At 45.0% G+C, this 288,358-nt stretch overlaps 5 protein-coding genes and 1 long non-coding RNA gene across 11 annotated transcripts; 4 read left to right on the plus strand and 2 right to left on the minus strand.

Moving 5' to 3' along the window:
- Positions 1-2,269: 2,269 nt before the first annotated feature.
- Positions 2,270-132,443, plus strand: ARHGEF11 (Rho guanine nucleotide exchange factor 11). 5 transcript variants are annotated; one of them, XM_060758238.2, is made up of 42 exons: positions 2,270-3,487; positions 47,247-47,279; positions 51,153-51,244; positions 56,537-56,635; positions 58,349-58,398; positions 58,537-58,594; positions 60,611-60,789; positions 60,943-61,014; positions 61,233-61,352; positions 63,698-63,752; positions 65,443-65,519; positions 65,613-65,753; positions 68,139-68,213; positions 69,211-69,312; positions 70,143-70,241; positions 70,397-70,439; positions 73,690-73,786; positions 76,074-76,196; positions 77,897-77,920; positions 80,622-80,757; positions 82,103-82,202; positions 82,435-82,464; positions 85,701-85,827; positions 87,233-87,412; positions 88,853-88,900; positions 89,005-89,192; positions 91,769-91,915; positions 93,495-93,574; positions 93,675-93,800; positions 97,810-97,927; positions 101,857-102,035; positions 102,137-102,212; positions 103,659-103,826; positions 107,983-108,070; positions 110,658-110,765; positions 113,928-114,061; positions 116,735-116,977; positions 120,397-120,774; positions 123,001-123,090; positions 127,162-127,454; positions 129,359-129,530; positions 131,126-132,443. In XM_060758238.2, exons 1-42 carry the CDS (start codon positions 3,453-3,455, stop codon positions 131,170-131,172), a joined length of 4,830 nt encoding a protein of 1,609 aa, XP_060614221.2. In that variant the 5' UTR covers positions 2,270-3,452; the 3' UTR covers positions 131,173-132,443. The 5 variants fall into 5 exon arrangements, with proteins under 5 accessions (XP_060614221.2, XP_060614224.2, XP_060614225.2 ...); XM_060758241.2 differs by having other exon boundaries at positions 60,662-60,789; XM_060758242.2 differs by lacking the exon at positions 123,001-123,090.
- Positions 129,538-130,626, plus strand: LOC137097718 (uncharacterized). Its single transcript, XR_010910385.1, has 2 exons — positions 129,538-129,990; positions 130,097-130,626. It is a non-coding gene; the product is annotated as an uncharacterized lncRNA (long non-coding RNA).
- A 22,096-nt stretch (positions 132,444-154,539) lies between the features above and the next one.
- On the plus strand, positions 154,540-205,393 carry RPS6KA4 (ribosomal protein S6 kinase A4). Its single transcript, XM_067472434.1, has 17 exons — positions 154,540-154,773; positions 161,793-161,864; positions 164,453-164,671; positions 168,574-168,689; positions 172,084-172,191; positions 174,109-174,189; positions 175,518-175,621; positions 179,102-179,252; positions 182,773-182,934; positions 184,135-184,260; positions 186,661-186,794; positions 190,759-190,852; positions 191,008-191,178; positions 192,852-193,043; positions 194,414-194,573; positions 194,954-195,117; positions 198,314-205,393. The coding sequence occupies exons 1-17, from the start codon at positions 154,722-154,724 to the stop codon at positions 198,560-198,562; spliced, it is 2,355 nt and encodes a 784-aa protein (XP_067328535.1). The 5' UTR covers positions 154,540-154,721; the 3' UTR covers positions 198,563-205,393.
- Positions 205,394-209,863: 4,470 nt separating this feature from the next.
- LOC132764302 (calmodulin-1) lies at positions 209,864-225,075 on the minus strand. Of its 2 annotated transcripts, XM_067472435.1 has the most exons (6): positions 224,857-224,978; positions 218,674-218,704; positions 216,336-216,479; positions 216,106-216,212; positions 212,244-212,379; positions 209,864-210,477 (listed from the first exon to the last, which is right to left on the minus strand). In XM_067472435.1, the coding sequence occupies exons 1-6, from the start codon at positions 224,857-224,859 to the stop codon at positions 210,449-210,451; spliced, it is 450 nt and encodes a 149-aa protein (XP_067328536.1). In that variant the 5' UTR covers positions 224,860-224,978; the 3' UTR covers positions 209,864-210,448. The 2 variants fall into 2 exon arrangements, with proteins under 2 accessions (XP_067328536.1, XP_067328537.1); XM_067472436.1 differs by lacking the exon at positions 218,674-218,704 and having other exon boundaries at positions 224,857-225,075.
- Positions 225,076-227,080: 2,005 nt separating this feature from the next.
- Positions 227,081-246,752, plus strand: LOC137097719 (secretory carrier-associated membrane protein 3-like). Its single transcript, XM_067472437.1, has 8 exons — positions 227,081-227,429; positions 228,694-228,814; positions 229,215-229,343; positions 231,741-231,900; positions 234,664-234,765; positions 234,931-235,048; positions 239,023-239,101; positions 245,912-246,752. The coding sequence occupies exons 1-8, from the start codon at positions 227,241-227,243 to the stop codon at positions 246,388-246,390; spliced, it is 1,377 nt and encodes a 458-aa protein (XP_067328538.1). The 5' UTR covers positions 227,081-227,240; the 3' UTR covers positions 246,391-246,752.
- A 22,499-nt stretch (positions 246,753-269,251) lies between these two features.
- Positions 269,252-270,688, minus strand: LOC132761709 (uncharacterized). Its single transcript, XM_060754819.2, has one exon. The coding sequence runs from the start codon at positions 270,542-270,544 to the stop codon at positions 269,252-269,254; it is 1,293 nt and encodes a 430-aa protein (XP_060610802.2). The 5' UTR covers positions 270,545-270,688.
- Positions 270,689-288,358: the final 17,670 nt, after the last annotated feature.

Raw genomic sequence — 288,358 nt, forward strand, 5'->3', positions numbered from 1 at the left:
GCTTGATGATGATAATAATGATGATGATGGTACGAAGAGGTTTGATGATGGGGATGATGGTGGTGAAGGTGGCCATGAAGTTCTCATTCAAGGGGCTTGATGATGATGATAATAATGATGATGGTACGAAGAGGTTTGATGATGGGGATGATGGTGGTGAAGGTGGCCATGAAGTTCTCATTCAAGGGGCTTGATGATGATGATGATAATGATGATGATGGTACGAAGAGGTTTGATGATGGGGATGATGGTGGTGAAGATGGCCATGAAGTTCTCATTCAAGGGGATTGATGATGATGATAATGATGATGATGGTACGAAGAGGTTTGATGATGGGGATGATGGTGGTGAAGATGGCCATGAAGTTCTCATTCAAGGGGCTTGATGATGATGATAATAATGATGATGGTACGAAGAGGTTTGATGATGGGGATGATGGTGGTGAAGGTGGCCATGAAGTTCTCATTCAAGGGGCTTGATGATGATGATGATAATGATGATGATGGTACGAAGAGGTTTGATGATGGGGATGATGGTGGTGAAGATGGCCATGAAGTTCTCATTCAAGGGGATTGATGATGATGATAATGATGATGATGGTACGAAGAGGTTTGATGATGGGGATGATGGTGGTGAAGATGGCCATGAAGGAATCATTCAAGGGATATGATGATGAGGATGATGGTGATGGTGAGGATGGTAGCTAATACATTCAAGGGGTTTGATGATGATGCTGATAGTGGTGAAGATGGCCATGAAGTTCTCATTCAAGAGGCTTGATGATGATGATAATGATGATGATGGTACGAAGAGGTTTGATGATGGGGATGATGGTGGTGAAGATGGCCATGAAGGAATCATTCAAGGGGTTTGATGATGAGGATGATGGTGGTGGTGAGGATGGTAGCTAATACATTCAAAGGGTTTGATGATGAGGCTGATAGTGGTGAAGATGGCCATGAAGGAATCATTCAAGGGACTTGATGATGATAATAATGATGATGATGGTACAAAGGGGTTTGATGATGAGGATGATGGTGGTGAAGATGGTCATGAAGTTCTCATTCAAGGGGCTTGATGATGATCATAATGATGATGATGATGATGGTATGAAGAGGTTTGATGATGAGGATGATGGTGGTGAAGATGGCCATGAAGGAATCATTCAAGGGGCTTGATGATGAGGATGATGGTGATGGTGAGGATGGTAGCTAATGCATTCAAGGGGTTTGATGATGAGGATGATGGTGGTGGTGAGGATGGTAGCTAATGCATTCAAGGGGTTTGATGATAAGGATGATGGTGGTAAACATGGCCATGAAGTTCTCATTCAAGGGGCTTCATGATGATGATAATGATGATGATGGTACGAAGAGGTTTGATGATGGGGATGATGGTGGTGAAGATGGCCATGAAGTTCTCATTCAAGGGGCTTGATGATGATAATAATGATGATGATGGTACGAAGGGGTTTGATGATGATAATAATGATGATGATGGTACGAAGAGGTTTGATGAGGATGATGGAGGTGAAGATGGCCATGAAGTTCTCATTCAAGGGGCTTGATGATGATGATGATGATAATGATGATGATGGTACGAAGAGGTTTGATGATGAGGATGATGGTGGTGAAGATGGCCATGGAATTCTCATTCAAGGGGCTTGATGATGATGATGATGATGATAATGATGATGGTGGTACGAAGAGGTTTGATGAGGAGGAGGATGGTGGTGAAGATGATAATGATGATGGTGGTACGAAGAGGTTTGATGAGGAGGAGGATGGTGGTGAAGATGATAATGATGATGGTGGTACGAAGAGGTTTGATGAGGAGGAGGATGGTGGTGAAGATGGCCATGAAGTTCTCATTCAAGGGGCTTGATAATGATAATAATGATGATGATGATGGTATGAAGAGGTTTGATGATGAGGATGATGGTGGTGAAGATGGCCATGAAGGAATCATTCAAGGGGTTTGATGATGAGGATGATGGCAACCAATACTGAACCTTCCAGGGGCTTGATGAGGAGGAGGATGGCAACTAATACATTCAAATGGGGGGTTGAGAAGGCAAAGGAGAAGGGCAGCAAATGCCTTATGAAGGTGATGATGATGGTGATGATGAGGATGATGGTGGGGATGCCTCCCTCTTCCTTCCTTCCTTCCTTCCTCCCTTCCTTCCCTCCCACCTGCTGCTGCTGCAGAGCCAGGGAAGCTCTTCCTGAGGGCGGGAGGAGGAGGAGGAGGAGGAAAAGAGGAGGAGGAGGAGGGCGGCTGTGGGAGGGATTATCTGGGAAGAAGGAGGAGGAAGAGGAGGAAGGAGAGGAGAAGGACCGAAGGGCAGGCAAAACAGGCAGGCAGGCGGGCCTAGGAGCCAAGCCACTTGCGGGTTCGGCTCTCCTTTCCCAGACCGGTGCTGCTTCCCCTCCCGGAGCCGAGGAAGGTCGGGGAGCCTCCCTACGCGAGGCCGGGGCTTCGCCGCTCCCGCTAGGCCTCTCCTTGGATTTCCCTCACTGGGGAAGGGGAAAAGGAGGAGGAGGAAGGTGAAGAAGGAGGACCTTCTTCTTCCTCGGACCCCGAAGCCAAGCTGGAGCAAGAGGAGGAGGAGGAGAAGAAGAAGGGGAAGGACCCACCGCTTTGGAGGACATCTTGGGGCTTTGGAAGAAGAAGAAGAAGAGGAGGAGGAGGGGGTATCACTGTCCTCTGCTCAGCCCTTCATTGATTCCCCTTAGTCCTCTATCCTGTACCTGCCTTGGCAGGAAAAGAAGTTTGCAATTACCTTATTATTATTAATATTAATATTATGATGATTATTATGATGTGTATTTTGCTTTTCTTTCCTTGGGAGTGATTTGTTGCATGGCTTTTTATTTATTAGCCCAAAGGAAGGACAAGGGAGGCTGCTTGAGAGTGAAATTGGGCATCTTTTTGGCAACCTGAAGACACACAAACACAGAGAGAGACCCAGGAATACAGATCTTTTCCATTGTCCCCCCTTCCCTCTTCCAACAGGAAGGACAGCTGGGAAAACTGGATTATTAGGATGTTTTGATCCCTATGACTTTAATGTTTTGGACGGGAACGCGTCTTTATTCCACCGGGTAGTATTTATAACCTTGGACAAAGTTTGCAGAGTTGTTTGTATTTTTATTTTTGGGGGCAACCACTTCCCCAAGGCCCAGAATTGATAACCTTGGACAAGGTTTGCAAAGTTATTTGTATTTTTTATTTTATTTTTTGGGGCAACCACTTTCCCAAAGCCTGGAACGCTGCATGGATATAAGGATGGACTCAAAGGCTCCGCCGTCTTGACTGCAAGAGACTAGTTTTCCTCCTTTGTGGTTAGGATTGGTAATAAAAATCCGCATCTGCGCAAAGGAAAAAGGCGTGCAAGCAGCCAAAGGATCCACCGCTGGCCAACCCCGGCCTTCTGGATTTGACTACAAACCATGAACATGCGGCCACCTCAGACTGCATTGGACAGGTATGTCAAATAGACAGGTTTAGCTCTTCCTTTGCTTACCAAAAATGGTTTGTTGTTGTAGGCTTTCATGGCCGGAATCACTGGTTTGCTGTGAGTTTTCCGGGCTGTACAGCCATGTCCCAGAAGCATTCTCTCCTGATGTTTCATCCACATCTATGGCAGGCATCCTCTCCTGACGTTCCACCTACATCTATGGCAGGCATCCTCAGAGGCTGTGAGGTCTGTTGTTGAAGGCATTCCTGGCCGGAATCACTGGGTTGCTGTGAGTTTTCCAGGCTGTACAGCCATGTCCCAGAAGCATTCTCTCCTGATGTTTCTCCCACATCTATGACAGGCATCCTCAGAGGCTGTGAGGTCTGTTGTTGAAGGCCTTCCTGCCCAGAATCATTGGGTTGCTGTAAGTTTTCTGGGCTGTACAGCCATGTCCCAGAAGCATTCTTTCCTGATGTTTCTCCCACATCTATGGCAGGCATCCTCAGAGGCTGTGAGGTCTGTTGTTGAAGGCTTTCATGGCCCGAATCGCTGGGTTGCTGTGAGTTTTCCGGGCTGTACAGCCATGTCCCAGAAGCATTCTCTCCTGACGTTCCACCTACATCTATGGCAGGCATCCTCAGAGGCTGTGAGGTCTGTTGTTGAAGGCATTCCTGGCCAGAATCACTGGGTTGCTGTGAGTTTTCTGTACAGCCATGTCCCATAATAATAATAATATCACCACAATCTGTCAACTGCAAAAAGCCACCTGACTTGGATCTCCACACATCATTTGTAAATACATCATACAGTCCTAGACGCTTGGGAAGTGTTCGACTTGTGATTTTGTGGGGAATCCTTTGTTGGGAGGTGTTAGCTGGCCCTGATTGTTTCTTGCCTGGAATTCCCCTGTTGCAATTTGTCATCTTGATTAGCATTTAATGAGCCAGCTAACACCTCCCTACAAAGGATTCCCCTAAGCAGTAACCAGCCAGGCTTTGAAGCTGCAAAGCCATTCATTGCTAATCAAGGTGATCAGTTGCAGCATTCACACTTGCCTCAAAAAGACAAGAATTCTTCCTCCTACCCATAACGTCTGAGGATGCCTGCCATAGATGTGGGTGAAACGTCAGGAGAGAGTGCTTCTGGAACATGGCCAGACAGCCCGGAAAACTCACAGCAACCTAGTGATTCCGGCCATGAAAAGCCTTCGACAACACATTGTCTTTCTTTCCTCGGTTTCTTTGGCCAATGGATGAATGGGCCAGCGTCGGCCTATGTGTGTATATGCGGAGGCGATGTCCAGGTTTTTTGGCCTTTGCTCAAGGAAGGCATTGGTAATGGTCATACGACTTGGCGTCCCTTGTCTCTCCCTCTTTCTCTGAGAAATACTTTTTTTGGGTCCGTTCCACACGGAAAGATGTCATGAAGTAATTGAACTCCGTGCCACTTGTCACTTTTTCCTTTCGGTTTTTTCTTGAGTTGTCAAAGTTTTCATGGCTGGAATCACTGGGTTGTTGTGACTTTTCCGGGCTGTGTGGCCATGTTCCAGAAGCATTCTCTCCTGATGTTTCTCCCACATCTATGGCAGGTATCCTCAGAGGTTTAAGGGTCTGTTGGAAACTAGGCAAGTGAGATTTGGAAAAATGTCCAGAGTGGGAGAAAGAACTCTTGTCTGATTGAGGTAAGTGTGAATGCTGCAATTGATCACTTTGATTAGCATTGAATGGCCTTGCAGCTTCAAAGCCTGGCTGGCTACTGCTTGAGGGAATCCTCTGTTGGGAGGTGTTAGCTGGCCCATTAAGGAGCCCCCGATGGCACAGTGGGTTAAACCCGGCTGGTTCAAATCTGGGGAGAGCACGGATGAGCTCCTTGAATCAGCTCCAGCTCCTCATGCGGGAACATGAGAGAAGCCTCCCACAAGGATGGTAACACATCAAAACATCCGGGCATCCCCTGGGCAATGTCCTTGCAGACGGCCAATTCTCTCACACCAGAAGCAACTTGCAGTTTCTCAACCCGCTCCTGAAATGACCAAAAAAAAAAAAAAAGCTGGCCCATTAAATGCTAATCAAATTGCAACAGGGGAATTCCAGATAGGAAACAATTAGGGCCAGCTAATAACTCCCAACAAAGGATTCCCCAGGCAGTAAGCTGCAAAGCTTTGCAATGCTAATCAAGGTGATTAATTCCAACATTCACACTTGTCTCCAACAGACAAGAGTTCTTTCTCCCACCCTGGACAAACAAGAGCCAGCTAGGACATTAATATCATCTGAGGAGGCCCTGCTCTCGGTCCCCGCCTGCATCACAAGTACGTCTAGCAGGGAAAAGAGACAGGGCCTTCTCAGTGGTGGCCCCTCGGCTGTGGAACGCCCTTCCTACAGAAATTAGATCGGCCCCCTCCCTATTAGCATTTTGGAGGAAAGTGAAGACCTGGTTATTCGAGCAGGCATTTGAATAGGCAGTGTATTGAATATAGGATTATGGAGCAACGGATTATGAGATTGGATCTTGATTCTACCTATGAGACACTAATGAGATGTTATAGTTATGTTTAATTGATTGTTTACTATGTCATTGTTTTAATTATTTTTTTACTGTTTTTATGATGTTGAGCATTGAATTTTGGTATTGTTAACTGCTTTGAGTGACCCAAGGACTGAGAAATTGAGTGAGTAAATAAATAAATAAATAAATAAGAGTTCTTTCCCAACAAAGGATTCCCCAGGCAGGAAGCAGCCAGGCTTTGAAACTGCAAAACCATTCAATGCTAATCAAGGTGGCCAAGGAGGGAGAAAGAACTCTTCCACAGATATATAAATCTCCCTTCCCAAGTTTCCGACGGACCGCTCAACTTCTGAGGATGCCTTCCATGGATGTGGACGAAACATCAGAGGAGAATGCTTCTGGAACATGGCCAGACAGCCCTGAAAACTCACAGCAACCTGTTTTTTTCCTTGGTTCAGCTTGCAGAGGAACAAACAACAGGCTCTGCCTACACTGTTGTTGGTTGTTGTGTTGTTTCCCCAGCACTTTCTTCTGGGGAAACCAGGGCTGTTCCTTTGGCATCTCTGAAGCTTGATGTGGTGCCCAGACTTCCCTTGAACTCTGTGTCAAACGTTGACGTGTGGTGAGGCAATGTGGAGGACTTGGTAATGAATCCAGGCTCTTCCTTGAACATCCCCAAAATGTTACATGACAGATCAGGCACTTTGAAAGGCCCCAGACTTTTTGCTTCCTGAGTGGCTCTTTGTCAGGGTCTTCCCTTTCTTCGATAGAGATACAAGCTGGGTAGATGCGGGGAATGCCGTGGATGGAGCGTACCTGGATTTCAGGAAGGCCTTCGACAAGGTCCCCCATGACCTTCTGGCAAGGAAACTAGTCCAATGTGGGCTAGGCAAAACTACGGTGAGGTGGATCTGGAATTGGTTAAGTGGACGAACACAGAGAGTGCTCACTAATGCTTCCTCTTCATCTTGGAAAGAAGTGACGAGTGGAGTGCCGCAGGGTTCCGTCCTGGGCCCGGTCCTGTTCAACACCTTTATTAATGACTTAGATGAAGGGCTAGAAGGCATGATCATCAAGTTTGCAGACGACACCAAATTGGGAGGGATAGCCAATAGTCCAGAGGACAGGAGCAGAATTCAAAACGATCTTGACAGATTAGAGAGATGGGCCAAAACTAACAAAATGAAGTTCAACAGTGACAAATGCAAGATACTCCACTTTGGCAGAAAAAAATGAAATGCAAAGATACAGAATGGGGGACAATGCCTGGCTCGAGAGCAGTACGTGTTAAAAAGATCTTGGAGTCCTCGTGGACAACAAGTTAAACGTGAGCCAACAATGTGATGTGGCGGCAAAAAAAGCCAATGGGATTTTGGCCTGCATCAATAGGAGCATAGTGTCTAGATCTAAGGAAGTCATGCTACCCCTCTATTCTGCTTTGGTTAGACCACATCTGGAATATTGTGTCCAATTCTGGGCACCACAATTCAAGAGAGATATTGACAAGCTGGAATGTGTCCAGAGGAGGGCGACTAAAATGATCAAGAGTCTGGAGAACAAGCCCTGTGAGGAGCGGCTTAGTGAACTGGGCATGTTTAGCCTGAAGAAGAGAAGGCTGAGAGGAGATATGATAGCCATGTATAAATATGTGAGAGGAAGCCACAGGGAGGAGGGAGCAAGCTTGTTTTCTGCTTCCTTGGAGACTAGGACGCGGAACAATGGCTTCAAACTACAAGAGAGGAGATTCCATCTGAACATGAGGAAGAACTTCCTGACTGTGAGAGCCGTTCAGCAGTGGAACTCTCTGCCCCGGAGTGTGGTGGAGGCTCCTTCTTTGGAAGCTTTTAAGCAGAGGCTGGATGGCCATCTGTCAGGGGTGATTTGAATGCAATATTCCTGCTTCTTGGCAGAATGGGGTTGGACTGGATGGCCCAGGAGGTCTCTTCCAACTCTTTGATTCTATGATTCTATGATTCCTTCTGGATCAGGGCCTCTTTCGTGATCAGTTTCCCAACTGACATCCCTCCCAGGACTACTAGTTGTAGCCCCAGGTATACATGAGATAAAAGTATCATGAGGCCTGCCAATACAATTAATAACCTCTACTAATTCTGGCAGAACCCAAGTTCACATCCGAGTACTCTTTACCTAGAACCCTATGAAATCAATGGGGATATAATCTATATATACAAAAATGCTCTGTTCGTTTTGAGTGGCATCATAACTCAAAATCCACTGGACGAATTGCCATCATATTTGACCACATGGCACCCACTAAACCCAAGGAGTGACCATCACTAAAAAATGATTTTGTCATTTGGGAGTTGTAGTTGCTGGGATTTATAATTAAACTACAATCAAAGAGCATTCTGAACACCACCAACGAAATTATCTGCTTTGATCTGGATTGCATGGCAGTGTAGACTCAGTTCAAAACAGATAATGTGGACTATTTGCTTTGATAATCTGGATTTTATGGCAGTGTAGAAAGGACCTAAGGAAAAGCAGAGAACCTCAAACTCCGGTTTTTTGTGTGTGTCAGATGTGACTTCAGAAACTGCAAGTTGCTTCGTATAAATATGTGAGAGGAAGTCACAGAGATGAGGGAGCAAGCTTATTTTCTGCTTCCCTGGAGATTAGGACCCGGAACAATGGCTTCAAACTACAAGAGAGGAGATTCCATGTGAACATGAGGAAGAACTTCCTGACTGTGAAAACCGTTCAGCAGTGGAACTCTCTGAACTCCACCAATGAAATTATCTGCTTTGATCTGGATTGCATGGCAGTGTAGACTCAGTTCAAAACAGATAATGTGGACTATTTGCTTTGATAATCTGGATTTTATGGCAGCGTAGAAAGGACCTAAGGAAAAGCAGAAAACCTCAAACTCTGGTTTTTTGTGTGTGTCAGATGTGACTTGAGAAACTGCAAGTTGCTTCGTATAAATATGTGAGAGGAAGCCACAGGGAGGAGGGAGCAAGCTTATTTTCTGCTTCCCTGGAGATTAGGACCTGGAACAATGGCTTCAAACTACAAGAGAGGAGATTCCATCTGAACATGAGGAAGAACTTCCTGACTGTGAAAACCGTTCAGCAGTGGAACTCTCTGAACTCCACCAATGAAATTATCTGCTTTGATCTGGATTGCATGGCAGTGTAGACTCAGTTCAAAACAGATAATGTGGACTATTTGCTTTGATAATCCGGATTTTATGGCAGTGTAGAAAGGACCTAAGGAAAAACAGAGAACCTCAAACTCTGGTGTGGTGGAGGCTCCTTCTTTGGAGGCTTTTAAACAGAGGCTGGATGGCCATCTGTCAGGGGTGCTTTGAATGCAATATTCCTGCTTCTTGGCAGGGGGTTGGACTGGATGGCCCATCAGGTCTCTTCCAACTCTATGATTCTATGATTCTGGTGTGAGAGAATTGACCGTCTACAAGGACATTGCCTAGGGTACTTTAACAACACAAATGGCGGTCTTCCCTACGTTCCTGTATCCCAACTCCCATCAGCTCTAGTTATTATGTCTGATTATTTTTTTTCGTGTCAGGAGCTACTTGAGAAACTGCAAGTCGCTTCTGGTGTGAGAGAATTGACAATCTGCAAGGTCGTTGTCCAGGGGACACCCGGATGTTTTGATGTTTTACCATCCTTGTGGGAGTCTTCGTTCATGAAGAGCTGGAGCTGACAGAGGGAGCTCAACCCACTCTCCCCAGATTCGAAACTCTGACCTATTGGTCAGCAGTCCTGCTGGCTCTGACAATGAACTTGGCCCATTTGGCCATGCCCTTTCCTTGTGAACCAGCCTTGTTTTCATCTTGGTTTCTCCCACCGTCTCTAAAATTAGGATGCAATGCTTCTGAGAAGTTCAATGACTTTGCAGTCAGAGCTTTTGTGTGCAAAAATATGGCAGGTATTTGGGCCCTGCTCCTTTTGTCAGTGGAACGCATTGCTTGAGACCTTCACTCACATTTAGTTTTCACCTTGCAGTGTAGGGGCACCTTCCTTTCGTTGCATGGAAGTAGGTATGCACATTCTTTTCAATCACAACTTCATAAGGTGGGATAGGAAACCGGGGGGAGGCTCCCAGGAAACCCTTTCCCCACATCTTTGCAAAAAATCACCATAATGGTTTCACCCCTAAATGGCCTCTAGGGGGATCTGTGATTTTGTGTTTTTCTCCCTGGGATTTTTTTTCCAAGCAGGAAGTGACAAGGAACTATTTCCTGTTTACTTCCTGTTTACTTCCTGTTTACTTCCTGTTTTGGAAGGAACTTAGTATGGTTAATGGAGCCAAATCAATCAGCTATTTGTGGGGCAAGCATAGAGTTGTACTGTCCAGTCCAGGGTAGGCATAGAGCCCAGGGCTAGGGTGCCATGTTACCTTTTTGACGTGGAAGCAGCGCAGGGGGCTAGAAATCCTCTTAACTTTGGCCAGGTGAATGCTTGTGATCCAAACTCTTAGAATCCTAGAGTTAGAAGAGATCTTGTGGGCCATCCAGTCCAATAGCGGTGGGAACAGGGAAGGCACCTTTGGCTGTCTCATGCTTATTTATTTATTTATTTATTTATTTGCTTTATTTCTATACCGCATTTTTCAGCCTGATAAGGCGACTCAATGCGGTTTACACAATGAAAATTATCACAATAACATCAATACTATCACAACAATATCCTAAACAATTAAAACACATCATATACAGCAACAAAATCAAACAGTCATTAACAATTCATAACGCCTCAATATGAAATCAGAATCCGTTCTCGTAATCCTTGTGCCATTCCTGAGATCAAATTTTACCGTCCTCCTATATTCAGTTGCACTGTTTAGCCAAACGCTTGTTCACAGAGCCAGGTCTTAACCTTCTTCCGAAACGCCAGCAGCAAAGGGGCCTGTCTGATGTCTACAGGTAGGGCATTCCATAGCCGAGGGGCCACCACCGAGAAGGCCCTGTCCCTCATCCCCGCCAACCGCGCCTGTGACGCAGGCAGGACCGAGAGCAGGGCCTCCCCGGACGATCTTAATGTCCTAGTCGGTTCATAGGTGCGTTCGGAGAGGTAAGTAGGGCCAGAACCGTTTAGGGCTTTATAGGCTAATGGCAGCACCTTGAATTGTGCCCGGTAGGAAATTGGCAGCCAGTGGAGCTGGCGCAACAGAGGAATGGTATGCTACCTGAGTGCTGCTCCCATTAGCAACCTGGCTGCCGAGCGCTGGACCATCTGAAGCTTCCGGGCAGTCTTCAAGGGCAACCCCACGTAGAGCGCGTTGCAGTAATCTATGTGGGATGTAACCAGAGCGTGGACTACCGTGGCCAAGTCAGACTTCCCAAGGTACAGGCGCAGCTGGCGCACAAGTTTTAATTGTGCAAATGCTCCCCTGGATACCGCCGAGACCTGGGGTTCCAAGCTTAGCGATGAATCCAGGGTAACACCCAAGCTGCGAACCTGCGTCTTCAGGGGGAGTGTGACCCCATCTAACACAGGCTGTAACCCTATGCCCTGTTCAGCCTTTCGACTGACCAGGAGTGCCTCTGTCTTGTCTGGATTCAGTTTCAATTTGTTAGCCCTCATCCAGTCCGACACAGCGGCCAAGCACCTTATCTAGCCCTTCCTTGTGTAGCAACCACTTCTTCTTCTTCTTCTTCTTCTTCTTCTTCTTCTTCTTATTATTATTATTATTATTATAAACACAACAAGATGAGTCCACAGCAGATTTCTAACCTGCCCTTCTCAACCCCGGGGGGGGGGGGGGGGAGGGCGCAACAATTCGATGCCACAAGATAATACAAATATAAACAAATATAACAACAGTTTTTAAAAAAAGAGTAAATAGAACCAATGCATCCTCAGGACTGACACCCACAGCATTGGATCCCCTTCTTGCTCCCAATTCTCTTTCCCAAAAATATACACTTTCCATCTTTCATTATTTTAAAGCACTTTAAGAGAGAGAGAAATGTATTGAATGGCATACTGTGGCTTGGAATTAAAGGCACTACCAAGCACAGTTCAGTATTTCTTCTCTGCTTGCAGTATACATCCCTGATGTATACTGAGCGACTAAAATGATAAAAGGTCTGGAGAACAAACCCTATGAGGAGCGGCTTAAGGAGCTGGGCATGTTTAGCCTGAAGAAGAGAAGGCTGAGAGGGGATATGATAGCCATGTATAAATATGTGAGAGAAAGCCACAGGGAGGAGGGAGCAAGCTTATTTTCTGCTTCCCTGGAGACTAGGACGCGGAACAATGGCTTCAAACTACAAGAGAGGAGATTCCATCTGAACATGAGGAAGATCTTCCTGACTGTGAGAGCCGTTCAGCAGTGGAACTCTCTGCCCCGGAGTGTGGTGGAGGCTCCTTCTTTGGAAGCTTTTAAACAAAGGCTGGATGGCCATCTGTCAGGGGTGATTTGAATGCAGTATTCCTGCTTCTTGGCAGGGGGTTGGACTGGATGGCCCATGAGGTCTCTTCCAACTCTTTGATTCTATGATTCTATGTCTTGTTTTTACATGTGTGAAAGCAAGAAACCACATCGTTTCTTCTTTATTTGCAAAGCAGATGAAATACATTTTATCATTTGTGTGCAAGAGTTTGCGTTTTCAGGAATCCGTATTGCACAAAATTGCACCAACTATTATTATTATTATTATTATTATTATTATTGCCATCCCCTGCCACGCATTGCTGTGGCCCACATGGGGGTTCTGTGTGGGAAATTTGGCCCAATTCTATCGTTGGTGGGGTTCAGAATGCTCTGTGATTGTAGGTGAACTATGAATCCCAGCAACTACAACTCCCAAATGTCAAGATTCTATTTTTCCCAAACTCCACCAGTGTTCACATTTAGGCATATTGAGTATTGTGTAGGGTTTGGTCCAGATCCATCATTGTTTGAGTCCACAGTGATCTCTGGATGTAGGTGAACTACAACTCCAAAACTAAAGGACACTACCCACCAAACCCTTCTAGTGTTTTCTGTTGGTCATGGGAGAACTGTGTGCCAAGTTTGGTTCAATTCCATCATTGGTGGGGTTCAGAATGCTCTTTGATTGTAAGTGAACTATAAATCCCAGCAACTACAACTCCCAAATGACAAAATCAATGTTTTTTGAGTGAAGGACATACATTGGGTTGCTAGGTGTCTTGTGTCCAAATTTGGTGTCAATTGGCAGTGGCAGTGGTTTTTGAGTTCTGTTAATCCCACAAACGAACATTACATTTTTATTTATATAGATTATTATTATTTCCAATATTTCTATCCCACCCTTCTCAACCCCCGAGGGGGACTCAGAGCGGCTTACAAACTGGCCACAATTCGAAGCCACAATATAATACAAAAATAAACACAAATAACAACAGTTTAAAACAGTAAATAAGACAATAAGTTAAAAACATGTCAAAAACATTGTCGTATTGTCGAAGGCTTTCATGGCTGGAATCACTAGGTTCTTGTGGGTTTTTTCGGGCTATAGAGCCATGTTCTAGAGGCATTTCTCCTGACGTTTCGCCTGCATCTATGGCAAGCATCCTCAGAGGTTGTGAGGTCCTCACAACCTCAGACCTCACAACCTCAGACCTCACAACCTCTGAGGATGCTTGCCATAGATGCAGGCGAAATGTCAGGAGAAATGCCTCTAGAACATGGCTCTATAGCCCGAAAAAACCCACAAGAACCTAAAAACATTGTCATTAACCATATAGCCAATTTCTGTCTGGTTCAACATACAAGGTGCTGTCATGCTTGCTGTCCAAAGGCCTGGTCCCAGAGCCATGATTTAACCTTCTTCCTAAAAGAAAGGAGGGAAGAAGCCAACCTGATCTTGCTGGGGAGCGAGTTCCACAGGCGTAGGGCCACCGCCGAGAAGGCCCTGTCCCTCATCCCTGCCAAGCGCACTTGCAAGGCTGGTGGGACCGAGAGCAGGGCCTCCCCGGACGATCTTAAGCTACGAGGCGGGACGTATAGGGAGATGTGTTCGGACAGGTAAGCTGAGCCAGAACCGCATAGGGTTTTATAGGCGAAGACCAGCACTTTGAATTGTGCTCGGAAGTGGACTGGCAGCGAGTGGAGCTGGCACAACAAACTAATAACCCCCTGCTGGCGCAGCGGGTTAAACCACTGAGCTGCTGAACTTGCTGACCAAAAGGTTCACAGATGAGCAATACCCCCTAGAGTCAGACACGGCTAGACTTAATGCTGTATGACAATGTCGTCTGTGCACATTCAGAAGAAGATCTACAAGCCACTCTAAACACCTTCGCAGAAGCATACGAGAAGCTCGGCCTGTCATTGAACATTGAAAAAACCAAGGTGCTTTTCCAGCAGTCACCAGCCAACCTCTCTCCAATGCCAGTGATACAGCTTAATGGTGTAACATTAGAAAATGTTGATCATTTCCGCTACCTTGGCAGCCACCTCTCCACCAAAGTCAACATCGACGCCGAAATACAACACCGCCTGAGCTCTGCAAGCGCAGCATTTTTCCAAATGAAGCAGAGAGTGTTTGAGGACCGGGACATCCGTAGGGATACCAAGGTGCTTGTCTATAAAGCTATTGTCCTCCCAACCCTGCTCTATGCCTGTGAGACGTGGACTCTCTACAGACGTCACATGCAACTCCTGGAACGATTCCATCAGCGCTGCCTCCTGAAAATCCTGCAAATCTCCTGGGAAGACAAGCGGACAAACGTCAGTGTGCTGGAAGAAGCAAAGACCACCAGCATTGAAGCGATGGTCCTCCAACATCAACTCCGCTGGGCCGGCCACGTTGTCCAGATGCCTGACCACCGTCTCCCAAAGCAGTTGTTCTACTCCGAACTTAAGAATGGAAAACGGAATGTTGGTGGGCAGGAAAAGAGATTTAAAGATGGGCTGAAAGCCAACCTTAAAAACTCTGGCATAGACACTGAGAACTGGGAAGCCCTGGCCCTTGAGCGCTCCAGCTGGAGGACAGCTGTGACCAGCAGTGCTGCAGAATTTGAGGAGGCACGAGTGGAGGGTGAAAGAGAGAAACGTGCCAGGAGGAAGGCGCGTCAAGCCAACCCCGACCGGGACCGCCTTCCACCTGGAAACCAATGCCCTCACTGCGGAAGAAGATGCAGAGCAAGAATAGGGCTCCCCAGCCACATACGGACCCACAGGGAAACCCATAATGGAAGACCATCTTACTCGTCCAACGAGGGATCGCCTAAGTAAAGTAAGACTTAATGTCAAGGGGAAACTTTTATAATAACCCCAGAGTCAGAGTTTCCCCTTTCCTGGATGGTAGCCTCCTGGTTTCCTTTGTGCCCTCTTGTGCACGACAGGTTGCTTCCCCTTGCAAACTGAAAATACATTTCTGGGGCTTATTGGGCTCGGTGCCAATAGATAAGGAGACTGCTCCGATTGCTAGCAAAATCACCCCACCCTCTTTGTGCTGAATGACAGTGTGGTCCCATCATTTGGGAGAATGTTCTCCCCTTTGGCCTCCAGTTCTTCCCAGTGGAATAGGTTGTGGTGCCAGCAGACTCTGCTGGTGCGCTAGTTAAACCTTTGCCCGGAAGCAGTGGGAGTGGCAGCTCATGATTCCTTCGCCTATCCCTGAGAGGAAATCAGATTAACTGTCTGGACAGAGGGGGTGGCTTGAGCTTTCTGAATGTCAAACGGAGTGAATGGAGGTCGGTCGGCGGGTTGGCCTGCTGGCAGCGCTGGCAACCCCAGCAATCCTGGCTGGAAGAAGCCACTTGCCTGGTGTGTGTTCTCTTTCTCTTTATACCACTCCATTAGTAACTAAGGCAAAGTTGAAAGTCAAAACAATCCTCTTTCTCCAGTCTCCTCTTCAGTCATTATTCCCAAATACACTCTGAGGAATCATATATATCCACTAGCCATCCCCTGCCACGCGTTGCTGTGGCCCACGTGGGGGTTCTATGTGGGAGGTTTGGCCCAATTCTATTGTTGGTGGAGTTCAGAATGCTCTGTGATTGTAGGTGAACTATAAATCCCAGCAACTACAACTCCCAAAAGGCAAGGTCTATTTCCCCCAAACTCTACCAGTGTTCACATTTAGGCATATGGAGTATTCGTGTAGAGTTTGGTCCAGATCCATCATTGTTTGAGTCCACAGTGCTCTCTGGATGTAGGTGAACTACAACTCCAAAACCAAAGGACACCCCACCAAACCCTTCCAGTATTTTCTGTTGGTCATGGGAGAACTGTGTGCCAAGTTTGGTCAATTTCATCATTGGTGGGGTTCAGAATGCTCTTTGATTGTAGATGAACTATAAATCCCAGCAACTACAACTCCCAAATGACAAAATCATTTTTTTTTGAGTGAAGGACATACATTGGGTTGTTAGGTGTATGCTGTCAAAATTTGATGTCAATTTGTCCGTGGTTTTTGAGTTCTGTTAATCCCACAAACGAACATTACATTTTTATTTATATGGATTTGGAAGTATTAGTGCAAGTGTTTCTATCATGCTGGCCTTACTTACTTAGGTGATCCTTTGGTGTCCAAGTAGGAATGTTTTCCAAGATCAGTGTACTGGCAGTGGGTCCGTAGGTGACTGTGGAGCCCTATCCTTGCCCTGCATCTTCTCCTGCAGTGAAGGCATTGGTTTCCCGGTGGAAGGCGGTCCCAGTTGGGGTTGGCTTGATGCACCTTCCTCTTGGCACATTTCTCTCTTTCACCCTCCATTCGTGCCTCTTCAAATTCTGTAGCACTGTTTATTATTTATTTATTTATTTATTTATTTCAATTACTTTTACCCCGCCCTTCTCACCCCAAAGGGGACTCAGGGCGGCTTACAGACAAAGGCACAATTCGATGCCTGAATTAACTAACAGATAATACAGAAAGCGATTCAAACAGTTAACAAATTAAAAACATCAATACATAGCAAAATAGCAAAACAATCTCATGCTCAGTATTCAGAGTCCGTATGTCCATTCCATTCCATCTGTCCTTATTTATCATCAGATCCTTTAGCTGCCAGAATGTCCAAAGGCTTGGTCCCTAATCTAGGTCTTCAGTTTTTTCCGGAACGTCAAAAGGGAAGTCGCTGATCTAATCTCCCCGGAGAGTGAGTTCCACAGGTGAGGGGCCACCACTGAGAAGGCCCTGCTCCTCGTCCCCGTCAACCTCACTTGTGATAGTGGTGGAGTCGAGAGCAGGGCCTCCCCAGATGATCTTAGGTTTCGAGATGGGATGTAGAGGGAGATCCGTTCGGACAAATACACTGGGCCAGAACCGTATAGGGTTTTGTAGGTCAAAACCAGCACTTTGAATTGTGCTCGGAATTGGATTGGCAGCCAGTGGAGCTGACGCAGCAGGGGGGTGGTAAGCTCCCTGTACGCCGCTCCGATGAGCAATCTGGCTGCTTCTCGCTGGACTAGTTGAAATTTCCGAGCAGTCTTCAAAGGCAACCCCACGTAGAGTGCGTTGCAGTAATCCAACCGGGATGTAACAAGAGCGTGGACCACCGTGGCCAGATCTGACCTCCAGCTGGAGCGCTCAAGGGCCAGGGCTTCCCAGTTCTCAGTGTCTATGCCAAAGTTTTGAAGGTTGGCTTTGAGCCCATATTTCAATCTCTTTTCCTGCCCACCGACATTCCGTTTTCCGTTCTTGAGTTCGGAGTAGAGCAACTGCTTTGGGAGACGGTGGTCAGGCATCCGGACAATGTGGCCAGTCCAGCGGAGTTGATAGCAGAGGACCATCGCTTCAGTGCTGGTGGTCTTTGCTTCTTCCAGCATGCTGACATTTGTCCTCCGGTCTTCCCAAGAGATTTGCAGGATTTTTCGGAGGCAATGCTGATGGAATCGTTGCATGTGACGTCTGTAGATAGTCCACGTTTTGCAGGCGTATAGCAGGGTTGGGAGGACAATAGCTTTATAAACAAGCACCTTGGTATCCCTATGAATGTCCTGGTCCTCAAACACTCTCTGCTTCATTCGGAAAAATGCTGCACTCACAGAGCTCAGGTGGTGTTGTATTTCAGTGTGAATGTTGACTTTTGTGGAGAGGTGGCTGCCAAGGAAGCGGAAATGGTCAACATTTTCTAATATTACACAATTAAGCTACCTCTAAGGAGGCTGTTCAGGTCCTGAACCGGTGCTTGGCTGCTGTGTCGGACTGGATGAGGGTGAACAAATTGAAGTTGAATCCAGACAAGACAGAGGCACTCCTGGTCAGTCGAAAGGCCGAACGGGGCATAGGGTTACAGCCTGTGTTGGACGGGGTTACACTCCCCCTGAAGACGCAGGTTCGCAGCTTGGGTGTGACCCTGGATTCATCGCTGAGCCTGGAGCCTCAGGTCTCAGCGGTGGCCAGGGGAGCATTTGCACAGCTCCGGCTTGTGCGCCAGCTGCGCCCGTACCTCGGGAAGTCGGACTTGGCCACGGTAGTCCACGCTCTGGTCACATCCCGTATAGATTACTGCAATGCGCTTTACGTGGGGCTGCCCTTGAAGACTGCCCGGAAGCTTCAGATGGTCCAGCGCTCGGCAGCCAGGTTGCTAACAGGAGCAGCTCTCAGGGAGCACACCACTCCTCTGTTGAGCCAGCTCCACTGGCTGCCAATTCCCTACCGGGCACAATTCAAGGTGCTGGCGTTAGCCTACAAAGCCCTAAACGGTTCCGGCCCCACCTACCTCTCCGAACGCATCTCCTCCTATGAACCGACACGGACATTAAGATCGTCCGGGGAGGCCCTGCTCTTGGTTCCGCCTGCGTCACAGGCACGGTTGGCGGGAACGAGAGACAGGGCCTTCTCGGTGGTGGCCCCTCGTTATGGAATGCCCTACCAAGCGACATCAGACAGGCCCCTTCGCTGCTGGCGTTTAGGAAGAAGCTCAAAACCTGGCTCTTTGAGCAAGCGTTTGGCTAATCAGCGCAATTGAACACAAAATGACGGTAAACTGAACATAGGAACGGCATAAGGATATGAGACTGGATCTTGTTTGTGATCGAGGCATTGTATGAATGCTGTGTGTTTGCTATTGTGTATGCTGTGTTTTAATTGTTATGGTGTGGAAATTAATATTGTGTAAACCGCATTGAGTCACCTAATTCAGGTTGAGAAACGCGGTATAGAAATAAAGCAAATAAATAAATAAATAAATAAATATTTCTGGCATTGGAGAGGGACTGGCTGGTGACTGCTGGAAGAACACTTTGGTTTTCTCGATGTTCAGTGACAGGCCGAGCTTCTCGTATGCTTCTGCATGCTGGCCTACTCCAGGTGAGATTGCAGGTAGATTTAGATCTAATAATAATAATATACTTTATTTATATTCCCCGAGGGGACTCAGGGCAGATTACAGAACACATATACGGCAAACATTCAGTGCTGTTATACCAGGGGTCCTCAAACATTTTAAAAAGAGGGCCAGGTCACAGTACCTAAAATTGTTGGAGGGCCGGATTACAATTTGAAAAAAACATGAATTAATTCCTATGCACACTGCACATATCTTATTTGTAGTGCAAAATAACCCACTTAAAACAACACAATAATTAAAATGAAGAACAATTTTAACAAATATAAATGTATTAGTATTTCAGTGGGAAGTGTGGGCCTGTTTTTGGCTGATGATTCAAATTCGAATACTGATGTGGTTGAAGGGATTGATTTTATCATTTGGGAGTTGTAGTTGCTGGGATTTACAGTTCACCTACAATCAAAGAGTATTCTGAACTGAATTGAACCAAACCCGGCACACAGAACTCCCATGACCAACAAAAAATACTGGAAGGGTTTGGTGGGCATTGACCTTGAGTTTTGGAGTTGTAGTTCATCTACATCCAGAGATCACTGTGGACTCAAACAATGATGAATCTGGACCAAACTTGGAACAAATACTCAATATGCCCAAACATATTCCCACTGAAATACTAATACATTTATATTTGTTAAAATTGTTCTTCATTTTAATTATTGTATTGTTTTAAGTGGGTTATTTTGTAGTTGCTGGGATTTACTGGTGGAGTTTGGGGAAAATAAACCGTGACATTTGGTAGTTGCTGGGATTTATAGTTCACCTACAATCAAAGAGCATTCTGAATTCCACCAATGATGGAATTGAACCAAACTTGGCACACAGAACTCCCATGACCAACAGAAAATACTGGAAAGGTTTAGTGGGCATTGACCTTGAGTTTTGTAGTGCACCTATATCCAGAGAGCACTGTGGACGCAAACAATGATGGATCTGGACCAAACTTGGGACAAATACTCAATATGCCCAAATGTGAACACTGGTGGAATTTGGCGAAAATAGACCTTGACATTTGGGAGTTGTTGTTGCTGGGAATTATAGTTCAGCAGGAGGAGGGCTTTTGGTAAGGGGATTCTCTGTTTCCAGAAAGGAAGAGAAGCACAGGTTGAGAGAAGAACAGGTGGAGAGGACTTCAGCCTTCTTTGCCAAAGAGGTTCCTAAGACCATCAGAAATGTGTTTTCTGATGGTCTTTGGTGACCCCTCTGAAACCCCTCTTGCAACCCACTCAGGGGTCCCGACCCCCAGGTTGAGAAACACTTGCTTGGGTTATTCCTGCTGCTGGATCTTTCTGCTCTGTTGGCCGAGTGTTGGTTCACCCATGCGAGCGAAGTGGCCATGTCTAGTGTGCATGGTACTGGCGGTTTTGCCTCTCTTCCATGGAGCTGAGACATTCCCTGGGCTGATTTGCAAGATATTGGTAGCTCTTCAGTGTGCATGTGTGGGTCTGTTCAAAATCCCTATTAATAGCCTTGGGAGAGCCACACCTCTCACGTGGATGACGGACGGGTGGCTCTGTTTCTGCTGGTGCAGCACCCCCGGTTAGTCCGTCCGCCAGCACTTCCTCCCCCTTTTCTCAGCGCTCTGCGGTCAGAAGCTTACTCTGAGCCACTTGCAAAGCCTCCGCTGCTGCTGAGTGACCCACTTTGAGGACTTGAGCCTGTTTTTCCCTCACTCCTAATCTCATAATTGTGGCATTTTGTTCCTCTCCGGCTCCTGAGACAGCAGAGTTCTATTAGTCTTGCTTAATGCATTTCTCTTCCTTTCTCTTTTTAGCATGTTCTTCCATGAGGTGCGGTGGGCAAAAGGCCGTGTCCTTATTTCCTCTAGGCCTCAGTGCCAGAGGGGTTTTTTGTGCCCTGCGTGTGTCACCTTTGTCCCTGCCACATTCTTCCCAGAGGAAGTGAAGGGAAGCATCTTAGGGGAGGGACAGGCATAGGAGATCAGACTGGAAGAGGATAAGGCTTCAGCTGCCAAACTCTCTCCTTCCTCCAATGTTCGACTGCATCATTTGGGGCAGCAGTTGCCCTAAAAATGCGTTAAATTGACTTTGATGTATTGTCGAAGGCTTTCATGGCTTGTTGTAGGTTTTTCCGGGCTATATGGCCATGTTCTGGAGGCAATTTTTCTCCTGACGTTTCGCCTGCATCTATGGCAAGCATCCTCAGAGGTAATGAGGTCTGTTGGAACTAGGAAAAATTGGTTTATATATCTGTGGAACGACCAGGGTGAGACAAAGGACTTTTGTTTGCTGGGGCTAGCTGTGAATGTTTCAGCTGATCACCTTGATTTGCATTCAATTCAATTCAGGCGCTACCAAGCCATTGAATGCAAATCAAGGTGATCAGCTGAAACATTCACAGCTAGCCCCAGCAAACAAAAGTCCTTTGTCTCACCCTGGTCATTCCACAGATATATAAACCAATTTTTCCTAGTTCCAACAGACCTCATTACCTCTGAGGATGCTTGCCATAGATGTAGGTGAAACGTCAGGAGAAAAATTGCCTCCAGAACATGGCCATATAGCCCGGAAAAACCTACAACCCACAAATTGACTTTGATTTACAGCCTCCTTATGGATGGTGGATCTCTTGCACTGCTGTCAGAAGCCTTGCACGGTTCTGGCAAACTCAAGGCAATAGTTGTGGCTTCCTTGAGCAAATTTATACAAATAAAAATGTAATGTTCGTTTGTGGGATTAACAGAACCCAAAAATCACTGGACAAATTGACACCAAATTTGGACACAATACACCTATCAGGCCAATAAGTGACCATCACTCATAAAAACACTGAAAAACACAGGAGAAGACACTTAAAAAGCCAAAAACATAAAAACATTACAACGTATGCACAAAACTATACACACACATATACACACACACACAAACACACATATATACACATATACACAAATATACACACACAAAACTCATATACACAGACTGGGCCACAGCAACATGTGGCAGGATACGTCTTGTGTGTCTCTCTGTGTGTGTGTAAATAAATAAATAAATGTAATGTAATGTAATGTTCATTTGTGGGATTAACATAACTCAAAAACCACTGGACAAATTGACACCAAATTTGAACACAACACACCTATCAGGCCAACAAGTGATCATCACTCTGAAAAACACAGCAGAAGGGACTTAAAAAGCCAAATAATAATTAAAAAATAAAACGCATGCGCAAAACTACATATATACACATATGCACAAATATATACACATATACACACAGATATGCATATATACGCACATAAAACACATATACACAGAAAGGGAGTAAGAAGGAAGGAGAGAAAGAAAGAGGGAATGAGAGAAGGAAGGAAGGGAGGGAGGGAGGGCAGAGGAGAAAGGAAGGAGAGAAGGAAATAAAGTGAAAGAAGGAAGGAAAGAGAGAGGGCAAGAAGGAGAGAAAGAGGGAGGGAGGGAGGGAAGGAAGGAAGGAGCCAAAGAGCAAAGGAAGGGAGGAAAGAAACAGGAAGGAAGAAAGAAGAAGGGAAAGAAAAAGAGGGAAGAAAGGAAAAAGGAAGGGAAGGAAGGAGAGAAAGAAAGAGGGAGGGAAGGTTGGCCACAGCAACGCGTGGTGGGTGCAGCTAGCCTATATAAATAAAAATCTAATGTTAGTTTGTGGGATTAACATAACTAAAAGCCACTGGACGAATTGACACCAAATTTGAGCACAATACACCTATCAGGCCAATAAGCGACCATCAGTCATAAAAACACTAAAAACACAGCAGAAGAGACTTAAAAAGCCAAAAAATAAATAATACATTACAATGCATCCACAAAACCACACACACACACACATATATATACGCAAACACACATATATACACATATACACAAGTATATACATACACACATATACACACACAAAGCACATATACACAGACTGGGCCACAGCAACACGTGGCAGGGGATGGCTAGTCTATATAAATAAAAATGTAATGTTCGTTTGTGGGAACATTATTTAAAAACCACTGGACAAATTGATACCAAATTGTCAGTTGACGAATTGACAGGAGAGAAAGAGGGAAGGAAAGAAGGAAAGAGAGGAGGAAGGATGGAACCAAAGAGCAAAGGAAGGAAGGAAGGAAAGAGGTAGAGAAGGAAGAAAGGAGAGAAAGAGGGAGGGACGGAGGGAAGGAAGGACGGAAGGAAGGAAAGAGAGGAGGAATGCTACCCCTCTATTCTGCTTTGGTTAGACCACATCTGGAATATTGTGTCCAATTCTGGGCACCACAATTCAAGAGAGATATTGACAAGCTGGAATGTGTCCAGAGGAGGGCGACTAAAATGATCAAGGGTCTGGAGAACAAGCCCCATGAGGAGCGGCTTAGTGAACTGGGCATGTTTAGCCTGAAGAAGAGAAGGCTGAGAGGAGATATGATAGCCATGTATAAATATGTGAGAGGAAGCCACAGGGAGGAGGGAGCAAGCTTGTTTTCTGCTTCCTTGGAGACTAGGACGCGGAACAATGGCTTCAAACTACAAGAGAGGAGATTCCATCTGAACATGAGGAAGAACTTCCTGACTGTGAGAGCCGTTCAGCAGTGGAACTCTCTGCCCTGGAGTGTGGTGGAGGCTCCTTCTTTGGAAGCTTTTAAACAGAGGCTGGATGGCCATCTGTCAGGGGTGATTTGAATGCAATATTCCTGCTTCTTGGCAGGGGGTTGGACTGGATGGCCCATGAGGTCTCTTCCAACTCTTTGATTCTATGATTCTATGATTCTATGAGGAAGGATGGAACCAAAGAGCAAAGGAAGGAAGAAAGGAAGGAAGGAAGGAAGGAAGGAAGGAAAGAGGTAGAAAAGGAAGAAAGGAGAGAAAGAGGGAGGGAAGGAAGGAAGGAGAGAAAGAAAGGAGAGAAAGAGGTAGGGAAGGTTGGCCACAGCGAAGCATGACGGGTACAGCTAGTAATTATAATAATAACAACAATAACACTTTATTTATATTCTACCCTATCTCCCCAAGGGGACTCAGGGCTGATCACAGCACACATACACGGCAAACATTCAATGCCGTTTTGGATAGACAATACCGAGACAGAACAGAAAAGAGGTATGTTGTGTTGAAGTCCCAACTTTTTGGTGCCTTGGAAGGTTGTGCTCGAATCCAGCTGCAGGGGTGTGCTGTCGCACTATCCTCGATAACAAAGAGCCATCAGGACTTCCTCCACAAGGGCCATCCAGTCCAACCTTGTGTCATGCAGGCACAATCAAAGCACTCCTAAAAGATGTCCGTTCAACATTCAGAGAAGGAGATGCCACCGAACTCCAAGGCAGAATATCCCACTGCTAAACAGCTCTTACAGTCAGGAATCTATCCATTTGGAATGCAGTCTTCTTTTTTTCCCTACAGTCTTCCACTTAAGCAAGCATTGCTATCTTGTCTAGTGAGTTGTGTCTTCTCGCGTTGTGGCCAAAGTCAGAGTTGTCTTAGCAGAGTGTTGACAGGCAACCTAAAGGCCAAAACACACACAAAGTTTGGAATAATAGTGAGATATGCATGGAGGTAACAGCGCTCCATGCAGTCATGCCGGCCACATGACCTTGGAGGTGTCTAGGGACAACACCGGCTCTTTGGCTTAGACACGACTGGATGTAATGTCAGGGGAAAACCTTTAACTTTGCCTATGGGCCCGCCCCTCGATTGCACCTGGCTCTTATCTATTTGAGGACGAAGATGGTATTACGACTGTGTCTGGTTGCTGCAAGTGAGAACCTGCCTCAGCCACAACAGCCTGCAGCCTGTTATCAACTTCTGACTATTGGGACTTCCAGACAGTCAGAGAGGCAGCCAGATCCTCCAAAGCTACTGGGAGGGGTCCAGACAGGATGTTCCCCTCCATATCCCATGGTGCTTGATCCATATTGGTCTCTTGATATTAATACTGTCAAATTTATTTTACTAGTCAGTGCTAGTAGCCAGATTTTGTTCATTTTCATGGTTTCCTCCTTTCTGTTGAAATTGCCCACATGCGTGATTTCAATGGCTTCTCTGTGTAGTCTGACATGGTGGTTGTCAAAGTGGTCCAGCATTTCTGGAGCCCCGGTGGCGCAGTGGGTTAAACCCCTGTGCCGACAGGACTGAAGACCAACAGGTCGCAGGTTCGAATCCGGGGAGAGGCGGATGAGCTCCCTCTATCAGCTCCAGCTCTTCATGCGGGGACATGAGAGAAGCCTCCCACAAGGATGATAAAAACATCAAATCATCCGGGTGTCCCCTGGGCAATGTCCTTGCAGACGGCCAATTCTCTCACACCAGATGTGACTTGCAGTTTCTCAAGTCGCTCCTGACACGACCAAATAATAATAATAATAATAAAAATTCATAGAAGCATAGAATCAAAGAGTTGGAAGAGACCTCATGGGCCATCCAGTCCAACCCCCTGCCAAGAAGCAGGAATATTGCATTCAAATCACCCCTGACAAATGGCCATCCAGCCTCTGCTTAAAAGCTTCCAAAGAAGGAGCCTCCACCACACTCCGGGGCAGAGAGTTCCACTGCTGAACGGCTCTCACAGTCAGGAAATTCTTCCTAATGTTCAGATGGAATCTTTTCTCTTGTAGTTTGAAGCCATTGTTCCACGTCCTAGTCTCCAAGGAAGCAGAAAACAAGCTTGCTCCCTCCTCCCTGTGGCTTCCTCTCACATATTTATACATGGCTATCATATCTCCTCTCAGCCTTCTCTTCTTCAGGCTAAACATGCCCAGTTCCCTAAGCCGCTCCTCATAGGGCTTGTTCTCCAGACCCTTGATCATTTTAGTCGCCCTCCTCTGGACACATTCCAGCTTGTCAATATCTCTCTTGAATTGTGGTGCCCAGAATTGGACACAATATTCCAGATGTGGTCTAACCAAAGCAGAATAGAGGGGTAGCATTACTTCCTTAGATCTAGACACTATGCTCCTATTGATGCAGGCCAAAATCCCATTGGCTTTTTTTGCCGCCACATCACATTGTTGGCTCATGTTTAACTTGTTGTCCACGAGGACTCCAAGATCTTTTTCACACGTACTGCTCTCGAGCCAGGCGTCACCCATTCTGTATCTTTGCATAATTCTGTGTTCTGTGTTCCCCAATCATATGCTGTGTTCAGCGCATAGAAGATGGCTTTGATCACAGGAGCTGACTTCATCGCTGTCTTCATAGACCTATCAGCAGCTTATGAGACTTTAAACCACCACCTCCTCCTGAGAAAAATGTATAATATCACAAAGGACTACCACCTCACCCGCCTCATAGGAAACCTGCTACAAAACAGGAGCTTTTTTGTTGAGTTCCAGGGCCAGAGAAGCAGATGGTGGAAACAGAAGAACGGCCTGCCTCAGGGGAGCGCACTTGCTCCATCCATGTTCAACATTTACACAAATGACCAGCCACTGCCAGAAGGAACAGAGAGCTTCATCTATGCTGATGATCGTGCCATTACTGCTCAAGTAGGGGGCTTTGAGATGGTTTAACAGAAGCTCTCCGAAGCTCTAGGTGCCCTTACCGCCTACGACAGGGCAAACCAGCTGATGCGAGTGTGGAGAAGAGCTAACCACTGACCACCTGCTGCAATACAACCTGAGCCCTACCACATGCACAATGGAGGACCTTCTTGCGGCAACACCAGAGGCACTCCAAGTGGCCAGATACTGGTCAAAGGACATGTCATCAACTACCAAGCTGCAAACTTTGTGTTTTGTCTGTTTGTTTGTTTTGTTAAAAATGTAATACAACTGTCTGGTTGCTCTTGACACGATAAATAAATAAGCATGAAGAAACGCAACCTACAAACTATCTGCAGACCCACTAAGAAAATTAAATGATTATGTTTTCTTGCTCTGGCGAAGGGAGTTGGACTGGGTGGCCTTCAGGCAGCAGTTCTCAACCTGGGAGTCGGGACCCTGGGAGAGAAGTTGCGAGGTGGGTGTCAGAAGGGTCACCAAAGACCACAAGAAAACACAGTATTTTCTGTTGGTCATGGGGGTTCTGTGTGGGAAGTTTGGCCCAATTCTATCTCTGGTGTGGTTCAGAATGCTCTTTGATTGTAGGTGAACTATAAATCCCGGTAACTACAACTCCCAAATGTCAAGGTCTATTTTCCCAAAACGCCATGTGTTTTCATATTTGGGCATATGGAGTATTTTGTGCCAAGTTTGGTTGAGAGATCCTTCATTTTTTGAGTCCACAGTGGATGTAGGTGAACTGCAACGCCAAAACTCAAGGTCAATGCTCATCAAATCCTTCCAGTATTTTCTGTTTGTTTGTTTGTTTATTTATTTAATTAATTTTATTTACTGTATTTCTATATTGCCCTTCTCAGCTTGAGGGCGACTCAGGGCAGTTTACAAAATGGCACAATTCGATGCCACAATAATATAAAAACAGCTAAAAGCATAAAACATACATAACATTCCATAAAAGTAAAATCAATAAAAGCATAAATCCTCCGCATCTCAATACCAAAATCGTTATCTGATCACAATTGTCCAGTCGTTCCGAGGTCAAGAAGTTATCTGCTACACTGCATTTGAGAAAGCCTGCTCACAAAGCCAGGTTTTGACTTTTTTACTAAATATTAAGAGGGTGGGGGCCGATCTAATGTCCGTAGGGAGGGTGTTCCACAGCCAAGGGGCCACCACTAAGAAGGCCCTATCTTCTGTCCCCGCCAACCGAACCTATGAAGAAGGTGGGACTGAGAGCAGGGCTTCCCCAGAAGATCTTAAATTCCTGTTGGTCATGTGTGCCAAGTTTGGTTTAATTCCATTGTTGGTGGAGTTCAGAATGCTCTTTGATTGTAGGTGAACTATAAATCCCAGCAATTACAACTCCCAAATGACAAAATTAATTTTTTTTAGTGATGGTCACTTCTTGGGTTAGTAGGTGTCTTGTGGCCAAATTTGGCAGCAATTCGTCCAGTGGATTTTGTGTGTTTATATATACACACACACTAGCTGTCCTTTGCCACGTGTTGCTGTGGCCCAGTCTGTGTATATGTGTTTTGTATAATGAGACGCCGAGGACTTGTTTTTATTGATTTTATTGTTTTTATATGGTTTATAGTATATGTTAATATTTTAAGTATATTTTATGTTGTTGGGAGCATTGAATTATGTAGATTGTAAACCATCTTGAGTCGCCTTTGGGCTGAGAAAGGCGGTATATAAATATGATAAATAAATAAATAAGTGTGTATGTATATGTGTATATATGTGTGTGCGCGTATATATATGTGGTTTTGTGCATGTATTTTTTGTAATATATTTTTTGCTTTTTAAGTCTCGTCAGTGTTTTTAAGAGGGATGGTCACTCGCTGGCCTGATATGTGTATTGTGTTCAATGGTTTTTGAGTTACGTTAATCTCACAAACTAACATTACATTGGGTTGTTGTAGGTTTTTTTCGGGCTATATGGCTATGGTCTAGAGGCATTGTCTCCTGACGTTTCGCCTGCATCTATGGCAATCATTCTCAGAGGTAGTGAGCTCTGTTGGAAGTAGAAAAAAAGGTTTATGTACTTTTGTTGAGAGGTGATTAGATGTCCTTGTATGTTTCCTCTCTGTTGTTGTGCTGTTGTAATTTTAGAGTTTTTTTTAATACTGGTAGCCAGATTTTGTTCATTTTCATTGTTTCCTCCTTTCTGTTGAACAATAGAGAGGAAACATACAAGGACATCTAATCACCTCTCAACAAAAGTTTGCTTTAGGCACTGCCGTTATATGCTAATCAAGGTGGTCAGTTGAAACATTCACACCTAGCTCCAGCAGACAAGAGTCCTTTGTCTCACCCTGGTCATTCCACAGATATATAAACCCTTTTCCCTAGTTCCAACAGACCTCACTACCTCTGAGGATGCTTGCCATAGATGCAGGCGAAATGTCAGGAGAAAATGCCTCTAGACTATGGCCATATAGCCCGAAGAAACCTACAACCCAGTGATTCCGGCCATGAAAGCCTTCGACAATACATAGAATCATAGAATCAAAGAGTTGGAAGAGACCTCATGGGCCATCCAGTCCAACCCCCTGCCAAGAAGCAGGAATATTGCATTCAAATCACCCCTGAAGGTTGGCCATCCAGCCTCTGCTTAAAAGCTTCCAAAGAAGGAGCCTCCACCACACTCCGGGGCAGAGAGTTCCACTGCTGAACGGCTCTCACAGTTAGGAAGTTCTTCCTCATGTTCAGATGGAATCTCCTCTCTTGTAGTTTGAAGCCATTGTTCCATTGCGTCCTAGTCTCCAAGGAAGCAGAAAACAAGCTTGCTCCCTCCTCCCTGTGGCTTCCTCTCACATATTTATACATGGCTATCATATCTCCTCTCAGCCTTCTCTTCTTCAGGCTAAACATGCCCAGTTCCCTAAGCTGCTCCTCATAGGGCTTGTTCTCCAGACCCTTGATCATTTTAGTCGCTCTCCTCTGGACACATTCCAGCTTGTCAATATCTCTCTTGAATTGTGGTGCCCAGAATTGGACACAATATTCCAGATGTGGTCTAACCAAAGCAGAATAGAGGGGTAGCATTACTTCCTTAGATCTCGACACTATGCTCCTATTGATGCAGGCCAAAATCCCATTGGCTTTTTTTGCCGCCACATCACATTCCTGGCTCATGTTTAACTTGTTGTCCACGAGGACTCCAAGATCTTTTTCACACGTACTGCTCTCGAGCCAGGCATTGTCCCCCATTCTGTATCTTTTCATTTCATTTTTTCTGCCAAAGTGGAGTATCTTGCATTTGTCACTGTTGAACTTCATTTTGTTAGTTTTGGCCCATCTCTCTAATCTGTCAAGATCGTTTTGAATTCTGCTCCTGTCCTCTGTACTATTGGCTATCCCTCCTAATTTGGTCCTGTCTGTAAACCTGATGATCATGCCTTCTAGCCCTTCGTCTAAGTCATTAATAAAGATGTTGAACAGGACCGGGCCCAGGACGGAACCCTGCTTGTGGCACTCCACTTGTCACTTCTTTCCAGGATGAAGAGGAAGCATTAGTGAGCACTCTCTGTGTTCGTCCACTTAACCAATTAACATTACATGTTTATTTATATAGATTAGATTTTTTAAAACACACTATTTAATTATTATTATTTTTAAAAACCCTCATCAGCAACCATTCTTGATCCCTTTTCAATCCCATCTTGGCCAACAGTTACCCTCGTGGCTTCATGCAGCAGTGAGATCTGGACAGGAACCCTGCACCATGTCAATAAATCCTTCCTTTCGCTATTCCTCGCCGCAATTTGAAACAGTTTCATTGGTCACAACTTCCTCTTCTCCCGCCTCATACCAGGTGCTCCATGCAATTAATTCTTATCTCTTCCTTTGTGCGTCGCTTGGGGAAATAATTCTGCTTATTACGAAAGGGGCGAGGGAAGCAAGCACGGAAAAGCATCTGTGAACAGTCCACAAGAAGGAAGGCAGAGCATCTCAGGAGGGACGAAAGAGCAGACGTCTTTGTTTTGCTCTGAGACACGCCTTATTTTGAGATGCACTTTGTCTCTATTGGGGAAAGGCTTCTACCTGTTCATGGGTACACCTTCAGGTCTGCTGTGTCCAACCTGAGTGGTGGAAAGGGCTTGCAGACCCCTTTACCATTGTTGCTGTGAGTTTTCAGGGCTGTCTGGCCATGTTCCACAAACATTCCCTCTTGAAAACTCAAAAACTCCATGTGCTCAGGAGTGTGACATTGTTGTTGTTCATTCATTCAGTCGTCTCCGACTCTTCGTGACCTCATGGACCAGCCCACGCCAGAGCTCCCTGTTGGCCGTCACCACCCCCAGCTCCTTCAAGGTCAGTCCAGTCACTTCAAGGATGCCATCCATCTATCTTGCCCTTGGTTGACCCCTCTTCCATTTGCCTTCCACTTTCCCCAGCATAATTGCCTTCTCTAGGCTTTGCTGTCTCCTCATGATGTGGCCAAAGGACTTCAACTTTGTCTCTAGTCTCCTTCCCTCCAGTGAGCAGTCGGGCTTTATTTCCTGGAGGATGGACTGGTTGGATCTTCTTGCAGTCCAAGGCACTCTCAGCACTTTCCTCCAACACCACAGTTCAAAAGCATCGATCTTCCTTCGCTCAGCCTTCCCTAAGGTCCAGCTCTCACATCCGTAGGTGACTACAGGGAAGACCATGGCTTTGACTAGGCAATGGATCTTTGTTGCCAGTCTGATGTCTCTACTCTTTACGATTTTATCGAGACTGGACATTGCTCTCCTCCCAAGAAGGAAGCGTCTTCTGATTTCCTGGCCACAGTCTGCATCTGCAGTCATCTTTGCACCTAGAAATATAAAATCTGTTACGGCCTCCACATTTTCTCCCTCTATTTTCCAGTTGTCAATCATTCTTGTTGCCATAATCTTGGTTTTTTGGAGTGTGACATTAGTTAGCCATAAATTTATTTATTTATTTATTTGTTTATTTGTTTATAACTTTTGTATAAAGTCTTCTCACCTCCGTGGAGGGACTCAGGCCGGTTTCCAACAATAATATCACAAGCAATCGTTTAAAAACATCACATTCCGTAATACACTAACACATTAAAATACCAAAAATACAATCATATAATTACAATGGCCAAGTCGTCACAATAAAATCATTGTTCATCACCATCCATCCATATAGCCATGAGTTATTGACTCACTCGTCAAATGCCAGTTTCCAGAGCCAGGTTTTCACCTGTTTTCTAAAAGTCAGGAGAGAAGGGGCAGTTCTAATCTCCAGTGGGAGGGAGTTCCAGAGCCGAGGGGCAACCACCAAGAAGGCCCTGTCCCTCGTCCCCACCAGTCGCGCTTGTGAGGCTGGTGGGACCGAGAGCAGGGCCCCTCCAGACGATCTTAACTATCTTGATGGTTCATAGGGGAGAATCCGTTCAGACAGGTAAACTGGGCCGGAGTATAAAACATAGAATAGAATGTGGGTTGCTGTGAGTTTTCCGGGCTGTAGTGAAACAGCGAGTCCATGAAAAGCAAACCGCAAAGTAGTGAGGGAACACTATTGTCGAAGGCGTTCATGACTGGAATCACAGGCTTGCTGTAAGTTTTCCGGGCTGTCTGGCCATGTTCCAATAGTTTGTTTTTATTTTTTTTTGTCGTGTCAGGAGCGACCTGAGAAACTGCAAGTCGCTCCTGTTGTGAGAGAATTGGCCGTCTGCAAGGACGTTGCCCAGGGGATGCCCAGATGATTTGATGTTTTTATCATCCTTGTGGGAGGTTTCTCTCATGTCCCCGCCTGAGGAGCTGGAGCTGATAGAGGGAGCTCACCCGCCTCTCACCGGATTCGAACCCGCGACCTGTCGGTCTTCAGTCCTGCCGGCACAGGGGTTTAACCCACTGCGCCACGGGAGGCTCCATTCCAAAAGTTTATAGGCTACCAGTATTTGAACAATCTAAAATCAGGACAGTGAATAAAGAACAACACTCAAAAACAGGGGAATTCCAGACAGGAAACAATCGGGGCCAGCTAATACCTCCCAACAACAACAACAACAACAATAAAAAACTTTATTTATACCCCGCCACCATCTCCCCTGTGGGGACTCGGAGCGGCTTACACGGGGCCAAGCCCGAACAACAAATTACAGCAATAAAACCAAACATAAAAACATATAACAACAACATCATCAAAATTACATTAAAAAACAGTCATAAAATAACATTCTAATAAACACAATCATGATAACGATAACAATGGGTAGGCCGCATATACAGGATAAAAACAATTAAAGGACTGAAATGAGATAAAATAGGAGCAGGACAATTATGGGGGATTCATAAAATACATAGAGTTGTGAGGCTAAACATCCCACTTGGGGGCGCGAGCTCCTGTAGCAAAAATGTTGGAGGGTGCAAAAAGTCGTGGTGTGCACCTAATCACCAAAGGCGCAGCGGAAGAGCCAGGTTTTAAGGTTCTTTTTAAACATTTCTAGTGAAGGGGCTTTCCTGATCTCTCCAGGTAAAGAGTTCCAAAGTCGGGGAGGCACAGAGGAGAAGGTTCTCTCCCTTGTTCCCATAAGACGGGCTTGTGAGATTGGTAGAGGTGAAAGGTCCTCCTTTCTCTACCAAGGATTCCAAATGATTCTCCCAAGCAGTAAGCAGCCAGACCTTGAAAGTGCAAGGCTATTAAATGCTAATCAAGGTGGCCAGTTGCAGCATTCATAGAATCATAGAATCATAGAATCAAAGAGTTGGAAGAGACCTCATGGGCCATCCAGTCCACCCCCATTCTGCCAAGAAGCAGGAATATTGCATTCAAATCACCCCTGACAAATGGCCATCCAGCCTCTGCTTAAAAGCTTCCAAAGAAGGAGCCTCCACCACACTCCGGGGCAGAGAGTTCCACTGCTGAACGGCTCTCACAGTCAGGAAGTTCTTCCTAATGTTCAGATGGAATCTCCTCTCTTGTAGTTTGAAGCCATTGTTCCGCGTCCTAGTCTCCAAGGAAGCAGAAAACAAGCTTGCTCCCTCCTTCCTGTGGCTTCCTCTCACATATTTATACATGGCTATCATATCCCCTCTCAGCCTTCTCTTCTTCAGGCTAAACATGCCCAGTTCCCTAAGCCGCTCCTCATAGGGCTTGTTCTCCAGACCCTTGATCATTTTAGTTGCCCTCCTCTGGACACATTCCAGCTTGTCAATATCTCTCTGCCTCAAACAGAAAAGGGTTCTTTCTTCCACCCTGGACATTTCACAGATATATAAACCTCACTTGCCTAGTTGCCAACAGACCTCACAACCTCTGCTATAGATGTGGGTGCAATGTCAGGAGAGAATGCTTCTGGAACATGGTCATACGGCCCGGAAAACTCACACCAACCCAGTGATTCTGGCCATGGAAGCTTTCGACAATAAATAAAAAGTTGTCTCTCCAGCCAGAAAGCATCATGGAAACGGCAATGACTTGTGCCCGCCTGCTCTGCTGACTGCTTTGGCTGAAGCGGATTTTTTTCCCTTTCGAGCAAGAGTGGGGTGGGCGAGAGGGGGGCAAAGGAACGCTGATCAGATGGAATGAGGATGTCATTACCTCCCTCAGCCTCCCTCGTGCCTGTAATTGTGGTTTCGGGGAGACATTCCGTGGTGGAAATCTGCTTGCTGCAGCAGAGCACCGAAGCCGCTGAGTGTTGGGCTCAGCTTCTGCTGCCGTGGGGAGAGGGAGGGCGGCTTCCAAACGCCAGTCTTTCCGCCTTTTCCCTGCTCTTGCTTGGCTTTGGGGAGACTCCCAGACTGCGCCTCGGCCTGAAGATTTTCAGATCTCGTTGCCCAGTTATCGTGGCAGAACCGGGAAGAGCATCTCCCCTCAAACCCCTTCAGTAGGTTGAGTTACTCATGTGGGTTCTGTGTGCCAAGTTTGGTCCAGGTCCATCATCGGTGGAGGTCACTATTTCTCTGGTTGCAGGTGAACTACAACTCCCAAAAAGGAAGGTCAGTCCCCCGTCCCCCCCAAACCCCTCTAGTAATCAAATTTCGGCATATCAGCTATGTGTACCAAGTTTGGTCCAGATCGTCGAAGGCTTTCACGGCCGGAGGGATTTATAGGAGTTGTAGTTCACCTACATCCAGAGCACACTATGAACCCAAACAATGATGGAGCTAGACAAAACTCAGCATGCATACCTGGAATATTGGAATCTGGAATATTGTGTCCAATTCTGGGCACCACAATTCAAGAGAGATATTGACAAGCTGGAATGTGTCCAGAGGAGGGCGACTAAAATGATCAAGGGTCTGGAGAACAAGCCCTACGAGGAGCGGCTTAGGGAACTGGGCATGTTTAGCCTGAAGAAGAGAAGGCTGAGAGGAGATATGATAGCCATGTATAAATATGTGAGAGGAAGCCACAGGGAGGAGGGAGCAAGCTTGTTTTCTGCTTCCTTGGAGACTAGGACGCGGAACAATGGCTTCAAACTACAAGAGAGGAGATTCCATCTGAACATGAGGAAGAACTTCCTGACTGTGAGAGCCGTTCAGCAGTGGAACTCTCTGCCCCGGAGTGTGGTGGAGGCTCCTTCTTTGGAAGCTTTTAAGCAGAGGCTGGATGGCCATCTGTCAGGGGTGATTTGAATGCAATATTCCTGCTTCTTGGCAGAATGGGGTTGGACTGGATGGCCCATGAGGTCTCTTCCAACTCTTTGATTCTATGATTCTATGATATGCTCAAATTTGAATAATGGTTGGTTTGGAGGGGAATTCACTTGGATATTTTAGTGTTGTGGGTACTGGGATGTATAGTTCACCTGCAATCTAAGAACAATCTGAACTCCACCAAAGATGGAATTGGACCAAACTTGGCACACAGAGCCCCCATGGCCAGCAAAAAATACTAGATGCATCATTGGTAGGGTGATTGGTAGCACACAGAACCCACATGAGTAGCTCAACCTACTGAAGGGGTTTGAGGGGAGATGCCCTTCCCGGTTCTGCCACGGTAACTGGGCAAAGAGATCTGAAAATCTTCAGGCCGAGGCGCAGTCTGGAAGTCTTTGAGGGAAATTCAACTTGATTTGTGGGAGTTGTAGTTCACCTAAATCCAGAGAGCACTGTGAACCCAAACACCGATGAATCTGGACCAAACTTGGCACACATACCTGATATGCCAAAATTTAATTACTGGCGTATCAGGAACTGACCTTCCTTTCTGGGAGTTGTAGTTCTGACATAACCAGAGAAACTGTGACCTCCACCAATGTTGGACCTGGGCCAAACTTGACACACAGACACCCCGTACCTAACCGAACCTCTTGGAGTAGTTTGAGGGGACTCACTCTCCATAGTGGGAGTTGTAGTTTACAGCCAGAGAGCACACTGAACCCTACTGATGATGCATCTAGAGCAGGGGTCCTCAAACTAAGGCCCGGGGGCTGGATATGGCCCTCCAAGGTCATTTACCTGGCCCTGACTCAGGGTCAACCTAAGTCTGAAACAACTTGAAAGCATATTTATTTATTATTTTATTTATTTATTTGTTGTTGTTGTTCATTCGTTCAGTCGTCTCCGACTCTTTGTGACCTCATGGACAAGCCCACGCCAGAGCTCCCTGTCGGCCGTTACCACCCCCAGCTCCTTCAAGGTCAGTCCAGTCACTTCAAGGATGCCATCCATCCATCTTGCCCTTGGTCGGCCCCTCTTCCTTTTGCCTTCCACTTTCCCCAGCATCATTGTCTTCTCTAGGCTTTCCTGTCTCCTCATGATGTGGCCAAAGGACTTCCACTTTGTCTCTAGTCTCCTTCCCTCCAATGAGCAGCCGGGCTTTATTTCCTGGAGGATGGACTGGTTGGATCTTCTCGCAGTCCAAGGCACTCTCAGCACTTTCCTCCAACACCACAGCTCAAAAGCATCTCTCTTCCTTCGCTCCGCCTTCCCTAAGGTCCAGCTCTCACATCCGTAGGTGACTACAGGGAAGACCATGGCTTTGACTAGGCAATGGATCTTTGTTGCCAGTCTGATGTCTCTACTCTTTACTATTTTATCGAGACTGGACATTGCTCTCCTCCCAAGAAGTAAGCGTCTTCTGATTTCCTGGCTACACTCTGCATCTGCAGTAATCTTTGCGCCTAGAAATACAAAGTCTGTCACGGCCTCCACGGTTTCTCCCTCTATTTTCCAGTTGTCAGTCATTCTTGTTGCCATAATCTTGGTTTTTTTGACGTTTAGCTGCAACCCGGCTTTTGCGCTTTCTTCTTTCACCTTGATTAGAAGGCTCCTCAGCTCCTCCTCGCTTTCGGCCATCAGAGTGGTGTCATCTGCATATCTGAGGTTGTTAATGTTTCTTCCAGCAATTTCCACCCCAGCCTTGCATTCATCCAGCCCCGCACATCGCATGATGTGTTCTGCATGCAAGTTAAAAAGGTTGGGTGAGAGGATGCAGCCTTGCCGTACGCCTTTCCCAATCTTGAACCCGTCTGTTGTTCCGTGGTCAGTTCTTACTGTTGCGACTTGGTCCTTGTACAGATTCCTCAGGAGAGAGGGAAGGGGGCTTGGGATGCCCATCCCACCAAGAACTTGCCACAATTTATTATGATCCACACAGTCAAAGGCTTTAGAATAGTCAATGAAGCAGAAGTAGATGTTTTTCTGAAACTCCCTGCCTTTCTCCATTCTCCAGCGGATATTGGCAATTTGGTCTCTCGTTCCTCTGCCTTTTCTAAACCCAGCTTGAACATCTGGCAACTCTCGCTCCATGTATTGCTGGAGTCTTCCTTGCAGGATCTTGAGCATTACCTTACTGGCATGAGAAATAAGGGCCACTGTACGGAAGTTGGAGCAGTCTTTCGCATTTCCCTTTTTTGGTATGGGAATATAAGTTGATTTTTTCCAGTCTTATTTATTTACTTTGCTTCTATACCGCTGTTCTCAGCCCGAAGGCGACTCACAGCGGTTCACAAGACACAGGACACAGCAGAATTCAACCACAATATAAAACAGTTAATAACCTAATCTAATACACAATTAATACACAATTACTATGATAACCATTCACTAGCGTCTCATCACTAAAAACATGATCCAAATCCGTCATCCATTGTTCCATTCCTATGTCATTACCAGTCTTTCCACTAATTATTCAAACGCCTGCACAAATAACCAGGTTTTACTTTTTTACAGAAGACCATTAGAGATGGAGCTAATTTAATATCTGTGGGAAGCGCATTCCACACCCGGGGAGCCACCACCGAGAAGGCCCTGTCTCTCGTCCCCGCCAGCCGTGCTTGTGAAGCTGGCGGGATCGAGAGCAGGGCCTCCCCGGAAGATCTCAAAGTCCTGGTGGATTCATAGGCCGAGATGCGGTCGGAAAGGTAGCTTGGCCCGGAACCGTTTAGGGCTTTAAAGGTCAACACCAACACTTTGAATTGAGCCCGGTAGCAAGTCGGCAGCCAGTGGAGTTGGCACAGCAGGGGGGTTGTATGCCCCCTGCGTCCCGCTCCTGTTAGTATCATGGCTGCTGAGCGTTGGACTAGTTGAAGCTTCCGAGCTGTCTTCAAAGGCAACCCCACGTAGAGAGCGTTGCAGTAATCTAGGCATACAACAACAACAATTCTATCTCATCAGCGAAAAGCAGGTCTACACTTCCCATTTAAATAAGTTTATATTTGTTATTTAAATAAGTTTATATTTATTAAAATAGTTCTTCATTTTAATTATTGTATTGTTTTTAAGTGGGTTTTTTTTAACTACAAATAAGATATGTGTAGTGTGCATAGGAATTCATTCATGTTTTTTTCAAATTATAATCCGGCCCTCCAACAGTTTGAGGGAATGTGACCTGGCCCTCTGTTTCATAGAATCATAGAATCAAAGAGTTGGAAGAGACCTCATGGGCCATCCAGTCCAACCCCCTGCCAAGAAGCAGGAATATTGCATTCAAATCACCCCTGACAAATGGCCATCCAGCCTCTGCTTAAAAGCTTCCAAAGAAGGAGCCTCCACCACACTCCGGGGCAGAGAGTTCCAATGCTGAACGGCTCTCACAGTCAGGAAGTTCTTCCTCATGTTCAGATGGAATCTCCTCTCTTGTAGTTTGAAGCCATTGTTCCGCGTCCTAGTCTCCAAGGAAGCAGAAAACAAGCTTGCTCCCTCCTCCCTGTGGCTTCCTCTCACATATTTATACATGGCTATCATATCTCCTCTCAGCCTTCTCTTCTTCAGGCTAAACATGCCCAGTTCCCTAAGCCGCTCCTCATAGGGCTTGTTCTCCAGACCCTTGATCATTTTAGTCGCCCTCCTCTGGTCACATTCCAGCTTGTCAATATCTCTCTTGAATTGTGGTGCCCAGAATTGGACACAATATTCCAGATGTGGTCTAACCAAAGCAGAGTAGAGGGGTAGCATTACTCCCTTAGGTCTAGACACTATGCTCCTATTGATGCAGGCCAAAATCCCATTGGCTTTTTTTGCCACCACATCACATTGTTGGCTCATGTTTAACTTGTTGTCCACGAGGACTCCAAGATCTTTTTCACACGTACTGCTCTCGAGCCAGGCATTGTCCCCCATTCTGTATCTTTGCATTTCATTTTTTCTGCCAAAGTGGAGTATCTTGCATTTGTCACTGTTGAACTTCATTTTGTTAGTTTTGGCCCATCTCTCTAATCTGTCAAGATCGTTTTGAATTCTGCTCCTGTCCTCTGGACTATTGGCTATCCCTCCCAATTTGGTGTCGTCTGCAAACTTGATGATCCTGCCTTCTAGCCCTTCATCTAAGTCATTAATAAAGATGTTGAACAGGACCGGGCCCAGGACGGAACCCTGCGGCACTCCGCTCGTCACTTCTTTCCAAGATGAAGAGGAAGCATTAGTGAGCACTCTCTGTGTTCGTCCACTTAACCAATTCCAGATCCACCTCACCGTAGTTTTGCCTAGCCCACATTGGACTAGTTTCCTTGCCAGAAGGTCATGGGGGACCTTGTCGAAGGCCTTCCTGAAATCCAGGTACGCTCCATCCACGGCATTCCCCGCATCTACCCAGCTTGTAGCTCTATCGAAGAAAGAGATCAGATTAGTCTGGCATGACTTGTTTTTGATAAATCCATGTTGAAAAAAAAAACAAGTTTAAAAAGTTTGAGGACCCCTGATCTAGAACAAACTTGCCCAACATTACTTTAAGTACTGATGGAGGTTTTTGGGATTAACCTGGCATGATGGGAGATGTAGTTCACCCACAAACTTATGCATTTTATACAATTAAAAATGACTTTTTCAAATGACCCAGGCAACACCAGATACCCAAGCTAGTGCCTTTAATAAAAAGCAATAATGCCAAGGGTGGATATATTTGCCTTGGTCTGATATAGGCTCATTGCAGCTTTCACCCTGATTTCATAGAATCATAGAATCAAAGAGTTGGAAGAGACCTCATGGGTCATCCAGTCCAACCCCCTGCCAAGAAGCAGGAATATTGCATTCAAATCACCCCTGACAGATGGCCATCCAGCCTCTGCTTAAAAGCTTCCAAAGAAGGAGCCTCCACCACACTCCAGGGCAGAGAGTTCCACTGCTGAACGGCTCTCACAGTCAGGAAGTTCTTCCTCATGTTCAGATGGAATCTCCTCTCTTGTAGTTTGAAGCCATTGTTCCGCGTCCTAGTCTCCAAGGAAGCAGAAAACAAGCTTGCTCCCTCCTCCCTGTGGCTTCCTCTCACATATTTATACATGGCTATCATATCTCCTCTCAGCCTTCTGTTCTTCAGGCTAAACATGCCCAGTTCCCTAAGCCGCTCCTCATAGGGCTTGTTCTCCAGACCCTTGATCATTTTAGTCGCCCTCCTCTGGACACATTCCAGCTTGTCAATATCTCTCTTGAACTGTGGTGCCCAGAATTGGACACAATATTCCAGATGTGGTCTAACCAAAGCAGAATAGAGGGGTAGCATTACTTCCTTAGGTCTAGACACTATGCTCCTATTGATGCAGGCCAAAATCCCATTGGCTTTTTTTGCTGCCACATCACATTTTGGCTCATGTTTAACTTGTTGTCCACGAGGACTCCAAGATCTTTTTCACACGTACTGCTCTCGAGCCAGGCGTCACCCATTCTGTATCTTTGCATTTCATTTTTTTCTGCCAAAGTGGAGTATCTTGCATTTGTCCCTGTTGAACTTCATTTTGTTAGTTTTGGCCCATCTCTCTAATCTGTCAAGATCGTTTTGAATTCTGCTCCTGTCCTCTGGACTATTGGCTCTCCCTCCCAATTTGGTGTCGTCTGCAAACTTGATGATCTTGCCTTCTAGCCCTTCATCTAAGTCATGAATGAAGATCCTGAGCAGGACCGGGCCTAGGACGGAACCCTGCGGCACTCCACTTGTCACTTCTTTCCAGGATGAAGAGGAAGCATTAGTGAGCACTCTCTGTGTTCGTCCACTTAACCAATTCCAGATCCACCTCACCGTAGTTTTGCCTAGCCCACATTGGACTAGTTTCCTTGCCAGAAGGTCATGGGGGACCTTGTCGAAGGCCTTACTGAAATCCAGGTACGCTACATCCACGGCATTCCCCGCATCTACCCAGCTTGTAGCTCTATCGAAGAAAGAGATCAGATTAGTCTGGCATGACTTGTTTTTGATAAATCCATGTTGAAAAAAAAAAAAAACAAGTTTAAAAAGTTTGAGGACCCCTGATCTAGAACAAACTTGCCCAACATTACTTTAAGTACTGATGGAGATTTTTGGGATTAACCAGCATGATGGGAGTTGTAGTTCACCCACAAACTTATGCATTTTGTACAATTAAAAATGACTTTTTCAAATGACCTGGGCAACACCGGGTACCCAAGCTAGTGCCTTTAATAACAAGCAGTAATGCCAAGGGTGGATATATTTGCCTTAGAATCATGGAATCATAGAATCAAAGAGTTGGAAGAGACCTCATGGGCCATCCAGTCCAACCCCCTGCCAAGAAGCAGGAATATTGCATTCAAATCACCCCTGACAGATGGCCATCCAGCCTCTGCTTAAAAGCTTCCAAAGAAGGAGCCTCCACCACACTCCGGGGCAGAGAGTTCCACTGCTGAACGGCTCTCACAGTCAGGAAGTTCTTCCTAATGTTCAGATGGAATCTCCTCTCTTGTAGTTTGAAGCCATTGTTCCGCGTCCTAGTCTCCAAGGAAGCAGAAAACAAGCTTGCTCCCTCCTCCCTGTGGCTTCCTCTCACATATTTATACATGGCTATCATATCTCCTCTCAGCCTTCTCTTCTTCAGGCTAAACATGCCCAGTTCCCTAAGCCGCTCCTCATAGGGCTTGTTCTCCAGACCCTTGATCATTTTAGTCGCCCTCCTCTGGACACATTCCAGCTTGTCAATATCTCTCTTTAGTCTGCTTCTTGATCCTTACAGTGTCAGGGGCAGGAGGCCGGGGTGCTTTGGCCTATCTTATTTCCATGCCACAGCCATGGTTGGCAGTGCCGCCTTCTGCTTCTCCTTGCTGCATGACTTTGATCTCTGCAATGCAGGCGAATGCAGAGCTGTGCTCCTGCATCCATTCACGTCTCATGGAGAGTTGGCCAGGCGACAGAAAGAGCCATTAAAGAAACAATCTTTAGTCTGTAGGCATGTCGGACTGTTCTGGTACTGAGATAAAAAAGCACACACACAACAATTACGACTGTTACTAGGACTGCAGTTCTGAAGTATGCCAGTGTGCACAAAGTTCACTCCCAATCAGATTGACTTATTTCATTTGCTTTTATTGGGCAGTTTGGCCCTTCCTGCCTCCGTTGCCCTCATGGACTCATTACAGCTTGAAGACGAAAGTTACAAACTTCATGGAAACGTGTGTAGACTTCCTTATATGTCTCTTCTGGGATTTTTACTGGCTTGTATAGAAACGTTTCTGCACAGGGTTCTCCTGGCCTTGCAAACCAGTGTCTGTGTGTGTTTTGAAAGTGTCGTCAGCTGTGTGAATGCCGTAGAAGTAGTCTTCACGTGTGGTGTTGCTATAGGCAGAAGTGGCATTCTTTGTGGATTCAGTAGATCGGACAGAGCTGGAGGTGCCACCTTCCTCATCATTCACATTTGCTGCTCCCCTTCTGGTGTGGGGGACACTCCACCCTTCAGTGGTTTCCTTGTTTATTCAACAGGTTAGAGATCAGGAGCAGAATTCAAAACGATCTTGACAGATTAGAGAGATGATTGGCCAAAACTAACAAAATGAAGTTCAACAGGGACAAATGCAAGATACTCCACTTTGGCAGAAAAAACGAAATGCAAAGATACAGAATGGGGGACAATGCCTGGCTCGAGAGCAGGACGTGTGAAAAAGATCTTGGGAGTCCTCGTGGACAACAAGTTAAACATGAGCCAACAATGTGATGTGGCGGCAAAAAAAGCCAATGGGATTTTGGTCTGCATCAATAGGAGCATAGTGTCTAGATCTAGGGAAGTAATGCTACCCCTCTATTCCTCTTTGGTTAGACCACACCTGGAATATTGTGTCCAATTCTAGGCACCACAATTCAAGAGAGGTATTGACAAGCTGGAATGTGTCCAGTGGAGGGCGAATAAAATGATCAAGGGTCTGGAGAACAAGCCCTATGAGGAGCGGCTTAAGGAGCTGGGCATGTTGAGCCTGAAGAAGAGAAGGCTGAGAGGAGATATGATAGCCATATATAAATATGTGAGAGGAAGCCACAGGGAGGAGGGAGCAAGCTTGTTTTCTGCTTTCCTGGAGACTAGGACGCGGAACAATGGCTTCAAATTACAAGAGAGGAGATTCAATCTGAACATGAGGAAGAACTTCCTGACTGTGAGAGCCGTTCAGCAGTGGAACTCTCTGCCCCAGAGTGTGGTGGGGGCTCCTTCTTTAGAAGCTTTTAAACAGAGGCTGGATGGCCATCTGTCAGGGGTGATTTGAATGCAATATTCCTGCTTCTTGGCAGGGGGTTGGACTGGATGGCCCATGAGGTCTCTTCCAATTCTTTGATTCTATGCTATTCTATGCTATCAGAACAGTGTCAAATTTTGTCAAAATACAGAACCCTATTTTGGCAGCTAAAGGTTTTTTTGCTGGTTTTTAAAATTATTGTTATAACTTTTTTATTGATTAATCAAAGCATACACTTCACCATTTTGATCATAAGGTGTCAGGAAAGGTATAACGAATGCATATACAATCTATATAAATAAAAATGTAATGTTCGTTTGTGGTATTCACAGAACTCAAAACCCCCTGGATGAATTGGCACCAAATTTGGCCACGATACACCTAACAACCCAATGTATGTTCTCCACTAAAAAAAAACCCCCACAAAAACAAAAAGGACTTCTGAATTGCATGTCCACAAAGGAGAAACTGCATGTCTACAAAGACACCCATGGCCACGCCCCCTCCTCCTCCTTGTAGCCGGCCGTTAAAGCATGAGGAGCCAGGTGTGCGTGCATGCTCCCCCCCCCCCCCCACCACCACACACACAAAAGCAATAGTGGGCACCATGGGAGCGGAGGGGGAGGCTTGCTGCATGGAGCCCCTTCTCTTTCCCTGCTATGCCAGGAGGGCAGTCTCCTCCTCCTCCACCTTTCCCTGTTGGAAGAGGCCTGCGGGTGGGGCAGGGACTTTCTGTAGTCCCTTCTTTCTTTCTTAACTCTTTCCTTTCTGTCTGACCTGCTCGCCTGTCTCTGGCAACATAAGCACACATTTAACACACACACACACACACACACACACACACTGGAGGTAGCTGCCTCTGCCACACCCCACCCAAAAGGACTCCCTTCCCTTCTTTCCTCTCTCCCTTTCTTTCCTTTTCTTCCTTCCTTCCCCTTCCTTTTCTCCCTTCCTCCTCCCTTCCTGTCCCTCCCTCCTTCCTTCTGCTTCCTTTCCTTCTTTCCCTCCTTACCTTCCTTCCTGTCCCTCCTTTCTTCTTCCTTTCCTTCCTTTCCTTCCTTCCGCCCTTCCTTTCCTCCTTCTTTCCCTTTCATTTCCTTCCCTTCTTCCTTTCTTCACCCCCTCCTTCCTTTCCCTCCTTCCTTCTCTTTCCTTCCCTTCCTTCTTTCCTTCCTGTCCCTCCTTCTTTCTTTTCCTTCCCTTCTTTCCCTCCTTCCTTCCTTCTTCCTTTCCTTCTTTCTATGTAAGATATAAATACGATATTTTATATATTGTTATATAGATTACTATATAATATGTTACATATATATATATATATATATATTATTACTATATAATACAAATTAAATGGGACAGTCAAGAAGTAACAAGTGAAAGAGGGAAGGAATGAAGGAGGGAATGGGGAAAGGAAGGAGACAAGGAGGGAGGGAAAGAAGAAAGAAAGAAAGAAAGAGAAGCAAGGAGGGAGAGTAGGAAATAAAAAAGTGAAAGGAAAAAGAGAGGGAAAGAAGGAGAGAAGGAACAAAAGACAAGGAAGGAAGGACGGAAGGAAGGAAGGAAGGAAGGAAGGAAGGATGCAACCAAAGAGCAAAGAAGGGGGGAAAGAAACAGGTAGAGATGGAAGAAAGAAAAGAAATAGGAAGGGAAAGAAATAGAGGGAAGGAAGGAAAGAGGGAAGGAAGGAAAGAAAGAGGTAGGGAAGTTTAGCCACAGCAACACGTGGCAGGTACAGCTAGTATATATAAATAAAAATGTAATGTTTGTTTGTAGGATTAACAGAACTCAAAAACCACTGGATGAATTGACACCAAATTTGGACACAAGACACCTAACAACCCAATGTATGTCCTTCACTCAAAAAATTGATTTTGCCATTTGGGAGTTGTAGTTGCTGGGATTTATAGTTCATCTACAATCAAAGAGCATTCTAAACCCCACCAATGATGAAATTGAACCAAACTTGCATACAGTTCTCCCATGACCAACAGAAAATACTGGAAGGGTTTGATGGGCAGTGCCCTTTGGTTTTGGAGTTGTAGTTCACTTACATCCAGAGAGCACTGTGGACTCAAACAATGATGGATCTGGACCAAACTCCCCACGAATACTCAATATGCCCAAATGTGAACACTGGTGGAGTTTGGGGAGATATAGAATCTTGAGATTTGGGAGTTGTAGTTGCTGAGATTTATAGTTCACCTACAATCACAGAGCATTCTGAACCCCACCATGCCAATGAGTGACCATCACTCATAAAAAATACTGAAAAATACAGCAGAAGAGACTTAAAAAGCCAAAAAACAAAAAAATACATGACAATGCATGCACAAAACCACGTATGTACACAAAACACATATATACATATATACACACACAAAATACACAGACTGGGCCACAGCAATGCGTGGCAGGGGACGGCTAGTTACTCTACTAAAGGTGAAAATTCAAGTAATTTGAAGACCACTGTGAAGTTATTGTATGAATTACAATGGAGTTTTTACTGGGACCAGTAGTGATTTTTCTTTCTTTCTAAATATTACAAGGAAATGGTTGCCTTATATAATTAATAAACAGTGATACTAAGTTGTGAGTTTTCTGGGCTGTATGACCATGTTCCAGAAGCATTCTCTCCAGAAGTTTGGCTCCCATCTATAACAGGCATCCTCACCGGTTGAGGAGTCTGTTGGAAACTAAGTAAGTGAGTTTTAAGTATCTTTGGAATACCCAGGGTGAGGAAAGAACTCTTGTCTGCTTGAGGTAAATGTGAATGTTACAATTTGCCACCTTGATTAGCACTAATGGCCTACAGTTTCAAGGCCTGGCTGGTAGCTGCCTGGGGGAATCCTTTGTTGGGAGGTGTTAGCTGAATGTTGTGATTAGCAAGCTTGAATTAATATTAGAATTAGCATTTGAGTAGCCATGAAATTTGAAAAGTCAATCAGTGAGGGTATCCGCACAAAAACACCATTCAGAAACAGGAGAACTCCAGACAACAAACAACCAAATGTCAGTTAACATCTCCCAAACAGAGGATGCCTCTAGGCAACAACTAGGCTACCTATAAGCAGATAACCTCTCTGATTAACTTTGCAAATTTCATGACTACTCAAATGCGAATACAAGCTTGCTAATCACAACATTCACAGTTGCTTCAAACAGACAAGGGTTCTTTCTCCCACCCTGGCCATTATTCCACAGGTATATATACACTCCATGTGCCCCACCCCCAAAAGAACCTCTGAAGATGCCAGCCACAGATGCAGGCAAAATGTCAGGAGAAAATGCTTCTGGAAAATGGCCAGATAGTCTGGAAAACTCAAAGCAAACCAAAGTTATTTCTGTAGCAAACTATTAGACACCAATGCCACCAAAAAGGATGACGGACTGAAGGTTTCAAAAGATGCAATCTGCAACATGGAGTCTGCTCTGGTCTTAGATTCTCCTGTGCTGTGTTTCACTCTCTTTTAGGCTTATCTTCTGGAAGGGTGGGGCTTCCAGGTTGCCATAATACTGGGCACCTGTTCAGTAGAATCGATCCTCTTGTCTAGCCTCCAGGAAGGGTCCAGCCTTTGGCTTGATATCCCAGAAACTGTATAGTTGCTGTGTGACCTTCCTGCCTGATCATATGTTTGTCTCCTTTCTCTCTTTATCTCCCTCCATGCTCTCCTCTGGCCTCCGTCCTTGTCTTTGATACCTATTTCTGTCTCTTCCCTTCCCTGCAACAGACAAGCCAGTAAAAGGCACACTCACCTGCCCAGGTAAGGGGGAAGGGGATTCAGGATGGATGATGTGATGTTCCTGTGTAGTTGTGGTCAGTATTGGGGTTTTGAAGAGAACCTTTCTATAGCTTTGGTTGTGGAGAGTGTGCAGTGAAAACACAACAATGCACATGAGAAGGGATGCTATCTGTGTGTGCAAATATAGGCCAAGGGTGTTTCCATAATGCGCCAGTATCTCCAAATCAGGGTCGAGTGTTTCCATAGTGTACCAGCGTCTCCAAATCAGGATCGAGTGTTTCCATAGTGTGTTAGCGTCTCCAAATCAGGATCGAGTGTTTCCATAGTGTGCCAGTGTCTCCAAATCAGGATCGAGTGTTTCCATAGTGTGCCAGCATCTCCAAATCAGGATCGAGTGTTTCCACAGTGTGCCAGTGTCTCCAAATCAGGGTCGAGTGTTTCCATAGTGTGCCAGTGTCTCCAAATCAGGATCGAGTGTTTCATAGTGTACCAGTGTCTCCAAATCAAGATCGAGTGTTTCCATAGTGTGCCAGTGTCTCCAAATCAGGATCGAGTGTTTCCATAGTGTACCAGTGTCTCCAAATCAAGATCGAGTGTTTCCATAGTGTGCCAGTGTCTCCAAATCAGGATCGAGTGTTTCCACAGTGTACCAGTGTCTCCAAATCAAGATTGAGTGTTTCCATAGTGTGCCAGTGTCTCCAAATCAGGATCAAGTGTTCCCATAGTGTACCAGCGTCTCCAAATCAGGATTGAGTGTTTCTATAGTGTGCCAGCGTCTCCAAATCAGGATCAAGTGTTTCCATAGTGTACCAGTGTCTCCAAATCAGGATCGAGTGTTTCCATAGTGTGCCAGTGTCTCTAAATCAGGGTTGAGTGTTTCCATAGTGTGCCAGTGTCTTCAAATCAGGATTGAGTGTCCCATAGTGTGCTAGTGTCTACAAATCAAATTGAGTGTTTCCATAGTGTGCCAGCATCTCCAAATCACAGTTGAGCATTTCCATAGTGTGCCAGTGTCTCCAAATCAGGGTTGAGTGTTCCCATAGTGTGCCAGCATCTCCAAATCAGGGTTGAATGTTTCCATAATGTGCCAGTGTTTCCAAATCAGGTTTCCATAGTGTGCCAGCATCTCCAAATCGGGATTGCGTGTTTCCATAGTGTGCCAGCATCTCCAAATCAGGGTTGAGTGTTTCCATGGTGTGCCTCCAAATCAGGATTGAGCGTTTACGTAGGGTGCCAGTGTCTCCAAATCAGGGTTGAGTGTTTCCATAGTGTGCCAGTGTTTCCAAATCAGGTTTCCATAGTGTACCAGCGTCTCCAAATCAGGATTGAGTGTTTCTATAGTGTGCCAGTGTCTCCAAATCAGGATCAAGTGTTTCCATAGTGTACCAGTGTCTCCAAATCAGGATCGAGTGTTTCCATAGTGTGCCAGTGTCTCTAAATCAGGGTTGAGTGTTTCCATAGTGTGCCAGTGTCTTCAAATCAGGATTGAGTGTCCCATAGTGTGCTAGTGTCTACAAATCAAATTGAGTGTTTCCATAGTGTGCCAGCATCTCCAAATCACAGTTGAGCATTTCCATAGTGTGCCAGTGTCTCCAAATCAGGGTTGAGTGTTCCCATAGTGTGCCAGCATCTCCAAATCAGGGTTGAATGTTTCCATAATGTGCCAGTGTTTCCAAATCAGGTTTCCATAGTGTGCCAGCATCTCCAAATCGGGATTGCGTGTTTCCATAGTGTGCCAGTGTCTCCAAATCAGGTTTCCATAATGTGCCAGCGTCTCCAAATCAGGATTGAGTGTTTCCATAGTGTGCCAGTGTCTCCAAATCATGATTGAGTGTTTTCATAGTGTGCCAGTGTCTCCAAATTATGATTGAGTGTTTCCATAATGTGCCATGTCTCCAAATGAGGGTTGAGTGTTTCCATAGTGTGCCAGCGTCTCCAAATCACGATTGAGTGTGCCATACTGTGCCAGTGTCTACAAATCATGATTGAGTGTTTTCATAGCATGCCAGCATCTCCAAATCATTGGTTGAGTGTTTCCATAGTGTGCCAGCGTCTCCAAATCAGGATTGAGTGTTTCCATAGTGTGCCAGTGTCTCCAAATCACAATTGAGTGTTTCCATAATGTGGCAGCATCTCCAAATCAGGGTTGAGTGTTTCCATGGTGTGCCTCCAAATCAGGATTGAGCGTTTACGTAGGGTGCCAGTGTCTCCAAATCAGGGTTGAGTGTTTCCATAGTGTTCCAGTATCTCCAAATCAGTGTTGAGTGTTTCCATGTGAAAACCAAAGCATACTATCTAGACAGTAACATATAACTACAAATTAAATACATTAACCATATTAAAACATAAAGCATGAACAACATTTAGACTTTGAAATGTAGACATAGAATTAGTACATCAACAATGAAATAACAATTTTATGAAAACCAATTTTAGTGTGATTAAACAAACAAGAAGAGGCATAGATAACTGATCAAAAAGCATTCTGAAAAATTGAACGTTTTGGGGGTATTTTCAAACAAGCTTTGTGAAACTGGCCATAGCAGGAGAAGAAAGTGTTTCCAAGATGATGGGAATTGGTGGCTTCGTAATAAAGATGCTGGAGTGAAGAAGAGTGTCTGCCCACAGCGGACAGGAGGCTCTTTCTTGCACTCAAGGGCTGTTGGAAGCCCAGGACTTAACGTTCCCTTATTGTTTGTCTTTCCACCCATTGCCGCTTTGTCTTGTGTTCTTCCGTCAGCCCCATTGCAGCCTGGTAAGATCAGACGTTGCCGACCGCGCTGCTCTCGTCGTTTGCGCTCTTCCTGTGCCTTTTGCCTGGCTGCTGGGCTTGGCTTCCTCCTTTTCCCCATGTTTTGCAGCTATGTAGTTCTCCCTTCTTGCTCTCTGCTGAGGTTCAGAGCCTGAGATATTATGCCTCCCACGCTAGTAAAGTAAAAGTTTCCCCTGACATTAGGTCTCTGGGGGTGGTGCTCATCTCCATTTCTAAGCCAAAGAGCTGGCATTGTCCATAGACACCTCCAAGGTCATGTGGCCAGCATGACCACATGGAGCACGGTTGCCTTCCCGCTGAAGCGGTACCTATTGATCTACTCACACTTGCATCTTTTCGTACTGCTAGGTTGGCAGGAGCTCAACCCTCTCCCCGGATTCGAACCGCCAACCTTTCAGTCAGCAAGTTCAGCAGCTCAGCAGTTTAACCTGCGTCACCAGGAGGCCCTTGCCTCCTACGCTACACCTCTCTTTTTTCCTTGGGATTTGATGTTGACTAGTGGGCTTTGCTACCCAGTTCCTATAAAAATGGAGGTGAAGCCAGGTCAGTGGCCCCAAGGAAGGCCAAGTCAGAGAGGAACAGCCAACCTTTTGAAGGGATCCAAACTTTTGGAAGGGATTTGTCATTCTTGTTTTCTGGCCCTGCCTTTCCAATGACCAAAAGACTTTTGTCAGGGGACTTACCACACTGGATGTCTTGCAGTCACCTCCCCAGTGTCAGATTTTGTTGGGGGCTCTGGTGTGTTTTGGGGCACAGATCTTCTGATTTTGTTGATGGAGCAACAAGATTGGAAGCTTAGAGTTGCACCAGCCTGACTTCCACAGCAATCGATTTGCTAGAGCATGGGGATTGGGGCTATGGAAAAGTAGGCTGCTTATGGGGCTCCTGACTGGGTCCTCTCTCCTATTTTACTGAATGAAAACATGGAGTTTAGGGTTCTCGGTGGAGAAGTAGGTTTAGGACTACAACTCCCACACCTACTCTTAGTTTGGGAAAGCTCTGCATCTTGCCTATGCACCATCCCTCGCAATGCACACAAAGCCGGCCTTTTCCCACCATCTTCATCTTTTGCCACCTACTTTCCATGTCTGACCCTTTTCTCTTTTTTCTCACTCGTGCAGGTTGAGCAGCCTGTCTTCTCTGGGCGATTCGGCTCCGGAGCGGCGGTCACCGGGGCACCACCGCCAACCCTCTGACGCTAGCGAAACAACAGGTGAGCCTTTTGCTTTGTTGGGAAGGGGACGATGGACTTGCAGCCAGGGGCATTGTCAGAGGTTTTGCAGGAGGTGCCCTTTTCCTTGGAAAATCCCCACCAGCCTTTGCTTACGAACTGCCTGGCTTTTGCCATGAAAGTCTCAGGGTTAGCACGGAGGTATGGCACAGCTGGCAAATCATCAGCAATTATAAGATCTATCAACCAAAAGGTTGCAAGTTCAAAGCCCTGGGTTGGCGTGAGCTGCCGACTGTCAGCCTAGCTCATTGTTTACCTAAGCAATTCGAAAACAGCTTTAGCTGTGATTAGAGAAATGTATTTATTTATTTATTTACTGTGCTTATATACCGCAATTCTCAGCCCCCAAGGGCGACTCATTGCGGTGTACAACATGACAAAAAACAAGTGCAATCTACAGAGCATAGTGCAAAACAGTGTACAATTCATCATAATCATAAAAACATCTTAACAAATTTATTACTACATTCCGAATTGTCTCATCGTCAAGCCACAATCCGATCTCATTTCCGGTGTTCCATTCCTATGGTCAATTGCCAGTCATTGCACTATTGATCAAATGCCTTCTTAAATAGCCAGGTCTTTAGCTTCCTGCGGAATATTAGCAGGGAGGGGGCTAGCCTGATGTCCACGGGAAGGGCGTTCCACAGCCGAGGAGCCACCACCGAGAAGGCCCTATCTCTCGTCCCCACCAGCCGTGCCTGTGAGGCAGGTGGAATCGATAGCAGGGCCTCCCCGGAAGATCTCAAAGTCCTCGAGGGCTCATAGGCCGAGAGGCGGTCAGTTAGGTATCTTGGGCCGGAACCGTTTAGGGCTTTATAGGCCAATGCCAGCACCTTGAATTGAGCCCGGTAGCAGATCGGCAGCCAGTGGAGCTGGTACAGCAGGGGGGTTGTATGCTCCCTACGTCCCGCTCCTGTTAGTGTCATGGCTGCCGCACGTGATTTTAGGTACCGCTAAAAGCAGGGGAGGTGTTTTTTATGATGCCATAAAGAAAGAAGATCAGAAAATGCTTGACGACCCAATTGTGGCGCAGCTGGCTGAGCGTCAGCTGCATTAAGATCACTCTGACCAAAAGGTCATGAGTTCGAAGCCAGCCCAGGTTGGAGTGGGTTTCCAACCAATTGTGTGTAGCCTGTTGTCGACCTTTGCAACCCGAAAGACAGAGGCATCTGTCAAGTAAGAAAATTAGGTACCACTTTAAAGTGTGGGGAGGCTAAATTAACTGATTTATGAGGCCATAAAGAAGACTCCAGCAAAGCATTCCAGCGGGGAAGTATGTGGGGAATGCGGAAGTACTTCATCAGCGTTGCAGATGGACAATGAAAGCGACAGCTCCCCTGGCGGCCAGAAAAAGTTAAATAGCATCTGTGTATGTTTGTATGTCAAAAATTGGCATTGAATGTTTGCCATATATGCGTACACTGTAATCCGCCCTGAGTCCCCTGCGGGGTGAGAAGGGCGGAATATAAAAGCTGTAAATATATAAATAAATAAATAAATAAATAATAATAAATAAACTATTACAATGGTCGACTGAAGGAGAGTTAATAAAAATTCTATGTTAAAATGGTCTGAAATTTTTAAAAGATCGATACCACTGGCAAATTGGGAACTAATGTGGAACAAAAAATTAAATTATACATATGCAACAAACTTAAAATAAAATTGGCTGAAAATGGTCCATGACCCCCCAAAAAATAAATCAAATGTATAAAAACACCTCTAAAAACTGTTGAAAATGCAATGAACATGAAGAGAGCTTCTACCACCTTTGATGGACTTACAGAGAAGCTCAGAGATACTGGAAATTAATTCATGAAGGATGCCAACAAATCCTATCCAAAAAAAACCAAAGTACTACTTACTAGGAATTACGGATGGATCATGCGATGTGCAGGGCTGGATGAATGCAAAGCTGGGGTAAAAATTGCTGGAAGAAACATTAACAACCTCAGATATGCAGATGACACCACTCTGATGGCCGAAAGCGAGGAGGAGCTGAGGAGCCTTCTCATCAAGGTGAAAGAAGAAAGCGCAAAAGCCGGGTTGCAGCTAAACGTCAAAAAAACCAAGATTATGGCAACAAGAATGATTGACAACTGGGAAATAGAGGGAGAAATCGTGGAGGCCGTGACAGACTTTGTATTTCTAGGCGCAAAGATGACTGCAGATGCAGACTGTGGCCAGGAAATCAGAAGACGCTTCCTTCTTGGGAGGAGAGCAATGTCCAGTCTCGACAAAATAGTAAAGAGTAGAGACATCAGACTGGCAACCAAGATCCATTGCCTAGTCAAAGCCATGGTCTTCCCTGTAGTCACCTACGGATGTGAGAGCTGGACCTTAGGGAAGGCTGAGCGAAGGAAGATCGATGCTTTTGAGCTGTGGTGTTGGAGGAAAGTGCTGAGAGTGCCTTGGACTGCGAGAAGATCCAACCAGTCCATCCTCCAGGAAATAAAGCCCGACTGCTCACTGGAGGGAAGGAGACTAGAGACAAAGTTGAAGTACTTTGGCCACATCATGAGGAGACAGCAAAGCCTGGAGAAGACAATTATGCTGGGAAAAGTGGAAGGCAAAAGGAAGAGGGGCCGACCAAGGGCAAGATGGATGGATGGCATCCTTGAAGCGACTGGACTGACCTTGAAGGAGCTGGGGGTGGTGACGGCCGACAGGGAGCTCTGGCGTGGGCTGGTCCATGAGGTCACGAAGAGTCGGAGACGACTGAACGAATGAACAACACGGATGGGTACATCAAACTAGACCCGAATGAAGACTTAACGACATATATATATATATATAACGACGTTTATATACTTAACGACAGCCGCTAGAATAATATATGCGAAAGTTTGGGAACAGAAGAAAATACCAAAAGGAGACCAATGGATAACAAAAATAAATGACATTAAAGACATGGACAAATTGACTTTTTTAATTAAAAGAAACACGGGTAACCCAATTAAGCAAACAGACTGGACACAGGTGGAGAAGTACATAGAAAAGAACAATAAGAATACCCAACTGTGAACAACATAACAAAATGGGACACAATGGAAGTAGAACCTCGGGCTTCATTCTCGCTTTCTTTTTTTGCTTCTATGTGTTACATTATGGATGTCCAAGTGGATTAGAAAGTTGAACTCACAAAGAATTAGAAGGAAGTCTCGGAACTTAATTTTTTTTAATTACCCCTTTTCTTTCTTTTTTTCATTTTTTTTTCATTTTTTCGGCATTTTTATTCTCTCTTATTTCTTTTTTCTTTCTATTTCTTTCTCCTTATTTTTTCATACTGTTTCCTACTTTTCTTTATACTAAATTGTTCCCCCTCTTTACTTGGAAACTTTATACATACTTAACATATCTTTCTTTATACCAAATAAAAATTTAGTTGAAAAAAAAAGAAAATGCTTGACGACCAAAAGGAAGGAGGAAGTCCTGATGGCTCTTTGTCATAGAGGATGGAGCAACAGCACCCCCTGCCAATTAGCATACTATTATAAAAAGGGGAGTAGTTAGTGCTGGCATGGATGCCATCAGAAAGGGCGCTTTATGCACATGAAGCTGGAATGTGTCCAGAGGAGGGTGACTAAAATGATCAAGGGTCTGGAGAACAAGCCCTATGAGGAGCGGCTTAGGGAACTGGGCATGTTTAGCCTGAAGAAGAGAAGGCTGAGAGGAGATATGATAGCCATGTATAAATATGTGAGAGGAAGCCACAGGGAGGAGGGAGCAAGCTTGTTTTCTGCTTCCTTGGAGACTAGGACACGGAACAATGGCTTCAAACTACAAGAGAGGAGATTCCATCTGAACATTAGGAAGAACTTCCTGACTGTGAGAGCCGTTCAGCAGTGGAACTCTCTGCCCCGGAGTGTGGTGGAGGCTCCTTCTTTGGAAGCTTTTAAGCAGAGGCTGGATGGCCATCTGTCAGGGGTGATTTGAATGCAATATTCCTGCTTCTTGGCAGAATGGGGTTGGACTGGATGGCCCATGAGGTCTCTTCCAACTCTTTGATTCTGTGATTCTATGATTCTATGTGGGAATGTGAATATGTACAAGATTTTTGGCAGATTATACAAAATGAGTCAAATCAAATACTAGGAAATGATTGGGTCATAACAAAGGAAATGGGGAAAAGAGAGAAAACGGGAAATAAAAGGGAAATAAAAGAAGCAATAATTGAATGTGCACAAGCAGTAATAGTATTAGGGTGGAAAGATAAATCAAAATGGACAGTTAATAAATGGTACTAATATATGGTGGAGCAAATGGAATTCGAAATTATGAATGTGCAATTAAATGATTCAAAAATCAATGAAAATAGAATGAGAGAAATGGAAGAAAGGTGGACAAGGGTAAAGAATTTCCGCAGGGCATGTAAGACATATCTGTTTCGACAGGCCTTTGAGCTCTGACATTGTTGTTTTAAATTGTTTTTAAATTGTGTTAGATTTTAGCCTGTTCTTGTAAGCTGCTCCGAGTCCCAGGGGAGTAGCGGCATATAAGTTTGAATTATAAATAAATAAAATAAATAAATCTGCCCACTCCACTTCTGAAGTTCAGGGACTTCCAAGTTGATTGAAAACAGGCAACAGCGACAGCATTGTCTGTAGCTTTAAACAATTCTTCCTCTGTGCATGCGGCAGAGCGTTGTGGGCAAGCATGCAGATGCTGAGTTGTTTGTTCTGCTCCACAGTCGCACAAGGTGGAGGATTCTTCTAGGAGGTTGTACCATTTTGTGCCAGATTGTCTTTTGATCTGCGCACACCACTTCTGAGACTGTTCAGGGATTTCCAAGTTGCCCATTCTTGGTTTGCCTCTGGAGGAAGACCCTCATGGGGAGCCATCCAGTTGGAATTGCCTGATTTTGCTGCACAGGGGGATGCTCTTACTATCACTGGTGGAACATTTGGAGGAGTGGCGGTGAGAAGAGGCTCTGTGAGAGCGAAGCTGTTTATCTGCATGGGAAAGAAGCCCAGCGTGGAAGCAAAGAAGGAAGTATAAAGAACTTAATGTGTTATGGAAACCTTGTTCTTGTAAATAGTGCAACCATATTATTTTGCAATAAAGAAAAGCCTCCTATGGAAGAGATAACATTGGTCTGTGTGTTTTGTTCTTTTTATCACTTTTGGGTCATGCTGCTGCTAATAAGTTACTCTGCCATCCGTTTATGAGGAGGATCTTTTGTTAATAAGCCCACTTGCCCAACAGAGTGCATCCTAACTAGCTGACAGTTACTTTGTTCCTCCCCCGTCACTTTTCGTCTCTTTCTTTTAGGTTTGGTCCAGCGCTGTGTCATCATCCAGAAGGACCAGCATGGCTTTGGCTTCACTGTCAGCGGGGACCGGATCGTCCTGGTGCAGTCGGTTCGACCCGGTGAGCAAAGGCTGCTGGGGGTAACTGTGGCAGCCCCTGCCACATATATCTGTCTTATATGGATAGTAATTACTAGGCATGGTTAGTAGGCCTGGGTAACAACGCAAAAATTTGTTTCTAAAATCGATTTGTATTTGGGGGGTTTTTGCGTTTCGATATTTAAAATAATTACAAAACTTTCCTTTAAAAAAGTTCAGTATTTACGAAATTTCGTTAATATTAATGAATCGATTCGTTAAGATGGCGGACCCCCCGTGCATGCACAAATCACTTCCGAAACTTCGTTATTGGTGCGGGGGGTCAATTCGTTAAGGTGATAACGAATCGATTCATTAAAATGACGCACACACAGGCACACAAGATTCTTTTCTTTTTTTAGATTATTTTTTGAATTTTTTGAAAAATAAATGAGAAATATTTATCAGAAATATTTAAAAATGGAAAATTAACAAAAAACTTGCCCTGTTGTGGAGCGAACACAGCCACAGGACAGGGAGAAACGCACACACAGGCACACAAGATTCTTTTCTTTTTTTAGATTATTTTTTGAATTTTTTGAAGAATTAAAGAGAAATATTTATCAGAAATATTTAAAAATGGAAAATTAACAAAAAGCTTTCCCTGCCCTGTTGTAGGGCGAAAACAGGGCAAAGCCTCCCCACTGCTCCCAGCCCAGGTCTCACAACCGCCCTCGCTCTCCCAACAACAATGAATGAATCAATGTGAATGAATGAATGCAAGCAATGAATAAATGCAAGCAATGAATGAAAGCAAGAAATGAATGAATGCAAGCAATGAATGAATCCAAGCCAAGCCAAGCCTCCCTCCCGAACCTCCCGTCTCCTCCCTCGCCTTCGCAATGAGCAATGCGGCCACGCGGAGCCGCTTTTAAAGGGCAGCCCGCCCAATCACAATCAGCCACGGTGCTTGGGAGCGCCGGATTGGCTCCCAGGGCACCCAGCATCCTCCATCCCTTAAACGTCATTTCCGAAACGGGCGGAAGCTTGTAAAAAGGATGGAGGATGCCGTTTCGATATTGAAAAACCCTTCCGGGTTTGAAAATATGTTTTGAAATCATTTTGTAATTGCTAAAAATAACGAATATTTAACGAATTACAAAATTAACGAACGAAACCGCCCAGGCCTAATGGTTAGGTTCGGTCAGAATTTTCGTAATTCGGAATAAATTCGGAAATATTTGCTTTTTGAAGTGATTTTGAAGTCCCTTCGCCTTTCCGAAGCTTTTTCCGCCATTTCTCATCTTAAGCCAGAGAAACAGTTTTAAACCAGAGTGGATGAATTTCCTCCCCGCCCCCACCCCCCTGCTTCTGGAGTAATACAACTACTTTCAAAGTAAAGATCTCCCAATGAAACGGGAAATAACACTTTCAAACCATTAAGGAGGGATTCGGAAGTCTCGGAAGTTTCAAAAAGTTTTTAACATTTTTTTCTGTGAAAATAGGAATTGACTTTAGAATCGAACCACCAGCGCCCCTGACATCCAAAATGAGTTTTGAACCATTTTTTTGGGATCAAACAAGCCTACTAATTACATGAGAGGATGATGACTCCATTGCAGAGTCTGAGCATCTTGTTTCCGCCAGACTGTGTTTGACGTATGCACCTTTTCCATGGTAGAATCTGACCAGCATGACATTTCTTCTTTCTCTCTCCTCCCCTATCTCTGTGTTTGCTGTTGCTGGTTTTTTTTAGGAGGAGCCGCCATGAGGGCTGGGGTGCAAGAAGGCGATCGGATTGTCAAGGTGAGTAGTGGCACTGTCAAGGTACAGATGCCACAAAGTCAAGCCCAAATGCAAAGTAACAATAGTTTATTAAACTGTTTCCCAAGCCTTTCCTACTTCCGCTCTGCCCACAACTGCTTTCCTCTCTCCTGGCTGCAGGTGAACGGGACAATGGTGACCAACAGTTCTCACCTGGAAGTGGTGAAGCTCATCAAATGTGAGTCAGCAAGGGCGGCACCAAGGGTGGGGTGACCTTCCCCCAACTTTAGGTATTGCCTTACCCACCATTTACCCAGGGTCCTTTAGGGAGAAGATCAGAAACGCCCTTGTTGCACAAATGTCTGTAAAAGCAGGAGACACAATTGCAGCCCCCAGAACCATTTTGCACCTCTGGAGCCACTCCACATTCTTGACCACCATTATACGCGTAGTTTTAAAAACAGATTTGTGACCCCAAAGGACATTTTTTGCCTCTAGAACAGTGTTTCTCAACCTGGGGGTCGGGGGCCCTGGGGGGAGTGTTGCGAGGGGGTGTCAGAGGAGTCGCCAAAGACTACTAGAAAACAAAGTATTTTCTGTTGATCATGAGGGTGCTGTCTGGGAAGTTTGGCCCAATTCTAACTTTGGTGGAGTTCAGAATGCTCTTTGATTGTAGGTGAACTATAAATCCCTGCAACTACAACTCCCAAATGTCAAGGTCTATTTTCTGTACATTCCACAAGTGTTCACATTTGGCCATATTGAGTATTTGTGCCAAATTTGGTCCAGATCCATCATTGTTGGAGTCCGCAGTGATCTCTGGATGTAGGTGAACTACAACTCCCAAACTCAAGGTCAATGCCCCACAAACTCTTCCAGTATTTTCTGTTAGTCATGGGAGTTCTTTGTGCCAAGTTTGGTTCAATTCCATGGTTGGTGGAGTTCAGAATGTTTATTTATTTATTTATTTGCTTCATTTATATACCGCTCTTCTCAGCCCTCACGCGACTCAGAGCGGTTAACAACCAGTTTCAACAAGACAATACAAAATCAGTAATCAATTATAACAGTAATATCAATTAATTAACACCAAAGTCAATACAACAGTACAGCAATATAACAATCCATCACGTCTCATTAATAGAATCAGCATCCGATCTTGTTGTCCATTATTCCATTCCAATAATCACTCAATTGTACTGCTTAGTTGAAAGCCTGTTCGAAGAGCCAGGTCTTCACACTCTTCTGGAATGCCAGAATGTTCTTTGATTGTAGGTGAACAATAAATCCCAGCAAGAAAGGGAAGAAAGAGGAAGGGGAAGGAAGGGAAGAGGGAGGAAGGAGAGAAGGGGAAAAAAAAACAGGGACGGAAGGAGAGAAAGAAAGGAGAGAAAGAGGGAGGAAAGGTTGGCCACAGCCTCTGTTTAAAAGCCTCCAAGGAAGGAGCCTCCACCACACTCCGGGGCAGAGAGTTCCACGCTGAACGGCTCTCACAGTCAGGATGTTCTTCCTCATTTTCAGATGGAATCTCCTCTCTTGTAGTTTGAAGCCATTGTTCTGCGTCCTAGTCTCCAAGGAAGCAGAAAACAAGCTTGCTCCCTCCTCCCTGTGGCTTCCTCTCACATATTTATATATGGCTATCATGTCTCCTCTCAGCCTTCTCTTCTTCAGGCTAAACATGCCCAGTTCCCTAAGCCACTCCTCATAGGGCTTGTTCTCCAGACCCTTGATCATTTTAGTCGCCCTCCTCTGGACACATTCCAGCTTGTCAATATCTCTCTTGAATTGTAGTCATCTGGGCCAGGTGCTTTACCAGTTTTACATCGCTAAATAGCTCCTCTGAGTTCTTTCAGGTTTATGGGAGATGTCAACTGGTGGGTTTCAAATTCTGGCACCCTGTTGATTTTCACCTTTACTTTCCTGCAGTTGGTTTTCCCATTCTGAATTAGCTGGTGTGCTATCTGGTCTGGTGTTACGTTTGCATGTCCACAATTGACCAAAGAGTCACTGTCCAGGCGTCTCAGCAATTGCTAGGCTCTTAGGCTACTCTTAGACATGTCAAGATTTTGGGCTAGGGCTGGAGATGGTCCCGAGTCTCCCTAAAGTTCCCTCTCCCTGGGGCTCTTCCTTCAGTCTCTCACAGGAAAAAGTGGGGAGGCGTGTGTGCTTCCTGTTTTAATGCCTCTTTCCTTCTCTTTCTTCTTTTCCCTGCCTCTGCCTTTCTCTCCTCTGCCGGCTTCATTCGCCCACCAAGCTGGTGCTTACGTTGCCCTCACTCTCTTGGGCTCCCCGCCTGCCTCTGCAGGGCTCTCGGGCTCCCAGCAGGATGGGCACCAGACGGGGGCCCCTCAGGTCATGCCGGCATGCCCTCCGCCACCCCCTCCACCACCGCTGCCTCCGCCACACCACATCACCGAGCCCAAGCCCTTGCAGGTAGGTATCGGAGGGGCTCAGAGGATGGGGTGTGTGCGTTGCCTGTCCTCTCCGGTGATGGGGCGTGGGAGTGGGAGGTAAAATCAGAAGCAGCATATAGTCCTGGTAGTCAGAGTTCAAACTGTCTCACTTTGTTTGCTTTCCAAACCCTAGGACCCCAAATTTCAGAAGCATGCCACGCAGATCCTCCGGAATATGCTGAGGCAGGAGGAGGCCGAGCTACAGGTAGGTCTGGATTGATTGGAGACATAGAAGGACACTTGGTTGAAAATCCAGACCTGTTCATTTCTTCTCAAAAGAATGTCATGCAGGACTGATTTGCAGAGAAGGGAATGGAAGGGTCTGGACAAAGTCAAGGTTTATTAACTGGTGGGGATAACTGATGCATTTGAAGAAGGGAAGCCTCTGCAGATATACCCACACTTTCTCTCTCGTCTCTCCAGCGGTGCTACGAGGTCTACAGCCGTAACCCAGCTTCTTTGATAGAGGAACAGATTGAAGGGGCCCGTCGGAGGGTCAGCCAACTCCAGCTGAAAATCCGGCAGGAGGGAGGAGGGCTCCCGGTGAGTGGGAAGCCGGAATGGACAGTAGGATATCAAATAGGATAGAAGGGATTCCTTTGGGAACCACCTCTGTACTTAACACACACTCCAGTCCAAGGTAAAATAGTAATTAAAGTTAATTAAAGACTATACTTATATACTCGAGTATAAGCTGACCTGAATATAAGCAGAGTCACTTAATTTTACCACAAAAACTGGGAAAACGTATTGACTGAAGTATAAGCCGAAGGTGAGAAATTCAGAAGCCTACTGGTACATTTCAAGATGAAAATAGATACCAATAAAATTGCATTAATTGAGGCATCTAATTGAGGCATCAGTAGGTTAAATGTTTTTGAATATTTATATAAAATTGTAATTTAAGATAAGACTGCACTAATCTTCTTCAATGTAAATGTGCTTATGTATCCTTCCAATAATAATAAAGATAGTAAACTAATAAATGGAATAATAATAGAGTGAAATAATAAATGGAATAACAATCATATAGTAAAATAATAAATTTAATGATAACACTGAAAAAATAAATGAATAAATGTAATAATAAAGTAAAATGATAACTATAATAATAATAGAGTAAAATAATAAATGCAATAATAATAATAATAATAACACTTTATTTGTACCCCGCTACCATCTCCCCAAGGGACTCGGTGCGGCTTACCTGAGGCCGAGCCCAAACACAACAATACAAGCAATAATCATAACAATACAAGCAATTAAAATAAAGAACATAGACTTGGCCACGGTGGTACACGCTCTGGTCACATCCCGCCTTGACTACTGCAACGCTCTCTACGTGGGGCTGCCCTTAAAGACGGCCTGGAAGCTTCAGCTAGTCCAGCGCGCGGCAGCCATGTTGTTAACAGGAGCAGGACGCAGGGAGCATACAACGCCCTTGTTGTTCCAGCTCCACTGGCTGCCGATTTGCTACCGGGCCCAATTTAAGGTGCTGGTGTTATCCTACAAAGCCCTAAACGGTTCCGGCCCAAAGTACCTTGCGGACCGCATCTCGGCCTATGAGCCCACGAGGACCTTGAGATCATCTGGGGAGGCCCTTCTCTTGATCCCGCCTGCCTCACAGGCACGTCTGGCGGGGACGAGAGAGAGGGCCTTCTCGGTGGTGGCCCCCCGGCTGTGGAACTCCCTCCCTGCTGACATCAGACAGGCGCCCTCCCTTATGGCCTTTCGCAAGGGCCTGAAGACATGGCTTTTCGAGATGGCATTCAACTGAGTGCTATGTTACTGGAAACGACAACCGATATGGATTACGACTATGAGATTGATTATGATTCCACGATAAGACGAAGCGGATTTTTAATGTAATTTAGATGTTGTGTATTAGTGATATGTTAGTTTTGTAGTCTTGGTTTCATTGTAAATTGTCTTTTATGTACTGTACACCGCCACGAGTCGCCCTAGGGCTGAGAGCGGCGGTTAATAAATGCAAGAAATAAATAAATAAATAAATAAATAAATAAATAAATAAATAACATTATCAATAAGACAACATACAATTAAAAGGCCAAATGTAAAATTAAAATTGGAAATAGTGCTGAAACTTGGACGGAAAGGTGATAGTGGCGTTTGTGGAAGGACATACGAGCAGACCTAAACATGTAAAGTGCTTTGGAGGGACAAAGTGCTATGGGATCATTATTCCGGGAAGGCACACTGGAACAACCACGTCTTCAAGCTCCTCCTAAAGACTGCCAGGGTTGGGGCCTGCCTGATGTCTTTAGGGAGGGAGTTCCAGAGTCGAGGGGCCACCACTGAAAAGGCCCTCTCTCTCGTCCCCACCAATCGTGCCTGTGATGCTGGTGGGATCGAGAGCAGAGCCTCTCCAGATGAATAAAGAGATCATGTGGGTTCATATACAGAGATGCGGTCACGCAGGTAGGCGGGTCCCAAACTGTTCAGGGCTTTGAAGGTAAGAACCTGCACCTTGAATTGGGTCTGGTAGATGAATGGCAGCCAGTGGATAATAATAATAATAATAATAATAATAATAATAATAATAATAATAATGACAGAGTAAAATAATAAATAACCTTGACTCGAGTATAAGCCAAGGGGGACTTTTTCAGCCTAAAACAAGGGTTGAAAAACTAGGCTTATACTTGAGTATATACAGTATATATCTATATAAATAAAAATGTAATGTTCATTTGTGGGATTAACATAACTCAAAAACCACGGGACGAATTGCCGCCAAAGTTTTTCCTCCTGCCTTTCCACTTACAAAATCTTGGTAGCCTGGCTACCAAGATTCACTAAAGAGCAGAAGAAATGTTGAGAAAGCAAGCTCACATGGTTCTGAGTTCTGTGTCTCTTCCTTTTTTCAGGACTTCACCCGGCCAACAAGCGATTCCAGTTCCATCAATTCCCGCTTGACCGATGGTGGGTTGTGCTACTGATTGTCTCCTAATCGCATCCTCCCCATTGATTTATAATTAGCAAGCATCATATTGTCCCAGACATCTCATTCGGTGTGTCCCAGACAATGAGATGCTCATCTACAGCCTGCAGAGGTGGTTGATTTTGGCTGGCGCCAGCCTTTGTTTTTCCAGATCCTGCAAGTGCAAACTCACATTTTCCTTCTTGGTTTGCTCCTGTGCCAGGCTGCTCCTGGCCTTGAGTTGCTTTAGTTCCATTTGCTAAATGACAGGCCTAATTATAAATCTGTACATGCTGGTCCAGTTTTAACTAGGCATCAGTCAAGGCAAATAATCTATATAAATAAAAATGTAATGTTCGTTTGTGGGATTAACAGAACTCAAAAACCACTAGACGAATTGACACCAAATTTGGACACAAGACACCTAACAACCCAATGTATGTCCTTCACTCATAAAAACACAGCAAAACGCAGCAGAGGGGACTTTAAAAGCCCCAAAAAGCTAAATGAAGGAAAGCTAAATGACAATAAAAAAAGGGAAGAAAGATAGAGGGAAGGGGAGAGAAAAAAGAAAGAAAGAAAAGAAAGAGGGAGGGAGGGAAAGAAAGAAAGAAGGAAAGGGAGAAGGAAGCATGGAAGCAAAGAGAGAAGGAAGGAAGGAAAAAGGTAGAGAAGGAAGAAAGGAGAGAAAGAGGAGGGAACGAAAAAGGGGGAAGGAAGGAAAGTTAGAGAAGGAAGGAGAGAAGGAAAGAAAAAAGGAAAAGAAGGAAGGAAAGAGGGAGCAAAGGAAGGGGGGAAGATGTAGAGAAAGAGGGAGCGAAGGAAAGAGAGACAGCAGAAGAGAAAGAAAAAGGGGGGAGGAAGGAAAGAGATAGAGAAGGAAGGAAGAAGAGAAGAAAAGATGGGAAAGCAGGAAGGAAAGAGGGAGTGAAGGAAGGAGAGAAAGAGGAAAGGTTGGCCACAGCAACGTGTGGCAGGTACAGCTAGTATACTATAATAAGATAATATGCTTTATTTATATTCCACCCTATCTCCTCGAGGGGACTCAGGGCGGATCACAGTACTCATATATGGCAAACATTCAATCTCGTTAGACAATTAAAGACAGATAGTACATAAACAGAGGTAAAGGCTTCCCATCTTTTTCCATCTCCGGCATCTGGAGGCTGTGCTCAACTCTGGCCATCGGGGGTGCTGTTGCTCCATCTTCCATGCCGAGGAGCTTTGTTGTCTTAGACGCTCTCATGTGCTGGCGTGTCTGCATGGCACCTATTATTACCTATTATTACCTCCCTGACAAAGTGGTACCTATTTATCTACTGTTTTCGAACTGCTAGGTGAGCAGAAGCTGGGCTGACGGTTGGGAGCTCACCCCAACGTGGGCTTGAACTATGGACAAGATTTTCTGCAACTGGAACTTTAACCCACTGTGCTAAAGCCCGGCCCATTGAGAGGGTTTCTGGTGTAACTGTCGATGGGATGAATGTTTGTCAAAATGGCAGAACTTTAAAGATATGACAGGTCGCAACTGCCTTTCCTGGTTGACGTGGAAAAGGCTTGTACTATCCTAGAAAGGGGTTTTGGGAGTTTGAAGCCTTGTATGGCCATCTCTGTGAGGAGGAGGCAATCGCTGGTGCTCTATTGGTCCATCCTTTGTCAAATTCTGATGGCAATTCCCCCATCCATCCGCAGGGCGTCTCTCTTTGGATTCCCAAGATGGAGACAGCGGCCTGGATTCAGGCACAGAGCGCTTCCCTTCTGTGGGTGAGGTAAGCGCTGAGGGGATCGCACACCTCTGTGCGAGAGGAGATTTACTGGCAGGCTGTTTGTATGAAAACTGAATGTGGTCATTTTTGGAACAGATCTCCCTGAACCGGAACTCGGTCCTCTCCGACCCCGGCCTGGACAGCCCCCATACCTCCCCTGTCATTGCCTCCAGGATGTTCCAGCACCATCAGCACCAGGGCTCAGACACGTCTTTCTCCCCCTCCTTGGCGGAACAGGTGAGCCGAACCAGGAAGGACCTCTTCCATAGGAGGCTTTTCTATATAACAAAATAATATGGTTGCATTATTTACAAAAAAACCCCAAGGTTTCCATAACACACATTTCTTTATACTTCCTTCTTTGCTTCCATGCTGGGCTTCTTTCTCATGCATTTAAACAGCTTCACTCTCACAGAGGCTCCTCTCACATTAGTGAGTTTTGTACACTAGCTTTTTACACACAGCCGTTATAATGGAGCTTTACACATGAACTTTACACGCAAAGCCGTCAACCTGGGGCTTCTCTCACCAAAGCTTCTCATACCATAGAATCATAGAATCAAAGAGTTGGAAGAGACCTCATGGGCCATCCAGTCCAACCCCCTGCCAAGAAGCAGGAATATTGCATTCAAATCACCCGTGACAGATGGCCATCCAGCCTCTGCTTAAAAGCTTCCAAAGAAGGAGCCTCCACCACACTCCGGGGCAGAGAGTTCCACTGCTGAACGGCTCTCACAGTCAGGAAGTTCTTCCTAATGTTCAGATGGAATCTCCTCTCTTGTAGTTTGAAGCCATTGTTCCGCGTCCTAGTCTCCAAGGAACAAGCTTGCTCCCTCCTCCCTGTGGCTTCCTCTCACATATTTATACATGGCTATCATATCTCCTCTCAGCCTTCTCTTCTTCAGGCTAAACATGCCCAGTTCCCTAAGCCGCTCCTCATAGGGCTTGTTCTCCAGACCCTTGATCATTTTAGTCGCCCTCCTCTGGACACATTCCAGCTTGTCAATATCTCTCTTGAATTGTGGTGCCCAGAATTGGACACAATATTCCAGATGTGGTCTAACCAAAGCAGAATAGAGGGGTAGCATTACTTCCTTAGATCTAGACACTAGGCTCCTATTGATGCAGGCCAAAATCCCATTGGCTTTTTTTGCCGCCACATCACATTGTTGGCTCATGTTTAACTTGTTGTCCACGAGGACTCCAAGATCTTTTTCACACGTACTGCTCTCGAGCCAGGCGTCCCCCATGGCTTCTCATGCTCAGCCTTCTCATAGGCTGAAGCCTACCTCACACTGTGAGGCCTTCTCTCACTGACTAAGACCTAGCTCACACTGTGAGGCCTTCTCACAGACTGAGACGTTTCTCCCACTGAGGTTTACCTCAGAGTGATGACTACTCACTCCCTAAGGACATCAGGCAGGCCCCAACTCTGGCAGTCTTCAGGAGGATCTTGAAGACGTGTTTGTTCCAGTGTGCCTTCCTGGAATAATGATCCCATAGCACTTTGTCCCTCCAAAGCTCCTTATACTTTTAGGTCTGCTCGTATGTCTTCCACAAACGCCACTATCACCTTTTCATCCATGCTTCAGCACTATTCCAATTTTAATTTCTACATTTGGCCTTCCCACAGTTTTAACTGTATGTTGTCTTATTGATAATGTTATATGTTTATCATTTATGTTTTATTTTAATTGCTTGTACTGTTGTGATTATTGCCTGTATTGTTGTGTTGGGCTCGGCCTCATGTACGCCGCACCGAGTCCCTTGGGGAGATGGTAGCGGGGTACAAATAAAGTGTTGTTGTTATTATTATTATTATTATTATTATTATTACTACTACTACTACTACTACTACTACTAAGCTACAGGCACACCTGAAGCTTTTGCTGAGTCATTGCATCCATTTAACCCTTTCAGTGCTTGACCCTATCTCTCACTGAAGCTTCGCATACCAAGCCTACTCAAACTGAGACCTACTAACACTAAGGCCTACCTCACACTGAGGCCTTTTCACATTGAGAGCTGTCTCAGACTGATGCCTCTCTCACACTGAGGCAAACTAACACTTAGGCATTCTCATACTGAGGCCTACTAACACTGAGGCCTTTTCACATTGAGGGCTCTCTCAGACTGAAGCCTCTCTCACACTGAGGCGAACTAACACTGAGGCCTTCTCACACTGAGGGCTTTCTCAGACCAACACCTTTCTCACACTGGGATGAACTAACACTAAGGCCTACTAAGCTACAGGCACACCTGCTTATATAGAACTGCATCTTTTGCTGAGTCATTGCATCCATTTAACCCTTTCAGTGCTTGGCCCACATTTTTGTAACTAAAAATAACTAGTTAATTTTTAATATTTCTGATGGAGGAACTGTAATGTGCACCTTTTTGGCCAAATGACAGAATGCATTACATTTGCCAGCAAATATTATTATTTTGTTTTATTTTTTGATTTCAGGGTTTGGAAAATTAAGGTGTGCATTAGATTCGATGACTCATTAGACTTGAGTAAATAAAGTATTCCACTCTGCTGTTTGGGGCCCCAAACAACAGTGAAATATTTTATTTATATATTGCTTGTAGCTCCAATTTCTTTTCGATTCTCTCCTTCAGGGCTTTGACCAGTCTGGGAGGCCCCTCATTATCGCTCCCGAAGAGGATTATGATCCGGGATACTTTAACAACGAGGTAAAGCTCCCTTCTGGGATAGGATTCTGGACTCCTGGTATTTATTTATTTCTTTATCGTGTCAGAAGCGAATTGATAATATAGTCATAATGTATAAATAAACTACAAAACAAAATTAATGTCCTTTGACCAGAAGCTGGCCACTTGGAGTGCCTCTGGTCTCACTGTAAGACGGTCCTCCATTGTGCATGTGGCAGAGCTCAGACCACATTGTAGTCAGTAGTCTGTGGTTTGCTCTTCTCTGCACTTACATGTCATGGATTCCACTTTGTAGCCCCATTTCTTAAGGTTGGCTAAGCATCTTGTAGTCCCAGTCTGTTTAGCACCTTCCCAGTCTTCTGTGTGCCCAGGAGGGAATTTCTCATCCGGCATTGAGGTTCTGGGTTTCAGCCTGCCACTTTTGGACTCTTGCTTGCTGAGGTGTTCTTACAAGTATCTCTGTAGATCTTAGGAAGCTTTTTTCTTGATTTAAGACATTAGTATGCTGCCTGATAACCAAATAGGGGATGGGCCAGACATGTCAATGTCTTGGTCCTTTCATTACTGGCTGCTACTTCCCAGTGGATATCAGCTAAACAGTATAATTTCTCCAGCAGTGTAGGGCGGAGACATCCTGTGATAATGCTGCATGGCTCATTAAGAGCCACATCCACTGTTTTAACGTGGTGAGATGTATTCCACACTGGGCATGCATATTCAGCAGCAAAGTAGCAAAGCGCAAGGACAGATGTCTTCACTATGTCTGGTTATGATCCCCAGGTTGTGCCAGTCGGCTTTCGTATAATATTATTTCTAGCAGCCACTTTTTGCTTGACATTCAAGCAGTGCTTCTTCTAAATCAGAGCACGGTCCAGGGTAACTCCCAGGTATTTGGGTGTGTTGCAATGCTCCAGTGGGATTCCTTCTCCGGTAATCCTGGCGAGATTCTTTGTCTTCTTCTCCTCTGCATGATATCATGACACTTTTATTGTCTTTTCTCTCCCCCACCCAATCCCAGTGTGACTCCCTCTTCCAGGATCTTGGGAAGCTGAAGACTCGCCCAGCTCACCTGGGAGTGTTCCTGCGATACATCTTCTCTCAGGCAGACCCAAGTCCTTTGGTAGGGCCCCAGGGGGGCTTTGGGTGGGTGGAGGGCACCGCGTCCAAAAATCATAGTCCTAGAATAATAGAGTTGGAAATAAATATAAATATATAATACAATATAATGGAGCCCCCAGTGGCGCAGTGGGTTAAAGCATTGAGCTGCAGAGCTTGTTGACTGAAAGGTCGCAGGTTCAAATCCGGGGAGCGGCGTGAGCTTCCGCTGTCAGCCCCAGCTTCTGCCAACCTAGCAGTTCGAAAACATGCAAATGGGAGTAGATCAATAGGTACCACTCCGTCGGGAAGGTAAGGGCGCTCCATGCAGTCATGCTGGCCACATGACCTTGGAGGTGTCTACGGACAACGCTGGCTCTTCGGCTTAGAAATGGAGATGAGCACCAACCCTGAGTTGTACAGTTGGAAGCCACTTCTTGACTGTAAGAGCTGTTCAGCAGTGGAACTCTCTGCCCTGGAGTGTGGTGGAGGCTCCTTCCTTGGAAGCTTTTAAACAGAGGCTGGATGGCCATCTGTCAGGGGTGCTTTGTGCTTTTCCTGCATGGCAGGGGGTTGGACTAGATGGCTCATGTGGTCTCTTCCAACTCTATTATTGTTCTATGATTCGATGAAGGAGAGTCAACCATCCTCTCAAGAAGCCCATTCCACTCTCAGCTATTCCCTTGGCTTTATATTGAGGATACTTTTCCTCGCTTCCTTCCCTTTCCTTCCCTCCCTTGAGGCTTTCTTGTGGGCATTTCATCACCCCCTCGTTCCTGGCTGTGTGCCAGGGGTTGCTCACTCTGCTTCTCTTTTTCCTTCCTGCTCTCCCTCCTCCTTGCCCTCCTTGTGCAGCTCTTGTACTTGTGTGCCGATGTTTACCAGCAAATGAACCCCAAGGAGGGCCGTGGTCTTGGGAAGGAGATCTGGAGCATCTTCCTGGAGAAAACTGCGGTGAGCCCTTGTGGTGGGTGAGGCTTTGGTGGCGGGTGGCCTGGCTTTAAAAAAAATGTTGGTGATATGGGTGGGACTTCAAGAACTGCACAATTTGGGCCTTCTCAGGGCCACTCCCTGATGGTTCCGTCCTGTGTTTTCTTTTCCTTCTCCAGCCTCTCAGGGTCAGAGTATCTGATCAGTTATTGGCTGAAATAGGTAAGTCAACCCCTGGGTACTGGATATTCAAGCTAAGGAATGTTTCTATGTTTCTCATCCTGTGGGTCGGGGTTTGAGAGAGGTCACCAAAGACCATCAGCAAACACATTATTATTATTATTATTAAAAACTTTTATATCCCGATCTACTCACCTCCATAGAGGGACTCTTGACAGATTAGAGAGATGGGCCAAAACTAACAAAATGAAGTTCAACAGGGACAAATTCAAGATACTCCACTTAGGCAGAAAAAACAAAATGCAAAGATACAGAATGGGGGATAATGCCTGGCTTGAGAGCAATACGTGTGAAAAAGATCTTGGAGTCCTCGTGGACAGCAAGTTAAACATGAGCCAACAATGTGATGTGGTGGCAAAAAAAGACAATGGGATTTTGGCCTGCATGAATAGGAGCATAGTGTCTAGATCTAGGGAAGTCATGCTACCCCTCTATTCTGCTTTGGTTAGGCCACACCTGGAATATTGTGTCCAATTCTGGCTACCACAATTCAAGAGAGATATTGACAAGCTGGAATCTGTCCAGAGGAGGGCGAATAAAATGATCAAGGGTCTGGAGAACAAGCCCTATGAGGAGCGGCTTAAGGACCTGGGCATGTTTAGCCTGAAGAAGAGAAGGATGAGAGGAGATATGATAGCCATGTATAAATATGTGAGAGGAAGCCACAGGGAGGAGGGAGCAAGCTTGTTTTCTGCTTCCCTAGAGACTAGGACGCGAATCAATGGCTTCAAACCACAAGATATTCCATCTGAACACGAGGAAGAACTTCCTGACTGTGAGAGCTGTTCAGCAGTGGAACTCTCTGCCCCGGAGTGTGGTGGAGGCTCCTTCTTTGGAAGCTTTTAAACAGAGGCTGGATGGCCATCTGTCAGGGGTGATTTGAATGCAATATTCCTGCTTCTTGGCAGAATGGGGTTGGACTGGATGGCCCACGAGGTCTCTTCCAACTCTTTGAGTCTATGATTCTATGACTCAGACCGGCTTACAGCAAGGATTCAATGCTACTAATACAGGTTAAAACATCATACAACAATACAAGGTTAAAATACATATATACCAAATTGCCAAAGTGAAATCATGCTCAACTCATTCCACATATGTGGACACCCACTTTGGTCTGTAATCAGCCATTATTCTGGGAATGCTTCGTTCCATAATCAGGATTTCACTAGCCTCCTGAAGGACAAGAGGGAGGGGGCAGATCTAATCCCGCTCGGGAGAGAGTTCCATAGCCGAGGGGCCACCACAGAGAAGACCCTGTCTCTCGTTCCCACCAAACGCGCTTGCGAATTTGGTGGGACCGAGAGCAGGGCCTCTCCGGAAGATCTTAAAGTCCTTGATGATTCATAGGGGAGAATATGTTCGGACAGGTAAACCACAACAATAAATGTTGGAAATGCAGGGAGTAACCGGGGACTTTCTTCCAATCCTGGTGGCACTGCAAGGAAATAAAAAAATTCTGGAAAAAAATTTACATGAGCACGCGGAAAAAATACTAAAAATTAAATTTGAATTGAGGGCAGAAAATATATATTAAACCTTCTGGACTTTGAAATAGATAAAATAAAGATAATAAATAAATAAATTTTGTAATAAGTATTTACTTTTCTTGCATTTAGTTCCTTAATTCCATGTAGGAATTTGCATCTAGATCACCATTAAAGATGACCACCCATTAAAGGTGGTCCCAGTGGTGATCAGCACACTGGGTGCAGTTTATTTTTATTTATTTATTATTTATTTATTAGCGGCATTTATATGCCACCCTCACCCTGAAGGGGACTCAGAGCGGCTTATAATATACATTTTCATACAATATATTATATTATTAGCATAGTACAATATCAGTATATATTACTATATTGCACTATACCATTATATTGTAGTATTATTAGTAATATTACATGTAATGTAAATATATAATTATAATTATAATACTGAATTATTATAAATATTATATGCATATACAATATGCTATATTATATTATTAGTAAAGACAAGATGGAAATGTCTTCTGCTCCCCTCTGTCTTTGTCTAAAGACCTTGGCCTGCACTTAAACACAATTGGCACTGACAAAATTACCATCTGCCATCTGGAGAAGGCTACCTTATTGGGATTTGCACACATTATTCTCCAATACATCACGCAGTCCTAGATATTTGGGAAGTGTCCGACATGTGATCCAATTCAACAGCCAGCAGAGTGTCTGCTGTGGACTTATCTTGTTGTGTTTCCCAATCATGAACACTTTTGGGAGTTTGGGGAAAATAGACCTTGACATTTAGGGGTTGTAGTTGCTGGGATTTATAGTTCAGCTATAATCAAAGACAATTCTGAACCCCAAACTTCCCACACAAAACCTGCATGATCAATAGAAAATACTGTGTTTTCTGATGGTCTTTGGTGACCCCCCTGACGACCCCCCCAGGGGTCCCGACCCCCAGGTTGAGAAACGCTGTTATAATGTAATGCACTATAATACAAATAATAATATGATATTTTAATTATATGTTTATATTATATGGAATATTACTAATAATATTACAATACAATGGTATAGTACAATATAGTAATATTTAGTACTGATATTGTACTATGCTAATAACATAATCTATTGTATGTAATACATCATGTAAGCCGCCCTGAGTCCCTTTCGGGGTGAGAAGGGCTGCATATAAATGTCGTAATAAAATAAATAAAATAATCAGTGGTTATTGCCAATTTTTTTGATCTTGTTAATTTATATGCCTGGTTTTTAAATGTGTTACAGGTTTTAATGTTGATATGTTGTATTTTATGTTGTATGGCACCATTGTGTGTGCTATTTGTAAGCTGCACTGAGTACCTATGGGGGGTGGTGGTGGGTATAAATAAAGATTATCATTATAATTATTTGTTATTATTATACTTTATTAATTATTATTAATAATTAATTAATTAATTATTAGGTGCCCCCAGTGGTGCAATCAGTTAAACTCTTGTGCTGACTGGGCTATGACCGAAAGATCGGTGGTTCAAATCCAGGGAGGGGGCGAGCTCCTGTCTGTCAGCTCCAGCTTCCCATGCAGGGACATGAGAGAACCCACCCACAGCATGGTAAAACATCAGGGCGTCCCCTGGGCGACGCCCTTGCAGACAGCCAATTCTCTCACACCAGAAGAGATTTGCAGTTTCACAAATCACTCCTGACACACCAAAACAAAATTACATTAATATTCTCCTCTCTGCCAGAGACTCGCCTACGGAACGGGGAGGATCTCAGGAATGCTTTCTTAGAGCTGCAAGAGGCTGTCATGCCAGAGATCCAGGAGCAGATCCAGGATTACAGGTGAACCCCACTGGCTCCAAAGAAGTGGCTCTTTTCTCTCCTTCGTCTCCCAACCCTTTGCTTCTTCATATATTTTTGATTTCAACTGCAAGGCTATTCAGTGCTAATCAAGGTGATCAGTTGCCATATTCATACTTGGCTCAAGCAGACAAGAGTTCGTTCTCCCACTCTAGACATTTTTCCACAGATAGATAAACCTCACTTGCCTAGTTTCCAACAGACCTCACAACCTCTGAGGATGCCTTCCATAGATGTGGGTGAAATGTCAGGAGAGAATGATTCTGGAATATGGCCAGACAGCCCGGAAAACTCACAGCAACCCATTGATGCTGGCAAGGAAAGTCTTCAACAATGCATTAATTCAGAAGTGTTTTTTCCTTCATTTAAATAACCATATAACAAATTAGAAAACCAAAGAAAACGTTTGAATACACACACACACACGCACACACACACGCACGCACACACACACACACACACACAACACACAAGGGTTGAATGAAAAGTAATGCCTCCACCTTCATAACTCCTCAACAGATGGCAGTACTGGTATGCAGCAGGTACTGGCTTGTTCAGTAGACTCTCCTCTGCAGTTCCGTTTTAGCGGGAAACCTTAGCATTGAATGATTGTGTTGTTAAAGTGCGAAGTATGGAACCCTGTGCAGATGGTCGGTCAATGCGACTTAAGCAGTGTGCAGTCATTGAATTATTGACAGCAGAAGGTGTCACCCCAAAGGAGATTCATCAGAGAATGCAAGCTGTTTATGGTGATTGTGTTGATTTGAGTACTGTGCGTCGTTGGGCGAGTAAGTTTAAAGATGTTGAGGTGGGAAATGTGACTTGCGTGACAAACAAGGAGTTGGACGTCCTGTGACAGCAACCACCGAGTTTCACAAGCAAAAGGTTGACAGATTGATTCAGGACAATTGTGGTATCACTCAGAGAGAAATTTCAAGCATAATCGGCATTTCCCAAGAAAGTGTGGGTCACATTATTGCTTTGCTTGGCTATCAGAAGATCTGTGCACAATGGGTTGCAATTTCTGGAGTCAATTTCTGATGGCATGAAGACATCACAAATTCTCTCTGTGACATTCTGAAGCCAGCAGAGTGCGTTGGAAACCATATTATGGAACTTGTGAAGAAACAAGTTCTAATAAGGAAACTGAGAAGAGGGGGAGATGGGCAGAAAAAGTGTATAAAAGGAAGTGGTGGTGGGAAAAAGTCAGTAGTGTCTTTGCTGCAGAGATACAAGCAATATATCCATTTCAAAGCAAGCTTGCTTGTGAGTGGTTATTTACTATTGCTATTTAGATCCTACAGTCTGACATGCGGAAACAGAGTGTCGACTTCTTCAGTGACGGCTTCAGAAAACCTGTTCATCATTGGCAGAAATGTATCCAATTGTCTGGTGATTATGTGGAAAAGTGAATAGTTTTAGTTAAAGAGCACATTCTAAGGGTTATTTCTGCGGATGCTTTATTAAAATATTCCCATCCAAACCCAAGTAACGAAAGTGGAGGTATTACTTTTCATTCAATCCTCATATAAACTTGGCAAGGTAGAAGGCAATAGAAAAAGAGGAAGGTCTCACTGCAGGTGGATTGACTCCATCAAGAAAGACATGGCTGCTGTCCTAAGCTTGCAAGACCCGATTATGAAGTGACCTAGGCCCCTTCCGCACAGCTGAATAAAATCCCATGTTATCTGCTTTGAACTGGGTTATATGGGAATGTAGACTCAGTCCAGTTCGAAGTAGATACTGGGAATTCTATACGTTATATTGCTGTGTTTCCAATTGGGAGCAATTGGGAAGGGGACTCATCTGCTCAGGCCCTTAGAAATCTGTTGTTCTTTATGATCACCATAATCTGAAGCTGATTATGGTAGGTAAGAACAACAAAACTTCCAAAATGAGCACATGCATCAGCTGCAGCATTTGCAAAGGCATGCCCATTTCTCTCTCCGTTTTGTCTATCTTGTTTATCTTTTTCCAGCATGTCCACACATACACACACACAGGTGAGGATGCCCCTAGTCGACCAATGCCTGCAACAACACACACCTGTATATTACCAATAGGGACTTATCAGGTGGTTTCGCAGGCCAGGCCTTCCCAAAGCAATGATTTTGTGAAATGCAAGGCCACCGTAGGCAGGCGTTTCCTGGGGAAAGGACTGGGGTGATCAGAGTTGTTGCTGGAGTGCGCTGTTCAGATGTGGGAAGGCAGGCAAGATGCAAGGCAAGCGCGCCCAAGGACTGACACAGCCAAATGTCTCTGCTCACAGGACAAAGCGCACCATGGGGCTGGGAAGCCTGTACGGGGAGAATGACTTGATGGACCTGGATGGAGACCCCCAGAAGGAACGGCAGGTGGCCGAGAAGCAGATTGCTCAGCTTGGGGACATCCTGTGAGTGTCATACGTGTCTGGGGAGGAGGGTATATGGGGAAAGGATGCTGGGGAGCAATTGGGAAGGGGAGTCAGCTGCTCAGTTGGATGTTCTGTGGTTCTGGATGAGGTCCGTCCTTCCTTCCTTCCTTCCTTCCTTTTTAACTTTCCTCCTTCCCTCCCTCCCTCTGTCCTTCCTTCCTTCCTTCTCTCTCTCTCTTTCTTTCTTTCTTCCTTCCTTTCTGTCTTTTGATCCTTCCTTCCTTCCGTTCTTCTCTCCTTCCTCCCTTCCTTCCTTCCTCCTTTCCTTCCTCCCTTCTGTCTTTCCTTCTTTCTTCCCTTTTTCATTCATTCATTCTTTCCTCCCTTTCTTCTTTTCTTCCTTCCGTCCTTTTTAACTTTCCTTCCTTCCTTCTTTTTTTCTTCCTTCCTTTTCTTTCTTTCTTTCTTTCCTTCCTTTCTTTCTCTCCTTTTTGTCCTTTCTTTTCTTCCTTCCTTCTAGCTTTCCTTCCTTCTTCCCTTCTTCCTTCCTTCATTCTTTCCCCCCTTTCTTCTTTCCTTCCTTCCTTCTGTTTTTCTCTCCTTTCTTTCCTTTTTGTCTTTCCTTCCTTCTATCTTTCCTTCCTTCTTCCTTCCTTCGTTCTTTCCTCCCTTTCTTCTTTCCTTCCTTCCTTCTGTTTTTCTCTCCTTTCTTTCCTTTTTGTCTTTCCTTCCTTCTTTTCTTCCTTCCTTCTATCTTTCCTTCCTTCTTCCTTCCTTCATTCTTTCCTCCCTTTCTTCTTTCCTTCCTTCCTTCTGTTTTTCTCTCCTTTCTTTCCTTTTTGTCCTTCCTTCCTTCTTTCTTTTCTTCCTTCCTTCCTTCTATCTTTCCTTCCTTCTTCCTTCCTTCGTTCTTTCCTCCCTTTCTTCTTTTCTTCCTTCCTTCCATTTTTCCTTCCTTTCTTCCTTCCATCCTTCCTTCCTTCATCCCTCCCTCCCTTCCTTCCTTCCTTCCTTCCTTCTGTATTTCCTTCCTTCTTCCCTTCTTCCTTCCTTCATTCTTTCCTCCCTTCCTTCCTTCCTTTTGTCCTTCCTTCTTTCCTCCCTTTCTTCTTTACTTTTTTCCTTCTTTCCTTTCCTTTCCTTTCCTTTTTTTGTCCTTCCTTCCTTCTTTTCTTCCTTCCTTCTATCTTTCCTTCCTTCTTCCTTCTGTCGTTCTTTCCTCCCTTTCTTCTTTTCTTCCTTCCTTCCGTTTTTCCTCCCTCCCTCCCTTCCTTTCTTCTTCCTTCTTCCTTCTTTCTTTCTTCCCTTCCTTTCTTCTTTCCTTTCCTTTCCTTTTTCCCCCTCCCTCCCTCCCTCCTTCCTTTTTTCGTTTCCTTCTTTCCTTCTTCTGCTGGACTCTCAGAGGCTCAGAACAAACAACAGCTTCTCCATTGCTTGATAAATTTCTTGGATGAAAAGAACAAATTGGGGAGAAGCTGTGGATTTTCTCCACTGGCGAGTCGAGAGTGTGCCTTCAAGCTAGGATGCAGGATTCATTGGAAGTCACAGTTGGGCCATCGAAAGCCATCCTGTTGGGAGGTAGCTGGACCAAAAGTGGGGACAACATAAGGAGTTCAGGGGTATGCCCCCTTTAGTAGTGTCTTTGTCAGAGTTGACTGAGGATAAGAAATTTGATGTGCCCTTGCTAGCCGGCTGCAAAACGTGGCTGACTAACTTGTTCTTCTCACTTTTCATTTCAGATCCAAATATGAAGAGGACAGGAGGTGAGTGGAGCCCTTGGAATCATCTCGCAGAAATGTTGTTTTCAGCCTAGCTAATTGTTTTAACTCAGATTGATCAGAGTTCAGACTTCAATGTGTCTCTTGTTATTCTGGATTATTCATATATCTATATAAATACAAGGGTTGAATGAAAAGTAATGCCTCCACCTTCGTAACTTCTCAACAGATGGCAGTACTGGTATGCAGCAGATACTGGCTTGTTCAGTAGACTCTCCTCTACAGTTCCATTTTGGCGGGAAGCCTTAGCATTGAACGGATGTGTTGTTAAAGTGTGAAGTATGGAACCCTGTGCAGACAGTTGGTCAATGTGACTTAAACAATGTGCAGTCGTTGAATTCTTGACAGCAGAAGGTGTCGTTCCAAAGGAGATTCCTCAGAGAATGCAAGCTGTTTACGGTGATTGTGCTGATGTGAGTACTGTTCATTGTTGGACGAGTAAGTTTAAAAATGTTGAGGTGGGAACATCTGACTTGCATGACAAACAAAGAGTTGGACGTCCTGTGACAGCAACCACCAAGTTTCACAAGCAGAGGGTTGACAGATTGATTCAGGAGGATTGTCGTATCACTCAGAGAGAAATTTCAAGCATAATTGGCATTTCACAAGAACGTGTGGGTCACATTATTGCTTTGCTTGGCTATCGGAAGATCTGTGCACGATGGGTACCCAGGATGCTGATGCCTGAAATGAAAGAGCACAGACTTGAAATTTGCCAGGAACTCCTCTCGCGTTACAAGAACGAAGGTGAAGCTTTTCTCCATTCAATTGTGACAGGAGACGAAACGTGGGTACACCGTTACGACCCGGAGACGAAGCGTCAGTCTATGGAATATCGACACAAAGACTCGCCCCAGAAAAAGAAATTGAAGACACAGCCCTCAGCTGGAAAAATCATGGCAACAGTGTTCTGGGATGCAGATGGTGTTATCCATGTTGATTTCCTTCAATGTGGAACAACAATAAATTCAGAGCATTACATCACAATGCTGCGAACTTTGAAACGATGGCTAACAAGGGTTCGAAAGGAAAAGAGAAATGTTTTCTTGCAGCATGACAATGCCAGACCACACACTTCACATGCCACCACAGCAGAACTTCAGAGACTGGATCTCGCCACCATACGGCATCCTCCACACAGTCCAGATTTAGCACTGTCTGACTTCCATCTGTTCCGATAATGAAAGAATATCTGCGGGGACATCATTACGCTTCTGATGAAGACATTGAGAGAACTGTGAGACGCTGGTTGCGGAAACACAGTGTCGACTTCTTCCGTGACGGCTTCAGAACACTTGTTCATCGTTGGCAGAAATGTATCCAATTGTCTGGTGATTATGTGGAAAAGTGAATAATGGTAGTTTATTTATTTATTATTTATTAGATGCACTTATTGACCGCCATTCTCAGCCCTTACGGGCGACTCATGGCGGTGTACAGTACACATAAAAAGACAGTTACAGAAGCCAGTATCAACAACATATGACTATACAACAAATACAAACTACATAAAAATCCGCTTCGTCTCTTAGTAGAATCATAGCCAGTCTCATTTTCCTTATACCATTCCAGTTCTCATTACCGTAATGTTGTTGCTTAGCACTTAATTAAATGCCCTCTCGAACAGCCAGGTCTTAAGGCTTTTTCGAAAGGACATGAGGGAGGGCGCCTGTCTGATGTGTGCCGGGAGAGTGTTCCACAGCCGGGGGGCCACCACCGAGAAGGCCCTCTCCCTCGTCCCCGCCAGCCGTGCCTGTGATGCAGGCGGGATCGAGAGAAGGGCCTCCCCAGACGATCTCAAGGTCCTCGTGGGCTCGTAGGCCAAGATGCGGTCAGAAAGGTATTTTGGGCCGGAACCGTTTAGGGCTTTGTAGGCCAAGACCAGCACCTTGAATTGGGTCCGGTAGCAAATCGGCAGCCAGTGAAGCTGGGACAACAAGGGCGTTGTGTGCTCCCTGCTACCCGCTCCAGTTAGTAACATGGCTGCCGCACGCTGGACCAGCTGAAGCTTCCGGGCCGTCTTCAAGGGCAGCCCCACGTAGAGAGCTTTGCAGTAATCCAGGCGGGATGTGACAAGAGCGTGTACCACCATGGCCAAGTCAGAGAATTTAAAGAGAATTTGATTGATTAAAGAGAATTTGATTGATTAAAATATTCCCATCCACTCTGTGCATGATGGGTACCCAGGATGCTGACGCCTGAAATGAAAGCGCACAGACTTGAAACTTCAAAGACTGGATCTCACCACCGTACGGTACCCTCCACACAGTCCAGATTTAGCACCGTCTGACTTCCATCTGTTCCCGATAATGAAAGAAGATCTGCGGGGACATCATGACGCTTATGAGAGAACTGCGAGATACTAGTTGCGGAAACAGAGTGTCGACTTCTTCCGTGACAGCTTCAGAAAACTTGTTCATCATTGCCAGAAATGTATCCAGTTGTCTGGTGATTATGTGGAAAAGTGAATAGTGGTAGTTAAAGAGCACATTCTAAGGATTATTTCTGCATTTGATTTATTCAAATCTTCCCACCCAAATCCAAGTAACGAAGGTGGAGGCATTACTTTTGATTTCAAAAATGGAACTGTAGAGGAGAGTCTTCTGAACAAGCCAGTACCTGCCGGATACCAGTTACGAAGGTGGAGGCATTACTTTCTGGTCTTCCTTACATCTCCCTCTCCCAGTTCTCCCATGAGCTTTGCCCTGAACGCCTACATGGGGAATGCTGGAATCCGTTTGCGGGAGTCACGCCTGGTCAGCGTTGTGGAGAAGTCCCAGGAGAAAGACAAGTGGCTGCCCTTCTTCCCCAAGACCAAGAAGGTATGTGAGAGAGACAAAAGAGGGTGGGAAGCAGGCAGGAGGACCTGGGCCGACCTTTGAGGTTCCTCCAGACCCTTTGTATATTGTTTGACGTGTTTATTTTGATGTATTTTGTGTATATGCTCCTTGTAGGCATTGAATCTTTTTGCCTTATGTCTTGGAAACTGTCCTGAGTTCCTTCGGGAAGATAGGACAGCCTACAAATAAATTATTATTATTATTATTATTTTACTGACACAAAAACAGTATGTCACAGCAAATGAGATCTAAATGCTGGATTTCGTATCACAAAATCACAAGTTGAACACTTCCCAAGCATTTAGGACTCTGTGAATTATTATTCTTGTTGATATTATTATTATTTTATTGACACAAAAACCCAGTATGATACAGCAAACAAAATACATATGCTGGATTTCGTATCACAAAATCACAAGTCGAACACTTCCCAAGTGTTTAGGACCATGTGATGTATTATTATTTATTTATTTATTTATTTATTTATTTTTACTGACATAAAAACACAGTATGTCACAGCAAACGAGATCTATATGCTGGATTTCGTATCACAAAATCACAAGTCGAACACTTCCCAAGCATTTACGACTGTGTGATGTTTTATTGTTGTTGTTATTAAACAAGTTGAACACTTCCCAAGCGTCTAGGACTGTGTGATGTATTTTCAAATGATGCGCACAAATCCAAGTAAGGTGGACTTTTGCAGTTGACAGATCATGATGATGATGATGATGACTATTATTATTATTATTATTATTATTATTATTATTATTATTAGAAACACAGCAAGATGAGTCCACAGCAAACAAGGTCTCTCTGCTGGTTGTTTTGTACTGGATCACATGTCGGACACTTCCCAAGTGTCTATGACAGTGTGATGTATTGGCAAATAATGCATGCAGATTATTATCATTATTATTATTATTATTATTATTATTATTATTAGAGGGCCCTGGTGGCACATTGGGTTTGAATCCAAAGAGCAAGGTGAGCTCTCACTGTTAACCCCAGCTCCTGCCAACCTAGCAATTTGAAAACATGCAAATGTGAGTAGGTACCGTTTTGGCAGGAAGGTAACAGCGCTCCATGTAGTCTGTTGGCCACATGACCTTGGAGGTGTCTGTGGACAATACCAGCTCTTCGGCTTAGAAATGGAGATGAGCACCAACCCCCAGAGTTGGACAAGACTAGACTTAATATCAGAGGAAACCTTTACCTATTATTATTATTATTATTATTATTATTATTATTATTATTATCCCCTGTGTGGGCTTGGCCTCTGTGCCCCTTCTGACTCTGCTCCTCTTCCTCCCTCCTGGGTCAACAGAGCAGCAGCACAAAGAAAGACAAGGAGACCTTGGCAGAGGACAAGAAGCGCAACCCCATCCTGAAATACATCGGAAAGCCCAAAAGCTCCTCCCAGAGCAGTGAGTCTGGGGGCTGAGGGTGGGACTGTGTGTATCCATGGCAGTGATTCCTCTAACCCTATGGGGTTGGTCCCAAAGTGGGTGGCAGGGTGCAGGAGGGTGTGAATTGTTTTTCCAAGCTCCCTTCCTTTGAGAGCATCTCCTTCCCTTTGGCATCACTTTGTTTGGTCACCCACCGGTGTTGTGCCAGCTTGATTTTGACATTCCATTTTGTGTTTTTTTTTCTTTTCAGCATTTCATATCCCTTTGTCCCCTGTCGAAGGTAAAAAACAACAACAACATCTCCCTCACTCATCCTACTCACAGCTTTCTTTTCCCTGCTCTTCCTCCTCCTGCTTATTTAAGTAAAAAACGCTGCTGGGCACCATTATTGCAGTTGCATCAATCTGACCAAATGAGGGGTCAAAGACAGTTCTAAAGTTTCCCGCCTTGCGTTTGCTTTCTGCAGTGCCTATTTATGATTTGACCTCAGTATTTAATGCCCTGGTTAAGAGTTGTTCTGTGTGTGCTACCCATCTTCTTCTCTCCACCTCTCCAGAAAATATCATTGTATCTATTTGGTAATAATCGCTGATATTCCCTTCTGGTCTGACTGCTGTCCTCACCTCATTATTGGCACATTTTTGGGCATCAAAGGGCCTGATGTCAGTGGTTTATTCCTTCTTTCACAATCCTGAAAAGACGGTTCTAAAGTTTTCCCGCTCAGAACCTCAGAATGCCTATGCTCCTTTTTAAAAAAAATAATGTTTTATTGTTTCATAGTGTATGTAGAAAACAAAACAAATGAACAAAAGGAAAAAATAAACAAAGAAAACATATGCAAAAAATTTACAAAAGAGTCAATATTCAGTGCTCATTAAACATATGTACAATCAGATTTGGTTGTACAATTATTTATACCTTAGCATTACATAACCCTCTATCCCCCACCCGTGAACCCCACCCCCTGACCTCCGAAACCCCTTAAACAGGATCGCATTACTAAACAACAACTACCCAAATATCTTCTTTCACTGTGAAAGAATGCCTATGTTCCTCAAGACCTAAAGCACCGGGACTGTGGTGCTGCTGGCTGGTAGACAGCTGCATTAAATCACTACAAACCGAAAGGTCATGAGTTTGAAGCCAGCCCAGGTTGGAGTGAGCTTCTGACCATTGTGTAGCTCGCTGTCAACCTTTGCAGCCCGAAAGACAGTTGCATCTGTCAAGTAGGAAATTTAGGTATCGCTTATGCGGGGAGGCTAATTTAACTAATTTACGACACCATAAAATTCTCCAGCAAGCATGCAAAGAATGAGGAAGTACTCCATCAGTGGATGGTGAAATGACAGCTCCCCTGGTGGCCAGAATACCGTCATGAAGCTGGAATGTTTAACGGCCTCTATGTGTCATATATGTTGTGTGTTTATGGCATTGAATGTTTGCCATGTATATGTACATTGTAATCTGCCCTGAGTCCCCTGCAGGGAGAGCCGTTCAGCAGTAGAACTCTCTGCCCCGGAGTGTGGTGGAGGCTCCCTCTTTGGAAGCTTTTAAGCAGAGGCTGGATGGGTGATTTGAATGCAATATTCCTGCTTCTTGGCAGGGGGTTGGACTGGATGGCCCATGAGGTCTCTTCCAACTCTTTGATTCTATGATTCTAGGGTGAGAAGGGCGGAATATAAATACTGTAAATCAATCAATCAATAAATAAATAAATAAACACTTTGATTCAATCCTCCCAGGTGGCAGATTCTGGAATATCTTGGAGCTAAAATGAAGTTCACAACAATAAAACACTGAAGACAAGTTTTTAATTCCTTCTTTCCACAATCCCTAAAAAAGACAGTTCTAAAGTTTCCTGCGCAAACCTGCTGTATATATCCGCTCCAACTCCCATCCGCCCTCTAGTGGGCAAACATTGTGCGCACAGTCTGTTAACTGCGGTTTCAATTTCCCTAACAACACAGATGTCTTATTTACACTACCTTCCCCAACTGTTCCCAGCCCCTTTTACCCTCACCTCCAACCTTTATGACAGAGAACCGAAGCAGCCAATCCCAGGCTGATTCAGCGATCCTGACATCCCAAGGGCACAGTGTTTGTCCACTAAGGGGCGGATGGAAGTTCGGGATGATATATACAGGAAGTTGTAGTGGGAAAACTTTAGAACTGTCTTTTTAGGATTGTGGAAAGAAGGAATAAACCACTGTTTACTATTGCGAGCTTGATTTTAACTCAAAAGATCTTCCAGAGTCTGACACCTGGGAGGATTGAATCAAAGTGCTTTAGGGCTTGAGGAACATAGGCATTCTGAGATTTCTGCTTAGAATGGGGTTTAGAGTGGGAGACCAGAGTTAGTGGGTCCCTCTGTCCTTTTCTGCTTGGGTGGAAACATTGGGGAATAGATTGTTTTCTGCAACTTCGGCTTTCCTTTTGGCTGTGTGACTCACTATTTCAACTGCAAAAAACCCAAAGTGACCAAGCCTTCACCCAGGGCTCTGAGAAGTCATTTCCTGAGATTGTAACTTTCAGCATTCTCCAGGATTCCAGGAGATTTGGGTGTAGTGTAGGCTTGGGTAACCACGGAAAAATTTGGTTCTAAACTCGTTTTGTTTTTAGGGGGCCCTTGCATTTCGTTTTTTTTAATAATTCCGAAATTTTCCTTTTAAAAATTTTGAAATATACGAAATTTTATATAATTACGAATTGATTCGTTAATGGCAGACGCGATTGCGCAATATGCTAATAAAAACCTCCAAATGGGACAGGGGGAACTTCTGAAGCTTCCCTCTCCCTCTGTTGTTGACTGTTGGTGTGATAAAACAAACAACAACTATAAAACTTGCACCAGACATGCGAAAATAATTACGAAATAATTACAAAATAATTACGAAATAAATTGAAAAAATTGTTTCGAATCTAATTTACTCCTCACACTATTCCTGCATGGCTCAATATTGGATCGTAAACTAATTTAAATACGAATTAATAACGAATTACGAAATTAACGAACGAAATCGCCCAAGCCTAGTGTAGTGTAGTCTTTTTAAAGGGAGCCCCCAGTGGCACAGTGGGTTAAAGTGCTGAGCTGCAGAATTTCCGGGCTGAAAGGTCAGCGGTTCGAATCTGGGAAGGAGGGAGCTCTTGCTGTTAGGCCCAGCTTCTGCCAACCTAGCAGTTAAAAAAGATGCAATTGTTAGTAGATCAAAAGGTACCGCTTCGGCGGGAAGGGAATGGCACTCCATTCAGTCATGCTGGCCACATAACCTTGGAGTTGTCAACAGAGATGAGCACCACCCCTGCCCCCAGAGTCGGACACAACTAGACTTAATATCAAGGGAAAACCTTTACTTACTTTTAGTCTTTTTTAAAAAGCTGCCTCACCCAAGTTGTGCCCTCAGACCCTCTGCTAGGACAGAGCCTGGTTCTCCCCGGAGACCCTGTGATCATTGAGCCCCCAGCAGAGAGAGCGGGAGGCCTGCTAATGGTTTGCCTTCTCCCCTTCCCTTGGATCAGTTAAGCCTGGCAACGTGAGGAACATCATTCAGCACTTTGAGAACAACCAACATTATGATCCCCAGCAGCTTGACCTGCAGCGCCTCTCCACAGGGAGCTTCCCAGAAGACCTCCTGGATATGGAAAGGTAGGATGCAAGGCTGTGCCAGCTCTAGTGGACCAGGAGTATGCAAACAGGCAGATTTTGAGGGCAAATTTGAGCAGCCCAAAACTCATTCTTTACTTTCCAATATAGTTGACTATCTGAAAGGTTTCCCAGGTGCATACAGATCAAAGAAGTTCAATAAAGAACTTGTGTGTAGAACAAAAAGGAAGGGGTAGGTTGTTGTTGTTATTGAGCAGCAGCAACAACAACAACAACAAGATAATGTTGTTGCAAGATACTCCACTTTGGCAGGAAAAACGAAATGCAAAGATACAAAATGGGGGACAATGCCTGGCTCGAGAACAGTACGTGTGAAAAAGATCTTGGAGTCCTCGTGGACAACAAGTTAAACATGAGCCAACAATGTGATGTGGCGGCAAAAAAAGCCAATGGGATTTTGGCCTGCATCAATAGGAGCATAGTGTCTAGATCTAGGGAAGTCATGCTCCCCATGCTCTATTCCGCTTTGATTAGACCACACCTGGAATATTGTGTCCAATTCTGGGCACCACAATTCAAGAGAGATATTGACAAGCTGGAATGTGTCCAAAGGAGGGTGACTAAAATGATCAAGGGTCTAGAGAACAAGCCCTATGAGGAGCGGCTTAAGGAGCTGGGCATGTTTAGCCTGAAGAAGAGAAGGCTGAGAGGAGATACGATAGCCATGTATAAATATGTGAGAGGAAGCCACAGGAAGGAGGGAGCAAGCTTGTTTTCTGCTTCCCTAGAGACTAGGACGCGAAACAATGGCTTCAAACCACAAGATATTCCATCTGAACACGAGGAAGAACTCCTGACTGTGAGAGCTGTTCAGCAGTGGAACTCTCTGCCCCGGAGTGTGGTGGAGGCTCCTTCTTTGGAAGCTTTTAAACAGAGGCTGGATGGCCATCTGTCAGGGGTGATTTGAATGCAATATTCCTGCTTCTTGGCAGGGGGTTGGACTGGATGGCCCATGAGGTCTCTTCCAACTCTTTGATTCTATGATTCTAAGAAAGTGCTGCCGCTGCTACTGCTCTTGGGAACATAGCCATCAATCTAAATTATTGGTAAAAGCCAAAGTTGTGACTGCCACAATTTCCAAGTCAGAGCAAGATCACAAAGTCTCAGGAAAATAGCAACAACTTGGGAGTGGAAAATCCACCTGAATTTTCTGTTTGGGATGGTACACTGGTGAGCATCTTCACCCACATTGAGAAGAAAACTTCATTCTCCAACGTGGTCCCAGTGAAATTGCACCTATGGTATTTCCTACGTCTGCATGAGAGGGTCTGCAGTTGAGATGCTTGTAGCCATCACCATATCCTTCAAGGGAGACCCTTCAGGCTTCCAAATGCTTAGCTCTCTTTTCTTCCCAGCTTCCTCCGTTTACCCCATCGTATCCCTTTAGTTCCAGGTCTGAGGTCAAGCTTGGTCGGTCGGAGAGCTTGAAAGGCCGAGAAGAGCTGAAGCGACTCCGGAAGGCAGACAATGTGCCTCGCTCCCGGAGCGATGTGGACATGGATGCGGCAGCAGAAGCCACCCGTCTCCACCAGTCGGCCTCCTCATCCGCCTCCAGCCTCTCTGCCAGGTAAGTCACCCCCCTGAAGCCGAATGGACCGACGTGTTGATTGGTTAGGTGGCCAGTGTTGCACTCCAGAACAGGGAAAGCCCTCTGGCTTTAAATACCATACAGTTGAGTAGGAAAACAATCCTTTTATTGAAGATAATTATAAAGCAGTAAAGTAAAAAGCACTTAAAAGGAATAGGTAAATCCAATTAGGTAAGAAGATAAGCAGGAACAAAATAGTCTAGCGTAATAGTCCAGCAAAGTTCATGAAAACAGAGGCAAAACTTCTCTAATAAAATCCAGGAAACCGGGATTGTGGCGCAGCTGGCTGAGTGTCAGATGCATTAAGATCACTCTGACCAAAAGGTCATGAGTTCGAAGCCAGCCCAGATTGGAGTGGGTTTCCAACCATTGTGTAGCCCGTTGTTGACCTTTGCAACCCGAAAGACAGTTGCATCTGTCAAGTAGGAAAATAAGGTACCACCTTAAAAGTGTGGGGAGGCTAAAATTAACTAATTTATGAGGCCATAAAGAAGAACTCCAGTGGGGAAGCATGCGAGGAATGCGGAAGGTACTTCATCAGTGTCGCAGATGAAAGCGACAGCTCCCCTGGCGGCCAGAACAAGTTAAATAGCCTCTGTGTATGTCTTGTATATGTTGTACGTCAAAATTGGCATTGAATGTTTGCCATATATGGGTACACTGTAATCCGCCCTGAGTCCCCTGCGGGGTGAGAAGGGTGGAATATAAGAACTGTAAATAAATAAATACATAAATAAATAAATAAACATGAATTCAAGGCATGAAAATATAAAACCATAAAATCCAAGAATCAAAACCATGAAACAAAAGGCACTTAAGCCTGAATCTTCCAAGCAAAGCTTCCATGAAACAAGGATGAGATCTTGACTTGATTCCAAACGATGCTTCATCTGACTACATTTCCTGTACTTGGAACTTTTATCTCCTTGTTAAGCTATGTCCCAAGTGCTCAGAAACTGATTTCGCTTTAGCTTAGAATCTTTTATCTTTTTCTCTCTGAGCCTGGCAGAACGGCAAAGCCACTGTTTGGCTTTTCTGTTTTCATGAATCTCCTCCCATCTATCTATTTACTCATTAATTTCTGTAGCTGGGCCAGATGCCAAGCTGTTTTCAAGCTCCAAATCATGGGAAATCTCTGGTAGCAATTCGGGGAGCGCACCATCATCCCCACAGCCTTCAGGGACATTCTCATGGGAAACTACACTTTGAACAGGAATCTCCTCGTCATTCTCTGCATTAGTATCATTGACCAAACCATTGCCATCTTGAAACTCATTGACATGACATGTGTTTCAGGATCAAGCACCCTGATCCTGAAACACAATCACAGACTGTGCTTATAGAATGACTGGCCAAGGGGAGAAGACACAGTTCAGAGGTGGTATAGCTGACCAGCACACTCTCGTCTTCTTCCTCCAGGTCCCTGGAAAACCCCACCCCTCCTTACACTCCCAAAATGGGCCGCAGGTGAGATTTTTCTTCTTCCAATGGGACAAGGGGCAATCTTCCATGGCTTGGACGAACCCCCTGGCACACATCCCTCTGGCATCTCTTCACTTTTGTTCCTGCAGGAGCATCGAGTCCCCCAGCCTGGGCTTCGGCACGGACGTCTTCCTTCCTCACTTGCTGGAGGACGAACTGGGCCAACTCTCGGACTTGGAGCCAGAGCTGGACTCGCAGAACTGGCAGCACACCTTCGGCCGGGAGGTCGCGGCTTCCCTGCCACAGCGAGAGGTGGACCGCCAGGAGGTCATCAACGGTAAGTAAAGCTTCAGCCACTGTTTTAAGAAGAGACACATTCCTCTGTTGTATGGGGTGGGTTCCCCTTGGGAAAGCTGCAAAAGGGTGGGGTAGGAATTCCAGATTGCTTTGGGTGATAGGAATGACAATGTTAGGTTGTTGTAGGTTTTTTCGGGCTATATGGCCATGTTCTAGAGGCATTCTCTCCTGACGTTTCACCTGCATCTATGGCAAGCATCCTCAGATGTAGTGAGGTCTGTTGGAACTAGGAAAATGGGTTTATATATCTGTGGAATGACCAGGGTGGGGCAAAGAAGCTCTCTACGTGGGGTTGCCTCTGAAGACTGCTCGGAAGCTCCAAATGGTCCAACGATCGGCAGCCAGGATGCTAACAGGAGCGGCACTCAGGGAGCATACAACTCCTCTGTTGCGCCAGCTCCACTGGCTGCCAATTTGCTACCGAGCACAATTCAAAGTGCTGGCATTGGCCTTTAAAGCCCTAAACGGTTCTGGCCCGACTTACCTGTCCAAATGCATCTCCTCCTATGAACCAGTTAGGACGTTAAGATCGTCTGGGGAGGCCCTGCTCTCGGTCTCGCCAGCCTCACAAGTGCGCCTGGCGGGGACGAGAGCGGTGGCCTCCCGGCTGTGGCATGCTCTCCCTGCAGATATTAGATCGGCCCCCTCCTTGCTGGTATTCCGGAGGAAATTGAAGACCTGGATGTTCAAACAGGCATTTGGCTAAGCAGTGTGACTGATTGATTATTGGAACGGAATAATGGATAACGAGATTGGATACTGATTCTAGTGATGAGACCTGATGGATTTGCTATACTGATGTAATTTTGTATTGATGGTATGTTTATTGATTGTGATGCTATTGTTTTAAATGCCTATTGTCTGTACTATGTATACTGTTGAATTGTTGTAAACCGCTCCAAGTCGCCTAAAGGCTGAGAGGAGCGGTATACAAATGAAGTAAATTCCTGGACCCTTGTCTTTATTTAATTCCTGTGTTAAGTGCCTTTTCTGATATTTGCCTTTGAAATCAAGCATTTCATGGATTTCTTTGGACTAAAAGGACTAAATGCTCCTTTTTCTTCCTAATCAATTGGATTTACCTTTTACTGTGGATTACTTTTCATTGCTTTGGGTTTTATTACCATCAATAAACTGTTTGCTATTTCAACTCAACTGTATGGTGTTTAAAGTCAGAGGTGCAACAAAAAAACTCTGAGTGCAACAAAAGTAAAGAATATGGGTGTTGTAGTTCAGCCTTTGATTGTGCCTGCACCTGATTTCTCTGGGGATTCTGGGGCTGTTAGTCAACCTGTTGACACAGAGGATTCTGGGTCTGCATGTCAGTAAGAAAGTCAGGAGGAGCAGCTAGAGATTTTAGGTCCTGAAAAGGAGCTGAAGCTTTCTGAAAGCCACATTCCAGCAGAACTGAACTTAGAGGATAATAGTGAAAATCCAGTTGGAAATCTAATGAGCAGGTAGATAGAAGATTTATGTTTCGTCAACATAGAGTTTCACATGAAAAAGTCCGAAGGTCAAGTTGGTTTTTGGAGATAGAGAGAGAGAGAGAGAGAGAGAGAGAGAGAGAGAGAGAGAGAGAGAGATTCGTGTCAGGAGCAACTTGAGAAACTGCAGTGGTTCTTGGATTCTACTCATGTACGAGGGGTATTTTTTAAGTAAGGTCCGTTTGAACATAAGTACACAACAAAAGTTTATTTCAAAAAAAGTAAATTTATTTTCAGAAAGTACATACTTCACTCTATTTTTCGACATAGTTGCCAAGTTTGTTCAAACGCTTATCATACCTCTGAACCAATTTTAAAATACCCTCTTCATAAAAACTTGCCGCCTGCTCCGATAACCAAGAGTTCACTGTAATCAAAGAAGGGCGACTGGAGCGGTCCTCATCATGGACGTTGTCACGGCCATCTTTGAATTGTCGTACCCACTTACGCACTTTGCTTTCACTCATAATAGTATCACCATACACTTCACAAATCTGTCGATGAATTTCTGCAGCAGGCAGGTTCCTTGCTGACAAAAACCGTATCACTGAGCGAACCTCACATGCGGAGGGTGGGTTGATAGTCTTAAACATTTTTAAAGCACAGAACAGAACCGTACAGGTGAGCTACAGAGCGGAAACCGAGCACAGTTGTTCCCAAGGCATGCCGGTACACGACGCACGCGCTCGTTGCGGTATGCGTGCGAACTACTAGTGTCTACAACAAAACGGACCTTACTTAAAAAATACCCCTCGTAACTTGCTTTTTGGGGATTATCTCTTAATTTTTTTTACTTTGGTTTCTGACACTATTTTGCTGAATTGCTTACTATATTTTCTTCAATAAACCGCTTGCTATTTTACCTTGGACTGGAGTGTGTGTTAAGTGCAAAGGTGCTTCCCAGCCTTGGAGTACAACAATGGGACAGAATAGTGGTGGGTTAACTTCAGAACATGAGGTTTCAGGTCCATATCTGCATCCTTTCCAGAGAGTGTTGGGCTCTGACCCCTTTTAGATGTGCCCCCCTCCCTGGTGAGTGAGCTGGCGTCCCTCTCTCTCCCTCTTTGTCCAGAACTGTTTGTGACGGAGGCTTCCCACCTACGGATCCTGCGTGTCATGGATGTTGTCTTCTATCAGCGCATGAAGAAGGAGAACCTTCTCTCCCGGGAAGAGCTGGGCCTGATTTTTCCAAATTTACCAGAGGTCATCGAGATCCACAGTAGGTTTCTTTCCCTGGGTGGAGGCCATGAGTGAATTTTAGAGCATCCTGCCAATGTATTGCAAATGCTTCTGAGTCTCCATGGGTGTTTACAGTGAAAGCGTTGGGAGTAGTCTTTCGACTGGGCCTTCCTGTCCATTCTGTCCATTTTCACAGAAATGTGCAGGGTCCATGTAAACATAGTGTGCCAGTCACAGACAGGCTCCCACTTCCACAAACAGTTATGATCCCCACCTATGGGGAGCCACCAATGGTGTTGCAGGTTATAGCAAGCACTGTGAACATGTCCAGGAGCCCTGCCAGTGTCTTCCACATACACAATACTGCTCACCACCCAAGTGAAGGCTTTCATGGGGGGACCATTTCATCCTAGATTTTATGTTTTTCCTCCACCACAGATATCCCAGTGTCTCTTGCTCTCTCCATTGGTGTGGAATTTGCATGACCCCGCCTACTCCCTCTCCCTTAACCCTTTCCTATTCTTTTTTATGGCATCCAGCAAACAGAGGAATTGATCAGCAACTGAACATACTAGAGAGGTTTGGGGAGAATTCACCATGATTTATAGGAGTTGTAGATACAGCGATGTATAGTTCACCTGCAATCTAAGAACAGTCTGAACTCCACCAACTATAGACCTGGAGCTAACTTGGCACACAGAACCCCCCATGGCTAACAAAAATACTGGAGGTCTTTGGAGGGATTTAGCGGAGTTGTAGTTCACCTATATCCAGAGCGTATTACAAGCCCAAATAATGATGGATCTCGACCAAACTTGGGATGCATATCTGATATGCCCAAATTTGAATACTGGTGTGTTTTGAGGGGAATTGGCCTGGATATTTTGAAGTTGTACATGCTGTGATTTATAGTTCACCCACAACTATAGAAACAGAGATCCTCACCAATGATAGATCTGGACCAAAACTTGGCACACAGAGCCCCCACGACCAGCAAAAAATAATGGATGTCTCTGGGGGAAATTCACCTTGATTTGGGGGAGTTGTAGTTCACCTACATCCAGAGAGCACTGTGAACCCAAACACTGATGGTTCTGGACCAAATTAGGCACACATACCTGTTATGCCTAAATTTGATGATTGGGGGTGGGGGGTGGGGGGGCTGACCTTTATTCCTGGGAGTTGTAGTTTACCCACTCCCAGGGAAATGGTGACCTCCACCGATGATGGACCTGGACCAAACTTGGCACGCAGAACCCTCATGACTAAGTCAACCTACTGGAGGGGTTTGAGGGGACTGACTCACCATAGTGGGAGTTGTAGTTTACCCTACAGCCAGAGAGCACATTGAACCCCACCCACGATGCATCTAGAGAAAACTTGCCCAACATAACAAACTTTTAAGTACTGATGGAGCTTTTTTGGGGTTAACCTGGCATGATGAGAGTTGTAGTTCACCCACAACCTTATGCATTTCGTACAATTAAAAATATATATATTTCAAATAACCCAAGCAATGCCAGGTCCCCAAGCTAGTAAAATAGAAAATAATATTTAAGGAGATACCACTGAAGACAAAATACAAGTACAATTCGCTCCTGTTTGCTTTCTTCCATCAGATTCTCTGTCAGAAGCCATGAAGAAGCTCCGAGAGGACGGTCCAGTCGTGAAAGAAATTGGGGACCTAATGCTCTCTCGGGTAACCCTCTTGGGGAGCTCCTGGGGCCGGGTCTCTTCAGCTGACTTCCCAATGAGATAATAACTGACCCAGATTCTTTCCCTACCTCCACTTGTTCCAGTTTGATGGAGTTGCCCGTGAGGAGATCCAACAAGTGGCAGCGGACTTCTGCGCTTACCAGTCTGTGGCCCTTGAGCTGATCAAGACCAAGAAGCGGAAGGAGACACGATTCCAGCTCTTCATGCAGGTAGGCTGCCATTGAAGGCCTCACTTTGGCCTTGGAGAGTGGTCAAAAGGTTGGGATCATGTACTTATTGTAGTACTTACGGAGTAACTCCTCCTTACCTGGTAACTTACCTAGTAACTGGGCAGGGCTTACTTCCCTGACATTAAGTCCAGTCGTGTCCGACTCTGGGTGTTGGAATCACAGACACCTTAAAGGGCCAGACTCAAAAGTGGCTTCCAAACAGAGTTTATTAAAACAAAGGAAAAAGGACGCAGAGGCACTTAAATGCAGTGCCACTGGTCAAAGCTCAAGAAACAAACCAGACCTGGTCCAAAAAGGTTAACAGAAAAATAATCCAGATCAAACAAGGAACTCTGAGGCAAAGCAAAAGGCACAGTACACAACTGGTAAACAAAAAAGGAGGGGCCGCAGGAAGAGAAGCGTCGTCAGCCGAAGTCCAGAGCTGAAGCGGGAGAAATCCGAAACAGTGCTGCTCCAGTGTCCGCAGAAGCAGCGTCTTTAGCCAAACCGGTCCAGGTCCAAGAAGGGAGAAGTCCACATTCACGAGAAGCCAATCCGGGTCAATAACACGCGAACGAACAGGAGGTCCAAACTGCAGATCCCAAACCAACGCTGAACACGAAACAGGCAGCAACAAGTCTGTTTCCCAATACACAGCACCCAACACACGAACGCTCATCAACACCTTGCCTTCTGCAAGGACCCCTCACCCCTGAACCCACTTTTATTTACAAATCATCATCAGAAGATGAACTGACCACCGCCCCATCATTATCCCCTGCAGCTGCCCCCAGCTCTTCACATGAATTCCCTCGTCCTTCAATCCAGTTCCTCCATCTCCTGTCAAGACTTAGGTCCCCCCAAGACTCAGTAGGATCCCCTGATTGCCAGTCTTCACCCCCAGAGAACCCCACAAATGTATCACTAGTTGTTGGCTCCTCACAAATAGCTTGCACTTTTCTTATCTTAGTCTAATCCATGGTGTCTTCTTCTTCACTCATTGACCCATCATCCCCAGAGAATCCCTGAAACAACTCCTCATCTGTAGGTGCTGTAAGTATGTCCCGGATCCTCTTTCTCTGCTGCTCATCATCATCCTGCTCCCGAGTAACCCTTTTTCCCCTTTTGGCACCCACACTACTGTTTGTAACATTACTCACAGGCTCTACTACAACACTGATGTACTGCATTATATTATTATCAATATTATATGTGTATACAATATATTATATTATTAGCACAGCACAACATCAGTCATATATTAATACTATAATATATCTTCTGGTCGCTTCTGGAGAATTATGGAAAAAATAGACCCATGTCTGATTCCACAGGAAGCTGGCTTCAGGAAAGGCAAAAGCTGCACATTGCAAGTGCTGAACCTGACTCAGCACATAGAAGATGGCTTTGAAAGGCAGCAGATCACCGGAGCTGTCTTCATAGACCTGTCAGCAGCCTATGATACTGTGAACCACCGCCTCCTCCTGAGAAAAATATATAATATCACAAAGAAAAGCCACCTCTCCCACCTCATAGGAAACCTGCTACAAAACAGAGGAGCTTTTTTGTTGAGTTCCAGGGCCAGAGAACCAGATGGCGGAAACAGAAGAACGGCCTGCATCAGGGGAGCGTGCTTGCTCCATCCATGTTCAACATTTACACAAATGACCAGCTACTGCCAGAAGGATCATCATCTATGCTGATGATTGTGCCATTACCGCTCAAACAGGGAGCTTTGAGATGGTTGAACAGAAGCTCTCCAAAGCGCTAGGTGCACTTACCGCCTACTACAGGGAAAACCAGCCGATCCCTAATCCATCTAAAACACAGACATGTGCTTTTCACCTTAAGAACAGACAAGCATCCTGAGCTCTGAGGATTAACTGGGACGGAATCCCACTGGAGCATTGCAGCGCACCCAAATACCTGTGAGTCACCCTGGACCGTGCTCTGACCTACAAGAAGCACTGTCTGAATATCAAGCAAAAAGTGGGCACTAGAAATAATATCATACGAAAGCTGACTGGCACAACCTGGGGATCACAACCAGACATAGTGAAGACATAAGGGACTGTGACGATGGATAGGAGTTGGCCAAGGTGGAACGAAATATGAACTCTGAGTTGGTGAACGCTGTGTCTGAGATTGGCTATTGATTGTGTGATATATTGTTGTTTTTAAGTGTTTTAATTGTTGACCATTTAATTGCTGGTTTTTATATGTTATTGTATTTGTGTAGGCACCAAGATGTGCCTTTGTAAGCCGCCCTGAGTCCCCCCTTGGGGGTTGAGAAGAGCGGGGTATAAGCACACGAAATAAATAAATAATTAAATAAATAATCTGCCCTTGCGCTATGCTACTCTGCTGCTGAGTACGCATGCCCAGTGTGGAACACATCTCACCACACTAAAACAGTGAATGTGGCTCTTAATGAGACATGCCGCATTATCACGGGGTGTCTGCGCCCTACACCACTGGAGAAACTACACTGTCCAGCCGGTATTGCACCACCTGACATCCGCCGGGAAGTAGCAGCCAATAGTGAAAGGACAAAGGCAGTGACATCTCCAGCTCATCCCCTATTTGGATATCAGCCAGCACGTCAATCACTTAAATCAAGAAATAGTTTTCTAAGATTATTATTATTATTATTATTATTATTTACTGCGCTTATATACCGCAATCCTCAGCCCTTCAGGGCGACTCATTGCGGTGTACAACATGAAGAAAACAAGTGCAAGAAAACAAGACATAATGCAAAACAGTGTACAATTCATCCTAATCATAAAAACATCTTATCAAACAACAACATCACTACAAAATCACTACTACATTCTGAGTCGTCTCATCGTCAAGCCCCAATCCGATCTCTTTTCCAGTGTTCCACTCCTACGGTCAATTGCGAGTCATTGCACTTATTGGTCAAATGCCTTCTTAAATAGCCAGGTCTTTAACTTCCTGCGGAATATTAGCAGGGAGGGGGCTAGCCTGATGTCCACGGGAAGGGTGTTCCACAGCCAAGGAGCCACCACCGAGAAGGCCCTATCTCTCGTCCCCACCAGCCGTGCCTGTGAGGCAGGCGGGATCAAGAGCAGGGCCTCCCCGGAAGATCTCAAAGTCCTCGTGGGCTCATAGGCCGAGAGGCGGTCATTAAGGTATTTTGGGCCGGAACCGTTTAGGGCTTTATAGGCCAGTGCCAGCACCTTGAATTGAGCCCGGTAGCAGATCGGCAGCCAGTGGAGCTGGTACAGTAGGGGGGTTCTACAGAGACACTCTACAGAGACACTCGCTGGAACACCCAGCAAGCGGGAGTCCAAAAGTGGCAGGCTCAAACCCAGAACCTCAATCAATGGCTGATCCCAAATGAGAGACTCCCCCCTGGGCACACAGAAAACTGGGCAACTTGGAAGGCACTGAACAGACTGCGCTCTGGCACCACGAGATGCAGAGCCAACCTTAAGAAATGGAGCCACAAAGTGGAGTCCATGACATGCGAGTGTGGAGAAGAGCAAACCACTGACCACCTGCTGCAATGCAACCTGAGCCCTGCCACATGCACAATGGAGGACCTCCTTGCGGCAACAGCACAGGCACTCCAAGTGGTCAGATACTGATCAAAGGACATTTAATCAACTACTAAGCTTGCAAACTTTGTGTTTTGTCTGTTTATTTGTTTTGTTAAAAATGTAATACAACTGTCTGGTTGCTCCTGACACGATAAATAAAATAACTATATTATATTATATTATATTATATTATATTATATTATATTATATTATATTATATTAACATATAAGCCTTATATTAATATATAAGCCTTTAAGTGCCAGTTTGAATAGCAGTAAAAGTTCAACAGCTCTAGGTCTGCGATCTTTCTGTCCACTTCTGTCTCAGGATACGTTGGTCTCACAACCTCCTGGATGCCTTGGCCTCTCGCGCCTCTCTTTTAGTTCCTTTGTACATCACCAATGGCTTCTTTCTTCTTTGCTCTCTCCTTCTATCCTTCTAGGAAGCAGAGAGCAATCCCCAGTGCCGGCGCCTTCAGCTAAAAGACCTTATCATCTCAGAGATGCAGCGCCTGACCAAGTATCCATTGCTGCTGGAGAACATCATCAAGTACACTCATGGTACAGTATTGCCTTCACTGTAAAATGGCTTCTAATTTCAGTACAACCACCACCAACAAAAATTCCATGTTTCATCGCATAATAGTCACACTGAAAAAAGACAGGTGCGACTATTATGCAGAAAAATCTGCATTTGATTCTCTGGTTTCTGTTTGTTTTTAAACGAACTGCCTTAACTCTGAGACCAGGAGTTTTAAGAAACAGCTTCTTTTCTGGAAATTTTAAACTCCTTGTAGAAAGGAGGAAAGAGGAGGGAAAATTCCCCCTTTTCTCCCTTCTTTCTCTGAAAGTAAGGCAGTTTACAAAATGTGAAGTTGAGCTCTTTGGCAATAGGAGGACTGAGGAAAAGTCCATGTCCAGGGAGTTCCATTCCAGGTTTTTAAAACCGCCTTGCCTTGAAGGAAGGACAAAGCTCCAGATACCTCAATATCATTGTTCTTAAGCAGGAAGGGAGGGAAGGGCAATCAGTCCACGCCTTGGTCACCTCTAGAATGGATTACTGCAATGCGCTCTACGTGGGGCTGCCCTTGAAGACGGCTCGGAAACTTCAATTGGTCCAGCGGGCAGCAGCCAGGATGCTAACCGGGGCTCATTATCAAGAGAGGTCTACCCCTCTGTTTCAGGAGCTCCACTGGCTGCCATTTATTTTCCGGGCCCAATTCAAGGTGCAGTTGCTCACCTACAAAGCCCTGAACGGTTTGGGACCACCTACCTGCGTGACCGCATCTCCATCTACGAACCCACACGCTCACTCCGGTCATCTGGGGAGGCCCTGCTCGTGATCCCACCCACGTCGCAAGCGCGCTTGGTGGGGACACGGGACAGGGCCTTCTCTGTGGCGGCCCCCCGACTTTGGAATGCCCTTCCAAAAGATCTTCGACAGGCCCCTACCTTAGCAGTGTTCAGAAGGAACCTAAAAACTTGGCTGTTCCGATGTGCCTTCTCAGATTAGGAATCCCTCATCCCAAGTCCTAGAAGCACTTTAGCACAACCGATGTTACTGCACACCGCACCTTTAATCCTACGTTCCTCCTGCCATTTCAGCACTTTTAACCCCTGTACCCCATTGCGCCGGCCGAACCAGTTTTTAATAGTCTTGATGTAGTCATTGTTGTTATTTTGCTTAATTGTTTTGATTTGCTTTGTTTATTATTGTGTTATGTCTCTATTGTATTGTGTTTTGAGGCTTCGGCCTGTGTAAGCCGCATCGAGTCCTGCGGGAGATGCTAGCGGGGTACAAATAAAGTTATAATAATAATAATAATAATAATAATAATAATAATAATAATAATATAATTGGCTCTGCGACTATTAAGTGAGGAAATCAAAATACCAGTTTTTCTACCTACCCAAAACATGGGGGAGGTGGAACTGTCTTACTGTCTTTCTCTGAAGGTGAGGGAGTTTACAAAATCTGAAGTTTTCTTTGGCAAAAGGAGGACAGAGGGAAGGGCCAGGTTCCAGGGACTTCCATTCCAGGTTTTTAAAACCACCTTGCCTTGAAGGACGGAGGAAAGAACAAAGCTCCAGATATCTCCATTTCATTGTTTTTAAACAAGGAGGGAGGGAAAGCCAATCAGCCCCAATTGGCTATGTGACTGTTACGCGAGGAAATCAAAATACCAGTTTTTCCTCCTACCCAAAACATTTTTTTTGTCATGTCAGGAGAGATTTGAGAAACTGCAAGTCGCTTCTGGTGTGAGAGAATTGGCCGTCTGCAAGGACGTTGCCCAGGGGACACCTAGAATCATAGAATAGAATCATAGAATCAAAGAGTTGGAAGAGACCTCATGGGCCATCCAGTCCAACCCCCTGCCAAGAAGCAGGAATATTGCATTCAAATCACCCCTGACAGATGGCCATCCAGCCTCTGTTTAAAAGCTTCCAAAGAAGGAGCCTCCACCACACTCCGGGGCAGAGAGTTCCACTGCTGAACGGCTCTCACAGTCAGGAAGTTCTTCCTCATGTTCAGATGGAATCTCCTCTCTTGTAGTTTGAAGCCATTGTTCCGCGTCCTAGTCTCCAAGGAAGCAGAAAACAAGATTGCTCCCTCCTCCCTGTGGCTTCCTCTCACATATTTATACATGGCTATCAAATCTCCTCTCAGCCTTCTCTTCTTCAGGCTAAACATGCCCAGTTCCCTAAGCCGCTCCTCATAGGGCTTGTTCTCCAGACCCTGGATGATTTGATGTTTTTATCATCCTTGTGGGAAGCTTCTCTCATGTCCCCGCATGAGGAGCTGGAGCTGGTAGAGGGAGCTCATCCGCTTCTCCCCGGATTCGAACCTGCGACCTGTCGGTCTTCAGTCCTGCTGGCACAGAAGTTTAACCCACTGCGCCACTGGGGCTCCAAAACATGGGGTGTGGTTATTATACGAGGGCAATACGGTACATAAGATACACCCAGGATTCCATTTTTAGAGATGTTTACCTAGGAAAAATGTGAACTTTAGAACTGAGGGCTGGCTTTAACACAACAGGTTAATCACCAGCTGCAGTAAATCTTACCAATCGAAAGGTTGACAGTTCGAAGCTGGGTCAGGGTGAGTTCCTGACCTTCAGCCGAGCTGCCTGCCCACCTAGCGAATCGAAAACAGCAATGTGAGTAGATGGGAGGTATTTTAGGCATGGTGTTTCGTTTCAGGGGAAGGTTTATGAACATAGAAAGTTCTTTGGCAAAGGAGAAGGAGATAGAGCGACATCACCCCCATGTAGTCGGAACTGAGCGCAGCCTCCAAAAGATGCCGAATGATGAGAAAAAGCCTCTATCTGTTGTGTTGAGATTAACTTCACAATTCACCAGCAGATCAGTTGCACAACTTCAGCGCTTTCAGTAGCTTCTTCCTGCACAGTATTTTCAGTCAACTGCTCCCACAGCCTGCAGTCTTGAGCACATGGCTAGCCATTGTCAGTTTTACCATTGTCTTTCCCCCAGTCTAGATGATATTACAAACTTAGCACAGCATACAGTTATATCTTGTATTTGCAGAGAAGTTCTTTTAATTACATATAGCCTTCGACAAACAACATCACAGCACAAGGAGAGAAAATACACTGTACATGACTTCCTTATATACAATTCATTTACACATAGCAATCTCTGATTGGTTCCCAACTCATTGACTCAACTCAAACCCAGGATTGCATCATTCACAATCACCTGGACTAGGCCAGAACACATTCCCCAATTTTGTTCTATATACAGTTAATGCATGACTCAGTATTTCCAATAGAAGCCCATTAGCAGTGCATGACTCAGCTATATTACATTACAATACATTGTAAAACCTGACATGTCTGTCTTGTCATTGTATAATTGGCATTGAATGTTTGCTGTATATGTGTTCAGTGATCCACCCTGAGTCATCTTCGGATTTTTGTTTGTTTTGTTTGTTTTATGTCAGGAGTGACTTGAGAAACTGCAAGTCGCTTCTGGTGTGAGAGATTGGCCGTCTGAAAGAACGTTGCCCAGGGGGACGTTGCCCGAATGTTTTGACATTTTGCCATCCTTGTGGGAGGCTTCTCTCATGTCCCCTCATGGGGAGCTGGAGCTGACAGAGGGAGCTCATCCACGCTCTCCCCTGATTTGAACCACTGATCTGTCGATCAGCAGTCCTGCCGGCATAAAGGTTTAACCCCATTGTGCCACAAAGGGCTCCCTTTGGGATGAGAAGGGCAGAGTATAAGTCCTGTAAATAATAATAATAATAATAATAATAATAATAATAATAATAATAGCAATGGAAGAAATACAGTAAATTGGATGGAGCTCCCAAGATAGCCGTTGTCTTTCCCCCAGCATGTGCACAGATGAACATACGCCAACTGGCTTTAGAGAGTTGTGGGGCAGTTTCTGTTGGAGCTGTGTCTCCTTCCTAATCGGGCCTGCTTTTGTCTGTTTGAGATCTCAGCCTTTGCCTCTTTACTTAGAAGAGACGTCGGAGCACCAGAAACTGTGCCGGGCCAGGAACCACTGCCGGGAGATCCTCCGGTACGTGAACGAGGCAGTGAAGCGGGCAGAGAACCAACACCGTCTGGAGGCCTACCAGAAGCGCCTAGATGCCACCTCTCTGGAGAGGACTAGCAACCCCTTGGCAGCCGAGTTCAAGGTGGGGCCTACGTTCCTCCGGCGTTTCTTTTGCCCTCTTCCGCTTTGGTTTTCTGCTCTCCTCTCTTGAAAACTTTGCCTTTTTCTACTTCTTCTGACTAGAATCTTGACCTCCGAAGCCGGCGCATGATCCACGAGGGACTCCTGAGTTGGCGCATCAGCAAAGACAAGACTGTGGGTCTGTAACCGACACCGAGAACTGTCTCAGGGGAACTCGGGGAGTCAGTGGGAGGTGGATGCCCCCTGTCTTTATTGGTGTCTATAATACGAGGGTTGAATGAAAAGTAATGCCTCCACCTTCGTTACTTGGGTTTGGATGGGAATATTTTAGTCAGTCCCCCCCCCTCCTCCTCCTCAATGGGCCACACTTGAAATCTCGAAACATGATCCTCAAGTTCTCTCTCTACCGTCTCTCCTCCCAGCTAAACATCCCCCAGGAGAGGAAAGGATGAAGGAAAAAGAGAAGGAAGGGAATGGAAGGAGGGAGGGGAGGGGAGGAGGGATGAAACAAATAGAGAAGGAAAGACAAAGGCAGGAAGGAAGGAGAAAGTGAGAAGGAAGGAGGGAGAAAGAAGGAAGGGAGAGAGGGAGGAAAGGAAGGAAGGAAAGAGAGATGGGAGGGAGGAAAGGAATGGAAGGAGGGAGGGGAGGGAGAGAGTGACAAAAGAGAGAAGGAAGGAAGAACAATGGAAGGAAGGAAGGAAAGAGAAAGAGCTAGGGAAGGAGGGAGGAAAGAGGGAACGATGAAAGAGTGGAAGAGAAGGAAGAAGGGAGGAAGAGGGAAGGGAGGGAGGGAAGAGAGGAGGAAAGGAATGGAAGGAGGGAGGGAGGGAAGGAGAAAGGAAAGAGAGGAGGGAGGGAGGAAAGGAATGGAAAGAGGGAGGGGAGGGAGGAAAGAGAAGGAAGAAAAGACAAAGGAAGGAATGAAGGAGAAAGAGGGAAGAAGGGAGGAAAGGGGGAAGGAAAGAAGAACGAAAGGGTGAAAGAGAAGGAAGGAGGGAGAAAGAGGGAAGGAAGGGAGGGAGGGAAGGAGGAAAGAGAGAGGGAAGGAAGGGAGGAAAGGAATGGAAGGAGGGAGGGGAGGGAGAGAGGGATGAAAAAGAGAAGGAAAGAAAAGGGAAAGAAGGAATGAAGTAGAAAGAGAGAGGGAAGGAGGAAGGAAGGAAGGCAAGAAGGAAGGAAGGATAGAATGGTGAGAGAGAGGAGGGCTTGAGAAAAGAGCTCAAGGGGCCACACCCGGTCCCCGAGCCTAGGTTTGCTTCAAAATGTTACTAGGATACAAATCCAATGCCATGTGTCAAGTCACAGTTGCAAACCTGGGAAAGCTCACCCAAAAATGGGAGAAAACAGGGCCGTTTTGGTTGTTGTCCAGTTTCCCAGAAGGAAGGCCCGTTTCAAGTCAAAATGCCCAAGTGGGGAGGCTTCTGAGAAATCAAATGAGGCGTATGTGTGCCCTGCCACCCATCACTGGGACACTTCAAAATTTGACAGTGTTCTCAGTTGTCACCCAAGTTGCAAACACCTCTCTCTCAACAGGAGGGTGTGTTCCTGTTCAGCTTCCAGTTCCATCCTAAGGAGTCCCTCCCTCCCTCCCTCCCTTTTGTGCTTCCTTCCCGTCTGGCAGATGTCCACGTGCTGCTCCTGGAAGACCTCCTGGTCCTCCTCCAGCGACAGGATGAGAAGCTGGTCCTGAAGTGCCACAGCAAGATGACGCTGGGCTCCTCGGACATCAAGCAGACTTTCAGCCCTGTACTCAAGCTCAACTCGGTCCTCATCCGCTCTGTGGCCACAGGTAAACAGCTTTTGCACCTCACTCTGTGTCCTGTTCTTTCCACCTTGTGTCTCCTGCTCAGCTCTGACCTCACCCTTGCCCATGTGGTGGGGTCAGAAAATGATCATTTGTATAATCTTAGGAGGAAAGGAATAGCCATATGGTGTGTTTATGGAGACGAGATGTTCCTTGCGTACAGCCAAATTCAGTGGTTGTCCCTAGACTCTAGAACTCTCTTCCTGGTGAAACCGGAATGGCTTCATGCTTGCTGCGCTTCTGTTGGCAGGCAAAGACTTTATTTAGAGTGTATGTTTGAAAATGTTTTTTCAAACATACACTCTAAATAATTTAATTTAATTCAGATTGAAAGTTTTTGATGTTCACCTTTTAAATGCTCTGGCTGTTTTGAATCCTGTGCTGAAAAGCAATAATAATAACAATATTATCAATAATAATAATAATAATAATAATAATAATCCATTCCGTACATTGATGATCTAAAGCTTTATGAAAGATCAGCTTCTAAGTGACAAAATGATACTGGAGTATTGCAAAAGCTGCAAAACAAACCTCTATACAACTTGGATTGATTACAAAAAAGCATTTGACTCACTGGCACATTGTTGGATTATCAAATGTCTAGATGTCATCGGGGTTTGTGAAAATATTAGAAAGTTCACCGAAAATGCAATGAAACAATGGAAAACCGAGTTGTTCATGGGAAATGAAAGCTAGGGAACATCAAGAGAGGAATTTTCCAGAGTGACTCATCATTGCAATGATCCCTCTGTCAGTCATTTTACAGAAAACAAACCTGGGCTACCAAACAGCACGAAATTCACCAAAAATGTCCTACTTGCTGTACATGGATGATATAAAGCAGGGGTCCTCAAACTAAGGCCCGGGGGCTGGATACGGCCCTCCAAGGTAATTTACCCGGCCCTCACTCAGGGTCAATCTAAGTCTGAAATGATTTGAAAGCACACAACAACAACAACCCTACCTCATCAGACAAAAGCAGGCCCACACTTCCCATTAAAATATTAATAAGTTTATATTTTTAAAATTATTTTTCATTCTAATTATTGTGTTGTTTTTAAGTGGTTTTTTCACAATAAATAAGATATGTCCAGAGTGCATAGGAATTCATTCATGTTTTTTTTTTTTTCAAATTATAATCCGGCCTTGTGCTGGCACGGCTGTACCAGGAGATTTGAATTTCTTTTCTTGCACTGTTAATTCATTTGAATTCATTTGGGCCTTGCATTTGGCAATTGGGTAGCTTTCCCCAGGTTGCAATCATAGGGCCAACAACCTATCAATCATCGTTAGAGCCTTTAGATCCGCCCCTTTCCCCTTTTCCCTTTTGGAGGGAAAAGGGGACTTTCAGTTCGGTCTCACAGTTTGGAGCCCTACAGTAGGATGTGTGGGCTTCTTTCTACCCCATCTGTAAAAAGCTTCGCTTCTTACAACTCTGCCGGGGCCAAAGATATAGATCTACAGCCAGCTTTTGCTGGGGGAAAAGGAAAACCTCTACAGCTTTGCTGGAGAGTAAAGTTACAGTTCCACAGCGTTTTTGGAGAAACTAAAAGGACACCAGCTTGGCAGATCTGCAACAACCATTCCCTGGTAAGGGACCACTCGGGCAATGCATAACGCAGCTTGGAGCCGGGAGTTGAAGCCTCACACCAGCAGGGTTAAGAAAGATTGCCCAAGGAGGGGTCGGAAGGTTTCTCTAAAGAGGAAAGGAACAGTTTATCAAGCAGTTAAAGAAAGCTACCAATTTTTCAAGATTATATGGCATTTTATTCATTTGTTCGAAGATTTAAGCCTTAATAAAGAACTTTGTTGGACTTATTTTGAGCCTCTACATAACTTTGTGTTGGGAAACCTAAGGGACCCTTTAGCTGAGGCACCCCAGTGGCCCGTTGGGCATACAGAAAGCACGTCCTGTAAACAGACATTGTCATAGGCCCAGCGTGCAACAGCACAGGCCCTCCAACAGTTTGAGGGACTGTGACCTGGCCCTCTGTTTAAAAAGTTTGAGGACCCCTGATCTAAAGCTTTACAGAAAATCAGAAACTGAAATCAAGTCATTGACCAACACAGTCAGAATCTTCAGCACTGACATCAGTATGGAGTTCGGCCTAGACAAATGCACCACGGTGGCATTAAAGAAAGTTGATTATTTTGTGGATTATTTTACACTATGTCTTGTATTTTGCACCTGTTTTTCTATGTTGTACACCGCAGTGAGTCGCCCCTGGACTGAGAATTGCGGTATATAAGAGAAGTAAATAAATAAATAGAGGGAAAATTACATACAGCGAGGGCAGAGAGATGCCAAATGGACAGACCATAAAGTGCAATCAGCCTGAAGCCTACAAATATCTTGGCATACTACAGCTGGACAGTATCAAGCATGGGCATGTGAAGAATGTGGTCAGCAAAGAATATGTCCAAAGGGTCAGAAAGGTTTTGAAGAGCAAATTAAATGGTGGAAATACAATCAAGGCTCTCAACCCCTGGGCCATCCCCATCATTAGATACACTGCTGGGATTGTGAACTGGACACAAACAGCGCTGGATGATGTGGACACGCCCTGGCAGATGATGTGAAAGGCGGTCAAGAACCAACGTTGAGGGAAGTCAATAGTAGAAAACTGCTTCAAATGCAAAGACATAGAGTAAATACCATAAAAACACAATTCAGTGCAGAAGAGAAAACTGGCAAAAGAAGGCTCTCCATGGACAGTTCCTGAGAAAAACTGAGAGCCAAATTGACAAAGAAAAAACATGGCTGTGGCTCACAAATGGGACTTTGAAAAAGGAGACAAAGGAGGACCTGATTCTAGCAGCCCAAGAGCAAGCCATTGGAACAAATGACATCCAAGCCAGAATTGAAAAGTCGACGACAGATTCGAAGTGTAGACTCTGCAAGGAAGCAGATGAAACAATAGATCACATCCTCAGCTGCTGCAAGAAGATCGCGCAGACGGACTATAAGCCGAGGCTTAATACCATTTCTCAGATGATCTATAGGAACTTGTGCCACAAATACCATTTGCCTGCAACAACAACAACAACAAAAAAAGCCTGAAAAGGTTACGGAAAATGAACATGTCAAACTACTCTGGGACTTCCAAATTCAGATTATTTATTTATTTACTTATTTACAGTCACCCCGCAGGGGACTCAGGGTGGATTACAGTGTACACATATATGGCAAATATTCAATGCCAATTTTGACCTACAACATATGCAGACATACACAGAGGCTATTTAACTTTTTCTGGCCGCCAGGGGAGCTGTCGCTTTCATCGTCCATCTGCGACACTGATGAAGTACTTCCGCATTCCCCGCATGCTTTTTTGAGGCCATAAAAAAGACTCCAGCAAAACACTCCAGTGCTTTGCTGGAGTCTTTTTTATGGCCTTATAAATTAGTTAATTTAGCCTCCCCACACTTTAAGGTGTACCTAATTTTCCTACTTGACAGATGCAACTGTCTTTCGGGTTGCAAAGGTCGACAACAGGCTACACAATTGGCTACACACTCCAACCTGGGCTGGCTTCGAACTCATGACCTTTTGGTCAGAGTGATCTTAATGCAGCTGACACTCAGCCAGCTGCGCCACAATCCCGGTGACAGAGTTTTGGAGCACAAGACTCCTGACCTCACAATTGTGGAAATAAATTGTTGATGTTGCAATCCCAGCTGACAACAAGACTGAAGAGAAATAACTGGAAAGCTGACACAATATGAGCATTTAAAGATCGAACTGCAAAGACACAAGCCAGTAAAGGTGGTCCCAGTGGTGATCAGCACACTGGGTGCAGTGCCTCAAGACCATGGCCTGCACTTAATAATCGGTGCTGACCAAATTACCATCTGCCAGGTGCAGAAGGTCACCCTACTGGGATCTGCACATATTATTCTCTGATACATCACACAGTCCTAGGCACTTGGGAAGTGTGCGACGTGTGATCGAATACAAAACCCAGCAGGGTGATCTTGTTTGCTGTTTACTAATCTTGTTGTATATAATAATAATAGTAATAATAATAATAATAATAATAATACAGTTAAAACTTGTGCACCAGCTGCCCTTGTACCTTGAGATGCCAGACTTGGCCATGGTAGTCCACGCCTTAAGTCACATCCCGTCTCCCCCTAGATAAGCGAGCGCTCTTCATCATCTGCACATCTGAACTGGGACCTCAGATCTATGAGCTGGCTGCCTCGACGTCATCAGAGAAAAACACGTAAGGTTTCAACTTCGCAAATGGGTGAGAGAGGAAGAGTGCAAGACAGTGTGTGTCTGAATTGTTGTAAGTTTTCCGAGCTGTCTGGCCATGTTCCAGAAGCATTCTCTCCTGATGTTTCGCCTGCATCTATGGCAGGCATCCTCAGAGGTTGTGAGGTCTGTTGGAAACTAGGCAAGTGACGTATATATATCTGTGGAATAATATCTAGGGTGGGAGAAAGAACTCTTGTCTGTTGGAGGTAGGTGTGAATGTTTCAATTGGCATTTAAAGCCTGGCTGGTTCCTACTTGGGGGAATCCTTTGTTGGGAGGTGTTAGCTGACCTATTAAATGCTAATCAAGGCGACTAATTGCAGCAGGGGAATTCCAGACAGGAAACAATCAGGGCCGGCTAATACCTCTCAACAGCGAATACCTCCCAGTTTTCATGGTGTGGCTTCTTATTGCCTTTGTTGAGAGATCTAACTCATTTTCATGGAGGGACACATCAGCCTTATGGTTGCCTTCAAAGGGCCACTGAATCTATGGGTAGAGAATCTGTGGATAAGAAGGGCCAACTATAATCGTTTTACATAGTGCTCTGCCATGCGGAATGGGGATAATGGGAGTGGCAACCCAACATCACTGGTGGCTGTGAGGTTGGGGAAAGGTTAAAGGGCATTTTAAAGCCCAACCTCAAATCCACAAGCCTTGGGTGTTGTTGTATCTCAGCTTCCATCAGGTCTAGTCATTATGTCTGATCATTTTTTGTGTGTGTGTGTCAAGAGCGACTTGAGAAACTGCATGTCGCTTATGGTGTGAGTGTCAGGAGTGAGTAAAGGCTTATGGTTTGAGTGTCAGAATGGAAGACGGCATTTAACTATCCACTAGGGGCATTTCAGTACAAAGTGTTACCTTTTGGTTTGACTGGAGCTCCTCGAGTATTCATGCAAATGATAAACGAGGTCCTATACCCATTGTTGTATAAGGAGTTTTTGGTTTACTTAGATGACATCTTAATCTTTTCTCGAACAATGGAAGAACACATTCCGCTAGTGAAGCAAGTGTTACAAAGCCTAAGACAAGCACAGCTCTATGCAAAATTGTCAAAGTGTGAGTTTCACAAAGAAAGACTGGATTATTTGGGGTATCGTATATCCTGTGACGGGATAGAAATGGACCCCAATAAAGTACAGGATGTATTAGACTGGGAAGCACCCAAAACTAGAAGACAGTTGCAAAGTTTTTGGGGGTTTGCAAATTTCTATAGGCAGTTTATCCAAGGCTTTGCCAAAATAGCAGCCCCCCTTACAGAATTGTTGTAAACTAAGGGAAGGGGAGAGTCTGTTAAAGTGAAGTCCCCGGATGCTAAGCTACAGTGGACTGAGTAGTGTCTTAATGTAAGACTGTAGGTTTTATATAGCAATATTAAATGATCACTCACCAGCCGGTTTTGCTTTGAAATGAATATATTGCAACAAGCTCTAATAAGGAAACTGAGAAGAGGGGGGAGATGGGCAGGAAAGAAATATAAAAGGAAATGGTGGTGGGAAAAAGTCAGTAGTGTCTTTCTTTGCTGCAGAGATACAAGCAATATATTCATTTCAAAGCAAAACCGGCTTGTGAGTGATCATTTAATATTGCTATATAAAACCTACAGTCTTACAGTGAGAGAATTGGGCGTCTAAAAGGACGTTGCCCAGGGGACACCTAGAATCATAGAATCAAGGAGTTGGAAGAGACCTCATGGGCCATCCAGTCCAACCCCCTGCCAAGAAGCAGGGATATTGCATTCAAATCACCCCTGACAAATGGCCATCCAGCCTCTGCTTAAAAGCTTCCAAAGAAGGAGCCTCCACCACACTCCAGGGCAGAGAGTTCCACTGCTGAACGGCTCTCACAGTCAGGAAGTTCTTCCTAATGTTCAGATGGAATCTTCTCTCTTGTAGTTTGAAGCCATTGTTCCGCGTCCTAGTCTCCAAGGAAGCAGAAAACAAGCTTGCTCCCTCCTCCCTGTGGCTTCCTCTCACATATTTATACATGGCTATCATATCTCCTCTCAGCCTTCTCTTCTTCAGGCTAAACATGCCCAGCTCCCCAAGCCGCTCCTCATAGGGCTTGTTCTCCAGATCCTTGATCATTTTAGTCACCTGGATATTTTGATGTTTTACCATCCTGTGGGAGGCTTTTCTCATGTCCCCGCATGGGGAGCTGGAGCTGAAAGAGGGAGCTCAACCCGCTCTTCCCATATTGGAACCGCTGACCAGTCGGTCAGCAGTCCTGCTGGTACAAGGGTTTAACCCATTGCACTTCACGAGTCTCCGTGTCTGATGATAAAGAACACAGGAGTTGTAGTCCAGCATCTGAAGGGCCACATGAAATGATATCGAGGGCTGGATTCGGCCCATGGGCCTTGAGTGTAAAACATGTGGTTTAGACAGTGAGGAGGAGGAAGAACAGTGGGAGGGGTTGCTGAAGTGCCATCTGAGCAGGGTAAACAGAAGGGAGATGGGAATGGGTGATGTGGGGAAACCAAAGGGGAGGCACATAATCGCTGTGGGATTCCCTGCTGTGCCCTTTTTCAGGGAGTCTGTCCTTGCTTGGCAGGTGGATGGGACATTTGGATGAGGCGGTGAAGAACGCCACTCGGAACGCCACTCTGCCCCCCAAGCGCCACTCCCAGGAGGTGCCTCTGCCCCCGGCAGCCCCATCTAGGTGAGGAAGAGGAAGGACACTTGGGGTCCCAACCTGGGTGAAGAAGTTGGTGGGAGAGGGAATCTTGAGCAGACGGTGGCCTAAGACATGTCTAATTGTATAATTTATTTATTTATTTATTTATTTACTGCATTTGTTGACCGCCGTTCTCAGCCCTAGGGCGACTCACGGCGGTGTACAACATATAAAAACAGTTTACAATAGACAATATCACAATATCACAATAAAATCAACATAACAATCAATAATACCATTACACTAAAACATCCGCGCCGTCTCATTGTAGAATCATAAACCAAACTCGTTATCCATATTCCGTTCCGATCGTCATTACCAATAATTGTAGCACTTAGTCAAACGCCTTCTCAAATAACCATGTCTTTAGACTCTTGCGGAATGCCATAAGGGAGGGAGCCTGTCTGATATCTACAGGGAGGGCGTTCCACAGCCGGGGGGCCACCACCGAGAAGGCCCTATCTCTCGTCCCCGCCAGACGTGCCTGTGAGGCAGGCGGGATCGAGAGAAGGGCCTCCCCAGACGATCTCAAGGTCCTCGTGGGCTCATAGGCCGAGATACGGTCAGAAAGGTATTTTGGGCCGGAACCGTTTAGGGCTTTGTAGGCCAACACCAGCACCTTGAATTGGGCCCGGTAGCAGATCGGCAGCCAGTGGAGCTGGAACAACAAGGGCGTTGTGTGCTCCCTGCGTCCCGCTCCTGTTAGTAACATGGCTGCCGCGCGCTGGACTAGCTGAAGCTTCCGGGCCGTTTTCAAGGGCAGCCCCACGTAGAGAGCGTTGCAGTAGTCAAGGCTCTCTAATACTAATATATATAATATTATAATACTAATAAATACATACGAATATTGTGCTATGCTAATATAATATATTGTATATACATATAATATTGATAATAATATAAAGTTATACAATACTAATAATAATACAATATAATAATTATATATTACATTTAATCTATATAAATAAAAATGTAATGTTCGTTTGTGGGATTAACAGAACTCAAAAACCACTGGACGAATTGACACCAAATTTGGACACAAGACACCTAACAACCCAATGTATGTCCTTCACTCGAAAAATTGATTTTGTCATTTGAGAGTTGTAGTTGCTGGGATTTATAGTTCACCTACAATCAAAGAGCATTCTGAACCCCACCAACGATGGAATTGAACCAAACTTGGCACACAGTTCTCCCATGACCAACAGAAAATACTAGAAGCGTTTGATGGGCAGTGTCCTTTGGTTTTGGAGTTGTAGTTCACCTACATCCAGAGATCACTGCGCACTCAAACAATGATGGATCTGGACCAAACTCTACACGAATACTCAATATGCCCAAATGTGAATACTGGTGGAGTTTGGGGAAAATAGAATCCTGACATTTGGGAGTTGTAATTGCTGGGATTTATAGTTCACCTACAATCACAGAGCATTCTGAACCCCACCAACGATAGAATTGGGCCAAACCTCCCACTCAGGACCCCCATGTGGGCCAGAGCAATGCGTGGCAGGGGAAGGCTAGTATCTATATAAATAAGAATGTAATGTTCGTTTGTGGGATTAACAGAACTCAAAAACCACTGGGCAAATTGACACCAAATTTGGACACAATACACCTCCCAGGCCAATGAGTGACCATGAAAAACACTGAACAACAAAGCGGAAAAGACTTTAGAAGCCAATTTTTTTAAAAAAATACATTACAATGCATGCACAAAATGACATATATACACATATACACAAATATATACACACACAAAACACATATACACAGACTGAGCCACAGCAGCGTGTGGCAGGGGACGGCTAGTTACTAATAATATTACAGGATAGTGGCATAGTACAGTATATTAATATATAATACTAATATTGTGCTAGGCTAATAATAAAATATATTGTATATACAAATAATATTGATAATAATATAAAGTAATACAATACTAATAATAATACAATATAGTAATTATGTATTACATATAATATTGCTAATAATATTGCAGGATAGTGGTATAGTACAAGATATTAATATATTATACTAATATTGTGCTATGCTAATAATATAATATATTGTATATACATATAATATTGATAATAATATTATAAAGTAATACAATACTAATAATAATACAATAAAATAATTATATATGACATATGTGTGTCTATGTGTGGTTTTGCATTGCAATGTATTATTTTTTACTTTTTAAGTCTCCTCTGCTGTGTTTTTCAGTGTTTTTATGAGTGATGGTCACTTGTTAGCTGATACGTGTATTGTGTCCAAATTTGGTGTCAACTCATCCTGTGGTTTTTGAGTTATGTTAATCCCACAAATGAACATTTTATTTATATAAATACATACATATAATATTGATAATAATATTATAAAGTAATACAATACTAATAATAATACAATATAATAATTATATATTACATGTAATATTACTAATAATATTGCAGGATAGTGGCATAGTACAAGATATTAATATATAAAACTAATATTGTGCTATACTAATAATATAATATATTGTATATACATTATTGCTAATAATATTATAAAGTAATACAATACTAATAATAATACAATATAATAATTATATATTACATGTAATATTACTAATAATATTGCAGGATAGTGGCATAGTACAAGATATTAATACATAATACTAATATTGTGCTATACTAATAATATAATGTATTGTATATACATATAATATTGATAATATTATAAAGTAATACAATACTAATAAAAACACAATATAATAATTATATATTACATGTAATATTACTAATAATATTGCAGGATAGTGACATAGTACAAGATATTAATACATAATACTAATATTGTGCTATACTAATAATATAATGTATTGTATATACATATAATATTGATAATATTATCAAGTAATACAATACTAATAATAATACAATGTAATAATTATATATTTCATGTAATATTAATAATAGTGAAGGATAGTAGTATAGTGCAATATATTAACATTTAATACTAATATTGTGCTAGGCTAATAATATATTGTATATACATATAACTTGTAAGTTGCTCTGAGTCCCCTTCGAGGTGAGAAGGGCAGGATGTAAACGTTATAAATAGATAAATAAATAAATACCCTCTTCCCTTTCTTGTCCTCAGCCTTGTGCTCCAGGATGCGGACATGACCCAGGACAGCTGTGCCTCAAGCCAAGATGCAGAGGAGGAGCAGGAGGAAGTGGAGGAGCAGGAAGAGGAGGAGCAGGTGGAGGAAGAAGAAGAAGCAGGAGGTTCAGGTGCACAGCTAGTGGATGATCCACAGGAAAAGTGGGCACCAACATCTGGAAGTAGCCCTTCCACCCTGCAAGTTGGCCCAGGGTAGTGACACAAATGGCATCTCCCTTCCAGGGGTTGAGCACAGGAGGGAAGGAGAAGAGAAGAGAAGACCCCGCCACCAGCCCCTTGTTGGTTATTTGACCTCAGAGCGTCTGCTAAGAGGCACAAAACAAATGAAGCATACTGGCTTCGGCACTTAGAATCCTAGAGTTGGAAGAGACCTCATGGGCCATCCAGTCCAACCCCATTCTGCCAAGAAGCAGGAAAATCGCATTCAAAGCATCCCTGACAGATGACCATCCAGCCTCTGTTTAAAAGCTTCCAAAGAATGAGCTTCCACCACACTCCAGGGCAGAGAGTTCCACTGCTGAACGGCCCTCACAGGAAGTTCTTTCTCATGTTCAGATGGAATCTCCTTTCTTGTAGTTTGAAGCCGTTGCTCCATTGCGTCCTAGTCTCCAGGGAAGCAGTAAACAAGCTTGCTCCCTCCTCCCTGTGACTTCCTCTCACATATTTATACATGGCTATCATAGAATCATAGAATCAAAGAGTTGGAAGAGACCTCATGGGCCATCCAGTCCAACCCCCTGCCAAGAAGCAGGAATATTGCATTCAAATCACCCCTGACAGATGGCCATCCAGCCTCTGCTTAAAAGCTTTCAAAGAAGGAGCCTCCACCACACTCCGGGGCAGAGAGTTCCACTGCTGAACGGCTCTCACAGTCAGGAAGTTCTTCCTCATGTTCAGATGGAATCTCCTTTCTTGTAGTTTGAAGCCATTGTTCTGCGTCCTAGTCTCCAAGGAAGCAGAAAACAAACTTGCTCCCTCCTCCCTGTGACTTCCTCTCACATATTTATACATGGCTATCATATCTCCTCTCAGCCTTCTCTTCTGCAGGCTAAACATGCCCAGCTCTTTAAGCCACTCCTCATAGGGCTTGTTCTCCAGACCCTTGATATTGTAGTCGCCCTAAAAGATTTATTGATTTATTGACTTAAAGATTTATTGCTGTTTTTTCTAAAAACTACAAAAACTATGTACACAGAAGTAGCCAAAGACACATCTTTCCTCTTGACCGGACATTGGTAAAAGAAGAACATGTGCTGGAATGTGTGACAGGACAGGAACAGTGCAGAGTTACGCTCTAGGCAAAAATCATAGCTCTGTGCAATTAACCCTTGCACAACATTACATTTCTTACATCGAACACAGAGTTTAAACCAGTGGTTCTCAACCTTCCTAATGCCGCAACCCCTTAAAACAGTTCCTCAGAACTTCCTGACTGTGAGAGCCGTTCAGCAGTGGAACTCTCTGCCCTGGAGTGTGGTGGAAGCTCCTTCTCTGGAAGCTTTTAAACAGAGGCTGGATGGCCATCTGTCAGGGGTGATTTGAATGCAATATTCCTGCTTCTTGGCAGAATGGGGTTGGACTGGATGGCCCATGAGGTCTTTTCCAACTCTTTGATTCTATGATTCTATGTTGTGGTGACCCCCAAACATAACATTATTTTCGTGGCTACTGCATAATTGTAATTTTGCTACTGTTATTAATTGTAATGTAAATACATGATATGCAGGATGTATTTTCATTTACTGGACCAAATATGGCACAAATACCCAATACGCCCAAATTAGAATACTGGGGGTGGGGGGGGGATTGATTTTGTTGTTTGGGAGTTGTAGTTGCAGGGTTTTATAGTTCACCTACAACCAGAGAGCATTCTAAACTCCACCAATGGTGGAAGTGAACCAAACGGCACACAGATCATGGGAGCATGATCAACAGAAAATACTGGAAGGGTTTAGTGGTGATTGGGAGCCCCCGGTGGCACAGTGGATTAAAGCACTGAGCTGCTGAGCTTGTTGATCGAAAGGTCGCAGGTTCGATTCCGGGGAGCGGCGTGAGCTTCCGCTGTCAGCCCTAGCTTCTGCCAACCTAGCAGTTCGAAAACATGCAAATGTGAGTAGATCAATAGGTACTGCTCCGGCGGGAAGGTAACGGCGCTCCATGCAGTCATGCCAGCCACATGACCTTGGAGGTGTCTACGGACAACGCTGGCTCTTCGGCTTAGAAATGGAGATGAGCACCACACCCCAGAGTCAGACATGACTGGACTTAATGTCAGGGGACTACCTTTACCTTAGTGGTGATTGGCCTTGAGTTTTAGAGTTGTAGTTCACCTTTATTCAGAGAGCACTATGGATTCAAACAATGACAGATCTGGACCAAAGTTGGCATGGATACTCAATATGCCCAAGTGTGAACACTGGTGGAGTTTGGGGAAAATAAACCTTGACATTTGGGAGTTGTAGTTGCAGGGATTTATAGTTCACCCACAATAAAAGAGCATTCTAAACCCCGCCAATGGTAGAAATGAGCCAAACTTCCCACACAGAACCCCCATGACCAACGGAAAATGGTTTTCTGATGGTCTTCGGCAACCCCTCTGACACCCCCCTCGTGACACCCCCTGCCCCCCGCTACCAGGGGTCCTGACCCCCAGGTTGAGAAACACTGGTTTAAATGATCATATTTTCACCACATTTAAACCACAGTACTGACACCCCTTTAGAAATTAGAATTAGAAATGGGCCATTTGAAAGCTTCTCTCTCTCGCCAATTGTCCTCCTCAGATGAGACCCCAACGGACACCCTTCTTGAAGAAACGCTTCCTGTCCCAATGGAGGTGAGACGCAATGAGGAGGAGGAGGAGGAGGAAGAGGAAGGCCAGCCGCCGACTGCTTCGCCGCAGATGCCCAGGGCAGTGGAACGGCTTCCGTTGGAGGACGGGATGGAGCCAAGCAGGTCCTCACAACCCTCTCCCCAAAGACAGCCTGCCTTTTCGGAGAGTCTGGCCGAATCGGCCATGGAGGATGGTGAGGCTCCCCTGAGTTTTCCCAGAGTTTTGTCCCCTAATGCTTTTCTGTGTCCTTGCAAAGGTCTGGACTTACATCTAGGACTGAGGGGAAAGGGGGCTGACCTTGCTGTATGGGGAACATGCCCCTGTGGGTTGCTGTTGAGGGTCCGCTTCCGACTGAGAGGTTGATTCTGTTGATTCTGCAGCTGATTCTTTCCTTGGTTGGAGCAGTTCGTGGAAATGACAGGGTTGTCAAAGGCTGGGGCGTTGTGTGGTTTCTAGGCTGTACGGCCATGTTCCAGCAGCATTTTCTCCTGACGTTTTGCCTGTATCTGTGGCTGGCATCTTCAGAGGATCTTCAAAAGATGTCAGCCACAGATCCAGGCGAAACATCAGGTGAAAATGCTGCTTATTTTGCCCAGCCATAGCAACACCAATGACTATCTCTCTCTCTCTCTCTCTATATATATATATATGTATATGTATATATAATCAATTTTATATACCGCTATTCCCCGAAGGCTTGGAGCGGTTTACAATATACAAATGCGATACATTACATTTAAAATCAAAGAAAATTTTCAGTTTATAGTATAAGATCAAGACCAGATTGAAGTCCAAAGAAAATAGCACAAAAATAAGAAACAATTATAAACTTATAAGACGCACTGAGTCCCCTTCAGGGTGGGAAGGGCGGCATATAAATGTAGTAAATATTCACAGGAACACCTCAGCAAGTGAGAGTCCAAAAGTGGCAGGCTCAGACCCAGGACTTCAATCATTGGCTGAGACTGGATGAGAAACTCCCTCCTGGGCGCACAATAAATAAATAATTTATTTATCGTGTCAGAAGCGAGTTGAGGGTACAGTTAAAATGCATTTAAAAACACAAACAAAAGAATTTGGCATGATGCTAAATGTCCTTTGAGCAGAAGCTGTCCACTCTGGTGTAAGAAGGTCCTCCATTGTGCATGTGGCAGGGCTCAGCTTGCACTGTAGTACATGGTCTGTGGTTTGCCCTTCTCCACACTCACATGTCGTGGACTCCACTTTGTGGCCCCATTTCTTAAGGTTAGCTCTGCATCTTGTGGTGCCAGATCACAGTCTGTTCAATGCCTTCCAGGTTGTCCACTCTTCTGTGTGCCCAGGAGGGAGTTTCTCATCCAGTCTCGGCCAATGATTGAAGTGCTGTGTTTGAGCCTGCCACTTGTGGACTCTCACTTGCTGAAGTGTTCCTGCGAGTATTTCTGTAGATCTTAAGAAGCTATTTCTTGATTTAAGGTGTTGCCTTACTGGCTGATATCTGAACAGAGGATGGGCCGGAGATGTCAATGCCTTGGTCCTTTCATAACAAGCTGCTACTTCCCGGCAGATGTCAGGTGGTGCAATACCAACTAAACAGTGTTATTTCTCTAGCAATGTGGGGTATAGATATCCTGGGCTAATGCAGCATGTCTCATTGAGAGTGTCATCCACTGTTTTGACGTGGTGAGATGTATTCCACATGGGCATGCGTATTCAGCAGCATAGTAGCAAAGCGCAAGGGCAGATGTCTTCACTGTGTCTGGTTGTGATTCCCAGGTTCTGCCAGTCAGCTTTCGTATGCTATTATTTCTAACACCCACTTTTTGTTTGCTAGTCAAGCAGTGCTTCTACTAAGTCAGAGCTTGGTCCAGAGTGACTCCCAGGTATTTGAGTGTACTCCAATGCTCCAGTGGGATTCCTTCCCAGGAAATTCTCAGAACTTGAGATGCTTGTCTGTTCTTAAGATATTTATTTATCGTGTCATCCGCAACCAGAACATTGTATTACATTTCTAACAGAACAAAACAAACAAACAGATAAAAAAACAACACAAATATTGCAAACTTGGTAGCTGATTAAATGTCCTTTGACCAGTATCTGGCCACTTGGAGTGCCTCTGGTGTTGCCGCAAGAAGGTCCTCCATCATGCATGTGGCAGGACTCAGGTTGCATTCCAGCAGGTGGTCAGTGGTCTGCTCTTCTCCGCACTCGCATGTCATGGATTCCACTTTGTAGCCCCATTTCTTGAGGTTGGCTCTGCATCTCGTGGTGCCAGAGCGCAGTCTGTTCAGCGCCTTCCAAGTCGCCCAGTCTTCTGTGTGCCCAGGGGGGAGTCTCTCATCTGGTATCACCCACGGATTGAGGTGCTGGGTTTGAGCCTGCCACTTTTGAACTCTCGCTTGCTGAGGTGTTCCAGCGAGTGTCTCTTAAGATGAAAAGTACACATCTGCATTTTAGATGGATTAGGAATGTATCCCTGTAATAGGCAGTCATAGAATCATAGAATCAAAGAGTTGGAAGAGACCTCATGGGCCATCCAGTCCAACCCCCTGCCAAGAAGCAGGAATATTGCATTCAAATCACCCCTGACAAATGGCCATCCAGCCTCTGCTTAAAAGCTTCCAAAGAAGGAGCCTCCACCACACTCCGGGGCAGAGAGTTCCACTGCTGAACGGCTCTCGCAGTCAGGAAGTTCTTCCTCATGTTCAGATGGAATCTCCTTTCTTGTAGTTTGAAGCCATTGTTCTGCATCCTAGTCTCCAAGGAAGCAGAAAACAAGCTTGCTCCCTCCTCCCTGTGGCTTCCTCTCACATATTTCATAGAATCATAGAATCATAGAATCAAAGAGTTGGAAGAGACCTCATGGGCCATCCAGTCCAACCCCCTGCCAAGAAGCAGGAATATTGCATTCAAATCACCCCTGACAAATGGCCATCCAGCCTCTGCTTAAAAGCTTCCAAAGAAGGAGCCTCCACCACACTCCGGGGCAGAGAGTTCCACTGCTGAACGGCTCTCACAGTCAGGAAGTTCTTCCTAATGTTCAGATGGAATCTCCTCTCCAGTAAGAGCACCTAAAGCTGCAGAGAGCTTCTGTTCAACCATTTCAAAGCTCCCTGCTTGAGCGGTGATGGCACGATGTCCCTTCATGCACTGGCTGGTCATTTGTGTAAATGTTAAACATTGATGGAGCAAGCACGCTCCCCTGGGGCAGTCCGTTCTGACTTTGCCATCTGCTTCTCTGACCCTGGAACTCAACAAAAAAGCTCCTGTTTTGTAGCAGATTTCCTATGAAGCGGGTGGGGTGGTAGTCCTTTGTAATATTATACATTTTTCTCAGGCGATGATGTACAGTATCATATGCTGCTGAGAGGTCTATGAAGACACCTCCTGTAATCTGCTGCCTTTCAAAACCATCTTCTATGTGCTGAGTCAAGTTTAGCACTTGTGATGTGCAAGATCAGGTTCTGCACTTGTGATGTACTAGAACAGAAACCACACAACATCCCAGTGACTTGTGTGGCGACTCAAGAACGGAAGGGGATGGTGGCTTGAGGAGGGTTTTGCCCATTCTTCGCCCTCCTCTCCATGGCTCTGCTCATTGCCCTTTTCCTCCTCCTCTGCTTCCTCTTGCAGTGGAAACCCTTCGCCACCTGCTCCTGCGAAGCTTCCTCCCCTGCCGGGACCCCGATGAGGACGTGACCCCCACGCCGTCTGTGGCCGGTGCCCATCCTCACTGGGATTCAGTGCTGGCCAGCCAGGACTCAGGGAGTCAGGAAGAGCCAACGGAGCCCACAGAGAGCAGCAGTCCCTCAGAGTTTGTGGAATTGGGGGGCCTCCGGACTGGGCTTGAGGCAGGAGGCCCCCAGAGTGCAGGCATGGAGGGGGAGGGGGAGGTTGGCAAGGGCCTGGAAAAGGAGGATTGTGTGGGCCAGAGCGAGGTGGAAACATCCCTCACGCCAGCACCCGCTGCGGAGGCCGAGGGGCACGGTGGCTACCAAGTGGTGCGGAAAGGTAAGGTCGCTGCTCCTCCTTTGAAACCTTAACAGAGATACATCTCCTCTGAGTGACAAGGAAGCACTTGTGGTTCCATGTATTGTCAAAGACTTTCGTGGTTGGAATCATGTGAGTTTTCCAGGCTGTATGGCCATATTCCAGAAGCATTCTCTCCTGATGTTTGGCCCACATGTATGGCAGGCATCCTTAGAGGTTGTGAGGTCCGTTGGGGTTTACATATCTGGAATAATGTCCAGTGTGGGAGAAAGAATCATAGAATCATAGAATCAAAGAGTTGGAAGAGACCTCATGGGCCATCCAGTCCAACCCCATTCTGCCAAGAAGCAGGAATATTGCATTCAAATCACCCCTGACAAATGGCCATCCAGCCTCTGCTTAAAAGCTTCCAAAGAAGGAGCCTCCACCACACTCCGGGGCAGAGAGTTCCACTGCTGAACGGCTCTCACAGTCAGGAAGTTCTTCCTTATGTTCAGATGGAATCTCCTCTCTTGTAGTTTGAAGCCATTGTTCCATTGCGTCCTAGTCTCCAGGGAAGCAGAAAACAAGCTTGCTCCCTCCTCCCTGTGGCTTCCTCTCACATATTTATACATGGCTATCATATCTCCTCTCAGCCTTCTTCAGGCTAAACATGCCCAGTTCCCTAAGCCGCTCCTCATAGGGCTTGTTCTCCAGACCCTTGATCATTTTAGTCGCCCTCCTCTGGACACATTCCAGCTTGTCAATATCTCTCTTGAATTGTGGTGCCCAGAATTGGACACAATATTCCAGATGTGGTCTAACCAAAGCAGAATAGAGGAGTAGCATTACTTCCCTAGATCTAGACACTAGGCTCCTATTGATGCAGGCCAAAATCCCATTGGCTTTTTTTGCCGCCACATCACATTGTTGGCTCATGTTTAACTTGTTGTCCACGAGGACTCCAAGATCTTTTTCACACGTACTCTTGTTCTGCTTGAGGCATGTGTGAATGTTGCCCTTGTTTGTTTGTTTGTTTGTTTGTTTGTTTGTTTTTTGGTCGTGTCAGGAGCAACCTGAGAAACTGCAAGTCGCTTCTGGTGTGAGAGAATTGGCCGTCTGCAAGGACGTTGCCCAGGGGACGCCCGGATGATTTGATGTTTTTTTAAATCATCCTTGTGGGAGGCTTCTCTCATGTCCCCGCATGAGGAGCTGGAACTGATAGAGGGAGCTCATCCGCCTCTCCCCAGATACGAACCTGCGACCTGTCGGTCTTCAGTCCTGCCGGCACAGGGGTTTAACCCACTGCGCCACCAGGGGCTCCTTGTTGCCCTTGGTCACCTTGATTAATAATAATAATAATAATAATAATAATAATAATAATAATAATACTTTATTTATATACCACCCTGTTTCCCCTAGAGGACTCAGAGCGCTTTCCACATATGCAAAATAATACAAAAACATACAATATAAAACAAAAACATAGGCATAATATTAATCAAGGTGACCAAGGTGACATGCCTCAAGCAGAACAAGAGTTCTTTCTCCCATACTGAGCAATATTCCACAGATACGTAAACCCCATTTGCCTAGTTTCCAACAAACCTCACAACCTCTAAGGATGCCTGCCGTAGATGCAGGTGAAACGTCAGGAGAGAATGCTTCTGTAACTTGGCCATACACGTCATAAAACTCACAGCAACCCAGTTGTGGTTCCCCCTGAGCTTGGATTTGATTTATCGCCTGTGTTCCCTCCAAGGCAGCTTAGAAATGTGAACTGCAGTGAGCTAAACATCGTACAGAAGGGATTGCATCTCCCTCTCTGAACCTGCCTGTGTCACGAGTCCTTCTGGCTGCAAACTAACATGCTTCTCTATGGCCCTTCTGAAGGGAAAACGAGACAGTCAGGAAGGGAAAAGAAGGCCCAGTGGGGTTGGTTTTGAACTGAAGCACTGCAAACCCAAGACTTCTTTTTTCTCTTTAGTCTGTCCCGACGGGGCTTGTTTGCTCTTTTCTTCTCAATCTCTGGGATATTGATTGGAATGTGCATGCCGCAAATCCCTGCCTTCTTTTCCTCCCTCCCCGATTCCCTCCCTGCCCTCTCTGGATGCTTTCTGTGGGTGTTGGGCACTAACAGGCTCCTTTTGATTTTGGGGTTTGATCATAGTAATGTCTCTCTCTCTCTCTCTTCTCTCCCCCTTCCCCACATTTTCTCCCCTTCGACACCACACTCTTTCCTTCTCCTTTCCGGTGTCTCTTGCACAGCCGAGGTGGTGGAGGGGACAGGCGGTGCTTGGCCCTTGCCAGAGGGCAGCCGGTCAGGAACTGATGCTGGAGAGGCGGATAATGTGGATGGTAAAGAAAAAGAAATTGGCACTTCTTTGTTCCTAAGAACCAGAAAGGGCTTCCGGAGGGGCGGGGGGACCACAGTGTCGCTTCTTGAAGGGTGCAGACCCTATCACCAGAGTGTGGCTCTTACGGAATAGGAAACTGGATGAGTCTTAAGAGATACTCCACAACAAACAGAAAACCTGCATGCCTCTGTTGGCATGAGGGTACTGTCAGAAGAGAGCAAAATGAAGCACACCACCTTTCTCATGCTGCAGCTCCCCCAACACATCCATTCCCACCCCACAACATCCTTTCCAAAGGCTGCTGGCTCCTCAGGGATGCTAAAACAGGGGTCAAGAACACCTTGTGTTCAGTCTTACGTTGCAAGCTCATGGTCTTCTATGGCCAGCTACTCATTATATTGCGCTTTTGCGACACCTAGTGTTCAGCCTTATATTGCAAGCTCATAGTCTTCTATGGCCAGCTACTCATTATATTGCGCTTTTGCAACACCTAGTGTTCAGCCTTATATTGCAAGCTCATAGTCTTCTATGGCCAGCTACTCATTATATTGCGCTTTTGCGACACCTAGTGTTCAGCCTTATATTGCAAGCTCATAGTCTTCTATGGCCAGCTACTCATTATATTGCGCTTTTGCGACACCTAGTGTTCTGCCTCATATTGAAAGCTCATCGTCTTCTATGGCCAGCTACTCATTACATTGTGCTTTTGCGACACCTAGTGTTCTGCCTCATTGAAAGCTCATAGTCTTATATGGCCAGCTACTCATTACATTGTGCTTTGGCGACACCTAGTGTTCAGCCTTATATTGCAAGCTCATAGTCTTCTATGGCTGGTATTACGGAAATTTGAGTCTTCTGTGTTTTAAAGCCCAAAATAACAAGCTGTAAGGAAAGCTGGAACTTTCTTCTAGCCGAAAACCCTTTTTAAAAACCCTCTGGCCGCCACCAAAATTTAAAAGCACTGATAAGCCCTTGTCTTACTGGAAGTATCTTAGGCAAGAATGTGTTGCACTAGCCCTCAGGCTTGTGTTCTGAGGTAACACTAAAAGGTTGTTCTTTAAATTATACGCTGCCACCATAGATTCTTGTTTGCTGCATGAAACTGCTTTTTAAAACTTCACCCACAGAGGCACATGTGAGGCAGGTGTTGTGAACAACAAAAAAATGATGTTTATTTAAGAGAACTAGAACAATACAGGTATAAAGCTTAGCTGTTTCAGAGTATTGACTTAAAAGCGTGTAGTTACTTTAAGCAGTTCAGACTTAGTTACACAGGAACACCTCTCTCCCTCCACAGAATTTACTGACAGGAATGCTTCTCTAAAAGTAATTCTAAACAGCAACACAGATAATCCTAGCCTAGATCTATCTCTTCTTTCCCCCACCAGCTATTCCCCTAATAGCTGTAGAAATCTTTTCACTAGCTATCTCTGCTAGCCAACTGACCAGTTTCAGGCCTCTCTCACTAACTCTTCTCCACTCCTAACTTCCAGCTCCTTCTTCTTTGAAACCCCCAGTCAATCTGCCTGACAGGGTTTCAAAACATCCCCTTAAAGTCATTTTTTTTCCTTTTGCCAAGTTAGGCTCCACCCACTCTCATTCAACCTAGTACAGCCTTCCCTGATTTCCCTCCAAAGCTGCTCTTTCTAAACAGGAAATGAGTAACTAAAATGGATTCCCCCGGCACCCTTTCCAAAATGACTGCCGAACTTCCTGGACCTACTTTTCTAGGCTTTTCCTAGCCTAACAGGTAGGGAATTCACTACAGCCAGCTACTCATTACATTGCGCTTTGGCAACACCTAGTGTTCAGTCTTATATTGCAAGCTCATACTTTTTATGGCAAGCTATTCATTACATTGTGCTTTGGCGACACCTAGTGTTCAGCCTTATATTGCAAGCTCATAGTCTTCTATGGCCGGCTACTCATTACATTGCGCTTTTGCGACACCTAGTGTTCAGCCTTATATTGCAAGCTCATACCTTTTATGGCAAGCTATTCATTACATTGTGCTTTGGCGACACCTAGTGTTCAGCCTTATATTGCAAGCTCATAGTCTTCTATGGCCAGCTACTCATTACATTGCGCTTTGGCAACACCTAGTGTTCAGTCTTATATTGCAAGCTCATACTTTTTATGGCAAGCTATTCATTACATTGTGCTTTGGCGACACCTAGTGTTCAGCCTTATATTGCAAGCTCATAGTCTTCTATGGCCGGCTACTCATTACATTGCGCTTTTGCGACACCTAGTGTTCAGCCTTATATTGCAAGCTCATAGTCTTCTATGGCCGGCTACTGATTATATTGTGCTTTGGCAACACCTAGTGTTCAGTCTTATATTGCAAGCTCATAGTTTTTATGGCAAGCTATTCATTACATTGCGCTTTGGCGACACCTAGTGTTCAGCCTTATATTGCAAGCTCATAGTCTTCTATGGCCGGCTATTCGTTACATTGCGCTTTGGCAACACCTAGTGTTCAGCCTTATATTGCAAGCTCATAGTCTTCTATGGCCGGTTACTCGTGACATTGCGCTTTGGTGACACCTAGGGTTCAGCCTTATATTGCAAGCTTTGGAAAAACCCAGCATTATCCACAACTCCCAAACCAAAATACGTTCTAAGGGTAGGAAAAGAAACCAGATTAGCCCCAGCAATGTTACAGGGGTTCATAAATCCTTCTAACCAGCGAAACAAATGAGAATTTAGTTCTACCTACTAGGTGTCACCAAAGGTCAAGGCAATGAATAGCTGGTCATAGAAGACTATGAGCCTGCAATATAAGACAGAACTCTAGGTGTCACTAACGGGCAATGCAATGAATAGCTAGCTATAGAAGACTATGAGCTTGCAATATAAGACTGAACACTAAGTGGCAGCAAAGGAAATCTGAACACCAGGTGGCAGCAAAGGGCAATGCAATGAATAGCTGGCCATAGAAAACTATGAGCCTAACATATCACATGGAACTCTAGGTGGCAGCAAAAAGCAATGCAATGAATAGCATGCCATAGAAGACTATGAGCTTGCATTATAAGACTGAACACTAGGTGTCGCCAAAGCGCAATGTAATGAATAGCTGGCCATAGAAGACTATGAGCTTGCCATAGAAGAGTGAACACTAAGTGTCACCAAAGTGTAATTTAATGAATAGTTTGCTATAGAAGACTATGAACTTGCAATATAAGGCTGAACACTAGGTGTCGCCAAAGCGCAATGTAATGAATAGCTGGCCATAGAAGACTATGAGCTTGCCATAGAAGAGTGAACACTAAGTGTCACCAAAGTGTAATTTAATGAATAGTTTGCTATAGAAGACTATGAACTTGCAATATAAGGCTGAACACTAGGTGTCGCCAAAGCGCAATGTAATGAATAGCTGGCCATAGAAGACTATGAGCTTGCCATAGAAGAGTGAACACTAAGTGTCACCAAAGTGTAATTTAATGAATAGTTTGCTATAGAAGACTATGAACTTGCAATATAAGGCTGAACACTAGGTGTCGCCAAAGCGCAATGTAATGAATAGCTGGCCATAAAAGACTGAGCTTGCAATATAAGGCTGAACACTAGGTGTCACCAAAGTGCAATGTAATGAATAGCTTACCATAGAGGACTATGAGTTTCACCCCTCTCAGCTTTGCTACCTTTATGTAACTCCTTCTCTCCGCTTGACAGGTCTTGGCTCTCCTAGCTCTACTATCTGCTATAGTTCCCTTTTCTCCAAATGCAGCCAGTGACCTAGAGCCTCTGCTGCTGAGTGGGGCAGTCTATTGGTGGAGGAAGTTCCCTCTCCCAGCATGCCCTGTGGCTGCTTCCTCTTAGGCTGGCCACCTCCTTGAACACAGCTAGATTAGCTCTTCCTCTGATCTCTGGAAGCCTTTGGGCAGAATGAACACCTAGCCTTCTAAGGGCTAGGTGAAGGGTTGTGATTAGTTGTTGCTCTCCCTAAAACCAACCAAGTGGGGTTTTCTGCCTTTTCTCCCTCCTTTTCTGGGACAAGCGAGGAAGATGTTAGATCTCCAGATCTTTCTTCCAAATCCCAATCCAACTGGTCCTCTCTTGCCTTCAGGAAACTGCTTCTACTTGAGTCTGCCAGCTGGTTTGGGAGAGTCCCACACAGATGCTGGGAGCACCAGTCCGGCAGCGGCACCCGATGCCTCCTGCCAAGTCAAGAGCTTGTCTCCTGCCGGGCCCTCGCCTGCGTCTCAGGGCCCTTCCAAGGAAAGCTTGGCCTCCTGGCTTGGTGCCCCAGAAGGCCCGCCACTCCCTTCGGACCTTTCCCCCTCCAGCCAAGCCATTCGGGATGTGGACGCAATCTTCCGGACGATAGAGCAGCTGACTTTGAAGCTGACCAGGCTGAAGGTGAGTCAGGAATCCGAGAGCGGAGGCTGTGGAGAGCGAGGAACTGTGGGATGCTAATGGAGGCAGAGCCATCCTCAGTCACTAGTTTTAGATAAAGGACAGTCACATTGTTGTCGAAGGCTTCCATGCCCGGAATCAGTGGGTTGGTGTGAGTTTTCCATGTTCCAGAAGCATTCTCTCCTGATGTTTCACCCACATCTATGGCAGGCATCCTCAGAGGTTGTGAAATCTGTTGGAAACTAGGCAAGTGGGGTTTATATACCTGTGGAATGATGTCCAGGGTGGGAGAAAGAACTCTTGGCTGCTTGAGGCTAGTGTGAATGTTGCAATTGACCACCTTGATTATTTAATTAATGTAATGTTTGTATATATTTATGGTTTTATGTCGCGTCATTGAATGTTTGCCGTATATATGTTGTGCTCCTTCCTGAGTCCCCTGTGGGGTGAGAAGGGTGGAATATAAATGTTTTAAATAAATTAATTAATCAATTTCTCTATCCCAGAGGGGACTCAAGGCGGTTTACAGATAGGGAATAATTCAATGCCTTGACAAAAATATACAGTCAGAATACATTTAGATTAAAATTAAAATCAAAATTAAATACATTAGCATTGAATAGCCTTGCAGCTTCAAATCCAGGCTGCTTCCTGCCTGGGGTAACCCTTTGTTGGGAGGTGTTAGCTGGCCCTTATTGTTTCTTGTCAGGAATTCCCCTGTTATGTTATTATTATTATTATTATTATTATTATTAACTTTATTTATACCCTGCAAAATCTCCTGAAGGACTCGATGCGGCTTACAAAGGCCGAGGCCGCCGACAACAACAACATACAATACACAGTAAAACTCATAAGCAAATAATAAAACATCAAGCAAAACAACAGAACAGTAAAACAATGACACAGTGACGCAATTAAAAACCTGGACAAAATGGACAAAATTTAAAAGTACTGAACTTGACAGGTAATATAGAGAGGTATTTGGCGGTAGGTGCAATGTGCAGATAATCCTGAATCTCTAACAAAGTGCGTTTGGGACTTGAAGCCAGGAGTTTCCTATTCTGGGAAGGCACACTGGAACAGCCAGGTCTTCAGGCTCTTCCTAAAGACAGCCAACGTTGGGGGTTGTCTGATGTCCTTAGGGAGAGAGTTCCAGAGTCAGGGGGCCACTACAGAGAAGGCCCTGCCCCTCGTCCCAACCAAACACGCCTGCGACGCAGGTGGGATTGTGAGCAGGCCTCTCCAGATGATCGGAGGGAGCGTGCGGTTTCGTAAACGGAGATGCGGTCACGCAGGTAGGCAGGTCCCAAACCTTTTAGGGCTTTGTAGGTGAGTACCTGCACCTTGAATTGGTTAGTGTTCCTCTTTAAAATCAGGACAGCAAATAAAGAGCAACATTAAAAATAACAGGGGACTTCCAGGCAGGAAACAATCAGGGCCAGCTAACACCTCCCAACAAAGGATTCAGCCACGCTTTGAAGCTGCAAGGCTATTCAATGCTAATCAAGGTGGCCAATTGCAACATACACACATGCCCCAAACAGACGAGTTTTTTTTCTCACACTCTGGACATTATTCCACAGATACATTAACCCCATTTGCATTGGATAGACTACATCAGCTCTATTTTCTGATAGAGAATATATGCCATCCACTAGTTGTCATCTGCTCGCCCACAAAAAACCATAATTAATAAGCCTCGGCACTATAAGAGGGTTTCGAGAGACTAATTGCTGTCGTTGCAACAGTGTAGTAACGGTGAGGCCACGGACCATATTTAGTTCTTGCGTACCACTGGTGCTCCACAGACCACAGGCTGGGAACCACTGAGTTAGGGAGTCCCCCATCACAGTTGCTGCTGCCCTTCTCAGGGACCCCGTCCTCCTTGCTGCCTTCCTTTGTAGGAGGTGGAAATGGCCCACCAGCAGTTGCTGCAATCACTGAGCACTGCCACGGATGCAACACCAATGGGAAATGTACTGCCTGAACCTAGCTGGATGTCACCTGATGGCCACCCTGAGTCTGGAGAGAGCGTCCTTCCATCCTCCCTGCCCTCCTCAGTGGTTGTTGAGCCTGGTAAGTATCTCCCATTGATCTGGGTAGCCCTGTCTGCTCAGCAATGCCACCGTTGCTGTTGGGTGAGTGGTCTTATAAACAAAAGACCCTCCCCATAAATATGCAGCAAAGCAACTTAACAGCATCAGCATGACTCAGCACCAGTAGCCCAAAGTAACAAAAAGAACAAAAACACACAGACCAATGTTATTTCTTCCATAGGAGGCTTTTCTTTGTAGTAAAATAATATGGTTGCACTATTTACAAGAACAAGGTTTCCATAACATGAGCAAAGTTCTTTATACTTCCTTCTTTACTTCCATACTGGGCTTCTTTCTTGCTTCGCTCTCACACTGAACTTACACAGAAGCTTCACACAGTAGCTTTACACACGAAGCCTTTACCCTGGGGCTTCTGTCATCTCACTGAAGCTTCTCACACCAGGCCTTCTCATAGACTAAGGCCTAACTCTCACTCTGAGGTCTCCTCTCACAGATTAAGCCACACTATGAAGCCTTCTCACAGACTAAGGCGTATCTCACAGTGTGAGGCCTTCTTACAGACTAAGGCGTATCTCACACTATGAGGCCTTCTCACAGACTAAGGCATATCTCACACTGTGAGGCTTTCTCACAGACTTAGGTGTATCTCACACTGTGAAGCCTTCTCACAGATTAAGGCCTATCTCACACTGTGAGGCCTTCTCACAGACTAAGGTGTATCTCACACTCTGAGGCCTTCTCACTGACCAAGCTGTATCTCACACTGTGAGGCCTTCTCACAGACTTAGGCGTATCTCACACTGTGAGGCCTTGTCACAGACTAAGGCCTATCTCACACTGTGAGGCCTTCTCACAGACTAAGGTGTATCTCACACTCTGAGGCCTTCTCACTGACCAAGCTGTATCTCACACTGTGAGGCCTTCTCACAGACTAAGGCATATCTCACACTGTGAGACCTTCTCACTGATTAAGGCCTACCTCACACTGTGAGATCTTCTCAAAGGCGTATCTCACACTGTGAGGCCTTCTCACAGACTAAGGCATATCTCACACTGTGAGACCTTCTTACTGATTAAGGCCTACATCACACTGTGAGGTCTTCTCACAGACTAAGTGTATCTCACACTGTGAGGTCTTCTCACAGACTAAAGTGTATCTCACACTGTGAGGCCTTCTCACAGACTAAGGTGTATCTCATACTGTGAGGCCTTCTCACACTGTGAGGCCTGCTCACACTGTAAGGCCTTCTCACAGACTAAGGTGTATCTCACACTGTGAGGCCTTCTCATAGACTGAGACCTTTCTCCCACTGAGATTCACTTAAGACTAAGGGCTACTGAACTACTGGCACACCTGCTTATATAGAACTGCAGCCTAACTCACACAGAGGCTTCTCTCACAGACTGAGACCTTTCTCCCACTGAGGTTTACCTCAAACTGACTGCTACTAAGCTTATATAGAACTGCAGCTTTTGCTGAGTCATTGCATCCATTTAACCCTTTCAGTAATTGACTCACAGTTTGTAATTTAAAATACCTGGTTAATTTATAATATTTCTGACAGTTGCCTGCTTGCAACTTTTCCCTCTGCTGTTTCTTGCTCTTCTTACCAGGCCAAGTCCTCCTTTTGGAAGAGAGCCCCCAAGAAGTGACTCTTTAGGGAGGGAGAGGGGAAAAGAAGACCCCTCCCCTCCTCTTCAAGGCCCCCCTGGGGTCTCCTGCAGCCAACTGGTTCAATCTGAGGAAGGAGGCCCAAACTGCAATGTGGAAACTGAGGCGGGGGAAGAGACGAAAACTGGAACGTTCCTCCCTCTCTCATCCACTTCTGTTTTCTTTCTCAGAAAGCATACCTTGGATTAATTTGAACTGTTTCCGACCCGATACCTGGAGTTTTTCCCGTTTGGGGCTTTTTCCCAGAGGCACCTCAGAGCCTGCCTTGAGAACTCTGGTTTATGCTTTAAGTGGAGAGAGAGCCCCCTCCGAAACCGCATGTCTCTTCCACTTTGGGGTCAAGGCTCTCCCTCGGGCTGGGTCGGAAACGTTCCGATCCATGGGACACAGCCTTGCGGAGGTGCTTTCCCACCAAACGTGGCAGAACGCGGGAACGCCCCCGTATTATGAATTGCACTTTCCGTTCGTTTTTTTTTAAGGCCACTCAGAGGGCCTTCGGGTGCTTCCTGACCTCCTCCTTGATTATAAATATGTATGTATGTGTATTGAATGGTTGTAAATACGATAGACAGTTGCAGTTGTTGTTATTGTTTTAATTTGCCTTCATACCCCAATAGATGACAAGAAAACCCCTCAAAGGCCATGACCACTGTAGCCACAGCCCGGTTGGGGTGGCCTGGGTGAAGTGGGGCCAAAGTAGGAGGCTGGCTGTGATCCAGTAGCAACAATTGGCCGGCCCCTTTCCCCAATCTCTCAGGTTTTCCTTGGCGTCTTCCGCTCCAACCTTTAGGGTGGAGATAATGACCTCAATAGAGACTCTTGTGGGTCATGGTGGCACCCAGCAAGCTTTTGAGTCGGTCTTCCCAACAGATTGATCACACGGGCATCTGCTGGGATGAAGATTGTCAAGACAGTCTGCCCTTCCATCAGCTCCAGTCGATCCAAGACGTCTACTGCAGCCTCTCCTGGAGGAAGACCTGCAGTGCCTGAGGGAGCCCTGAGACCCTGACCCTGATCCCGTTGTGGGTCGAGAGGGGTTATGGGCCCGGCAAACGTGAACCCAGCAGTCACCCCACGTGCTGCACCAGGTGTATGAATTATATCAGAGTATATATAGATATATATATAGATATATATATATTAAAAAAACGATGCCAGACTCTGCTGTTCAATTCGCTCAAAGCCAATTTTATTTTCTTCCTGTCGATGGTAAAGATTTTTTTTAAAGAAAAATGGAAAAGTAAAATATTCTTCATTCTCCTCTCCTGCGTGACTTTTTAAATATTATTATTTATTATTATTATTAACTTTATTTGTACCCCGCTAGCATCTCCCGAAGGACTCGATGCGGCTTACACAGGCCGAAGCCTCAAAACACAATACAATAGAAAACATAACACAACAATAGCAAAGCAAATCAAAACAATAAGCAAAATAACGACAGTGGCAGTACATCAAGACATTATTAAAACTGGTTCGGCCGGCGCAATGGAGTACAAGGGTTAAAAGTGCTGAAATGGCAGGAGGCACGTAGGATTAAAAGTGCAGTGTGCAGCGACGATTAGTTATGCTAAGGTGCTACTAGGACTTGGGGTGGGGATTCCTAGTCTGAGAAGGCACAACGGAACAGCCAAGTTTTTAAATTCCTTCTGAAAACAGCTAGAGTAGGGGCCTGTCGGAGATCTTTTGGAAGGGCGTTCCAAAGTCGGGGGGCCGCCACAGAGAAGGCCCTGTCCCGTGTCCCCACCAAGCGCGCTTGCGATGTGGGTGGGATCACGAGCAGGGCCTCCCCAGATGACCGGAGCGAGCGTGTGGGTTCGTAGATGGAGATGCGGTCATGCAGGTAGGGTGGTCCCAAACCGTTTAGGGCTTTGTAGGTGAGCACCTGCACCTTGAATTGGGCTCGGAAAATAAATGGCAGCCAGTGGAGCTCCTGAAACAGAGGGGTAGACCTCTCTTGATAATGAGCCCCGGTTAGCATCCTGGCTGCTGCCCGCTGGACCAATTGAAGTTTCCGAGCCGTCTTCAAGGGCAGTCCCATGTAGAGCGCATTGCAGTAGTCCATTCTAGAGGTGACCAAGGCGTGGACCACCCCGGCCAGATCAGCCTTCACGAGGTATGGTCGCAGTTGGCGCACAAGTCTCAGTTGCGCAAAGGCCCTCCCGGATACCGCCGACACCTGAGCCTCAAGTGTAAGCGAAGAATCCAAGAGGACACCCAAACTGCGGACCTGTGGCTTTAGGGGGAGTGTAACCCCGTCCAACACAGGTGACCACCCTATACCCCGGTCCGGTTTACGATCGACCAGGAGGACCTCTGTCTTGTCGGGATTGATCTTCAGCTTGTTCTTCCTCATCCAGATCGACACAGCGGCCAGGCACTCGTCTAGCACCTGAGAAGCCTCCTTGGAATTAGGTGGAAAGGAGTAGTAGAGTTGCGCGTCATCCGCATAAAGATGGCACCCAACTCCAAAACTCCGGATGACCTCTCCCAGCGGTTTCATGTAGATGTTAAAAAGCATGGGCGACAAAATAGAGCCTTGCGGGACCCCACAGGTCAAAGGCCAGGGGTCAGAGCAGGCGTCTCCCAGCTTCACCATCTTAGCAGTCATCGCTAATAGTCAACATGGATTTATCAAAAACAAGTCATGCCAGACTAATCTGATCTCTTTCTTCGATAGAGTTACAAGCTGGGTAGATGCGGGGAATGCCGTGGATGGAGCGTACCTGGATTTCAGTAAGGCCTTCGACAAGGTCCCCCATGACCTTCTGGCAAGGAAACTAGTCCAATGTGGGCTAGGCAAAACTACGGTGAAGTGGATCTGTAATTGGTTAAGTGGACGAACACAGAGAGTGCTCACTAATGCTTCCTCCTCATCTTGGAAAGAAGTGACGAGTGGAGTGCCGCAGGGTTCCGTCCTGGGCCCGATCCTGTTCAACATCTTTATTAATGACTTAGATGAAGGGCTAGAAGGCATGATCATCAAGTTTGCAGACGACACCAAATTGGGAGGGATAGCCAATAGTCCAGAGGACAGGAGCAGAATTCAAAACGATCTTGACAGATTAGAGAGATGGGCCAAAACTAACAAAATGAAGTTCAACAGTGACAAATGCAAGATACTCCACTTTGGCAGAAAAAATGAAATGCAAAGATACAGAATGGGGGACGATGCCTGGCTCGAGAGCAGTACGTGTGAAAAAGATCTTGGAGTCCTCGTGGACAACAAGTTAAACATGAGCCAACAATGTGATGTGGCAGCAAAAAAAGCCAATGGGATTTTGGCCTGCATCAATAGGAGCATAGTGTCTAGATCTAAGGAAGTCATGCTACCCCTCTATTCTGCTTTGGTTAGACCACACCTGGAATATTGTGTCCAATTCTGGGCACCACAGTTCAAGAGAGATATTGACAAGCTGGAATGTGTCCAGAGGAGGGCGACTAAAATGATCAAGGGTCTGGAGAACAAGCCCTATGAGGAGCGGCTTGGGGAACTGGGCATGTTTAGCCTGAAGAAGAGAAGGCTGAGAGGAGATATGATAGCCATGTATAAATATGTGAGAGGAAGCCACAGGGAGGAGGGAGCAAGCCTGTTTTCTGCTTCCCTGGAGACTAGGATGCGGAACAATGGCTTCAAACTACAAGAGAGGAGATTCCATCTGAACATGAGGAAGAACTTCCTGACTGTGAGAGCCGTTTAGCAGTGGAACTCTCTGCCCCGGAGTGTGGTGGAGGCTCCTTCTTTGGAAGCTTTTAAACAGAGGCTGGATGGCCATCTGTCAGGGGTGATTTGAATGCAATATTCCTGCTTCTTGGCAGAATGGGGTTGGACTGGATGGCCCATGAGGTCTCTTCCAACTCTTTGATTCTATGATTCTATGATTCTATGATCTGAGTTTGTCCCTCCAGGAAGGACTGGAGCCACGACAAAACCGTGCCCCCAAGGCCCATCCCGGAGAGACGACCCAGAAGGATATATATATATACACTAGCTCGGGGACCTGGTGCTGCCCAAGGTATTTGAGAAAGGCAGTGTTTGTCTGGGCTCCAAGTTTAGTCTAGATCAGTGATGGGCAACCTTTTGAGCGTGATGTGTCAAAATTCGCCAAAAAACTGAGCATAATTCAGGTGGTGTGTCACTTCAAGAAAAAAACCATAATTTTGCAATATTTAGTTTAAATAACAATATATATATATAATTGTAATTCCCACTTTCTCTCTTATCATGTTGTTCTACCTCTCTTTATGTAAATAATATCCTTTTTGGAGTGTTTAATAAAAATATAATTTTAAAAACCCAACAAAATATTATTTATTTTTTAATTTAATTTAAATGTATTTCTAGCATTTAATATGCTATTTAATGTATTTCTAATAATAATAATAATAATAATAATGCAATAACAATAAAGTAACATTGCAAAATAATATTTTGATATTTAATTTACCATTTCATTTAAGGCATATATATATATATATAGGCATATATTACAAATATTTAAAATGCGCTAAATTAAAATGCATTAAATTAAATGTCAAATTAAAATTCAATTTACCATTTCATTTAAGGCATTCTGAAATATTTGAGTAATATAGCAAAGTATTATTTATCATTTAATTTAATTTAAATATGTAACTCCTTAATATTTAGGGAAAAATGCAAAATAATATTCGTTTCCTTAATAATTAAATAAACCAATATTATTTTGCAATGTTACCTAAATATCAATAATAATTAAATATTTTTAAATTCGACATTTAATTTAATGCATTTTGATATTTGAATAATATAGCAAAGTAATAGTATTTATCATTCAGTTTAAATATGAAACTCCTTAATATTTAGGTAACATTGCAAAATAATAATTTTTTCCTATTTATTTTTTAAAACGGCATAAAATAAATAAACAAATAATATCCGGCGGGCGCGTGTCAGTAGAAATGGCTATGCGTGTCGGTACTGACACGCGTGTCATAGGTTCGCCATCACGGGTCTAGATCCAATGAGGGCTGGGTTCAGTGGGTGCAGGTGAAGTATAGCTCCATGGTCCATCCTCTTCCAAACCACACCAAAATGTGGAAGGGTCATGGAGGCTCAAGGTGCCAAAAAGTTAGGTCTTGATCAGTCTTAGGTGTGGGTCCCAATGGTCTTAGGAAGTGAGTGAAGGTACTGCAAGTCCCATCATCCATGGTTCATTGGTCCACAAACCCCACCCAGACATCGAGTGGGTCATGGGGGCTCTGTGTGCCAAGTTTGCTCTTGATCAGTCATTGGTGTGGGTTGCAGTGATCTCAGGAAGTGACTGAAAGTACTTTAAGTCCCATCATCCATGGTCTGCCCTCTTCAAAACTGCAGCAGAATGTAGAGTGGGTCACGGGGGCTCTGTGTATCAAGTTTGGTCTTTATTGGTCATTGAATTAGAGTCGCAGTGGTCTCAGAAAGTGAGTGAAAGTACTGCAAGTCCAATCATCCATGGTCTGCCCTCCTCCAAACTGCTGAGCCATGGGGGCTCTGTGCCAAGTTTGGTCTTTATCGGACATTGGATGGGGTTCGCAGCGCTCTCAGGATGTGAGTGAAGGTACTGCAAGTCCCATCATCCATGGTCTGCCATCCTCCAAACTGCAGCAGAATGTAGAGTGGGTCACGGGGGCTCTGTGTATCAAGTTTGGTCTTTATTGGTCATTGAATTAGAGTCGCAGTGGTCTCAGAAAGTGAGTGAAGGTACTGCAAGTCCAATCATCCATGGTCTGCCCCCCTCCAAACTGCTGAGCCATGGGGGCTCTGTGCCAAGTTTGGTCTTTATCGAACATTGGATGGGGTTCGCAGCGCTCTCAGGATGTGAGTGAAGGTACTGCAAGTCCCATCTTCCATGACCTGTCCTGCTTCAAACTGCACCAGAATGTAGAGTGGGTCATGTGGGCTCTGTGTGCCAATTTCATTCTTGATCTGTCATTGTTGAGGGCCGCTGTGGTCTGTGGGTGCCCAATCGTTTTAAAGAGCTACAAATCCCATAATCAGTGGTCCACCTCCCCCAAACCGCAACAGGACGTAAAGTGGTTTATGGGGGTTAAGTGTGCCAAGTTTGGTCCAGGTCTGTCACTCATGCAGGTCACAGTGGCCTGTGAAAGTGGCAGCTAATCAGAAAGCTGCCACATACATACACACATACATACAAACATTCACTTTTATTATATACTAGCCGTCCCCTGCCACGCGTTGCTGTGGCCCAGTCTGTTCATCTAGAAATAAAATAATGAGAACAATTGGTTTCTAATATATGTAATTTCTTCATGCTTGTGGGTAAACATTATTTCTTGTTGTTTCTTTGTCAGTGTTGATGTAGAGATTGTCTGGTTTGCCTACTCTGGAACATGCAACATATCCTTCTCTAGGGGTCCCTTTCAAATCTATGATACTATATCTCTCTCTGTGTGTATGAATCATATCTATTTATATCTATGGCTGTATGACCCTTTGTCAGGAGGGCTTTGATTATATTTTCTTGCCCTGGTGAAGGAAGTTGGACTGGATGGCCTTAAGTATTTTCTGTTGGACATGGGGGTTCTGTGTGGGAAGTTTGCACCAATTCTGTTGGTGGAGTTCAGCATGCTCTTTGATTGTAGGTGAACTATAAATCCCAGTAACTACAACTCCCAAATGTCAAAGTTTATGTTCCCCAAACTCCATCTGTTTTCCTATTTGGGCATATGGAACATTTGTGCCAAGTTTGGTCCAGATCCATCATTGTTTGAGGCCACAGTGATCTCTGGATGTAGATGAACTACAACTCCTAAACTCAAGGTCAATGCCCACCAAACCCTTCTAGTGTTTTTTTGTGGGTCATGGGAGTTCTGTGTGCCACGTTTGACTCAATTCCATCATTAGTGGAGTTCAGAATGCTCTTTGCTTCTAAGTTAACTATAAATCTCAGCAGCTACAACTCCCAAATTAAAAACACATTTTTAGTGAAGGACATACATTGGGTTGTTTCTGGTTGGTTGCTCTGACCTACAAGAAGCACTGCCTGAACATCAAGCAAAAAGTGGGCGCTAGAAACAACATCATACGAAAGCTGACTGGCACAACCTGGGGATTACAACCAGACACTGTGAAGACATCTGCCCTTGCGCTATGCTACTCTGCTGCTGAGTATGCATGCCCGGTGTGGAACACATCTCACCACACTAAAACAGTGGATGTGGCTCTTAATGAGACATGCCGCATTATCACGGGGTGTCTGCCCTACACCACTGGAGAAATTACACTGTCTAGCCGGTATTGCACCACCTGGCATCCGCCAGGAAGTAGCAGCCAATAGTGAAAGGACCAAGGCAGAGACATCTCCAGCTCATCCTCTGTTTGGGTATCAGCCAGCATGTCAACGACTTAAATCAAGACATAGTTTTCTTAGATCTACAGAGACACTCGCTGGAACACCTCAGCAAGCGAGAGTCCAAAAGTGGCAGGCCCAAACCCAGCACCTCAATCTGTGGGTGATACCAAATGAGAGACTCCCCCCTGGGCACACAGAAGACTGGGCGACTTGGAAGGCGCTGAACAGACCACTCTGGCACCACGAGATTCAGAGCCAACCTTCAGAAATGGGACCACAAAGTGGAGTCCGCGACATGTGAGTGTGGAGAAGAACAAACCACTGACCACCTGCTGCAATGCACCCTGAGCCATGCCACATGCACAAGGGAGGACCTTCTTGTGGCAACACCAGAGGCACTCCCAAGTGGCCAGATACTCGTCAAAGGACATTTAATCAACTACCAAGTTTGCAAAATTTGTGTGTGTGTTTTTAATCTGTTTGTTTGTTTTGTTCTGTTAGAAATGTAATACAATGGTATGGTTGCTGATGACACGATAAATAAATTGGGTTGTTAAGTGTGTGCTGTCCAAATTTGGTGCCAATTCCCCCAGGGGTTTTTGAGTTCTGTTAATCCCACAAACGAACATTACATTTTTATTTATATAGATATAGATAGATAGTGTATTTATTGAAATAGACATATAGTGTTCCCTCACTTATCACGGAGGTTACATTCCAGGACCACCCGCGAAAAGTGAAAATCCATGAAGTAGGGATGTCATATTAATTTTAATATTTATATATTATTGGATGTTGTTGGGGCGACATGGGGGGCCTCCAGCGGGCTGCATCCCTGCCCGGAACAAAGAGGTGAACAAAGCATGTCCACTTGCAGCCCGAGCCACCGACGGAATGAGCAAAAAAGGAGACAGGACACGAGGGGCCACGCACCAGCCTCCCTTTCTGAGGCCCGTTGTAATGTAAATATTTTAAATTCTTTTTTTAATCCACAAAACAGCGAGTCCACATAAAGCGAACTGTGAAGTAGCGAGGGAACACTGTACATTTGTAAGTGTCTGTTGCGTGCATTGTAATGTTTTCCAGCTATTTGTGTTTCCTAATCTTTTCTCAAATAATATCTTTTTTTTTAAGATGGCAGGGACCTAACAGAAGCTGAAGAGATCAAGAGAAGGTGGCGAGACTATACAGAAGATCTGTATAGGAAGGATAATACTACCGAGGATAGTTTTGAGGGTGTGGTGAGTGAATTAGAACCAGACATCCTGAGGAGTGAGGTTGAATGGGCCTTAAGAAGCATTGCTAACAACAAGGCAGCAGGAGACGACGGGATCCCAGCTGAACTGTTTAAAATCTTAAAAGATGATGCTGTCAAGGTGATGCATGCCATATGCCAGCAAATATGGAAACCCAAGAATGGCCATCAGACTGGAAAAAATCAACTTATATTCCCATACCAAAAAAGGGAAATGCGAAAGACTGCTCAAACTTCTGCACAGTGGCCCTTATTTCTCATGCCAGTAAGGGAATGCTCAAGATCCTGCAAGGAAGACTCCAGCAATACATGGAGCGAGAGTTGCCAGATGTTCAAGCTGGGTTTAGAAAAGGCAGAGGAACTAGAGACCAGATTGCCAATATCCGCTGGAGAATGGAGAAAGGCAGGGAGTTTCAGAAAAACATCTATTTCTGCTTCATTGACTACTCTAAAGCCTTTGACTGTGTGGATCATAATAAATTGTGGCAAGTTCTTGGTGGGATGGACATCCCAAGCCCCCTTCCCTCTCTCCTGAGGAATCTGTACAAGGACCAAGTGGCAACAGTCAGAACTGACCACGGAACAACAGACGGGTTCAAGATTGGGAAAGGCGTCCGGCAAGGCTGCATCCTCTCACCCAACCTTTTTAACTTGTATGCAGAACACATCATGCGAGGATGTGCGGGGCTGGATGAATGCAAAACTGGGGTGAAAATTGCTGGAAGAAACATTAACAACCTCAGATATGCAGATGACACCACTCTGATGGCCGAAAGCGAGGAGGAGCTGAGGAGCCTTCTAATCAAGGTGAAAGAAGAAAGCGCAAAAGCCGGGTTGCAGCTAAACATCAAAAAAACCAAGATTATGGCAACAAGAATGATTGACAACTGGAAAATAGAGGGAGAAAATGTGGAGGGCGTGACAGACTTTGTATTTCTAGGCGCAAAGATGACTGCAGATGCAGACTGTGGCCAGGAAATCAGAAGACGCTTCCTTCTTGGGAGGAGAGCAATGTCCAGTCTCGATAAAATAGTCAAGAGTAGAGACATCAGACTGGCAACCAAGATCCATTGCCTAGTCAAAGCCATGGTATTCCCCGTAGTCACCTACGGATGTGAGAGCTGGACCTTCGGGAAGGCTGAGCCAAGGAAGATCGATGCTTTTGAGCTGTGGTGTTGGAGGAAAGTGCTGAGAGTGCCTTGGACTGCGAGAAGATCCAACCAGTCCATCCTCCAGCAAATAAAGCCCGGCTGCTCATTGGAGGGAAGGAGACTAGAGACAAAGTTGAAGTCCTTTGGCCACATCATGAGGAGACAGCAAAGCCTAGAGAAGACAATGATGCTGGGGAAGGTGGAAGGCAAAAGGAAGAGGGGCCGACCAAGGGCAAGATGGATGGATGGCATCCTTGAAGGGACTGGACTGACCTTGAAGGAGCTGGGGGTGGTGACGGCCGACAGGGAGCTCTGGCGTGGGCTGGTCCATGAGGTCACGAAGAGTCGGAGACGACTGAACGAATGAACAACAAAGTCTTCTATTTGAATAGTACATATAAAGGCACCATAGGCTCTAACCATGCTCTGACTTACAAGAAGCACTGATTTACAAGAAGCACAGTATTTGGGTGTGCTGCAATGCTCCAGTGGAATTCCTTCTCAGGTCATCCTCAAAGCTTGAAATGCTTGTCTGTTCTTAAGATGAAAAAAAACATGTCTGTGTTTTAGCTGGATTAGGAATCAGATGATATTCCCTGTAATAGGCAGTAAGAGCACCTAAAGCTTCAGAGTGCTTCTGTTCAACCATCTCAAAGCTCCCTGCTTGAGCGGTGATGGCACGATCATCAGCATAGATGAAACTCTCTGCCCCTTCTGGCAGTGGCTGATCATTTGTGTAAATGTTAAACATTGATGGAGCAAGCACGCTCGCCTGAGGCAGGCTGTTCTTCTGTTTTCTCAATGTAAAATTAAACTAAAAATGCTCATAGGGGAAGACTGTAAGACTGTAGACGAGGAGGACGTGGATACTTCAATTCATCCAATGAACAGCAGCCAGACTGCTAACGAGCAGAGATTAAGCTCCCCATCTATGTTGATGATCGTGCCATCACTGCTCAAGCAGGGAACTTTGAGGTGGTTGAACAGAAGCTCTACGATGCTTTATTTAGGTTCTTGTGGTTTTTTTCGGGCTATAGAGCCATGTTCTAGAGGCATTTCTCCTGACGTTTCGCCTGCATCTATGGCAAGCATCCTCAGAGGTAGTGAGGTCTGTTGGAATTAGGACAATGGGTTTATATATCTGTGGAATGGCTGGGGTGGGGCAAGGAGCTCTTCTCTGCTGCAGTTAGGTGTGAATGTTTAGCTGATCACCTTCATTAGCATTTGAAGGCCTGCCTGAGCCTGGGAAAATCTGTTGCTGGGAGGTGTTAATCTGTGCCTGGTTTTTTTCCTCTCATAGAATCATAGAATCAAAGAGTTGGAAGAGACCTCATGGGCCATCCAGTCCAACCCCTTTCTGCCAAGAAGCAGGAATATTGCATTCAAATCACCCCTGACAGATGGCCATCCAGCCTCTGCTTAAAAGCTTCCAAAGAAGGAGCCTCCACCACACTCCGGGGCAGAGAGTTCCACTGCTGAACGGCTCTCACAGTCAGGAAGTTCTTCCTAATGTTCAGATGGAATCTCCTCTCTTGTAGTTTGAAGCCATTGTTCCATTGCGTCCTAGTCTCCAGGGAACCTGAAAACAAGCTTGCTCCCTCCTCCCTGTGGCTTCCTCTCACATATTTATACATGGCTATCATATCTCCTCTCAGCCTTCTCTTTTTCGGGCTAAACATGCCCAGTTCCCTAAGCCGCTCCTCATAGGGCTTGTTCTCCAGACCCTTGATCATTTTAGTCGCCCTCCTCTGGACACATTCCAGCTCTCTGTTGTTTAGCTGTTATAATTTTAGAGTTTTTTAATACTGGTAGCCAGATTTTGTTCAGACATCAGAAGAGCTGCAAGACCAAGAACAAGCCACGAGAGTCAAGATGAAGATCCACCCAGAGGAAAAGTGTTCCTGCCATACATCAAGGGAACCACTGACCGCATAGGGAAGCTGATGAGGGAACACAACATACAAACAATCTACAAACCCACCAAGAAAATCCAACAAATGCTACGTTCAGCAAAGGACAAGAGGGATCCTCTCATCTCTGCCGGAGTCTACCGTATACCATGCAGCTGTGGACAAGTCTACAGAGGGACCACCAAACGCAGCAGCATTGCCCAGACACGCATCAAGGAACATGAAAGGCACTGCAGACTACTTCAACCAGAGAAATCAGCCATAGCAGAGCACCTGATGAACCAGCCTGGACACAGCATAGTATTTGAGAACACAGAAATGCTGGACCACACCAACAACCACCATGTCAGACTACACAGAGAAGCCATTGAAATCCACAAGCATGTGGACAATTTCAACAGAAAGGAAGAGACCATGAAAATGAACAAAATCTGGCTACCAGTATTAAAAAACTCTAAAATTATAACAGCTAAACAACAGAGAGGGAAAAAAAACCAGGCACAGATTAACACCTCCCAGCAACAGATTTTCCCAGGCTCAGGCAGGCCTTCAAATGCTAATGAAGGTGATCAGCTAAACATTCACACCTAACTGCAGCAGGGAAGAGCTCCTTGCCCCACCCCAGCCATTCCACAGATATATAAACCCATTGTCCTAATTCCAACAGACCTCACAACCTCTGAGGATGCTTGCCATAGATGCAGGCGAAACGTCAGGAGAAATGCCTCTAGAACATGGCTCTATAGCCCGAAAAAACCCACAAGAACCTAGTGATTCCAGCCATGAAAGCCTTCGACAATACATTGATGCTTTATTTATTTATTTATTTATTCATTCATTCATTTATTTCAGACATTTCTACCCCGCCCTTCTCACCCCGGGGGGGACTCAGAGTGGCTTAGGTAAAGGTAAAGGTAGTCCCCTGACATTAAGTCCAGTCATGTCTGACTCTGGGGTGTGGTGCTCATCTCCATTTCTAAGCCGAAGAGCCAGCATTGTCCGTAGACACCTCCAAGGTCATGTGGCCGGCATGACTGCATGGAGCGCCGTTACCTTCCCGCCGGAGCGGTACCTATTCATCTACTCACATTTGCATGTTTTCGAACTGCTAGGTTGGCAGAAGCTAGGGCTGACAGCGGAAGCTCATGCCGCTCCCCGGAATCGAACCTGTGACCTTTCGATCAACAAGCTCAGCAGCTCAGTGCTTTAACCCACTGCGCCACCGGGGGCTCATTAACAAAGGCATAATTCAATGCCGGCATCAATACAACAATACAGCAATAAAAACAATATAGCAGCAATTCAACAGTTAAAACAATTAAACAGTCGGTTCTCAGTTCTACAACACGTCAATAAACCAGTTTAGCATTCAGCGTTCGCCGTCACATAGTCCATAGTTTCAATTCCACATTGTCAGTCCTATTAATTCTAGTCGTCCATTATCCTTAGCTGCCAGGTTGCCCGAAGGCCTGGTCCCATAACCATGTTTTTAATTTCCTTCTGAAGGAGAGGAGGGATGTTGCTGATCTGATCTCCCCCGGGAGTGAATTCTACATGTGAGGGGCCACCACCGAGAAGGCCCTGCTCCTCGTTCCCACCAGCCTCACTTGTGATAGAGGTGGGGTCGAGAGCAGGGCCTCCCCAGATGATCTCAGATTCCGAGGTGGGACATAGAGGGAGATGCGTTCGGACAAGTACGCCGGACCGGAGCCGTATAGGGTTTTGCAGGTCAAAACCAGCACTTTGAATTGTGCTCAGAACTGGATCGGCAACCAGTGGAGCTGAAATAGCAGAGGGGTGGTATGCTCTCTGTATGACGCTTTGGTGAGTAATCTGGCTGCCGCCCGCTGGACTAACTGAAGTTTCCGAACAGTCTTCAAAGGCAACCCCACGTAGAGTGCGTTGCAGTAATCTATTCGGGATGTAACAAGAGCGTGGACCACCGTGGCCAGATCTGGCTTCCCAAGGTATGGGTGCAACTGGTGCACAAGTTTTAATTGTGCAATAGCTCTCCCGGCCACCACTGAGACCTGGGGTTCCAAGCTCAGCGATGAGTCCAGGATTACTCCCAAGCTGCGAACCTTTGATGCAGAGCATCTTTCCCCCCCAAGTATTTGTAGTTCACCAAGGGCCGGACTATGGATTCTGCTGCTTCCTGACCCAGCACACATAACTGGGTTCCTGCTTCCTCTCTGTGAATTCTCTGGCTTGTGCACTGGACCCTGGCCCCTGATCAGGGAAATGCAGTTCCCCAAAGGACATTGCCCCACTCTCCACCATTTGCGGACTCTTTGTGGACCTTTTTCTGCCCTTTCTGATTGACTTGGTGCCCTGGCATCACGGGCTTCCTCCTGAACTCCAAAAGCCAAGCCGCTTCTGAAGAATGGCCCCCGCCTGTGGGTGCATGCCCTTGTTGCAAAGGATCATACCTCAGGAACTCTGCTGATTGCCTTTATTAAATTGCTGTGGGTTTTCTAATAAACTTTGCTGGGATGGGGAGGGGATGGGGACCCTTTTTATGAAATCTATGAGTTATGAAAGACTGTAAAGAATATATGTATGAAGTGTGTGTAATACGGAATGTAATGGAATGAGGTGCACCCTCACCCCTTTCCTTGCCTTTCCCCTCTTGAACTTTACCCTATAAAAGAATATGTGACCAGGGGATTACAGTTAAGGAAACTCAATTTCCTTGGAAGGAACTCCATCCATATTAACATTGCATGGAAAATACTGGCAAATCTGTGGCTTTGTTTTTCAGAGTGCAGACAAACAAAAGCCAGAGATTTGATCAGCCAGAAGCCGGAAAACCAGACTGATTGCATCAATCACGGTGTTTGTGCATGCTCCCTTGTGACAAAGGACCCTTTGCCTGCAAGGTTGAAGATCCAGACATCGCCCATAGCCACCCTCTTTTGCCTATACACATTCTTTATCGGACCCAGGAAATCCTTTGTTGCCCTAGCCGTCTCCCCTGCTGTGGGGAGACAATAAGTGTTCAATCAGCTGGCGAACGCCTCCCGGGCGTTCCGCCCTCCTGTGCTGTCAAACCAGAGCCCGCCTCCCGGCTGCTGATTGGACAATCTCTGGAGGCGCTCTGAGGGCTCTGATTGGCCCTTTAGAGGCGACAGCGGCCGGCGATTGGAGGGAGGGTGGGACCAGCGGCCAAGCCTCCTCCCAGCTGTTCCGGAGCCGGCCAATCAGGACAAGGGAAACTGACAGGAGGCGGGCGGGAGATTCAAACCAGGATTTCTTTGTTCTGACTGTATAAATATGCCTGAAAATCACTGTACTGTATGCTTACTTGAGGATTCATCCCTGTAACGCATCCTTTTCAGCTGAATCGCAAAATAAACGCTTCGGTCGCAGATCTCCTCTTCAGCCTTGGTGAGATTGATTTTCAACGTTTTTGCGTCTTTTTGAATTGGCCTCCGCTGGTCGCTTGCCAAGGTCAGAACCCCATTTGCGGTTCTTTGGGTCTCCCCTCGCTGGGAGAACCCCCAAAAAGAGCTCGATATCATTTGGCTTTACCACGAAGGGACTGCTGCTTGAGGTTCCAGACTAAATTATAGCCTAAATTCTCAAGCAGGCGCCTTGGTCTGATTCTTTGGGCCAGCAGCGAAGGAGGAACGGCTTGGGAAAAGAGGCGCCTCTCCCAATTCGGACTTTCATTTGACCAGCTAACCAAAACTACAAATTCTCCCGCAGCCACTTCCTCCCAAGCTCTGACCTAGGGTTTCAGCACAAAGGAGCGCCAGGGAAGCCTTGATCTAAGGACTTCCAGGAAGAGGAGCGACCGACGCGGAACGGGGGGAAGAAAACGTCCGGACGGGTAAGAAGCCAACCGCGGGCTGCCTTGGCTGCCAGGTGGGAGGGGATTCTAGGCTTTCTGAACCAGCTTCGGAGTCGGCCCACTGGGGAGGGATTCTCTAGGTCTCGGTAACAAATTCCTGGCGGGAGGTAGCGAACATCCACGTTTGAGGCCCAGAATAGCAACTCAGCTCGCTTTTGCGGCCTTGGCTGGAGCTACGCTGGAGAGGGAGCCCTTCCCTTTCGGACTGCCTAGCTGCCAAGGGCTGATCGCCTCGGGCTCTCTTGCTAGGGGACCGTTCAGGCTCTAGCCTACCAGCGGTTGGGGGGGCTACCCTGATTAGCCACTTCAGTGTGGGGCTATCAAGAGAGATGGGCGCATGTTATTATGGGATCAAACGTCCTGCTTCATCAGAAACATCTTTTGGGAAGATACTGGCGGAATGGGGCAGGGTTGCGTCGCCGACGCAGGCCAGTAGGGTAAAAATCGCATGGAGAGGTGGCCCTCCGGGCCCTCAGCAGGTGGAGTTTCGTGGCCCCTCATGGCAGTCGGATCGCTGTGAGGGGGCCAAGAGGGCCGAAACCGCCTTTGCCTCATGCTTTTTTACCATGTGCCGGTGGGAGGCGGAAGGGGGGTAGCTGCGACCAACTCCGACCATGCAAGGGGAAGGTTACAGAGCCCCAACCCCCAGGAAACCCCCTCCAGACCCCTTCACCCTCTCCCTTTGGAAGAAATTGCTTGTTCCCCTACCATCCCATTCCCATTTCCCTTTACCCAATCTCCCTGACTCCTTCCTTCCCTTCCCAACCCCTCCATTTCCCTATTCCCTATTTATGATATGTCTGCATTCATATGCCCCTCCTAATTTTTTCCCCCTGTTCCTTGAGGAAATGCGCTAGGGAAATTCTTTGCTCTCCTCCTCTCCTGCTTTCTCCTGTGCCACCTTTTTCCTTCCTTCAGATGGGAAAAGGAGGCATTGCTCATTCCCTTCTCCACCAAGCTACTACAAAATCCCTTTCTTTCTCAAGCTGAATCTTCAGTGCCTGTTTATTTATAATAAACAGTGTTTCTCCTCGTCAGGAGAGACCCTGCCACTGATGTGACTCAGCTGCCTTGCAAAAGTCTCTCTCTCTCTCTCCTGGTCTCCCTGACCCAAGAACTCTCTTTTTCTCCCCTTCTCTTCTGTGCAACTACAAAACCCATTTTTCAGGGGCAGTCACCAATGTCCCTGCCTTATCCTTTGTTCTCTCTTTACTCCCCAACTTCCCTTTTTTTCTCCCAAAACCCCTCCTCCCTTTCTCCTCTTGCAAAGGGAGGTGTAAGAGGGGACCTTTTCTGTTCCTGTTTCCTCTTGCCAAATAAAGTTTTCTGGGTCTCTCTCTCTCTCTCTCTCTCTCTCTCCCTCTCTCTCTCTCTCTCTCTCCCTGCCTTTTTTCCCCTTTTTTCTCTAAGGACAGGACCTCATCAAAGAGTTCCATGTGCTTGTGAAATGTCTCTGAAAACCCATCCTCTCTCTCTCTCTCTCTCTCTTCCCTCCCCTCCCATCTTCTAAGGAACCAGTGTTCTGTGAATTCTTTCCTCCATCTCCCAGAGGAATCCTGCTGCTCCCTCTTACCTCCTTCTCCAAAAAACCTAAGGAAGGGATGTTCCAGAAGCATTCCCTCCTGACATTTCACCCACATCTATGGTTAAATCTCTCTCTCACACACACGCAGTCCCTCTGATGCTCTTTTTCTTCCTGGCCCTTCCTCCCTCCCCTTTCCCTGAGCGCATGTATGTGTATGTCTAAATTATCCCATTAACTGCCTTAAATATGAAGGGGGCGTCGAGGTCCAGGGGTCCCCTCTGCGCAGTAAAGAGCAACTGGTCGAACTGTGGGACCCATAATCCACTCCTGCCGCTGAGGACAACTACCTGGGCGAGGTGAGCAAGGGAGGTCTGTGGACTTTCCTGTGTGGAACCCAGATGGCACGGGAGGATCACACAGAGAGCAGGACCAGACCCCATGCCGCCCAGAAGAGACACCCCCCCCCCCCAAGGGGCTGATCTGAGCCCCCACGGGGGAATGCCATCGCAGGAGGAGCAACCAGGATCCCACAGCAACTGCCATGAAGGAAGGAGGCCCTGCCCGTTCCAGAAGCTGTGCAGAGGGGTGGCCCAAAGGAGACCACTGACGCCCCCACTAGGTATGAAAGTTTTTTTCCCTTTTGTTTCCCCACTAACTACCCTTGGGCTGGGAAGGGGGGGGTGGGGGGGCTGTAAACCTTCTTTCTGACTGTCCTAGACACTATCCCTGAGTCTCTGTGATGATGGAGAGCCGGACCTGTCTGCGGTCACCAGGAGGCGCCACGCCAGAAGGAGTAGCAAGGCTGTGCCCCATCTTCTCCCTCCCCCAAGTGCCTAGGGAGGAGCCAGCGCCCCCAGGAGGCCTGAGGACCACTGCCAGATGGGAGAATTCCACCATGTGCCATCCTTCTCCATTGGGGACTCACTCGGGACCCCTGGGTGCTCCATGCTGACTGCCATCACCGACCCCATCATCCCCTGCCTCCACCGTCTTCACCTTCTCACTTCAGTTTTTTTTTTCTTCTTTCCAACCCAAAGAACATTCTGCCACTGGTCTCTCCCACCCGGCTGGGTCCTGCTGTTGTTGCTTGAGTTGGGCCCCGAAATAATCAACCGAATACAATCTAATCAGTCTAGAAAGAGGCCCTGGATACTTGGGGGGAGTGTCGAGGCTTGAGGAAATGAGTGTAGCCATTTCCCAGCCTCGAAGGGAGGATTTGATGCAGAGCATCTTTCCCCCCCAAGTATTTGTAGTTCACCAAGGGCCGGACTATGGATTCTGCTGCTTCCTGACCCAGCACACATAACTGGGTTCCTGCTTCCTCTCTGTGAATTCTCTGGCTTGTGCACTGGACCCTGGCCCCTGATCAGGGAAATGCAGTTCCCCAAAGGACATTGCCCCACTCTCCACCATTTGCGGACTCTTTGTGGACCTTTTTCTGCCCTTTCTGATTGACTTGGTGCCCTGGCATCACGGGCTTCCTCCTGAACTCCAAAAGCCAAGCCGCTTCTGAAGAATGGCCCCCGCCTGTGGGTGCATGCCCTTGTTGCAAAGGATCATACCTCAGGAACTCTGCTGATTGCCTTTATTAAATTGCTGTGGGTTTTCTAATAAACTTTGCTGGGATGGGGAGGGGATGGGGACCCTTTTTATGAAATCTATGAGTTATGAAAGACTGTAAAGAATATATGTATGAAGTGTGTGTAATACGGAATGTAATGGAATGAGGTGCACCCTCACCCCTTTCCTTGCCTTTCCCCTCTTGAACTTTACCCTATAAAAGAATATGTGACCAGGGGATTACAGTTAAGGAAACTCAATTTCCTTGGAAGGAACTCCATCCATATTAACATTGCATGGAAAATACTGGCAAATCTGTGGCTTTGTTTTTCAGAGTGCAGACAAACAAAAGCCAGAGATTTGATCAGCCAGAAGCCGGAAAACCAGACTGATTGCATCAATCACGGTGTTTGTGCATGCTCCCTTGTGACAAAGGACCCTTTGCCTGCAAGGTTGAAGATCCAGACATCGCCCATAGCCACCCTCTTTTGCCTATACACATTCTTTATCGGACCCAGGAAATCCTTTGTTGCCCTAGCCGTCTCCCCTGCTGTGGGGAGACAATAAGTGTTCAATCAGCTGGCGAACGCCTCCCGGGCGTTCCGCCCTCCTGTGCTGTCAAACCAGAGCCCGCCTCCCGGCTGCTGATTGGACAATCTCTGGAGGCGCTCTGAGGGCTCTGATTGGCCCTTTAGAGGCGACAGCGGCCGGCGATTGGAGGGAGGGTGGGACCAGCGGCCAAGCCTCCTCCCAGCTGTTCCGGAGCCGGCCAATCAGGACAAGGGAAACTGACAGGAGGCGGGCGGGAGATTCAAACCAGGATTTCTTTGTTCTGACTGTATAAATATGCCTGAAAATCACTGTACTGTATGCTTACTTGAGGATTCATCCCTGTAACGCATCCTTTTCAGCTGAATCGCAAAATAAACGCTTCGGTCGCAGATCTCCTCTTCAGCCTTGGTGAGATTGATTTTCAACGTTTTTGCGTCTTTTTGAATTGGCCTCCGCTGGTCGCTTGCCAAGGTCAGAACCCCATTTGCGGTTCTTTGGGTCTCCCCTCGCTGGGAGAACCCCCAAAAAGAGCTCGATATCACCTTTAGGTGCTCTTACTGCCTATTACACGGGAAACCAGAAGGGACAAAGAGTTTCATCTATGCTGACGATCGTGCCATCACCACTCAGGCAGGGAGCTTTGAAATGGTTGACCAGAAGCTCTCTGAAGCTCTAGGTGCTCTTACTGCCTATTACTGAGAAAACCAGCTCATTCCTAATCCATCTAAAACAGAGACGTGTGCTTTTCTGAATGTTCTTTGATGGCAGGGGAACTATAAATCCATGCAACTGCATCTCCCAAATGTCAGGGTCTATTTTCCGTAAGCCTCTCCAGTAATTTCTGTCGCTCATGGGAGTTCTGTATGCCAAGTTTTTTTCAATTCCATTGTTGGAGTTCAGAATTCTCTGTGAAGGCAAAGAAACTATAAATCCCAACAACTGAAGCTCCCAAATGTCAAGATCCATTTTCCCTAAACTCCACCATTGTTCAAATTTGGGCATATTGAGTATTCATGCCAAGTTTGGTCCAGATCCATAGTCGTTTGGGTTCACAGTGCTTTCCGGATGTAGGTGAACTACATCTCCCATAAATCACTGTCAATTCCTCCTAACCTACTCCACTATTTTCTGTTGGTCATGGGAGTTCTATGTGACAAGTTTGGTCCAGGTCTGTAATTCGTGGGGGGTTTCAGTGGTCTGTGGAAGTCAGAGCTGAATTGGTTGAAGGTACTGCAGATCCCATCCTCCGTTGTCCATACTCCCCCAAACATATTGTTTTTGTGATTAATCACTATGCTTTAATTATGTTCAAATTGTAACAATGAAAATACATCCTGCATATTAGATATTTGCATTAGAATTCATAAGAGTAGCAAAATTATTTATGAAGTAGCAACGAAAATATGGTTTATTTACATTATTTCTATCTTGTCCATTTCAGCCCGAAGGCAACTCAGAACTCTATGGTTGGGGGTCCCCACAACATGAGGAACTTTATTTAGGGGTCACAGCATTAGAAAGAACCACTCTTCTACACTGTGATAGAATCATAGAATCATAGAATCAAAGAGTTGGAAGAGACCTCATGGGCCATCCAGTCCAACCCCATTCTGCCAAGAAGCAGGAATATTGCATTCAAATCACCCCTGACAGATGGCCATCCAGCCTCTGCTTAAAAGCTTCCAAAGAAGGAGCCTCCACCACACTCCGGGGCAGAGAGTTCCACTGCTGAACGGCTCTCACAGTCAGGAAGTTCTTCCTCATGTTCAGATGGAATCTCCTCTCTTGTAGTTTGAAGCCATTATTCCATTGCGTCCTAGTCTCCAAGGAAGCAGAAAACAAGCTTGCTCCCTCCTCCCTGTGGCTTCCTCTCACATATTTATACATGGCTATCATATCTCCTCTCAGCCTTCTCTTCTTCAGGCTAAACATGCCCAGTTCCCTAAGCCGTTCCTCATAGGGCTTGTTCTCCAGACCCTTGATCATTTTAGTCGCCCTCCTCTGGACACATTCCAGCTTGTCACATATAATCATTATAATATAATGATTATTGACACATATAATCCACATGATCTCCTTTGAACCGGATTATAGGAGTCTACCCTGTCATATAATCCAGATTATCTGCTTTGAACTGGATTACAGTACACTATCATATAATCCAGATTATCCGCTTTGAACTTGATGATAGGAATCTACATTGGCATATAATCCAGATTATCTGTTTTGAACTGGATTACAGAACTCTACACTATCATATAATCCAGATTATCTGCTTTGAACTTGATAGGAATCTACATTGGCATATAATCCAGATTATCTGTTTTGAACTGGATTGCAGAACTCTACACTGCCATATAATCCAGATTATCCTATTTGAACTTGATTATAGGAGTCTACGCTGTCATATAATCCAGATTATCTGATTTGAACTGGATTACAGAACTCTACACTATCATATAATCCAGATTATCCTATTTGAACGGGATCATAGGAGTCTACGCTGTCATATAATGCAGATTATCTGCTTTGAACTGGATTACAGAACTCTACACTATCATGTAATCCAGATTATCTGCTTTGAACGTGATTATAGGAGTCTACATTGGCATATAATCCAGATTATCTGTTTTGAACTGGATTGCAGAACTCTACACTGCCATATAATCCAGATTATCTAATTTGAACTGGAATCTATTCTGTCATATAATCCAGATTATCTGCTTTGAACTGGATTATAAGAGTCTACGCTGTCATATAATCCACCTGATCTGCTTTGAACTGGGTTATAGGAGTCTACACTTCCATAGAATCCAGATTACCAAACCAGATAATCCACATGATCTGCTTTGAATTGAATTTTAGGAGTATACATTGCCATAGGATCCAGATCTGTTTCGAATTGGATTATAGGAGTCTACATTACCCTATAATCAACATGATCTGCTTCGAAATGGCTTACAGGAGTCTACACTGTCATATAATCCAGATTATCTGCTTTGAACTTGATTATAGGAGTCTACATTGGTATATAATCCAGATTATCTGTTTTGAACTGGATTACAGAACTCTACACTATCATATAATCCAGATTATCTGCTTTGAACTTGATGATAGGAATCTACATTGGCATATAATCCAGATTATCTGTTTTGAACTGGATTGCAGAACTCTACACTGCCATATAATCCAGATTATCCTATTTGAACTTGATTATAGGAGTCTACGCTGTCATATAATCCAGATTATCTGTTTTGAACTGGATTGCAGAACTCTACACTGCCATATAATCCAGATTATCCTGGACTGAACTGGATTACAGAAGTCTACACTATCATATAATCCAGATTATCTGCTTTGAACTTGATTATAGGAGTCTACACTGCCATATTATCCAGATTATCCTATTTGAACTGGATCATAGGAGTCTACGATGTCATATAATCCAGATTATCTGCTTTGAACTGGATTACAGAAGTCTACATTGACATGTAATCCAGATTATCTGCTTTGAACTGGATTATAGGAGTCTACATTGGCATATAATCCAGATTATCTGTTTTGAACTGGACTGCAGAACTCTACACTGCCATATAATCCAGATTATCCTATTTGAACTGGAGTCTACGCTGTCATATAATCCAGATTATCTGCTTTAGACTGGATTACAGAACTCTACACTATCATATAATCCAGATTATCCTATTTGAACTGGAGTCTTCGCTGTCATATAATCCAAATTATCTGCTTTGAACTGGATTACAGAACTCTACACTATCATATAATCCAGATTATCTGCTTTGAACTTGATTATAGGAGTACACATTGCCATATAATCCATTTTATCTGTTTTGAACTGGACTGCAGAACTCTACACTGCCATATAATCCAGATTATCCTACTTGAACTGGATTATAGGAGTCTACACTATCATATAATCCAGATTATCTGCTTTGAACTTGATTATAGGAGTCTACATTGACATGTAATCCATATTATCTGTTTTGAACTGGATTGCAGAACTCTACACTGCCATATAATCCAGATTATCCTATTTGAAGTGGAGTCTATACATTGTCATTGTGTATGGCGGTGTAGAAAGGGGCCTGGCAATATTCCTTTATTGACCTGGACTGCCTGATGAAGGCCAGTGGAGGCTCGGAGGGCTTCCCGGCCGGAGGGCTTCCCCGGTCCCTCCCCGGGGCGGCTCCTCCTCGGCGCTTCCTCCTCCTCCTCCTCCTCCTCCTCCTGCTGTCACATTCCTGCCGCTTGAGTCAGGCCTGGAGGCGGCGGGACCAGGAAGCAGGAGTCGGGCCTGAACCATGTAACCGGGGCGAAGGGAAGCAAGACGGGAGGAGGAGGAAGGAAGGAAGGAAGGAAGGACGGAAGGAAGGGGCCATGGGCGACGGCGGCGCCGAGGAGGATCTCGTGGAGCTGCCCTTGACTCACGGTAAGCGGCTGCCATTGCAAGCCACGAGAAGGCGGGGGGTCATGTTGCGCAAGCGGAACGATGGGCACGGAGCTCCGTTTCCCGGGGGGAGCGCAGAGAGCAGGGGACACGGCTTGTGCTTCACCCCTGCCAGGCCTGGCACCTTCCCTCCAAAAGGGGGCCGCTTATTGTTTGCGCCCCCTCACAAGGCCTGCTTCCCCCCCCAATAACGCCCCGCCCTAATTTATGCAAACCACGCCCCTTACACCCTTACTCCTTGCGGCTGCGGGTGGGCGCGCGCTGAATCACCCGCCCCCTCTCGGCTTTGATTGACGGCTCTGCGGGCGGACGGCAGGCGGGGAAGCACAACCTGTGGCCTTCCAGGTGCTCCTTGGGAACTCCAACTCCCAGAAGCCCTCGCCAGCTTAGCCCGATAGCGAGGCATTCTGGGAAGGCCACAGGCTGGACGGGGCCTGTTTGCTGGGCGAGTGGGGACCTGTTTCCTCTCCTCAGCCACATTGGGAGGCAGAACCAGGAACCTGAGGGAAGAGAGTGAAATAAGAACAGAGAAAGAGAATATTTAGTCAGGGAAAGGGAAGAAAAAGGGGGCAAGGCTTCTTTGCCTGTATTGTCGAAGGCTTTCATGGCTGGAATCACTCAGTTCTTGTGGGTTTTTTCGGGCTGTAGGGCCATGTTCTAGAGACATTTCTCCTGACGTTTCGCCTGCATCTATGGCAAGCAACACTGTCACTGAACATTGAGAAAACCAAGGTGCTGTTCCAGCAGTCACCAGCCAGTCCCTCTCCAATGCCAGTAATACAGCTTAATGGTGTAATATTAGAAAATCTTGACCATTTCCGCTACCTTGTCAGCCACCTCTCCACCAAAGTCAACATCGACACCGAAATACAACACCGCCTGAGCTCTGCAAGTGCAGCATTTTCCAGAATGAAGTAGAGAGTGTTTGAGGACGGGGACATCCGTAGGGAGACCAAAGTGCTTGTCTATAAAGCTATTGTCCTCCCAACCCTGCTATATGCCTGTGAAACGTGGACTGTCTACAGACGTCACATGCAGCTCCTGGAACTTTTCCATCAGCGCTGCCTCCGGAAAATCCTGCAAATCTCCTGGGAAGACAAGCGGACAAACGTCAGTGTGCTGGAAGAAGCAAAGACCACCAGCATTGAAGCGATGGTCCTCCAACATCAACTCCGCTGGGCCGGCCACGTTGTCCGGATGCCTGACCACCGTCTCCCAAAGTAGTTGCTCTACTCTGAACTTAAGAACGGAAAACGGAATGTTGGTGGACAGTAAAAGAGATTCAAAGATGGGCTCAAAGCCAACCTTAAAAACTCATAGAATCATAGAATCAAAGAGTGGGAAGAGACCTCATGGGCCATCCAGTCCAACCCCATTCTGCCAAGAAGCAGGAACGTTGCATTCAAATCACCCCTGACAAATGGTCATCCAGCCTCTGCTTAAAAGCTTCCAAAGAAGGAGCCTCCACCACACTCCGGGGCAGAGAGTTCCACTGCTGAACAGCTCTCACAGTCAGGAAGTTCTTCCTCATGTTCAGATGGAATCTCCTCTCTTGTAGTTTGAAGCCATTGTTCCGCGTCCTAGTCTCCAAGGAAGCAGAGAACAAGCTTGCTCCATCCTCCTCCCTGTGGCTTCCTCTCACATATTTATACGTGGCTATCATATCTCCACTCAGCCTTCTCTTCTTCAGGCTAAACATGCCCAGTTCCCTAAGCCGCTCCTCATAGGGCTTGTTCTCCAGACCCTTGATCATTTTAGTCGCCCTCCTCTGGACACATTCCAGCTTGTCAATATCTCTCTTCAATTGTGGTGCCCAGAATTGGACACAATATTCCAGATGTGGTCTAACCAAAGCAGAATAGAGCATGGGGAGCATTACTTCCTTAGATCTAGACACTATGCTCCTATTGATGCAGGCCAAAATCCCTAAGAGTAGGTAAACAGCAATCAGTGGAAGAATGTCCTGGTTTATCTAGAGAAGTTATTTTTAAGGAAATGAATGAAGTCTCCCTGTTATTTATTAATACATGCTTTCATCATTGCATATTCCTGCATCTTCTGAAAGCAAAGGGTATGTGAAAAAGCATGTGCTATCTGGAATTTGGAATGAGAAGCCAAAAGTCATGTCCAGGGTTGGACAGGGCCTGTTTGCTGGGCGAGTGGGGACCGGTTTCCTCTCCTCATCCACGTTGGGAGGCAGAGCCAAGAACCTGAGGGAAGAGAGAGAAATATGAACAGAGAAAGGCAACATTTAGTCAGGGAAAGGGAAGAAAAAGGGGGCAAGGCTTATTTGTCTGTATTGTCGAAAGCTTTCACGGCTGGAATCACTAGGTTCTTGTAGGTTTTTTCGGGCTATAGAGCCATGTTCTAGAGGCATTTCTCCTGACGTTTCGCCTGCATCTATGGCAAGCATCCTCAGAGATAGTGAGGTCTGTGGGAATTAGGACAATGGGTTTATATATCTGTGGAATGGCTGGGGTGGGGCAAAGAGCTCTTCTCTGCTGGAGCTAGGTGTGAATGTTTCAGCTGATCACCTTCATTAGCATTTGAAGGCCTGCCTGAGCCTGGGAAAATCTGTTGCTGGGAGGTGTTAAGATGTGCCTGGTTGTTTCCTCTCTGCTCTTTAGCAGTTATAATTTTAGAGTTTTTTAATACTGGTAGCCAGATTTTGTTCATTTTCATGGTCTCCTCCTTTCTGTTGAAATTGTCCACATGCTTGTGGATTTCAATGGCTTCTCTGTGTAGTCTGACATGGTGGTTGTTGGTGTGGTCCAGCACTTCTGTGTTCTCAAATAATATGCTGTGTCCAGGCTGGTTCATCAGGTGCTCTGCTATGGCTGATTTTTCTGGTTGGAGTAGTCTGCAGTGCCTTTCATTTATTTATTTATTTATTTATTTCACAGTTTTGTATACCGAGCTTCTCAACCTCACTGAGGGACTCAGCCCGCTTTCCAGCCATAAAAAACATATACACTCATTAAAATATCATATATCACAATTACAAAAACAACTTTAAAAACACTATATATAAAACTACAGTGGTCAGTCATCCTATTAAGATGGATCTACATCAACTTCCATCCATGGTCCTATGGTGTTATCTCATTCATCGAAGGCCTGACTCCACAGCCACGTCTTCACCCGTTTCCTAAATGTTAGGATGGATGGGGCGGTTCTGGCCTCCAGTGGGAGAGAGTTCCAGAGCCGCGGGGCCACCACCGAGAAGGCCCTATCCCTCATCCCCACCAGGCGCACTTGCGAGGCCGGTGGGACCGAGAGCAGGACCTCTCCAGACGATCTTAATAATCTTGATGGTTTGTAGGGGAGAATACGTTCGGAGAGGTAAACAGGGCCGGAGTCGTTTAGGGCTTTATAGGTCAACACCAGCACTTTGAATTGTGCTCGGAAGCTAATTGGCAGCCAGTGGAGCTGGCGTAACAGCGGAGTGGTGTGCTCCCTGTACCCAGCACCCGTTAGTAATCTGGCTGCCGAGCGTTGGACTTGCTGCAGCTTCCAGGCAGTCTTCAAAGGCAACCCCACGTAGAGAGCGTTGCAGTAGTCTAAGCGGGATGTAACCAAAGCGTGTATTACCGTGGCCAAGTCAGCCCCCCCCAAGGTACGGACGCAGCTGGCGCACAAGTTTTAATTGTGCAAATGCTCCCCTGACCACCGCTGAGACCTGGGGTTCCAGGCTCAGCGATGAATCTAGGAGAACTCCCAGACTGCATACCTGTGCTTTCAGCTTGTGACAACCTGTGTTTACATGTGTTTTTAGTCTGTGTATGTGTTGGGTTTTAATGTGTCTATTGTTATGGTTTTCATCAGGCATGGGCAAATTTTGGCCCTCCAGGGCCAGCTTTTGCCCCCTTCTCAATATACAGGGTGAGGCAGCATCACTTCCTTTTTAAAAAAAATAAAACCCATTGTACGAATCATAGAATCAAAGAGTTGGAAGAGACCTCATGGGCCATCCAGTCCAACCCCATTCTGCCAAGAAGCAGGAATATTGCATTCAAATCACCCCTTATTTATTTGTCGTGTCAGAGCAACCAGTCCATTATATTATATTTCTAACAGAACAAAGCAAACAAACAGACAAAATACAAAATTTGTGATTTGGTAGTTGATGAAATGTCCTTTGACCAGTGTCTGGCCACTTGGAGTGCCTCTGGTGTTGCCGCAAGGAGGTCCTCCATGGTGCATGTGGCAGGGCTCAGGTTGCATTGCAGAAGGTGGTCAGTGGTTTGCTCCTCTCCACACTCGCATGTCATGGATTCCACTTTGTAGCCCCATTTCTCAAGATTGGCTCTGCATCTCGTGGTGCCAGAGTGCAGTCTGTTCAGTGCCTTCCAAGTCGCCCAGTCTTCTGTGTGCCCAGGGGGGAGTCTCATTTGGTATCAGCCATTGGTTGAGGTTCTGGGTTTGAGCCTGCCACTTTTGGACTCTCACTTGCTGAGGTGTTCCAGCAAGTGTCTCTGTAGATCTTAGAAAACTATTTCTAGATTTAAGTCGTTGACGTCCTGGCTGATACCCAAACGGGATGAGCTGGAGATGACTCTGCCTTGGTCCTTTCACTATTGGCTGCTACTTCCCGGCGGATGTCAGGTGGTGCAATACCGGCTAAGCAGTGTAATTTCTCCAGTGGTGTAGGGCGCAGACACCCCGTGATAATGCGGCATGTCTCATTAAGAGCCACATCCACTGTTTTAGTGTGGTGAGATGTGTTCCACACTGGGCATGCGTACTCAGCAGCAGAGTAGCACAGCACAAGGGCAGATGTCTTCACTGTATCTGGTTGTGATCCCCAGGTTGTGCCAGTCATGATATTGTTTCTAGCACCCATTTTTTGCTTGATGTTCAGGCAGTGCTTCTTGTAGGTAAGAGCATGGTCCAGAGTGACTCCCAGGTACTTGGATGCGCTGCAGTGCTCCACTGGGATTCCTTCCCAGGTCATCCTCAGAGCTCGGGATGCTTCTCTGTTCTTGAGATGAAAAGCACATGTCTGTGTTTGCCTGTTGACTTGTGACAACCCCATGGGTGTTTAGGTGTGTTTTTAGTTTGTGTATGTGTTGGGTTTTAATGTGTCTATTGTTATGGTTTTCATCAGACATGGGCAAATTTTGGCCCTCCAGGGCCAGTTTTTGCCCTTCTCAATATACAGGGTGAGGCAGCATAACTTCCTTTTTAAAAAACTTAATAAAACCCATTGTACGAATCAGAATTTTTTTATATACTGTATATACTCAAGTATAAGCCTAGTTTTTCAAACCCTTGTTTTAGGCTGAAAAAGTCTTAGAATCATAGAATCAAAGAGCCATCCAGTCCAACCCCTTGCCAAGAAGCATGAATATTGCATTCAAATCATCCCTGACAGATGGCCATCCAGCCTCTGTTTAAAAGCTTCCACTCCGGGGCAGAGAGTTCCACTGCTGAACAGCTCTCACAGTTCTTCCTCATGTTCAGATGGAATCTCCTCTCTTGTAGTTTGAAGCCATTGTTCCGCATCCTAGTCTCCAAGGAAGCAGAAAACAAGCTTGCTCCCTCCTCCCTGTGGCTTCCTCTCACATATTTATACATAGCTATCATATCTCCTCTCAGCCTTCTCTTCTTCAGGCTAAACATGCCCAGTTCCCTAAGCCGCTCCTCATAGGGCTTGTTCTCCAGACCCTTGATCATTTTAGTCGCCCTCCTCTGGACACATTCCAGCTTGTCAATATCTCTCTTGAATTGTGGTGCCCAGAATTGGACACAATATTCCAGATGTGGTCTAACCAAAGCAGAATAGAGCATGGGGAGCATGACTTCCCTAGATCTAGACACTAGGCTCCTATTGATGCAGGCCAAAATCCCATTGGCTTTTTTTTAGTCTGTGTATGTGTTGGGTTTTAATGTGTCTATGTGTCAATAAAACAACAACAATAATACAGCAAAATAAATTGAAAACAAAGCAATAACATTAACAACACACAATGACACAATTAAAAACTATGGCAGGGCCAAATGTAATAATTAAAATTAAAATTAAAAAGTGCTGGGCATGACCAGGAGAAAGGGTGGGTGTTTGGAGAGGGATGGGTATGCAGATATCCTAAATCTCTGATAAAGTGCGTTGGGGACAAAATGCTTGGAGATTCCTTATTCTGGGAAGTCACACTGGAACAACCAGTTAGCTCCAGCTCCCCATACGGGGACATGAGAGAAGCCTCCCACAAGGATGATAAAATATCAAATCCGGGCGTCCCCCGAGCAACGTCCTTGCAGATGGCCAATTCTCTCACACCAGAAGCAACTTACAGTTTCTCAGGTCACTCCTGACACAACAAAAAAAACCCTGTTGTGCCCCTTCTTGAGCATTAATGAGGGATGGGTAACAAATAATAATAATAATAATAATAATTATTTATTTATTTATTTATTTATTTACTTCATTTGTTGACCGCCGTTCTCAGCCCTAGGGCGACTCACGGCGGTGTACAACATATAAAAACAGTTTACAATAGACAATATCACAACAAATCAACATAACAATCAATAATACCATTACACTAAATCATCCGCGCCGTCTCATTGTAGAATCATAAACCAGACTCGTTATCCATATTCCGTTTCGATCGTCATTACCAATAGTTGTAGCACTTAGTCAAACGCCTTCTCAAATAACCATGTCTTTAGACTCCTGCGGAATGCCATAAGGGAGGGCGCCTGTCTGATCTCTACAGGGAGGGCGTTCCACAGCCGAGGGGCCACCACCGAGAAGGCCCTATCTCTCGTCCCCGCGAGATAATAATAATAAATCTGTGTCTTCTTTCCTGGGAATATGTCCCAATGAATTTAGCAGGGCTTCAATGAGAGCAGACATAAAGAGAATTATGGGATGTTTTTTGCACTGGCTTTAAGCGTGTAGTGCCAACTGGATTGTTTAGCTGGCAAGTCCTGGATGATTGTCTGTTGTCGTTTCTCTTCCTCATTTAACCATATAATTTTGCCTTGTTCCTTAACAGCAAACTTGACTGGCCATGAGGAGAAAGTTGGAATGGAGAACTTCGAACTGCTCAAAGTCTTGGGCACCGGAGGTAAGCTGAGGGCACAAGGATTAAAAATAATTTTTTGAAATATTTCTAGCACCATGTGCAATGTCGTGTTATACTGTGTTTTTGTATGTGTTGGCATCTGGGGGTTGAGAAGGACGGGGGTTGAGAAGGACGGGGTACAAATGTTTGAAATAATAAATGAATAAATGTCCAATGCAACAGCCATATGCAATCAAATACACAGGTTAGGAAGCAAAACCCCAACATGTCAAAGTGTGGTAACGAACAGAACTTCCAACATCTAACCAACAGACTAAAATGAAAATTCACAGCAGTTTAATATTTGGACTAAATTATCAGAATGTGGAGATGAAATTGGGAATATGGCTACACAATGCTGGTTAAGCAGTCCTTCGAAATTCTCCCAAATCCTCAATTCTCCACCTGGATTATTTGAGATTGTGACACCTTTGTTTTCGGGTGGTTCCATGTCCATAAATTTTGTTTCATGTGCAACATTTATTCTGAAATAAACATTGTCTCTCGCCTCAAACAATTCTTCCTCTGTACATGAGGCAGGATATTGTGGACAAGCATACAGCTGTTCTGCTCCACAGTCGCACAAGGTGGAGGGTTCTTCTAGGTAGTGCCATTTTGCCATGTTGTCTTTTGATCTTCCCATTCCACTTTTTAGTCTGTTCAGGGACTTCCAAGTTGCCCATTCCAGCCTGATGATGCTTTGCTTAACATGAAAGCTGTCATTCTCTCTTTGCAGTATTTCATAGAATCATAGAATCATAGAGTTGGAAGAGACCTCATGGGCCATCCAGTCCAACCCCCTGCCAAGAAGCAGGAATATTGCATTCAAATCACCCCTGACAAATGGCCATCCAGTCTCTGCTTAAAAGCTTCCAAAGAAGGAGCCTCCACCACACTCCGGGGCAGAGAGTTCCACTGCTGAACGGCTCTCACAGTCAGGAAGTTCTTCCTCATGTTCAGATGGAATCTCCTCTCTTGTAGTTTGAAGCCATTGTTCCATTGCGTCCTAGTCTCCAAGGAAGCAGAAAACAAGCTTGCTCCCTCCTCCCTGTGGCTTCCTCTCACATATTTATACATGGCTATCATATCTCCTCTCAGCCTTCTCTTCTTCAGGCTAAACATGCCCAGTTCCCTAAGCTGCTCCTCATAGGGCTTGTTCTCCAGACCCTTGATCATTTTAGTCGCCCTCCTCTGGACACATTCCAGCTTGTCAATTTTGATTTTGATTTGAATTTTGATTGGTTTGAATAAGGATTTTGGGTTTTCTCCTTTTATTTAATAAAAGTTTGAGATAAATACATTCTGGGATGGTGCCGGGAGAGTTTGCTGCCTGAACAGCAGAGCAGCGAATGGTACTCCAATTTCTCCTAAACCTTTGACACAAGAGGCAGAAAACGGATCTCTCACAGCAAAAATAACTATAGCAACAAAGGAGATAATTAATCTTTTGTTGTTTTTTATGCCCGAGGTGGCTAATGAAATCAATGTAAGGTGGAATAAATCAATACCTTGCGCAGCCTTCATTTAGAAAGGGGCCAAAGGGCTACAAACATGGGAAGTAGAAGGGCAAAGGGTAACAAAGAGCAATGCGATGGGACTCTGCAGATGAATACATACACATATATTAATACAAACACACGCACACACACATATATATATACTGTATATACTCAAGTATAAGCCTCATTTTGCAGCCCTTTTTTAAGGTTGAGAAACACCCCCCCCCCCGGCTTATACTTGAGTCAAGGTTATTTATTATTTTACTCTATTATTATTATTATTACATGTATTATTTTACTCTATTATTATTAAATTTATAATTTAACTTTATTATTATTGTTATTATTACATTTATTATTTTATTCTATTATTACTGTTATTATTACATTTATTATTTTAGACCAGGGGTCCTTAAACTAAGGCCCGGGGGCCGAATGCGGCCCTCCAAGGTCATTTACCCGGCCCTCACTCAGGGTCAATCTAAGTTTGTAACGACTTGAAAGCACAGAACAACAACAATCCTATCTCATCAGCCAAAAGCAGGCCCACACTTCCCATTGAAATACTAATAAATTTATATTTGTTAAAATTGTTCTTATTTTTAATTATTGTATTGTTTTAAAGTGTTTTTTGCACTACAAATAAGATATGTGCAGTGTGCACAATTCATTCATGCTTTTTTCAAATTATAATCCGGCCCTCCAACAGTTTGAGGGACTGTGACCTGGCTCTCTGTTTAAAAAGTTTGAGGACCCCTGTTTTAGATTCTTATTGGAAGGACACAGAAGCACATTTACACTGAAGAAGGTTAGAATAATGGTTTAATCAGAGTTGGGCAGTCTTATCTTAAATTACAGTTTTATGTAAATATTCAAAAACATTTACGCTACTGATGCCTCAATTAATGCAATTTTATTGGTAATCTATTTTTATTTTGAAATTTTCCAGTAGCGGATGCATTTCCCACCCTCGGCTTATACTCGAGTCTATATGTTTTTTCAATTTTTTTATGGTAAAATTAGGTACCTCAGCTTATATTCAGGTCGGCTTATACTCAAGTATATATGGTATATCTGTTTTCTCCATCCTAGCCTATGGAAAAGTGTTCCTGGTGCGGAAGCTCAGCGGCCATGATGCCAACAAGCTCTACGCCATGAAGGTACTGCGGAAGGCGGCCATTGTGGCCAAGGCTAAGACCACGGAGCACACACGCACGGAGCGGACGGTGCTGGAGCATGTGCGCCAGTCACCCTTCCTGGTGACACTCCACTACGCCTTCCAAACCGACTCCAAGCTCCACCTCATCCTAGGTATGGCATGGAAGGGATAGGAAGGAGAATTGGAGGAAAGGCAGACACAGACAGAGTATGGATGACCTTCTGTCAGGAGGGCTTTGATTGTGCTTTCCCTGCATGGCAGAAGTGGGTGGCCCATGTGATCTCTTCCAGCTCCAAGATTCAATAATAATAATAATAATAATAATAATAATAATAATAATATTAATAATAATAATATCATCATCTTTGGGTTGTTGTAGGCTTCGGGTCCAACCTATCTTTGAGACCGCATCTTCTTTTCTGAACTGTCACAAACTTTAAGATCTGCCGGGGAGGCTCTCCTCTCAGTCTCATCTCTGTCTCAAGCGGGTTGGTGGGGACGAGAGAGAGGGTCTCGTCGGTGGTAGCACCTTGGATCTGGAATATCCTCCCAAAAGAGATTAGGTTAGCCCCCACACTTCAATCCTTCAATTCCAACCTGAAAACATGGATGTTCAAACAGGCTTTTGACCTTGAATAGGCGCAGTGGGTTAATTTGCTGATCAAAAGGCTACAGGTTCAAATCCAGGTAGTGGCATGAGCTCCCAGCTTATCTGTCCAAACGTATCTCCTCCTATGAATCACCTAGGAGATTAAGATAATTGGGGGAGGCCCAGCTCTCAGTCCCTTTGCAGGTGTGTCTGGTGGGAACGAGAGACAGGGCCTTCTCAGTGGTGGCCCCTTGGCTGTGGAACTTCCTCCTTAGCTTCTGCCAACCTAGCAGTTCTAAAACATGCAAATGTGAGTAGATCAATAGGTACTGCTCCGTCGGGAAGGTAACGGTACTCCTTGCATGATCTTGGAGGTGTCTACAGACAATGCCAGCTCTTCTGCTTGGAAATGGAGATGAGCACCCCCCGCCCCGAGTCAGACATGACGGGACTTAATGTTTTAGGGAAAACCCTTACCCTTTACTTTAGGCTGAATGGGCCCATTTGAAGTTGACACTTGGCATTTGTGAATTGATAGCAGCTAGTTTTATCTACTGTTGTTTTTAAAATGGTATTATTTTGATTTCATGTTATATGTGTTGACAGGGGTTGTTGTTATAATTTTATGTGACTTGTTTGATACTTACGTACTGTTTTAACATGTTGTATGTTATATGTGCACCCTGGAGTGCCTTTATAAGCCATCCCGAGTCCCTTCGGGGAGATGGCGGCAGGATATAAATAATGATGATGATGTTGATGATGATGATGATGATGATTATTATTATTATTATTATTATGGGAGAGGCTATGGGCGGGGTCATGCAAGTTCAACACCAATGGAGAGAGTCATAAACACATAAATATGCCAAAAAAACCTTAGGAGGGTATTTACCAGAGCTCGTTTTGAGCAGCTGGATTCAATGGTCAAGCACGGAAGGTTTAATCGGGTCCCATACAACGAACGAGTTTGTATTTGCGGAGCATCAGAGGTGGAGGATATCACACATGTTCTGTTCAACTGTGAGCTGTATAAGAAAGAGAGAGACCATTGCCTTGGACCATACATTATTCAAAAAACACACTGGGACCCATATATTAAAACCTCATTTTTGTTGGCCGGCCAGAATCCTAAAATAACACACAAAACAGCCCTTTTTCTATTCAAAGCAACACAGCTGAGAATTGCACATTTAGAATCAATTGGGGTAAACTGTGGAGGTGACACAGATATTTGACCTAACGGGATCTGCCAACAGTTTGTTTATTTTAACCTCTCTTATACCGAGCATTGTATGTTGCATGACTATGTGTTAAATGTGTTATGTGTTAAATGTGTTATGTGTTAAATGTTTTGATATGGCCAATAGGCCAATCAATAAAACGTATCTCTCTCTATCTATCTATCTATCTATCTATCTATCTATCTATCTATCTGTCTATCTGTCATAAACACTGGGATGCCTGTGGTGGAGGAAACACATAAAATCTACAGTGTAATGTCTGTTGTCTAAAGGCATCAAATAGTCGCCTTGAGTCCCCTTCATGGTACAGAAAGGCGGGATATAAATAGAGTAAATAAATATTTCATATTTCATATGCAATCAGTAGAATGATGTTGGGACACAATGGCATGTTTCTGAGATTTTCTGTGTAATTGGAGGACCTGAAACTTTGAGAAGTCTTAAAAAGTGAACACTGTTGGCATTATATAACACTGTTGACATTATAGAACTTTAATGCAACCTTAATGCAGAAAAAAGACACCATGTTGGACAAGGAAACACTCTTTCACCTTGGAATAAACTAAAGATGGTTTTTCAGATGCTGTTGGTCTCTCGGGCCCTATTTACAATGCTGTATAATACATGACAGTGTTCCTTTATATAATCTAGTTCAATGCTGTTAAATGCATTATATTATGCATTGATTAGTCCAAATTAGTCCATGGCAGTGTAGATAGGGTCATAATGTAACCCCTGCCAGCATGAGTGATGGATGTTGCATTGCAGTCTTAAACATCTTCAGAACAGAGTATTGGGAAGACCTTCCTGACTATGGGAACTCTCTGGCCCAGATTGTGGCGGAGGCTCCTTCTTTGGAGGCTTTTAAACAGAGGCTGGGATGACCAGGGGTGCTTTGAATGTGATTTTCCTGCTTCTTGACAGAATGGGGTTGGACGGGATGGCCCACAAGGTCTCTTCCAACTCTAAGATTCTATGATTCTAAGTCTCATTTCGATGAAAAGCCATAAACTCTGCAAGTGGTGCAGAGTGGTGGCTCCTCGGCTGTGGAACACCCTTCCCGTAGACATCAGGCTAGCCCCCTCCCTGTTGATTTTCCGCAGGAAGCTAAAGACCTGGTTGTTTAAGAAGGCATTTGAATAGAAGTGCAATGACTGGTAACTTGACCATAGGAATGGAACAACAGGAAATGGTATTGGATTGTGAATTTGACGATGAGACGACTCGGAATGGCTTGTAGTAATGTTGATGTTTTTGATGTGATGTTTTGATAAGGATGTACTGTGGATTATTTTACTTTATTATTTATTTATTTATTTACTACATTTGTAGACCGCCCTTCTCAGCCCTAGGGCGACTCACGGCGGTGTACAACATATAAAACCAGGTACAATTTCAGCAAAGCAATTACACATCAACAATAAACAACAGCAATATCAATAATACAGTTACACTAAATCATTCGCCACGTCTCATCGTTGAATCACAATCCGAATCTCATTATCCATGTTCCGTTCTAATCGTCATTGCCAATTGTTGCAGCACTTACACAAACGCCTTCTCAAAGAACCACGTCTTTAGTCTCTTGCGGAACGTCATGAGGGAGGGCGCCACTCTGATGTCCACAGGGAGGGTGTTCCACAGCCGGGGGGCCACCACCGAGAAGGCCCTATCCCTAGCTCCCGCCAGGCGTGCCTGAGAGGCGGGCGGGATCGAGAGAAGGGCCTCCCCAGACGATCTCAAAGTCCTCGTGGGCTCATAGGCCAAGATGCGGTCAGACAGGTATTTTGGGCCGGAACCGTTTAGGGCTTTGTAGGCCAACACCAGCACCTTGAATTAGACCCGGTAGCAAATCGGCAGCCAGTGGAGCTGGTACAGCAAGGGCGTTGTGTGCTCCCTGCGTCCCGCTCCCGTTAGTAACATGGCTGCCGAGCGCTGGACTAGCTGGAGCTTCCGGGCCGTCTTCAAGGGCAGCCCCACGTAGAGAGCGTTGCAGTAGTCCAGGCGGGATGTGACCAGAGCGTGTACTACCGTGGCCATGTTGTATCTTGCACCTGTTTTCTATGTTGTACACCGCAATGAGTCGCCGTTAGGCTGAGAATTGCAGTATATAAGCGAAGTAAATAAATAAATAAACAAATAAGTGTTGGATTGGGGAAGAAACCTGGGAATGTGTCCAAACAGACCTCTTAATCTAACTCTCTATCCCTTTCATTTCTAGACTATGTGAGCGGTGGGGAACTCTTCACCCACTTGTACCAGCGGGACCACTTCTCTGAGGATGAGGTGAAGTTTTATAGTGGAGAGATCATCCTGGCCCTTGAACATCTGCACAAGGTGAGGGTTGGGATAGGAGGAAGCTGTGTAATCTTATTTTCCCAAAGAAAGTACAGTAGAGTCGCTTATCCGACATAAACGGGCCAGCAGAACATCAGGTAAAGGAAAATATCAGATAATACGGAGCCTCCTACTGTTACCCGTCCAACGCAGCGCTAGACACCGAGAATACTAACAACAGGGACTCAAAGGGTTAAGGCAAGGCAACACTTCGGGGCTAGAGTGGCTTTCCTCCCTCTTCCGCTCCTCTTTGTCTTGCCTTTTTCACTTATTGGGAATGGAGAGAAAGTAGGGGAGCGCTCCTTTAATTGAAGGAAAAATGCTGGAGGGAAAAGGGGCGTCGGATAAGACGGAATGTCGGATAAGCAATGGTCGGATAAGCAAGACTCTACTGTAGCTGCAGTATAGGGAGGACTCATGGCTTCTTGGTGAGCCAACCATCATATAATAATAATAATCTATATAAATAAAAATGTAATGTTCGTTTGTGGTATTCACAGAACTCAAAAACCACTGGGGCAATTGGCACCAAATTTGGACACGATACACTTAACAACCCAATGTATGTTCTCCACTCAAAAAAACCACAAAAACAAAAAGCAGAAAGGGCTTCTGAACTGCATGTCCACAAAGGAGAAACTGCATGTCTACAAAGAGACCCATGGCCACGCCCCCTCCTCCTCCTTGCGGGGAAACAGTCGGCCATTCAAGCCTTAGAAGCCAGATGCACGTGCATGGCCACACACACGCACACACAAGCGAGAGTGGGCACCATGGGAGTGAGGAAAAGGAGGAGGAGGACGGTGGATGGGCTCCTCAAGTCCCTCCTTTGCCAGCAGAAGCAGCAGCCTTTTTCCTCTTGGCTGTCCCACCTCCCTTTCGTCACCTCCTCTTCCTCCAAGATGGCCCGGTAGAAGCAGCAGGCAGGAGGGAGGGAGAGAAGAGGGGAGAGAGACTGGTCCCTTCTTCACCAACTCTTTCTTCCTCCCTCTGTAATCTGCTCGGCTGTCTCTGGCAACTCGAGCACACGTTTAACGCCCCCCACCCCCCAATTAGGTAGCTGCCTCTGCCACACTCCACTCCTCTCATAGAATCATAGAATCAAAGAGTTGGAAGAGACCTCATGGGCCATCCAGTCCAACCCCCTGCCAAGAAGCAGGAATATTGCACTCAAATCACCCCTCTCCCTCACTCCCTTCCCTTCTTTCCACCCTTTCTTTCCTTTTCTTCCTTCCTTCCCCTTCCTTTCCTTCTCCCCTCCTTCCTTCCTGTCCCTTCTTCCTTTCCTTCTTTCTATGTAAGATATAAATACAATATTTTATATATTGTTATATAGATTACTATATAATATGTTACTATTACTACATAATCCAAATTAAATAGACTTACAGAATAGAGTTGGAAGGGACAGTCAAGAAGTAACGAGAGGAGGGAAAGAGGGAAGGAATGAAGGCGGGAAAGGGAAAGAGAGAAGGAGGGAGGGAAAGAAGGAAGGAAAGAAAGAAAGGTAGAGAAGCAAGAAAGGAGAGAAGGAAATAAAGTGAAAGGAAAAATACAGGGAAGGAAGGATGTAACCAAAGAGCAAACAAGGGAGGAAAGAAACAGGTGGAGATGAAAGAAAGAAGAAGATAAATAGGAAGGGAAAGAAAAAGAGGAAAGGAAGGAGAGAAAGAGGGAGGGAAGGTTGGCCACAGCAACGCGTGGCGGGTACAGCTAGTCATAATAATCATCATCATCTTTATTTATACCCCGCCACCATCTCCCCAATGGGGACTCAGAGCGGCTTACATGAGGCCAAGCCCAAACAACAAATTACAATACAATGAGATACAAATTGCAATAAAATAAACAACATTAAAGTATAAAACATATAAGGATATAAACAATAAACACAAAACATTAAAAAAAACTTAAACCAAACATAATGACAATGAGCAGGCTGCATGTACATAAAATGATTTAAAAACTCAAGGTGAAATAAAGGGGCAGAACTATTTGTAAGGGAGAACTCATAGAGAGACTGGGAAATAAACCTTTGTACAAGGGGGGCGGGGTGTACTCCTAGGGCAGGAACGTTGAGAGAGCAAAATCCTTGCAAAATAGCTTCAAGCCCCAGAATCTGCTGTTAAAGGGATCAGCTCAATCACATGTGTCAAACTCAAGACCCATGGGCCAAATCCATTTCATGTAGCCCCCCAGAGACTGGAGCAAATGGGTGTTGGGATACAGGAACATCTGGAAGGCTGCCGCTGGTTCTATTTAGTCAGGAGAGCGGGGTTTGGATTTAGATGCAAAGCTTGTGGATATGATGTCTCATGTTAAAATGCTCTTTTAAGTTTTCACCAATGTCAGAGCCACAAGTGTTGTTGCGCAGCCATTCCTGTTATCCCCAGTCCACATACTCAGAAGAAATGGGAGTCGTTGTTCAATAAGCATGAATTTTAAACTCACGTCTTGTGTTTAGTCTCTGTTTTTCATATGTATTTTATAGAAATACCTTTTAAATTTGTACCATTTATAGAAATATATTTAAATTTGTGTATTCACAGAATTTTTACAATGTGTGTTTAAATTATGCTGTAACGCAGGGGTCCTCTAACTAATGCCCGGGGGCCGGATGTGGCCCTCCAAGGTCATTTACCCGGCCCTTGCTCAGGGTCAACCTAAGTCTGAAACGACTTGAAAGCACACAACAACAACAATCCTATCTCATCAGCCAAAAGCAGGCCTGCACTTCCCATTGAAATACTAATAAGCTTATATTTATTAAAATTGTTCTTTATTTTAATTATTGTATTATTTTAAAGTGGTTTTTGCACTACAAATAAGATATGTGCAGTGTGCATAGCAATTCATTCATGTTTTTTCAAATTATAATCCGGCCCTCCAAGAGTTTGAGGGACTGTGTTCTGGCCCTCTGTTTAAAAAGTTTGTGGACCCCTGCTGTAACCTGTCTCAAAACACGAGGAAAGGCAGGTAAAAAATAGAATTATTATTATTAATTATTATTAGGGTTAATAATAATAATTAATTATTAATTGCTCCAGTATCTGGAGGGCAACATGAAAAGGATTAATAATTATTAATTGTTAATTATTATTATTATAGTATTTGGGGATCCAAATTGGGTCGAAACTAAAGAGTACCATCCACTGTGTGTGTGGGTGTATAAAGAGAGCGAGAGAGTGTTGGTCCTCTGTATCCATGGATTCTCTGCCCATGGTGTCAACAGCCTTTTGAAGGCAACCATAATAAGGCAGATGTGAACAGGGAGGGTGAGATACGAAGTCAAAACACTGAGTGGAGGGGCTGTGAGATTGAGGGAGCGGGAGAAAAAAGGAAACGGCCGAATCTCACCTAAAACTCAGAAATGTGCCCTTTTTCTTGCCCCAAGCTTGGGATCATCTACCGCGATGTGAAGCTGGAGAACATCTTGCTGGATAGCGAGGGCCACGTGGTGCTCACCGACTTCGGGCTAAGCAAGGAATTTGTGACTGAAGATGTGAGTCTGGCTCCTCGGGAAATTGATGGGTGCTAAGCCATTGGTCAGGTTGGGATGGTGGATCAGGTTGGGATCCTTTGTGACCCTTTGTTGGGAAGCCTGCTTGTGACCATCGGGAGGTGATCTATGGCCTGTCGGGCTCCCTTGAATTCTGAGTCTCCATGCTTCTATGAGTTGAGGCTCCTAGGTTGACACTCCTCTAATTTGCCACAGTTTGAAGGCAAGATCTGAAGATGGTTTCCACATCTAGGCCTGTTTGATGATCCATAAGCCAGGGTTCAGTTTAGTGCTTAAGCAAGGCTCTTTATATGGCGTAATTACTGATTGTGAAGGAGTAAGCAATCCGTGAGCATATGTATGTTTGACTAAAGGGCACCAAAATCTGATGTAGCATTTTGTCTGAATATAGCTGACCAACTGACCCAATTCTTGTCCCTTTAACAGCCTTGTTAACTTTTAATGGCTTGGAGAATGCCTTATCACCTGGTTATTAAGCTGTTGTTTAAGGTAGAACGGAGCTCCCGGTCATGCAGTGGGTTGAACAGCTGAGTTGCAGGTTCGAATCCGGGGGGCAGGGTGAGTTCCTGCTGCTAGCCCCAGCTTCTGCCACCCTAGCAGTTTGAAAACATGCAAATGTGAGTAGATCAATAGTTACCACTCCGGCGGAAAGGTAACAGCTATGCATGCAATCATGCTGGCCACATGACCTAAGCTCTTCAGCTTAGAAATGGAGATGATCACCCACCCCCAGAGTTGGACACAACTAGACTTAATGTCAGGGAAAACCCTTACCTTTAACCGTAATAATGGAGCCCCCGGTGGGTTAAACCCCTGTGCCGGCAGGACTGAAGACCGACAGGTCACAGGTTCGAATCCGGGGAGAGGCGGATGAGCTCCCTCTACCAACTCCAGCTCCTTATGAGAGAAGCCTCCCACAAGGATGATAAAAACATCAAATAATCCGGGCGTCCCCCGGGCAACGTCCTTGCAGACGGCCAATTCTCTCACACCAGAAGCGACTTGCAGTTTCTCAAGTCACTCCTGACAAAACAACAAAAAAACCCCTAATAATAATAATAATAATAACAACAACTTTAATTATATACCGCCCCATCTCTCCAAGGGGACTCAGAGTGGTTCCCAGGTAACATCACAAAACATACAAAGTAAAAAACAACATAACCATAAGATTAACAAACAAAATATAAGCATAAAAATTGTCGCCATAACACACCTATATTAAAAGTAATCCTGCCTGTTCAAGGCAACTAAAAAAATTAAAAGGCCGGGCCAAGATTTGTGCAAGCCCAAAAATTCTAGGGGGCCCAGGAATTAAGTGTAGGCAACAATAATATTAGGTACGGGTCTGTGGCTGTTCATTCTGGGACCAATGAGAGGAAATGATCTGGGTAATTGGTAGGAAGAATAAGGCCGTATTCGACAAGGTGTAGGGCTGAGTTAGAACTGGTCATTTTCAAAGGCTTGTTGAAACCACCAGGTTTTCAAGCTCTTATGAAAGGAGGGTAGGAATTGGGCCTGTCTTATTTCCCTTGGAAGGGAGTTCAAGAGGCGGGGGGCCACCACTGAGAAGGCCCTCTCTCTCGTTCCCACCAACAGTAGTGGGACCGAGAGAAGGGCCTCCCCGGAAGATCTTAGAGCTCGTGCTGGTTCGTAGAAGGAGATGCGATTGCGGAGATAGGCGGGGCCCGAACTGGATTACACTTTGGCAACTCGAGAGGCAGGTGTCGTTTCTGATTTAAGTCCTCCAATTGGTAAATAGACTGAATCAGTTGTTGGATGCGGAGTCAACAATTGCTGATTATGGATCCACAGTCCCACTGCTTCTACAGACTGATTGAAAGTTTGGGTTCAAGCCTATTTCTTTCTCCTTCCCCCTCAAAATAACCCTTATCACAGAAAGAACGGACCTTCTCCTTCTGTGGCACCATTGAATACATGGCTCCAGAGATTGTCCGGAGCAAGAGCGGTCATGGCAAGGTAAGGTGTGGGTTTGGGATTGGAGCTAGGGATGCATATATGATGTTATTGTTGTTCTTGTTCTTCTTCTTGTTGTACTTCTTTTGAGCTGTATTGTCAAAGGTTTTCATGGTCGTAATCACTGGGTTGCTGTGAGTTTTCCAGGCTGTCTGGCCATGTTCCAGAAGCATTTTCTCCTGACATTTCACCACATCTGTGAGGTCTGTTGGAAACTAGGCAAGTGAGGTTTATATATCTCTGGAATGTCCAGGGTGGGAGAAAGAACTCTTGTCTGTTTGAAGCAGGAGTGAATTTGAGAACAGAGAAATGCTGGACCACTCTGACAATCACCATGCCAGACGACATAGAGAAGCCACTGAAACCCACAAGCATGTGGACAGTTTCAACAGAAAGGAGGAAACCATGAAAATGAACAAAATCGGGCTACCGGTATTTTAAAAAACCTCTAAAATCAGCTGAGTTGCTGATCAAAAGATTGCAGGTTCGAATCCGGGGGGGCAGGGGGAGCTCCCACCGCTAGCCCCAGCTTCTGCCACTCTAGCAGTTCGAAAACATGCAAATGTGAGTAGATCAATAGTTACCGCTCCGGCGGGAAGGACAATAAATAAAGAGCAACATTCAGAAAACAAGGGAATTCCAGACAGGAAACAATCAGGGTTCGTTAACACCACCCAATAAAGGATCCCCCAAGCAGGAAGCAGCCAGCCTTTGAAGCTGCAAGGCCATTTAATGCTAATAAAGGTGGCCAATAGCAACTCTTGTCTGCCTCCAACAGACAAGAGTTTTTTCTCCCACACTGGACATTATTCCACAGATATATAAACCTCACTTATTTATTTATTTATTTGCGGCATTTATATACCGCCCTTCTCACCCCGAAGGGGACTCAGAGCGGCTTACAATATATATTTTCATACAATATATTAGCATAGTACAATATCAGTATTATATATTACTATATTGCACTATTAGTAATATTACATGTAATGTAAATATATAATTATAATTATAACATTGTATTATTATTACTAGTATTATATTGTATTACATTATTATATTATTAGTAAAGACAAGATGGAAATGTCTTCTGCTCCCCTCTGTCCCCACTTGCCTAGATTCCAACAGACCTCACCACCTCTGAAGATGTCTGCCATAGATGTGGGCAAAACTTCAGGAGAGAATGCTTCTGAAACATGGCCAAACCCATGTTCCAAGACTTGATGTGCAGGAGGGAATGTTGTTGAGGACAGAATGCTAATAATTCATGACCGGTGGAGACATGTCAACCATTTTTAAGAATTTGCGTTTGTTTTGGTTTCCCCCGGCAGTCAGTGGACTGGTGGAGCTTGGGAATCCTGATGTTTGAGCTGCTGACAGGTGCCTCGCCTTTCACGTTGGAAGGGGAAAAGAACTCCCAGGCGGAGGTATCAAGGTGAGGGGACTGTGAGTCCTTTGGGGGGGATGAGGTATGGTGGGATTTTGAAACAGGGTTAAAGAAGAGGGCAGGACTTCACTGACTGGGGAACCCGCAGACTTAATACTCCACTGTCAATCTGCTCTTACCATCAGGAAGCTGTTCCTAATGTTTAGGTGGAATCTTATTTTTCCTGCAGCTTGAATCAGTTGCTCCATTGCGTCCTAGTCTCCAGAGCAACAGTCTTGCCTCATCCTCAATGTGACATTCTTTCAGATATTTAAATACTAGCTGTCCCCTGCCACGTGTCGCTGTGGCCCAGTCTGTTGATTTGGAAAATAAAGTAATGAGAGAGTGTTGGCACGCTCATTGTTATGTAATGTTATTTTATTTTAGTGTGTATGATTTTGCTTTATCATCTTTGTACTCATATGTTGTATGTATTTTATTGTGTTGTTATTGTGTTTTGGTTTTACTTTATTGTAATATGCTGTTGGGCTTGGCCTCATGTAAGCTGTCCCGAGTCCCCAGTGGGGAGATGGTGGCAGGGTATTAAATATAGATTATTATTATTATTATTATTATTATTATTATTATTTGTTTCTAATATACCGTATATACACAAGTATAAGCCACTAATGCTTCCTCTTCATCTTGGAAAGAAGTGACAAGTGGAGTGCCACAGGGTTCCGTCCTGGGCCCAGTCCTGTTCAACATCTTTATTAATGACTTAGATGAAGGGCTAGAAGGCATGATCATCAAGTTTGCAGACGACACCAAATTGGGAGGGATAGCCAATAGTCCAGAGGACAGGAGCAGGATTCAAAACGATCTTGACAGATTAGAGAGATGGGCCAAAACTAACAAAATGAAGTTCAACAGTGACAAATGCAAGATACTCCACTTTGGCAGAAAAAATGAAATGCAAAGATACAGAATGGGGGATGCCTGGCTCGAGAGCAGTACGTGTGAAAAAGATCTTGGAGTCCTCGTGGACAACAAGTTAAACATGAGCCAGGAATGTGATGTGGCGGCAAAAAAAGCCAATGGGATTTTGGCCTGCATCAATAGGAGCCTAGTGTCTAGATCTAAGGAAGTAATGCTACCCCTCTATTCTGCTTTGGTTAGACCACATCTGGAATATTGTGTCCAATTCTGGGCACCACAATTCAAGAGAGATATTGACAAGCTGGGATGTGTCCAGAGGAGGGCGACTAAAATGATCAAGGGTCTGGAGAACAAGCCCTATGAGGAGCGGCTTGGGGAGCTGGGCATGTTTAGCCTGAAGAAGAGAAGGCTGAGAGGAGATATGATAGCCATGTATAAATATGTGAGAGGAAGCCACAGGGAGGAGGGAGCAAGCTTGTTTTCTGCTTCCTTGGAGACTAGGACGCGGAACAATGGCTTCAAACTACAAGAGAGGAGATTCCATCTGAACATTAGGAAGAACTTCCTGACTGTGAGAGCTGTTCAGCAGTGGAACTCTCTGCCCCGGAGTGTGGTGGAGGCTCCTTCTTTGGAGGCTTTTAAGCAGAGGCTGGATGGCCATCTGTCAGGGGTGATTTGAATGCAATATTCCTGCTTCTTGGCAGAATGGGGTTGGACTGGATGGCCCATGAGGTCTCTTCCAACTCTTTGATTCTATGATTCTATGACCCAAATATAAGCCGAGGCACCTAATTTTATCACAAAAAGCTGGGAAAACGTATTGACTCGAGTATAAGCCGTATATGAAATTGAGTATGGCTCAATTTCAAAATAAAAATAGATACCAATAAAATTACATTAATTGAGGCATCAATAGGCTAAATGTTTCTGAATATTTATATAAAACTGTGATTTAAGATAAGATTGTCCAACTCTTATTAAACCATTATTCTAACTTCCTTCAATGTAAATATACTTATTATTAAAATAATAAATATAAAAATAATGGAGTAAAATAATGTAAACAGTAATAATAGAGTAAAATAATAAATGTAGTAATAATAGGGTAAAGTACTGTAAATGTAATAATAATAGTAATATAATAAATAGATTAAAATAATAAATGTAATAATAATAGGTTAAAATACTGTAAATGTAGTAATGATAATAATAATAGTAATAATAAATATATTAAATAATAAATGTAATAATAATAGGGTAAAATACTGCAAATGTAATAATAATAATAATAATAATAATCGAGCAAAATAATAAATAGAATAATAATAGAGCAAAATAATGTAAATATAATAATAATAGAGTAAAATAATAAATGTAATAATACTAATAACAGAGTAAAAGAATAAATAACCTTGACTCTAGTATAAGTTGAGGGGAGCTTTTTCAGCCTAAAAAGGGGGCTGAAAAACTAGGTTTATACTCGAGTATATACAGTATGTAATTCCTTTATGCTTGTGTGTAAACAGTACTTCTTGTTGTTTCTTTGTCAGTGTTGATGTGAAGATTGTCTGGTTTCCCTACTCTGGAACATGCAACATATAATTGTCCTTCTTTAAGGGTCCCTTTCAAATCTATACTATATCTGTGTGTGTGTGAATCATATATATCTATCTCTATCTATGGCTGGATGGCTCTTTGTCAGGAGGGCTTTGATTACGTTTTCTTGCCCTGATGAAGGGAGTTGGACTGGATGGCCTTAAGTATTTTCTGTTGGTCATGGGGGTTCTGTGTGGGAAGTTTGCCTCAATTCTGTCATTCGTGGGGTTCAGCATGCTCTTTGCAGGTGAACTGTGAATCAAAGTGACTACAACTCCCAAATGTCAAGGTCTATTTTCCCCAAACTCCATCTGTGTTCATATTTGGACGTATTGAGTGCTTGTGCCAAGTTTGGTCCAGATCCATCATTGTTTGAGTCCACAGTGCTCTCTAGATGTAGGTGAACTACAACTCCCAAATTCAGTGCCTACCATTGGAGGGGGGAATGAGTTTGTCATTTGGGAATTGTAGATTTATAGTTCACCTACAATTAAAGAGTATTCTGAACTCCACCATTGGTGAAATTGAACCAAACTTGTCACACAGAACCCCCATGACCAGCAGAAAATACTGGAAGGGTTTGGTGGGCATTGACCTTGAGTTTTGGCGTTGTAGTTCACCAACATCCAGAGAGTACTGTGGACTCAAGCAATGATGGATCTGGACCAAACTTGTCACGAATACTCAAGATGCCCAAATGTGAACATTGGTAGAGTTTGAGGAAAATAGATATTTGGGAGTTGTAGTTGCTAGGATTTATAGTTCACCTACAATCACTGTGAAGGTAGTGTGTCCTCAGCCTCTCGGTATAGAAGCCTGTGAGCAGGTTTTCACTATTTCGATAAAGCACTCGCATTCCTCAGGAATTGGGGCCCCCAATATGATCTTGTCATCTAACATTGCTGAGAATCTAGACCAATCTGCCTTTCTGAAGTCGATTTGCAGCCTAAGAAAAGGGGATTGGCGTGATGGGGAGGCCTGATCGAACAACGCATTCTCTGTTTTGGGTTCCAGGCGCATCCTGAAATGCAACCCTCCCTTCCCTTCAGTCATCGGTCCAGTGGCTCGTGACCTGCTTCAGAAGCTGCTCTGCAAGGACCCTAAGAAGCGCTTGGGGTCGGGGCCCACTGGCGCACAGGAGATCAAAGAGCACCCCTTCTTCAGGGTGAGGTCGGGTTTCCTTTTGGTTGGTGATACGGAAAGGTGTATTATTACGGAATAATAATAATAATAATAATAATTATTATTATTATTATTATTATCTAGTACTTTTCAAGTAGGGAGGAGGAAAGGTGCTTGTGGGATTTCTCCCTTCACGACCCTACCTGCTGGACTACTCCCCAGCCTTTGCACGCACTTCCATGTTGCTCTGTTTAAAAAGTGGTTTAGCTGCTGCTGATCCTGCAAGAAATCAATCGGGTTCTAGGCTTGATTCTTCCCAAGTCTATAGCCCAGGTCTGGGCAAACTTTCTAACTTGGGGGCCACATGCTAGCACTACCTGCTAAGAGGCCTGGCTTCCCGGTGATGGAAGGAAGGAAGGAAAGGAGGAAGGAAAGAAAGAAGGATAATAATAATAATAATAATAATAATAATAATTTATTTATTTATTTTATTACTGGTGCTTTTGAAAGAAGGATAATAATAATAATAATAATAATAATAATAATAATAATAATTTATTTATTTATTTTATTACTGGTGCTTTTGAAAGAAGGATAATAATAATAATAATAATAATAATAATAATAATAATAATTTATTTATTTATTTATTTATTTTATTACTGGTGCTTTTACCCCGCCCTTCTCAACCCCCGGAGGGGGACTCAGGGCGGCTTACAAAAAAAGGCAGAATTCGATGCCTATACATAATAATACATAGTATACAAAAATATAAAAGAACAATATACAAAATGTAATTAAAACGGTTATCACAATAAAACATCAGCACTGGTACCTAAGACATTGTATAAACATCATATAAAAACATCATATAAAAGTCATTCTTATAATCAGCGTTTCGTTTCCAGAGTTCCACATAACCAATCCGTTAGTCATTTCCTAGCCATCAATGGAGTTCTTCTTTATTTACCCGCTTGTCCAAATGCCTGGTCCCAGATCTATGTTTTTAGTTTTTTCCTGAAAGAAAGGAGCGTAGTTGATTTCCCCGGGGAGAGAATTCCATAGGCGGGGGGGCCACCACCGAGAAGGCCCTGCTCCCCATCCCCGCCAATCTCACCTGTGATAGAGGCGGGGTCGAGAGCAGGACCTCCCCAGAAGATCTTAGGGTGGGACGTAGAGGGAGATCCGTTCGGACAGATACACTGGGCCGGAACCGTATATAATAATAATAATAATAATAATAATAATAATAATAATCGGAGCCCCCGGTGGCGCAGTGGGTTAAAGCACTGAGCTGCTGAGCTTGTTGATCGAAAGGTCGCAGGTTCGATTCCGGGGAGCGGCGTGAGCTTCCGCTGTCAGCCCTAGCTTCTGCCAACCTAGCAGTTCGAAAACATGCAAATGTGAGTAGATCAATAGGTAACGGCGCTCCATGCAGTCATGCCAGCCACATGACCTTGGAGGTGTCTATGGACAACGCTGGCTCTTCGGCTTAGAAATGGAGATGAGCACCACACCCCAGAGTCAGACATGACTGGACTTAATGTCAGGGGACTACCTTTACCTTACTTTAATAATAATAATAATAATAATAATAATAATAATGATAATAATAAAAACAACAACTTTATTTATACCTCGCCACCATCTCCCCAATGGGGACTCGGGGCGACTTACATGAAGCCAAGCCCAGACACATATCTCAGCAAGATAAAACCAAAACATAAGCAACAAGCAACAGCATTAAAATTACATTAAAAAAGAAAAAAAAAACATGAATACAGTAACAAAATAACATTACAATAAACACAATCACAGTGACAGTGGGCAGGCCACATGTGCAGGATAAAATGTTAAAAAACTCGAATGTGATAAGAATTTTTTTTTTGTCGTGTCAGGAGCGACTTGAGAAACTGCAAGTCGCTTCTGGTGTGAGAGAATTGGCTGTCTGCAAGGACGTTGCCCAGGGGACGCCCGGATGATTTTGATGCTTTTATCATCTTTGTGGGAGGCTTCTCTCATGTCCCCCATGAGGAGCTGGAGCTGACAGAGGGTAGAGATAAGAATAGGAGCAAGTTATTTCCAGGGAGCAAAATGGGAGGAAGGACAAAAGGGAGGAAGGGAAGAATGGAAGGAGAAAGAGGGAGAGAGGGAAGGAAGGAAAGAATGACAAAAGGGAAGGAAAGAAGGATGAAAGGGTGGAAGGGGAGGATAGAAAGGGAAGGAGGAAGGAAAAAGAAAGGAGGATTAAAAGGATAGAATAAGGAAGCGAAGGAGGAAGGAAAGGCAAAAGGAAAGGAAAGACAAAGGGGAAGGAGAAATAGGGAGGAAAGAGGGAAGGAAGGACAAAAGGGTGGAAGGGAAGGATGAAAGGAGAAAGAGAGAGAGAAGGGTGGGAGGTAAGAAGGAAGGAAAGAGAGGAGGAAGGAAAGACAAAAGGGAGAGAAGGATAAAAGGATGGAAGTGAAGGAAGGGATAAAGAAAAGGGAGAAGGAAGGAAAGACAAAAGGAAAAGGAAGAAGAAAGGAAAAAAGAGGGAAAGAGGGACAAAAGGGAGGAAGGGAAGGGTGGAAAGAGAAAGAGGGAGGGAAGGAGGAAGGAAAGAGGATATGAAGGAAAGACAAAAGGAAGGGAAAGAGAGAAGGACAAAAAGGTGGAAGGGAAGGAAGGAAGGAGAAGAATGGAAGGACAAAAGGTTGGAAAAGAATGGAGGGAGAAAGAGGGATGGGAGGGAGGGAGGAGAAAGGGAGAGGAAAGGAAGGAAAGAATGACAAAAGGGAAGGAAAGAAGGATGAAAGGGTGGAAGGGAAGGATAGAAAGGGAAGGAGGAAGGAAAAAGAAAGGAGGATTAAAAGGATGGGAAGGGAAGGAGGAAGGAAAGGCAAAAGGAAAGGAAATACAAAGGGGAAGGAGAAATACGGAGGAAAGAGGGAAGGAAGGACAAAAGGGTGGAAGGGAAGGATGAAAGGAGAAAGAGAGAGAGTGGGAGGTAAGAAGGAAGGAAAGAGAGGAGGAAGGAAAGACAAAAGGGAAAGGAAGAAGAAAGGAAAAAAGAGGGAAACAGGGACAAAAGGGAGGAAGGGAAGGGTGGAAAGAGAAATAGGGAGGGAAAGAGGATATGAAGGAAAGACAAAAGGAAGGGAAAGAGAGAAGGACAAAAGGGGGGGAAGGAAGGAAGGAAGGAAGGAAGGAAGAAGGAAGGAAGGAAGGAAGGAGAAGAATGGAAGGACAAAAGGTTGGAAAAGAATGGAGGGAGAAAGGGATGGGAAGGAGAAAGAGGGAGAGAGGAAAGGAAGGAAGGACAAAAATGTGGAAGGGAAGGAAGCGGGGAGTGAGAAAGAGTGGAAGGGAAGGATAGAAAGGGAGGGAGGGAAGAGAATGAAAGAGAGAATGAAGGAAGGAGAGAGAGGAGGGCCTGAGAAAAGAGACCAAGTCCTGGGTTTGCCCATACCTGCTATAGCCCCTTCCAAAAACAAAACTCCAAAAACCCTACAACTGCTAGAATTTTGTGGAAAAGAGCCAAGACATTTAGTAACCCCTTGACTTTGGTGTCGTCTCCCCAGGGTCTGGACTGGACAGAGCTGGCTGACCGCCGCATGCGGCCGCCCTTCAAGCCCCTCATCCGGAGCGAGCTGGACGTCCGGAATTTCGCAGAGGAGTTCACCAGCTTGGAGCCCATCTATTCCCCCGCTGGGACCCCTCCCAGCCTTGACCGTGTCTTCCAGGTGAATGCTCACCTTTTTTGGTTAAATTGCCTTGCCCAAATTCAGGTGTGAATTAGATTTGAGTCATACAGTCATCGTAGTTGGGTTGCTGTGAGTTTTTCGGGTTGTCTGGTTATGTTCCAGAAGCATTCTCTCCTGATGTTTCGCTCACATCTATGGCAGGCATCCTCAGAGGTTGAAGGGTCTGTTGGAAATAGGCAAGTGGGGTTTTGAATATTGCTCTTTATTTAATCTGGCTACCAGTATTAAAAAAACCTCTAAAATTAGGACAGTAAATAAAGAGCAACACTAAAAAACAGGGGAATTCCAGACAAAAATCAATCGGGGCCACCTAACACCCCCCAAGAAAGGATTCCCTCAGGCAGTAATCAGCCAGGCTTTGAAGCTGCAAGGCCATTAAATACTAATCAACATTGCCAATTGCAATATTCACACTTGCCTCAAGCAGACAAGTTTTTTTTTCCCATCCTGGACATTATTCACAGATACATAAACCTCACTTGCTTAGTTTCCAATAGACTCACAACCTCTGAGGATGCCTGCCATAGATGTGGGCGAAATGTCAGGAGGAAATGCTTCTGGAACATGGCCTGACAGCTTGGAAAACTCACAGCAACCCAGTGATTCCGGCTGTAAAAGCTTTCGACAAGGTCATTGTAGTGCTGAGCCAAAGCAAAAGGGGAAGTGGCTTCAGAGTGTCACCTCTAATGTTTGGCTTCAGGAACTCCTCTTTGAGGAGTGTCACCTCTAATTGTTTCATATTGAGCCATGGGATTTATAGTTTCATAGAATCATAGAGTTGGAAGAGACCTCATGGCCCATCCAGTCCAACTCCATTCTGCCAAGAAGCAGGAAAATTCCATTCCACGCACCCCCAACAGCCTCTGTTTTTAAGCTTCCAAAGAAGGAGCCTCCACCACACTACGGGCAGAGAGTTCCACTGCTGAACGGCTCTCACAGTCAGCAAGTTCTTCCTAATGAGGTACCAGCATTCTGTGGCAGAGAAGGCTCAAGGCCTTGTCAAACTACATCCCCCATGATTCCATAGCATTGAACCAAGGCAGTTAAAGTGGAGTCATCCTGCAGCATAGATGCACCCCAGAGTTTCCTTTCTCATCGCTTTGGTGTTCTAAATTACGGAGAGGGCATTTTTTGAATTGAAGCCATTGAGATGCTGATCCTTGCGCCTTTTTTCAAAAGGGATATTCCTTCATTGCGCCTTCAATCCTCTTCAACCGCAATGCTGTGACGGCCGACGTCCTTTGGGCGGCATTGGATGCGGAGCGGCCAGGAAGCTCTGCTGTGGCTCGGAGTGCAATGATGAAGGTAACAGTCAAGCAACCAAGGAATGCTTTCAACCAGGGACAATTTCATCCTAGATTTTACATCTTTCCTGCACCACAGAGACATCCCAGTGTTCCTTTCTCTCTCCATTGATCCTGCCCACTGCCTCTCCCTTAACCCTTTCCTACTCTCGTCAACTCTGTCTACACAACAAACAGAACTATGTTAACATAAACTGTGTAAATGCACTGCATATAAACCACACAAAGAAATTGCAAGTCTGAGTGCTACTTGGTTACCTCGTAGTCCTTGAGAAAATAAACTGTCTTCAAAATACAGTCCAAATAAAGTCCATATAGTTCAAATTGCTGTCCAGTTCAAAATATTATCCAAATTATAATGCGACAAGGATCCCTGGGTTGAGGTTGCCTTGTTTCAGGGGACTTCACCTTCTTCAGGATTTTGTCTTCTTTATAAAAGTGGGTGGTTCACCATAACGCCCTCTACTTTGGCCTTCCTCTGTCGGTGATTCGGAAGCTCAAGTTGGTACAAAACGCAGCTGCTCGGCTTCTTGCGGGAATTCCGATGAGATGCCACATAACACCAATCTTACTACAGCTGCATTGGTTACCAATTGAGCACCGGATCACTTTCAAAGTGATGGTACTCACCTTTAAGGCCTTGCATGGTCTGGGGCCAATGTACCTGAGGGATCGTCTCACCCCCTACCAACCCCAGAGATCCCTCCGTTCTGAGGACCAAGATTTGTTGGAAGTCCCCAGTGTCAAGACCTTGCGTCTAACGGCAACCAGACGCAGAGCCTTTACAGCAGTGGCACCATCACTCTGGAATACTCTGCCACCTGAAGTTCGTGCCCTGCGGGACTTACCCGCTTTCCGCAGGGCATGTAAGACATACCTGTTCCGACAGGCTTTTAATGTTTGATACTGTTGTTTTTAAATTGTTTTAAATTGCTTTTAAACTTTGTTAGATTTTAGCTATTCTTGTAAGCCGCTCCGAGCCCCAGGGGAGTGGCGGCATATAAGTTTAAATAATAAATAAATAAATAAATAAATAAATAAATAAAATCCTCAAATGGGTGATAACAAACAACATAATGGATATGCCAAAAGGGCACCCAAACCAAAACATTCAGTGATAATGACATGTATTCCAGTGAGAAAGACTACACACATGTTGATTAGATCAGATCTCACTAAACCTACCATAAAAAGTCTACCTAGTCTTAGAGGACATACTTACTGTGGACACTGTGAATGTTGCTCTCAATCCTTGAAGACTCAACAATTCACACACCCAACCATGAAGATGACTATACTCTTAAATGATTTACTACCTGTTCTTCAGAAAATGCTATATATTGTATTTTATGCCCATGTGACCTTCTTTATATTGGAATGACAAGTAGATCTGTCAAGGTCAGAATTATGGAACATCGCTCATGCATAAAAAACAAACATTGCTATAGATATCTGTGTTTCTTTAAGATTGCACAACAAACACAGCAGAACTAATAATCAACTAAACATACTGGAGGAGTTTGGCGGATTGACTTCGCATGATGGAAATTGTAGTTCACCTTACATCAAGTCAGAGCACTGTGACCCCCACTGACAATGGATCTGGATCACATTTTCCACACAGATCCCCCATGACCAACATAAAATACTGGAGAAGTTTGGGGAAAATTCACCTTGATTTATAGCCATTGTACGTGCTTGGATTTATAGTTCACCTGCAATCAAAGAGGACCCTGGACCCCACCAACGATGGCCCTGAACCTAACTTAGCACACAGAACCCCCCATACTGCAGGGGTTTGGGGGTAACTGACCTTCATTTCTGGAAGTTGTACTTCACTTACATCCAGAGACACTGTGACCAACACTGATGAGGGATCTAGACCAAACTTGGCATACAGACCAAACTTGGCATATTGATTCACCATAGTGGGAATCAGCCAGAAAGCACACTGAACTCCAAACTTGCCCAACATGACAAACTTTAAGCATTGATGAGAGTTTCAGGGGGTTAATCTGGTGTGATGTGAGTTGCAGTTCGCCCACAACCTTATGCATTTTGTAAAATGTTTTAAAAAAACTTTTTCAAATAACCCAGGCAATGCCGGGGACCCAAGCTAGTAGTAGTAGTAGTAGTAGTAATGATAATAATAATTGTATTTTTCAATTCTGAGACATACTTTTTCCCTATATAAACATATCTAAAAACGAGGTGCACCTTACAATCGCAAGTGTATATTATGTCTTTTTGTTGGTGGTACTGAAATTTAAAGTCTCAAACATCCCGAGGTTCAGTGCTTGAGGTTTCCTCCAGTTGGGTGGGTCTGGTTTTGGGAGGAACTCTCTTGAGGAACCCTGCTCTAACACCCACTTCTCTCCATCCCTCCTTTTTTCCTGCCCAGGATTCGTCATTCTTCCAAAAGTACGAGCTGGACTTGAAGGAACCGCCACTGGGTGAGGGAAGCTTTTCTTTGTGCCGTCGCTGTCGGCAGCGCCAAAATGGCGCCGAATTTGCCGTCAAGATCATCAGCAAGAGGTGACTGGTTCCTCTTCCTTCAACCCTTTCCCTTCTTCTGAAAGGGTGCTTGCGCGTCTCGTAACACAGCAAGACCTCAGATCTGCCTTCTCTTTTCACTTGTGGAATTGTTTCCTTTGCACTTTACAGAAGTAAATGATCAAACTTAAAGAATGGGAACCGAAAGCACAAAACCCAAGGGGCGGGACTTCCCCAGCATGATATATATGAGACTGAGCATGCATCAACAACTGCAATTCCAATTATTATTATTATTATTATTATTATTATTATTATATGAGGATTTAAAGATAGAACTCGAAAAGACTCTGGCACAAGCCAGTCAAGGGGGTCCCAATGGTGATCAGCACACTCTGGGTGCAGTGCCTCAAGACTTTGGCCTGCACTTAAAAACAATTGGCGCTGACAAAATTACCATCTATCAGCTGCAAAAGGCCATCCTACCCAGATCTGCACACATACATCACACTTGAGAAGTGCCCGACATGTGATCCAATACAACAGCCAGCAGAGTGATCTTGATTGCTCTGTACTAATCTTGTTGTGTATCAAATAATAATAATAATAATAATAATAATAATAATAATAATACCATATATATTTGAGTATAAGCCGACCCGAATATAAGCCGAGGGACCTAATTTTACCACAAAAAACTGGGAAAACGTATTGACTCGAGTATAAGCCGAGGGTGAGAAATGTAGCTGCTACTGATATTCGTCAGTAGGTTAAATGTTTTTGAGTATTTACACAAAACTGTAATTTAAGATAAGACTGCCCAACTCTGATTCAACCATTATTCTAACCTCCTTCAATGTAAATGTGCTTACCTATTACCAATAATGATAGAATAAAATAATAAATGTAATAAAAATAATAATAGAGTAAATAGTGGAAATTTAATAATAATAGTAATAATAATAAAGTAATAAATGTAATAATAACAATAATAGAGTAAAATAATAAACGCAATAAATATAATAATACAGTAAAATAATGTACATGTAATAGTAAAATAATAAATGTAATAAATGTAAAAAATAATAATAGAGTAAAATAATGTAAATATAATAATAATAATAATAATAACAGAGTAAAATAATAAATGTAATAAAAATAATACTAATAGCAGAGTAAAATAATAAATAACCTTGACTCAAGTATAAGCCGAGGGGATTTTTTTCAGCCTAAAAAAGGGGCTGAAAAACTAGGCTTATACTCAAGTATATACAGTAATTATAATAATGGGAAGGGTCCGACGTGTGATCCAATACAACAGCCAGCAGATTGATGTTGTTAGCTGTGTACCAATCTTGTTGTGTATCAAATATCTCAGTTAACTAGGCCTCTGAGAAATATGCTCTTATTTACAAAGTCTTTTTGTTTCATAAGCCCAGCCCTGACCTGAATTAATGAGAAACGGTGAATGAGACTCACTCCCTATGTAATAGTTAAGATAATGAATACACAGCCCAACAAAAAAATCATTGGTGTGTTTGTTTTTAGGCCTGTTCCTGAGGTTGTTGTTGTAATTTGATACACAATAAGATTAGCACACAGCAAACAAGATCACTACGCTGGCTTTTGTATTCAAAGTATTCGATGTATCGTATTGTATTCGATGTATGTGATGTATTGGCGAATAATGCGTCTGCAAGTAGCCTGACAGCTGACTAGCTGACCATTCCTCAGGTCTGCAACATTTGGAGGCACAGTTGTGCGCTTGTTGTGGCTGAGGCTGGTGCTGGGTCATGTTTGACGGTGCCAATTGTTTAAAGTTCAAGCCAAGGTCTTTAGGCACTGCACCCAGTGTACCGATCATTACTTACTTACTTACTTAGGCGATCCCTCGCTTTCCGAGGATGATTGTCTTCCAATATTCTTGTGGGTCCGTATGTGGCTGTGGAGCCCTATTCTTGCTCTGCATCTTCTCCCGCAGTGAGGGCATTGGTTTCCAGGTGGAAGGCGGTCTCGGCCGGGGTTGGCTTGACGCGCCTTCCTCTTGGCACGTTTCTCCTTTTCACCCTCCACTCGTGCCTCCTCAGATTCTGCAGCACTGCTGGTCACAGCTGACCTCCAGCTGGAGCGGTCAAGGGCCAGGGCTTCCCAGTTCTCACTGTCTATGCCAGAGTTTTTAAGGTTGGCTTTGAGCCCATCTTTAAATCTCTTTTCCTGTCCTCCAACATTCCGTTTTCCGTTCTTGAGTTCGGAGTAGAGCAGCTGCTTTGGGAGACGGTGGTCGGGCATCCGGACAACGTGGCCCGTCCAGCGGAGTTGGTGGCGGAGGACCATCGCTTCAATGCTGGTGGTCTTTGCTTCTTCCAGCACGCTGACGTTTGTCCGCTTGTCTTCCCAAGAGATTTGCAGGATTTTCCGGAGGCAGCGCTGATGGAATCGTTCCAGGAGTTGCATGTGATGTCTGTAGGCAGTCCACGTCTCACAGGCATAGAGCAGGGTTGGGAGGACAATAGCTTTATAAACAAGCACCTTGGTATCCCTACGGATGTCCCGGTCCTCAAACAATCTCTGCTTCATTCGGAAAAATGCTGCACTTGCAGAGCTCAGGCGGTGTTGTATTTCGGCGTCGATGTTGACTTTGGTGGAGAGGTGGCTGCCAAGGTAGCGGAAATGATCAACATTTTCTAATGTTACACCATTAAGCTGTATCACTGGCATTGGAGAGGGGTTGGCTGGTGACTGCTGGAAAAGCACCTTGGCTTTTTCAATGTTCAATGACAAGCCGAGCTTCTCGTATGCTTCTGCAAAGGTGTTTAGAGTGTACCGATCACCACTGGGATGACTTGACTGCCTTGTGCCAGAGTCTTTGCAGTTCAATCTTTAAATCCTCATATTGAACTGCTAGGTTGGCAGGAGCTAGAAGCTCACCACGTCCCATGGATTCGAACTGCCAACCTTCAGGTCAGCAGTTAAGCAGCAGAAGGGTATGTGCCACAGTGGCCCCTGTACATAAGTTTAGTTCTTTAGTTCTTATTTTGTGTATATATATATATATCCAGCTCCTCATGTGGGGACATGAGAGAAGCTTCCCACAAGGATGATAAAACATCAAATCATCCAGGCATCCCCTGGGCAATGTCCTTGCAGACGGCCAATTCTCTCACACCAGAAGCGACTTGCAGTTTCTAAGGTCGCTCCTGACACGACAAAAAAAGTATTATATATTACTATTATATTATATTATGCTATTATGATCAATATTATATGTACATACAATATATTATATTATTAGCATAGTACAATATTAGTATTATATATAACTATATTGTATTGTACCACTATACTGCATTGTTATTAGTAATATTGGATGTAATATATAATATATAATAATATTATTATATTGTATTAGTAGTATTATATTGTATTACGGTATTATGATCAATATTATATGTACATACAATATATTATATTATTAGCATAGCACAATATTAATATTATATATTACTATATTGTACTATACCACTATGCTACAATATTATTGGAGCCCCCGGTGGCACAGTGGGTTAAAGCACTGAGCTGCTGAGCTTGTTGATCGAAAGGTCGCAGGTTCGATTCCGGGGAGCGGCGTGAGCTTCCGCTGTCAGCCCTAGCTTCTGCCAACCTAGCAGTTCGAAAACATGCAAATGTGAGTAGATCAATAGGTACCACTCCGGCGGGAAGGTAACGGCGCTCCATGCAGTCATGCCGGCCACATTACCTTGGAGGTGTCTATGGACAACGCTGGCTCTTCGGCTTAGAAATGGAGATGAGCACCACACCCCAGAGTCAGACATGACTGGACTTAATGTCAGGGGACTACCTTTACCTTTATATATATATATGTGTATGTGTATATATATATATATATATGTATATATATAAATATATATATAAAATATATATCAGTGCATGGCTTTGCCATACCCAAATGGCTGTGTTTCTAACTCCATCCCACCCCTCCACCCAGAATGGAAGTGAATACGCAGCGAGAAGTGGCCGCCTTGCAAATCTGCGAAGCCCACCCAAACATTGTCAAGTTGCACGACATCCATCATGACCAGGTGAGTGAGTTTGCTCTCTTCCTCTAAAAAGGCAAAAAACCAAAAACAAAACCACCAGCAGCACACACACCCTGCCCCTCCTCCCCCCCCACCCCCACCCCCCACCCCATACACACACAGTTCCTTAAATTTTTGGTCCCTTCCCTTTTTCCTAGTACCATACATATCTGGTGATGGAATTGCTCCGAGGCGGGGAACTCCTGGACCGCATCAAGAGGAAGCAGCACTTTAGTGAGTCTGAAGCCAGCCAGATTATGCGCAGCCTGGTCTCTGCCGTCAGTTTCATGCACGACGCCGGGGTCGTGCACCGCGACCTTAAGCCTGAGGTATGTATGGAAAAGAGGAGGGGGGTGTCTACTGAGAGAGCTTGTTCAAAGGCATCGGAGAGCTAGGATTTGCAGAGGGTGCTCCCCCTGTATCAGACACTACTAAGGCCCCTTCCACATAGCTGAATAAAATCCCACATTTTCTGATTTGAACTGGAATATATGGCAGTGTGGACTTAGACAACCCAGATATTGTGGGATTTTCAGCCTTGATATTCTGATTTATATAGCTTTGTTGCAGATTAAGTTCTTTCTGGTAATTTTTTTTATTATTGGGAAGGCTTGTCAAGTTTGATTTTGGGTTAATTTTTATTTTGTACTAGCCGTCCCCTGCCACGCGTTGCTGTGGCCCACATGGGGGTTCTGTGTGGGAGGTTTGGCCCAATTCTATTGTTGGTGGGGTTCAGAATGCTCTGTGATTGTAGGTGAACTATGAATCCCAGCAACTACAACTCCCAAATGTCAAGACCAGTATTCACATTAGGGCATATTGAGTATTAGCGTAGAGTTTGGTCCAGATCCATCACTGTTTGAGTGCACAGTGATCTCTGGATGTAGGTGAACTACAACTCTAAAACCAAAGGACACTGGCCATCAAACACTTCTAGTATTTTCTGTTGGTCATGGGAGAACTGTGTGCCAAGTTTGGTTCAATTCCATCGTTGGTGGGGTTCAGAATGTTCTTTGATTGTAGGTGAACTATAAATCCCAGCAACTACAACTCCCAAATGACGAAATCAATTTTTTTTGAGTGAAGGACATACATTGGGTTGTTAGGTGTCTTGTGTCCAAATTTGGTGTCAATTCGTCCAGTGGTTTCTGAGTTCTGTTAATCCCAGAAACGAACATTACATTTTTATTTATATAGATTAAGTGTACAGTTAGGCTGTTTTATATTGTTTGATGTGTCCTGTTTTGATGTAATTTGCTAATATGTCACTGAATGTTTGCCATATGTGTTGGAAACAGCTCTGAGTCCCTTTGGGGAAATTCATATAAATTATTATTATTATTTGAAACACAACAAGATTAGTCCACAGCAAACAAGGTCACTCTGCTGGCTGTTGTATTGGATTACATGTCAGAAAATTCCCAAGTGTCTACGACTGTGTGATGTATTGGCAAATAATGCATGAAGATCCCAGTAGGGTGTCCTTTTGCAGCTGGCAGATGGTAATTTCATCAGCGTTGATTGTGTTTAAGTGCAGGCCAAGGTCTTTAGGCACTGCACCCAGTGTGCCGATCACCACTGGGACCACCATGACTGGCTTGTACCAGATTCTTTGCAGTTCAATCTTTAAATCCTTATATTACTATTATTAAATTCCTATTATTATTATTATTATTATTATTAGGCTGTGATTGTGTCTTTCTGCATAGACTGGATGATCCTTACAATCTCTCCCAACTCTCAGATTCTATAATAATGAAAACAATAATAATAATATTTTATGATGCTGATGGTGGTGGAGATGGAGTCTCCTTTTCTGGAGGTATTTAAGTAGAGGCTGAATGACTTTGATTTTGTCTTCCAGCATGGCAGGGAGTCTCTTCAAAGTCTTATGATTCTATGATAATAACCTTTGATAATGATGATGGTGATGCTGGAATCTCCTTCTGTGGAGGCAGAGGTCTATTGAGAAGTCTCATTGCTCTGTGTGCTCCTCTCTCAGAATATTCTCTATGCGGACGAATCCGAAGGGGCTCCCGTGAAGGTGATTGACTTTGGCTTTGCCCGCCTGCGCCCTCAGAACTCGCAGCCCATGCAGACGCCCTGCTTCACCCTGCAGTATGCCGCCCCTGAGCTCTTGCGAGACGGGGGCTACGATGAGTCTTGTGACCTCTGGAGCCTCGGGGTTATCTTGGTAGGTGAGACGGGGCAAAATGCTCTTTCAGGAAGGAATGGGAAAGCAGGCTTAGGCTTGTATGTATGTAAAGGGTTTCTTCCAGACACAGAGTGGATGAATGGGTGGATAGATATGTAGATGAGTGGATGGATAGATGGATGGATGGATGGATGGATGGATGGATGGATGGATGGATGGATGGACGGACGGATACATGGATGGATAGATAGATGCATGGATGGATGGATGGATGGATGGATGGACGGACGGACGGAGGGATAGTGGATGGGTGGATAGATACATAGATGAGTGGATGGATAGATGGATGAAAGGTTGGATGGATGGACAGACGGATACATGGATGGGTGGATGGATAGATAGATAGATACATGGATGGACAGATACATGGATGGGTGGATGGGTGGATGGAAGGTTGTAGATGGATGGAAGGTTGGATGGATGGATGGATACATGGGTGGATGGGTGGGTAGATGGATAAATACGTGGGTGGATGGGTGGACGGACGGATGGATAGATAGATGAGTGGATGGGTGGATGGATGGATGGATGGATGGATAGATAGATGGATGGATGGGTGGGTAGATGGATAATACATGGATGGAAGGTTGGATGGATAGACAGATACATGGATGGGTGGATAGATATGTAGATGGATGGAAGGTTGGATAGAAGGACGGATACATGGATGGGTGGATGGATGGATAGATGGGTGGATGGATGGATAGATGGGTGGGTAGATGGATAAATACATGGGTGGATGGGTGGACGGATGGATGGATAGATAGATGAGTGGATGGGTGGGTGGATGGATGGATGGATAGATAGATAGATGGGTGGGTAGATACATGGGTGGAAGGTTGGATGGATGGACAGATACATGGATGGGTGGGTGGGTGGATAGATGAGTGGATGGGTGGGTGGGTGGATGGATGGATAGATAGATACATGGGCGGATGGATAGATACACAGATAGGATGGATAAGTGGATACAGTCATTGATTGTTAGATGAATATAAAGATGGCTAGATAGATGGATAAATAGATAGATCTATGGATGGATGGAGGGATAGATAGATAGATAGATAGATAGATAGATAGATAGATAGACAGACAGACTTTTATTTACATAGATGATACTATTCTGTATTTCATACCTTTTCATCATGGCCTTGGATTTGTACAATAAACATATGGATTAATATGATGCAAAACCAGCCTGAAAGAAAATACTTTTGCAAAACCACACGATTCCCATCCTGCCAGGCTGGCAGAGGAACAGGGAAGGGTGTTCCTGCCCCAAATGGCATCTTGCCCAGTGCCTTTCCTGTGTCCTGACTTCCCCGCTCCCTTTCTTCCCTCCTTTGCAGTACACCATGCTCTCCGGACAGGTCCCATTCCACAGCAGCCAAGATGGGAGCGCAGCAAACCATGCGGCTGAGATTATGCACAAGATCAAGGAGGGCCGGTTTTCTTTAGAGAGCGAGGCCTGGAAGAATGTGTCCGAAGAGGCCAAGGAACTGGTGAGAGGTGAGGCTGAGAAAGATCCTGGGGGGAATTATCGGAAGGAGGCATAGCTGAGATAAAGTGGAATAAGGGGGACTGGGCTTCACTGCAGAGCTTACAGAGTTTACTTCCTCAATTTAGTTTCTTTTTGGGCTCTGAGAAAACTACAAGGGGTTTCAAAAAAGAGGGACGCAATTTGAAACCCAAATCACCCCCCGCCATACAGGAAGACACCATCAAAGCCCTCCTGACAGATGGCCATTCAGGTCATTTCCCATTTCAAGGGTCTGTGAAACACTCTCGAAGTAGGACATTGGATGTTGGGTCTCCTTGGTTTGTCAGGAAAGTGAGTTTTCCTTGCATGTTTGGATGGCTAATGGATCCCCCGCCCGCTTTTTGACCAGGCCTCCTCACCGTGGATCCTGCCAAGCGGCTGAAGATCTCCAGCCTGCGCTACAATGAGTGGCTGCTGGACGGGAGCGCCCTCTCCTCCACGCCCCTGATGACCCCAGACATCCTGGAGAGCTCAGGGCCTGCCGTGCGTACCGGCGTCAACGTCGCCTTTATGGTGAGCCAGAAACAGGCATTCAGCAGTGGTGGATTGGACAGTATGGGGAAGGAGGACCTCCAAACTGGTGGGACTGCTTTGCGACTGTGGCCCACAAGGACCACGGGAGGCAGAATTTATCTTGCCACATCATAATAGTAATAATGTTCTATTTCTTTAATTGTAAGATTCCCCCTGGTGGTGGAGCAGGTTAAACTGCTAGGCTGCTGAATATCTGGGGAGTGGGGTGAGCTCCCGCTGTTAGCCCCAGCTTCTGCCAACCTAGCAGTTCAAAAACATGCAAATATGAGTAGATACCGCTTCTGCAGTTATTGTTACTGTAGGTCCTTGTGGGTTTTTTCGGGCTATATGGCCATGTTCTAGAGGCATTTCTCCTGACGTTTCGCCTGCATCTATGGCAAGCATCCTCAGAGGTAGTGAGGTCTGTTGGAATTAGGACAATGGGTTTATATATCTGTGGAATGGCTGGGGTGGGGCAAGGAGCTCTTCCTTGCTGGAGCTAGGTGTGAATGTTTCAACTGATCACCTTCATTACACATACAAACAATCTACAAACCCACCAAGAAAATCCAACAAATGCTACGTTCAGCAAAGGACAAGAGGGATCCTCTCACCTCTGCAGGAGTCTACCGTATTCCATGCAGCTGTGGACAAGTCTACAGAGGGACCACCAAACGCAGCAGCATTGCCCAGACACGAATCAAGGAACATTAAAAGGCACTGCAGACTAAGCCAGCCAGAGAAGTCAGCCATAGCAGAGCACCTGAGGAACCAGCCTGGACACAGCATATTATTTGAGAACACAGAAATGCTGGACCACTCCAATAACCACCATGTCAGACTACACAGAGAAGCCATTGACATCCACAAGCATGTGGACAATTTCAACAGAAAGGAAGAGACCGTGAAAATGAACAAAATCTGGCTACCAGTATTAAAAAACTCTAAAATTATAACAGCAAAACAGCAGAGAGGAAACAACCAGGCACATCTTAACACCTCTCAACAGGGTATTTTCCCAGGCTCAGCCAAGCCTTCAAATGCTAATGAAGGTGATCAGTTGAAACATTCACACCTAGCTCCAGCAGAGAAGAGCTCTTTGCCCCACCCCAGCCATTCCACAGATATATAAACCCATTGTCCTAATTCCAACAGCCCTCACTACCTCTGAGGATGCTTGCCATAGATGCAGGCGAAACGTCAGGAGAGAATGCCTCCAGAACATGGCCATATAGCCCCAAAAAACCCACAAGAACCTAGTGATTCCGGCCATGAAAGCCTTCGACAATATATTGTTACTGTGCTTATTAAAATGTTATTTTATGACTGCCTTTTTTTTTTGCTTATTTTGGTGATGTTGCTGTTGTTTGTTGTTTATGTTTTGATTTTATTGCTGTAATATGTTGTCTGGGCTTGGCCCCATGTAAGCTGCTCCGAGTCCCCACTGGGGAGATGGTGGCGGGGTATAAATAAAGTTTATTATTATTATACAGCTCGGAAAACTCACAGCCACCCAGTGATTCCGGCCATGAAAGCCTTTGACAATACTGTTTCCAGTCTCTGTAACAATCACCTATTAGGGCAGTGTTTCTCAACCTGGGGGTCGGGACCCCTGAGGGGGTCGCGAGGGGGTGTCAGAGGGGTCGCCAAAGACCCTCAGAAAACACAGTATTTTCTGATGGTCATGGGGATTCCATGTGGGATGTTTGAGCCAATTCTATCGTTGGTTGAGTTCAGAATATACTTTGATTGTAATGAACTATAACTCCCAGCAACTACAACTCCCAAATGTCAAGATCTATTTTCCCCAGACTCCACCAGTGTTCACATTTGGGCATATTGAGTATTCATGCCAAGTTTGGTCCAGATCCACCATGGCATGAGTCCATAGTGCTCTCGGGATATAGGTAAACTACAACTCCCAATGGTCAATGCCCATCAAACCCTTCCAGTGTTTTCTGTTGGTCATGGGAGCCAAGTTTGGTTCAAATCCATTGCTGGTGAAGTTCAGAATGCTCTTTGATTATATAAATCATATAAACTATAAATCCCAGCAACTACAACTTACAAAATCAATACTCCCCCAACCCCACTAGCATTCACATTTGGGTGTATTGGGTATTTGTGCCCAGTAAATGAACATGCATCCTGCATATCAGATATTTACATTATGATTTATAACAGTAGTAAAATGACTGTTATGAAGTAGCAACGAAAACAATGTTATGGTTGGGGGTCAGCACCACATAAGGGACTGTATTAAGGGGTCACGCCATTAGGAAGGTTGAGAACCACTGTATTAGGGCAAGGTTTTGAAACGAGAGCCAGTTCTTGACTCTCATAGAATCATAGAATCAAAGAGTTGGAAGAGACCTCATGGGCCATCCAGTCCAACCCCATTCTGCCAAGAAGCAGGAATATTGCATTCAAATCACCCCTGACAGATGGCCATCCAGCCTCTGCTTAAAAGCTTCCAAAGAAGGAGCCTCCACCACACTCCGGGGCAGAGAGTTCCACTGCTGAATGGCTCTCACAGACAGGAAGTTCTTCCTAATGTTCAGATGGAATCTTCTCTCTTGTAGTTTGAAGCCATTGTTCCGCGTCCTAGTCTCCAAGGAAGCAGAAAACAAGCTTGCTCCCTCCTCCCTGTGGCTTCCTCTCACATATTTATACATGGCTATCATATCCCCTCTCAGCCTTCTCTTCTTCAGGCTAAACATGCCCAATTCCCTAAGCCGCTCCTCATAGGGCTTGTTCTCCAGACCCTTGATCATTTGAGTCGCCCTCCTCTGGACACATTCCAGCTTGTCAATATCTCTCTTGAATTGTAGTGCCTAGAATTGGACACAATATTCCAGATGTGGTCTAACCAAAGCAGAATAGAGGGGTAGCATTACTTCCTTAGGTCTAGACACTAGGCTCCTATTGATGCAGGACAAAATCCCATTGGCTTTTTTTGCCGCCACATCACATTGTTGGCTCATGTTTAACTTGTTGTCCACGAGGACTCCAAGATCTTTTTCATACCTACTGCTCTTGAGCCAGGCATTGTCCCCCATTCTGTATCTTTGCATTTCATTTTTTCTGCCAAAGTGGAGTATCTTGCATTTGTCACTGTTGAACTTCATTTTGTTAGTTTTGGCCAATCATCTCTCTAATCTGTCTCTTCTTCTTCTTCTCCGCGCCTTTTCCCCAGGCCTTCAACAAGGGCAAGCGTGAAGGCTTTTTCCTGAAGAGCGTCGAGAACGCCCCACTCGCCAAGCGGCGCAAGCTCAAGATGTCCAGCACTGGTGCCGAAGCCCGTCGCAGCAGCAGCAGCAGCAGCTCTTCCTCTTCCTCCTCCTCCTCCTCCTCCTCCTCTTCTTCCTCCTCGGCCGCCTCGCCCCGTCCCCACAAAGCCGCCAAGGCCCCCGCCGCCCTCCTTCACCACGACCCCAAGTCGTAGCAAGAGCAGGAAAGGGATCCCACGCTAAAAGGGGCAGAAGGGAAGTGGGTATTTATTGTCTGTGTTGCTGTTTTGGGGAGACCAGCGTTCTCCTCCGTGAATATTTCCCCCCAGTTCCCTCCTTGCCTCCCTCCCTCTTTTCCGAGCTCATATCCATTCTCTTGGCGGGGATCTGTTGTTTTTCTTGTGAAAGTGGAGGAAACTCTCTGTAAAGCACAAGCGGATGTGGCTCTTTGGAGATCCCATTCTCGAGAGGCCCCATTTTTGCCCGCAGGAAGTGACAGGAAAACCACACTTTTGAAAATTGCCAAAATTCAGATGGCTGTTTGAGGGAACAGATGCCACCGTGGGGGAGGGAAAAGTCAGATGATCAGAAGGCAATAATAGTTTGCTGCCCCCTCCCCTTACCCAAGTTCAGGGCCCAGGCGAGCTACCAAGAGGTCTGGGTAAGAGAAAAGGTTTCCCCTTGACATTAAGTCCGATTCTGGGGGGTGGTGCTCATCTCCATTTCTAAGCCGAAGAGCCGGCATTGTCCATAGATGCCTCCAAGGTCATGTGGCCAGCATGACTGCATGGAGCGCCGTTACCTTCCCACCGGAATGGTATCTACTGATCTACTCACACTGGATCCCCCGGTGGCGCAGTGTATTAAACCCCTGTGCCGGCAGGACTGAAGGTCACAGATTCGAATCCTGGGAGAGGCAGATGAGCTCCCTCTATCAGCTCCAGCTCCTCATACGGGGACATGAGAGAAGCCACCCACAAGGATGATAAAAACATCAAATCATCCGGGTGTCCCCTTGCAGACAACCAATTCTCTCACACCAGAAGTGACTTGCAGTTTCTCGAAGTGCTGGCAGGACTGAAGGTCACAGATTCGAATCCTGGGAGAGGCAGATGAGCTCCCTCTATCAGCTCCAGCTCCTCATACGGGGACATGAGAGAAGCCACCCACAAGGATGATAAAAACATCAAATCATCCGGGCGTCCCCTTGCAGACAACCAATTCTCTCACACCAGAAGTGACTTGCAGCTTCTCGAAGTGCTGGCAGGACTAAAGGTCACAGATTCGAATCCTGGGAGAGGCAGATGAGCTCCCTCTATCAGCTCCAGCTCCTCATACGGGGACATGAGAGAAGCCACCCACAAGGATGATAAAAACATCAAATCATCCAGGCGTCCCCTTGCAGACAACCAATTCTCTCACACCAGAAGTGACTTGCAGTTTCTCGAAGTGCCAGCAGGACTGAAGGTCACAGATTCGAATCCTGGGAGAGGCAGATGAGCTCCCTCTATCAGCTCCAGCTCCTCATACGGGGACATGAGAGAAGCCACCCACAAGGATGATAAAAACATCAAATCATCCAGGCGTCCCCTTGCAGACAACCAATTCTCTCACACCAGAAGTGACTTGCAGTTTCTCAAAGTCGCTCGTGACACGACAAAAAAAAATCTACTCACACTTGCATGTTTTCAAACTACTAGGTTGGCAGGAGCTGGGGCTACTAGTGGGAGTTCACCCCTTTCCCTGGATTCAAACCACTGACCTTTTGGTCAGCAAGTTCAGCAGTTTAACCTGCTGTGCTACCAGGATGCAACATATCTCTACTCTTAATTTCAGCCTGCTAGAGTGGCAGAAGCTGAGGCTAACAGCGGGAGCTCACCCCACTCCCCAGATCGGGAGGGGAATTATTTTCATTACTTTTTGTGTTATTTTAATTAAAAGAGAGGAAGTACACCCATTTTAGACTCCCAAGTCCCAACAGTGCGGAGGTGGAAATGTTCTCCTATGGAGGACCTCTTCCCCCTTTTCGTTGCCTGACTCCTGTGTTGGCTTTCTCTGCCAAACACGTTAGCTATTTCCTTATCTGGGGGTAAAAAGGTATAGACAGTGTCATCAGCATCATTACTATTAATTAAGTAATCATATAACACTGTGAAGAGCTGTGTACCAGGATTAAGAACTTCACTTTCTTAATATGTGGGAATATGTAAGTTCTGCTTCAGAGTTTAAGAGAAAGAAGGGTTAAGCAGCCAATTAGAGAAGGATGAAGTGGGTTTCTAAGCAGCGTTTCTCAACCTGGGGGTCGGGACCCCTGAAGGGGTTGTGAGGGGGTGTCAGAGGGGTCACCAAAGACCATCAGAAAATAAGTTTGGCTCAATTCTATCGTTGGTGGTGTTGAGAATGCTCTTCCCAATTATAGGTGAACTATAAATCTCAGCAACCACAACTCCCAAATATCACGGTCTATTTTCCCCAAATTCCACCAATGCTCACATTTGGGCATATTGAGTATTCCTGTCAAGTTTGGTCCAGATCCATCATTGTTGAGTCCACAGTGCTCTCTGGATGTAGGTGAACTACAACTCCAAAACTCAAGGTCAGTGCCCACCAACCCTTCCAGCATTTTTTATTGCCCATGGGAGTTCTGTGTGTCAAGTTTGGTTCAATTCCATCCATGGTGGAGTTTAGAACTCTTTGATTGTAGGTGAACTATAAATCCCAACAACTAAATGACTTTATCAATCCTACCCCCCAACCCCAACAGGATTCAAATTTGGACATATCGGGTATTGGTGCCAAACTTGGTCCAGTGAATGAAAATACATCCTGGATATTAGGTATTTACATTATGATTCGTAATAGAAGCAAAATGACACGAAAATAATGTTATGGTTGGGGGTCATCATAACATAAGGAACTGTATTAAGGGGTCGTGGCCAGAGTAAGCATTTGCCGTATAGTTGATTTTGCCCAGGGGCGCTCTTGAGGCGCTCTTGGGGGAAAATAGACCTTGACATATGCGAGTTGTAGTTACTGGGATGTATAGTTCACCTACAATCAAAGAGCATTCTGAACTCCACCAATGATGGAATTGAACCAGATATGGCACACAGAACTCCCATGACAAACAGAAAGAGTTGTAGTTACTGGGATGTATAGTTCACCTACAATCAAAGAGCATTCTGAACTCCGTCAATGATGGAATTGAACCAAATATGGCACCCAGAACTCCCATGACAAACAGAAAGAGTTGTAGTTACTGGGATGTATAGTTCACTTACAATCAAAGAGCATTCTGAACTCCACCAATGATGGAATTGAACCAAATATGGCACACAGAACTCCCATGACAAACAGAAAGAGTTGTAGTTACTGGGATGTATAGTTCACCTACAATCAAAGAGCATTCTGAACTCCACCAATGATGGAACTGAACCAAATATGGCACACAGAACTCCCACGACGAACAGAAAATATATATCAGTGATTTTGGGGGGGGGGGGGGGGCACCAAAATACTGTTTGCTTACAGTCGAAAATTACCTAGGGTAATTACCTCTGGTCGTGGCATTTGAAAGGTTGAGAAACACTGCCCTAAGGAGAGAAGACTAGATATATAGGAACAGTTCTTATTTCTTGGAGGCTTTGAAACAGAGGCTGGATGGCCATCAGTCGGGGGTGCTTTGAATGTGATTTTCATGCTTTTTGGCAGAAAGGTTGAATTGAATGGCTCACGAGAATCCAACTCTGGGATTCTATTATTTTTGCCTAGGGAAATGGAGGGAATGGGGATGTCCAAAGGGAGGGAGAGAGTATATTTTTAAGAGAAACCATGTTTTTTAAAATATATGTGTATATATATATATAGATATTGAAGGCATATATGGGGCTATAGGCGGTGAAATTGCTTCTCACGTTGGCTTTGAAATCTTTTCTGTCTTCTCTGTCCAATGTGATAAAATGCAGAGGGGGAAACTTGAGGATTGAAAGAGGGAGTGGTGTCAAGTGTTGGGTTAGAGATGCTGGAGAGGAGACCCAGGTTCGAATTCCTGCTCGCTGAATGGCCTTGAGGAAGTCACACTCTCTCAGCCTCAGAGGAAGCCTCTCTGAACACATTTTGCTAAGAAAACCCTGTTATATAGAACTTGAAGGCACACAACAACCATTTAAATCAATCTTTTTTTTCTCCAAATGGCATCTGAACAAAAACACACACAAACAAGAACAACTTTGAAACTTCACAATTTTTTTTGCTCAGGATTCCGATTGGGAACACTCATTTTTTTTGCTTGCAGTCGTTTTAACTCTCGACCCTTTCCAACATTGGGATTGTAGAGACCTACAACATCCGTGGCTATGGAACCGAAACGAAAAATCTTGTTGATTTTTATACCACGTTTTGATATAAGTTCTGTCCAAAGAGTCCAAAGATTGATGCATTCTTGACTTTTTTTTTTTGTCCAGCAGTTTTTGCAACTGAGCCGTTGAAGGTGGAATGGAATAAAAGGAAAAAGGGCTTCCATGGCCGGAATCACTGGGTTGTTGTGTGTTTTCCGGGCTGTATGGCTATGTCCCAGTAGCCTTTTCTCCTGACATTTCGCCTGCATCTACAACCTCTGAGGATGCCTGCCATAGATGAAGGCGAAATGTCAGGAGAGAATGCTCCTGGGACATGGCCATACAGCCCAGAAAACAAACAACAACCCAGAAAATGGTATGTTTTGTCACTTTTAGTGAGGTGTGCCTCTGGAATTGTAGATTCAACACCCCAGAGAAGGGGAAATTCAACAAATTGATTTCATGCATTGCCTGCCGGTATCCACTCCCAGTCATTTTACGTTTCTAGTGTACCCATTGTATTGATACGTTCCAAGTAAATCTGCACCGTTTATTCAGTGGGAAGAAAAAAAAATCACTCTCCAAACTGGATAGACCTGATTTAATTAACCCAGTGGTGCAATGGGTTAAACTAGGTATGGGCAAACCCAAGCCCCTGGGCCAGATTCGGCCCCTTGGGCTCTTTTCTCAGGCCCTCCCCTCTCACCATCCCATCCTTCCTTCCGTCTCTTTCATTCCACCTTCCCTCCCTCCTTTCACCCTTCCTTCCCTCTCTCTTGTTTTTCTTTCCTCCTTACCTCCCTTCCCTTTCTCCTTCCATCCTTTTCCTCCTTCCTTCCTTGCCTTTCCTCCCCTTTTGTCTTTCCTTCCTTCTCTTTTCTCCCTCCCTCAATTCCCTTCCACTCTTTCGTCCTTCCTTCCTTGCCTTTCCCCCTCTCTTTCCTTCCTTTTTGTCCTTCCTTCCTTCTCTTTTCTCCCTCCCTCAATTCTCTTCCCCCCCTTGCGCCCTTCCCTCTTTTTTTCTTTCCTCTTTACCTCCCTCCCTTTCTCCTTCCATTCTTCCCTTCCACCTTTTCGTCCTTCCTCTTTCCTCCCTTTATCCCTTTCTCCTTCCTTATCTTTCCTTTATCCTTCCCTTCCACCCTTTCATCCATCCATTCCTTTTCTTTCCTTCCCTCCTTCTTTCTCCTTCCCTTATCCTTCCTTCCCTCCCTTTCTTTCTCCTTTCCCTTTTGTCTTTCCTTCCTTCCCTCTCTCCCTTTTTCTCCTTCCATCCTACCTTTTCGTCCTTCCTTCCTTGCCCTCCCTCCCTCTATCCTTTCCTTCCCTTTTGTCTTTCCTTCTCTTTTCTCCCTCCATCAATTCTCTTCCACCCTTTCGTCCTTCCACCCTTTCATCCATCCTTTCCTTTTCTTTCCTTCCCTCACTCCTTCTTTCTCCTTCCTGTCTTATCCTTCCTCCCCTCCCTTTCTTTCTCCTTTCCCTTTTGTCTTTCCTTCCTTCCCTCTCTCTTTTTCTCCTTCCATCCTTCTACCTTTTCGTCCTTCCTTCCTTGCCTTCCCTCTCTCTATCCTTTCCTTCCCTTTGTCTTTCCTTCTCTTTTCTCCCTCCATCAATTCTCTTCCACCCTGTCGTCCTTCCCTCTTTTGTTCTTTCCTCCTTACCTCCCTCCCTTCCCTTTCTCCTTCCATCCTTCCCTTCCACCTTTTCGTCCTTCCTTCGTTGCCTCTTTCCTCCCTCCTCTATCCCTTTCTCTTTCCTTATCTTTCCTTTATCCTTCCCTTCCACCCTTTCATCTATCCATCCTTTCCTTTCCTCCTTCTTTCCTTCCTATCCTTCCTCCCCTCCCTTTCTTTCTCCTCTGTCTTTCCTTCCTTCCCTCTCTCCTTCCCTCTTCCCCTTCCTCCTGTTTGTCCTTCTCTCTTTCCTTCCTTCCATCACCAGGCAGCCAGTGCTAGCATTTGACCCACACGTTAGGAAGTTTGTCCATGCCTGGGTTAAACCCTTGTGCCAACAGGACTGCTGACTGAAAGGTCTGCGGTTTGAATCCCAGGAGCGGGGTGAGCTCCTGTCTGTCAGCTCCAGCTTCCCATGCGGGGACATGAGAGATGCCGCCCACAGGACGGTAACACATCTGGCCATCCTTGCAGATGGCCAATTCTCTCACACCAGAAGCGACTTGCAGTATCTCAAGTCGCTCCTGACACGAAAAAAAATGGGTATTTGTCAGGGAAATGTTACTTAACAGGTCTCAAGTCCCACTCAAAAAACATATCCCCTCCATTACAAGTCCCTTTTCAAAACAGGATGTAGCAGAAATGTGTGACCCAAGGAGCCTTTGCCAGCCGCTCCCCTTCCTTCACACTTTGTACCTGGCAGCTGTTTTATTTGGGGAGCAAAAGGCCTCCCCTTTCCTTGGGCAATGGAGTATCTGTGTGTGTGCGTGTATGTATATATATATATCCGTGTGTGTCTGAACTGCCGCATCCCCTCCACTCTTTATGCCGAAGAGGTGGCCCTTGTGGTCTCTTCCAAACCTATGATTCTACGAAGAAAGGCAGGAAGGAGCGAGTGGCTGGAGGGTCTCCTCTTTTTAAACTGTTCCTCTAAGCAGCACAAACAGCCAAGAACAGCCACCCAGGGCTCCTTCTCCATGCAACCAAACCATTGTGTATTTTTTATTTTGAAATAAAAATCACCTCTGAAGCACTGCGCTTGCCTTTCTTTGGGAACCCGAGACTGTGTTGTCCTAATAATGTCTCCTACCTTTGTATGCCTAAGAAATAGGCCTTATTATTATTATTATTATTATTATTAAACTTTATTTGTACCCCGCTAGCATCTCCCAAAGGATTCGATGCGGCTTACACAGGCCGAGGCCTCAACACACAACACAACAGTACAATCTAAGCAAATCAAATAATTAAAAACAGAATAAAGCAAAATAAACAACAGGCACAGTACACTAAAACACAATAAAACTGGGCCGGGCCAGAGATTAAAAGTGCTGATGTGACAGGAGGTGTATATGGGGCTTCTAGGGCAAGTGCAATGTGCGATGTGCAGCAATCATTGGTTCTGATAAAGTGCTTATGGGACTTGGTAGTGGAGATTTCCTAATCTGGGAAGGCACATCGGAAAAGCCAGGTCTTCAAGTTCTTTCTGAAGACAGCCAATGTAGGGGCCTGTCTAAGGTCTTTGCAGAGGGTGTTCCAGAGTGGGGGGGCTACCACGGAAAAGGCCCTGTCCCACGTCTCCGCCAAGCGCGCTTGCAACGCCGGTGGGATCACGAGCAGGGCCTCTCCAGATGACCGAAGTGAACATGTGGGTTCGTAGATGGAAATGCGGTCACGCATTGCAGTAGTCCAATCTGGAGGTGACCAAGGCATGGACCACTCCGGCCTTAATAGTTCCCAATGTAGGAATTTTCTATTCCTATGGAAAGGAGGCTCTCAAAACGCCTGCGACTGTACCTCGCGAAGGCGGATCTGGCCAGGGTGGTCCATGCCTTAGTCACCTCCAGATTGGATTACTGTAATGCACTCTATGTGGGGCTGCCCTTGAAGACGGCTCGAAAATTTCAATTGGTCCAACGGGCGCCAGCCAGGTTATTAACTGGAGCGACTTACAGGGAGCGGTCTACCCCCCTGTTGTTCATTTTCCGGTCCCAATTCAAGGTGCAGGTTCTTACCTACAAAGCCCTGAACAGTTTGGGACCCTCTGCCTGCATGAACGCATTTCTGTATATGAACCCACACAATCTCTTCGATCATCTGGAGAGGCTCCTGTCCCCTTCGCAGGCGTGATTGGTGGGGATGAGGCTAACAGCAGGAGGTGGCCCCCCGAATCTCTAAGGTGGCCCCCCGAATCTGGAACTCACCAGGTCCCCCTGATGGCACAGTGGGTTAAACCGCTAGGCTGCTGAACTTGCTGATTAAAGGGTTGCAGGTTTGAATCCAGGGAGCAGCGTGAGCTCCTGCTGTTAGCCTCAGCTTCTGCCAACCTAACAGTTCGAAAGCATGCAAATGTGAATATTTATTTACTTACTGTATTGTATACCGCTCCTCTCAGCCCTCAGGTGACTTTGAGGCGGTTTACAAGGCAAAATTCAATGCCACAAAGTACAAGAACAATTTAAAAACATTAACATAAGTAAAATCATGACAGCAGCAATAAAACACAAGTCTTGTTCAATAGATCAAAAGGGACCGATCCAGCGGGAATGTCCGACTCTCGGGGTTGGTGCTCATCCCCATTTCTAAGCCAAAGAGCTGATGTTGTCCGTAGACACCTCCAAGATCATGTGGCCCGCATGACTGCATGCCGGCCACTCCATTACCTTCCTGACGGAGTATTTATTTATCGTGTCAGGGGCAGACCAAATAGTTGCATTGCATTTTTTAACAAAACAAACAAACAAAACACAAAGTTTGCAAGCTTGGTAGTTGATTAAATTTCCTTTGACCAGTAACTGGCCACTTGGAGTCCCTCTGGTGTTGCTGCAAGAAGGTCCTCCATCGTGCATGTAGCAGGGCTCAGGTTGCATTGCAGCAGATGGTCTGTAGTTTGCTCTTCTCCACACTTGCATGTCGTGGATTCCACTTTGTGGCCCCATTTCTTAAGGTTGGCCCTGCATCTCGTGGTGCCAGAGCGGGAAAGGCACTGTTCAGTGCCTTTCCCGATGGAGTGGTACCTATTGATCTACTCACATCTGCATGTTTGCGAACTGCTAGGTTGGCAGAAGCTGGGACTAACAGCAGGAGCTCACACCGCTCCCCAAATTTGAACCTGCAACCTTTCAATCAGCAAGTTCAGCAGCTCAACTGTTTAATGGGGGCTCCTGAAACAACAAAATGGAACAACAAAAAATATTGTATACCCCGAAGCATTGTGAAATCACATATATTAGAAGCCAGCTCTTTCTCTCTTCTTTCTTTTCCTTTTCACCACTGGGCCACAGCAACGGCCCCCTCTGTGCTTGCATTTCTTTGGTAACCCGTAAATGTGTTGTCCTAATAATTTATCCTACCATTGTATGCATAAGAAGTAATGGGCCTTAATACAGGGTGAGACAGCATAACTTCCTTTTTTCAAAACTTAATAAAACCCATAGTATGAATCAGAAAAAAATATAATATAGGCGCATACCTAAAGTTTTGTTTTACGTAGTTTTGAAGATCAAATTACCGGTAGGTAGGTCACGTCCCCCATTCTCCATTGACTGAGTAAACCGATTTCTGGCGTTTGTCATGACTCTTGCCAGCATAGCAAGCGTTATGATGGCAATTTCTTCCTGGATGTTGGTCTTCAAATCTTGGAGGGTCCTTGGACAGTTCACATAAACACAGGATTTCAAAAAAACCCCCATAGAAAAAAGTCACAAGGGGCCAAATCTGGAGAGCGGGCCGGCCACTCCAAATCCGCTCGAAAAGTAGGCCTCAACGGCAAAAGCACACTCCTCACTGTTCCAACGCATGATGGCGACTGAACTGTGTCCGGACAAAACTTTATACTCTCGAATGAGACCACTAGCAGTCCGCTACATCTTCAACCAACTTAATGTCTTGCATTTTAAAAAAGGAAACTTCCTGGTTAAAATGCTGCCTCGCCCTGTCGTTCCCAAGGTGGAATACTTCCTCTTCCTATGCAAAGGAAGCTCTCAAAATAATAATAAATAATAATAAAACTTTATTTGTACCCCGCTACCATCTCCTCAAGGGACTCGGTGCAGCTTACATGAGGCCAAGCCCACAGTACATAAAGAAACAAAACAGTTTAACAAAACAGTTAAAATAAACTCAAACACAGAAAAATACACAATAACATCCTGTGTTGGATGGGGCCGCACTCCCCGCAGGTTCGCAGGTTCGGTGTGACCCTGGACTCATCGCTGAGCCTGGAACCCCAGGTTTCGGCGGTGACCAGGGGAGCATTTGCACAGCTAAAGCTTGTGCGCCAGCTGCGCCCGTACCTTGGAAGTCTGACTTGGCCACGGTAGTCCACGCTCTGGTTACATCCCGTTTAGACTACTGCAACGCTCTCTACGTGGGGTTGCCTTTGAAGACAGCTCGGAAGCTCCAACTAGAACAACGCTCGGCAGCCATGATTTTAACAGGAGCGGAGCGCAGGGAGCATACAACCCCCCTGTTGCGCCAACTCCACTGGCTACCGGGCTGAATTCAAAGTGCTGGCGTTGGCCTTTAAAGCCCTAAACGGTTCCGGCCCAAGCTACCTATCCGACCGCATCTCTGCCTATGAACCCACCAGGACTTTGAGATCTTCTGGGGAGACCCTGCTCTCGATCCCGCCTGCTTCTCAAGTTCGGCTGGCGGGGACGAGAGATAGGGCCTTCTCAATGGTGGCTCCTCGGCTGTGGAACGCCCTTCCTATGGACATTAGACTAGCACCATCTCTAATGGTATTCCGCAAAAAAGTGAAGACCTGGCTGTTTGAGCAGGCGTTCCAATAATTAGTGCAATGATTGGTTAATGAACACTGGAATGGAACAATGGATGACAAATCTGGAACATGTTTTTGATGACGAGACGACAGTGAATGGGTATTGTAGTAACTGTTGATTAATTGTGTAATGTGTTAGGTTGTTAACTGTTTCTATACTGTAGCACTGAATTTTTGCTGTTCGTATTTGTTGTGAACCGCTGTGAGTCGACTTCGGGCTGAGAACAGCGGTATATAAGTAAGGTAAATAAATAAATAACACAGCATTTAAAACCTATGGCCGGGCCAAATGTAATAATTAAAAATTAAAAATGATGGGCATGAACAAGGTAGGATAAATAAACCCTAGATTAAATAGGGTTTTCAGAGAAAGATGAGGGCGAGCAAACAACCCTAAATCAATATTAAAGTGCATTTGAGGACATATTGCTAAGTTTTCCTTATTCTGGGAAAGCACACTGGAACAACCCCGTTTTCAGGCTCCTGCTAAAGACTGCCAGCGTTGGGGCATGTCTGATGTCCTTAGGGAGTGAATTCCAGAGTCGAGGGGCCACTACCGAGAAGGCCCTCTCCCTCGTCCCCACCAATTTTAAGAAGAAACCAGCTGGTTTCTTAAAACCAGAGTTCCAACAACCGGGGGGGGGGGGGGGGGGGGGGCGACTACGTCCCCCTCTGGTGCTTCCTTTTACCCTAAAATAGGGGAATAAGCACCGCACAACATTTTGAAACACACACACTTTATTTAAAAGAAGGAAACAAACCTTACACCACCTGGAATGGAATAGAAGCATTCCCTGAAGCCACTGGAAGGTCAAAGGAGCGTGGGCTATGGCAAGTATTGGGAGGTTAAGAGTAGACAATATACCCAATAAGATAGGAAGATATTCCCAGGAAGACAATGGCGGAAGAGGCGGCAGCCACATTCAATGGTCCATGGGCGCAAAGGGGAGGCAGTCTTTGGAGACACAGAGCAGAGATGCAAGGCCGGGGTGGGGCCAAAGAAAGAGGGGATGCTTTCCCCGGTTCTGACCCCTCTCCAAGGGAGCCAAATGCGAGGCATCGAGCTCCATTTCCCCCTTTTTAAAACCAGCTTCTTACCATCCTGGCGTCATCTGCCACTAGCGTGTAAACCAAGACGAAGGGAAGGTGGGTGAGAGAAGAGCGGAGAAATGGCCACAAGTTGCTAAAGCGTCAGAATGGAACGTGTCCTACATCAATGGAGCTGGAGGGAGATCTTGATGGAAAGCCGACCATCCTTCCATTCTGTACAGGGGGACGGGGAGGAACAGGACGGGTGTTTTGGTCTCATTTGGCAGTCATCATCTGTACAAACTCTGTCAGAGAAAAGCAAGAAGGAAAGCAGGAAGATTAATAGGTCTTTCCCATCCCAAAACAATAATTTACCATACATGCTCGAGTATAAGCTGACCCAAATATAAGCTGAGGCACCTAATTTTACCACTAAAAAACTGGGAAAATGTATTAACTCGAGTATAAGCCGAGGGTGGAAAATGCTACTGGTCAATTTCAAAATAAAAATAGATACCCATAACGTTACATTAATTGAGGCATCAGAAGGTTAAATGCTTTTGAATATTTGCCATATTTCAAAGGAAAACAGTAAACTAGCTCTGTAAGTGGAAAAGGAGGTGTAGTGAAATTGCTACTCTATGTTAAAGTTTTGGTGTATAGCTCTATACACCATGTAAACACATATGGCAGATAGGGAAGAATAGGTATAGACAGGGTAGCAACAGCAGAGATAGGATTCATTTGCATATGTGAAGCCGATTGGTCATATGCAGATTAGCGTAGGCTCAAGATTTGAAAAGGCTGCTAGGCCCAAAATGACAGTTGGAGAGAGAGCTGATCATTCCAAAGGGGCGGAGCCAAGGTTCTGAAAGAGGCAGTTAGAGTGAGAGAGTTTGAAAATGACAGTTAAGAATCTGTGTGTGAAGAGGAGAGTTGGTTTTTGAGTGCCTGTTAGAAATAAGCAGTTATGAAGATGTGTTAAAGACTTCTGATACAGAGAAGCAGTTAGTTAAATAGAGCTAGAGTTTTAAGGAACATAAAGAAGGCTAGTGTTGCCTGTCAGAATATAATTCAGCCAAGAGTGTGTAAAGCAAGTAACATGTTTGTGAATGTGAAACATTGAAAGTTTATTCGGAAAAGTAAACCAAGTAAATTATACTGACTGTAAGCCTCAAAATTGCAACAAAATACAAATGTAACCACAAGCGCTGGAGCCAGAAGTTATAAATAAACTGTGTTACTTTGTTATATACAAGAGTGTTCCATTGCCTGTGACATAAAGCACAAAGATTTAACAGCACACAGAAAGTCCCAGCCAATATAAAAGAAGAAACTGAATCAGTATAAGGCAGCAAAGAGGTTTTTAATAAGGAAATAGTCTCTCTCCTTCGCCACAGGAGGGTCAACAAAAACAAAATGGTATCAATAATTGTCAGCTCACTGCAGCTGCTCCCAATGAAAACACAGGACCACGCTCTGGTATCAAAGAGAAACTTTACTGCTGGAAATATAGACATGCAAAAAGCCTGGTGCCAGCCAGTGCCTCCTTTTATACCCTTCCCCTTACTAAAAAAATATCTTTTCTGCCAAGCACAAAACCCCGCGTAATTCACCCGCCAAACCGTTGGCCGTTTCCTTTCTGGGTCAGCAGCTGCAGGTTGTCTTATCAGTCTCTTACGTCAGGACCCTGATTCTTGGCGCCAAAACCAAGGCCCCAGAAACTGGGTCCTGACAAATAATAATCAAACTGTAAGATAAGACTGTCCAACTGTCCAAGTAAAATAGTGAATTTAATAACAATGGGAGAAAATAATAAAAATAATAAAAATAATTACAGAGTAAAATAATGTAATAAAAATAGCAATAACAGAGTAAAATTATTGTTATTATTATACCTTGCCATCATCTTCCCAAAGGGATTGGAGGCGGCTTATGTCCACAAATCACAAAAGTAAAAAATCCATTAAATCAAAAACACAATTAAGATAATAATAATATAATAAAATATAACAAGCCAAGCCTCGGGATGCTGTCGCCTCAGACCCACAAAGTGGCATCATCCCCTCACCTTCGTAATTGACTTGTCCGTCCCCATCGATGTCGGCTTCTCTGATCATCTCATCAACCTCCTCGTCCGTTAGCTTCTCGCCCAGGTTAGTCATGACGTGGCGTAGCTCTGCAGCACTAATGTACCCATTGCCATCCTGGGCAGGGAAAGGGGAAAGAAAGAACTCAGAAGGACAAGGAGAAGAGAGGGATGAAAGATCGGCCCCGAGGTATACAGTCATAGAATCCTAGAGCTGGAAGAGACCACAAAGATTGTATTTATTATGTTTTTAACCAGACACACAGTACTAATTAATTTTTTTAAATTTTGTATTTGCTTTGTTCTAAATTGGTCAAAGTGTGTGGTTGATCCCCTTGGAGAAAAAGGCGGGATATAAATAAAATAAATAATAATAATATTCCTGACAGATGGCCATCCAACCTCTACTTAAAAATTTCCAGAGGAGACACCAAGAAAGTTTATATTTCACTTATCGTGTTATAAGTGGCATGAGGGTACAGTTATACAGTTATAATGTATTTTTAAAAATACATTAACATAAATGCCCTAACACATTTGTGAACATCCTGCGGCTCCTCCATGATGGCAACAGTCTTGGACACTAATGGCTCCCAAAGCAACCCATTTAAGGTGGAATCAGGTGTCAAACAGGGATATGTTATGGCCTCAACCTTATTTTCCATCTTCATCGCTACGATACTTTATCTTGTTGACGGGAAGCTTTCCACTGGAGTGGAAATAATCTATCAGACAGATGGCAAGCTATTTAATCTCAGCAGACTGAAAGCCAAAACCAAGGTTACAACATTGTTTAGACCTACAAGCCACTCTAAACAACTTCGCAGAAGCATACAAGAAGCTCAGCCTGTCATTGAACATCGAGAAAACCAAAGTGCTCTTCCAGCAGTCACCAGTCAATCCCTCTCCAATGCCAGAGATACAGCTTAATGGGGTAATATTAGAAAATGTTGACCATTGCCGCTACCGAAATACAACACCGCCTGAGCTCTGCGAGTGCAGCATTTTTTCGAATGAAGCAGAGAGTGTTTGAGGACCAGGACATCCATAGGGAGACCAAACCTGCTATATGCCTGCGAAATGTGGAGTGTCTACAGATGTCACATGCTGACTTCCAATCCACATGGAAGCAGGCGGTAGCATCCAAAATCTCCTCGTTGGGATTTTCTCCAGGTCTACTATTGGCTATGGATTACAATCAAGCCAAAGCACTTATTAAACAACGTATCACAGACACAGAGTGCCAACTAGATCTGGCCTCGGCTCCAAGCTTCCTTATCAGTGAAGACAGCAGATACCTTGCCTCCCCTATGGCATATTTAACATACTTTGAGGTTCCTATTCATCGAAGGGCTTTCACCCTGGCCCGATGCCACGCTCTCCCATCAGCTGTACTCGAAGGCCGCTATCGGAAGATCCCTTTCCCAGAGAGGCTCTGCCCCTGTGACTCGGGTCATGTAGACACAATAGAACATGTGCTCCTTCAGTGCCCGTTCTACAGGGATACCCGTGCCAGGCTTATCTTACCTCTGATAGACAAGCACCCAGGCCATTCAGGACAATTTTATACCTCCCTGCTACTTGCAGATACTAATTCAGCTACAACCTACAATGTCGCAAAGTTCTGTGCAGCAGCATACAAAATCCGCCAGGGAATGACTAGTTCCAAAAGTCAACTGTGTGTCCAGTAATCTTCTTCCCTGAATCTACAATTTGGTGATGGATCTGGGCATTGTATGTTTTTACCCTGTTCCCCCTTCTGCTCCCTCACCCATGTTGTGTTTTTAGTAGTTATATTTATATTTTTAATGTACCAAACATGCCAGGTTTGTCTGGAAATGTGACACTATTTCCTGTGCTGGTCAATGACCGAAATAAATATTTTGAATTTGATGTCACATGCAACTCCTGGAACGCTGCCTCCAGAAAAGCCTGAAAGCGGACAAACATCAGCGTGCTGGAAGAAGCAAAGACCACCAGCACTGAAGCGATGGTCCTCCGCCATCAACTCCGCTGCACCAGCCAAGTTGTCCGGATGCCTGACCACCGTCTCCCAAAGCAGTTGCTCTATTTTGAACTCAAGAATGGAAAAGGGAATGTTGGTGGACAGGAAAAGAGATTCAAAGATGGGCTCAAAGCCAACCTTAAAATCTCTGGCATAGACACTGAGAACTGGGAAGCCCCGGCCCTTGAGCGCTCCAGCTGGAGGTCAGCTGTGACCAGCAGTGCTGTAGAATTAGAAGAGGCACGAATTGAGGGCGAAAAAGAGAAATGTGCCAAGAGGAAGGCGCGTCAAGCCAACTAATATATACATTGAAGGAGACATTCAGAACAAACATAATCATTTATACATTTAGAGTTTTCTTTAAAAAAAATAATGGAACAATAACAATGGAAATAAATTAAAGTGATTTACAAGTCTCTGTACAAATGATTAAAAAAATAAGGCAGGTGTTTTTACTTAAAATTAGCATAAAATTAGCATAAAATAAAACCTTCTACCAATGCCCTCACTGCGGGAGAAGATGCAGGTCAAGAATAGGGCTCCACAGTCATCTACGGACCCACTGCACACAGACCCTGGAGGATCATCATACTTGGACAATGAGGGATTGCCTAAGTAAGTAAGTAAGTATTTTAAAAAGAACACAAACTAAGTTTTAAAACTTGGCATTATACTAGATTTCCTATGTCCAGAAGTGTGTCAGGGCTCACACTGCATTGCAGCAGGTGGTCTGTAGTTTGCTCTTCTCCGCACTCGCATGTTGTGGACTCCACTTTGTAGTCCCATTTCTTAAGGTTGGCTTTGCATCTCGTGGTGCCAGAGAGCAGCCTGTTCAACACCTTCCAGGTCACCCAAACTTCTCTGTGCCCTTCTGGTTATGTCCAGGGTTATGTCATCTGGTATCAGTCACTGATTGAGATTCCGGGTTTTAGCCTGCCACTTTTGGACTCTTGCTTGCTGGTCATTTGTGTCAATGTTATACACTGATGGAGCAAGCACGCTCCCCTTAAGCAGGCCGTTCTTCTGTTTTCACTATCTGCTTCTCTGACTCTGGAACTCAACAAAAAAGCTCCTGTTTTGTAGCAGATTTCCTAGGAAGCAGGTGAGGTGGTAATCCTTTGTGATATTATACATTTTTCTCAAGAGAAAGCAATGATTCACAGTATAAGATGCTGGCAGATCTATGAAGACAGCGCGCCTGTAATCTGCTGCATTTCCGAGTAGGAGGAAACCCCCAAGAGCCATCCAGTCCAATCCCCTTCTGCCAAGTAGGAAAAGCACTATCAAAGCACCCCGGAGAGATGGTCATCTAGCTTCTGTTTAAAAGCCTCCAAAGGGGCCTCCACTTGGACTCTGAGGCAATGAGTTCCACTCTAGACCTCCACGCTTCAGCCTTTGCTTTGAAGTAAGTGCCTGGTCCATGTAATACATTCTGAATCAAATGGGCACATACAAGTAAATAACATTTCAGAGGAAACTATATCACGGTGCAGTGTTTTATTTCTACTAAAAGATGAGCCTCTTTGGCAAAGACGTTGAAGGGACACTGGCATCTTCATGATCCAAAACATGAAGCCTATGTGGTCTGCAATACCTCAGCCCCCTCACCTGAATCTCACTCCTGTAGCAACATTTATAGCACTACCTAACAGGCCTTTCATGTTCCATTTCAGCTCAAAGATTCCCAAAATCAAGCTATTCAGAATGTCTTGCTGAATCACACCCTTCCAATGAAAAGGCAAAAGAAATGATAGGCACAGGAGAATACCATGCTTCTTCCTCCCCGAGCTTGTTATGGTGGCGGCCACCTTTCTTTTCTTAAAATCAAGAGGTATTTACCTTGTCAAACACACGAAAGGCCTCACGGATTTCCTCCTCGCTGTCGGTATCCTTCATCTTCCGGGCCATCATGGTGAGGAATTCGGGGAAGTCGATGGTGCCATTTCCTAGGAGAAAGAGAAACTTGTTTAGGATGAGACACGCAACACACGAGCGTTAAGCTGCCCTCCTGATTTCAGTCTCGACCACTTTCTTCTCTGTCCTTAAAGTGAGTTTTGCATCCAGCTCACCATCAGCGTCCACCTCGTTGATCATGTCTTGCAGTTCAGCTTCGGTGGGGTTCTGGCCCAGAGAGCGCATCACGGTGCCCAGCTCCTTGGTGGTGATGGTGCCGTCGCCATCCTTGTCGAAGAGGGAGAAGGCCTCCTTGAACTCTGAAAGGAAAGGCAGACAAAACTAAATACCAGAGGTGCCTCCCTTCAGGCTTATTCTACAAAACCTGAGGCAGGCATGGGCAAACTTTGGCCCTCCAGGTGTTTTGGCTGTTGGGAATTGTGGGAGTTGAAGTCCAAAACATTTGGAGGGCCAAAGTTTGTCAAGGCCTGTCCGAAGGCACATAGCTTAGAAAATTAAAGAAGGATGACTGCATAGCTTTGTAAGAAGCTCAACAGATCTTGTCCTGTGGGGTCCTGCTGGGTTCATGTTGTTTAACATCTACATGAAACCCAATCCAATAGGCTTTTATTGGCATATATAGCAAAACAGTAGAAAACATAGTATGAATTATAGAAAAGGGAACTTCTTATTTGCGATACGTTCTGTTGTACACTCAGTCTCTGAGTAGTAGTAACAACAGGGAGTTGGAGACTAGGCAGGCAAAAAGGTCTACTCAGGAACAAGAGCAACAGCAGAAGAGAATTCGGCAAATATTTACTGAGCCCACTATGAAGAGTCTTTTTGAAGGGTTTGATGGGTTTGGCAATGAAGCAGATTCTATGAGAAGTGCTGGGAGTGACACTGATGGGGTTGGGGATGAGAGGGGGTGGACAAAAGTAGCAGAAGTGAGAGAAGTGTGTGAGGAGCCTACAAGTAGTGACACATTCAGAGGGTTTGCTGGAGATGAAACTTGGAGGGAGGATGACTTGTCTACTGTTTGGGGAGATGTAGGTAGAAGCAGGAGAAGGACCTCTTGGCAGGCAAGGCAAAGAGCAGCTCGGGCAGCATAACTGGCAGTGTTGTCTGATTCTAGTTTGGAGGAGAATGGAGGAGCAGCTGAGGGTGGGGCATTGTCTCATTGCAGTTCAGAGGAAAGTTTGTAATATAAGGAGGGTTGGTTGCAATGGGGACTTTGCGACTGGCAAAGTATTTGCTGGGTTGCTTGCTATGCTGGGTTGTGATTCCTGAACTTCGTGGACCCTCGGCTACTGCTTTGGCTTGTTACAGGGTTACAGCCTGTGCTGGATGGGGTTACACTCCCCCTGAAGACGCAGGTTCGCAGCTTGGGAGTGATCCTGGACTCGCCGCTGAGCCTGGAACCCCAGGTCTCGGCGGTGGCCGGGAGAGCTTTTGCGCAATTAAAACTTGTGCACCAGTTGCGCCCGTACCTTGGGAAGTCTGATCTGGCTACGGTGGTCCACGCTCTTGTTACATCCCGGATAGACTACTGCAACGCGCTCTACGTGGGGTTGCCCTTGAAGACTGTTCGGAAACTCCAACTAGTCCAGCGTGCGGCAGCCAGATTGCTCACCGGAGCGACATACAGGGAGCACACCACCCCCCTGTTGTGCCAGCTCCACTGGCTGCCGGTTCAATTCCGAGCACAATTCAAGGTGCTGGTCTTAACCTACAAAACCCTATACGGTTCTGGTCCAGTGTATCTGTCCTAACGTATCTCCCTCTACGTCCCACCTCGGAGTTTGAGATCATCTGGGGAGGCTCTGCTCTCGACCCCACCACTCTCACAAGTGAGGCTGGTGGGGACGAGAAGCAGGGCCTTCTCAGTGGTGGCCCCCCACCTGTGGAATTCACTCCCGGGGGAAATCAGAACAGCACCAACCCTCCTCTCCTTCAGGAGGAGGGTGAAGACATGGCTGTGGAACCAGGCTTTTGGGCAACCAGGCAATTAGATAAGACAACCAAATAAGACAATCAGATGTGTAAGATCAGCAGGATTGTTGAAATGGAACCAAAACAGATTCTTGAGTTAATGTACACTGATGGGTAGGAGGAAGATCTAGGTTTGTATTGTTTTTATTGCTGTTTTTATTGTTTTTACCATTCTATTGATCTTATTGGATAATGCTGAATTGTGGGAATTTGTATCGTTGTACTTGTGATGATTGTTTTGTATGGCAGGTGTCCAAGTGCACCTTGTAGCTGTAAGCCGCCCTGGGTCCCCTTCGGGGTGAGAAGGGCGGGGTACAAGAACCCCAAATAAATAAATAAATTGGCTTGGACCTTGGATCGCTTCTGCCTCAGAGTGTGGTGGAGGGTGAGTGGCCATTTGTTAGGGGTGCTTTGAATGTGATTTTCCTGCTTCTTGGCAGAATGGGATTGGACCAGATGGCCCACCAGGTCTTTTCCAACTCTGTGGGCCAATTCAACTCCGAAAGGCAAGGCAATGCTTACCTGCAATCTGTTCCTCTGTCAGCTGGTCAGCCTGCAGAGCAGCAGCAAGAAGAATATACAGAGAGAGAAAAACGTTGGTATTAATCTTTTTATATCCTAAAACCTTCCCCATCACCAATACTCTTTACACAAGATTCGTATTTATGCAAACACAAGTTAACTGTTCTAGAAGGAGCCTTCCATCTGAACATTAGGAAGAACTTCCTGACTGTGAGAGCCGTTCAGCAGTGGAACTCTCTGCCCCGGAGTGTGGTGGAGGCTCCTTCTTTGGAAGCTTTTAAGCAGAGGCTGGATGGCCATCTGTCAGGGGTGATTTGAATGCAATATTCCTGCTTCTTGGCAGAATGGGGTTGGACTGGATGGCCCATGAGGTCTCTTCCAACTCTTTGATTCTATGATTCTATGAATTGGAACTGACCACCTCAGCTAGCACAACTATCCTCTACTTTGAGTTCCTGCACCAACAGTCCATTTCAGATTATTGATGGTACTTTACTATACAAGCCCTGATTATACATGCATATAATAATAATAATAATAATAATAATAATAATAATGTATAAGAAGCCCTTATACAAGCCCTGATTATTATGCATACATAATAATAATAATAAAACTTTATTTATACTCCGCTACCATCTCTCCAAGGGACTCGGTGAGGCTTACATGAGGCTGAGCCCGCATACAAGCAATAACAGATACAATATTTATCATGTTTTGGCCCAATTCTATTGGGGAGGTTCAGAATGCTCTTTGATTGTAGGTGAACTACAAATCCCAACAACTACAACTCCCAAATGTCAAGGTCTATCTCCCCCAAACTCCATGTGTTCATATTTGGGCGTATTGCGTGCTTGTGCCAAGTTTGGTCCAGATCCATCATTGTTTGAGTCCACAGTGCTCTCTGGATGTAGGTGAACTACAACTCTCAAGGTCAATGCCCACCAAACCCTTCCAGTATTTTCTGTTGGTCATGGGAGTCCTGTGTCCTAAGATTGGTTCAATTCAATCATTGATGGAGTTCGGAATTCTCTTTGATTGTAGGTGTACTATAAATCCCAGCAACTATTTATTTATTTCGGTTGCTTCTACCCCGCCCTTCTCACCCCGGGGGGGGGGGGGGGGGAGGGGAGGGGACTCAGGGCAGCTTACAAAAGCAAGGCACAATTCGATGCCCGCATCACATAACAGCAAAAGGCAATAACATCAGTTAGCAAAACAGCAATTCTAGCAATAACAACAATTAACAGAAAACAATAATTATTATAGGCAAAAACAACCATAAAACCAATAAAAGCAATAAAAGCAATACAAATTTCATTGACAGTCAGCGTTTCACAATCTCATAGTTTAAATTCCAATTCCACAATTGTCAGTCCTTTCAGTCCTATCTATCTGGTTTCCATATCTAATTGTCAGGTTGCCCAAAGGCCTGGTCCCACAACCACGCTTTTACCTTCCTCCTGAAGGCGAGGAGGGATGTTGATGCCCGGATTTCCCCCGGGAGTGAGTTCCACAGGTGAGGGGCCACCACTGAGAAGGCCCTGCTCCTCGTCCCCACCAGCCTTACTTGGGATAGCGGTGGGGTCGAGAGCAGGGCCTCCCCAGATGTTCTCAGATTCCAGGGTGGGACGTAGAGGGAGATACGTTCGGACAGATACACTGGACCGGAACCGTAAAGGGTTTTGTAGGTCAAAACCAGCACCTTGAGTTGTGCTCAGAATTGAACCGGCAGCCAGTGGAGCTGACACAGCAGGGGGGTGGTATGCTTCCTGTATGTCGCTCCAGTGAGCAATTTGGCTGCTAGGTTCTTGTGGGTTTTTTTGGGCTATAGGGCCATGTTCTAGAGGCATTTCTCCTGACGTTTCGCCTGCATCTATTGCAAGCATCCTCAGAGGTAGTGAGGTCTGTTGGAAATAGGACAATGGGTTTATATATCTGTGGAATGGCTGGGGTGGGGCAAAGAGCTCTTCTCTGCTGGAGCTAGGTGTGAATTTGGCTGCTGCTCGCTGGACCAGTTGAAGTTTCCGAACAGTCTTCAAGGGCAACCCCACGTAGTGCGTTGCAGTAGTCTATACGGGATGTAACAAGAGCGTGGACCACTGTGGCCAGATCAGACTTCCTGAGGTACAGGCGCAACTGGTGCACAATTTTTAATTGTGCAAAACTACAACTACAATGATGAAATCCATGTTTTGTGAGTGATGGGATAGTAGGTGTCTTGTGCCCAAATTTGGTGGCAATTCATCCAGTGGTTTTTGAGTTATGTTAATCTCACAAACGAACATTAAATTTTTACTTATATAGATATATATACACACACACGCATACACACACATTATATATATACACACACACATACTTACATAAAAGCCCTAACGATATATACAAAACCCTTATTTATTTTTATTTGTCGTGTCAGAGCAGCCAGTCCATTATATATTACATTTCTAACAGAACAAAGCAAACAAACAGAAAAATACACAACTTGTGAGTTTGGTAGCTGGTTAAATGTCCTTTGACCAGTATCTGGCCACTTGGAGTGCCTCTGGTATTGCTGCAAAAAGGTCCTCCAATGTGCTTGTGGCAGGGCTCAGGTTGCATTGGAGCAGGTGGTCAGTGGTTTGCTCTTCTCCACACTCGCATGTCGAGGATTCTACTTTGTAGCCCCATTTCTGAAGGTTGGCTCTGCATCTTGTGGTGCCAGAGCGCAGTCTGTTCAATGCCTTCCAAGTTGCCCAGTCTTCTGTGTGCCCAGGGGGGGGAGTCTCTCATTTGGTATCAGCCATTGGTTGAGGTGCTGGGTTTGAGCCTGCCACTTTTGGACTCTCGCTTGCTGAGGTGTTCCAGCGAGTGTCTCTGTAGATCTTAGAAAACTTTGTCTAGATTTAAGTCGTTGGCGTGCTGGCTGATACCCAAACAGAGGATGAGCTGGAGATGTCACTGCCTTGTTCCTTTCACTATTGGCTGCTACTTCCCGGCGGATGTCCATGCCTTGGTCACCTCTAGATTGGATTACTGCAATGCGCTCTACGTAGGGCTGCCCTTGAAAACGGCTCGGAAGTTCCAACTGGTCCAATGGGCAGCAGCCAGGATGTTAACCGGGGCTCATTACAGAGAGAGGTCAACCCTTCTGTTTAAGGAGCTCCACTGGCTGCCGTTTATTTTCCGAGCCCAATTTAAGGTGCAGGTGCTTACCTACAAAGCCCTGAACAGTTTGGGACCACCCTACCTGCGTGACCGCATCGCTGTCTACGAACCCACATGTTCTCTTCAGTCATCTGGAGAGGCTGTGCTCGTGATCCCGCCTGCGTCACAAGCACGCTTGGCGGGGACGTGAGACAGGGCCTTTTCTGTGGTGGCCCCCTGACTTTGGAACGCCCTCCCAAAAGATCTTAGACAGGCCCCTACACTGGCAGTCTTCAGAAAGAATCTGAAAACCTGGCTGTTCCGATGTGCCTTCTCAGATTAGGAACCCCAATACCAAGTCCTAGAAGCACTTTGTTGAACCAAGATCATTGCACACCGCACATTGCACTTACTTTATAATCCTACATTCCTTCTGCCACTTCAGCACTTTTAATCCTGTACCCACTACTCTGGCCAGCCCAGTTTTAAAGTGTCCTGATGTATTGTTATTGTTTGTTGTTTATTTTGCTTAACTGTTTTTAATTTGCTTGATATTGTTTTGCTGTATTGTGTTTTGAGGCTTCGGCCTGTGTAAGCCACATCGAATCCTTTGGGAGATGCTAGCGGGGTACAAATAAAGTTATAATAATAATAATAATGTCAGGTGGTGCAATGCCGGCTAAGCAGGGTAATTTCTCCAGTGGTGTGGGGCGCAGACACCCCGTGATAATGCGGCATGTCTCATTAAGAGCCACGTCCACTGTTTTAGTGTGGTGAGATGTGTTCCACACTGGGCATGCAGACTCAGCAGCAGAGTAGCACAGCGCAAGGGCGGATGTCTTCACTGTATCTGGTTGTGATCCCCAGGTTGTGCCAGTCAGCTTTCGTATGATATTGTTTCTAGCACCCACTTTTTGCTTGATATTCAGGCAGTGCTTCTTGTAGGTAAGAGCATGGTCCAGAGTGACTCCCAGGTATTTGGGTGTGTTGCAATGCTCCAGTGGGATTCCTTCCCAGGTGATCTTCAGATACTGGTCAAAGGATATTTAATCAACTACCAAACTCACACATTTTGTATTTTCTCTGTTTGTTTGCTTTGTTCTGTTAGAAATGTAATATAATGGACTGGCTGCCCTGACACGAGAAATAAAAGTTGGAACCTTCAGGGAGGAGCCATGGAGACCATTCTGACGCGTTGCTGTCTGTTCAGCGCCTTCCAAGTCGCCCAGTCTTCTGTGTGCCCAGGGGGGAGTCTCTCATTGGGCATCAGCCATTGGTTGAGGTTCTGGGTTGGAGCCTGCTACTTTTGGACTCTTGTTTGCTGAAATGTTCCAGCGAGTGTCTCTGTAGATCTTAGAAAACTATTTCCAGATTTAAGTCGTTGACATGCTGACTGATACCCAAACAAGGGATGAGCTGGAGATGTCTCTGCCTTGGTCCGTTCACTATTGGCTGCTACTTCCCGGCGGATGTCAGGTGGTGCAATACCGGCTAAGCAGTGTAATTTCTCCAGTGGTGTAGGGCCCAGACACCCCGTGATAATGCGGCATGTCTCATTAAGAGCCACGTCCACTGTTTTAGTGCGGTGAGATGTGTTCCACACTGGGAATGCATACTCAGCAGCAGAGTAGCACAGTGCAAGGGCAGATGTCTTCACTGTGTCTGGTTGTGATCCCCAGGTTGTGCCAGTCAGCTTTCGTATGATATTGTTTCTGGCACCCACTTTTTGCTTGATGTTCAGGCAGTGCTTCTTGTAGGTCAGAGCACGGTCCAAACACCCTTATGATATATACATACAAACCCTAATGAGATAGAGAGAGATAGACAGGTTGGTCTACCCCAAGCATAGAATCATAGACTCAAAGAGTTGGAAGAGACCTTCCTCCCTTCTTCCTTCTCCCTTACTTCCTTTCTTCTTTCCTTCCTTCCTTCTTTCCCTTTTTTGTCCTTCTTCCCTTCCTTCTTTCCATCTTTCTGTCTTCCTCCCTTCTTCCTTCTTTTCTTTCCTTTCCTTCTTTCTCCCTCCCTCTCCCTTTCTTCTTTCCTTCTTTCTTTCTTTCCCTTTTCCGTCCTTCCTTCTTTCCCTTTTTTGTCCTTCTTTCCATCTTTCTGTCTTCCTCCCTTCTTCCTTCTCTTCTTTCCTTTCCTTCTTCCTCCCTCCCTCTCCCTTTCTTCTTTCCTTCTTTCTTTCTTTCCCTTTTCCGTCCTTCCTTCCTTCTTTCCCTTTTTTGTCCTTCTTTCTGTCTTCCTCCCTTCTTCCTTCTCTTCTTTCCTTTCCTTCTTCCTCCCTCCCTCTCCCTTTCTTCTTTCCTTCTTTCTTTCCCTTTTCTGTCCTTCCTTCTTTCCTTCCATCTTTCTGTCTTTCCTCCCTTCTTCCTTCCCTCCTTCTCTTCTTTCCTTCCCTTCTTCCTCCCTCCTTCTCCCTTTCTTCTTTCTTTCATTCCTTCCTTCCCTTTTCTTTTCTTCCTTCTTTCCATCTTTCTGTCTTCCTCCCTTCTTCCTTCCTTCTCTTCTTTCCTTCTTCCTCCCTCCTTCTTTCCTTCTTCTTTCTTTCATTCCTTCCTTCCCTTTTCTTTCCTTCCTTCTTTCCATCTTTCTGTCTTCTTTCCTTCTTCCTTCCTTCTTTCTTTCTTTCCCTTTTCCTTCCTTCCCTCCCTCCCTCCCCCCTTCCTTCCTTCCTTCCCTCCCCCCCTCCTTCCCTCCCTAGAATCATAGAATCATAGACTCAAAGAGTTGGAAGAGACCTCATGGGCCATCCAGTCCAACCCCATTCTGCCAAGAAGCAGGAATGTTGCATTCAAATCACCCCTGACAGATGGCCATCCAGCCTCTGTTTGGCATGGGCCAACTTGGGCCCTCCCTCCTCCAGGAATGGTGGGCGTTGAAGTCCAAAACCCCTGGAAGGAAGGAAGGAAGGAAGGAAGGAAGGAAGGAAGGAAGGAAGGAAGGAAGGGGGCCCCACGCCTGCTCGACCCTTTCCTGGCCCCAAGGGGTCTCCGCCCTCCCCTCCCCTGAGGCCCTTTTGGCGGGCCGCCCGCTCGCTCTCTCGCTCACCATGGCAACAGCGGCGGCGAAGTAGTGCCGCGAGGCCGACCGGACTCTTCCTCCCTCGCCGCGTCTCCTTCCGCCCTCCTTGCACACGGCTCACTCCCTGTCCCTCCCTCTCTCTCTCTCTCTCTCTCTCTCTCGAATCCCTCCGCCCCCGTAAACGAGTCCCGTCCGGAGAGGCCACTCTCTGCGGGAAGGCCTGTCCTGCCCGCTTGCGCCTTGCCCTTTAAATACTCCCACGGGCCCCGCCCCTTCTGCGTCCCACGTGGGCAAAGACCCGCCTCGCCATTGGCCTAGCCTCCCCTGCATTGCGTCAGGGGAGGGTGCTTAAAGGGGAAGGCAGCGCGCTAGGACGAGCCGTGCGTGTGTCGACCGAAACAAATGTTACTTCTTGGCCTATTGAAGAAGGGCGGACTGTGGCTTAAAGGGGAATCATAGAATCAAAGAGTTGGAAGAGACCTCATGGGCCATCCAGTCCAACCCCATTCTGCCAAGAAGCAGGAATATTGCATTCAAATCACCCCTGACAGATGGCCATCCAGCCTCTGCTTAAAAGCTTCCAAAGAAGGAGCCTCCACCACACTCCGGGGCAGAGAGTTCCACTGCTGAATGGCTCTCACAGTCAGGAAGTTCTTCCTAATGTCCAGATGGAATCTCCTCTCTTGTAGTTTGAAGCCATTGTTCCGCGTCCTAGTCTCCAAGGAAGCAGAAAACAAGCTTGCTCCCTCCTCCCTGTGGCTTCCTCTCACATATTTATACATGGCTATCATATCCCCTCTCAGCCTTCTCTTCTTTAGGCTAAACATGCCCAGCTCCTTAAGCCGCTCCTCATAGGGCTTGTTCTCCAGACCCTTGATCATTTTAGTCGCCCTCCTCTGGACACATTCCAGCTTGTCAATATCTCTCTTGAATTGTGGTGCCCAGAATGGGACACAGTATTCCAGATGTGGTCTAACCAGAGCAGAATAGAGGGGCAGCATTGCTTCCCTAGATCTAGACACTATGCTCCTATTGATGCAGGCCAAAATCCCATTGGCTTTTTTTGCCGCCACATCACATTGTTGGCTCATGTTTAACTTGTTGTCCATGAGGACTCCAAGATCTTTTTCACACGTACTGCTCTCGAGCCAGGCGTCCCCCATTCTGTATCTTTGCATTTCATTTTTTCTGCCAAAGTGGAGCATCTTGCATTTGTCACTGTTGAACTTCATTTTGTTAGTTTTGGCCCATCTCTCTAATCTGTCAAGATCGTTTTGAATTCTGCTCCTGTCCTCTGGAGTATTGGCTATCCCTCCCAATTTGGTGTCGTCTGCAAACTTGATGATCCTGCCTTCTAGCCCTTCATCTAAGTCATTAATAAAGATGTTGAACAGGACCGGGCCCAGGACGGAACCCTGCGGCACTCCACTCGTCACTTCTTTCCAAGATGAGGAGGAAGCATTAGTGAGCACTCTCTGTGTTCGTCCATTTAACCAATTACAGATCCACCTCACCGTAGTTTTGCCTAGCCCACATTGGACTAGTTTCCTTGCCAGAAGGTCATGGGGGACCTTGTCGAAGGCCTTACTGAAATCCAGGTACGCTACATCCACGGCATCATTCCCCGCATCTACCCAGCTTGTAACTCTATCGAAGAAAGAGATCAGATTAGTCTGGCATGACTTGTTTTTGATAAATCCATGTTGACTATTAGCGATGACTGCATTTGTTTCTAAGTGTTTGCAGACCGCTTCCTTAACAATCTTTTCCAGAATCTTGCCCGGTATCGACGTGAGGCTGACCGGACGGTAGTTGTTTGGGTCATCCTTTTTTCCCTTCTTGAAGATTGGGACCACATTGGCCCTCCTCCAATCTGCTGGAACTTCTCCCGTTCTCCAAGAACTCTCAAAGATTATTGCCAATGGTTCCGAGATGACTTCCGCTAGTTCCCTCAGTACTCTTGGGTGTAGTTGATCTGGCCCTGAAAGGGGACTTGAACTCATTAAGAGCGGCCAGGTATTCCTGGACGACTTCTTTCCCAATTTGGGGTTGGATGTCCTCCAATCCCTCATCCACTCCATCTTGCTGAGGTTGAAGACTCTCTTTTTGTGAGAAGACCGAGGCAAAGAAGGCATTAAGTAGTTCTGCTTTTTCCCTATCCCCTGTCAGCATTGCCTCATCTTCTCCTCGAAGAGGTCCTATCGCCTCCTTGTTTTTCCTTTTTCTACTGACATAAGAATAGAAGCCCTTTTTATTGTTTTTAATGTCCCTGGCAAGTCTGAGCTCGTTTTTTGCTTTAGCCTTGCGGACCTTTTCCCTACAGGTGTTGGCTATTTGTTTGAATTCTTCTTTGGTGATTTCTCCCTTTTTCCACTTCTTGTGCATGTCTCTTTTGTGTCTTAGCACAGTTAATGGAGATGAAGTGGTATATAAATAAAGTTTGTATTATTGTTCTGATCCGTATGCAGCAGCCTGCTCCGCCGTATGAGCCCCCAGCCTCAGCTCCAACAGCTCCTCCCGTGACGCCAGCGCCTGTGTTGCAGCCAGCCAAGAAGCTCAGCCCCACGGAGCCCAGAAACTATGGCTCTTACGGCACTCAGGTAACAAGAATAATAGAAATAATCGAGTTAGAGCGGGCCCCAAGGGACATCCAGTCCAACCCCCTGCCATGCCCCCAAAAAATCTCATTTGATTGTGAGAATACACAATCAAACCCCTCCCAACAGATGGCCATCCAGCCAGAGAAGGACTCCCAGGCAGCATATTTCATGGCTGAACAGCTCTTACTGTCAGGAAGTTCTTCTTAATGTTTAGGTGGACTCTCTTTTCCTGGCATTGAACACAGCATTATTCCAGGTGAGGTCTGACCAAAGCAGAATAAAGTGGGGCCATGGCTTCCCTCAATCTCAACACGGATTCCTATCAATGCAGCTTGAAATCGCATTTGCCTTTTTTAATAATAATAATAATAGAAGCACAGTGGAAGCCTCAAGACAGGGTACAGCATAAAATTATTATTATTATTATTTCACTAATATAAAATATTAAATTATAATATTAACAATGACAATAATAACATATTATTATGAAATAAATAAATAAATCATTTTTATTGTTGTTGTTGAGCCACAGTACAATCCTCAAGGCTGCCACATCCCAGTGTTGGCTCATGTTCCAGTTGGGGTCTGCTAAATAATAATCATAATAACACTTTATCTATATTCCGTTCTTCTCCCCGAGGGGACTCAGAGCAGATTACACCATTTAAACAGACACAGGAAAACATTTGATGCCTTGCTAAATGAAATGCAAAGAAACATAAATACAAAGGCAAGGGCTTCTCCTTTCATTTCCGGCTCTGGAGGCGATGCTCATCTCCATTTCCAAGCCAAGGGGCTTGCATTGTCCTTAGCCACCTCCTGGTCATGTGGCTGGCATGACCGCATGGAGCGTCTTTTTGCCTTTTCCCTCCGAGGCAGTACCTATTGATCTCACATTTGCATGTTTTTGAACAGCTAGGTTGGCAGGAGCTGGGTATAAAAACAGAAGCTCACCCCGACCTACAAATTTGAGTTGCCAACCTTCAGGTCAACAAGTTCAGTGGCTCAACAGTTTATTGATCTACTCACATTTGCATGTTTTTGAACTGCTGGGTTGGCAGGAGCTGGTGCTAACAGCAGGAGCTCACCCCGTCCTTCATGTCAGCAGTTCAGCAGCACAAGCGATTAACCCATTGCATCGCCCGCGACCTCAGACTCCCAGATCCCTTTCTCAAGGAGTATTTTCAAGCCAGATGTCCCTCATCCTATATACGTGCGTTTCATGTGTATTGCCTTTGGTTCCTCCTATCTTGTTTTCTATTAGGACTCGACAGCGGCCGCCACGGCTGAACTCTTGAAGCGCCAGGAAGAGCTGAACCGCAAAGCGGAGGAGTTGGACAAGAGGGAGCGAGAACTACAGAATGCCGCTTTGGGTGGTGGAGCAGGTACAGCGGCGAGGGCCACATTAATTATTATTATTATTATTATTATTAGGCATGGGCATGGTTACAAAACTAGAGGGTGTTGGTGCTTTGCTTCTAAAGCGTTGCTAAAGTTCCGGTGGTGAAAATTTCAGAACTCTAACAAAACTTTCAAATCTTTATTATTATTTCATTATTGGCGATTTTTATGACAGAACCAATTAGAAATGGTCATTTATAACAAAATCTTGAACGTTTCCTGCTGTTAGCCGGCCTGAGTCCCTCTTCGGAGGACGAGAAGACCGGGTTATAAAAGCTCTAAATAAATAAGTATTATAAATAAATATTATTATGGTTCAACATAAAATGCTCTCCCTGGAGTCACCTGTTTACTTGTCTTTCTGTCTCTGTTTTCATCTTACAGCCAGACCGAACAATTGGCCACCTCTGCCATCTTTCTGTCCGGTGAAACCGTGTTTCTATCAGGACATCCCGGTGGAGATTCCGGTGGAATCCCAGAAAACAGTCACTACGATGTACTACCTCTGGATGGGTAAGTAAGCCCTTGGAGAAAAGGACTACAACTGAATGAATGCCAATTTTTGTCTCAAGAAGGTTCTGGGTTCATCCTAGGCCAAATAAAATCCAAATTATCTGCTTTGAACTGATTGAACAGCTGGTTTTCCCTGTAACAAGCAGTAAGAGCACCTAAAGCTTCAGAGAGCTTCTGTTCAATCATTTCAAAGCTCCCTGCTTGGGCAGTGATGAAAGTCTTTGTTCTTTCTGGCAGTGGCTGGTCATTTGTGTAAATGTTGAACACGGATGGAGCAAGCAAGCTCCTATTATAGCTTTAAAATAGCCATTTTGAAATCAGGCAAAGACCATAATAACCCAAAAGGCTATAGATCAATCTCCCTGTTGTGCCATCTTTACAAAGTACTGGAGAGACTTATTTTGCATAGAATTATGAAAAAAATAGACTCATGTCTGATTCCACAGCAAGCTGGGCTCATGAAAGAATGTATATTGATATGCTTGGACTTTGTTGCACTTTGTTTACATAATAAATAAAATGTATGATGATGATTGCTTCTGCCAACCTAGCAATTCGAAAACATGCAAATGTGAGTAGATCAATAGGTACCACTCCGGTTGGAAGTTAACAGCGCTCTTTGCAGTCATGCCGGCCACATGACCTTGGAGGTGTCTACGGACAAAGCCGGCGCTTTGGCTTTGAAATGGAGATGAGCACTAACCCCCAGAGTCGGACATGACTAGACTTAATGTCAGGGGAAACCCTTTACCTTTACTGATGATGATGATTAGATAGATCTGTTTATTGATTAGGCTTGGGCAATCCATGGTTCTAAATGGTTCTAAAGTACTTACAAAACTAAAGTTCTGGTGGTGAAAATTTCAGAACTCTAACAAAACTCTCAAAATTTCATAATAAATGGCAGTTCCTAATTGGTTCTGTCATTAAAATCACCAATAATGAAATAATAATTACATTTTGAAAGTTTTGTTAGAGTTCTGAAATTTTCACCACCAGAACTTTAGTTTTGTAAGTACTTTAGAACCATTTAGAACCATGGATTGCCCAAGCCTACAGTATCTATCTATAAATGCTCTGTGCATAATGAGTTCCTTAAAAACAAAAGAACCAATGAACGAAATCACACCAAACTTGGCAACAAAACATCTCACAACACAAGGAGTGACCATCACTCAAAAAATTATGATTTTGTCATTTGGGAGTTGTAGTTGCTGGGATTTATAGTTCACTTACAATCAAAGAACATTCTGAACTCCATCAATGATGGAATTGAACCAAACTTGGCACACAGAACTCCCATGACCAGCAGAAAATACTGGAAGGGTTTGGTGAGCATTGACCTTGAGTTGTGGAGTTGTAGTTCACCTACATCCAGAGAGCACTGTGGACTCAAACAATGATGGAGCTGGACCAAACTTGGCACAAACACTCAATACGCCCAAATATGAACACAGATGGAGTTTGGGGAAAATAGACCTTGATATTTGGGAGTTGTAGTCACTGGGATTCAAAGTTCACCTACAATCAAAGAGCATTCTGAACCCACGAACAACAGAAATCGGTGCAAACTTCCCACACAGAACCCCCATGACCAACAGAAAATACTTAAGGCCATCCAGTCCAACTCAAGGGAAAGTTCTCCTGACAAAAAGAGCCATCCAGCCATAGATAGAGAGAGAGAGAGAGAGAGAGAGATGATAGATATGATTCACACACACAGAGATATAATATCATAGATTTGAAAGGGACCCCTAAAGAAGAACAATGATATGTTGCATGTTCCAGAGGAGGCAAACCAGACACTCTCCACAACAACACTGACAAAGAAACAGCAAGAAATACTGTTTACCCACAAGCATCACATATATTAGAAACCAACAATTCCTCATTACTTTATTTCCCAGATCAACAGACTGGGCCACAGCAACGCGTGGCAGGGGACAGCTAGTTATATTATATTACTATCCGTCCCCTGCCATGCGTTGCTGTGGCACAGTCTGTGTATATGTGTTTTGTGTGTGTATATATTGGTGTATATGTGTATATGAATTTTATCCTGATGCATTTGGCCCGCCCACTGTGTTCTATTTCTCTATCATGTTATTTTGTAATTTTTATTTTATTTTGTTATTTCATGTATTTATATTGATGGTATTTTCTGCTTCCTTGTATCCTAAAGCTCCTGTAATACTTATAACTAAAAATAAATTTAAACACAATAAAACTTGATTAATAAGCTTGGTAAAATGAGATTAAATTACAAGACGAAAGCAGGGAGTGATGGGCATAACAGAAACAGTTGGAAAATTTAGGTTTTATGAGCTCTTGGCTGAGAATTATGAACGCTTCCATATAATATAACCCTCTTTGTGTCTGTGTGTGTGTGTGTTGCAGCCAGCATCGTGACCCTCTTCTTCAACTTCCTGGCCTCCCTGGCCTTGTTCTGCGTGGACACCTCCGGTGGCTCCGGGTTCGGCCTTTCCATCCTCTGGACCTTGATCTTCACCCCGTGTTCCTTCCTGTGCTGGTATCGGCCCATGTACAAGGCCTTCAAGTACGTCAGTTACAAGCAGGCTGTGGGCGAAGGGAGTTGTAGTCCAACAGATCGAGTGGAGTTTCTGGCCTTTTTTAGAAACTCCAGTTCAAAGCAGATAATCTGGATTTCAAATGGTAGTGTAGACTCAGACCTGGTGATGGGACCAAGCGTTTGCTCAGTGAGCAGCAAGTGGAAGAAGATCACACAACTTATGGCAATGAATTGACCCGGACTGGTTTTTGGATTTCGATTTTAATGGATGTGGCTTACTTAATTGTTTTAATTGTTGTTTAAATATTTTTAATATTTTGATTGTACTGTGGTTGTTTTTATGATGCTAGCATCGTGTGATGCTTTTGTTAGGCTGCTCTTCGGGGGGAGAAGGGCAGGGTATAAATATAGGAAATAAATAAATAAATAAATAAGTATGTATGACTTATGACTGACTGATGAAGCGGGAAAAAGATGGCTAGAGGGCGTGTGGCGAGAACTCCGTGACGGAGCATCGAGATCAGCTTATGAGGCATTTAGGGAGTCCTATGAGCATGCTATCACCGAAGTAAAGCGAGTATATTATGCCTCTTATCACAGCGTCTGCTAGCTCACATCCGGCAAAATAGTTCAAGATAATTTGATCTTTATCGACGGTCCCTACCGTCCCAAAAAGCGGCGATCAGGCCCCTTCAGCCGAGGTTTTTCAGAGCTATTTTGCAGACCAGATCTCGCTACTTTGCCGGGACCTCCCCGCCACAATTGATACAGTGAGAGAACTTGAGATTCCGTGGCCACTTGCTGGGCCTGTCCTCGACCGGCTCATCCCGCTGGACGCAGAGGCTATCGATAGGCTCATAGCTGCAGCTAGACCGACCACTTGCTCCCTCTATCCGTGTCCCTCTTGGTTGGTGAAATCCTGCTTGGAGGGATTACGCGACCCTCTGTTGAAGATCATAAACAGCTCCCTTGAGCAAGGAGTTTTTCGAGAGGGTTTAAAAGAGGCGGTGGTCTCTCCCCTGCTGAAGAAACCAGACTTAGATTCTTCGGTTCCCTCCAGTTACTGCCCAGTTTCGAACCTCTCGTTCCTGGGCAAGGTGATGGAGAGTGCAGCAGCGGAGCCATTGCAGCAATTCCTAGACGACACAGCCGGACTCGGTCCCTTCCAGTCTGGCTTCTGTACGGGGCATGGGACAGAGACAGTGCTGGTCTCCATCACGGATCACCTTTGATGCCAGCTTGACCAGGGCGGGTCAGCGCTGCTTCTGTTATTGGATCTCACAGCAGCATTTGGCACAGTCGACCACAATCTTTTGACCCACCGCCTTGCTGTTGCTGGAGTCAGGGGGAGAGCTTTAAACTGGCTGTCCTCCTGTTGTAGGGGGTAGGGACTTTCCCCCGTTCCCTGGCCTAGCACCCCTGGAGCCAGGAGAGACTTCACCGGATGGGTGGGGGAAGTTGATTGCAGCGGCTTGGCCTGTGGTTAAAGAGACTTTAGACAAAGCCAAGACGGACTATAAGAAGTTCGCTGACAAAAAGAGGTCGCTGCAGCCCCAGCTCAAAGTGGGGGACCTAGTCTACCTGTCCACCAGATATCTGAGATCCACCCAACCATCCCGTAAATTGTCCGCTTTATATATGGGGCCCTTCCCCGTCCAGGAAGACGTCAACCCGGTCACAGTGCGGCTAGAACTGCCCCACACTTGGAGGAGGGTCCACCCGGTCTTCCACGTGAGCTTGCTGAAACCCGCGTGCTCCTCTCCTAAATGGTCTGAGAGAGATTCCCAACCAGTCCCCATCATGGTGGGGGCCCACACCCATTTTGAGATCAAAGACATTTTGGACTCTAAACGGACACGGGGAAAGTTGTATTACTTGGTTCAGTGGTCCTCTAAGGCCATCCATCCGGAGTGGGTGCTGCAAGACCATGTCAACGCCCCGCGCCTCATAAAAAAGTTCCACTCTACCTTCCCCTTAAAGCCTAAACCTTGATATTATGTCTCATGCTTCTTTTTCTTTTCTTTCAGATGGGGGCCGTCTTCCGAGGGGGGGAGATATGTCAGGATGTGCCTTCATGTTTCCCAGAGATTCCAAGAAGTCTTCTTCCTGACACTAGAGGGAGTAGCCATGATAGATTAGTTTATAGTAGGGCCATCTGGGCCAAGCTTTCACTTTGAAGATGTGGGAAAGGAATTGTAGTCTAAACTGTGATAAGCAGAGGGCGGAAGGGGGGAGTGAGGCCAGGAGGGGGATTGGGAGACTCTTGGCGGGAAACCTCAGTTCTCTCTTTGGCTTAGTACTGTATGGACTGAATAAACCGCAATTCCAGGATCTGTTCTTGTGAGTGTGTGTTTCATTCTAAGACCCAGCGGAACCTGACAACAAGCCACTTTATCTGCTTTGAACTGGATTATATGAGTCTACATTGTCATATAACCCAGTTCAAAGTGGATAATCTGGATTATATATAACAGTGTAAAAGGAGCCCCATAGACTTCTAGAGTTGGAAAAGATATCAAGAGCGATCCAGGCCAATCCAATGCTACCAGGCAGGAAAACACCATCAAAGGCCTCACAACAGATGACCATCCATCTCAATAAAGCTATATTTAGACCCAAAAGTCTTTTTTTAACTCAGGGAAGGAAATATTTTTGTGAGTATTTTTATGAATATTTTTGAATATTTTTGTCAATGAATATTGCTCCCCAAATTTTCTGGACCAAAATGGTGGGTAAGGCTAATAGAACAAGATGTGCTAACTGGCTCCTTGCTCTTTTCTTTTCTTCCAGGAGCGACAGCTCTTTCAACTTCTTCGTCTTCTTCTTCATCTTCTTTGCACAGGATGTGGTTTTTGTTCTGCAGGCCATCGGCATTCCCGGCTGGGGCTTCAGGTGGGGCGAAATCCTTGCATCCCTACATTGTTTGTCTTTTGTTGTGGGTTGGATTAGAGGAGGGCTCTGTCCTGGCATATTTATTTGTTTCTCCGTCGTGGTCACTGTGAAATGCACACATATCAAGAGTGTACTATTTTCTTCTTTTCCCATCTTTGCTTGCAGTGGTTGGATCGTGAGCCTCTCAGCCCTGAAGCTGAACACTGGTGTGGCCGTCCTCATGATGCTGGTTGCGACCCAATTCACGGCTGTGGCTGGACTGGGCATTATCATGCTCAAACGGGTGAGTGCCAAGGCCGCAGGCTGGCTCTGTCTCAGGCTTTCTATCATAGAATCATAGAATCAAAGAGTTGGAAGAGACCTCGTGGGCCATCCAGTCCAACCCTATTCTGCCAAGAAGCAGGAATATTGCATTCAAATCACCCCTGACAGATGGTCATCCAGCCTCTGTTTAAAAGCTTCCAAAGAAGGAGCCTCCACCACACTCCGGGGCAGAGAGTTCCACTGCTGAACGGCTCTCACAGTCAGGAAGTTCATAGAATCATAGAATCATAGAATCAAAGAGTTGGAAGAGACCTCATGGGCCATCCAGTCCAACCCCATTCTGCCAAGAAGCAGGAATATTGCATTCAAATCACCCCTGATAGATGGCCATCCAGCCTCTATTTAAAAGCTTCCAAAGAAGGAGCCTCCACCACACTCCAGGGCAGAGAGTTCCACTGCTGAACGGCTCTCACAGTCAGGAAGTTCTTCCTCATGTTCAGATGGAATCTCCTCTCTTGCAGTTTGAAGCCATTGTTCCGCGCCCTAGTCTCCAAGGAAGCAGAAAACAAGCTTGCTCCCTCCTCCCTGTGGCTTCCACTCACATATTTATACATGGCTATCATATCTCCTCTCAGCCTTCTCTTCTTCAGGCTAAACATGCCCAGTTCCCTAAGCCGCTCCTCATAGGGCTTGTTCTCCAGACCCTTGATCATTTTAGTCGCCCTCCTAATATTTACATAGTTTTATGTAAATATTTAATCTACTGATGCCTCGATTAATGTAATTTTATTGGTATCTATTTTTATTTTGAAATTTACCCGTAGATGCATTTCCCATCTTCGGCCTATACGCAAGTCAATGCGTTTTCCCAGTTTTTTGTGATAAAATTAGGTGCCTCGGCTTATCTTTGGGTCAGATTATACTCGAGTATATACGGTATATATATTTTGTAAGCCGCTCTGAGTCCCCTTCGGGGTGAGAAAGGCGGCATAGAAATGTCGTCAATCAATATACATTGCTAGGTTTGTACCACAAAGGCTCCCACGTGGCTTGATGGATCTGGACCAAGTTTGGCACACGTAGTCTTCATTTCCCAACTTAAAATAATTGAGAGGTTTCAATTACAAAATCTATTTTTTTTGCGATAAAGGCCCTCAAAAGTATCAGTCAATCAATGATTTATTACGGTCTTTGACCAGCACAGTACAGAATGGGGCATCGGTGCCCAAGGAAGGGAATCGCAGTTCCCAAGTAGATCAGGTCTAAACGCAGATTCAAAGCAGATTAAAAACATGTTATAAAAGAGACAAATTAAAAAGATAAAACAGACTAAACTTACAGTTTAAAGTGCATGTATGAATAGGGGGCGGCTCATAACAAATCTCAGATGACTGGGAAGCTAGAAAAGAGATGAGAGGGGAGCATTTTCAGCATTTCAGTGATTACAAATCATTCTAACTATATTCCCGGCAGGAAGTTGCCTGGTGGAGTCGGTCATCAGCCGTCTCATGTTGATTGCTGCTGCACAGAACTTGGCAACACTGTAGGTTGTCGCAGAGCAAGAGTCCGAGAGCAACAGGGAGGTGTCATATCTTTCAGTGCGCCCTGGATGTTTGAAAAGCCATGGAGTGATGAAATTAGCTCTAATGTCTCTATAGAACACACATTGGAGGAGCACATGTTCAGTTGTTCTGTAGACACCTCCAAGGTCATGTGGCCACTGGCATGACTGCATGGAGCGCCGTTACCTTCCCGCCGGAGCGATCACATTTGCATGTTTTCAAACTGCTAGGTTGGCAGAAGCTAGGGCTGACAGCAGAAGCTCACGCCGCTCCCCAGAATCGAACCTGCGACCTTTCGATCAACAAGCTCAGCAGCTCAGTGCTTTAACCCACTGCGCCACCGGGGGCTCCCCAATGATATAATACCATTATTATTATTATATATTCTTATATTATTTTTATGATATCATTTTGTATTGTAATATATCATTGTATTATAATGTCATATATCATAATATAATTATATTAGTATTAGTATTTCTGATGATAATATAATATTTTTTATTATATTCTTTTATAATTGAATATATTATTATATATTATTTTATTCTGCATTTTGACTGCACCCTCAACTTGCTTCAGACACGATCAATCAATAAGTCAATCTATTGAATCCTGGGGATGTCAGTTGGAACCTTCAGGGAGGAGCCATGGAGACCATTCTGATGCGTTGCTGACATTCCAGGGAAAGGCTGTTGGCCCTGGAATCTCACTGTTGACCGTTGGCGAGAGAGACAGGAGGTGGCTCTTGTGTCTTGCTGTCCTTCGGGTTTTTTGGCTTGTGCTTCTTTGGAATTCAGGTCTGGTTTGGTTTTTTTTATATATCTGTGGAATGACTCTAAAATTACAACAGCACCACAACAGAAAGGAAACAAACAAGGAACGATCTTGACAGATTAGAGAGATGCTTGGCCAAAACTAACAAAATGAAGTTCAACAGTGACAAATGCAGGATACTCCACTTTGGCAGGAAAAACGAAATGCAAAGATACAGAATGGGGGACGATGCCTGGCTCGAGAGCAGTACGTGGGAAAGAGATCTTGGAGTCCTCGTGGACAACAAGTTAAACATGAGCCAGGAATGTGATGTGGCGGCAAAAAACGCCAATGGGATTTTGGCCTCTATAGTGTCTAGATCCAGGGAAGTCATGCTACCCCTCTATTCCGCTTTGGTTAGACCACACCTGGAATATTGTGTCCAATTCTGGGCACCACAACTGAAGAGAGATATTGACAAGCTGGAATGTGTCCAGAGGAGGGCGACTAAAATGATCAAGGGTCTGGAGAACAAGCCCTATGAGGAGCGGCTTAAGGAGCTGGGCATGTTTAGCCTGAAGAAGAGAAGGCTGAGAGGAGACATGATAGCCATTAGGCTTGTTTGATCAAGAAAAAAATTGGTTCTAAACTCGCTTTGTTTCCAGGGGGCGTCAGCGTTTCGAATTTCTGAAGACTTCCGAAATTTAAGATTTCGAAATTTCGAAATTTACGAAATCTCGTTAATTACGAATCGATTTGTTAATGTATTGTCGAAGGCTTTCATGGCTGGAATCACTAGGTTCTTGTGGGTTTTTTCGGGCTATAGAGCCATGTTCAAGGAACATGAAAGGCACTGCAGACTCCTTCAACCAGAGAAGTCAGCCATAGCAGAGCACCTGAGGAACCAGCCTGGACACAGCATATTATTTGAGAACACAGAAATGCTGGACCACACCAACAACCACCATGTCAGACTACACAGAGAAGCCATTGAAATCCACAAGAAGCATGTGGACAATTTCAACAGAAAGGAAGAGACCATGAAAATGAACAAAATCTGGCTACCAGTATTAAAAAACTCTAAAATTATAACAGCTAAACAACAGAGAGGAAACAACCAGGCACAGATTAACACCTCCCAGCAAGAGATTTTCCCAGGCTCAGGCAGGCCTTCAAATGCTAATGAAGGTGATCAGCTGAAACATTCACACCTAACTGCAGCAGAGGGGGGTTGGACTGGATGGCCCATGAGGTCTCTTCCAACTCTTTGATTCTATGATTCTAAGGACACCTAATCACCTCTTAACAAAAGTTTGCTCTAGGCACTGTCAGGCCATTATATGCTAATCAAGGTGGTCAGTTGAAACATTCACACCTAGCTCCAGCAGACAAGAGTCCTTTGTCCCACCCTGCTCATTTCCTATTTCCAACAGACCTCACTACCTCTGAGGATGCTTGCCATAGATGCAGGCAAAACGTCAGGAGAGAATGCCTCTAGACCATAGCCATATAGCCCGAAAAAACCTACAACAACCCAGTGATTCCGGCCATGAAAGCCTTCGACAATAATTTTCTTGCAACTGATTTGTAGATAGATGGTGAATTATACTGAACTTTTAAGAAATATCCTACAAATTAAGCCTGTGCTTCTTTGCGTCTCATTCTATTTCCTCAGGTTAGATCGTGGCTGAACCAGGAGCAGTCCTTCCATACAAAACTTCTCATCTTCTTAAATCCTATCACCATACCATCAGGTAAGCCAAATGCAAAACTGGAAATAAAATACATTTTTTTTCCTTGGGATTTCAGTGCTAAGACTTTGTTATTTTGAAGAGAAAAAGTAATGATCATCATCTCATAAAGTGCTATTTTTATTAAGAACAAACACCCATCTATCTATCTATCTATCTATCTATCTATCTATATATAAAAATGCTCTGTGCATAATGAGTAGCTTAAAAACAAAAGAACCAATGAACGAAATCACACCAAATTTGGCAACAAAACATCTCAGAACCACAAGGAGTGACCATCGCTCAAAAAATGATGATTTTGTCATTTGGGAGTTGTAGTTGCTGGGATTTATAGTTCACCTACAACCAAAAAAGGGAAATGCGAAAGACTGCTCCAACTTCCGTACAGTGGCCCTTATTTCTCATCATGCCAGTAAGGGAATGCTCAAGATCCTGCAAGGAAGACTCCAGCAAGACATGGAGGGTGAAAATGGCTGGAAGAAACATTAACAACCTCAGATATGCAGATGACACCACTCTGATGGCCAAAAGCGAGGAGGAGCTGAGGAGCCTTCTAATTAAGGTGAAAGAAGAAAGCGCAAAAGCCGGGTTGCAGCTAAACGTCAAAAAAACCAAGATTATGGCAACAAGAATGATTGACAACTGGGAAATAGAGGGAGAAAATGTGGAGGCCGTGACAGACTTTGTATTTCTAGGTGCAAAGATGACTGCAGACGCAGACTGTGGCCAGGAAATCAGGAGACGCTTCCTTCTTGGGAGGAGAGCAATGTCCAATCTCGATAAAATAGTCAAGAGTAGAGACATCAGACTGGCAACCAAGATCCATTACCTAGTCCAAGCCATGGTCTTCCCTGTAGTCACCTACGGATGTGAGAGCTGGACCTTAGGGAAGGCTGAGCGAAGGAAGAGAGATGCTTTTGAGCTGTGGTGCTGGAGGAAAGTGCTTAGAGTGCCTTGGACTGCGAGAAGATCCAACCAGTCCATCCTCCAGGAAATAAAGCCCGACTGCTCACTGGAGGGAAGGAGACTAGAGACAAAGTTGAAGTCCTTTGGCCACATCATGAGGAGACAGCAAAGCCTAGAGAAGACAATGATGCTGGGGAAAGTGGAAGGCAAAAGGAAGAGGGGCCGACCAAGGGCAAGATGGATGGATGGCATCCTTGAAGTGACTGGACTGACCTTGAAGGAGCTGGGGGTGGTGACAGCCGACAGGGAGCTCTGGCGTGGGCTGGTCCATGAGGTCATGAAGAGTCGGAGATGACTGAACGAATGAACAACAACAACAACACAATCAAAGAGCATTCTGAACTCCACCAATGATAGAATTGAACCAAACTTGGCACACAGAACTCCCATGACCAACAGAAAATATTGGAAGGGTTTGGTGGGCATTAACCTTGAGTTTGGGAATTATAGTTCATCTATATCCAGAGAGCACTGTGGACTCAAACAATGATGGATCTGGACCAAACTTGGCACAAGCACACAATACGCCCAAATATGAACACAGATGGCATTTGGGGGAAATAGACCCTGACATTTGAGAGTTGTAGTCACTGGGATTCACAGTTCACCTAAAATCAAAAAGCATTCTGAACCCCATGAACGACAGAATCGGGGCAAACTTCCCACACCGAACCCCCATGGCCATCAGAAAATACTTAAGGCCATCCAGTCGAGCTCTGTTCAACAGGGCAAGAAAACGTCATCAAAGTCCTCCTGACAAAGAGCCATCCTGCCATAGATATAGATAGAAAGATAGAAAGATAGAAAGATAGAAAGATAGAAAGATAGAAAGATAGATAGATAGATAGATAGATAGATAGATAGATAGATAGATAGGGAGTTGTAGTTGCTGGGATTTATAGTTCACCTACAATCAAATAGCATGATATAATTGAACCAACTGGGGCATACAGGACTCCCATGACCAACAGAAAACACTAAAAGGGTTTGGTAAGCATTGACCTTGAGTTTGGGAGTTGTAGTTCACATACATCCAGAGAGCACTGTGGATTCAAATCAATTATGGATCTGGACCAAACTTAGCATGAATATTCCATATGCTCAAATATGAATACAGATAGAGTTTGGGGGAAATAGACCTTGACATTTGGGAGTTGTAGTTAATGGGATTTATAGTTCACCTACAATCAAAGAGCATTCTGAACCCCACCAACGACAGAATTGGGGCAAACTTCCCACACAGAACCCCCATGACCAAGTTTGGGAGTTGTAGTTCACCTACATCCAGAGACTACCATGGACTCAAACAATGATGGATCTGGACCAAACTTGGCACAAGCACACAATACGCCCAAATATGAACACAGATGGCATTTGGGGGAAATAGACCTTGACATTTGAGAGTTGTAGTCACTGGGATTCACAGTTCACCTACAATCAAAAAGCATTCTGAACCCCACCAACGACAGAATTGGGGCAAACTTTCCACACAGAACCCCCGTGACCAACAGAAAATAGTCCAGTCCAACTCCCTTCATCAGGGCAAGAAAACGTAATCAAAGCCCTCCTGACAAAGAGCTATCCAGCCATAGATATAGATAGACATGATTCACACACACAAATATAGTATCATAGATTTGAAAGGGGCCCCTGAAGAAACCAACATTTTCTCATTACGTTATTTTCCATATCAACAGACTGGGCCACAGCAATGCGTGGCAGGGGACAGCTAGTACTTTTTAAAAAGATTTTCTTCCTGTTGTTGACAGTTGAATTTAAATATATTTTATTTATTTATTTATTTATTTATTATTTGGACTTATATGCCGCCACTCCCCTGGGGCTCGGAGCGGCTTACAAGAACAGGCTACAATCGAACACAATTTAAAAACAATTTTAAACAATTTTAAAAAATCAGAGATCAAAGACCCGTCGAAATAGATATGTCTTACATGACCTGCGGAAAGCTGATAAGTCCCACAAGGCACGGACTTCAGGTGGCAGAGTATTCCAGAGTGATGGTGCCACTGCTGTGAAGGCTCTGCGTCTGGTTGCTGTTAGACACAAGGTCTTGACACTGGGAATTTCCTCAGAATGGAGGGATCTCTGAGGTTGGTAGGGGGTGAGGCGGTCCCTCAGGTACATCGGCCCCAGACCATGCAAGGCCTTAAAGGTGAGTACCATCACTTTGAAAGTGATCCGGTGCTCAATTGGTAACCAATTGGAAACCAATTGGTAACCAATGCAGCTGTAGTAAGATTCGTGCAAGAAGCCGAGCAGCTGCGTCTTGTACCAGCTTGAGCTTCCGGATCACCAACAGAGGAAGGCCAATGTAGAGGGCATTACAGTAGTCCAGTCTTGAGATGACCGTGGCCTGGATCACTGTAGCTAGGTCGTCCCTGGACAGGGAGGGGGCCAGCCGTCTAGCCTGCCGCGGATGAAAGAAGGCGGTTCTGCTAATGGCGGAGACCTGGGCCTCCATTGTCAGCAGAGGGTCCAAAAGGACTCCCAGACTCTTTACCAATGATGACAGGCGTAGCGCCTCACCACCCAGGGTAGGCAGCTGGATGTCCCCACTGCCCGGGCGACCCAGCCATAGGATCTCCGTCTTTGCTGGATTCACCCTCAACCTGCTGGCACGCAGCCATCCAGTAACGGCCTCAAGGCACTGATAGAAACAATCGGGTACAGAGTCCGGTCGGCCTTCCAACTTCAGCACCAGCTGAGTGTCATTAGCGTACTGGTAACACTCAAGCCCAAAACCTCGAACCAGCTGAGCAAGTGGTCGCATATAGATGTTAAACAACAGAGGGGAGAGAATGGCCCCCTGAGGAACCCCACAAGAGAGAGGGGACCTCTCAGAGACCAGGCCCCCCCTCTCCACTCGCTGTCCACGGTTGTGAAGAAAGGAGGACAGCCAGTTTAAAGCTCTCCCCCTAACTCCAGCAACAGCAAGGCGGTGGGTCAAGAGATTGTGGTCGACTGTGTCAAATGCTGCTGTGGGATCCAATAGCACAAGCAGCGCTGACCCGCCCTGGTCAAGCTGGCATCGAAGGTGATCTGTGATGGAGACCAGCACAGTCTCTGTCCCGAGCCCCGCACGGAAGCCGGACTGGAAGGGATCTAGTCCGGCTGTGTCGTCTAGGAATTTCTGCAACTGCTCCGCTGCTGCCCTCTCCATCACCTTGCCCAGGAATGAGAGATTTGAAACTGGGCGGTAACTGGAGGGAACCAAAGGATCTAAATCTGGTTTCTTCAGCAGGGGAGAGACCACCGCCTCTTTTAAACCCTCTGGAAAGACTCCTTGCTCAAGGGAGCTGTTTATGATCTTCAACAGAGGGTCGCGTAATCCCTCCAAGCAGGATTTCACCAACCAAGAGGGACACGGATCGAGGGAGCAAGTGGTCGGTCTAGCTGCAGCTATGAGTCTATCGACAGCCTCTGTGTCCAGCGGGATGAACCAATCGAGGATGGGCCCAGCAAGTGGCCACGGAGTCTCAAGTTCTCTCACTGTATCAATTGTGGCAGGGAGGTCCCGGCAAAGTAGCGAGATCTTGTCTGCTCTGAAAATCCTCAGCTGAAGGGGCCTGATCACCACTTTTGGGGACGGTAGAAACCGTCGTTAGAGATCGAATTATTTTGAACAATTTTGCCGGGAGTGAGCTAGCAGACGCTATCAAAGAAGCATAATATATTACATGAAAACTCCAACCATCACCCAAGTAAAAAAAGAAGCCCCATTAAAGCCTTGGCAGACTGTGCAAAACGAATCTGCGAAGCCCACCTCCTCCTCCAAGATGAACTGAACCACCTCAACTGGGCTCTCCAGGCCAATGGAGACTCCACCTCAGACATCAGAAGAGCTGCAAGACCAAGAACAAGCCACAAGAGTAAAGATGAAGATCCACCCAGAGGAAAAGTGTTCCTGCCATACATCAAGGGAACCACTGACCGCATAGGGAAGCTGATGAGGAAACACAACATACAAACAATCTACAAACCCACCAAGAAAATCCAACAAATGCTACGTTCAGCAAAGGACAAGAGGGATCCTCTCACCTCTGCAGGAGTCCACCGTATACCATGCAGCTGTGGACAAGTCTACATAAGGACCACCAAACGCAGCAGCATTGCCCAGACACGCATCAAGGAACATGAAAGGCACTGCAGACTACTCCAACCAGAGAAATCAGCCATAGCAGAGCACCTGATGAACCAGCCTGAACACACCATTTTATTTGAGAACACAGAAATGCTGGACCACACCAACAACCACCATGTCAGGCTACACAGAGAAGCCATTGAAATCCACAAGCATGTGGACAATTTCAACAGAAAGGAAGAGACCATGAAAATGAACAAAATCTGGTTACCAGTATTAAAAAAACTCTAAAATTACAACAGCAAAACAACAGAGGGGAAACAACCAGGCACATCTTAACACCTCTCAACAAAAGGCTTTCCCAGGCTCAGGCAGGCCTTCAAATGCTAATGAAGGTGATCAGCTGAAACATTCACACCTAGCTCCAGCAGAGAAGAGCTCTTTGCCCCACCCCAGCCATTCCACAGATATACAAACCCATTGTCCTAATCCCAACAGACCTCACTACCTCTGAGGATGCTTGCCATAGATGCAGGCGAAACGTCAGGAGAAATGCCTCTAGAATAGGGCTGGGCGGTTTCGTTCGTTAATTTCGTAATTCGTTATTAATTCGTTATTTTTTTAGATAACGAAGCGATATTGAACCATTCAGGAACAACTTAAAATCGAAACGAATTTTTAAAATTTATTTCGTAATTGTTTCGTAATTCTTTCGAAATTGTTTCGTTATTATTTCGTTATTATTTCGTTATTGTTTCCGTATGTCTGGTGCAAGTTTTATAGTTGTTGTTTGTTTTATCAGTGATAAAAAATAAATTATCACACCAACAGTCAACAACAGAGGGAGAGGGAAGCTTCAGAAGTTCCTCCTGTCCCATTTGGAGGGTTTTTTAGCGTATTGCGCAATCGCGTCCGCCATTAACGAATCGATTCGTTATTGTTTCGAAATTGTTTCGTAATTTCCGAAATTTCGTAAATATCGAACTTTTTTAAAGAAAAATTTCGGAAGCCCTATGAGGAGCGGCTTAAGGAGCTGGGCATGTTTAGCCTGAAGGAGAGAAGGCTGAGAAGAGATATGATAGCCATGTATAAATATGTGAGAGGAAGCCACAGGGAGGAGGGAGCAAGCTCGTTTTCTGCTGCCCTGGAGACTAGGACGCGGAACTTCAATGGCTTCAAACTACAAGAGAGGAGATTCCATCTGAACATGAGGAAGAACTTCCTGACTGTGAGAGCCGTTCAGCGGTGGAACTCTCTGCCCCGGAGTGTGGTGAAGGCTCCTTCTTTGGAGGCTTTTAAGCAGAGGCTGGATGGCCATCTGTCAGGGTTGATTTGAATGCAATATTCCTGCTTCTTGGCAGGGGGTTGGACTGGATGGCCCATGAGGTCTCTTCCAACTCTTTGATTCTATGATTCTATGATTCTATAAATAACGAAACGCAAAAACCGCCTAAAAACGAATCAAGTTTAGAAACAAATTTTTCCGTGGTTGGACAGCCCTACTCTAGAACATGGCCCTATAGCCCGAAAAAACCCCACAAGAACCTGATGAGGGGTTTGTTAACAATTTGAGCCTTGGGTATTGTTAGATGCTATGTCGGGCTAGGGGTTCACGGGTGGGAAGAGCGAGGCGGGATTGGGGGGGAAAGGTGTGTGCTTTAGTGGAGGATATTTCGAAAATTGTATAGTTTTTGTTTTAATTCATATAACACTTGCTAAGTCTGTTCTTGTTTTTCTTACAGCCATGCCACGCTGGAGACTCCCGTTTCAGAGGCCCCATCGTGTTGCAGACATTCAAACGGAGGAGGAAAAGCTTCTACTAAGTATTCCACGAAGGCGTAAAAGCTTCTGGAAGAGGGTAAAGAGTTTATTCTCTTGTATCTCGGCCGAAAGGAGGGCTGTGGTGCGCCCGCAGAAGGGCCAGAGGGGGAGGCTGGCTAGCCGCATTCCATCTCTCGAGACCATCTTTGAGGAGGAAGAGGAGGAAGTGGTCCTGGAGGAGCTGGCCAGTCTGCCTCCAGACGTCCCCACCGACGGGGAGGAGGAAGACAAAGAAGAAGAAGAGGAGGAAGAGGAGGAGGAAGAAGAGGAAGTAGAGGAGGAACAACGGGAAGAGAAGGAAGAAGAGAAAGAGAAGGAAGAAGAAGAAGAGGAGGAGGAGGAGGAAGAGGAACAGCTTAGCCACTTTTATCATTTTGTTTTAAATATGCTTGACATTTGAAAACATTTTTTAAAAATTACAAAAAAGAAGTGGAGGAGGAAGGACTTCCGGTTGGTTGAGACCCTCCTGTAGCAAATTTGTGCGTTGGCAGCTCTAGCAGTGCTTCAGTCCTGACTCAAGAAGGCTTCTTGACTCTTGCCAAACCTGGCCCTCTACAGTGAAGCCTGCGCTCTACATTGGATACAGGAATGGATAAATTTGAAAAATAAAAAACTGTTGATATTAGAGGGTCACGATCTGCGTGCGGGATGGCACACATACCTCTGGCTAGGAAGGAAACGTATTGAAAAAATTTTTGGAAACCACTTCATACGCTCCGCCCTGCTGAAGACCTGGGAGAAATATAAACAATTTTTTCCCCTCCCCCAATCCATTTTTACCCTATCCACCCTTCCACTTGCACTACCCCCCCCCCCACTTCCCCCCCCTCCCCTACCCCCTGACCCTAACCTTGGTTTTTATATTGTTGTTAAAGAAAATTCACTAATAAAAATTTATTAAAAAAAAAAAAAGAAGGCTTCTTGACTCAAACCATTGTGCATTGTGGATGACAAGTCTCTCAGGGCTCTGAGAGACAGCTGAGACATGTGAGTCTGGGTGCACAATAACCCCCTCCTTTGAAAGACGGTCAGAGGTCTAGGAGGTAAGACCCTCATCGTGCGACCGGCCGACGGTGTCAGAAGGGGCACCCCCCTCAAGGAGGTGCCTCCAAAATGCCCGGCAATGGCGCACAAAGAGGGATGTCCACAGCAAGGAAGCCATTGGCCTCCAATACCCACACCGCCACCAGCACAAAACAAAGATGATTTGCTAGAGCAAAACCAGAATTTGTGACAAAGCAACTGCCCCCTGAGAATACACCAGCTGATTATCGGAGGCAAGCAACATCCATGACACACGCCACCGGAAAGGGAATTACAAGGAGGAAAATCAAAGGAAAAGCTTGCTAAGGGAAGGCAGGCTCGCCGGGTCGAGGGACGACGCCTTCCAACGGCTTATTCTTTCGAAACCCTTTCCAAGCCACAGGAAGGAAGGCAAGCGTGAGCCCGTTGGAAAGGAGAGCTCAGTGTGGAGTGTCTCCCCTTCTGGTTTGAACCAAGGAGGAGCCATTTTGGTTTTCTCCAAGTGGACCAAAGCTGATCCAGGCCTAGCAGAATGTTTTCTTTTAATCCTCACAATCCAATTTTTCAAAGTTTTTCAAAGTTTTTCAAAGTTTTTAAAAGTTTTTAAAAATTCTTTAAAGTTTTAAAAAGTGTTTTAAAGGAGCGGTTGCTCCTGACACAACAAAAAAAGGTTTTTTTTTAAGTAGCATATACAGTTGTTTACAGTTGTCAAATGTTGAAACTAATTATTTTTAGAATAACAAATATATATTTTAAAATATATTTCTACTGTAAAGTATGCGTTGGTTGATTCAAGACTTGAAATCGGTTTCAAGCTAAAGTGAGCGTGAATATGTTTTCCTTATTTTTAATAGAATGTGCTGATGTTTTCAAACGACAATGACACTGAAACCTTGTTATGGCCAAGCAATGTTTTGAACAATTTTTCTCATATGCTGTAATGCAGACCAATTCCTGTTGGTCTACAGAGAATATTACTCCCTATGTGTACACAGTGGCCCCAAATCTTTTCATTATATTAATAGATTCATTGGTACACTACATAACAGCAGTCCTTGTTCTGCCAGTCAGATCTATCACTGCAAGCTAGACTGGGGAACCTTTAGCGGTTGGGCTTTTACTTCCCATTAGTCCCATCATTAGTAATGATGGGAGTTGGAATTCAACATCATATGGAAGAACTACAAGTTTCCCATCACCTGCTCTAGAAACAGTTCTCTTCTTCAGTTGCTAAATGTTTTCTTATTTAACATGTCCTTTTAACCCTCACAATCCAGTTTTTCAAAGTTTTTCAAAGTTTTTCAGTTTTTCAAAGTTCTTTAAAGTTTTTAAAAGTATTTTAAAGGAGCGGTTGCTCCTGACACAACAAAAAAAAGTTTTTTAAAGTAGCATATACAGTTGTTTACAGTTGTCAAATGTTTAAACTAATTATTTATAGAGTAACAAATATTTATATTTTTAAAATATATTTCTACTGTAAAGTATGCGTTGGTTGATTCAAGACTTGAAATCGGTTTCAAGCTAAAGTGAGCGTGAATATGTTTTCCTTATTTTAATAGAATGTGCTGATGTTTTCAAACCACAATGACACTGAAACCTTGCAATGTTTTGAACCATTTTTCTCATAGGCTGTAATGCAGACCAATTCCTGTTGGTCTACAGAGAATATTACTCCCTATGTGTACACAGTGGCCCCAAAGCTTTGCATTGTATGAATATAGATTCATTGGTACACCACATAACAGCAGTCCTTGTTCTGCCAGTCAGATCTATCACTGCAAGCTAGACTGGGGAACCTTTAGCGGTTGGGCTTTTACTTCCCATTAGTTCCATCATTAGTAATGATGGGAGTTGGAATTCAACATCATATGGAAGAACAACAAGTTTCCCATCACCTGCTCTATGAACAGTTCACTTCTTCAGTTGCTAAATGTTTTCTTATTTAACATGTCCTTCTAATCCTCACAATCCAGTTTTTCAAAGTTTTTCAAAGTTTTTCAAAGTTTTTTAAAGTTCTTTAAAGTTTTTAAAAGTGTTTTAAAGGAGCAATAGCTCCTGACACAACAAAAAAAAGTTTTTTAAAGTTCTTTAAAGTTTTTTAAAGGAGTTTTTTAAATGACAAAAAACATTTTTTAAAGTAGCAGAAAAAGGACCAGGGATCACGTACTCAAAGCAGATGCAAGAAGACCAATATTTTATAAAGACAAGAGAGTAATTATTATGAAGGAAATCTCATAACAAAGCTTGGCCCGGCGAAGGAAATACTCCTTTCTAACTGAAGAACAGATTAAAAGAAAATTTAAATTTAGATGGGAAAAGATAGAAGGAATCACTGCAACCTTAAATGACACAAGATATTGGCTTAATACAGAGGGAAAAGCCAAAGCTTTTCCGAAACAGACAATGCGGTCCGAGTCTCGGACGAGACTCGGCTACAGCAGACCAATCCACATTTTAAAGACAAGAACAGAAGAGGAGAGGAGAGGAGAGTCAAGAAATCAAATGAAATGTAAGTTTCCAAGAAAAAAACCTATTCACCAAGGAAAAGAGGCAACTTGATATTATATGAAAAAGCAAAAAACTTAAGAGCAAAATCAGAGAAGAAAAGAGAGAAAACTACATATATAAAAACTTTTTTTCCTACTATATTATTGCCTTGTGGAACGGGGGGAGGAAGATAAGGCAAAGAGACAATTATAAGTTAATATCTAATGCTATAAGAAAAAGTGCAATTACTGCAAAGAAAGAAAGACAAAGCTGACCTTGAGAGGAAGTTTGTTTAGTCTAGTGAAGCCCATCTTCATAAACATCCAATCGAGCCAGAGAGGGAAGAGGAGACAGGAGGAGCTCAGGAAGTGACGGACGAAGGACAAAGAGGGCAAAGACCAAAGAGAGAAGGGCGGAACTAAGAGGGAAAGATCGCGAGACTACAAATGGGAGGAGGGAAAGGAGAGAAATGCCCAATGAGGAAGAGGAAGTGACGAGAGACGCAAGAAGGGCAAAAGAGGCAAACGCCAAGAGAAGGGCGGAAATTCACGAAACTAGTAGATTGAAGACAACAAGAAGGCAAAGCAAGCCAAGTCAAAATAAACAAACAAATAAAAGGAAAGTTTCAGAGCCGGAAAAAGGACTGCAGAGAAGGGAAGGGAGGAAGAAGAATTAAAAGACAGAGAGAAGATTCAACAAAGAAGTACTGTAAAAGTAACCATTTGAGTGAGACTTGATTAATTAATTAATGAAATTTCAAAAAAATGGATGAGTTCCAATAATTAAAGTGATCAAAGTAAGACGCTTCAAAAATCAATTTGATTACAATACATTTGATCAATTCATTAACAGATATATACTATTAATTAACAGAACTGAGAATTGAGAATAATCTAAAAACCTATATCAGACTGTATCAAATAGTTACAATATTAAGATAACATTAAGAAATTAATTTCAATTGAGATACTCATTCATTTTGACAAAAAAATAAAAATAAAAATAAAAAAACTGACACAAAAAAATTGAGGGGGTATTATGACAACACCAAAAGCTAAGATGGAGAAAGAGAAACAGAAGAAACCACCCCTTCCTAGAAGAAGGTCTACTCCAAGAGAGATAGATATAAAAGATATAATGGCAGAGATCTTCTAAGCAAGATTCACTTCAACAACAATTCAATGAACAAATAACAGGCCTTCAAAAAGATATAAAAGAAGACGTGGATATCATGAAAAAAGAGATGATAACCTTTAAAGATGAATTAAAAGCATTGAAACAGGATTGTAAGAAAACAGAAAAAGAACAGGTAAAAACAAGAATAAAATCTTAAACTAGAAGAAGTTGACTCAAAGCTCAAAAAAAGACAAGAAATAAACGTGAATTAGAATTCCAATTAAGATTTAGAAATCTACAAGACTCTAAAGAAAATATCCGACAAGTCATCGTCAATTTAACAGTAAACCTTCTCAAGATCCCTCAAGAACAAATAGAATAAAATATTGACAGAGTGTACAGAATAAATACTAATTATGCAAGAAGAAACAAAGTCTCAAGAGACGTTATTGTCCAATTTGGAAGAAGAAAGGTAAGAGATGAAATTTTGAAAAACAATGCAAAAAATACAATATACTTTAACCAATCTAAGGTGGCTATACTAAAAGAACTCCCACAATCAACCCTAATTAAAAGAAGGAAATATACCTTTCTTACGGAAGAACTCAAGAGAAGAAATATAAAGAATAGAGGCCTCATGCTCACATACAATGAAGTGAGACATTGGATAAGAGACAGCTAGAGAATTTTACCAAAAACTGATGAAGGACCAAAAGAAAAATAAAAGTGCTGAATCTGGAAAACAAAAACAATCCAAAGAAGAAGATTTCAGACAAAACCAGGTAGTAAGAGACTAAGAGAGCTATCCCCTGAAGACTACGAGATGCATTTTGGACTGGCAATGACGACACTGGAACCACAAACAGAAAAGGGAGAAGAAGAGAAACAAGAATCAGAAAAAGAACCAGACCAAGAAGAGAGAAGTTAAGATGGAAATCAAATGCTTCGTGAACAACATGAATGGCCTAAACTCCCCATCAAAAAGGAGAAAAAATTTCAACCAAATCAGGAAAGGAAAATATACAATAACTGCTGTACAAGATACCCACATAAAACAAAAACATGCCTCCCATCTTATCCAAAAAGATTTAGGAAAGGAATTCAATGCGCTAGCCAATGAGAAAAAAGGAGTGGTAATATATATAGACACATGAATTCCTGCAGAGACAGCATTTAAAGATCATGAAGGGAGATATATTGGAGTTCTAATTACCTTGAATAACCAGAAGTAAGATCTTACTTTGCAACATCTATGCTCCAAATGGTGCAAAAACAAAATTTGTCAAGAATTTAAAAGAATAGATACTTAAACAAGAGTCTGAGGAGCTAATTATTATGGGAGACTTCAATGGAGTACTAGGCAACAAATTAGACAGAAACATTTTGACACAACACAATAAAGACAAAAAAGGCTGGGGAACTACCAAAAATTTCGCCAATCTGAAGGAAGAATTTAACCTACAATATGTATGGAGAAGTAGAAATCCAAGAGAGAGAGACTTTACCTTTTATTTGGATTGCCACCAAACTTGGTAAAGAATTGATATGATTTGGACAACAAATGTTATTTCGACTAAGATCCAAAAGATAAAAATCTTACCAAGAATAAATTCTGATCATTGTCCCTTAGAATTTAAATGGGACACTGGGGAATTTAAGAGAAAATGGAGGTTAAATACAGAATTGTTGAGAACAGAAGAAGACATACAAAGAAATAAAGGGATTCTACGAGAATTCTTTGAATTAAACACAACTGAAGGTATCTCCCTCCAAACAAATAATGACTGCAATTACGGAATTGGAGAAAAAAAAACTGAAGAAAAATCCTCAAAGGAAGGAACTGAAATGGATAATAGATATAAGATAAAGGTAAACAAGAATTGCTCTTTAAAAAGACCATGAAAAGAAGCTTGTCTAATTTTCAGGAGAGATAAAAGACTTATCCGAGGTGAAGAAGACTGGAAGTCAACCAAACACACCATCCTAACCCCAACCCCAAGTCTTGGGGAGGGGAGTGTCCACCCTTGTTTCTTTCTCTTATCTTTATATCTATGTTTTTGATCCCTGCTTTATGCTTTCCTACTTTCCTATACCAACAAATGTTCCCCCTCTTTTTGTGTTATCTGAAAACTCAATAAAATGTATATTAAAAACATGGGAAAAATACAAATTCAGCTTATACAATTTATTTATTTATTTATTTATTGTGTCAGGAGCTAACAAACATTTGTATTATATATTTTTAAATAGTTTTTACTAATTTTTCAAAGATACAATGATTAAAAACAGGAATATTTGTTTTGAGAAGAGAAAAAGAAGAAAAAGAAAAAGAAAAAAGAAAAAGGGCGGGAGAGAAAGAGAAAAAAGGGAGAAAAATGGGAGAGAAAAAAGAAAACAATAAAATAAAATATAATAATAATAATAATAATAATAAATCAAAAATTTAACAAATGCAAGCAAAAAAGAAAAAAACAACAAAAACAACAAAAAACAACAACTACAAAAAAACAGACAGATGCTTGTAACTTCCACTCTTCTCTAGCATGGTTTTCAAAAGTGCAGTTTGTTAGTTCTTCCATGGTGCTCCTATTTCTTGATTTCGAGCAGTCGTAGTTTCCAATTTCTTCTTCTTTTCCCCCCCTCCTTTCCCACTCTTTCATCCTCCTTCCTTCTTTCCCTTCTGTTCCTCCTATCGTTTCTCTTCTTCTTTTGTCTTCCTGTTGGGGTTCAGCCTGAGTTTGAACTTGAACCTGATTCTCTGTTTGTTCCTCCTGATGCTAATGAAAGTATATTTACTGATGCTAGTGGAAATGTACCTTTTGATGCCAATGCTCCTGAAATTAGTGAGAAAGAAACTGCTGTAGGTTTGGAAAATGCCAATGTTCCTGAAATTAGTGAGGAAGGAACTTCTGTAGATTTGGAAAATGAAAGTACCAGTGTTCCTGAGAATGTTTCAGAGGGAGACCTTGAACTTTCCCTCCCTTCTGCACCTGACAACAGAAGGGGCCAAATTTGGAAAGACAGAAGTAAATCACTCAGTTTGCGTCGATCCTAGCGAATTCAAGAATTAAAAACATTGGCTTCAAAACAGAAGGGCGGTTCACGGAACCAATTCTTGAGTTTTAATTGCAATACGCCGGGCTGATTGTCTCAGTTCAGGCATCGTTTCAGAATTGATGAAGACCTTGGCAGTTCTCTCGGTTCCCTGGCCATAGTTTGGGAAGATTTCTAGGATATCAAGTACGGATAGTGGATTGCTAACAGATTCCAGTATTTCCCAGTGAGGCTTTTGGTTTTGCTTTGTCCATTTAAATTCATGTTTGCTGATTTTGCTGTGGCTTTTGACTTGCATTTTTCCTTTATTTTGTAACCATTTTTCTTCAATAAAAAAGGATTGTTTTTCACAGCCAAGCGTGGTGGATAGTTATCTTAGGGCCTCGTTCCCTGCTCTGGAATGCAACACTTCCTTCCCCCCTTCCTATCTTTTACCTATTTACTCCGCTTATCTTCCCTATCCCTTCTCTCTTGTTCTTAAACTTATTCTTCTTCCTATTTAGTCTGAACATATCAATATCTTGATCTTGTTTTCTATTTAACGGGATTCCAGTCTGTTGCTTTAATAGGTGTGTTTCGTCCACAAGCTAATTAGGCTTGGTTGATCAATGAAAAAAATATTTCTAAACTCGTTTCGGATGTAGGGGGCGCTGGCAATTCGATTTTGAATTTTTTTATTTTATTTTATTTTATTTATTATTTAAACTTATATGCCGCCACTCCCCTGGGGCTCGGAGAGGCTTACAAGAATAGCTAAAATCTAACAAAATTTAAAAGCAGTTTAAAACCATTTAAAAACAACAATATCAAACATTAAAAGCCTGTTGAAACAGGTATGTCTTACATGCCCTGCGGAAAGCTGGTAAGTCCCACAAGGCACGGACTTCAGGTGGCAGAGTATTCCAGAGTGATGGTGACACTGTTGTGAAGGCTCTGTATCTGGTTGCGGTTAGACGCAAGGTCTTGACACAGGGGACTTCCAATAGATCTCGGTCCTCAGAACGGAGGGATCTCTGGGGTTGGTAGGGGGTGAGGCGGTCCCTCAGGTACATCGGCCCTAGACCATGCAAGGCCTTAAAGGTGAGTCCCATCACTTTGAAAGTGATCCGGGGCTCCATTGGTAACCAATGCAGCTGTAGTAAGATTGGGGTTATGTGGCATCTCATCGGAATTCCTGCAAGAAGCCGAGCAGCTGCATTTTGTACCAACTTGAGCTTCCGGATCACCGACAGAGGAAGGCCAATGTAGAGAGTGTTACAGTAGTCCAGTCTTGGCCTGGATCACCGTAGCTAGGTCGTCCCTGGACAGGGAGGGGGCCAGCCGTCTAGCCTGCCACAGATGAAAGAAGGCAGTTCTGCTCACGGCGGAGACCTGGGCCTCCATCGTCAGCAGAGGGTCCAAAAGGACTCCCAGACTCTTGACCAATGATGACGGGCGTAGCGCCTCACCATCCAGGGTAGGCAGATGGATGTCCTCACTGCCCGGTCGACCCAGCCATAGGATCTCCGTCTTTGCTGGATTCACCCTCAACCTGCTGGCACGCAGCCATCCAGTAACGGCCTTGAGGCACTGATGGAAACAATCGGGTACAGAGTCCGGTCAGCCTTCCATCTTCAGCACCAGCTGAGTGTCATCGGCGTACTGGTAACACTCAAGCCCAAAACCTCGAACCAGCTGAGCAAGTGGTCACATATAGATGTTAAACAACAGAGGGGAGAGAATGGCCCCCTGAGGAACCCCACAAGAGAGAGAGGGGGGACCTCTCAGAGACCAGGCCTCCCCTCTCCACTCGCTGTCCACGGTTGTGAAGAAAGGAGGACAGCCAGTTTAAAGCTCCCCCCCTGACTCCAGCAACAGCAAGGCGGTGGGTCAAAAGATTGTGGTCGACTGTGTCAAATGCTGCTGTGAGATCCAATAACACAAGCAGCGCTGACCCACCCTGGTCAAGCTGGCATCGAAGGTGATCCGTGATGGAGACCAGCACAGTCTCTGTCCCGAGCCCCGCACGGAAGCCAGACTGGAAGGGATCTATATTTATATTTATATACCGCTCTATCTCCACAAGGGGACTCAGAGCGGTTCCCAGGTAACATCACAAAACATACAAAGTAAAAACAACATAACCATAAGATTAACCAAACAAAATATAAGCATAAAAATTGTCGCCATAACACACCTATATTAAAAGTAATCCTGCTTGTTCAAGGCAATTTAAAAATTTAAAAGGCCGGGCCAAGATTTGTGCAAGCCCCAAAATTCTGGGAGGCCCGGATATTAAGTGCAATGGTATGGCAACAATTCGATGCCGCAATAATTACAATTATAATAGCAAGATGAAATCATACAATACAATAGATTAAAAACAAACATTAGTTATTCAATCGTGAAGCCATTTCCGTTATAACAATCATATGGTCCGAGTCAATGTTCAAGTGCTGTAATGTGCATTAGCCAAAAGCCTGGTTCCACAACCATGTCTTCAGCTTTTTCCTGAAAGAAAGGAGGGAGGACACCAATCTAATTTCACGGGGGAGTGAATTCCACAGGTGGGGGGTCACCACCGAGAAGGCCCTGTCCCTTGTCCCCATTAGCCATGTTTATGAAGCTGGTGGGGCCAAGAGCAGGGCCTCCCCGGTGGATCTTAGACTATGAGGCAGAACATAGAGGGAGATAAGTTCGGACAAGTAAGCTGGGCCGGTGTTTAGAGATGTTGAGGTAGAATCATAGAATCATAGAATCAAAGAGTTGGAAGAGACCTCATGGGCCATCCAGTCCAACCCCCTGCCAAGAAGCAGGAATATTGCATTCAAATCACCCCTGACAAATGGCCATCCAGCCTCTGCTTAAAAGCTTCCAAAGAAGGAGCCTCCACCACACTCCGGGGCAGAGAGTTCCACTGCTGAACGGCTCTCACAGTCAGGAAGTTCTTCCTAATGTTCAGATGGAATCTCCTTTCTTGTAGTTTGAAGCCATTGTTCCGCGTCCTAGTCTCCAGGACAGCAGAAAACAAGCTTGCTCCCTCCTCCCTGTGGCTTCCTCTCACCTATTTATACATGGCTATCAGCCTTCTCTTCTTCAGGCTAAACATGCCCAGCTCCTTAAGCCACTCTTCATAGGGCTTGTTCTCCAGATTCTTTATCATTTTAGTCGCCCTCCTCTGGACACATTCCAGCTTGTCAATATCTCTCTTGAATTATGTGTTATGTGTTAAATGTTTTGATACGGCCAATAGGCCAATCAATAAAACGTATCTATCTATCTCTTGAATTGTAGTGCCCAGAATTGAACACAATATTTCAGGTGTGGTCTAACCAAAGCGGAATAGAGGGGTAGCTTTACTTCCCTGGACCTAGACACTATGCTCCTATTGATGCCGGCCAAAATCCCATTGGCTTTTTTTGCCGCCACATGACATTGTTGGCTCATGTTTAACTTGTTGTCCACGAGGACTCCAAGATCTTTTTTCACACGTACTGCTCTCGAGCCAGGCATTGTCCCCCATTCTGTATCTTTACATTTCGTTTTTCCTGCCAAAGTGGAGCATCTTGCATTTGTCCCTGTTGAACTTCATTTTGTTAGTTTTGGCCCATCTCTCTAATCTGTCAAGATCGTTTTGAATCCTGCTCCTGTCCTCTGGAGTCTTGGCTCTCCCTCTCAATTTGGTGTTGTCTGCAAACTTGATGATCCTGCCTTCTAGCCCTTCATCTAAGTCATTAATAAAGGTGTTGAACAGGACCGGGCCCAGGACGGAACCCTGCGGATGGCATTCCACTCGTCACTTCTTTCCAGGATGAAGAGGAAGCCTTGGGGAGAATCACCCTCTGGGTTCGTCCATTTAACCAGTTACTGATCCTCCTCACCGTAGTTTTGCCTAGCCCACATTGGACTAGTTTCCTTGCCAGAAGGTCATGGGGGACCTTGTCGAAGGCCTTCCTGAAATCCAGGTATGCTCCATCCACGGCATTCCCCGCATCTACCCAGCTTGTAACTCTCTCGAAAAAAGAGATCCGATGAGTCTGGCATGACTTGTTTTTGATAAATCCATGTTGACTATTAGCGATGACCGCATTTGTTTCTAAGTGTTTGCAGACCACTTCCTTAACAATCTTTTCCAGAATCTTGCCCGGTATCGACGTGAGGCTGACCGGACATTGGTCATTGTTTGGGTCATCCTTTTTTCCCTTCTTGAAGATTGGGACCACATTGGCCCTCCTCCAATCTGCTGGGTTGTTAGGTGTATCGTGTCCAAATTTGGTCCCAATTGCCCCAGTGGTTTTTGAGTTCTGTGAATACCACAAACGAAAATTACATTTTTATTTATATAAGACACACACACACATGTGTATATAATGTTCGTTTGTGGGATTAACATAACTCAAAAACCACTGGATGAACTGACACCAAATTTGGACACAATATACGTATCAGGCCAACGAGTGACCATCTCATAACAACACTGAAAAACACAGCAGAGGAGACTTAAGAAGTCATTTTTTGAAAAAAAAATTACAATGCATATGTAAAACCACACACACACATATATGCAAATACACATATATACACAAACATATACACACACAAAGCACATATACACAGATTAGACGACAGCAACGCGTGGCAGGGGACGGCTAGTGTGTATGTGTGTATCATTCATTTGTGGGATTAACATAACTCAAAAACCACTGGATGAATTGACACCAAATTTGGACACAAGACACCTCTCAGGCCAACGAGTGACTACCACTCATAAAAACACCGAAAAACACAACAGAAGGGACTTAAAAAGCCAAAACATTAAAAAAAACCCATTACAACGTATACACAAAACTACACACACACAAAATACATAGACTGGGCCACAGCAATGCGTGGTGGGGGAAGGCTAGTGTGTAGTGTGTGTGTGTGTATGTGCATAATGAGTACCTTAAAAACAAAAGAACCAATGAACGAAATCACACCAAATTTGGCAACAAAACATCTCACAAGACAAGGAGTGACCATCGCTCAAAAAATGATGATTTCGTCATTTGGGAGTTGTAGTTGCTGGGATGTATAGTTCACCTACAATCAAAGAGCATTCTGAACTCCCCCAACGATAGAATTGAACCAAACTTGGCTCACAGAACTCCCATGACCAACAGAAAATATTGGAAGGGTTTGGTGGGCATTAACCTTGAGTTTGGGAATTATAGTTCACCTACAACGAAATCACACCAAATTTGGCAACAAAACATCTCACAACACAAGGAGTGACCATCACTCAAAAATTATGATTTGTCATTTGGGAGTTGCAGTTGCTGGGATTTATAGTTCACCTACAATCAAAGAGCATGCTGAACCCCACCAACGATGGAATTGAACCAAACTTGGCACACAGTTCTCCCATGACCAACTGAAAATACTGGAAGGGTTTGGTGTGCAGTGTCCTTTGCTTTTGGAGTTGTAGTCCACCTACATCCAGAGAGCACTGTGGACTCAAACAATGATGGATCTGGACCAAACTCTGCACGAATACTAAATATGCCCAAATGTAAACACTAGTGGAGTTTGGGGAAAATAGAATCTTGACTTTTGGGAGTTATAGTTGCTGGGAGTTATAGTTCACCTACAATCACAGAGCATTCTGAACCCCACCAACGATAGAATTGGGCCAAACCTTCCACACAGAACCCCATGTGGGCCACAGCAACGCGTGGCAGGGGACGGCTAGTATATATATATGTGTGTGTGTGTGTGTGTGTGTGTGTGTATATATATATATATATATATATATATATATATATATTTGTTGTTCATTCGTTCAGTCGTCTCCAACTCTTCGTGACCTCATGGACCAGCCCATGCCAGAGCTCCCTGTAGGCCGTCACCACCCCCAGCTCCTTCAAGGTCAGTCCAGTCACTTCAAGGATGCCATCCATCCATCTTGTCCTTGGTCGGCCCCTCTTCCTTTTGCCTTCCACCTTCCCCAGCATAATTGTCTTCTCCAGGCTTTGCTGTCTCCTCATGATGTGGCCAAAGGACTTCAACTTTGTCTCTAGTATCCTATATGGTGTTTGGTTGTGGGATTAACATAACTTGAAAACCACTGGACAAATTGCCGCCAAATTAAGACACAAGACACCTACTGTGACGGCGCGTGTGGCGCCTCATATATTTTGAACTGTTAGTTGCAGGATTTTAAACTGCCATTTTATTTCTGTCTACCTTGTACATGTATAGTTAAATTTCATTGGTTACTATAGCTGTCAATTTATTGTTGTTGTACGCCAATTGGTTTGTTTTCCCCAGTTCAGTTGTTTAGGCTCCGCCCCTTCCAAGGGAGAAAGGGAAGGTTTCTCCCTCACCTTTTTTACCTCAGTAAAAGACTCATTGGATGGACGTGTCCAAAAGCTTGGCCCAAAAGCCCCTGGTCAAGGCATTTTTTACTACCAGTTCTTAGGTTTATTTCCCCTGAGTCTTATTCTTTATGTTCAGACCACCCTGAATAGAATTGTGAAGATCTCAGGCGCCTTCACACCGGTTCTGTGGCACCATAGGAAGGTCTTGTCCTTCAGCTTAGGCCACTGAACTGGGCTTGTGGTTTGCTCCGGCATCCATAGCCATTGAGAGAGAGGGAACAGGAAAAGCTTCTCAGCTTGTTACTCCTGGGACCCTGAACTTAGAGTTTATAAAGTGGTTTTCCCCGTTGAAACATAAAGTTTGTACCTAAGAAAGAAAGCTAACTGTTAACAATAAACACCATTTCAAGTTAACTGTTGTGTTCTGGTCCTTGGGAGTTCCAGTTTCCCTAAAGGAGGGCAAGAAAGCAATCCCCTGGGGAAAGCAGTCACGTCCATGCCTCTTTCTCTATAGCCCCAGGCGCGACGGCACAGTAGTAAAAATATGACTTCCCTTGATCAGTAGTAAAAAAGCCTACTTAAAGAAGTAGTAAAAGAAAAAATAAAGCCAAAAAGAAGGGCCTCCAAGCCTCAAATCAAGCTGGGGACTCAAGCAAGCCACAAGCCTGTCTTTTTCCTCAGCAGCAGCCAGGCCCTAGAAGCAAGTTAGGCCCTGTGGCCTAGAAACTTAGTAAAGCCTGTCTTCCCTTCACAAAGCAAGTCAGGCCCTGCAGCCTAGAAGTGAGCCAAGGCCTCAAATCAAGCAGGGGACTTGAGTAAAGCCTGTCTCCCCCTCACAAGCAAGTCAGGCCCTGCGGCCTAGAAGTGAGCCAAGGCCTCAAATCAAGCCGGGGACTTGAGTAAAGCCTGTCTCCCCCTCACAAGCAAGTCAGGCCCTGCGGCCTAGAAGTGAGCCAAGGCCTCAAATCAAGCCGGGGACTTGAGTAAAGCCTGTCTCCCCCTCACAAGCAAGTCAGGCCCTGCGGCCTAGAAGTGAGCCAAGGCCTCAAATCAAGCCGGGGACTTGAGTAAAGCCTGTTTTCCCCTCACAAGCAAGTCAGGTCCTGCGGCCTAGAAGTGAGCCAAGGCCTCAAATCAAGCCGGGGACTTGAGTAAAGCCTGTCTCCCCCTCACAAGCAAGTCAGGCCCTGCAGCCTAGAAGTGAGCCAAGGCCTCAAATCAAGCCGGGGACTTGAGTAAAGCCTGTTTTCCCCTCACAAGCAAGTCAGGCCCTGCGGCCTAGAAGTGAGCCAAGGCCTCAAATCAAGCCGGGGACTTGAGTAAAGCCTGTCTTCCCTTCACAAAGCAAGTCAGGCCCTGCAGCCTAGAAGTGAGCCAAGGCCTCAAATCAAGCCGGGGACTTGAGTAAAGCCTGTTTTCCCCTCACAAGCAAGTCAGGCCCTGCGGCCTAGAAGTGAGCCAAGGCCTCAAATCAAGCCGGGGACTTGAGTAAAGCCTGTCTTCCCTTCACAAAGCAAGTCAGGCCCTGCAGCCTAGAAGTGAGCCAAGGCCTCAAATCAAGCCGGGGACTTGAGTAAAGCCTGTTTTCCCCTCACAAGCAAGTCAGGCCCTGCGGCCTAGAAGTGAGCCAAGGCCTCAAATCAAGCCAGGGACTTGAGTAAAGCCTGTTTTCCCCTCACAAGCAAGTCAGGCCCTGCGGCCTAGAAGTGAGCCAAGGCCTCAAATCAAGCCGGGGACTTGAGTAAAGCCTGTTTTCCCCTCACAAGCAAGTCAGGCCCTGCGGCCTAGAAGTGAGCCAAGGCCTCAAATCAAGCCGGGGACTTGAGTAAAGCCTGTCTCCCCCTCACAAGCAAGTCAGGCCCTGCAGCCTAGAAGTGAGCCAAGGCCTCAAATCAAGCCGGGGACTTGAGTAAAGCCTGTTTTCCCCTCACAAGCAAGTCAGGCCCTGCGGCCTAGAAGTAAGCCAAGGCCTCAAATCAAGCCGGGGACTTGAGTAAAGCCTGTCTCCCCCTCACAAGCAAGTCAGGCCCTGCGGCCTAGAAGTGAGCCAAGGCCTCAAATCAAGCCGGGGACTTGAGTAAAGCCTGTCTCCCCCTCACAAGCAAGTCAGGCCCTGCGGCCTAGAAGTGAGCCAAGGCCTCAAATCAAGCCGGGGACTTGAGTAAAGCCTGTCTCCCCCTCACAAGCAAGTCAGGCCCTGCGGCCTAGAAGTGAGCCAAGGCCTCAAATCAAGCCGGGGACTTGAGTAAAGCCTGTTTTCCCCTCACAAGCAAGTCAGGCCCTGCGGCCTAGAAGTGAGCCAAGGCCTCAAATCAAGCAGGGGACTTGAGTAAAGCCTGTTTTCCCCTCACAAGCAAGTCAGGCCCTGCGGCCTAGAAGTGAGCCAAGGCCTCAAATCAAGCCGGGGACTTGAGTAAAGCCTGTTTTTCCCTCTCAAACAGGCTAGGCCCATCTTTCCCTAGAAGCAAGACTGCAGCTGCTAGAGCTCAAAATCTGCTTAGCAACCATTGCTAAGTGGCTTCAACCAGCAAAGCAAAGCAAGTTTTACCTTTTAAAGAGGTGGCAGCTGTTTGTAATTGTTCTTTTCAAAGCATTGCATTGCATTTTTTGTGTGCTTTGCAATTGTATGCTTAAATTGCATTGCACTTATACTGTTTAAAGTGTGGGATAAGTTTCTTTTGTATTTGGCATTATGGCAAGCCATAACTTGGAGGTCCCACAAGTGAGGGCAAAATCCCCCCACCCTGTCAGAGAAAGGCATCCCACACAGAAGGCGATGTCCTGTCTTGTGCGTCAGGAAAACCAACTTTCACAGAAATTCAAGAAAATTTGTCAGACCCTACCTATTTTAGCAAATTCAATGAAGTCATCCACTTGCCCAAAAGAAAGGGAGGTTCTTAAACAAGAATTTCTAAAATCCTTCAATGATGGTGGTGTTATTGCAGAACAAATAATTGATGTTTTGAACAAGATGAATACCCCAGAGGCTTTAGAGAGGGCTAAAGAAATTTCTTTTAGTATGCAAGAAGAGAGGAGGCACTACAGAGCGGTTTTATTTGAATTAGAGCCTAGTTCCTCCTTCAAAGGTGCAGAGGAAAAGGTTCAAGGCTCCCCATGTGTAAGCCTTAGATCCAGTCTGCTCAAACTTCTACCTAAGGCCGCTAGCCTTAGATCCAAACTTTCATCTAGGCATAGTGCCTCCCAATCTGCACATTCATTTCTTAGTACTGTAATGGAAGAGAGATGGTTTGAGGAACAAAGACAAAGAGAGATCCAGAGTACTGGAAAGCACGCTTTATTCTCGGTTGGCGCCAACCGGATATAGACCCCCTGGTAGCCCAGGAAAGAAGGGTCCCGAACAAAGGAAATGCCGAGTTTAAATACACTTTTTGAAAATAAGTATTCATGCATCATAGAAACATCACAATGTGCGTCACAAACATCTACTCTTTCACTGACTTCAAAGGCATATTTTGGAAATCAACAAGTTGTCAATCCTCATTAATTTACTATCTAAAGAGTGACTGTTAATGTACTCCCAGCGCCAGGATGTCTCCGGACCTGCTCCATCCATCTTGAGATAACATTCCTGAGACCCCCTAATGGACACTTCATTAGTCAATTTTACGATAAGGTACCAGGCACCTCTTAATGGATGATAAGGTGCCTGGTGCCTGGTGCCTGGTATGTATCTTATCTTATGGTCTTAGAAGTGTCAGGCACCACATTCCTTTCCTGGGGCTGGCCTCTTATTTTGCAGCTTTTGAGAAGTCAAGTGAACTAGCTATGCATGCATACATTTCTCTTATATATTTTCTAACTCCTATTTCTAATATGGTTATATCAAATATATTTTCCAATATGTGTATTATGTATTTTCATCAAGCCGTCATCAAATCCCCCCTTTGGTGCTCTGAACCGGAAGGGGAAGAGCATCATCTAACTAAAGCTAATAATTGCATTTCATCTTGTTTATCATTTACCATCTTAGATATGCATCTTTTCAGCATTTGGAAAATAATAGGCAGAATACATAACATTAGTAACACTACTAATAGGATTATACAGAAAGCAAAAAACAGTTCCTTTAACCATTGAATCGATGGTAGCCAGCTCGTGAGCCAATCAAAAGGGTTTGAAACCCCATGTGTGTTGTTTTCTATTAAGTCTGTCATTTGATTTAATTCATCCTCAATTGTTTTATTCAGATCATGGAATCTGACTTTGCAACCTTCTTTCATTAGTTTACAGAAACCTCCTTGTCTTGCCAACAGGTAGTCCAGGGCCATACGGTGTTGTAAGACAATTTGATGTAGCTCTTCTACTTCATTTTGCATGGCCCTAACTATGAGTCCTGTGGCATTTATGGATTTTTCCAATCGGCAGGTGAGGCCTAGGATACTCTTTCTATTTTCTTGGGCCACTATGCCTGGGTAGCTTCCAAGCGTCAGTATGCCCGTTAGCAGACCTCCAGCCACTCGGCCTCCTTCTGTCTCAGACAATTGTGCTCCTATTATTACCTCATCTGAGCAGGCTGGGCCTAGGGGTGCTGATCTGTCTCGCTTTGTTCTTATGCGGCGAGAAGCAACCTGGACTGGGAATGTAAAGTATCCAACGCCTGCACACTGGTATCCACCTGGATGGAAATTTGACGCCCAACCATCATAGAAAAACCACAAATTGGGATCATATATTTTCCAATCATTACATGTAAGAATATCCCCTTCATTTGTCATGCTTTTTCTCATCATTAGGGCTCTTAAGTCTTTCAAAAACTCTTCAAGTGTGTTGTATTGTTCCATAAACTGTGAAAATAACCCAAAGGAGCTATCTTTCATGATTTCATATTGTTCTCTGGCTTTTTTGTAATATTCATCCTCTCCCTGGGAGGGGTCACTGTACTGTTCTTGGAAATATAAACTGTGCCAATACCCTGATGCTTGGGAAGCATTATGTTTCCCATGAAGGTAAAACTTCTCAGTACAGTGAGAGTAATTTCCCACATTGAGAAGGATTTCCCTCTCCTTTTCTGGGATACTCTTCCACCCTTTCCGATAACCTTCTGGATAATGACAACAAAAACATTTGCCAGGGGTGGTCTTTGAAACCTTTATCATTCTATGCCGTAGCCCATTTAGAGAGGCAGGGGGGTTAAAGATTGTAGGTTTTCCTGTTTTCTCTGCTAAGAGAAGAGTGGCCAAAACCACAGCTTCCTCATTGATCAAAGCAGGCAAAAAGGAAAACTCACGTACTGTTTCAGGGTGTTCATATATCAGAGTGGCATTTCTCCCATATTGATCAAACATAAATTTGGCATGCTCTTTGAACCAGTTACCATCTACTTCTAAAATTGACACACACATTAACACACATATCTCCCACAAAGCTTTCATTCTTCTGGAATCTGACCGTATGTAGAGCAACCGTTCCGGTAGGCTGCAATAGGGTCTAGTTCCGTCTTCTATCCTCTCCAGTTGGGGTCTGACAGTGCGTAGAGCTTAGTCGCTTCCAGGTATGGACTTAAGCTGCAGTGTCTAGCCCGTATCTTCTCATCCAACAGCAGGGGCAGATCTGACTGTACGCAGGGCAAGACAGCTTCCTGGTATGTGTCTTGCAGTATCAGTCTAGTCTGAATCTTCTTATTTACCACCGCCTTCCTTTTGGTTAGAACAACCAAAGTTTCGAGTTATTTTAAGCTTTAGTGGGTCTTTTGGGTCTGGAATAGCATGCCAACTGGGAGCAGCCTTTTTAATTCTAGTCCAGTGAAGCCAAGGTTTGATTTCTGCTACCTTGACCGCACTGGGTGATGTAAGAATTACCACATAAGGTCCCTTCCATTTGGGTTGCAACGTTTCCCCTTTCCAATCTTTAACCCATACCTCATCCCCTGGGTGAAACAAGTGAGTGGGGGTCATGTGAATGGGCGGCCTGAACTCATAGGCATACTGTCGTAGCTCTTGCAGTGTTTTCCCCAAAGCAACAATTTCCTGTCTCTTTGCCTGGGCCCCTATCTCATGCAGTTCCCCTTGCAATCTGGGAAACAAAGGAGGGGGCCTCCCATAAAGCATTTCAAAAGGAGACAGTCCAATGGTCTTAGTGGGGGTACATCTAATATGTAACACTGCTAGAGGAAGAAGTTGAACCCAACTAAGTTCAGTTTCTTGACACATTTTAGCTAACTTAGTTTTCAGAGTTCGATTCATTCTCTCAACCTTGCCTGAGCTCTGAGGCCTATATGCACAATGCAATTTCCACGTAATTCCAAGAACCTTAGCCAAGCTTTGAATGGTGGCTTTAACAAAAGCAGGGCCATTATCTGAGCCTATGAATGCTGGCATCCCATGCCTCGGGATTATGTCTTTCATGAGTGCTCTTGCCACTTCCGTGGCCTTTTCAGTAACAGTAGGGTACACTTCCGGCCATCCAGTGAAAGTGTCTACCATCACCAGTAGGTAGCGGTATCGCCCTACTCTAGGCATTTCACTGAAATCTACAACAATGGCTTCAAAGGGTACATTTCCACAATGCTGGATGCCTGGGGGCTGGCGCGGCCCTTGGCGTGGATTGTTCTTAGCACAGGTGTGGCACCCAGCTGAAGCTGCCATTGTCAAAGAGTGGAGTCCATCTATGTACAGTTGTCTTTCTAGTAGTTTAGCTAGCGCCATTTTTCCTAGATGTGTTGACTCATGGGCTCCCTTTACTACTTCCCAGGCCATGGTTCTGGGGACAATGATTCTTCCATCCGGAAAGGCTAGCCAACCAGTAGAATTTGCCAATTCTACTGCTCCATTGTCCTGGGCCCATTGTTGTTCTTCTTTATTATAGGTAGGCTGCACCTTGGGATTGGGCAAGGGGAGAAGGGTAGCCACCTGAAGGGGTCTGGCAGCGGCTTCTTTGGCTGCTGCATCTGCCCTTCGGTTCCCTTGTGCTACCGGATCTTGCCCTGGTTGATGTCCCTTGCAGTGCATCACAGCTACTTGTTTTGGGGCCCATACAGCTTCTAGGAGATGTAATATCTCTTCTGCATGTTTGACTGGTTGGCCTGCTGCAGTTAAAAGTCCTCTTTCTTTGTAAAGTGCACCATGGGCGTGCAGTACTGAAAAGGCATACTTTGAATCAGTGTATATGTTAACTCTCTTTCCCTTTGCTATCTCCAGAGCCCTGGTGAGAGCAATGAGCTCAGCCTTTTGAGCTGATGTATTTGCTGGCAGTGAATTTGCTTCCAATATTTCTTTGATGGTAACTATTGCATATCCTGCTTTTCGCTCCCCTCCTTCCATAAAACTACTGCCATCAGTGTACATGGTGAGCTGAGCTCCTTGCAATGGAACATCAGTCAAATCAGGTCGACTGGCATATACTGTGTCCATTACTTCAATACAGCTATGATGTTTCTCCATATGGGGATCTATAGGTAGGAGGGTAGCAGGATTCAAAGTAGTGCATTGCTGAACTTTAATGTGAGGGTTCTCACATAACAAAGTCTGGTATTTCAGCATTCTGGAGGTGGTAAGCCAATGGTGTCCTTTGTGCTCTAACAATGTCACTACCTCATGCGGGGCCTTGATGGTCAAATCTTGTCCTAGGGTCAACTTCCTGGCTTCTTCAGCTACTAAGGCAGCAGCTGCTACTGCACGTAGACATGGGGGCCATCCTTTTGCTACCATGTCTAGCTGCTTAGACAAATAGGCCACTGGTCGTGGCCAGGAGCCCAAAGTCTGTGTTAAAACGCCAATGGCTACACCCTCTTTCTCAGCAACATAAAGAGTGAAGGGTTTAGTTACATCAGGTAGGCCCAAAGCTGGCGCTGTCATCAGGGCTGACTTTATTTGCTGGAAAGCCTTGTCCTGTTCTTGTGTCCATTTAAAAGGTTCTTTTTCACCCCCCTTTGTAACTTGGTACAAAGGTCTTGCCAATACGGCATAGCCAGGAATCCAAAGTCTACAAAACCCCGCTGCGCCTAAAAATTCGCGGACTCTCTTCCTCGTAGTGGGGACTGGGATTTGGCAGATGGCTTGCTTTCGTTCAGTTCCTAGACTTCTAAATCCTTGTTTTATTTTGGAATCCTAAGTATTTGACCTCCGTCTTGCACAGCTGGGCCTTGGTCCTTGATACTTTATATCCCTTATGGCAAAGTAATTGGAGTAGCCGCTTGGTGGCGCCCCAACTCTCTTCCATTGAGGTGGAGGCCAAAAGTAAATCATCTACATATTGCAAAAGGACAGTCTTTTCTGAGTCAGAATGAAAGTCCTCCAAATCCTTTGCTAGGGAAGTTCCAAATATCGTTGGAGAATTTTTAAAACCTTGAGGCAATCTTGCCCACGAATACTGTTGTTTTGCTCCTGTGGCTGGGTCTTCCCACTCAAAAGCAAACAACAACTGGCTGTGGGGGGCTAACCTTATGGAGAAAAAAGCGTCTTTAAGATCAAGGACTGTAAAATGGGTGGCCTCTGCTGGTATGAGTCCCAATATCACATAAGGATTTGGCACAACTGGGTGCAAGGTAACTGTTGCCTTGTTGACTTCCCTAAGGTCTTGAACAGGGCGAAAATCATCTGTGGTACCTGGCTTCTTGATTGGAAGGAGGGGTGTATTCCATGGAGACTGGCATTTTGTTATAATGCCATGCTGCCACAGACGGTCCAAATGCTTTTGGATTCCCTTTATTGCTGGTCTGGGAATTGGATACTGCTTTAGACTGACTGGACGGGCTCCTGGGATTAACTCTACTACGACTGGAGGTATGTATTTGGCCATGCCTGGGGGGTTATCTTCTGCCCATACCTCAGGAGTTTCAAACTTTTCCCATTCATTGTTCTTTGAGCCCCTTTTAACTACTAGCAGCCTCCATTCCTCCTCCATAGGGCAGGTGAGGTGCAAAAGGCCTGTGGTTCTTCCTACAGCCATCTTAGCAGATCCATCTTCCTCAAATGATAGCCTTGCTTTTAGTTTGCACAGCATGTCCCTTCCCAGCAATGGGACTGGGCAGTTAGGCATATATAGAAAACTGTGGGTGACTTCTTTATTTGCTAGCTGACATCTTCTTTCCTGTAGAAAGGGTCGGAGACATTGATCTCCTGTTGCTCCCATAACTTTTATGGTTTGCTGGGTTAAGGGGGCCAATGGGGTGGTAACTACTGATTTTTCCGCTCCTGTGTCAACTAGGAATGTTATTTCTTGGGATCCTACTTTTGCCTTGACCAAGGGTTCCCTGGATCCCAAGGTTAGAACCCCGGACTGGCTTCAGTCCTCTTCTGGCCCTGACCATTGGGGGCCTCCGGCCAATCCAATGAATCCTTCTTCCTCTGGCTGCTCACGTGCTTCTTGATAGAAGGGTCTCTGTCTCCCGGGCATCTCACCTCCTCTTCCTCTCTGCTCTTGTGGGTGTCCTCTTCCTCTCCCTCTTCTTATCTGGGGGCAATCTCTCCTCCAATGTCCCCGTTGTTTACAGTGGGAACATTGGTCCTGCCCAAGGGGCTGTCCTCTTCCTGGCCCATAACTTCGCCCTCTGCTTCGCCCTCTGCTGTGCCCTCTGCTTTGCCTTATTTCTGGGTTCCATTCCCTCAGTGCTGCAGCCAAGCAAACGGCTTGAGCTCTCATCTGCCTCTGTTTATCCCTCTTCTCTTCCTGATCTCTATTTGCCATGACTCTATTAGCAATGTCAAGTAATTGAGACATGTTCATTCCAGCAAACCCATCCAATTTCTGTAGCTTTCTTCTAATATCTGGGGCGCTTTGTTCTACAAAAGTTGCATTCACCATGTTTCTATTGGCTTCCTCTGCGGGGTTGAAAGGCGTGTATTGTCTGTAGGCACTTAACAGCCTTTCCAGGTAGGCGCCTGGGCTTTCATCGGCACCTTGCTTTATTTCTTTTACTTTAGATAAGTTAGTAGGCTTTTTCCCAGCTTCTGCAAGGCCTTGGATCATTAACTGGCCATACTGACGAATTCGAGTCAATTGGTCTGCTGTATTAGGATCCCATTGTGGATCAGTCTCTGGACAATTCTCCCTCATGTGGTCAGCTAGGTTAACAGCAGCATTTCTCCTAGCCTCAGTCTGCCGCTTCATAGCTGCTAAGACCCTTTTACGTTCCTCCGTAGTAAGGAGGGACGTCATCAACTGCTGACAGTCCTGCCATGTAGGGTCATGTGTATTGACAATATTAGTGAAAACATCTGTCATTGGTCCTGGATCTGTAGAGAAGGGGGTGGTGTGTGTCTTCCAATTGAAAAGATCTGAGCTGGTAAATGGCACATGCGTAAAAGCTGGCCGGAACTGAGGCACTTGTTGTCCACCTTCAACTTGGGTCCCTATGAATTCCCTCACTTGACGAAGGGGCATTACTGTAGCCAATTTCTTGTTTGCCTTGTCCATATTCCTTAAGTTATGGTCATGGCCTTTTGCTGTTTTCAGTGGTGCCTTTGCCTGTAGGGATTCTTTTTCAGGGGATGGAGTTGAAGAAGACTCAGTCATGGTAGAGTCTGTGTCTTCATCTAAATCTTCAGGGAGATCTGGGTACAGTTGTGCTGGGGCCATAGGTTGCGTTGGAGGGCTTACTGCTGCTGGATCAAGGGCTGGAATTGCAGGGGCCTGGGGGGCTATGAGCTCCCCAGTTGAATAAGGAGGAGGTGCATTTATTTCCTCCTCAACAGGGCATGGCAGAATAGGAGCTTTAGTTTTCTGTGCTAGGAGAGTTTTACAATGTGCTAAAGCACAAGGCTTCAGCCATTCTGGCATTTGGCGCACCACATCTCCCCAAGCTAGAATATAGGGGACATGTGTGGGATAACTTCCCTCAAAAGGATTTGCTCCTCTTGCTCTATCATAGACACTAGCAATGATTTGTTGATCAAGAGTGCCCTCTTCTGGCCAACCTACGCTAAATTTAACCCATTCCTTTTGGCATAAAGTTTGCAATCTACTGGGCCTTAGTGGTTCTCCATAGTCTAGCTTTCCAAAGCTTTTGTCAAAGTGTGCTAACATGAGCTCTAAAGGAGTTTTAGGCTTGCTGCTAACAGACCCTCCCATGTTCAGACAAATGGACAACTAATACACAAAAAAGGAAAAAGGTACGGGATCTAATCATCCGCTTTCATCCGTCCCCTGACTCTGCCAGTCGCCCGACAAAGAGAACTGCAAGGGATTCCTTTAGAAGGAACGCCAACCCCAGAGGGGCGGACACGGACCACACTTCCCTTCGCTCACCAGTCTGGGATTCTGCGATCCCCTGTGACCAGCCTCTTGGCCCTTTCATACACCATTCACTCACACATGCATCCACCACAAGGTACTTGTCTCCCCAACCCCTTTCCTTATTTCTCTAGGCAGTCGGTTTCCCTTTTCTGGTACACAAAGCAAACACAAGCCCCAAAAAAGTCTACTAGGGACTGCCTTTTTCCAGGTTAATTACTCCTGGGGCCTTCAGCAAAATGCTAAGGCTTTTCCTGACGTCTACACTTTCCTAAAATGTCATGGTGCAATTCATACTCGCCTGATCCGTGGTTTTCGCAGCCTCTTAGGTGAAAGGATGGAATTTCGTCAGAAGCAGCAGTCTGTCTTCACCTTCCCGAGGGCTCCCTCCAATGCCGGCCGGTGAGAGTGCTGTCGAAATGATGCAGCCAGCCTGCTGCCTCGGAGGAATCTTCCAGGCCTCCCAAAAGGCCTCTGTCTTTAATCTTTTTCCCTACAAACCTCTCTCAAAAGCCTCCTGGCTGGCTCGCCAGAAAATGTAATGGAAGAGAGATGGTTTGAGGAACAAAGACAAAGAGAGATCCAGAGTACTGGAAAGCACGCTTTATTCTCGGTTGGCGCCAACCGGATATAGACCCCCTGGTAGCCCAGGAAAGAAGGGTCCCGAACAAAGGAAATGCCGAGTTTAAATACACTTTTTGAAAATAAGTATTCATGCATCATAGAAACATCACAATGTGCGTCACAAACATCTACTCTTTCACTGACTTCAAAGGCATATTTTGGAAATCAACAAGTTGTCAATCCTCATTAATTTACTATCTAAAGAGTGACTGTTAATGTACTCCCAGCGCCAGGATGTCTCCGGACCTGCTCCATCCATCTTGAGATAACATTCCTGAGACCCCCTAATGGACACTTCATTAGTCAATTTTACGATAAGGTACCAGGCACCTCTTAATGGATGATAAGGTGCCTGGTGCCTGGTGCCTGGTATGTATCTTATCTTATGGTCTTAGAAGTGTCAGGCACCACATTCCTTTCCTGGGGCTGGCCTCTTATTTTGCAGCTTTTGAGAAGTCAAGTGAACTAGCTATGCATGCATACATTTCTCTTATATGTTTTCTAACTCCTATTTCTAATATGGTTATATCAAATATATTTTCCAATATGTGTATTATGTATTTTCATCAAGCCTTCATCAGTACATCTTCCAAAGCAGCCTATTATAGCAGAGAGGCTATGCGTTTAGAAATTAGGAAGGAGGTTTTAGAAGCAGAGGCGTCTGCGGAGATGGCTAAGCAAGGCCTCGCCTTCGAAGAGGAGGAGCTCCTCCTTCAACAGGCTAAGGCCCAGCAGGAACTGCTTTTGGCACAGACGAGAGCCCAACAGGAAGCTGACTTAGCACAGGCTAAGGCCCAGAGAGAAATTGAGTTTGCAGTGGCAAAGGCCAAGCAGGATACGCTACAGCGGGACCTAGATCTGCTCCAAGCAAAAAGAGACACAGCACAAAAGATAGCCAGGGCCAACATTTTAGCCAAAGCTCTATCACAGGAGCTAACTCAAGAAAACCTTAGCCTTCTGCCAACACAAGAGTCTATTGCAAAGGTTTCAGCACACCTGCAACTGGAACCACCTGTAGTGCAGAGTCATGTCTCCTTTGATCATCTTGAAGATCGCTCACCTGTTTCAGTATTCGCTACTTCAAAGCCAGCCAATTCCCCTAAAGTTCAACAAAGCACGGCCGGGAGGGTGCCATCGTCTCTGTCAGAGTCCATCCCTGTAATTAAGCCTCAGAGATACCACCTGTCTATGTGGGAACAAAAGGATGACGTCTTTCAGCAGGATCCAGATGTTCTCTCAGATTGGCAAGGCATGGCCGGGAGTGGTCCACCTCATCCATCCCTGCATACCTAGCCAATTGTTTCATCGCTGAAGATTAAAGCTTCAGAGGCGCTGCCTGCCAGCAATCTGCTGAACTCAACATCTACCATCATAACGAGACGTGTTCAACCGAAGAACATTGACTTTGTCACACCACAGCAGACTCCTCAGATGTATCCCTACACACCGGACTCACAATTGGGCTTCCTCCTGCGAAATCCCAGAAGAGATATCAGAGACAAAGGCGTCCAGAAATTTACCGACCGGCCAGACGACTACCTTCTGTGGAAAATTACCTTCAAGAGGGCCATCCGAGATTTCAAATTAGAAGCAGATGAAGAATTGTCTCTTCTTATGGCGTGGCTTGGATCCAGCTCAGCCGAGCAAGTAAAGAGGCTCTATGCTGCTCACGTGTCAGACCTTCAAAAAGCATTGTCCACAGCGTGGTCTCGCTTGGACCAGCGCTACGGTTCGAGCACTGAGATAGAAGCGTCCCTCATGGATCGACTCAACAGGTTCCCATCGCTGAAGATGAAAGATTACAAACAACTTTGGGACTTCAGTGATCTTTTATTAGAGCTAGCTTCAGCCAAAGGAAATCCAGAGCTGCCAGGATTGGCATGTCTGGACCAGCACACGTCGCAGAGTGCCATTCTCTGCAAACTTCCCTTTCCCTTTCGAGAAGCTTGGGGGAAAGAGGTGTTCAAGTACAAGGAGGCAAATGCAAGTGTATACCCACCCTTCAACTTTTTGGTGGATTTTGTCACCAGAACAGCCCGTGAGAGGAATGACCCTCAAACAGGTCTTCCCGCTTTGTACCAAGGCCTAAAGCCTGAAAAGACCTCCAAAGAAGACAAAGTGCAGGGCAAAGAACTTAAAAGGAACTTAGGTGTCAAGATGACAGACACTACTCCTCCAGCTTCAGTTCAACCAGTTGGCAACAGCAGCATTACCTGTCCCATTCATCAGAGGCCACACAGCCTAGCTGAATGCAGAGAGTTCGCGAAGAAGCCCTATAAAGAGCGGCTTCAAATAGTTCAGAAGGCCAAGGTGTGTTTCAGATGTTGTGGCTCCACTATTCACTTCTCCAAAGACTGTAAAGAAAAGGTGAAATGTCAACATTGCAACAGCCTCAAGCATTGCTCCGCAATGCATAATTTTGATTCCCCTCAACTCAGAGCAAATACAAAGTCCCCTGTCAAAGAAGTGACCAAAGAAGTGAAGGACCAAAAGCCTACAGAACCTCAGGTAGCCCTCAAGGCTCCTGCCGTTGCCTGCACGAAGCTTTGTCAAAGTAACATCAAGCCCAGAATTTGTCATCCAATCTGCCTGGCGGAGGTGTATCCAGACAAGCAGCCGTGGAATCGGAAAAAGGTCTACGTCGCCCTGGATGCCCAAAGTGATGCATCGCTTGCAACCCCAGAGTTCTTCGACATGTTTGACCTTCACACCAAGACAGTGGAATACACCATGTCCTCTTGCTCTGGAAGGAACAAGATGTGTGGCAGAGTTGCAACTAGGTTCAAAATTTCACCCTTTGGACAAAAGGCCAGTTACGAACTTCCTGACGTTATAGAATGCAGCCTGATCCCCAGGAACAAAGAACAAATAGCCACAAAGGAGGTGGTTCAAGCCCATCCTCATCTCAAAGGCATCCAAGATCTAATTCCAGCTCTAGACTTGGAAACAGACATCGTCATGCTTATAGGCGCGGATTGCCCCATACTGTTCCGTATTAGCAACCAGATTGAAGGTCCTAAGGCAGGCATGGGGAACCTTCGGCCCTCCAGGTGTGGTGGACTTCAACTCCCACAATTCCTTGAGGCTCGGCATTCACCCCAAAGGCTTACCTTGGCCCAAGGAATTGTGGGAGTTGAAGTCCACCACACCTGGAGGGCCGAAGGTTCCTGACCCCTGTCCTAAGGGATCACCCATTGCCCAGAAGTTGCCTTTAGAATGGACTGTGTTAGGCCCAGTCTGCCTGAACAAGATGTTCCAGCCTGTCACTAAAAGACCTTCACTAATGCAAGGATGTGCCAGCCACATCTCAGTTTGTTGCCAGGGAGTAATACCCGATTACTCTTCCATCTTTGAAGTCACAGAGAGAGATGAGCAAACAGCCTTCTCGAAAGATGAACAGAAGTTCCTTGAGATGATGAACCACCAAGTCACTCAAGACCTCCAAGGTAATTGGATAGCACCTTTACCTTTCAAACCGGAAAGACCATCTCTACCCAACAACAGAGATGTTGCCCTTCATCGTCTCCTGTCCTTAAGAAGAAGGATGCTGAAGGATCCGAAGGTGAAGACCCAGATTACCCAGTTTGTGGAAGACCTTTTCAGCAGCAACTACGCCGAACTAGCCACTGCGTGTGCGGAGACCGATGGTGGACCTTTCTCGCCACAGCCGTCGACGGTGATGACGGCCGTTCTGTCCCCACGGGCATGTGACAGCGACCAGGCCACTCCTGCAGCCCAGTCCTTCAAGGATGTTACTGAAGAAAATTCAAACGATGGCAGCCAACCATCTAAAAGAAGACGAATGGGCTCAGGGGACAGTTCACAAAGTTGTGAAACTCCAAGCCAAGATTTCAGCTTTAGCTACTTTCCAGTGGAAAACCTGATAGAGCACAAATGGCCGCCTGATGAAACGAGAGAATACTACATGCTTCAAGGGCAAATCAATGATGAGAAGAGTCCTATCTCACGTAGGAAGAAAATATCTGCCAAAACTCTCACTGATGAAGTTAATAGCCCTGATTCAGACCGGCAGGACAAGAAGGGATGGAACTATAAGAAAAGGAAGCGTTCTCCCTCCCCTTCACCAACTCCAGAAGCTAAAAAGAAGAATGCCAAGAAAGGGCCTTCTATTCCTTACACCAAATCCAAGCATGGTTACCGTGAAGAAAAGCAGGAAGACCTCACTAAAGACATGGATGAGCCTTCTCCTGTCCTCAACGTTGAAGAAGTGTCACTACCAAAAACATTGGTGCAATTCAGCAAAACATTGGTGCAATTCAGCCCCAATATCTTTCTAAAGCCTCAACAGTCATCCTGAGATCCACTCAAAGACATTGTTTCTCAGAAGAAATAACTTAAAGAAAAGGACACTCCCAGACACCATTGGACTAAGGGTTTTTGTTTCTAAGTTATATCCCAGCTCAGACAATAGAGTGCGCAAGGCCCAAGTTAAGGTTGTTTCCAACAAAAAGGTTGCCTTGCCCAAAAATAGTTGTTTAAAAGACTTGTACCCCTTCCTAGACTATGAGGGTCTCCTTAGGGTTGGAGGTAGACTAAAGAGAGCAAAGATTAGATCCTGTGTTTATAAATCCTGTTATTTTCGCAAGACATACAGTCTTAAAGTTATAATAGTTAAAGGTGTTTAACTTTATTTGGTTTAGATTTCCGAAAGTCCGGAAATCTAGGCCGGGAGTGTGACGGCGCGTGTGGTGCCTCATATATTTTGAACTGTTAGTTGCAGGATTTTAAACTGCCATTTTATTTCTGTCTACCTTGTACATGTATAGTTAAATTTCATTGGTTACTATAGCTGTCAATTTATTGTTGTTGTACGCCAATTGGTTTGTTTTCCCCAGTTCAGTTGTTTAGGCTCCGCCCCTTCCAAGGGAGAAAGGGAAGGTTTCTCCCTCACCTTTTTTACCTCAGTAAAAGACTCATTGGATGGACGTGTCCAAAAGCTTGGCCCAAAAGCCCCTGGTCAAGGCATTTTTTACTACCAGTTCTTAGGTTTATTTCCCCTGAGTCTTATTCTTTATGTTCAGACCACCCTGAATAGAATTGTGAAGATCTCAGGCGCCTTCACACCGGTTCTGTGGCACCATAGGAAGGTCTTGTCCTTCAGCTTAGGCCACTGAACTGGGGTTGTGGTTTGCTCTGGCATCCATAGCCATTGAGAGAAAGGGAACAGGAAAAGCTTCTCAGCTTATTACCCCTGGGACCCTGAACTTAGAGTTTATAAAGTGGTTTTCCCCGTTGAAACATAAAGTTTGTACCTAAGAAAGAAAGCTAACTGTTAACAATAAACACCATTTCAAGTTAACTGTTGTGTTCTGGTCCTTGGGAGTTCCAGTTTCCCTAAAGGAGGGCAAGAAAGCAATCCCCTGGGGAAAGCAGTCACGTCCATGCCTCTTTCTCTATAGCCCCAGGCGCGACGGCACACCTACTAACCCAAGGAGTGACCATCACTCAAAAAATGGTTTTGATAATGATATAAAAAGGTAAAGGTAATCCCCTGACATTAAGTCCAGTCATGTCTGACTCTGGGGTGTGGTCCTCATCTCCATTTCTAAGCCGAAGAGCCGGCGTTGTCCGTAGACACCTCCAAGGTCATGTGGCCGGCATGACTGCATGGAGCGCCCTTACCTTCCCGCCGGAGCAGTACCTATTGATCTACTCACATTTGCATGTTTTTGAACTGCTAGGTTGGCAGAAGCTAGGGCTGACAGCGGAAGCTCACACCGCTCCCCGGAATCGAACCTGCGACCTTTCGATCAACAAGCTCAGCAGCTCAGCGCTTTAACCCACTGCACCACCAGGGGTTCCCCAATGATATAATACCATTATTATTATATATTCTTATATTATTTTTATGATATCATTTTGTATTGTAATATATCATTGTATTATAATGTCATATATCATAATATAATTATATTAGTATTAGTATTTCTGATTATAATATAATACTTTTTATTATATTATTTTATAATTGAATATATTATTATATATTATTTTATTATGCATTTTGACTGCACCCTCAACTTGCTTCAGACACGATAAATCAATAAGTAAATATATTGAATCCTGGGGATGTCAGTTGGAACCTTCAGGGAGGAGCCATGGAGACCATTCTGATGCGTTGCTGACATTCCAGGGAAAAGCTGTTGGCCCTGGAATCTCACTGTTGACCGTTGGCGAGAGAGACAGGAGGTGGCTCTTGTGTCTTGCTGTCCTTCGGGTTTTTTGGCTTGTGCTTCTTTGGAATTCAGGTCTGTTTTGGGTTTTTTTTTATATCTGTGGAATGACTCTAAAATTACAACAGCACCACAACAGAGAGGAAACAAACAAGGAACGATCTTGACAGATTAGAGAGATGAATGGCCAAAACTAACAAAATGAAGTTCAACAGTGACAAATGCAAGATACTCCACTTTGGCAGGAAAAACGAAATGCAACGATACAGAATGGGGGACGATGCCTGGCTCGAGAGCAGTACGTGTGAAAAAGATCTTGGAGTCCTTGTGGACAGCAAGTTAAACATGAGCCAACAATGTGATGTGGCGGCAAAAAACGCCAATTGGATTTTGGCCTCTATAGTGTCTAGATCCAGGGAAGTAATGCTCCCCCTCTATTTTGTTTTGGTTAGACCACAGCTGGAATATTGTGTCCAATTCTGGGCACCACAACTGAAGAGAGATATTGACAAGCTGGAATGTGTCCAGAGGAGGGCGACTCAAATGACGAAGGGTCTGGAGAACAAGCCCTATGAGGAGCGGCTTAAGGAGCTGGGCATGTTTAGCCTGAAGAAGAGAAGGCTGAGAGGAGACATGATAGCCATTAGGCTTGTTTGATCAAGAAAATATTTGGCTCTAAACTCGCTTTGTTTCCAGGGGGCGCCAGCGTTTCGAATTTCTGAGGACTTCCAAAATTTAAGATTTCGAAATTTCGAAATTTACGAAATCTCGTTAATTACGAATCGATTTGTTAATGTATTGTCGAAGGCTTTCATGGCTGGAATCACTAGGTTCTTGTGGGTTTTTTCGGGCTATAGAGCCATGTTCAAGGAACATGAAAGGCACTGCAGACTCCTTCAACCAGAGAAGTCAGCCATAGCAGAGCACCTGATGAACCAGCCTGGACACAGCATATTATTTGAGAACACAGAAATGCTGGACCACACCAACAACCACCGTCAGATTACACAGAGAAGCCACTGAAATCCACAAACATGTGGACAATTTCAACAGAAAGGAAGAGACCGTGAAAATGAACACAATCTGGCTACCAGTATTAAAAAACTCTAAAATTACAACAGCAAAACAACAGAGAGGAAACAACCAGGCACAGATTAACACCTCCCAGCAAGAGATTTTCCCAGGCTCAGGCAGGCCTTCAAATGCTAATGAAGGTTATCAGCTGTAACATTCACACCTAGCTCCAGCAGAGAAGAGCTCCTTGCCCCACCCCAGCCATTCCACAGATATACAAACCCATTGTCCTAATTCCAACAGACCTCACTACCTCTGAGGATGCTTGCCATAGATGCAGGCGAAACGTCAGGAGAAATGCCTCTAGAACATGGCTCTATAGCCCGAAAAAACCCACAAGAACCTAGCGATTCGTTAATGGCGGACGCGATTTCCCAATGCGCTAAAATCACCTCCAAACAGGACAGGGGGAACTTCTGAAATTAAAATACATTAAGTTAGTAAAAATACAAATTAAAATCACTTAAAATCAATAAAATAATAAAATAATAAAATAATAAAATAAAATAAAATTATAAAATAAAATAATAAAATAAAATAATAAAATAAGTAATAAGATAATAAAATATCTCCAGGAGGAGGAGGAGGAGGAGGATGGGGAGGAAAGGCAACGCTGGCACCTTTTCTCTCCTTCTTTGCCGTCTTAATAATTACAAAATAATTACGAAATAATTACGAAAATTTGGAAAAATTGTTTCGATTCTTAATTACTCTTCACACTATTCCTGCATGGCTCGATATTGGATCGTAAGCTTATTTAAATACGAATTAATAACGACTTTAGAAACTAATGAACACAATAAAACAAGCCTAGGGTGCAAGCGTGTTTTCTGCTTCCTTGGAGACTAGGACGCGGAACAATGGCTTCAAACTACAAGAGAGGAGATTCCATCTGAACACGAGGAAGAACTTCCTGACTGTGAGAGCCGTTCAGCAGTGGAACTCTCTGTGGTGGAGGCTCCTTCTTTGGAAGCTCCCAGGCAATCTATATTGTATTAAAGTTGGAAAGGAACTCCAAAGGCCATCTAGCTCAAGCCCTTTTTACCAGTAAGGAAATACTATCAAAGCTCTCCCGACAATCTCTAAAGGAAGTTCTTCCTCTGAACATGAGAGCCGTTCAGCAGTGGAACTCTCTGCCCCGGAGTGTGGTGGAGGCTCCTTCTTTGGAAGCTTTTAAACAGAGGCTGGATGGCCATCTGTCAGGGGTGATTTGAATGCAATATTCCTGTTTCTTGGCAGAATGGGGTTGGACTGGATGGCCCATGAGGTCTCTTCCAACTCTTTGATTCTATGATTCTAAGGACACCTAATCACCTCTTAACAAAGGTTTGCTCTAGGCACTGTCAGACCATTATATGCTAATCAAGGTGGTCAGTTGAAACATTCACACCTAGCTCCAGCAGACAAGAGTCCTTTGTCCCACCCTGCTCATTTCCTAGTTCCAACAGACCTCACTACCTCTGAGGATGCTTGCCATAGATGCAGGCGAAACGTCAGGAGAGAATGCCTCTAGACCATAGCCATATAGCCCGAAAAAACCTACAACAACCCAGTGATTCCGGCCATGAAAGCCTTCGACAATACATTTTCTTGCAACTGATTTGTAGATAGATGCTGAATTATACTGAACTTTTAAGAAATATCCTACAAATTAAGCCTGTGCTTCTTTGTGTCTCATTATATTTCCTCAGGTTAGATCGTGGCTGAACCAGGAGCAGTCCTTCCATACAAAACTTCTCATCTTCTTAAATCCTATCACCACACCATCAAGTAAGGCAAATGCAAAACTGGAAATAAAATACCTTTTTTCCCCCTTGGGATTTCAGTGCTAAGACTTTGTTAGTTTGAAGAGAAAAAGTAATGATCATCATCTCATGAAGTGCAATTTTTATTAAGAACAAACACCCATCTATCTATCTATCTATCTATCTATCTATCTATCTATCTATATATATATATAAATGCTCTGTGCATAATGAGTACCTTAAAAACAAAAGAACCAATGAACGAAATCACACCAAATTTGGCAACAAAACGTCTCAGAACCACAAGGAGTGACCATCAATCAAAAAATGATGATTTTGTCATTTGGGAGTTGTAGTTGCTGGGATTTATAGTTCACCTACAACCAAAAAAATAAAATAGTAAAATAAAGAGTAGAGACATCAGATTGGCAACCAAGATCCATTGCCTAGTCAAAGCCATGGTCTTGCCTGTAGTCACCTACGGATGTGAGAGCTGGACCTTAGGGAAGGCTGAGCGAAGGAAGAGAGATGCTTTTGAGCTGTGGTGCTGGAGGAAAGTGCTGAGAGTGCCTTGGACTGCGAGAAGATCCAACCAGTCCATCCTCCAGGAAATAAAGCCCGACTGCTCACTGGAGGGAAGGAGACTAGAGGCCAAGATGAAGTCCTTTGGCCACATCATGAGAAGAAAGGAAAGCTTAGAGAAGACAATTATGCTGGGGAAAATGGAAGGAAAAAGGAAGAGGGGCCGACCAAGGGCAAGATGGATGGATGGCATCCTTGAAGTGACTGGACTGACCTTGAGGGAGCTGGGGGTGGTGACGGCCGACAGGGAGCTCTGGCGTGGACTGGTCCATGAGGTCACGAAGAGTCGGAGACAACTGAACGAATGAACAACAAAACAACCAAAAAAGGGAAATGCGAAAGACTGCTCAAACTTCCGTACAGTGGCCCTTATTTCTCATCATGCCAGTAAGGGAATGCTCAAGATCCTGCAAGGAAGAAGACTCCAGCAATACATGGAGCGAGAGTTGCCGGATGTTCAAGCTGGGTTTAGAAAAGGCAGAGGAATGAGAGACCAGATTGCCAATCTCCGCTGGAGAATGGAGAAAGGCAGGGAGTTTCAGAAAAACATCTATTTCTGCTTCATTGACTATTCTAAAGCCTTTGACTGTGTGGATCATAATAAATTGTGGCAAGTTCTTGGTGGGATGGGCATCCCAAGCCCCCTTCCCTCTCTCCTGAGGAATCTGTACAAGGACCAAGTAGCAACAGTCAGAACTGACCACGGAACAACAGACTGGTTCAAGATTGGGAAAGGCGTCCGGCAAGGCTGCATCCTCTCACCCAACCTTTTTAACGTGTATGCAGAACACATCATGCGAGGATGTGCGGGGTTTGAGGAATGCAAAGCTGGGGTGAAAATTGATGGAAGAAACATTAACAACCTCAGATATGCAGATGACACCACTCTGATGGCCGAAAGCGAGGAGGAGCTGAGGAGCCTTCTAATCAAGGTGAAAGAAGAAAGCGCAAAAGCCGGGTTGCAGCTAAACATCAAAAAAACCAAGACTATGGCAACAAGAATGATTGACAACTGAGAAATAGAGGGAGAAAATGTGGAGGCCGTGACAGACTTTGTATTTCTAGGTGCAAAGATGACTGCAGACGCAGATTGTGGCCAGGAAATCAGAAGACGCTTCCTTCTTGGGAGGAGAGCAATGTCCAGTCTCGATGAAATAGTCAAGAGTAGAGACATCAGACTGGCAACAAAGATCCATTGCCTAGTCAAAGCCATGGTCTTCCCTGTAGTCACCTACGGATGTGAGAGCTGGACCTTAGGGAAGGCTGAGCGAAGGAAGAGAGATGCTTTTGAGCTGTGGTGTTGGAGGAAAGTGCTGAGAGTGCCTTGGACTGCGAGAAGATCCAACCAGTCCATCCTCCAGGAAATAAAGCCCAGCTGCTCATTGGAGGGAAGGAGACTAGAGACAAAGTTGAAGTCCTTTGGCCACATCATGAGGAGACAGCAAAGCCTAGAGAAGGGAATGATGTTGGGGAAAGTAGAAGGCAAAAGGAAGAGGGGCCGACCAAGGGCAAGATGGATGGATGGCATCCTTGAAGTGATTGGACTGACCTTGAAGGAGCTGGGGGTGGTGAGGGCCGACAGGGAGCTCTGGCGTGGACTGGTCCATGAGGTCACGAAGAGTCGGAGACGACTGAACGAATGAACAACAACAACAACACAATCAAAGAGCATTCTGAACTCCACCAATGATAGAATTGAACCAAACTTGGCACACAGAACTTCCATGACCAACAGAAAATATTGGAAGGGTTTGGTGGGCATTAACCTTGAGTTTGGGAATTATAGTTCACCTACATCCAGAGAGCACTGTGGACTCAAACAATGATGGATCTGGACCAAACTTGGCACAAGCGCACAATATGGCCAAATATGAACACAGATGGCATTTGGGGGAAATAGACCTTGACATTTGAGAGTTGCAGTCACTGGGATTCACAGTTCACCTACAATCAAAAAGCATTCTGAACCCCACAAACGACAGAATCGGGGCAAACTTCCCACACTGAACCCCCATGACCATCAGAAAATACTTAAGGCCATCCAGTCCAGCTCTGTTCAACAGGGCAAGAAAACGTCGTCAAAGTCCTCCTGACAAAGAGCCATCCAGACATAGAGATAGATAGATAGATAGATAGATAGATAGATAGATAGATAGATAGGGAATTGTAGTTGCTGGGATTTATAGTTCACCTACAATCAAATAGCATGATATAATTGAACAAACCAGGGCATACAGGACTCCCATGACCAACAGAAAACACTAGAAGAGTTTGGTGGTTATTGACATTGAGTTTGGGAGTTGTAGTTGACCTACATCCAGGGAGGACTGTGGACTCAAACAATGATGGATCTGGACCAAACTTGGCACAAATATTCCTTATGCCCAAATACGAACACAGATGGAGTTTGGGGGAAATAGACCTTGACATTTGGGATTTGTAGTTACTGAGATTTATAGTTCACTACAATGAAAGAGCATTTTGAACCCCACCAACGACAGAATTGGGGCAAACTTCCCACACAGAACCCCCGTGACCAACAGAAAGATGCAAGGTCTTGACACTGGGGACTTCCAATAGATCTTGGTCCTCAGAACAGAGGGATCTCTGGGGTTGGTAGGGGGTGAGGCGGTCCCTCAGGTACATCGGCCCCAGACCATGCAAGGCCTTAAAGGTGAGTACCATCACTTTGAAAGTGATCCGGTGCTCAATTGGTAACCAATGCAGCTGTAGTAAGATTGGGGTTATGTGGCATCTCATCGGAATTCCCGCAAGAAGCCGAGCAGCTGCATTTTGTACCAACTTGAGCTTTCGGATCACCGACAGAGGAAGGCCAATGTAGAGGGCGTTACAGTAGTCCAGTCTTGAGATGACCGTAGCCTGGATCACCGTAGCTAGGTCGTCCCTGGACAGGGAGGGGGCCAGCCGTCTAGCCTGCCGCAGGTGAAAGAAGGCGGTTCTGCTCACGGCGGAGACCTGGGCCTCCATCGTCAGCAGAGGGTCCAAAAGGACTCCCAGACTCTTGACCAATGATGATGGGCGTAGCGCCTCGCCATCCAGGGTAGGCAGCTGGATGTCCCCACTGCCTGGTTGACCCAGCCATAGGATCCCCATCTTTGCTGGATTCACCCTCAACCTGCTGGCACGCAGCCATCCAGTCACGGCCTCGAGGCACTGATGGAAACAATTGGGTACAGAGTGCGGTTGGCCTTCCATCTTCAGCACCAGCTGAGTGTCATCGGCGTACTGCTAACACTCCAGCCCAAAACCTCGAACCTGCTGAGCAAGTGGTCGCATAGAGATGTTAAACAACAGAGGGGAGAGAATGGCCCCCTGAGGAACCCCACAAGAGAGGGGGGACCTCTCAGAGACCAGGCCTCCCCTCTCCACTCGCTGTCCACGGTTGTGAAGAAAGGAGCTCTCCCCCTGACTCCAGTGACAGCAAGGCGGTGGGTCAAGAGATTGTGGTCGACTGTGTCAAATGCTGCTGTGAGATCCAATAGCATAAGCAGCGCTGACCCGCCCTGGTCAAGCTGGCATCAAAAGTGATCCGTGATGGAGACCAGCACAGTCTCTGTCCCGAGCCCCGCATGGAAGCTGGACTGGAAAGGATCTAGTCCGGCTGTGTTGTCTAGGAATTGCTGCAACTGCTCCGCTGCTGCCCTCTCCATCACCTTGCCCAGGAACGAGAGATTCGAAACTGGGCGGTAACTGGAGGGAACCGAAGGATCTAAATCTGGTTTCTTCAGCATGGGAGAGAGAGACCACCGCCTCTTTTAAACCCTCTGGAAAGACTCCTTGCTCAAGGGAGCTGTTTATGATCTTCAACAGAGGGTCGCGTAATCCCTCCAAGCAGGATTTCACCAATCAAAAGGGACACGGATCGAGGGAGAAAGTGGTCGGTCTAGCTGCAGCTATGAGCCTATCAACAGCCTCTGTGTCCAGCGGGATGAACCGGTCGAGGATGGGCCCAGCAAGTGGCCACGGAGTCTCAAGTTCTCTCACTGTATCAATTGTGGCGGGGAGGTCCTGGTGAAGTAGCGAGATCTTGTCTGCAAAATAGCTGTGAAAATCCTCGGCTGAAGGGGCCTGATCACCACTTTTTGGGACAGTAGGAACCGTCGTTAGAGATCAAATTATTTTGAACAATTTTGCCGGGAATGAGCTAGCAGACGCTATCAAAGAAGCATAATATGCTACATGAAAACTCCAACCATCACCCAAGTCAAAAAAGAAGCACCATTAAAGCCTTGGCAGACCGTACAAAAAGAATCTGCGAAGCCCACCTCCTCCAAGATGAACTAAACCACCTCAACCGGGCTCTCCAGGCCAATGGAGACTTCACCTCAGACATCAGAAGAGCTGCAAGACCAAGAACAAGCCACGAGAGTCAAGATGAAGATCCACCCAGAGGAAAAGTGTTCCTGCCATACATCAAGGGAACCACTGACCGCATAGGGAAGCTGATGAGGAAACACAACATACAAACAATCTGCAAACCCACCAAGAAAATCCAACAAATGCTACGTTCAGCAAAGGACAAGAGGGATCCTCTCACCTCTGCAGGAGTCTACCGTGTACCATGCAGCTGTGGACAAGTCTATATAGGGACCACCAAAGGCAGCATTGCCCAGACACGAATCAAGGAACATGAAAGGCACTGCAGACTCCTTCAACCAGAGAAGTCAGCCATAGCAGAGCACCTGATGAACCAGCCTGGACACAGCATATGATTTGAGAACACAGAAATGCTGGACCACTCTCACAACCACCATGTCAGACTACACAGAGAAGCCATTGAAATCCACAAGCATGTGGACAATTTCAACAGAAAGGAAGAGACCATGAAAATGAACAAAATCTGGCTACCAGTATTAAAAAACTCTAAAATTACAACAGCAAAACAGCAGAGAGGAAACAACCAGGCACAGATTAACACCTCTCAACAAAAGGTTTTCCCAGGCTCAGGCAGGCCTTCAAATGCTAATGAAGGTGATCAGCTGAAACATTCACACCTAGCTCCAGCAGAGAAGAGCTCTTTGCCCCACCCCAGTCATTCCACAGATATATAAACCCATTGTCCTATTTCCAACAGACCTCACTACCTCTGAGGATGCTTGCCATAGATGCAGGCGAAACGTTAGGAGAAATGCCTCTAGAATAGGGCTGGGCGGTTTTGTTCGTTAATTTCGTAATTTGTTATCAATTCGTTATTTTTTTTATAACGAAGCGATATTGAACCATTCAGGAGCAACTTAAAATCGAAACGAATTTTTAAAATTTATTTCGTAATTGTTTCGTAATTGTTTCGTAATTGTTTCGTAATTGTTTCGTAATTGTTTCCGTATGTCTGGTGCAAGTTTTATAGTTGTTGTTTGTTTTATCAGTGATAAAAAATATAATTATCACACCAACAGTCAACAACAGAGGGAGAGGGAAGCTTCAGAAGTTCCTCCTGTCCCATTTGGAGGGTTTTTTAGCGTATTGCGCAATCGCGTCCGCCATTAACGAATCGATTTGTTATTGTTTCGAAATTGTTTCGTAATTTCCGAAATTTCGTAAATATCGAACTTTTTAAAAGAAAAAATTCGGAATTCTTTTAAATAACGAAACGCAAAAACCGCCTAAAAACGAATCGAGTTTAGAAACAAATTTTTCCGTGGTTGGACAGCCCTACTCTAGAACATGGCCCTATAGCCCGAAAAAAACCCACAAGAACCTGATGAGGGGTTTGTTAACAATTTGAGCCTTGGGTATTGTTTAGGCCTGGGTAACAACGCAAAAATTTGTTTCTAAAATCGATTTGTATTTGGGGGGTTTTTGCATTTCAATATTTAAAATAATTACAAAATTTTCCTTTGAAAAAGTTCAGTATTTACGAAATTTCGTTAATTTAGTTAATTTCGTTTTTAGGATATTTTTTGAATTTTTTTGAAATATTTATTTATAAATATTTTCAGAAATATTTAAAAATGGAAAATTAACAATGCTTGCCCTGTTGTGGAGCGAACACAGCCACAGGACAGGGACAAACTCACACACACAGGCACACAAGGGTCTTTTCTTTTTTTAGAATATTTTTTGAATTTTTTTAAGAATAAAAGAAAAAGATATTTTTCAGAAATATTTAAAAATGGAAAATTAACAAAATGCTTGCCCTACCCTGTTGTGGGGCGAAAACAGGGCAAAGCCTCCCCGCTGCTCCCAGCAATGAATGAATGAATGAATGCAAGCACAAGCAATGAATGAATGAATGAATGAATGAATGCAAGCAAGCAGCCAAGACAGAGCCAACCATCAAGCCTCCCTCCCGCACCTCCCGTCTCCTTCGCAGTGAGCAATGCGGCCACGCGGAGCCGCTTTTAAAGGGCAGCCCGCCCAATCACAATCAGCCACGGTGCTTGGGAGCGCAGGATTGGCTCCCGGCGCACCCAGCATCCTCCATCCCTAAAACGTCATTTCCGAAACGGGCGGAAGCCCGTAAAAAAGATGGAGGATGCCGTTTCGATATTTAAAAACACTTCCGGGTTTGAAAATATGTTTTGTAATCGTTTTGTAATTGTTAAAATTAACGAATATTTAACGAATTACAAAATTAACGAACGAAACCGCCCAGGCCTAGTATTGTTAGATGCTATGTCGGGAGTCATGGCTGGGGGTTCACGGGTGGGAAGAGCGAGGCGGGATTGGGGGGAAAAGGTGTGTGCTTTAGTGGAGGATATTTCGAAAATTGTATAGTTCTTTGTTTTAATCCATATAACACTTGCTAAGTCTGTTCTTGTTTTTCTTACAGCCATGCCACGCTGGAGACTACCTTTCCAGAGGCCCCATCGTGTTGGAGACATTCAAACGGAGGAGGAAAAGCTTCTACTAAGTATTCCACGAAAGCGTAGAAGCTTCTGGAAGAGGGTAAAGAGTTTATTCTCTTGTATGTCGGCCGA

Source organism: Anolis sagrei, chromosome 12, assembly GCF_037176765.1.
Source record: "Anolis sagrei isolate rAnoSag1 chromosome 12, rAnoSag1.mat, whole genome shotgun sequence".
In the NCBI taxonomy this organism is placed as follows: Eukaryota; Metazoa; Chordata; class Lepidosauria; order Squamata; family Dactyloidae; genus Anolis; species Anolis sagrei.

Excerpts from the sequence above, each read along its gene's own strand:
- LOC132761709 (XM_060754819.2), bottom strand. The coding sequence starts at position 270,544 with ATGGCCCCAGCACAACTGTACCCAGATCTCCCTGAAGATTTAGATGAA.
- LOC137097719 (XM_067472437.1), top strand. The coding sequence starts at position 227,241 with ATGGAGATGAAGTGGTATATAAATAAAGTTTGTATTATTGTTCTGATC. Across the intron at positions 229,344-231,740 it reads GATGTACTACCTCTGGATGG|CCAGCATCGTGACCCTCTTC; the intron begins GTAAGTAAGCCC and ends TGTGTGTTGCAG. Across the intron at positions 235,049-239,022 it reads GCATTATCATGCTCAAACGG|GTTAGATCGTGGCTGAACCA; the intron begins GTGAGTGCCAAG and ends CTATTTCCTCAG.
- ARHGEF11 (XM_060758238.2), top strand. The coding sequence starts at position 3,453 with ATGAACATGCGGCCACCTCAGACTGCATTGGACAG. Across the intron at positions 70,242-70,396 it reads TCTTCCTGGAGAAAACTGCG|CCTCTCAGGGTCAGAGTATC; the intron begins GTGAGCCCTTGT and ends TTCCTTCTCCAG. Across the intron at positions 110,766-113,927 it reads CCCCCGGCAGCCCCATCTAG|CCTTGTGCTCCAGGATGCGG; the intron begins GTGAGGAAGAGG and ends TCTTGTCCTCAG.
- RPS6KA4 (XM_067472434.1), top strand. The coding sequence starts at position 154,722 with ATGGGCGACGGCGGCGCCGAGGAGGATCTCGTGGAGCTGCCCTTGACT. Across the intron at positions 182,935-184,134 it reads GCCTTGACCGTGTCTTCCAG|GGATATTCCTTCATTGCGCC; the intron begins GTGAATGCTCAC and ends TTTTTTCAAAAG. Across the intron at positions 194,574-194,953 it reads GGCCAAGGAACTGGTGAGAG|GCCTCCTCACCGTGGATCCT; the intron begins GTGAGGCTGAGA and ends CTTTTTGACCAG.
- LOC132764302 (XM_067472435.1), bottom strand. Across the intron at positions 212,380-216,105 it reads CCTTTCGTGTGTTTGACAAG|GATGGCAATGGGTACATTAG; the intron begins GTAAATACCTCT and ends TTCCCTGCCCAG. Across the intron at positions 210,478-212,243 it reads CGGACAAGTCAATTACGAAG|AGTTTGTACAGATGATGACT; the intron begins GTGAGGGGATGA and ends TTTCTCTGACAG.